Below are 270169 nucleotides of genomic sequence, written 5' to 3' on the forward strand. Positions count from 1 at the left end.
GAGACTCAGGGACTCTTATTTCCTCCCCTTCTTGTGGCCCTGACACCTTAGGTGTCTGCTTCCATCCAGCAGATGAGGGAAAGAGACTGTAAAGACCCCACAGAATTACTTCAGCTGCTCCCTCAAAGTTACATGTGGAATTTCTACTCATACTCACTCACCACATAAACACCTGGAAAGGGAGCTAGAAATATAGTCCCTTGTAGGAGAGCCAGTGATAACTCCACACTGCGGAATGTGGCATACATTTTGGTGGTGAGCTGGGTGTCCGCTCTGGTGGGGGTGGGGGGTGGGGGCACTCACTGTTGGGTGACAAACCAACAGTATCTACCATGGAAATGTTATTTATGCTTTCTCAGTTATGCCCCAAACAATATTATTTTTGTCCCCACCTTACCGATGTGGAAAAAGACCCAGAGAGGTTAAACAATTTGTGCCAGGTCAGAGAGCTCTTATAAGTGGCAGAGGGTGAATGTTCATCTATGTTGTGTGACTCCAATGTGGTCCCTACATCACCTGAAAAAACCCACCACCACTTCTTTCTTTCTTCTGTGACTTCCAGTGCTTCTGGCTCAGATGAATGTCAGAAGAAAACTTTTAAGAATGGACCACACAGATGAGGGGCAGGGATCTGCCGTACACCCATCAAGTTCTTTTTTTGTCACTGTAATTTAGACCATGTAAATGCTACACCAGCCCTTCTTTTCTAGAGTAATGTTGACCCATGTCTGGGCAAATAAGAAAAGTGTAGTACAAGCAGGGCTGTTCAAATAAACCCTAACTCTCTCATTTGTCAGGAATAAGTAGTTCTCATGACAACCCCTATTCTTTCCCCACAAAATATAAAGTTTCACTCTTTTCTCTTTCTTATACTAGCATGCAGTGCCTGAGTTTCTGTGCTCAGTCCTGTCGGATTCTTTGCGATCCCACAGCGTGTAGCCCTTGAGGCTCCTCTGTCCATGGGATTTTCCTGGCAAGAATACTGGAGTGGGTTACCATTCCCTTCTCCAGGAGATCTTCCCAACCCAGGGCTTGAACTCGAGTCTCCTGTGTCTCCTGTATCGCAGTCAGATTCTTCAGGGAAGCCCAGCCTGCAGTGAGAAGTGATAAAATCTTACTTTTCTTGGTTTTCATCATAATCTTGGACCACGCCTGGCATTCTGCATGTCACACACATACCCAAGATGGCAGCAAAGGTGTGGTCTTGAAGGAGAAAGGATGTTCAGGCAAAGGGGAGGGCTGACAGAAAGCTTTTCCAATTTATTCGAATGGTAGTACCGTCCACATCTCATTTTTTAAATTAAAAACAAACACAGCATTTTCCCTCTGCTGCCACTGTGAGATGAACAGGGTGGAGGAAGAAAATGCTAAATGAGTTCCTCCAGACTCAAAGTCTTGGTACGTTACCTGAAAATGTGTTTATCGAGGATGAATTTCTTCTCCTCGAGGAGAGAGCCTCATTCCAGCCATTCACCTCTTTAATCAGAGCTCAAGAACTTTCCAAGTTAATTTATTTTAAACAATTTCCTCCTGGAAACCCAGCACAGAGGTGGTCATACCCTCCATTTGAAGTGCTAATAACTCACATTGTAACTCCAGTCGGTTCCCTTGTCTGCATCTGGCATATTTTGTGAAATCATTTTAATATTCCATAATCACTTTAATACATGGTGTAATCTTGAACAAGTTACTTAGGCTCTCTGGGCCTCAAATGCCTCGTCTGTAAAATGAGGGGGTTAGAGTAGATAGTGGTTTTGGATGATTTTTCCTTCAAATAAAATTTTTACGTGGCGTTCCAATACATAAGGGATAAAATTACACCAGCTCTAGCTGGAGCGGAAGCCTTTGCTAAACAGGCCTACCAAGTGTCAAATACCGGTGCTGGGTGAGTCGAGCATAGCTTCTTTTCTCATTCTGGTGAGGGAGACGGAGGAAAACACAGGACAGCTGTGCAACTGTAAGACACATTCAGATACAGAGATAGAGAGAGGCACAGGGCACGGGTGGGCGGGGGACAGCAACCTGGGGGGACAGGCACAGTGCTGGGCTCCCCGTGGTCTCCACACAGCCACGTGGGGCATTTCAGTGCATGCTGCCAGTGGCCCAGCCCAAGCACGCCTGCATCTGCCCACCTGCCTGCATCAGGACTTGGGCTCAGAAGCTGCAGAGGCATCTCAGCTGTGAAGACATGAGGATCAGAGGGTCAGTGCTTAAGCCTTCTGTCCCCCAGAGGATGGTTCTGAGGCACAAGAGACACAGAGGGCCCGCAGCAGGGCCTCCTCGAAGAACACACTTTCTTTCTCTCTCCTTCCCTGACTTACCCCCCTGCTCCCTCAGCACTACTTTCTGAGAGCACTTCCCAAATCAGCCACTCACACCCAAGTCAACATCTCCAGTTTTGCTTTCAAGGGAACCTAACCTAAAGGGGTGGCCATGTGCTGCAGTGTGAGAGTGCAGAGCTGGGACAGGGCGGCAACACTGAGAAATGAGACGCCGCGGAGTAGATCAGGGTCTGGCTGGCCCAGCACATCTGAGCTCGAGCTGTTGTCTGCACAGAACCTGGGGTCAACTACCATCCATCTGCCCAGGACGCTCTCAGACCACTCCAACCCTCCAACCCTTGTGTGCTTGGAGAGGGCAAGCTCATTCTAAGATTTGCTAATCAGGGCAGACAAGCAACAGTGCACTTTTCAAGGGTTAGCAGAGGAGAGGCCAACTGCCAGCTGCTCCTGAAAATGGTGTCCTTTCTCAGGAGCTCCCGAGACTCTGATGGGTTGCAGTGCCCTCCTCATCCCACCAGTCCTCAAGTTGAAGGGCGGCTGACACAGGCAAATCACTAGCCAGCCTTTCCCTGGAAGCAGAGTTCATTCCTTGTGATTATTACCTCATTGTATTTAATCTGCAAATGAGGAGTTAGAATGTGTCTTGAAGAGCAGGAGGTGTGGCATAGAATTTTACAGTAGGGAGACTAGAAAACCACTTCCTATGTTGTGCCCCTACCTGAACATAATAAGAGAAAGGAAAAAAGGTAAAATGAGGGAAAGGGAGTTCCTTTCCCTTGCCAATTACAGTGGCGTGATAAGGAGGAGCTGAAAGTGAGGCAATTCAAAATTCATGGGGGAGGTCCTATTCCTGTCTGCTAGAGGATTGGACCATAAGCTTTCTAACCACTGTTATGAAAAGGAAAACTGCCAGTTACAGCAGTTACAAACTCCATAAGGGAAAGATGGAGGGCAGGAGGAGAAAGGGAGGGCAGCAGGAGAAAGGGATGACAGAGGACGAGATGGCTGGATGGCATCACTGACTCAGTGGGCATGAGTTTGAGCAAGCTCTGGGAGGTGGTGAAGGACACAGAAGCCTGGGGTGCTACAGTCCATGGGGTTGCAAAGAGTCAGACATGACTGAGCAACTGAACAACAACAAGGTAGAAAAAGACCAGTTGCTGAGATACGGCACAAGTTTTTGTAGCACTGAGACCACGGTAAAATTTCTCCATGGGTCCTAAGTAGAGAGGCTGCTGCCGGAAGTGATGAAGTGCGTCTGTAAACCTGTCCTTAGGGCTGCTCCTTAGGACGTCCCTCAATACAGACTGATGGCATTGTGACGAAAGTGCAATTCAGTAAGAGCAACTCTATGGGGGTGATATTAAGATAGAGCTAGGTGTCACACTCGCTGATGGTCTACTTAATTCGTAATTCAGGGGTAGGTTCTCAGGGTACCTAAAGGAACATATAGACCATATTCACGTCAGGCAATCTTCCGGAAATATTGTTTCATGCAGCTGAGCTCTTAAAAGTATCGGGCAGAAGAAAGTCTGAAATCATCATCTGGATGGTGGCTGGTCCAGGTGGCTGGTTAAGCACAAAAGCACCTGCTCCAGCCATCCATCAGCCCACCTGGGGCGGGTCTGCCATCCTCTTGCGAAATGCTGGGGCCAGCCCCAGACGCCCACTGTGACGGGGATGCAGACTTCCACAGTTTCCGTGGGCAGGCGGCCAAGATTCTCCTCGGAAAGTAACTTTGTATTCTTTCTAACTCAGACGCAAATGGGTGAGCTAGGCCCCACAAGCTTTACATCATAAAGCATGGATGTACCAATTTTAGGCCACCAAAAAACATATTGAAGCAGGGACTCCGAAGGCTTCTGCCACAGGGAAAGAAAAGCGATTCAGTAAAGTGTCCCTGAAGTGGTTTGCTGTCAAAATGCCACTCCCTACACACCTTCCAGGAGAGACAAAGTTATCAAAAAAAGTACCTCTCTACTAAATGACTTGCAGAAGGTGATTATGAGCTACGAAGTGGATGAAAATGGGAAGATGTCTATCAAAACTGGTGGCTTGGTTTTAAAATCACTAATCAGAATCCCCACATAGAGTAGGTAGGTAGCAGGGGTCGTAATCCTCCTTGTTGTCTGAGTTGTTCAGTCGTGACCAACTCTTTGTGACCCCATGGATTATAGCCCCTCAGGCTCCTCTGTCCATGTGGTTTTCCAGGCAAGAATACTGGAGTGGGTTGCCATTTCCTTTTCCAGAAGCTCTTCCTGACCCAGGGATTGAACCCAGGTCTCCTGCATTGCAGGCAGAATGTTTACCGTCTGAGCTACCAGGACCTAGTTTTGTGCAAAGCTTCCACAGACTTTGCTCTATTCTCTAACTGCAAGGGCACACACCAGCCCAGCCCTAAGGGGTGGAAGCTCAAGAAAAGGAAACAGCAGGGACAAAGCCTTAACTTTGGAAGAGGAACTAGAAAAGACAGTTGGCTGGATTTAGATAAATCACACTCTTGAGGACTTCCTTCCAAGGCAGCTTGTCTGGGTCCCCACCCAGTACAGTAATCCCCTCACAGCCCCCCTTACAGGTAGGCATGTAACTTTCCACTGAACGGTTTTTAGAGAGAAGAGGATAACACCAAATAATAAAGCTCCCCTCATCACTGATGACTAACTGCTAATGACAAATGATGCCAGTTCAGTCTCTAAGCAATTTTTACCCAGTGACTCAACATAACATCCGAACCAAGTGTATTCCTCCTTTGAAAGGCCAAACTTCCACATAATCCAAAGATAACTACTCAGAGCTCCCTGTTGTCTTCTCCAAGTCTTCCATAAGAGCCTATTTCCATATAAGGTAACTCTTCTCTGGATGAGGGTTGCCAGACTTAGCAAATACAAATGTGGGATGTCCAGCTGAATTTGTGTTTCAGATAAATAAGGAATACTTTTCCAGTATAAGTATGCTTCATGTAATATTTGGGATGTATTTACACTGAAAAAGCATTCCTTATTTATCTGAAACTCAAATTCAACCGGGTATCTTGTATTTTAGGTAGCAGCTCTACTCTGGTTGCACTTTAGTTTGCAAATGTTTTTGAAACGTAGTGCCTAGAACTTAAAGCATTGTTCCATTTGAACCTTCAAGCAGAGCTCAAGGTGGGTGAGAAAGTCTGATGCAGGAACGGGGACCCCTTGCCCCTTGACCAACTCCCCATTACCCTCACTCATGCTTCTGTGTGAAGAACAGGGTAAAGTGCCTTCCAGGAAAGGCAGAAAGCCCCTTCCCTGGATACCATCTCGGGACCAGGGCACAAGGTCAGGCCAGGTGGGCATCATGCTTGGCAGCTTTAACTTGGTAAAGTATCTCCTCCAGCATCCCTAAGCCCCCTCTAGCTATTTCCAGCTTCTGTGATGTGGCCGCACTTCCTTCCCGTAATGGACTCTGCGGTCTCTATTCATTGTTGGAGGTATTTTCAGCCCAGATGATAGCATATTGGCACAAAACTACACACAATAACTGGTGCCTCTCTCTCTACTTACTCCCCTTCAATTTCCTTCGCTCTTTTGGCATCAATCTTCTCCCCCTTCCTTTATAGCATTTCAGGTCTTTTGATACACTAAACTAGATTATAAACTCCTCTAGGGCAAGGGCTATGCATACTCTTAATATAGTAATAATGCCTCACTTTTGTAGAAAGCTTTTATTGCAAAAGCCTTGTCTCATTCCATTTTCTTATTTTTCTCCTCACACTTTCACCCCAGCGTCGCTGAAGGAGTAAATGCTTGGAAGTCACTCCTGGTCTGGAATCAGGGCCAGTTCTAGACATCTAAGGACACTTTCTCTGTTATCTCCCATTTTGGTCTTTGAGGCCAGAGGTCACAGAGCACAGCCTTTGGCAGGATCATACTTAACCCATTCCAGGCACATAAGGCCCTTTTCTGTTTTTGAAACTTGTCAGATGGGCATTCCACAACTTCCCTCATGGCCTCCCTGAATGACTTTCACTCATCAGTAAATGAAGGCTTCCTCTCCCCAACCCCTACCTTTTTAACTCTTAATTCCATTCTCTAATTCTGTGATTAAATCTTAAAGTTCTTTTTGATTAGGAATCCCCGTGTTTAACTTCAATAGGAGAAATAGACACCTGGAACCAATACAAAGGAAACGTAGTGAAAATGATTAGTGGAAGGAAATGATGCTGTAGGGCATATTCTTTTGCTGGCCATTCTGCTAAAGTAGCATCAGGGTCATCTGTAGAGAAACAGAGGCAGAGAGAAAGCGAGGGAAGGAGAGAGAGAGAACGGGCTGACGGAAGCAGCACAGGTAACTCACAGGGTCTGGGTGACTCTTAGGATAATCTGGCAAATTCATTCATTGGGACCTTTTGACATTTGCATGTTCACCTTTAACCAGTAAGGTGATTTTACTGATCTCAGCAGGAACACCTGTTACAAGTGAGAATGTGGGACCCTCAGGGGTTTTCAGGGGCAACGCCTGCAGACAGATCCCAGTAATCAAAAGACTGTAAGGGTTGGCTGTTGTAACCTGAGCCTCTGAGGGTCTCCGTGATCTGGCAGGAAACCTACAGAGGCGGGACTCCCCTCCTTGGGGATGGGTGTGGATCAGTTACTGGAGAGTGAGCCTTCCTGCCCCAGGCAAGCCTACAGACTAAGCAAACTGGGAACAATTGTCTGGGGCAAAAGCCTTACCTATACATGGGGTTACTGACTCGGAAAATGTTAATAAAAGTCTTTTATAATGAAAGCATCATCACATTCCAGAGTTATGACTTAACACATTGTGTCGGTCGGTTTCAGGTGCTATGTTCCTTTAGCTGGAAACATATTCCATCCTCTGGTAGTCAGGGCTGTGCAAAGGGTGTGGTGCTATGTCCAAGCACCTGTAGTGATTAATTTAGCCTCATTTTCTGCTACTTAAACGGTTATCTAGGGCTGACTCTCATGACATGACACAGTTGACTACCCACTACCAAGAAACCATCCACTTTTGTCCTCATTGTTCTGGCCCTGCCTGGACAGTCTTATTTCTTCTTTCCATTTCAACCAACTACTGCTGTTTCAGTGACTGTAAGATGCACCATTAATTTAATAATATCTGGGTGTGGGGAAGGGAGGAGAGAAGAATACCTTCCACACAATGGCTATTGCTGGCTCATCCGTCCTCCTCACAGTTAGAGACCTGCTGGTCGTTCAAGACTCGGTTCACAGTCATCCCCACTGAGCTTTTTTGAACAAGCTTCCTCAGGACTGACAACTGCATCTGGCAGTGCTGTCACACGTACTGAGTCAGGATGCACAGACTGTACACACCTCAAGGGCAGGAACGGTTTTATTTACCTCTGTTTCCCCAGGCTCGAGCCCAGTAAGTGGCATTAGTTTACTCCACAAATATTTACTGAAGACCTACCATGTGACAGCACACTTCCTGACTTGCACTTTGTTAAACAAAAGTTTTTAGCAAACATCGACTCTACAGTGATGTGAGACATAAAACGAGCACATGACAGTCTCTTTCTCCCACTATTAGACAGAGATGGGAGCACCGTGTTTGCTGTCAGCTTGAGCTGATATAACAAATATCATGAACTGGGTGGCTTAAACAACAGACAGTTATGTCTCCCACTTCTGGAGGCTGTGAAGTCTAAGATCAAGATGCTGGCCCATTCAGTACCTGGTGAGGGCCCTCTCCTGGTTTGCAGACAAATGCCTCCTTGCCATACCCTCACACAGCATAGATGTAGGCATAATGCCTCTCACGTCTCTACTTATAAGGGCACTAATCCCATGCATGAGGGCTCCATCCTCTGGACTTAATTACGCCCTGAAGTCCCCACCTCCAAATACCTTTGGAGATTAGGGCTTCAATATGAGTTTGGTTGGGGGACACAGTACATTCAGTGCATAGCATGGGCTAAACTGAATGTGACCAAGTGCCAGAATGTGTGCTTCAGATGTTAAAGCACTGTGGGTAGTTAAGAAAGGGAAAGATTTGAGCTTCTGGAGGGGTCAGGTCTTACTCTTCTCTGTAGCTTCAGCATCTCTCAAGGCCTAACATGAGGCTTGCATTTAAGGCTGATTGAATTAAATTGAAAGACTTCCCAGAGAAATTCTAGAGGATTCCATGGGATGGGAAATGCAAAGGAACTGCTGGGTGGGTGAATAGCATGAAGAAAGGCTTGTGACAAAAATAAATTAAAAAAAAAATTTTTTAGCATGTTAAAATATATATAACCTTTTGTTGTTGTTTAGTTGCTAAGTATTATCTGACTCTTTGCGACCCTATGGACTGTAGCCTGCCAGGCTCCTCTGTCCATGGGATTCTCCAGGCAAGAATACTGGAGTGGATTGCCATTTCCTTTTTCAGGGGATTTCCCAACTTAGGGATTTAACTGGAATCTCCTACATTGGAAGGCAAATTCTTTACCACTGAGCAACTAGAAAGTCCCATATATAACACAGAATCTACCATTTTAACTGTTTTTAAAGTCTATAGTCCAATGGCATTAAGTACACTCACATTATTGGCCCATCAGGGACAAGTTTTTAAGTCTCTTGCAGATGGGTTCATACCTGGCTAAAGGCACTTTTGTTAGTGGAAATAAGAGACACTTGTTAGTGGAAATAATGATGTACTGAGGCAAAAGCAAAGTTCCTCTCCCTAGTTGGGGCAGTTCCCCACTAACATCTGTGCTTTGTTTTGCATTTATTAATGAGAGGCTGTGGCACTGGGGGGTTGGGGTGGGGGACACCAGTGCTGTGTTTGAATTATCCTTGAGAAGTTTTAAACAATGAACACTAAAAATTTCTCCCTAATACTGGGTCTTTTGTATTCAAATTAAAAGCACAAAGCCCCATTGTAGGGGAAGAAAAGAATCTTTATTGGCAACCAGTTCTGTCCACTTAAAGCAATAAATAAAAAGTTTAAAGAGTACATTCCATGTGAAGTACTGAAGCTATTAATACACTTGGGTTCTGAGCGTCCGCACCCCCCCACCATGGGTCTATTTGTGGTAAGTGTTAATCAGTGCCATAGGCACCCGGGAGAAGGAAGGAAGGAGGTGGGCGACGGGAGGCGAGGCCTACCCAACCACAGGGCAGTGAGCAGAGCCTGTGAGATCTGGGTTTTGGTCTTGACACTTCGCTGTGAATCTTCGGGCAAGGCACCCAAACACTTCACGCCTCTGCACCTTGGAGGCTGGCATCCCCGGCGTTTAAGTCCTTTCATCTCTTTCAGTCCTATCTGGATAATATTTAGCCAAGTCCTAGCGGCTGGTTGGTGGGTGCTTCGTTCGGGACGAGTCGGTGACCGTGCGGGGAGTTAGCAGAGGGACCCGGAGGCCCACGTGGGGACTCCAGAGTGGTGGGACGCGGGGTGGCTAGGAATGGCGCTCAAGCGATGGGATTTTCAAACGAGTCTTTCCAAGGCCAACTTTTAAAGGTCGGAGGAAAGTTTGTGGCGGGGCGGGGGCCCCGAGGGGGGAGAGCTGGGTGGGCTCCGACGCCTCCTCCCCTTTAAGCGGGTGGTCCCAGCGCTGCCTCCGTTACCTGGAGCGGGGAGGGGCTTGGGAAAGTTTGTGTTTGTTGCTGGCAAAGCGCCGGTTGGGAGGCGCGGGCGGGCGGGTGCTGCGGTTCTTCCCTCCTGCTTTCGGGAAGCGGTCGGGGCTGCAAGCTTGGCTCGGCGGGGCGGCCTTGGCGCCCGGCTCCCGGTGCCCGGCCGGCTGGAGGAGGCGGGCAGAGGCGGGCGTGAGCCGAGCGGAGCGAGGGGCGCACGTCGGCCCCAGCGCTGGGATTTCTCGGCTCGCGAGGAGAGCGGAGCAGGCGCGCGGCCCAGGCGGAGGAGCGCTGACTCTGGAGCAGCCGGAGCTGGAGGAGGAGGAGGAGGAGAGGCGGCGGGGAAGGAGGAGGAGGGGGAGAGTCGCTCCCGCCCGGCGAGCATGGGGCGCCTGGCGCCGAGGCCGCTGCTGCTGGCGCTCCTGTCGCTGGGTGAGTGCGCGCGGGGCCCGGTGAGGCGCAGGGGGCTCGGCCGGGCGCGGGGGGACTGGCGGGGCGCGGCTGCCGCGCGCGGCCTGGAGCGCCAACGGGGCCGGGGCCGCTCCCGGGAGACCTGGCCGGGGTCCGCGGGAGGCAGGGCCCGGCTGGGGAGAGGGCGCGGGGCCGCCCGGAGCCGGGCGCGGGGTGCGAGTCGCCGTCCTGTAGGCCGAGCCTCGCCCCCATGTGCAGGGGGGGAGTGGCCCGCGGCCGGCTTCCCCCGGCCCTCCCTACCTGTTAGTCGCCAGCTGCCGGCTCACCTTGAACTCCCGGCCCGGAAGGTGCCTGCGGTCCCGGCCCTAGTCCCGGGCTTGCGAGCGGAAATCTGCGGCTTTCATCTGCCCCGCCATGGCCGAGAGCGGCAGAACCGCGCTCCGCACACCCTACCCCGCGCCCAGCTGCCTTTCCAGGGAAGCGAGAGGATCCACCAACTTCCTTCTCCGAAGGTCACCGGGTGGCCCCGAGCGCTACAGTCAGAATGGGTGTGCGGGGCCCTCCGTGGTGTTAGCTGTAACTAGCTTTTCTGCCTCAGTCTTCTCCTTCAGCGGTTGTAGAAGCTGCCTCGCTGCATATTTGCACACAAAGACCTGGGTGCCTTGGCTTCTTCAACTTTTCCTACCTGTTACTTTTCTCCCTTGATGTCCCCTGTCTTGCACACTCTCTAAACCTCGGTGCCTCCTGATCATTTGACCCAGCTTCCTCCACCCAACCCAAGGAATCTTTGGTGTTTGCCCCCCACCCCGCCCCCATCTTCCATAGTCACAGACACCATCTTCACCTCGTATAATGTGGTTATATTAGTATAACCAAGTGGTTATCAGCCACAGAAATCATCTGCTTAATAAGTGCCCACCGTGGATCAGGGAGGCTGACTCTTAAAAGCTGTACTTGAAGCCTTTAGTCAGCGTCAACCAGAACAGAAGGAATCCTGTGACCTGCGCGGGGATTTTCTTCCTCACCCCTGGAGATGGCAGAACTGAATCTTTTATAAAGCCACACAGTGTGTGGTGTCTATCCTAGCCAGGCCCCAGCTGCACACAGGCTAAGTGACTACACTGCACTTACGGCCAGAGGGTCCCAGTGGAGGCCTTCCATTGCCACTCCCAGCCTGGCATCGGGTCTCTCACTGTCCCCACCCCTGTGACTCCTGCCGCTGGTGGGGGCCAGCCTTCCTAGCTGCTACTGTGTTTTCTTCCTTCCCCTCTGAGGGGTTTTCTGGAACTGCCTCCCTAAGAGAGCTCACCCAGCCACCACATTGCTTTAGATGCCACCAGGTGCAGAAAGCTTGCACGTCTTTCACTTGATTTTGTGGCATCTGTTCTGTGCTCTCAGATCTTAGTGCTTTTATTCTCTTCCTTTCACTCTGGGACCCTTGTAGGTTTTCCCTCTGGTGCACACTGCTGGTGATAGTCCACACCCTTTACGTAATTGGCTGATGTGTCTGGGTCAGGCAGGGCCGCGGCCCCTGGTTGCACTGATTGTACACTGCTCAACTCTAGGAACAACTCTAGGAGCTGCTGTCACGTTCTGCCTGTGTGAATGGCCCTCCCTAGAGTTGTGTGATTCACAACCCTTGCACTAGTTAAGTGGGTGCGGCCAGGTAGAAATTTGAAAAGAATGTCTTTGAGTAACTATGGTAAGAGGAAAAGAGAGAAAGGGCAAAGAGAGACTAACGAAAGCAAAAACAGAAGTGGGGAAAGCCCGGCTTGGGGTAGCTTTGAGGTATACCAGTGCACCCTGCCTGGCTGGACGTCTCATGTCACCTATGCATCGGGAATGTCTCTGGTGTCACCAGTGAATGCCTTGTCCCCTAACAGTTACTGAACTTCATGTTTATGTAATAACTCTGCCATACCGAATCTCACTTGGTGTGGCTTCAGTTTGACCTCCCAGATGCCCTCCCTGTGATACTCTACGCTGTACTGATTCCTGCCACCCAGTATGTTGATAAGCTAGATCATCTTTCCTCTTGTATTGCAACCTGGGCATAATCTTACTGTCCCTCTCTTTGACCTCCACATTCGCTCTGTCACTTTTCCCATGGTGCAGACTCCAGCATCTTCTGTTCATCCTTATCTAAAGCTACTGTCCTAGCCCCAGTTCTGACAGCTCCCTACACAGATCTGACATCTTCCTGTTTGACTTTTCCTACCAGCCTCCCTTCGGATTGTTTTTGGAGGTGCACCTTAATTCCATGATCCCTTATGATTTTCTTCTGAGGATGTTCTGCCCCTTGTATTCTCTTCCTTGCTACTTCTCTCTGAGTAGGGCCTTTCTCATTCTAAGGAACTTGTTTGCTACCCTTTACATTGAATGTATGTAGACCTTCTGGTCTTTCCATTTCTCATGACCTGGGAAAGTGTCTCCTTCTTCTTCCCTCTTACCTATTTCCTTTCCCCCTTAAAACTGCTTCCTCCGTAAAGCTTCTCTAAATGAGTCTACCTATCATGATCACAGCAGAACACACTCAGCTTCAGGTTTTCACTTCCATGGCCTATGTCTCATCCATCTGTATATACAGCATTTCTTGAATCCCCACTGTGGCAATAAGAGTGTCCCAGACAAATGACCAAGACATAGCGTCTCACTGAGTGGTCAGTTGGGGTGGGCAGACAGTCAATAATAAAAGCTAACTGCAAGCCAGAATGACATACCTGACATAGAAACCAGGTGCTGGTAGGAAGCAAGGAAGAGGATGATTAATTTTGACTTGGGATTGAGGTTGATTTTGCTGAAGAGGTGACATTTGAGCTGAGCCTTGAGGATAATTAGTATTTTGAGAGAAAAGATGGGAGAGGCTTCCAGGCTCCGGGGAAAGGCATCCAGCGTGGATAAGTGGAAGGACATGGTTCATTCAGAAAGGGCATGGAAGTACCATGAAACGAGGAGGGCAGAGGATACACTAGGAGGGCAAATTGGAAACGTGGGTCTGGGTTGGATTCTCAAAGCTGTTCCTGCAGTGCTGAGGTCCTTGCCATTTGGATGGGCTTGTTGGCCTTGTGGGTGCTGCTGCACAACTGTGCTTCTCCCATCAGAGTACTTATTTATCTCCCTGTGGATGATTTTTCCTGCTCTAAATCCCCACTCTGATTATATCCCATGAGGCAGGGACCAGGTTGGTATTGTTCACTGTAGTATTGCTCATACTGGGTGTCCAGCACAGAGCAGGTGTTTGGTAAATCCTGGCTGCCTGGATGAAGGCATGTATATATCATTTCATCTGTGGGTTATGGTCTGCCATTGCAGATTCGCAGTGTGAGATTGAGACAGCATAGTGATGTGTTTGAGGAGGTCAGTCCTAGTGTGCAGCGTGAATTAGAGAGTGGGAGGTATGAAGACTGTGGAGAGGGATTAAGATACTCTCTCTCTTCGTGTGCATCTTTTTTAAAAAAGTTGCAAACCCATCAAAATAGTTTCTAAACAACAAAAACATTGCATCTGTTTTAAAATCCAAATTTCATAGATGGGTACTGTATTATTCTATTGGGTAGGCTGAATTGTTCTCACAAAATAGACTGAAAGCGCAGCGGTTCGAACAACAGAAGTGTCTTTCCTAGCCATTCCTGGGGGGCCGGGGAGTGGGTTGGAGGTGTTTCCAGTGAAATGGTTGGGTGGGACTGCTGTTTCACATGGGCATTCTGAGCTCCCAGGCTGATGGTGGTTTTGCTGTCTTCAGCCTGTAGTTTCTAAGTTCACCTGGGTTGTCATCATCCCCTTTCCAGCCCCGTAAATAGGGGGCTTCCCAGGTGGCTCGGTGGTAAAGAATCCGCCTGCCAATGTGGGAGACACTGGAGATGCAGGTTTGATCCCTGGGTCAGGAAGATCCCCCGGAGTAGGAAATGGCAACCCACTCCAGTATTCTTGTCTGGAAAATCCCCTGGACAGAGGACCCTGTCAGGCTGCAGTCCATAGGGTTGCAGAGAGTCAGACACAATGAGTGACTGAGCGCGTAGCACAAAGGGAAAAGAGCATGGAGGGGGCTATCTAGAGGCTTCCTGGGCTAAGCTCAGAAGTGGCTCCTACCACTTCTGCATACACTTCATGGCAGAGGATTTGATCCAGGCCACACTAGCTGCCAGGGAGGCTGGGAAATGCAGAGGAAGCTGGTAGCAGTGTGCTGACCACCGTGGAAGACGAGAAGAACAGATCTGGGGGACAGCTGGCTGTCTCGGTGTCACTTATAAAGAATATGAGGTAAAAGGATGAACGTGCCCACCCTCCCGCTGCCCAGGCATAGCCACTCATATATAATGTACATGTATCCATATACTAAATATTGTGTTTGATTTATATATATATAATTTTATTTTTTATGGCTGTGCTGGCTCTTTGTTGCTGTAGGAGTGCTTTCTCTAGCTGTGGCGAGTGGGCAGGCTACTCCTGGTTGTGATGTACAGGCTGCTCAGTACGGTGGCTTCTCTTGTGGAGCCTGGGCTGTAGGGCACATGGGATCGGTAGTTAGGGCTATTGAGCACAGTCTCAATAGTAGTGGCGCACGAGCTTAGTTGCTCTGTGGCATGTGGGATCCTCCTAGGTCAAGGATCAAACGTGTGTCTCCTGCGTTGGTAGGTGGATTCTTTACCAGTGAGCCATCAGGGAAGCCCTGTTTGGGCTTTTTTCATAGCTTCTGCACAGAGTTCCACTCAGAACAGGCACAGAGTAATAATAGCTGCTACTTATAACATGCATACCAAGCATCAGACTATTGAATTCTCTTGACAACAGTTTGAGAAAGGTACTGCTATTTTCTCCATGTTTCAGATGAGGAAACTGCCAGCCAGAAAAGTTAAATAACTTGTCTGGATTCCTACAGCTGATCCATGGTTGAGCCAGGATTTGACTGCAGGACCCAAATTTGGTCTCTGCTGAGCTAGGATTGACTGAGGTACGCCATCATCTTAGGCTGTGTACCCTGCAAGATTAGTTTAAGTGAAAAAGGATGCAAGTGGTTTGAAAGCAAAAGTACAGTTACGAAGAGGAAGGTCTGGGGTGAGTGCAGCTCAGGCAGGATTCCTGAAGGGAGGGGCCGTGTCAGGATGCACCTGAGAGATGTGGCAGCTTTGTAATCCCTAAGGCATCGCCACCCTGCTCTGAGGACACGGACCAAACTACGGCTTCCTCCAGAAAGCCCTGGAGGAGGAAGGCTGGTGGGAGGAACCCGAGTCAATCAGTCCAGCTCCACGGTCTTTGAAGTGCTGTGGCCTTCAGAGAGTCCTCAGCTCTCATTTTAGCCTTGTTAACAGAATTCCTGTATCTGCCAAGCTGATGAATGCCTGCCCTGGCTATAATTATTCTTATTAGCCTGCCGAATAGGAATTCTAGTCATCGGCAATCATTCCTTACAAGGCAGTCTGGCTAGTCGGCATGTATAGGGCTACTTTGTTGCTGTGCCGAGCTGCCGAGTTGATTCCTACCCCATAGACTCAATGTACATTTCCACACTGGCGCTGTGTCTCACAGTTGAAGAAGGTGTGTGCTTATCTGTCAGTGCGCGTCTGTGTCTCACTTTATCACATGAAGTTGGGGAAAGCTGTCAGGGCAGTTCATAGCTGTTTGGTTTAATTGCCTTGGTTCCTTAAAGGCAGGGTAGCAAGGCCATTTGACGCTCTGCTTTGGGAAAATAACTTGAACTGGCAGAAAATTCGTCATAATTTATCTTCTGGAAAAGGCAAAGTGCTGTAGTTGGCACACCCAGTGCTTTTTAGATCTTGGAATATTTTCCTCCATACCAACTGTAGTCTTTGTGAAGCAACAGAATTAGACCCAGTAGCTAACACTCTCATGGACCAACAGTGTAATTTCCAGGATCTAGAGATACTGGCACTGTGGGCAGATTTGTGTTCTTCGAAGTGTTGATTTCCCCCCAACACTCACAGTGTGTTCATACTGGCTTATGCGGTCGCTAAGCAGCTGGATTCAAGTTTAAATATGATGTTCTGGGACCTCAACTGCATCCTGCTTTGCACTATTATAAGTGGCTGAATGTGAAGGCATTGACATCTCTCAGGATGTTGCAGGGCCTTGGAGAAACAGTGTTTGGCTTAGAGTTGCTCTTGTCTAGGATGAATTTGCCTTAGAACTGTGAAGAACAGCATTGTACATAAGGGTTCAGGAGACTTTTCAGAATGAGTGCTACCTTGGAATCCTAATGAAATAGAGGCAGCAATGCAGACAGATGGGTTACTTCTCAGACCTTAAAAGTGACAGCAGGACTTCCCTGGTGGTCCACTGGTTGAGAATCCGCCTGCCAATGCAGGAGAGATGAGTCCATCCCTGGTCCAGGAAGATTCTACATGCTGCGGAGCAACTGGGTCCGTGTGCCACCACTACTAAGACTGTCTTCTAGGGGCCACAATTGCTGAAGTCCGTGTTCCGCAACAAGAGAAGCCTACGTGATGAGAAGCAGAAGCATCACAACTAGAGAGTAGCTCACAAGCTGCAACGAAGATCCAGCACAGCCAGAAATAATAATTTTTAAAAAGTGATACTGAGCCAAGAACATCCTTATAATGGTTCTTCCTTGTTGTTACTTAGGGTTAGACTGGACCAAACTTCCCTGCTTGTGGGTCATGCTAAGGGACCCACATGGGAAGCTTCAAGTGGGTTGTAGGTGTATCATGATACTAACACCCTCAGCCCCTGGAGCTCACAGGTCAGAGCTGCCTCGAAACCAGAAGCCCTGTCTACCCTGACAGCCGTAGAGCCAGTACCGTTTCCTGTATGTGCTATGATCAGATGAGGTTGGCTGTTCTCCCTCTTACCTGGGGGAGAGCCTTGCAGCCCCTGAGCCCCAGCCTGGCCTTGGGATGAGTACTTTCAAGGTGGAAGATGAGAAGCTAAGTGACATGGCATGTCACTCATTGGTTTATTTAGCGAATATTGAGAGAGTACCTCCAGTTCCAGGCCAAGCATTGTTCTCAGCTCTGGGAATGCTGCATCGGACAGAGCCAGCTCAGCTCTGCCCTCCAAGGGTGGGACAGGATGGACTCAATGCGTGGCTGGTGGTGTCCCCAGAAAGTGCAGCACCACCTGCACTGGATAATAGAGGCAAGGGTCAAGGGCGAGTTCATGGGAATACCTGTAGCAAGGGGACAGGAAATGGGAGGGGGAGTTCTCGAAGGAGTAGTCCCAGGGAGGAGAACCAGGAGATCACTGTCAGAAGCCAAGCAGAGGTGGGTGCTGTAGATTTGTTAAAGGACAAATGGTCAGTGGGCTTCCCAGTGGCTCAGTGGTAAAGAATTGCCTGCCAGCGGGGGAGTCACGGGTTCATTCCCTGATCTGGGAAGATCCCACATGCCGTGGAGCAGCTAAGCCCACGTGCCACAACTGTGGAGCCTGTGCTCTAGAGTCCGGGAAGGAAAACTGCTGACGCCCACGTACCCCAGAACCCATGCTCTGTAACAAGAGAAGCCGCCACAATGAGAAGGCTGCGCTTTGCAACGAAGAGTAGCCCCCCACCCCCACACCCCCCGCTCACTGCAACTAGAGAAAGCCCATGCAGCAATGAAGACCCAGCACAGCCACAAGTAAATAAAATATATATATGTATATGGGCTTCCCTGGTAGCTCAGCTGGTAAAGAATCTGCCTGCAATGCGGGAGGGAGACCTGGGTTCAGTCACTGGATCAGGAGGATCCCCTGGAGGAGGGCATGGCAACCCACTCCAGTATTCTTGCCTGGAGAATCCCCATGGACAGAGGAGCCTGGAAGGCTACAGTCCATAGGGTCACAAAGAGTTGGACATGCGTAAGCGATTGAGCACTGCACAACATATACACGGACAGAGTGCTCAAGTGCTGCAGGAAACCAGAGAGATAGAGAAGCCTTAGCTTTGGAGTGTGTGGAGAGTCTGGAAATGAGGAGGTGGTGGGGACGGGGCGGGAGCCGCAAGGTGTGGGGCGCCTAGTTTCTGCAATGCTTTCAGCCTGCTTAGCCCTGAGAGCGGCCGCAGAGTCCCCAGACGTGTAAGCTAGAGGTCACTATATGTCCCCTTCCATTCTCTGTGTACATTTGTAAAAGTTTGTCTCGTGTCCCACTGGGTGTCCTCGTCCACGCTGACTGGTGGAATTAACCTCTCTGACAGCTGCTTTGAGGCCTTCAGCTTTTAGTTGGAATGTCCAGCATGGGGATTTGGGGTTAGTTTTACAATGCATCTTTCTCCCATCTTCATCAGCTAAGATTTCAATAATTTGTATTACAAATAAATGCATTACATGTGTGCTTCTAAGCTACTTCTGCTCTTCAAAGTCACTTAGGGAGAGGAAAAAAAAAAAACAGGACTCAGGCTTTGGAATCAGCCTTCCATTTGAATCCTGCCCTCCAGCAGTGGTTTCTGAACCTCATTTTCTACACGTGTAAAAAGGCACTAATACCTCTCTTGCAGGTTTGTCTTGAAGACAAAATAATATGTCTAGGAAAATATACATGTTAAACTTCATGTATGTAAATCCTTGGGCTTCCCTGGTGGCTCAGATGGTAAAGAATCTGCATGCCAACGCAGGAGATGTGGGTTCGATCCCTGGGTGGGAAAGATCCCCTGGAAAAGAAAATGGCAGCCCACTCCAGTATTCTTGCCTGGAGAATCCCATGGAGAGAGGAGCCTGGAGGGCTACAGTCCACTGCAAAAGAATCAGACACAACTTAGGGACCAAAACGACAACAAGAACATATTAATCCCTAGAACTTTACTACTCAAAGTGGGGTCTGGGGACCAAGAGTGTCAACAGCTCCTGAGAAAAATCTCAGGACCTGGTCCAGTCTGCTGAATTTGAGTCTGTGGTTTAACCATATCCCTAAGGGATTCAAATGAGGGATTTAGAGGGATTCAGATTCTCTAAATTTTGAGATAGCCTTATCTGGAAGATTGCTTGACACATGGGCTATTTGGTGGTCTGGACATCCCTGGTGAACTCTGGGGCAAAGGCCGTGGTCAGAGCATCAGACCACAAGGGGGAGTATGGGTGTATGGGAGTATGGGATGGGGTGGGCTCTGAGTATGGGAATGAAGGAGGTGGTCAGTTAGCCATGAAAGAAGGTCTGTAGTGGAGGCACTTAGCCTGGTCTCCTGACCTTCTCTACCAGGTTCAGCAGCTGAGGAGCAAGACAGGGACATGGTGTGATCTCTCCATGAGAGGAGGGTGCAGGAATTCATAAAAAGTCCTGATAGCATCACAGAGACAATTGGCCAAGGGGTCCAGGTGGGACTGGCAGCTGACAGGCTGGAAGGCCTGGTGAATCACAGAAGGTTTGAGGGCCTGGGGGACAAGATGGTAAAAAAAAGGAGATTCTGAGGTCCAAGGGCATGAGTGGGCCAGGAAGGTAGGAGGTGAGGGTTGGAAGAGGTAACTTCTGAGTTCAGGGTCTCAGAAATGCAAATCTGAGGGGCAGTAGGCCTCGTGGGTAGTAGCCAAAGTCTTCACTTCTCACATCATTTTGGCCAGTTTATCTCTAACATCTGATTGGGTTGGGCTGAATGGATTAAGAGACAAAGGTGTGAGGTTTTAGAAGCATTAGTCCCAAGTATTGTAGGGACAAAGGCTTAACCTATGAGGAAGATGAATGGGCGTTGGGAGCAGGTGTGCTGGGGAGGAACCAACATTAGGATGAGGGTTATTCCTCCTCAAGAAATTCCTTCCTTACATGTATATATATGGCTGAGTCCCTTTGCTGTCCACCTGAAACTATTACAACATTGGTAATCGGCTCTGTGCTGTGCTGTGCTTAGTTGCTTAGTCCTAACCTTTGTGACCCCATGGACTTAGCCCGCCAGGCTCCTCTGTCCATGGGGATTCTCCAGGCAAGAATCCTGGAGTGGGTTGCCATGCCCTCCTCCAGGGGATCTTCCCGACCCAGGGATTGAACCCAGGTCTCCCGCATTGCAGGTGGATTCTTTGCCACCTGAGCTACTAGGGAAGCCCATTAATCGGCTCTACTCCAATACAAAATTAAAAAAAAAAAAATTTCTTCCTGCCGTTTATATAGCCCTTATTTTGTGCCAGGCACTATATTTTCCATTCATTAACTTCTTCAGTAGGCCTCATAACCCATTATTGTTAAGTCGCTCAGCCATGTCTGACTCTTTTTGACCCCATGGAATGTAGCACGCCAGGCTTCCCTGTCCTCCACTGTCTCCTGTTGTTTGCTCAGGCTCATGTCCATTGAGTTGATAATGCCATCCAACCATCTTATCCTCTGTTGCCCCCCCTTCTCCTCCTGCTCTCAAATCTTTCCCAGTATCAGGGTCTTTTAACCCAACGGGGTGGGTATATAACCCGATGGGGTAGGAACTATGATGACCTCCATTTGATAGAAGAGAAAACTGAGTCACAGAGAGGTGAAGTAACTTACTCAGAGTCACACAGTAAGTGGGTGAGCTGCTGTGGTTCAAGCCCAGACAGCCTGGCTCCAGGGTCTGGGCTCATCATCGCGGCGCACTGTTCCCCCTCTCTGTCTTAGTCCAGATACTCAGTCAAACACATATTTGAAAACACAGAAAGGAATTGATGCAGTTAAGATGTGACAACATTTGTGTCCTCGTCTTTTAAAACAGGAGGCTGGGATTCTGGCCCTTGATCTTCTACTCACTGGTTTTGTGACCTTGAACAAGTTGATGAATAGCTCTCAGCTTCTGTAAAGTAAGAGGCTGGGCTAGGTGATTGCAAGGCCTCGGTTCATCTCCAGAATTCTTTGAGTTCACGCTGACCCTTGCTGTGGGCCAGATGGGCTGTTTGGTCCAGCCCTGGGTCCTCGCCTGTCTTTCCCACCGCTCCTGTCTGCAGCCTAGGCCTTTTATCTCTCACCTGCCTGGCACCTCTCCACAACGGGGCTGTGGTGCCTCGGAGGGCTTGGGAACTGTTTGCTGTTTGTCACTGCTGCAGCAGCTAGGTCCTCCTAGCCCTGAAACTGGGCTCTCTCCTCATAGTGCTCTGGGCTACTGAGATGTCCCTACCATGGACCATCTGTGGTTCCTAGTGGACCTCTGGGAAGAGCCACAGAAACAGTAAAACTGATCAAGGTTTCTAGATGGCAGTTTGCTGCTTAGTTGCTAAGTCGCCATGGACTGCAGCACACCAGGCTTCCCTGTCCTTCGTCATCTCCCAGAGTTTGCTCAAACTCATGTCTATTGAGTTGGTGATGCCATCCAACCACCTCATCCCCTGTTGCCCTCTTCTCCTTTTGCCTTCATTCATTCCCAGCAAACTGTTCCTTATTACTGATTTTATGTGTGTGTGTGTAAGTTTTGTTGAGGACCTCAGCCACAAGTAAGTTTCAGTTGAGGAATATGTGTTTTCTTCCCCATTTAGAACTGACCTTGAATCAGTAGATGGTTATGCACCACTGGTTTTCCTTTTCCTGACTCCCCCAAACCACAGCAAGAAGAGACACAGACACCTTTCGCTGGGTCCAAATGTTGACACTACTTTGGAGTTTTCCACACTCCTGTAGAGTATGAGAGTTGAAATTCCAACATCTCCAATCCATAGCCTTAGTTGGCTGAGCAATGTGTTCTAAAGTTTGTGGACTTTCTTCCTTTTCATCGTCTTAGTCTGATAGGGGGAAGATGCAAATGATGTTGGCTACAATAGCAATGAAAAGGATACATTATCACAAACTTCATATTGTTGGTAGGAGCTTGTGTTACGACCTCAGTCCTCACTGCATGCTGGCTGCTGCCCAGACCTCCTGGCTACTCTGAGGTGCACCTGTGGATGGTGGTGTTGACCCATGTCCTGGATGTGGGTCTTTCTGAGGCTCATCAAGGACCCTCATCAAGCTTCCCAGGTGGTGCTTGTGGTAAAGAACCTGCCTGCCAATGCAGGAGACATAAGAAATGTGAGTTCAATCCCTGAGTCGGGAAGATTCCCTGGAGAAGGGTATGGCAACCCATTCCAGCATTGTTGCCTGGAGAATCCCATGGACAAAGGAGCCTGGTGGGCTGCAGTCCATTGGGTTGCACAGAGTTGGACACGACTGAAGCAAGGACCCTCTGGGAGTGAATTCTCCACTGTGTTTGAAGTGGCTTGCTGTCATGAGCTATCCTGGAGGCAAAGCAGAGGATAGTGCTTTATAGATGCACTGTCCCTCTAGGATGTCCTCAGAACAGAATGTTAGCTGGTTTAATGTCTGTCCTGCATGCTGCTACTTGGCTTATGCTGTGGTGAGGAGTTAAAAAGAGCAAAACCAAACCACTTTTGGCACAGCTTTTCATCTTTCCATTTTCTGAAGGCTGGCACACCCAAATGTTTTCTTATTTATTAGAAGGCATTATAGTCCATCATCTTTGATTGGGAAATCCATGCAGGAAGTTCCAACTGAAGACCATAGAGCCCAGCCCAGAGCCTGGCACATGACAGGCGCTTGGTCACACTGGTCAAGTGAACACAGTTGTGAATAAATACATTGTGCCCAACTGTTAATATACAACACTCCTGCTTTTTCTTATGGCCTCATTTTTTTCCATACTTCAGCAGCATTTCAGGACTCTTTCCTATGTTTCTGGTCTTCCCTGGTGGCTCAGATGATAAAGAATCTGCCTGCAATGCAGGAGACCTGGGTTCAGTCCCTCGGTTGGGCAGATCCCCTGGAGAAGGCAATGGCTACCCATTTTAGTATTCTTGCCTGGGCAATTCCATGGACAGAAGAGCCTGGTGGGCATGGGGTTGCAAAGAACTGGACACAACTGAATGGCCAGCACTATCATGTTTCTGACACTGTGAAAATGACGCAGGAATTAGGAAGTGGAGTCCAAAGTGGAAACTGAACCAGGTACAGCTGAACAGCAGGAATGGATTATGGGTGCTTTTTAAAAATCTTGAGTGGATGGATTACTGGACAGCTGTGCATATGGGGCTGTCACAATTACAGGGATCAGACCAAGGCCGGGAGCTGCTTTATCATAAAGCTCCATGGAGCAGGTGGGTCTGGAAAGCTGTCTGAGCCAAGAGCAGGAAAAAGCATTCCAGGTGAGAAAATGACCGGCGCAGCATCTCAGATATGGGGAGCAAATCAGCATGTGCGCGTGGTGTTCTGTTTGGGGATTAGCTGACTTAAGGTGGAACAGGAAAACAGACCTCAGGGGTTGTGGGAATTAAACTCTGGGGCCAGGAGGTTGGTAGAGGGGAGGAACGGGAGCAGCATCACCCTGATAGGTGTCAGCAGCATTTTTGGTGCTCCCAGAGCAGCTAAGAACCCACATACATGAGGCTGGCAAGGTCCACTGGGGCCCACAGGAAGCTAGTCTGCTAAATTAAGGTGGTAAGTCAGGCCATAATCTTATTTTTGGTTGTTTCTTATGAGGAAAATTGCTCATAAAACAATTGCCGATGTTCCCCTTAGGTAGTGTATCAGAGCATTTCTTCAAAGGACTGTTGCCTGATAAGAGACACAGATAAGTTTCAGAGGAAGGATGGGAAGTTAGAGATGGCTCTCTCTGGGACCAAGGTTAATGCAATCATGTGGTCTCTTCATCAGAGTCCCACTTTAATAACAGTTTATCCCACAAACTAGTTCTTTCTGAACATCAATATGAGTCCCAGAAAGCTTAGTGTTGAACCTGGCTTCTAAGTACCTGGGGATGGTGCTTCTGTTGCTGGGTCTGTGGAGTGTCTCAGAGGCAGGAGGTGGTATACACTGCCCAACTGTACCTTCAGGATCCACAGACCTAATGGGAATTATCCCACAGCACTGTGGTCCTAAGAAAATGGCACTGGTAAGACAAGCTCTGTGTTCTCTCTGGTATGTTCACTGACAGTGTTTTAAGTCTCAGAACAAAGAAGCATATAATCAAATTTAGAAGAAATTTTATTTGGCTGTGCTGGGTTTTAGTTGCACCAGGCAGGATCTTTAGTTGTGGTATGTGGGATGTAGTTCCCTGACCAGGGATTGAACCTGGGCCCCCTGCATTGGGATGATGGAGTCTTAGCCACTGGACGACAAGGGAAGGCTTCCCAAACATCCCTCATTTCATGCCCTTAGAAACAGCTGTATAATCTGCGCACACATTGCCCCTGTTATGTTTATAAATTGTCTTGGAGTTACTGCTATTTGTTTGATTCTTTGGAGCCCGGTTCAAGCCTCATGCCCTGGGAGTGGTGAGCACGCATCCTGACCCGGGGAAGACTGCCTGTAACGTAGGCATGCAGCTGCGTCCTCTCCTGTGTCCTGGGCTCTCACTGGCCCCATTCCTTCAGAGCGCAGCCGGAGATTTATAATGATCTGCTTACTAGGTTGAGTGTCTGTCTCACCCCAGACTACAAGCACCATAAAAGCGGGGCCAGGTCTGTTTCTGTTTACTCCAGTGTCTTAGGACTTTGAGTCTTTGAATGATTAAATTATGTATTTAGAAAATGTGTATATATCTCATATACATATATATATATACTACATATGACATGTACAAAGAATATATGAGATACATGTATAAAATTTGTATTGTGGGCCTTAAGTCACTAAGGGGATGGAGCTTATCTATGTGTCCTCAGTATCTTTATCTTCCGTTTATGTATTTTACTGGGTTTTTTTTTTTTTGTTGTTACTACCATAGCATTTTTAAAGTAATTGCCAGTAACAGAGGTTTATAGGGTTGGGTCAGTTCAGTTCAGTTCAGTCGCTCAGTCGTGTCCAGCTCTTTGCGACTCCATGAATCTTTTGAACTGTGGTGTTGGAGAAGACTCTTGAGAGTCCCTTGGACTGCAAGGAGATCCAACCAGTCCATTCTGAAGGAGATCAGCCGTGGGATTTCTTTGGAAGGAATGATGCTAAAGCTGAAGCTCCAGTACCTTGGCCACCTCATGCAAAGAGTTGACTCATTGGAAAAGACTCTGATGCTGGGAGGGATTGGGGGCAGGAGGAGAAAGGGACGACCGAGGATGAGATGGCTGGATGGCATCACCAACTCGATGGACATGAGTCTAAGTGAACTCCGGGAGATGGTGATGGACAGGGAGGCCTGGCGTGCTGCGATTCATGGGGTCACAAAGAGTCGGACACGACTGAGCGGGGTTGGGTAGGGGAGGAAAAAAATGGAGTCCACCCACGAAGAGGAAGAGGTGAGGAGGAAGTCCTCTTTCTTCCTCATCTTTCTCAGTTTTTCCCCTTGCAGCTCCTGTAGAAGACAAATGATTCATGTGTTCTCACTATCATCTCTCCACCTACTCTGGCCTTTGTGGGACTGACACAGCCTCTCCCATCCCTGACTGGCATCTGCTTCTTCCTAGGCTTCATCTTAGTTGCTCACAGAGTGGGGAAGCACTTTTGTTCAGTTCCAGTACAGGTTTCAAGGGCCTGGTGGCTGGGTTAGTCCAAACCACATACTGCCTCCTTGCCACCACTGTTCTCATAGATGGCAAGCTCTGGGCACGTCTGCAGGAAGGGGCAGTGGGGCTGCTGCCTGTAGCATGTGTTGACCTGGCTTGTGATGACTTATTATCTACTCTGTGCCAGGCATTAGACCTGAGCTCCGGGGGTATATAAGGACGTAGTCACAGACCCTCAACTGCTGTAGCTGCCGGTCTCATGTGGAGGCCTGGAAGAAGTGTCCAAGGGGATTTCCCTGGCGGGTCCTGCAGTTAAGCCTCTGTGCTTCTACTGCAGGGGGCACGGGTTTGACCCCTGGTTGGGGAACTAAGATCCTGCAAGCAGTGTTGTGCAGCCAAAATAAAGAGTGTCTAAGGAGTGTTAGGGAAAAAATGCTTCAACTTCAAAAAAAAGGGAGAGTGTTCTGGGCTAATTTAGACAGAGGTGCTCTTGCAGAAAAGGTGGGACAGCGGACATAATCCTTTACACCTGTTTGTATCACTACCTGTATCCTCTCTACCTGTACAGAATATGCATTTTTTTTAGGTTTTAGTGCCATGCCTGGATTGGGAATATTTTGTAAGGATCCGGAGCATCCAGGTCATTGGCTTCTCTGGCCCCAAAGAAGAGTGAAAATAAAACTGATGTGGCAGATTTGGGGGTTTAGATTATTGAGATGATACCACTTCCTGAGTGATCACTTCCTGGGTGCTGAGAACTGGCTTCTTTTTTTGAAATGTATTTATTTTAATTAGAGGATAATTACTTTGAAAGGAAACTGGTCTTACCTAAAGAAAACCTTTCGGTGGCTTGAGTTGGGGGTAAGTTGTAGGGGCTTCAGAAGGAAAGGGTTGAGACAGGAGAGAAAGTCGTAAGATTGGAAAGAGCCTGGAATGTCACCTGAAGGAGTTTAAGCCTGAGCTCATGCACAAACATGCGTGCACACATATATATGTGTAACTGAATCACTCTGCTGTGCACCAGCGCACGTTCACTGTGAGTGAACGTCTATTTTTTTACTAGTTCTGCCTGTCCTGAGTCCCTTGTGTCCTTTATTTACTTGATACTTTAAAAGGCTCTCCTTGTTGGAGGACTCATCTCCTTTTCTCTTTCTCTTTTTATTGGGGTAGAGTTAATTTATACCGTGTTGGTTTCTGTGTTGTGCTGGTCTGTGCTTGGCCGCTCAGTTGTGTCTGACTCTTTGTGACCCTATGGACTATAGCCCACTGGGCTCCTCTGTCCAGGGGGTTTCTCCAGGCAGAATACTGGAGTGGGTTGCCATGCCCTCCTCCAGTGGATCTTCCCAACCCGGGGATCAACCCAGGTCTCCTGTATTGCAGATGGACTCTTTCCCGTCTAAGCCACCAGGGAAGCCCGTGTTAGTTTCTGGTGCACAGCAGAGTGATTCAGTTATACATATATATGTGTGTACACATATGTGTGCGTGAGCTCAGTCACTTCAGTCCCGTCCGACTCTTTGCAACCCTATGGACTGTAGCCCACAAGGCTCTTTTGTCCCTGGGATTCTCCAGGCAGAAACACTGGATGGGTTGCCATGCCCTCCTCCAGCGGATCTTCCTGACCCAGGGATCAAACCTGAGTCTCCTGTGTTTCCTGCACTGCGGGCAGATTCTTTACCCCTGAGCCACCAGGGAAGCCCATGTACACATATATGTACACATGTATGTGTGTGTGTACATATATATATATTCTTTTTCATTATAGATTCTTACAGGATATTGAACATAGTTCCCGGTGCTATACAATGGGACCTTGTTGTTTAACTATTTTATATATAGTAGTTTGTATCCACTAATCCCAGACTCCTAATTTATCCCTCCCCACCCCTGCCCTGAGATTTTCTATCAGTCTGCCACATTGTTCCAACACCCTTGACGCTGACACTTGGCCGAGTGTTGACTCACCTGATGATGTGGTTCTGCACCCAGCAGGTGTGCAATAAAGAACTGCTGAATGAAGGAATGAGATATCAGCTCGATAGAGTCCGCCTTTTCCTTAAAGGGCATGTGAACTCAGAGTCATTTTCAAGTCAGTCTACCACACTGCACCCCTCTCTGGGCCTCTCCACCACCCATGGCATCTGGTGGTGTGTCTGTAAATATCAAGGATAGGCTTAAGCCTTGCTGGGGGAGAGGGATGGACGAGACAAAGGAAGAGCAGAAAATGGGAAACGGTAAAATCAGGAAGGAGAGGACACAGCTGCCCAAGGAAAGGAGCAAGGGAGAATTTTACCAACAGTTGTCCCAGGTGCATTTGCGCCCAGATGCATGTTCAAACTCACGTGACTCTCCCATTCGCTATAAACTTGAGACTGCAAGGAGGACCAGGTGTTCACACACAACTTGGCAGGCTCTGTTGGCCTGTTTGAACACAGGGAGGATTGAAAATGGCTGAGTAGTAAGGGGTGCAGGGCAGTGCTGAGGCCTCTAGCAGCTGTTAATTTTACAGAATGTTCTAAAATAATCCTTTTGGGTAGATCTTGCCTCAGCTCTTTCTGTCTCTGGTCCTTGGACAGAGAACTGTTTCAATCACATCATGTTGTGTTATTTTGGTTACCCACCAGTAAGGATTGTCTCAAAGTGCTTTCTGTGTCTTTGTGTCCTTCTTTGGTCACCTAACTTCTCCGGACCTCAGTTTCCTGATTTAATCCTCTCAAGGTTGGGTATTAAATCATGTGGACAGGATTTACTAACTGTAAAGCCATGCTATAAATGTAAGGTGGTTTCTGTCAATTACTGAGTTCTTGAGGGCAAAGCTTTCTGCTCGATACTTGGCTTATGTATCAGGGCTCCATCAGAGGAGCAGAGCCGCTGTGAATATTATGGAATAAGACATCTAGTAGAGGAATTAGACTGTATAGGTTTGGGAGGAGCTGGGTAAATGAAGGTCTGAAAAGGGGTCAGGGAAAAGCCAGCTCTCCTGAAGCACTGGTAGCAGTGGACATGTTGAAGCTGGCCGAGGAATGGAGAAGCCAGGCAGAGTAGGACCATGAAGAGGGGGAATGGTCTGACATAAGAGTTTATGCAAAGACAATTGCTTCTTCATAGCTTCTAGCTGGTGGTCCTGGAGCCACTTTGGTCAGTAAAGATAACATTCGGGAAGAAAATCAAAGCAGAAAGAAGAGCAAGAACAAACTAGAGCCCACTGACACCTGCGCATCTGTCTCTAGCTTCCTTGAACCTTGATGACCCCCGGAGCATTATGGCTCCTGCTTCCTTTCTGCTCCCAAATCTTGCATGTACTCACCTCCCTTTTGTCCAGCTCTAACCTGGAACTAAAATGGGCTGGAATGGGTGAATTCAACTCAGATGATCATTATATCTACTACTGTGGGCAGGAATCCCTCAGAAGAAATGGAGTAGCCATCATGGTCAACAAAAGAGTCCGAAATGCAGTACTGGGATGCAATCTCAAAAACGACAGAATGATCTCTGTTCATCTCCAAGGCAAACCATTCAATATCACTGTAATCCAAGTCTATGCCCCAACCAGTAATGCTGAGGAAGCTGAAGTTGAACGGTTCTGTGAAGACCTACAAGACCTTTTAGAACTAACACCCAAAAAAGATGTCCTTTTCATTATAGGGGACTGGAATGCAAAAGTAGGAAGTCAGGAAACACCTGGAGTAACAGGTAAATTTGGCCTTGGAATGCAGAATGAAGCAGGGCAAAGACTAATAGAGTTTTGCCAGGAAAATGCACTGGTCATAGCAAACACACTCTTCCAACAACACAAGAGAAGACTCTACACATGGACATCATCAGATGGTCAACACCGAAATCAGATTGATTATATTCTTTGCAGCCAAAGATGGAGAAGCTCTATATAGTCAACAAAAACAAGACCAGGAACTGACTGTGGCTCAGATCATGAACTCCTTATACCAAATTCAGACTTAAACTGAAGAAAGTAGGGAAAACCGCTAGACCATTCAGGTATGACCTAAATCAAATCCCTTATGATTATACAGTGGAAGTGAGAAATAGATTTAAGGGTCTAGATCTGATAGATAGAGTGCCTGATGAACTATGGACTGAGGTTCATGACATTGTACAGGAGACAGGGATCCAGACCATCCCCATGGAAAAGAAATGCAACAAAGCAAAATGGCTGTCTGGGGAGGCCTTACAAATACCTGTGAAAAGAAGAGAAGCAAAAAGCAAAGGAGAAAAGGAAAGATATAAGCATCTGAATGCAGAGTTCCAAAGAATAGCAAGAAAAGATAAGAAAGCCTTCTTCAGCGATCAATGCAAAGAAATAGAGGAAAAGAAGAGAATGGGAAAGACTAGAGATCTCTTCAAGAAAATTAGAGATACCAAGGGAAGATTTCATGCAAAGATGGGTTTGATAAAGGACAGAAATGGTATGGACCTAACAGAAGCAGAAGGTATTAAGAAGAGGTGGCAAGAATACACAAGAACTCTACAAAAAAGATCTTCATGACCCAGATAATCACGATGGTGTGATCACTCATTTAGAGCCAGACGTCCTGAAATGTGAAGTCAAGTGGGTCTTAGAAAGCATCACTACGAACAAAGCTAGTGGAGGTGATGGCATTCCAGTTGAGCTATTTCAAATCCTGAAAGATGATGCTGTGAAAATGCTGCACTCAATATGCCAGCAAATTTGGAAAACTCAGCAGTGGCCACAGGACTGGAAAAGGTCAGTTTTCATTCCAATGCCAAAGAAAGGCAATGCCAAAGAATATTCAAATCACCATACAATTGCACTCATCTCACATGCTAGTCAGGTAATGTTCAAAATTCTCCAAGCCAGGCTTCAGCAATACATGAACTGTGAGCTTCCTGATGTTCAAGCTGGTTTTAGAAAAGCCAGAGGAACCAGAGATCAAATTGCCAACATCTGCTGGATCGTGGAAAAAGCAAGAGAGTTCCAGAAAAACATCAATTTCTGCTTTATTGACTATGCCAAAGCCTTTGACTATGTGGAACACAATAAACTGTAGAAAATTCTTCAAGAGATGGGAATACCAGACCACCTGACCTGCCTCCTGAGAAATCTGTATGCAGGTCAGGAAGCAACAGTTAGAACTGGACATGGAACAACAGACTGATTCCAAATAGGAAAAGGAGTATGTCAAGACTGTATTGTCACCCTGCTTATTTAACTTCTGTGCAGAGTACATCATGAGAAATGCTGGACTGGAAGAAGCACAAGCTGAAATCAAGATTGCTGGGAGAAATATCAATAACCTCAGATATGCAGATGACACCACCCTTATGGCAGAAAGTGAAGAGGAGCTAAAAAGCCTCTTGATGAAAGTGAAAGAGGAGAGTGAATAAGTTGTCTTAAAGCTCAACATTCAGAAAACGAAGATCATGGCATCCGGTCCCATCACTTCATGGGAAAGAGATGGGGAAACAGTGGAAACAGTGTCAGACTTTGTTTTTTGGGGCTCCAAAATCACTGCAGATGGTGACTGCAGCCATGAAATTAAAAGACGCTTATTCCTTGGAAGAAAAGTTATGACCAACCTAGATAGCATATTGAAAAGCAGAGACATGACTTTGCCGACTAAGGTCCGTCTAGTGAAGGCTATGGTTTCTCCAGTAGTCAGGTATGGATGTGAGAGTTGGACTGTGAAGAAAGCTGAGCACCGAAGAATTGATGCTTTTGAGCTGTGGTGTTGGAGAAGACTCTTGAGAGTCCCTTGGACTGCAAGGAGATCCAACCAGTCCATTCTGAAGGAGATCAGCCGTGGGATTTCTTTGGAAGGAATGATGCTAAAGCTGAAACTTCAGTACTTTGGCCACCTCATGCAAAGAGTTGACTCATTGGAAAAGACTCTGATGCTGGGAGGGGTTGGGGGCAGGAGGAGAAGGGGATGACAGAGGATGAGATGGCTGGATGGCAGCACTGACTCGATGGACGTGAATCTGAGTGAACTCCGGGAGTTGGTGATGGACAGGGAGGCCTGGCGTGCTGCGATTCTTGGGTCGCAAAGAGTCGGACACGACTGAGCGACTGAACTGAACTGAACCTGGAACTGCACAGGAAGGAGGACTCTTGGAGGTGTAGTTCCATGTAACCATATTGACTCAGGACAAACCTGTACCGTGTCCTAATGCACAATTAAGGATTTGGGGTGACTCTGGCCTTTCAGGATCTCTCAAAGGCCACATTGCTGGAGTGATGTCATGATTACATGGTCTGGGGTTTCCCTGGTAAGAAGTTCACTTAGTTAATGATCCAGTCTTTAAGAAGTGACTTGCAGCTGTGTTCCTCATTTGCATCTCCTGTCTTCCTTGCCTTTCCTACTTGTAGTGCTGGAGGGAATGGTTATCTCAGCAGCAAAAGCTGTGGAAAGTTGCACTGACTGAAGAGCCTGTCAATTCCCAGGGAGCGTGAAGTCTGTTTTAAAGTTTTATTTATTCATTTGTGGCTGCTCTGGGTCTTTGTTGCTGCCCATGGGCTTCCTCTAGTTGCAGAGAGCACTCTACTCGCAGTGCCAAGGCTTCTCATGTGGTGCCTTCTCTTGCTGTGGAGCACAGCTTCTAGGGCATGTATAGTTGTGGCTCAGAGGCTTTGTTGCCTCTTAGCACGTGAGATCTTCCAAGATCAGGGATTGAATCCATGTTCCTGCATTGGCAGGCAGATTCTTAACCACTGAACCATCAGGGAAGTCCCAAGCACAAAATCTTTCTACCGTCTAGTTCCTGTTTGACCTGGAGAAACACATACTTACTCTTTCTCCTCTTCCATTACGAAGACTAAAAGAAAATTTGCAGATGCGAATGATTGCAGACTAGAGCCAGAAACTGTCGTGTAAACGCTAAGTGAGAACACAGTTTAGATCCCTGTACCACCCTTCTTCGAGGTTTCCTGGATGGCTCAGTGGTAAAGAATCTGCCTGCCACACAGGAGACACTGGAGGTTTGGGTTTGATCCCTGGATCAGGAAGATCTCCTGGAGAAGGAAATGGCAACCCACTCCAGTATTCTTGCCTGGGAAATTCCATGGACAGAGGAGCCTGGTGGGCTAGAGTCCTTGGGGTCACAAAGAGTCAGAATGATAACTCCGCCCTTCTTCACGCCTGTGGTCTATTGGTCATATGGCCCCTTCCTCGTGTTTCTGCAGCCATCTTAGGTCAGTGAGGGCTAAGGAAATGCCTTCTATGGTCACCTGAGCCCCTAAGAAAATAACACATTTTATGAGATTTAATGGCCACACCTGGACCTTGTCATCATTCAGAATTCTCTCACCTTTTTGATTGTCCATGCTGATATTTCCCTCTGTGACCACAATTGCTTCTCTTTACTCCTCACAAGTTTCCTCATATGTGTTGAACCTACTCTTCATCCTCACTGTGATTCCCTGATCTTGAAAATTCCTTTTTCTCCAATCCACTTTGAGCTCATAGCTCTTATCCTGGTGGTCAGCATGTCAGCAGTGAGCTTGTTAACATCCTAAGGACCCTCTGCCTCATTTCTTTGCCAGTTCTCATATCGTGGTTGAGTAACCCACATCAACCGTAGTCTCTAAGTCTATGCTTTCAGTTCAGTTCAGTTCAGTTGCTCAGTCGTGTCTGACTCTCTGTGACCCCATGAACTGCAGCACGCCAGGCCTCCCTGTCCATCACCAACTCCCGGAGTTCACCCAGACTCATGTCCATCAAGTCAGTGATGCCATCCAGCTGTCTAAGCTTTATCATCTTGCAAAATCTTAAATCCTGCCCACCTCATTTTCTTACCAACTAGGGCGTCTTTAATGCATCTCAGTGAACCTTGTAATAATTTTGTGATGGTTTGCCATTATATTCCTTCTAATTCTTATTCTAAACCTGTCCACAGTCTCCAGGATCTAATCCCTTTTCTACTACTTCTCTGTGACACTGGAGACTAGCCTAAGGCTCCTCAAGCTTTTTTTTTTGCCTCAAAACCTTGCTGTATTTTTACCCATCCTTTTCTCCTAAATTCTGAAAAAAGTAAGGACCCTGTCTTTGGCTCTTTTCTCCTCTGTGTGTATGCAGTGTATCTGTATGTGACTCCCATGTCACTTGTGGCTTTGAATACCATCTATGTGCTGAAGACTCTGATTGTCTCTGGTTGGACCTTCCCTGTGAGCTTCAGACATATGTACCCATTGCCTACTCCACTGCAGTCCTCAGTTCAGTTCAGTTCAGTTGCTCAGTCATGTCCGACTCTTTGTGACCCCATGAATCACAGCACCCCAGGCCTCCCTGTCCATCACCAACTCCCGGAGTTCACCCAGACTCACGTCCATCGATTCAGTGATGCCATCCAGCCATCTCATCCTCGGTCGTCCCCTTCTCCTTCTGCCCCCAATCCCTCCCAGCATCAGAGTCTTTTCCAATGAGTCAACTCTTCGCATGAGTGGCCAAAGTACTGGAGTTTCAGCTTCAGCATCATTCCCTCCAAAGAAATCCCAGGGCTGATCTCCTTCAGAATGGACTGGTTGGATCTCCCTACTCATGTCCAATAAGCATCTCAAGCTTAAAAGGGCTGGAAAAGAGCTCTAGTCTCGTCTGATAAGAATTCCTTCCTGCCAGTTACTTTCCGGTATCAGTGAATGGCTTCACCATGAACGCATATGCCCCAGCCAGAGCCTGTACCACCCCTATTCCTGTCTTCCTCATTCTCCACACTCAAAATAGCAGTGCATCTTTTTCTTTTGTTTATAAAACATGTTTTGGATCTGACTACTCCTGAGAGTCACCAGTACTACAAGCTGAGGCCCAGCATCCACCATCTTTTGCTTGATTTATCATAACTTCTTCCATTCCAGCGTCCTTACATCCAAGTTAGCCGCACTGTTGTCCATCTTTCACAGAGCAGCCAGGGTGGACTTTCTATGATAAAGTAATCTTTATCATTCCCTAGTTTATGTGCTTCCTGTTTCAGCCAGAGTCCAAGGCCTCTGCCCCCTTGTTCATTATAATCCAACCACGCTGGTCTGTTTTTCTACCCCTCAAATACCCCAGGCTTGCTCCAGTCTTGGTGTTTTTGTATTCGCTGGTCTCTGCCTGGAGCAGTCTTACCCCGGAGTTCGGGCCCTGCCTCCTCCTTATTCAGGTCTGCAATCACTGGTGACCACAGAGGAGACTTTCCTGACCACACTGGCTAAAATCAGCCCTTCCCCGTCCCCATCCCCATCCCCAGTCACCAGCACATCAGCCTGTTTTATCTTGATAGCATTTGTCAGCCCTCCTGACTTGTTTCCCCACTCTCTCCTTAACTGGAGCTCAAGCTTCTTGCGAGCAGGGACCCTTGGCTGAATGTCCGCAGTGCCTAGAAGGTGCTTAGAGGACCAGCTGGCTGACTTTCCAGGATATACTGCCACTTGTGCCCTTCATTGCCACTTGCCTACTTTGCGGTCTCTTTCGTGGCTGTACCCTCTCTTCTTTGCATCTGGATTGTTCCCTTCTCCTGGCTGTTACTCGCCAAGTCCCACACCACATTATTGTAAATGCATTTCTGTGGAGGTTACCAGTGGTTACTTGATCATCAGTTCAGAAGTCTTTTCTCAGCACCCATCTTCCTTGACTTTTCTGCAGGTTTGATCGACACTTTGCTCAGGTTTGGTTGACACTGTTGCTCGTCTTTTTCCCAAACCGAAACATAATAGGACTCTGCTCTAGGTGCTGTGCGAGATGCACGTAGTATAGGAGCCGGGTCCTGCCATAGGAGCGTGCAGCCTCCCAGGAGCAAGTATTGGGTTGGCCATAAAGTTTGTTCCAGGTTTTCTATAACGTCTTATGGCAAAATGCAGACATTTTGGACAACCCATAGATGGGTATGTCTGTAAGGAAAACAGTAGATGTCACTCCCAACCTTTGCTTCTTGGAATTCTTGCATCCCTTGGTGGCTGCTAGAACATAAGCCTTTTCTGGTTTTCTTCCTCACTGGCTGCTGTTCCTTTTTCCTTTTTTTTTTTTTGGTCCCTTTTCAGTCCTTTTCTTCTGTTTGTGTTTAAATAATAGAAATTTGCAGTGATTCTGTGGTTTTCTTCCTTTCCTCTTGTTTGTACCCTGGCCCCTGGTGACTCCATGGACTTCCATATCTCTGAGATCTTCACCCAGTCCCCTCTCCAAGCACGTGATTCTACATTCTTATGGGGCTCACATATCGCGGGTTTCCATTCCTGGTGGACCTTTCAACTCGTCTGAGTCTCACTGGTTGCTTTTCTCCCCAGGATTCCCTCCGCAGCTCTCAGCTCCCCTGGGACATCGCCCTCATGTCAGGACTGTCAGTGAATTCTTCTTGCAGCCTGGCTCTCAGAGCTGCTGCCTTTCCACTCCCGCCCTTGTTCTTCTTTTGATTCTTACACCAACCTCCCCACCCCCATCTCGTTGAGGATTTCTGATTGGCCTCCCCTGTGTGTGTCCATTCCAGCCTGCTCACACTGCACTCTCCACTCGCCCTGCTCTTCACCACAACCTGCATGTTCCCTCTAGGCCTTTGCTTATGCTCCTGCTTTTAACACTGGTCACCTTTCTCCTCAGTGTCCCCTGCCCAACCCCTAGCCATTTTTCAGAGGCCCGATACAAATGTTGACACTGCACGAAGCTTTTCCCTAATCTCTTTAGGGACGCACCCTCAGTTTCTGTGGATCCCCTGGCACTTGCTAGTACCTTTCTTTGGTTACAAATATCCTTCCTCCTGTTAGTTTTTCTCGTGCCCCTAAAACTCAATATGCCTCTAAAACTCAATATACCGTAAGTCTCTTAAAAGAAGGTCCAAGGCTGATTTACCTTCCTCTCTCACATATCATCTAGCTAGTGGGCTTCTTGCTCAATAGTTGTTTGTTTAAAAAGTCATATTGTATTTGTCTAGTTTATCTCTGTAAGGTCTTAACTAAATCTTTTTTTTTTTTTTTTTTAATGATTATGAGGCCTACTCTAGTAGAACCTTATTTGCGTTTGGATGGGGTTTTGAAGTAGTGCCATATGTGACTTCATCACACATTCTCTGCTGGCTGTAACTTGTCTAATGTGTACATTGCTGCATTTTCATCACATAGGGACTGTCTAAATGGAAGCTGGTGTGTTCCCTTCTTGCCAGACCTCTCAGTGGCAGTCATGCAGAGACAAAGGTTTTGCATTTGTGAAGTCAGATGCTGCAGTGAAGGCCCTATGAGGGTTTATAGGTTTGACCTTGTATATCCATTTCTAAATCATGTGTGGACTGGAAACTTCATGTAGAAATCCACAGGCCCCTAGTCTTTCTTAAAGGGCTTCTAAGCACTGGGAAAGGGGGATTTCAGTGTCATTTTGACAAGGCAAAGTGAAAATACCACAAGCTCTTCAGTTTCGGTATTGCTGTTCTACCTGTACTATTGGATTCAGTAACTTTCAATACTTTTCTTAGAGCTTACTCTGATTGGAAAGTCAGATTGTTTGCTTCTAGACTGCTCAGTGAGGTGATAACATTTCAGCAATAACAGAAACAATTGCAAATATCCTTGGCAGATCTTCTGTATCTTCAGGTCTTGATTTAGAATAATGTTGATGGTAACCCAGGAAATAAACTCTATTTCCCATGGCTATCATGAGGGGGTGAAAGAGCCTGGATAAATACAGTTCGTCTTCATTAGCTGGTCTCTCTTAATGATTCCTCATGGTTGCCAATAACACTTATTGAAATGAACATTGCAGGAATGGTTGCACTGAAAAAGTTGCCTGATTTTTCTTGCCTCAGTTCAGTTCAGTCACTCAATTGTGTCCAACTCTTGGTGACCTCATGGACTGCAGCATACCAGGCTTTCCTGTCCATCACCAATCCCTGAAACTCGCTCAAACTCATGTCCATCAAGTCGGTGATGCCACTCAACTATCTCATCTTCTGTTGTCCCCTTCTCCTGCCTTCAGTCTTTCCCAGCATCAGGGTCTTTTCGAATGAGTCAGCCCTTCACATCACGTGGCCAAAGTATTGGAGCTTCAGCTTCAGCATCAATCCTTCCAGTGAATATTCAGGATTGATTTCCTTTAGGATTGACTGGTTTGATTTCCTTGCAGTCCAAGGGACTCTCAAGAGTCTTCTCCAGCGCCATAGTTCAAGAGCATCAGTTCTTCGGCACTCATCTTTCTTTATGGTCGTACTCTCACATCCATACATCACTGCTGGAAAAACCATAGCTTTGACAATGCAGACCTTTGTTGGTAAAGTAATGTCTCTGCTTTTGAATATGCTGTCTAGGTTGGTCATAGCTTTTCTTCCAAGGAGCAAGCCTATCCCCATCTATTCTATGTGATGGAAGAAAGTTGAAGGCATTTAATTATTTTCTTGAGTACTTCAGAGGTAGGCAAATAGAAATCTGGAAACAGTTACCACTTGCATATTAATTGTCTGTACTGCAAGGAAGAGCAGTAGGCTTCCAAAAGTCCTTCCTATATGTTTTTAGAATAAAGTTCTCTTCACCTTATTTGAATATGAAAGTGTAAGACATAGAGTTAGTATCACTTAAAATAATGAAGATAGTCTGTCAGAAAAAATTTTTTTAAGAAACTGGATGTTATTTTTAATAATCTTGTTTTTCTGTTTTTCTCCTCTGTCTACTTTATATCAAGAATATGTATTTCTCCTCTTTAGTAACTCATTTTGGTTACTTTGCTGCCTATCTGATTCACATTGTCCTTGGAGAATTTGAAATATTTTATAGAGAATGTCAAGCTGTTCCTTCTTCCCACTCAGCACAAAGACAAAATCAACAGAAGGTGGTAATATCAACAATGCAGTTGAAGACAAAACCAACCCGGCCAGTCTTTGTCCTGACAGGGCAGTGCATGAACCAGATAAACCTAGAGTCCCTCACTTCATACTTTCATGCAAGCTATTAACTTGCTAAGTCTCAGGTTCCTTGGTTCAGTGATAGGGATGTTCTGGCATGTAAGAGGACATAGGGTGTTATTATTCCTCCTCTTACTCTATCTCAGCCTTGTGAAGAGAAATTTGGTGATGAATCAAAGTGAACAGATTACAAAGTAAATACTTGAAAAATGCTTATGTTGTTTTAGCTGAAATTATGGATTCTTTGATTAATCAAGTTTTTTTTAAATATATGTTTTAAATTTATTTAAGAATGGACTAGAACAGTGATTCTTTTAAAAAAATTATTTTAGTATTTATTTATTTTTGGCTGTGTTGGGTTTTCGTTGCTGTGCACGGGCTTTCTCGAGTTGCAGTATGTGGAATTCTCAGTTGTGGTTTCTTTTCTGGCAGAGCACGGGCTCCAGAGCACGCAGGCTCAGTAGTTGTTAGGCAGGGGCTTAGTTGCCCCGAGGCGTGTGGGATCTGAGTTCCTGGAACTGTGTCCCTTGCATTGGCAGCTGGATTCTTCTTGATTTATTTATTTTTGGCGGTGCTGGGTCTTTGCTGCTGTGTGCTTTTCTCCAGTTGCTGCAAGCAGGGGCTGCTCTTTATTGTGGTGCATGGGCTTCTCGATGTGGTGGCTTCTCCTGTTGTGGCTGGCAGGCTCTAGATGTGTGCACGCATGAGTGGTAAGTCGCTTCGGTCATATCTGGTTCTGACCCTCTAGACTGTTTGGAGCCTGCCAGGCTCCTCTGTTCATGGGGTTCTCCAGGTAAGAATACTGGAGGGGGTGCCTGGGCTTCAGTAATTGCAGCGCATGGGCTCAGTAGCTGTGCCTGGAGGGCTCTGGAGCACCGGCTCAATAGTCACGATGCAGGTCTTTAGTTGCTCTGCAGCATGTGAGATCTTCCTGGATCAGGGATCAAACCCATGTCCTGGGCGTTGACAGGTGGATTCTTAACCACTGGACCACCAAAGAAGTCCCTAATCAAGTAATTTTTATTATCCCTCTCTCTTTAGTTTGTTATCTGTTCTTTTATTTTTATGATTATTCTAGAGATTAGAACATATGTTGTTGATTTATTAGTGTCTACCGATGATCCTTTTACCATATGCAAGACCTTAGAAAACATTGAGGCTCCATTTATTTCATTCTTGCCCTCATTTTTGTGCTGCTGTTGTCATATATTTTAATTACGCATATATTTTAAATTCCTGAAGACATGATTAATATTGTATCATATAGTCCCCACACGTAACCTTTCTATTGCCCTTTGTGTCTTCGTACATCTCCATGATTCCATCTGGGATCATTCTTCTCTTATTTGAAGAATGCCCTTTTGTGTATCTTTTGGGTATTTCATTACTATTTCTTTTTATTAATTCTCTTTCCCTTGTTGAGAGTTAGTTGAAAGCATATTTATTTTGCCTGCCTTTTAAAATGTATTTTGGCGTTTCTGTGTAGAATTCTCAGTTGGGGGTTACATTCTTTCATCACTTTAAAGATGTCATTACATTGTTTTAAGAGCATCATTTCTACTGAAAGTCAGCATCGTTGCATTGTTGCTCCCTTCTCTACCTTTCAGCAGTTTTACTACTGTGCACCTACGTGTGGTTTTCTTCGTATTTGCCCCGCCTCTAAGACATAGTACTTCCTGAATCTGTGGCATGCTGTATTTCTCGGTTTGAGAAACATCTTAGCCATTATCTTTTCAGAAATTAATCCCACCCAATTCTATCGCATTCTTTCTCTCTCATCCTGGGTCTCTGTTACATGTTTGGCCTTTTTGCTATCTCTCATGTGTCTCTTAGACTGTTTTCTATATTTTTAACCTTTTTTACACCCTGGGCTTCAGTTTGGATATCTTATGAGTGACTGATAGGTGCTCAGTCATGTCCTACTGTTGCGACCCCATGGACTGTAGCCCACCAGTCTGTCTGTCCATGGAATTCTCCAGGCAGGAATGCTCGCCATGGCAGAGTAGCTTGCCATTTCCTTCTCCAGGATTGGATATCTTATACTGACTTCTTTTCTCTGCATCTAATCTGATATCAAACCCATTTATTGAGCTCTTAATTCTAGATTTTTTTTTTTAGTTCTAAATTTTAATCTGATTGTTTTAATAGATTAAGTTAAATGAAACCTGTGGTCTATTTCTTTGGTAAATTAATTGTAGTTATTTTAAAGCCCGTGTCTAATAACACCAATGTCTGGATCCCTGTGCATCTGTTTCTATTGTCTGTTTTGTTGCCTTTTGTTTTCAGTCATTTGGTGCTGTCATATGGGGTGCCTGGTAGGTTTTAATTAAATATTGAAAAGTGGTAGAGGCTCTGCATGATGCCATCTTCTTCACAAGATGTACTTTCCTTTTTTCCTAGCAGGCTAAAGAGTAAGAGAAACTCACTGTCATCCAATGAGGAATTGAGATGTTTTGAGATGAGATTTCAGTATTAACAGAGCAGGTTTTTTTCTTCAGCTTTGCTCTTACTCCAAAGGCATAGCCGTCTCCAGGGCTGTAATCCATTCTGGGGTGTTTACTACAGTCTGCCTTCCTTTGTGAACTCAGAACTTCAAGTTTTGTTTCCCCAGCTTCCCAGGTGGTGCAGTGGTAAAGAATCTGCCTGCTAGTGCAGGAGACGCAAAAGATGGCAAAAGCAGTTATAGAGATAGAGGAAAGAGATAATTATTAGAAAGTTAAGTTGTGATGGTTTCCATATTTCACTATCTTATTTAGTACTAGATTTCCTTGAAGCTAAGGTACAAAAGTGAAAGTGTTAGTCACTCATTCGTGTCTGACTCTTTGGGATTCCATGGACTATATAGCTCGCCCGGCTCCTCTGTCCAGGGAATTCTCCAAGCAAGAATACTGGAGTGGGTTGCCATTTCCTCCTCCAGGGGATCTTCCAGACCCAGGGATTAAACCCAGGTCTCCACCATTGTAGACAGATTCTTCACCCTCTGAGCCACCAGGGAAGCCCAAATTACAAAAGGACACACGAATTTTATATATGATGGGGAAAACAAGACTTGGAAGTTGAAACAGAGAAAAGAGAGATGATGAATTTAGTAGTCACAGTTGTATTCAGGGGTGTGTGTGTGTGTGTGTGTGTGTGTGTGTGTGTGTGTGTTTGCTGGGAGGTTTAGGCAGAAATTTTAGAAACAGGAATTAGGAAGCAGTGCAGGGTTCTGAGACCTATGTAAGAAGGTCTCGTCTAGTCAGGGCATGGTGATGTGGTACTGGTCCACTTAGTAATTGGGTTATGAGGAAGAGCCTTAGCATCAGAGCCTTAATATACCGCACAAAATGTGCTATTAAGGTGCCCTAATTTTGTGTTGAGTTTCAAAGGTACTTGGGCTTTGGTTTCTGGCCTGAGTGGTGAGAGATGCCTATGTAGTTCTTATTTTCTGGGGAAAGAACACACAGTGGGCCATTAGCAGGAGTTCAGGTCCTAAATTTTAAGAGGCTTATCATGTTTTCTTGTGTCACTGAACACAGTAGTGCCCTCAATAGTCCGTTTAAGACTAATAAAGAAATGTATTTCCTGTGAAGGTTTCTTATATTGACCTCTGAAAACAAATGAAACTACAATTTTAAGTTATTTCTTAATAAAGATATTTTTATAGAACGTGAAACTAATCCAGTTCAGGTGCCAAAGTGTTTGGGACTCTTCATGTGAAATTTGGTGGAATTTGAAAAACCAGAGGAGAATTTTGTTCTTTTTCCCTTTAGTTATCAGCTGTTACAAGAGGTTTCAACTAAATAAAGTTGGCAATGTGTGACTTTACAGATATTCTTTTTGATTCTGAAAGAGCCATATGCTCTATGTTTCACAAGTTGTATTTCTTTTTAAATATTATTAACTGTTATCTAACAGTATTAAAGGAAATATGTGCTAAATACCAGCTTGCTATTGGCAAGTTGAAATTCTGTTCTCTCAACTTCAAAATCTTGCTTTGCACAGATGAGAGGACAGCCCAGATCTTCATGTATGCCACTACTCAGGTTTCTATCTTTTTTAGATTAGAATTTGGTCTTTCAAGCATCTGTTCATATCTGCTTGGCTTTTCCCAGTGGCACTGTAAAATAGCCAGCATGGAAGGCACTTCTGCAGGTTGAGCTGGAATGTGGAGGCAGGCGTGCCTGAGTGACCCCTGGGGAGGTGAGGCAGACTTCACAAGGGAGATGGGGCTGGAGCTGCTTCTTGCAAGAGGCTGAGAGGTTGTTGAAATGGCAATTCCAGATGAATGAGGCCTAGAAGCAGAGTCTGTGGCACACAAGAGAAGCATGGCATTTCCAGAGAACGAACGGCCATTTGTTTTGTTGGCGTCTAAGCACTAAGGGCTGGGAGAGTGATAGCTGATGAAGCCATGGTCCAAATGCTGAAGGATCTTGTGTATTTTTATTTATCTACTCATTTAGCAAATGTTTACTGAACATCTGCTATCAGGTCCAGTTCTAGGCACTGGCATTCAGGAGCAAAGGAAACAGGTAAAAATCGCAGCTCATATAGTCCTTACATTCTAGTGGGAGGAGGTGGATAATAAATAATAGTAAAAATATATGGATACACGTAGAGTATTATTGATAAGTGACAAGAAAATACGACAAGAATAAGGATCAGTTCAGTTCAGTCGCTCAGTCGTGTCCGACTGTTTGCGACCCCATGAATTGCAGCACGCCAGGCCTCCCTGTCCATCATGAACTCCCAAAGTTCACTCAGACTCACGTCCATTGAGTCTCTGATGCCATCCAGCCATCTCATCCTCTGTTGTCCCCTTCTCCTCCTGCCCCCAATCCCTCCCAGCATCAGTCTTTTCCAATGAGTCAACTCTTCTCATGAGGTGGCCAAATGGGTATGTGCAATTTTAAGATGGTCAGGAAAGGGAAGGCGACATTGTAATGAAATGTGGAGCTGCTGATGGAGCATGGTGAGCATCTGAGAATGTTCTGGACTTAGCAATGCACAGAAACCGTGAGGTTGGAGTGGTTCTGTTCGCTCAAGAGTCTTAGGAGTTAAGGATGGCTAGAGTACAGTGGAAGGAGGAGCAGGAGGGTGGAGAAGCAAAAGGTCCTGTGAGGCCTTGCCTTTTATCTGAAGCTTTGAACAGAGTAAAGGTGTCAGACAACTTGAGTTGTTAAAAGATGGCTTGGCCGTGTTGAGAGTGGAGGGCAGGTGGGCAGCCAGTTGGGAGACTGTTGCAATAATTCAGGTGAGAGGGAAGGTAGCTTGAAGCAGGGGGATCACAGGAGGGGACCTGGAAGATAGAGTGAATCCTGCAGGTGATGAGGAGCCGTGAAGGACTTCTGACCAGTGAAGTGACATGATTTATGCCTTAAAAGATGACTTGGGCAGCTGTGTGTGGAAGCAAGACTGGAGAGCTGAGATGAACCGGCTGTCCCCCAAGCTCTGCTCACTAAGAATAAAGACAGAGACTTTACAAGGACTATAGCCTCATGCCGAAGGGCCCTGTTGAGCTGGTTATTAACCTGGTCAGCCTCTTGACAAGGGCTAGGAATTGCAAAGATTGACACGTCAGGAAATTCCTTTGTAAACCTGCTGGGGAAGCAGAGTGAATGAATGTGATCAAGTTTATTATAGATGCCGCCTGCAAAGCAGAGCCTTACCGAATTTCATGCCCTGTCATGGGGGCTCTGTGGCTCATTTAAGCCTTACAAAGCCCTAAGGGGTCATGTGTCCACTTCACAGAAGAGGACACTGGGCACGAGGAAAAAAGCATTAGGCTGTGACCCCTCTTACAGGTCTCCACTGTGACCTTCCTTCTGAAGGGTCTCTGTGAGATTTAGGATTATCCGGTCATCTCTGAAATTAAATGTAAAAAAGATCGCCTATTTCTTTTGTGAACTGTGGTGATGATGACCTCACTGTTGGGTAGGTATGTTTTATTTCAATGCCCTGAGTTGCCAGTGACAGATATTAGCTTAAGGACCATAAATGTGAGTGGAATTGTAAGGAATTGAAATGTCTGGAGAAGACGTGCCCATGTGTGTGCATGGGCAAGTGTGGAATGACGTAGAGGGTGTGGCCAAATCTAGTGGCTCAGATGAGGCTATCTGTCAGGAGGACACATTCCTTGTGCCTCTCCTGGTGTTGGCCTGAGTCTCTTCTGCCATAGACCGCTTTCTCGTCTAGTCAAGAGGGCTGCCCATGTGCTGTTTCAGAGCAAAGCATCCCTTTAAGACCCTGATCCCAAAGGAGGTGAAAATGTCTTTCTGAGAAGTTTCAGCAGAAATGAGCCAGGAGGACTCGGACCTGGTTTCAGCCTGGGGTGCAGGGCATTCCTTGGATCGTAGACAAATCTCTTCCTTGAGCCTCACCTAGCACTCTCCCCCCCTTTTAAGGATGCTGGTCATTGGATCAGGGGCACACTCTTCTCTGCGTGACCTCGTCACAGTTAAGCTAATCACAACTGCAACAACCTATTCCCAAATAAGGTCATATTCTGAGGTGCTGAGGGCCTGGGCTTCAGCATATGAATGGGGAGGTGGTGGTAGGGAGACACAACTCCACCCAGAACAAGTGACAGAAACACAAAATTGAAAATAAATAATAGAAGATCCCTTATGGTTGAGCTCTTCTTACATGATGGAGTCTCAGCTAGCCGTTTTATTTCATCAGCTCAATGACTCCTCCTTGCCTCATTTTATTGTTGAGGAAGCCAAAGCTAAAAGAAGTCTCTCAAATTTCGACTTAGGTCCCCTTGATTTCAGGGCTTCCCTGGTGGCTCAGACGGTAAAGATCTGCTCGTAACGCAGGAGACCTGGGCTCGATCCCTGGGTTGGGAAGGTCCCCTGGAGGAGGAAATGGCCATCCATTCCATATTCTTGCCTGGAGAATTCCATGGACAGAAGAACCTGGTGGTCTACAGTCCATGGGGTCACAAAGAGTCGGACACAGCTGAGAGACTAACACACACACACACCCCTTGATTTCAGAGCCCACCCTTCCTCCTGTATGTCTTGATGCTGGGCATATTCATAGAACCTCAGGAAAGAACCATGCACGTTCTTTCGGTCCAAATTGAAATGCTTACACAGGTAGTAAACTCACTACAGAGAATGTGCCAAAGTTCATCACAAAGAAGCTATCTTAAAGGACACCCATGACAGGCCCCAAGGGCCCGCCCAGAGGCCCGAGAGGTCTGTGCTCTTGGGGCGGGAGATGCCAGTGAACTCTTGGTGTTGTCCACCCGGCCTATCCCCAGTAAGCTGCTGCATTCCTCCCAATGCCCAGCAACAGGCCAGAGCACGCACTCTCTCTCTTTGTGCTTCCCTAGCCTCATTCTGCATCTGGATCAGGGTGAAGAGTAGAGAGAAGGAAATGAGCCAGAAAATAGAAAATTAATACTTGGTAGAGTCGTCACATTTTAAAATTAATTTATAGGCAATGTCAGATAACCAGAGTTAAATCATTTTATCAGCAGGCTGCTTCAGGATTTAAAAAATTGGCATCCATCATTGTAAATCAGGTCTCAGGAGCCCTGGGGAATGGTCTCTAGGGAAGAGGGTTGATATAGGGTGGGCAGAAATGTAAATACTTGATTAGCTGTGTCCTTTTCTTTCACACAAAACCTAAAATATTTCCACATCACGTTGAGTGATCACAGTAGGTTAAATAGTAACGGGAGGGAGAAAGCTCTTCAAATTTATAGTTAGCCTACTTTTAGTACCTGTCTTCCTCCCTGTTGATCCTAGGAGACTGGTGCATGAGAGATGCTCACTGCAGGGGGCTATTCCTGGCTCAGGGTCCTTGGGGTGGGCTGAACCTTCTGCACAGACTCTGGCAGCACGCTGGTCAGTGTTACGTTTTCCATTATGTGCCTGGGAGCTGAAGTGCCCACAGGCTTGCCACATTTATTTCGGGAAGAGCTTATTGGATTCAAGCCTCCCTCTTTTCACTTCTTGTCGTTGCAGCTCTTTGCCGAGGGCGCGTGGTGAGGGTCCCTGCGGGCAGCCTGGTGCGGGTAGTGGGCACCGAGCTGGTCATCCCCTGCAATGTCAGTGACTACGATGGCCCCAGCGAGCAGAACTTTGACTGGAGCTTCTCGGCCTCGGGTAGCAGCTTCGTGGAGCTTGCCAGCACCTGGGAAGCGGGCTTCCCAGCCCAACAGTACCGCGAGCGCCTGCAGAGGGGCGACATCCTGCTGCGGCGGACGGCCAACGACGCGGTGGAGCTGCACATAAAGAATGTCCAGCACCCCGACCAGGGCCACTACAAGTGCTCTACCCCCAGCACGGACGCCACCATGCAGGGCAACTATGAGGATACAGTGCAGGTTAAAGGTACATCCTCGGGGGAGGAGGGGGATTGCTGTGCCAGGGGACCGTACTTCCCTCTGCCACCCCACCGTGAGTGACTGTGCCTGGGGCTCTACTCCCTCCTCTGTCCAAGGGAGTAATAGTATCTTACCTGATGAAAGGCAGAGGATGGGCCAGAGGGCCTCTGAGGTCCCCCTCTTCATTCCATGGTGAATAGAACTGTCTCGTGGCTGGTGAGTTGGAGGCAGCATGGTGTGTGGTGGAGAGTCCAGCTCTGAGCCAGGTTGCCTGTGCTTAGTTCCATGGCTGGCTCTCTCGTTTGTCACCTCTCTGGCCATTTGTATGTCCCATGCCTCAGCTTCCTCCTCTGGAAAACAGTGCCTCCCATACAGGTCAAAGTGAACTGCTCTTATTTAGTCGCTAAGTCTTGTCCAACTCTTGCAACCCCATGGACTGTAACCCGCCAGGCTCCTCTGTCCCTGGGATTTCCCAGGCAAGAATACTAGAGTGGGTTACCATTTCCTTTTTCAGGGGATCTTCCTGACCCAGGGGTCAAACCCACGTCTCCTGCATTGGCAGGCAGAGCCTTTACTACTGAGCCACCAGGGAAACCCCCAAGGTGAATTAGCACGTGTAAAGCCTCAGCAGTGCCATAGTAAGCACTCAGTCAAGTTAGGGATGCGAGGATGACGGTCATGTGGACACTGTTCATGTTTATGGGAATAAGAGATACTTCGAAGCTCATGTCTTTCTTTCTCTGTGCCCTTCATGATTTAAGTACCTGTGTTTTCTAGAAGTCATATGGGTCATGTAGAGAAGGCATGATGTGGTCACTGCAAGCTGGTGGGCCTAACTGTGCAAGTAATCACACCTAACATAGCTGGAATATTTGAGTTTGTTTGTTTTTTCATTTTTTAAGTTCTGTTTGATTTACTCACCCATTCAGTTCTCAACCCAATAAAGAAGAGAGGGCAGGGTATTTCCCTAATTTACACACAAGGAGATGGAAAAGCATGGGTTAATTACTTGCCTAAAATCACACAGCTAATTGGTAAATGAGCAAGAACAAATAATTTTAATTTGAGGCTAGCAAAATAGAAACATTAATGTTGTTATTACTACTACTTAATTATGCTTTTAGTTGCCTTGTTCCAAAAAGAATTATGTCAGGGTAGTAGTGTATTAAATGATCAAGAAAGCAGAAAATCTACATGATATGATATTAAAAAAGAAGGGGTTGATTCAGGCATTCATTCCTTCTGTAATGATTTCTTGACTCCTACCATATTCCAGATTCTGTTCCCCAGCTAGACTCATGAGGAGATAAAAACAGCCACTTCCATTATGCAAGCATTAAAATGTCAAATCTACCTCTTCCATTACCTCTTCTCATTCCTATACAAAAATCAAATATGTTTTTTTTGGAACAAAGTCTCATAAGGCATTCTTGCATTGGAGTTGAGTGATCCATTGATTCCGTAGTCCTCACACACATGACATGCTACACCTCCATTAGATCAGATACACACTTGTCTCCATGTGCGAGGCCCATCTTCAGGAGCTGGAGGCTGTGGGAGGAACTTCCTGCCCTCTGCCCCAGTATCTTTCTGTTTCTTCTCCAGTCTTTGGAAGGAGAAGCAAGGAGAGGCTTTCCTCAGGGTCAGGAAAGCAGATGGATGGCCATGAAAGAGACTGGCTGGCTGCCCAGATAGAGCCTCTGGTGGCTGCCAGGCATGATCTAGGGTCTCTCTGGCCTTCAGCCTCACAGGTCTTAAAACTATATGTATCCATGGCCTCAGAGATAACTGGTCTTGGGAACTGAGTCGTGTTAGCTGGACTCACAGACTGATGTATATACTAGAAAGTCATTATGTTCATTTGCAGTAGAGATAAGACTTTGGGATATGTCCTAAAAATGTAGCAATTTTTTCTGTTATTTAAAGTAGTCCCTTTTCAAGGACATTGAATTCATTTCCCAGTGTAGGATGGCAGGAAAACCCAAGGAGATGGTGAACAGTGGTGTTTGGGGATTCTCTCAGCCAGCCTTAGGCAAACCTGAGAAGTGGTGGTTCCTGCAGTCTCTTTGGTAGGGGCCTCCTCCCTGCTGTATCAAGTGTGGCTTCCCTTCCTCAGTAGCTCTCACCAGCACTTGCCTGATCTAAACCTGGCCTTTTCCCAATGGGTCCTAATAATTAAATAACTGAGGCTTCGGTTTTCCTTGATGGGTTAAGGAGATCTTAACCCAGGGTATCTCTCTGCAGATACCCTCTTCTCAACCTAGTTATTCTTAGGCATTGCCTAGACCTGGGGGCGCAGGAAGTTCTCCCACACTTTAGTGCTCTGCAAATTACACTGCTTTACACTTCTAGAAGATCCCCCAGGCTCCCTACTCCAGCCTGTGTCCCAGCAAAGATATGTTGGACAGTCATGGCTGGTTATCACTGAGTACCAGGCGTGGTCCTGGGAACCTTCCCTTATTCTAGTTGAATTCTCAGTCAGCTTCCTGAGTTGGGTCTAGTTGTCATCCCATAAAAATGAGGAAACCGAGGCACAGAGGGGTTTAAGTGACTTGCCTAAGGGTGACAGAAGTATAGCCTAAGACACAGCTTCCCAAAGGGAGTTTGCACCACCCAGTTCTAGCAGGGGGGTCTTGTTAGTGCTACGTCTTCTGTCAAGTCAGAATGTCAGCTGAGATGAGAGATGTAGTGAAATGGGCAGATGGGCCCATCCGGGCATTAGAGCAGGGGAGGGGAGGAAGAAGTTGTCCCTCAAGACCTGGAGGCTGGCGGGCACTTGCCCAGTGCTTGGGGCAGCAGTGTTCTGACCGCTCTGCTTTCTCCCCGCAGTGCTACCTGACGCCCTGCGTGTGGCCGCCAGCCCTCAGCCCTCCCCGGGCCCCAGCCTGCGCGAGGGCGAGCCCTTCGAGCTGCGGTGCTCAGCCTCCACCACGTCGCCGCTGCACACGCACCTGGCGCTGCAGTGGGAGGTGCGGCGCGGCCCCGCCCGGCGGAGCATCCTCTCCCTGACCCACGAAGGCAGGTTCCGACCCGGCCCTGGCTATGAGCAGCGCTACCGCAGCGGGGACGTACGCCTGGACACCGTGGGGAGCGACGGGTACCGCCTCTCCGTGTCCCGGGCCCTGTCCTCCGACCAGGGCTCCTACAGGTGCATCGTCAGCGAGTGGATCGGGGAGCAGGGAAGCTGGCAAGAAATTCAAGAAAAAGCCGTGGATGTGGCCACCGTGGTGATCCAGCCAACAGGTGAGCTTCTGAAAATTGCATGTTTTAGGCTGTTTGTTGTTGTTGAATCACTCAGTCATGTCTGACTCTTTGCAACCCCATGGACGGTAGCCCACCAGGCTCCTCTGTCCGTGGAATTTTCCAGGCAGGAATACTGGAGTGAGTTGCCATTTCCTTCTCCAGGGGATCTTTCCCACCCAGGATCTAACCTGGGTCTCCTGCGTTGCAGGCTGATTCTTTTCCACTGAGCCATCAGGGAAGCCAGGTAAAGAACTAGGCCAGAGCCTTACTCCTCTCTGACAAGATTTCTCCTCCTCCTGGAAGACCTCCTGTTGATGGGTGAGGGTATAGAGTGGTGTTGATGGGTTGGAAAGGATGCATTTGTTTTGTGCCAAATGCTGAGCTCTGCTCTGCAGCTGCTTTTTCTCTGGATTCATACCCACGGGAAGCTGCAGGTTACATAAGACACTAAGAGAATCTTGTGACTGAAAGATTAAGTCCCTTTAAGTGCCAGGACAAGGTCCAGCCTGGTGTTCAGAGGGGCTTTGAGGTGGGGCTGCCCCCACCTTGCTCCCATGGCTTCATCTTGTTTGGTGTTTCCCAATCTCTGGATCTGCCCTTCCCCACAGCTGTTGGGGGTGTGTTTGGCTCATCCCCAAACCTCTGTCTGACTTGGGTCCTCTAGGCCTGCCTTTCAGGTCCCCTCTGATGTGACATCCCCTTGTAGGTGAGGGATTCCCTAGGGCTGGGCCTCTTCTTATCTCCTTGAGGACACAAACCTCAGAAGCATCCAACTCTGGGGTCTATATGCAAGGAGTTGTTTTCATCTGTGAACCATCTTTTTAAAAAACAATAACCAAAAACCTTACTCTTACTAGAGAAGTAATTAAAGAAATGCAAAAATATATTTCCAAAAATCCATAAAAATAAATGAAAAATATGCCATTTTTGCCTCCAGTGTCCAGCAAGCATGAGTAGAGAACCTACTGTGTGCTGAGTTCTGTCCTGGGCTCTGGGGTCAGAGATGCTTGAGGATCGTGCCCAAGCCTCACAGAGCTTCTGGCTCGGCAGAGGGAAGGTGTAAAGAGACCTTCTCAGGGGGATGTCCCTGCTGCGGGTGGTCGGATGATGGTTTGCTGGGAGTCTGACATTGCCAGATCACAGAGTACTTTGCGCTGTTGCTGCTGTCTCCTGTTTTGGAAACTGGGGAGACCTTGGCTGGACTTGTTTCCTGACTATAAACAAGGGAGCATGGCTGCTATGTTGCTAAGCTGGGAAGGAAAGCAGACAACGATACACATGGGAAGTGTTTTTCCTCTGCAAGCCGTGTTGTCCTGAGCACTTGCCCCTGAATTTACACCACAGCATGAGAGCTGAATTTGGTAAAAGCAGGACTAATGTTCTTGACTGTGGCAGTCAGGCAGGTCGGAGGTGTTCTCGCCGACAAGAGGGGCCACAGGTTGCACTCAATCATGATTCTCCTGGCTGCCGAAATCACTTTCCAGATGGATTCAGGTCACCTGCCTTTTCGGAAATGACCTGTCAGGAATCTGACATAAGAAACCTTGGATGTTCATCTTGCATCAAACAACTATTTTAACAGAAAGGGTTAAGAGTTTCAGATTTAGCAAATGCAAAAATTTCAGTTGTAAAGGTTTGTTTGTTTAAAAATTTCCAACAAGCCACAAAACCCAGAATGTAGTTATAAGACTTGAACATTCTGAGCCTGTTAGACAGGCAGTAGCATCTGGCTCTTACTCAAGCCTGAGGGTGCATAGCCTTTTGTGCATAGGTATCTTTGACAGTCCTTTGAAGCTCACAAGCCCTTTTCAGAGTTAATATATTTTAATTAATAAAATACATAAAGAGGATGACATAGGAAAACAATAACATTAAAATAGTTATCAAAAATATTTAAGATAAATTTGTTATATAATAATATAGTGTTTTATTGAGTGTGTGTGTATGCAGTCTCTCAGTTGTGTCCGACTTTTTGCGGCCCCATGGACGATAGCCCTCCTCTGTCCACAGAATTTTCCAGGCAGGAATACTGGCATGGGTTGCCATTTCCTACTCCTGGGGATTTTCCTGACCCAGAGATCAAACCTGCATCTCCTGCATTGGATTCTTTTACCGCTGAGCCACCTGGGAAGCCCAGTGTTTTATTAATGCATTAAATAATAAGATAGAGTGGCAGACCTAACAACTACTGTAATTTCTGGTAAGTGAGGGATATAAATAATATTTTAAGATATCTGCAACAATTGAACTGTAATGTGAAAATGTCTGTGATTTCTATTGGGAGCAAGATCCCAGGGACAGATAGTACTACACTGGTTTGTTGCTTAGTTTCATAATGAGAGGAGATGCTGTCTTTCAGGTAGAGGTTAGTAAAAGAAAGGCAATTTATTTTCACATCCATGTCACAGACTCCTTAGATTTTTTGTGGATCCTGGATTAAGAATCACCACACTAGAGTGATGGTCTTTCTCTCATTTTAAACACTTGCATTCTCCCGAGCTAGCTTTTCTTTTTTAAAATTGGAGTTTATTTGATTTATGATATCATATTAGTGGTGTTGGAGAAGACTCTTGAGAGTCCCTTGGACTGCAAGGAGATCCAACCAGTCCATCCTAAAGGAAACCAGCCCTGAATATTGTTTGGGAAGACTGATGCTGAAGCTCCAATACTTTAGCCATCTGATGTGAAGAACTGACTCATTGGAAAAGACCCTGGTGCTGGGAAAGATTGAAGGCGGGAGGAGAAGAGGATGACAGAGAATGAGATGGTTGGATGGCATCACTGACTTGATGGACATGAGTTTGAGCAAGCTCTGGGAGTTGGTGATGGACAGGGAAGCCTGGCGTGCTGCAGTCCATGGAGTTGCAAGACTTGGACATGACTGAGCAACTGAACTGAACTGATTAGTTTCACAACATTGTGATTCAATAGTTTTATAGATTTTACTCCATTAAAAGTGAAAGTGTTAGTCACTAAGTTGTGTCCAACCCCATGGACTGTAGCCCATCAGCTTCTCTGTCCATGAAATAATCCAGGCAAGAATACTGGAGTGGGTTGCCATGCCCTTCTCCAAAGGATCTTCCTGACCTAGGGACTGAGCCCAGGTCTCCTGCACTGCAGGCAGATTCTTTACCATCTGAGCCACCAGGGAAGCCCCATTTACTCCATTAAAGTTATTTTAAAATATTGGCTCCATTTTCTGTGCTGTGCATTACATCCTTGAATCTTACTTACTTTCTACTTAGTAGTTAGTACTTCTTGTCTCTTGACTCCCTGCCTCTATCTTTTTTTTTTTTTAAGAGTATTTACTAATTTGTATTATTTATTTGGCTGTGTTGGGTCATAGTTGCAACATGCAGGATCTTCAATATGTCACGTAGGATCTTTCCTTGTGATGTGCAGGCTCAGTAGTTGCAGCATGCAGGCTTAGTTGCTCTGTATCTTAGTTGTAGGGCTTAGTTCCTCGACCAGGGATTGAACCCAAGTCCTAATTGCTAGGCAGATTCTTAATCTGTGGACCACCAGGGAAGTCCCCCCTTCCTCTATCTTGCTCCCCCACCTCCTCCTCTCCCCATTGGTAACCACTAGTTTGCTCTCTGCATCTGTGAGCCTTTTTGTTTGTTTGTTTTTGTTATATTGTTTATTTCTTAGATTCCATCTATAAGGAGAAACATAATATTTGTCTTTCTCTGTCTGACTTACTTCACTAAGTGTAATCCCCTACAGGTCCATCCATGCTGTTGCACATGGCCAACTTTCATTCTTTTTTATGGCTGAGTAATAATCCATTGTCTATATACACCACATCTTCTTGAACCATTCATCTGTTGATGGACACAGGTTGCTTCCATGTCTTGCCTATAGTAAATAGTGCTGTTATGACGTTGTCCATAGCTAACTTCTTAACTATTCTTATTGCATTCTTGTGATAAATGGCACAAAGTGACTTACATGGTGGGGCTGTACCATGTAGGTGGCAGTAAACCCCCCTATAATGCTGAGCCTGGTGTCTTAATTTATAGGGTCAGTTATATCCAGTAGGAGAAAGCTTACACCATCACAGACTTTGTCTGAAGTCCCCTCTATGAGTCCTTAGAACTGATTCCTTTTTCCCTTCACCACACTTCATCTTGTCCCAGTAGTGAACCCTCCAATCCCATAGAACATGTGAAAACTGTGCTGAGTGATGTGATATTTAGCTACTTGCAGAGAAAAAAATTAGAAAGCAAACTATATTGTTACAGAGATGCTGATGTTTCTAAATGCAAGGATCCGTTTTCTCCATGCATACTGTCCGCAGTTGCTGTCTGCTTCTTTTCTCGGCTGGCTCCCTCCTGGGCCTTCTTGTACAGCTGCTGTGGTGGTGGCTGGCAGAGAGCGACTCTGGTAGTATTCCAGGATCTCTAGCCATGGTTGCACACAGAGCGGTTCAGACGGCAGCATGGGCTCCGAGCAGCAGTTTCCTGACTCCTCCCAAATGATAGCTCATATTGCTTTTGGCTCCTTTAAAGGGGTGAAGGAGGAGGAAGAATTTGGAAGAAGGCGGGTGGTGGTGAGAAATTAGACTTTAAATTCCTTTTTCTGATACTATGCCTACCTCATTTTCTGTCTTCATCAAAGTGAAGCTTGAACTTGACCTGAAACTCTAGTTTGAAATATCATCAGTCTTTGGAAAAATCTATAATGAAAGTCATTTACTTCAAAGCACATGGGTTCGGGAGGTTGGGTCTTTTCTGAACCAAGTGCCAGCATTTGTCGCCGAGCTGACCCAGGTCTGTAGCTGATGCTGAGCGACCCTGGCTGGAAGATCAGGCCTGTTCTGTGCTTCCACTTGAATCCCCTGGGAGGTGTTGGCTCCTCATCATCTAAGCAGTTGTTCCCAGAGCATTACCACGTGTGGAATATTTTCTACTCTGATTACAGATGTTCAACTTCTTTGCAAAAAAAAATCCCTTGAATAAAATAAAATGTTTCCATATAAAAAGCTTTGACAGGGGAATGCTGAAACCAGATCTGCCTGGGGACTGTCACACCAAATCCTTCAGTGCTTCATCTAAATATTGTTTGCTTTAATTATCCACACTAATGAGAGAGGGCAGCGGCATTGTCCAGAAATCACTGTGTTTTGGTTTTAGAATATCCTTTATCCTTGACTTTAGGGTGGGGGTGTAGAACAGCGTGAATGATGCTCTAGGTACATTGCATTTGGGAGACTTGACCTGCTAGGCATGTGGTCTGGTTTTCCTTTCCCAGTCCTTCTGTTTACATCCCCAACCCTGTTTCACCCAGCAGATGGTTTTACCCTCACTTCCACCCTCCGTCTCCTAGCCCCCGAATGACAGTATGTACCAGCCAGAGCTGACTTATCCTTTCTCTGAAAGTCACCCAAGTCTATCATGCATGTGGAGAAAATATAAATTTAGTTTTGTGATGTTCAACAGAGTTGTTTTCAAATGATAATGTACGTAATGATGGTATAACACTGAAGAGCAGAGTCCCTAGAGGCAGGCAGCCTGAATTTGAATCCTAACCCTGCCACATAGTAGTAGCTGTGTGACATTGGACGAGCTACTTAACTTCTCTGTGGTTCAGTTGCCTTATTGGTAAAATGGAGATGATAATAGAACCACCTCGTAGGGTTGTTTTGAAGATGATATTTATAAAACACTCAGAAGAGTACCTGGCATATAGAAGCATCTATACAAGTGTTTGCTGCTGTTATTGTTTTAATGCAATAAAAAGAAATATGTCGTTCATTTACTCAGTACATTTCTCAAGCACATAAAACTGCACAAAGTCTCCTAACTTGAATGTCTGTACATAAGAAGGTAAAAGGAGGTGATCTAAGGGGATGGGGTGGAAGCAGCAGATGTAACTGAGATTATCTCAATGTCCTTGTTTTTGGTTTTCCAGTTCTCCGAGCGGCTGTGGCTAGGAATGTGTCTGTAGCTGAAGGCAAGGACCTGGGCCTGGCTTGCAACATCACGACGGACCGAGCGGACGATGTCAGACCTGAGGTGACGTGGTCCTTCAGCCGGACGCCCGACAGCATGTTGCCTGGCTCCCGTGTGCTGGCTCGGCTGGACCGTGACTCCCTGGTGCACAGCTCTCCTCGTGTGGCCCTGAGTCACATGGATGCACGCTCCTACCATCTACTGGTTCGAGATGTCAGCAAAGAAAATGCTGGCTACTATTTCTGCCATGTGGCACTCTGGACCCCCGGACACAACAGGACCTGGCACAAGGTGGCGGAGGCCGTGTCGGCTCCGGCTGCCGTGACTGTGACGTGGCTAGGTAAGTGGTTTTGGAGGGTGGCTCTTCACCTCTCTGGCTTAATCCTTCCCCTGGGATCTGGAGAGGAGTCAAGGAGCTGTGTGTTTTGCATTGTGGCATTCTTGATATCGACAAGCATACTTTCTCCTGGATAGATCCCAAGCTGGGGAGGAAAGAAAGCAAAACTGGCTGAAACAGAATCTGGCAGTCAAGGGGGATGTTTAGATGATGTGGCCTCAGTTGTCTCAATACCCTCATTTGAGAGGATACAGTTTCCTTTTGTGGTCAGAGATTTGCAAGGTCGGGAGTCCTGCTGATTGGCTCCTTGAAATGGATCTTTGTTGGAGGGAGCGCATTGCCATTCTCCCTCTCTTTTCCCTAGACGCCTAGGTATTCTCTGGTAGGAGGAGCTGCTGCTTTTCTAAAGCCTGGGGAAGAAAAAGAATTCCTTCAGCTAACGGAACACAGTTTTTTCACTGAATGCCCTGGCATCCCAGAATGATTTTTCTTTTTGCAGATAGCAATTAAATGTAAGGGCCTTCCTGTTTCCCCACCTTTTCTGGAGGGTCCTCTCCCCAAGTCTGAGTCCCTGGGGAGAAGCAGAGCGGCCCTCAACTGTTGCCCACCTTGCCACTCATGCAGTTGCTACTTGTCATAAATATGAAGGTCATTGTCATATCCTTTTTTTCTTCTTCTTTTTTTTTTTACCACTGTCATCCTCCCCATCTCTTATTTTTCTGAGTGCTTTTCCTAATTTTGTTACCATCTTGTAATTAATTGCAAGTGAACTTAGGCAGGATGGGACCAAGTGGAGTGTGGAGGGCCTTGCTTCCCACATCCATTGCTGCAAAGATGGACATAGGCCTGCTGGTCAGCCTCTTGCCTGTTTTGAACTTGATCTCTCTGCTGTCCCCTGACCATTCTAAGCCCACACGAAGGCATTTGGCATTGCTCTACTAGGAGATAAAACAGATCTTTAAAGGCTAGGAAACCATTTCCTCCTTTGTTTAATGCCATGCATCCTCACTCCATGAGCCCCAGCTCATTCCTCAGCCCTTTCTTGTCTCTGCATTGAAATCTTCTCCCAGGCTAGTGGCACATTCACTGTCTTGTTTCCTCCTAATAAGCCATTATTTGGCAGAGATGGGGAGTTGGCAAGTGGGGACAGAAGGGGGGCAGGGAGAGGAAGAGCAATAGGAGAGTAAGCAGAGGGTCCGTCCAATTCAGAACGAGACGAGGCAGGGTGTTAGTCATCCCTGGTAGGAAAGTGATTCTTTGATATCTGCAGAGTGAAAGGAGCAGGGTTTATCTGGCGAGCTTTTATTCCTGCCGCCTGAACCCTGCGCAAAGAGACTCACTATGAAGTACTGAACTGGAACAATGTTAGCCCAGCTAGAACTCTCCTTAGCAACCTTCAAAATAAAACAGATGTTGTCAGCACTGAAAGAAGAGTTTTCATCTCTGGAGCTGAATATGTCTCACAGCCCTAATCCTCGTTGTGCCCTGCTGTCAGACCCCACCCCTGCCTCCTGCACCCCTCCCCCACTGACTTAGGATCACAGCTCCAGCGGGGTTTTTTTTCTCTCTCTTTTTTTTAAAGAAAGTGCTGCCTGCACTCCAATTTGAGGGCCTCTTTGAAGTCCTCCTGCATTGATCCCAGCCTACCCTGGGGGGAGATGGCGGGACTGGCAGGAAGAGGATGGGAGCTCTGGGAGGGAATGGGCTCTTTTAGCTGGGAGGGATTTGTTGGTGGCTGTGTTCTCCGGAAAGCGGGAAGAAATAAGGAGACTAAATTGCCGGGAAAGGTTCAGTTATTCTTCTAAGGGTTCAGTACTGCTGTTGTGAAAGCTGTCAGTGCGCTTTTCCCTGACTGACCTACCCTCCCACCTCCATCCTGAACCTTTGCAAGTAATGGACACTTGGTAAACACTGGGCAGATGGGGAGATAAGGCAGCACCTACACATGGATATGTTAAAATATGTGCATCGGAAAAGAAGAATTGCAAAGGAAGCAGTAATGTTCAGCTCAGAATATTCAGAGGCACATGGGTAAACCTGCCAGGAGTGTAAGTGGTATTCTTGTCTTCCTTAAATCCCTCCTTCCGTGTGCCTGCAACTCATACCGCGAAGCTCCCTGGACATTTGTCAGAAGGCAAGCTGGGCATGAGTGCAGCAGTAGACCTTCCCCCAGGACCTCCCGAAAGGATTCTCTGCCCGGCAGAGATCATGCATGGCTTGACACTGTGTGCCATTCTCTAGGTTTACAGCGTGTATGCATACTCGTGTCGATCCCATGCCACACGCGACCTGTTGGAGGTAGCCGAGGTGGCGATAAGACAGGAAGTGTTCTGTTTATATAGGTCATCTTATGTTGTGTGACTGTGGAGTGTTGTCACAAAAGAGCTCTGGAGAAAGCCGGCTCCCTATGCAGGTATGACTCAAAATGCTCAGTTTTGTTACTTAGACCAATTAACAATGATCACTACCATGTGTTGAACACTTACTGCATGCCAGAGACTGGGCCAGAGGCTTTTCATGCATTAAATATTTGATCCTCACAATAGTGTGAGTTAAGACACTGTCCCAGTCCCCATTTGAAAACCACCGATTTTCGTTTTGCTTACAGTTTTGAGGGTCAGGAATTCGGGAACGAGTCCAGGTTCATCTCTGATGCCCATGGTGACAGCTAGGACAGTTCGGGCTGGGGATGCCCTTCCGGATGGCTTTCTCATGCATGTGTCACCATATTCTGGGGCATCTCTCTCTGTCCCCACGTGGTATCTCATCCAGACCCTTTCCATGTGGTGCTTTTTATAGCACTGTCTTCTCGGGACAGTCATGCTCCTTTTATGGCAGCTGACTGCCAAGACACAGGAAGTGGAAGTGCCAGGCTGGTTAAAAGCTATCCCTGGGACTGGCACAACACACTTCCACTGTTTCCTATTGGCCAGGGCCACTACAGAGTTTGTCCAAGTTCAAAGGAGTAGAGAAAGAGACCCCATCTCTTAATGGGAGACTAGCAAGGTCACTTTGCAAAAAGGATGTGTGAAATGGGAAACGTTACTGCAGCTGTCTTTGGAAAATAGAATCTACGTAGTGGTTAATGCTTGTTTCATTTCAAAAAAAATTGTTTAGAATGGCTTGGACAGAATTATGGCTGTGGGTCAAGTCTGTACTAAGTGTTTTTATCTTGAGGGGGGTGTCTGTCCCAAGTATTGTCATCCTGCGTGGAAACATTTTGACTTTGGGAATCAGCTTGACTCCTGAAGCTCAAGAGCATAAAATCCTAAAAGCTGGGTGGTCCTTGTTCTCATTTGCTTGGGGTTGGTGCACTAAGTAGGTGAGGGGTTGAAGCTGATTGGGGTCTTCTCACCGTATTAACCAGACAGATTAGGGCAAAGACATGAATGGGTCTGTGAAGTCCAAGAGCACTTGTAGCATCTGGGAGGACTATGATTTTTCTTAGAGGGTAAGAAAAGCCTCTTTACTTAAGATGGATGTCCTAGTTTTGAAGGGAAAAAGATATAAGTTGGCTTGCAAAACAAAGTCCAATTTAAAGCAGGAGGCACAAAAATAAAATCAAGATCAAAAGGGGTAAAAAAAAATCAAAGAATAGATATGGCAAGATGGTTGGGATGAATTAGTTATTGCATTTGAGCACTGAATTTGCCTCTGAAGTTTTGGAGAGTTGAGGCAAAAAGAGATGTGATTATGCAGTCCTATTCTGATGAGGGAAAACAAACAAAAGAGAAACAAACTTTTTCTTGGCACTGAATATATCACGTGCTTTTTCTTTAAGGGGCATCGGATAACATAACGGACAGTGCTTTCTATTGTTCTTTTACAAAAACTCTAGGTGATTGTTTAAATGGATGTTTCTTATATCCATTCCCTATAAAAGCCAAGGGCATAAACCTTAAGTGTGTGAAGGAGTTTTTGTAAGAAGCTGAGTTACTACAGAGGACAAATGTTGCCTTGTGTCTATCCCATTTAGTATATGGCTAAAACTATAGAGAATCTGGAGGAATGACTGGTTATTCTGCATATTAAGCCATCTCTCTCTGCTATCAGATGTCTTAAATGAGCCCTTGGCAAGAGTTGGATACTAATCAGTTCATGGTTGAGCTGTCTGCCCGAAGTCCCAGACTTCCGTGGTGTTAATTGGAGAGGGTTCTACCGGCTTCAGATAGGAGAGCGGGAGGAGGCAGAGCCGAGTTCTGCTATTCCAGCTTAAGCGCTTAATTTGCATTCTTCTCCACTCGAGGACTGTCCCCTCTTCCAGCCGAGAGCCAGTGAGGAAGGTAATTATTTTTCTTTAAAAGGAGCTGTTAATCTGCTAAGTACTTGGGAGAGATTTGAAAGTTCTTTGCCGTCTATAGAAGATAAGGTTTAGATCTGCAGAATTTTACAGGCAACTACAGTCTGCTGTCTGTCCAAGACTATCTCTGAAGGCCAAAGAGAGATGGAGTCCTGGTCCACCACCTTCTAGGCCTGCTGCCTCGGGCTTGATGCCTGTGGTTTCTAAGCTTTGGTTTTCTTGGCTTTGTGGGATATTGCATATGAAGTGCCTTAGGGCAGTGCCTGGCACTTACACGTGCTCCTTACATTTTCCTGGTGGCAGTGGCAGTTACTGATTGGTGTTTTGGAGGAAGAGTCGATATAGAACATGCTCTTCTCCATCACGCTCTTAACTAAATAAGTCGTGGGAAAAAAATAAGCCGTTGGAGGTGTCTTAGGACATGGAGAGCGAGGAATGTGTGGATCCAAAGAGGAGCCGAGTTGAGCACACCTAGCCCTTATCCCCCCCCGCCAAATCTGATAACTTTTTCTTCTTTTTCTGGGAGGGGTGAGTGAGGGTGAAGAAAGAAAAAACAAAGGCACAAGTGTGACTTTGGGTGTGGGGCATTGGTATCCCATTCAAATAATGTTATCTCTGTTGCCCTGAAATCCATAATGCTGAATGCAACCTCATAATAACCGCTTTCCTAAGTGGGATAAAGCGCCCCCCACCCCCAATAACAGCTGCTTATTTATAGTCTTCTCTGTTTAAATGTTAGAGAATATTTAAATGTATGGTAAAGAATCCACCTGCCATTGCAGGAGATATAAGAGATGTGAGTTCGATCCCTGAGTTGGGAAGATCCCCTGGAAGAGGACATGGCAATCCACTCCAGTTTTCTTGCCTGGGAAATCCCATGCACAGAGGAGCCTGGCGGGCTACAGTCCATGGGGCTGCAGAGAGTCAGAGACGACTTAGCAACCGAGCATGCATGCACATACCAATGATGATGGTGGCAGCTCTTTGACAGTCAGCTCATTCAGCTGCCTCTAAAGTACCCGCCCAGCAGGATGGTAAAATCGGCATTGGCAGAAGCCAAGGCCCGGTTCCTGCTGTTTCTTCTGACATGTGCGTGCAGCCTGTTCATCTAATTAGCTCTCCCAAGTTAACTAAGCTTCAAAGTGGGTATTAGAACATGGCACTGTACACAGTTCGGGATTAGTGCCTCAGCTGTTATCATCACTCTTGTCTTCTGGGATGGAGCCGACCTTGAGAAGCATTAATCTTTGGGTGTGTAATGATGTTGTGCAGTTTGGCGCTAGTGGAAGCCAGGCCATGGAGCAGGAGCCTCTCCTATGATTCTGCTCCCCTACACCATGCAAGACCTTTGTCTTTGAACTTAACCTTTGAGCTCTGGTTTTAGCTTTGTTTTCGTTTAGGAAATGTACATAAATAAGTAGTACCTATTACATAAGGATATTCTGAAGATTAAATGAGATTGTAAGGAAAGTACATGGCGTGGTCCCTGGCTTACAGGAGGCCCTGCACACATTCCAATTCTTAGTGTTCTTGTACTTTCCGCACAGGATTGTGAGAGTAAAAGGAGGAGGTAATCCATGGAAACCCCCAGTTCAGGGTCCTGCATGCAGTAGGCACAAAATGCCTGCTTTTACACACTAGCCAATAATCCTGAATATTTTCATTGTCTTGAAAGTAGTAACAAAGGAGTTTAATAGTCCATAATCAAAAAATAAAGTCTTTCTTGGAGGTGATAGGGTTTGCACTATGGGAGGCAAAAGCTTTGGGAGGTGATGTGTAAGTGAGCAGGTTGATCTGGGAGACAGGATAGGGGGAGATCTTTGTTTCTGGAAGGTTAGTGATGTTGTGCCTTAGAGTGGCCTCAGTATTCTGTGAAAGGGTTGACTATGTGGGTGGGCTCTTTGTTTTAAGCTTTTGAAACAGAAGTTTACACAGTAGTAGAACAAACCACCAGCTTCAACAATTACTGGTATTTTGCTAATCTTACTTATCTGTCTTCCCTCCCCTGGATGTACACACACACATGCACACACCCTGGATACACACACACCCACATGCACACACCCACACCCTGGATACACACACGTGCACACACACGTGCACACACACGTGCACACACACACACCCTGGATACACACACACGCATGCACACACACACGCATGCACACGCACACACACACATACCCCACACACACCCTGGATACACACACACACACACACACCCTGTTCCTCTCTCTCTCTTTTTTTTCCCCTGCTGCCCTCTTTTTTTTCCTTCTGAACGAATTTAAAACACATCCCAGACATCATGTCATTTTGCCATTAAATACTTTAGTATGCATCTTTCACTGATAAGCATTTTTTAAACATAAGCACCATTACGTTCTTACATGATTTCTTGATGAGATCAAGCAGAATATAGCAGTAATCAGTAGTGGAATGCTTATGCTGAAAATGAGCATTTTTATGCAAAGTATTAAATTTAGTCCAATTCAGCAAGTGTGTTACTGTCTTTTATGTACAAGGCACTGTATGCACAGCACACACAGATGAATCAAGTAGGGGGTCCCAGACCCAGTGAAGGGCCCTAATGAAGGTCCATGAGGCAAACAGACATGTAACTGAAATTCAAGGCAATGTTCAAGGAGAGTCCTTAGAGAGCAGGGAGCCTGGCAGGTGGTAGGGTCTCTGTGAACGTTTGCTGAATAAGAAGTAGAGGTGGGATGGGCTGGTGAGTTCAAAGGAGGCCTTCCTGTCCAGTAGGAGAGGCTGTCTCTGTCTGTTCAGAGTGAGGTCTGTGTACCTTGGACCATGAGGAACAGGCCCAGTCTCTGCCAACTTGTGAAACAGCAATAAAGGAAGGTTTCCACACATGCACCAAAACAAAAAGGAAATAAGAACCCACGCACACCCCTACCAGTCTGATGCAGTGAAGTCCTATCTTCTCTAGGAGTCTAAGTCTGAAAGACGATCTCCAAAGCTAGGGGATAGTTCAGATGACCTTTGTGCGTCCTTTAAACCAGGGGGTCCCCAACTTCCAGGTCTCAGACCGGTATCCTGTTAGATAGCCAGTGGCATTGGGTTAGAAATAAAGTGCCTAATAAGTGTAATATACTTGAGTCATTCTAAAACCACCTCCCCCCTTTCACAGTCCATGGAAAAATTGTCTTCCCCGAAATTGATCCCTGGTGCCAAAAAAGATTAGGGGCCACTGCTTTAAACCACTGTAACTTGTAAGTTCACAAAAATCCACGTGTCTGTTTTTTAATTAGGTTCCTCCTCTGGGGACCTAAGATTTAGTTTTAACAGAGAACAAGGAGACGAGCCTGTCAACGAAAAGACTTTGCTCTCCTGCCAAGCTGGGATCCCTGCGGCCAGATGCACACGTGCTGCAACCCCTGTGCTGTCCTCGCTCCGCTCCGCATCTGAATACACAGACTTAGACGCTCTGTGGGGAGCGGAGGAGAGGAGTCTGGTCAGCCATTTACTCAGCGCCTGACTCAGCAGGTGTCCCATGCGATCAGGCAGAGGCGAGAGCAGGAAGAAGGCGGAGGAGGCAATGAGGGAGTGGAGTCCAGAGTGGATACTGAGGGAAGTGGGCAGTGGGGCTGGACAGAGCGGCTAGACTCGCGTGCTGTGGGGCCTTGAATAGCAGGCTGGGGAGTGTGTTCTTAACTCGGTGCGTGTGTGCGTGCTCAGTTGCTTCACTTGTGTCTGACTCTGTGTGACCCCATGGACTAGAGCCCTCCAGGCTCCTCTGTCCATGGGATTCTCCAGGCAAGAATACTGGAGTGGATTGCCATGCCCTTCTCCAGGGGATCTTCCCGACCCAGGGATCAAACCCGTCTTCTGCATTGGCAGAATTCTTTACTGCTAAGCCAGCCGGGAAGCCCTAACTCAGTAGATGAGAGGAAAAGCCGTGGCAGCCTTCTTGAACAGATGCCCTGGTGCTGGTGTGAACTGGGAGGCACGTTGGAAGGTTATCATGATAGTCTTGGATGGAGGCAGAGAGCCAGGATGGGAGTGGCGGTTGTGAGGTTTTCACTTCTATGCACAAATATCTATCAAGCACCTACTCTGTGTGAGCCCTGGACGTCGAGGAGTGGCAGAGACGCTGAGGAGGTAGAATTGAGAGACTTAGGGACCATCTGCATGGAGAGTGGGAATGGGCACAGGGGAGTGAAGAATGGGGTGTGGTTCCAGGAGCAGTGGTTGGAAAGGTAAGGGGAGGAGCTGGCTGTCTTTGTTTGGGGAGGGGAGTGTGTGTGATCGTTCCCCTGCTTTGGCCTCAGCTCTTTCTTAGTCTCCAGGTTCAAACGATGGCATCAAGCTTTGTCCTCGGCATCTTGACTTGGTGTCTCCAGTGGATCTCAGCAATAACATGTTTGCAACCCAATTCATCTCGCTCCCCACCTGCCTCTGCCAGTATACCCTCCCTCCGCCCACCCCCAGGACTAAGCAACCAGTCTAAGCACTTTCACCTGTATGTTAACTGTTAATCCTCATGATAACATCATGAGATGTTACTGTTATTCTCCCCAGTTTTGCAGATGAGCCACCAGAGAGGTTGAGTAATCTGCCCAGTGTCACACAGCCAGTCATGGCAGTCAGGTTCAGACCCAGTCTGTCTTCCAGACCCCTGGCTCCTCACCACTGCTCTTTACAGCTTCATGGTTTGTTGTTCAGGTTAGTGTGGTGACCCATGGGAAGGCTCAGAGCGCAGCAGGTTGCTCCTGCTTCGAGAGGACTCTTAGTAATACGGTGTTTGCGGTTGGTCCTGCCAGGACTGAGGAGGGCAGTCTTGCTGCATGCACGACCTGTTCAAGTCTGTCCTTTCCGCATTAAGTAAACTTGGTTGACCTTGTCCTCACCCCTGCTGCCGTGCCAAACTCTGACATGAGGGAAGGATCTGAAACCCTGGATGTGGGGTCATTTGGGAAAGCCTTGCCTTATGCATGTGACATTTTAGTGTCAGCTCCAGAGTCAGCAGTTGCTGGAGAGGCAATGTGTGTGTTAGCACTCGGCCCAGGGCCAGGAAACCCCCCAGCGATGCATCTTCAACACATTCACCTCTGAGACAAGGTGGCAGATGACATTCTAGCGTGTTTCTCTGTAACATCCATGTCACTGAGGACATTCTCTCATCGGCAGGCAGAGCAGCAGTGATTGAACTTTTTGTGGCACAGGGTCCAGCCTCACTTGCAACTAAATGCTTGTGAATATGACATTTGAGGGAATTAGGATTTTGAGTTCTTTCCATTTCCTGGCCACTGAATCACTCTTGGGGAAGTCATGATGTTATACATTTCGTTAGAAGTATAAATCACAAAAGAACAGTTCCTTGACCTCAGCAGTTTATAATTTGTATGAGTCATAAATAAAAGCAACATTAAATAAAACTAAACTGTCTGATGGAGGTGATGTGAATATCGTATTGGCAAATGGAAAATTCTGTGTAGGTAGAATTATTTGTCCCGTAACTGGCAAAGTGCTACAGGAGAAAAATGTAGCCTTTTTAAAAGGCTTCACACCAAGTGACTACTGCATAGAAGGCTGTGTATTTGGAGCTTGGAGACAAGACCTTCAAGCAGGGAGTAAGTTGCTGCTTATGGGAGCACAGAGAAAGGATGTCACACTCTGGGGACCCAGGAAGGGGGCACAGAGGAGATGAAAGAATGAGAGCGCATTTGTAGGAAGTCAAGAGGAGAGGCCTTGGCAGACAGGTCACCAGAGGTGTGAGACTGTGGTGAACAGAGGACTTCAGATGACTAGGTGTGACACCCAGAGAGGGTGGTGGTGGAGGGAAGGAAGTGTGAAGGCTCCCCGGTAGGAGTTTCTGGGAGGCTGTGAAATGTTGAGTTGCAAAAATGGATTAGATGCCTACATGACCCTCGTAGCAGCAGGGCTTTTTATACAAGTGAAAAATAACCGGACTGTAACAGTGGCGGTGGGGACATGAGGAGAACGCTGACTTCCCTCCCTCCCTCATCAGAACCTGCCTGGCGAGAAGCAGAGTGGTCATCATGAGCAGGCTGTACTAGAGCCAGGATCACAGTGAGCTAGCTTCACGGTTGGCAGAATTGAATGGGAGAGTCACATGTGTCAGTGGGAAAAAAAATGCTATTTGGGGAGTTTAAGTATGACTATACATGGGGACTTCCTTGGTGGCTTAGAGAGTAAAGAATCTGCCTGCAATGCAGGAGACCTGGGTTCGATCTCTTGGGTCCGGACGATCCCCTGCAGAAGTGAATGGCAACCCACTCCAGTATTCTTGCCTAGAGAATCCCATGAACAGAGGAGCCTGGCCAGCTACGGTCCATGGGGTCGCAAAGAGGTGGACATGACTGAGCAACCAACACTCATGGGGAAATGAGGACCTTACCTTTAGGCCAAAGCCAAGGATGGCAGGAACCGGAGCCAAGGGGGGTTGACTGGCCTCAAGAACAAAATGTATACTGAGATTCTGAGATTTTCCAGTGGGGGCTTTGGAGGTCTCTGGGCACTGCCTGGCATGCTAGAGGACATGTTGGTCGAGCATGGATACCAGTTAAGAGATTTTCAAAAGACTAACCTCCAGGGGAAACTGACAGCTGACCCCAACCCTCTGGGAAGATAAAGACTCTGATTGGAGATATTTAGTTTCTGGCCTTGGGAGGGTCATAGTGGGGCCAGTGCTTGTCAAGTTTTGCGATAACAAAACTTGTGATATCAAGTTTTGTGACGACCTCAGAGGATCCTTCCTGTGCATTGTAAAGACTTCTATTTCTTTCACTGTAGTTGGTAGGATGGGCATTTAATCATCAGGACAAGAATAGTGCTTGTCTTGTTCCTTTTGTTAATTCTTGGGAAATTGCTGTGTCTGATTTGATTGATTGATTTTTTTTTTTTTTATCCTGGCCCCCTCTTGTTCAGAACCAGACTATCAGGTGTACCTGAATGCTTCTAAGGCCCCTGAGTTCTCAGACGACCTCACCGAGCTGGAATGCCGGATAGTGGATGTGAAGAACCCAGAGGCGAGCGTCCGTTTCACAGTGTCCTGGTACTACAGAGCGAACCGGCGCAGTGACGACGTGGTCACCAGCGAGCTCCTGGCCGTCATGAATGGGGACTGGACACTCAAGTACGGAGAGCGGAGCAAGCAGCGGGCCCGGGAGGGAGACTTCATTTTTTCTAAGGAGCACCCAAACACGTTCAATTTCCGGATCCAAAGGACTACAGAGGAAGACAGGGGCAATTATTACTGTGTTGTGTCTGCCTGGACCAAACAGCATAACAATAGCTGGGTGAAGAGCAAGGACGTCTTCTCCAAGCCCATCAACATATTTTGGGCATTGGAAGGTAGGCGCTTTCGTCTCGTGCATGAACATTTTTGGTTTGCTTTGGCTTCGGTCATCCTGCTCTGCATTTCAGATTCACAGTCACCCTGCAGGTCTCCCTCTACACGAGGAATCTAAGAAATGCAGTCGAGAGACAGTTCCTTTTGTCCTCAGCGTGAATCCCCTTGCAGGGCTGACGCTGAGAGGGATAAGTCCTAATGAGAGGGCTGGGGCTTGGTTGGAGATAGAATATCATCTCGTGGGAGCTCACAGGTGCCCAGAGAAGCCATCCACACTCTTGCCCCATTGGCTGGTCTCAAGCCAAACTTCACACAGTCCTTTGGGGGTGTTTCAGTGTCCATGAGTTCCCGCTGGACGCAGGCACATTCGAGATAATCCCAGAGTGAGTGGGCAGCCCCAGGCCATGGCACCTGCCCCTGAGCGGCCAGTCACCCATTCAGAGAGACCGTTCCTGGGGAGAGCTGACAAGAACTTCAGGGAACCAGTTTCTTTGATGCAGCCTCCTCCTGAATGCTCAGAGCCCGGTGTGTCTTGGAACATCAGACTGGTCAAGGCTTTTATCCTCGGTCTAGTCCGTCATTGCAGGAAGGCCAGGCCTCCTGGGTCCTCCTTCACAGCCCTCCACATGCTTTTGTGGCCTCATTGCCATGCCTCTGAAATCCCCAAACCCCACACTGGGCCCTCTAGTACTTGGCAAAATCTCTTGCTTCCTGACCTCATCTCTGAATATTCCTTTCTCTTCCTCCTAGTAAGCACGCCCCACCTAGCTCTCCCCAAGGACACCATTTTCCCTGGAGTCTTCCTGGGTGGTGCTGTTTTCTTCTCTCTGTGTAGCCCAGTCTAGATAGGGCAGGCCCCTCGTCCCTCACTGCAGCCTCCAGGCCCTTTTCCCTCCTCCCTGAAAACATCCAGCTTCAGGTCTCCAGTTGTCAGATGGTTCCACCTCTTCTCGTTGCCATCACTCCTGGGTCCTCCCCAGGCAGTGAGTGGAGATGCTCACTCTTGTTTCACAGCCCCTCTGTCCTGCTGTCTTCATGATCCTTATAGGCACTGGGTCATATTTGGCTACACGTTGCAGTCACCCGAGGAGCTTTGAAAAAGTACTGAAGCTGAAGTCGCACAAGAAGTTCTGTCTTAACTGGTCTGAGGTTACTTGCAACCTGGGCCTTGAAGTTTTCAGATGCAGCCAGGATGGTTCTCAGGTGCATCTGAGGTTGAGAAGCCTTTCATTCTCCGTCTTGTGTCCCCTTCTCTAGTCATCGTGACCTTTGTCCTGTTTGGGTTATTCACTCCCAAGCTTACACCCTACGCTAGAAATCTCACTTCTGATAGCTGAGAGCCCGCCATACTCTCAATTCCACGCAGCCTATCCTCTCAACACACCTATCTTTCTAGATCACTCCCATTGTTTCCCGTTGGCCTATTAACATGCTGTTAGATCTCTTGTTGTTGTCTCTCTTTATTTATTTATTTATTTTTGTCTTTTTAAATTAAAGCTAAGCTAATCTTGATCAAAAAAAGATCTTCACGACCCAAATAATCACAATGGTGTGATCACTCACCTAGAGTCAGACATCCTGGAATTTGAGGTCAAGTGGGCCTTAGGAAGCATCACACAAACAAAGCTAGTGGAGGTGATGGAATTCCAGTTGAGCTATTTCAAATCTTGAAAGATGATGCTGTGAAAGTGCTACACTCTATATGTCAGCAAATTTGGAAAACTCAGCAGTGGCCACAGGACTGGAAAAGGTCAGGTTTCATTCCAATTCCAAAGAAAGGCAATGCAAAAGAATGTTCAAACTACCATACAGTTGCACTCATCTCAAACATGCTGGTAAAGTAATGCTCAAAATTCTCCAAGCCAGGCTTCAACAGTACTTGAACCGTGAACTTCCAGATGTTCAAGCTGGATTTAGAAAAGGCAGAGGAGCCAGAAATCAAATTGCCAGCATCCACTGGATCATCGAAAAAGCAAGAGAGTTCCAGAAAAACATCTATCTTTGCTTTATTGACTATGCCAAAGCCTTTGACTGTGTGGATCACAACAAACTGTAGAAAATTCTTAAAGAGATGGGAATACCAGACCACCTGACCTGCCTCCTGAGAAATCTGTATGCAGGTCAGGAAGCAAGTTAGAACTGGACATGGAACAACAGACTGCTTCCAAATTGGGAAAGGAAAGGCTGTATATTGTCACCCTGCTTATTTAACTTATATGCAGAGTACGTCATGAGAAATGCTGGGCTGAATGAAGCACAGGCTGGAATCAAGATTGCCGGCAGAAATATCAATAAACACAGATATGCAGATGACACTGCCCTTATGCCAGAAAGCGGAGAAGAACTAAAGAGCCTTTTGATGAAAGTGAAAGAGGAGAGTGAAAAGCTTGGCTTAAAGCTCCACATTCAGAAAACTAAGATCATGGCATCTTGTCCCATCACTTCATGGCAAATAGATGGGGAAACAGTGACAGACTTTATTTTGGGGGGCTCCAAAATCACTGCAAATGGTGACTGCAGCCGTGAAATTAAAAGACTCTTGCTCCTTGGAAGAAAAGTTATGACCAACCTAGACAGCATATTAAAAAGCAGAGACATTACTTTGCCAACAAAGGTCCATCTAGTCAAAGCTATGGTTTTTCCAGTAGTCATATGTGGATGTGAGAGTTAGACTATAAAGAAAGCTGAACACCAAAGAATTGATGTTTTTGATCTGTGGTGTTGGAGAAGACTCTTGAGAGTCCCTTAGATTGCAAGGAGATCCAACCAGTCTATCCTAAAGGAAATCAGTCTGGGTATTCATTGGAAGGATTGATGCTGAAGCTGAAACTCCAATACTTTGTCCACCTGATGCAAAGAACTGACTCATTTGAAAAGACTCTAATGCTGGGAAAGATTGACGGCAGGAGGAGAAGACGACGACAGAGGATGGGATGGTTGGATGGCATCACCCACTCAATGGACATGAGTTTGAGTAAACTCTGGGAGTTGGTGATGGACAGGGAGGCCTGGTGTGCTGTAGTCCATGGGGTCGCAAAGAGTCAGCCATGACTGAGCGACTGGACTGAGCTGAGCTGAATCTTGATCTTGCTTCCCCGACCTCCGTCTTTCTATTCTCCACACCCCTTGCCTACCCCTTTCTGTCTCTTTCCTTTGATTTGTCTGTCCTCAGTGTCTCCACTTTCCCTCCTCCTGTTCTCTAATCTCCTCTCATCTAGCTTTTGATCCAGATGACTAGTGAGTGACATATTGCAAAATCTAATGGTTAGTCATCTTACTTGACTTAGTAGGATTTACCACGATGATCATTCCCTCTTCTTGGAAATACTTTGGTTTCTCCTTGGTTTGTGGGACACCATCCTCTCTGGGCTTTTCTCCAACCTTGACCTCTTCTCAGCTTCCTTTGCTGATTTCTGTTTACTTTTCTGACCCTCAAACATTAGATGCCTGAGGACACAGTCCTTGAACTCTTTTCCTGTTTAACCTCTAGTTATCTCTTCTAATCTCACAAATTGAAGCTTCAAGAAAGAATGTAAATGGCTCAGTGGAACCTCAGGAATCAGTAATTCTGGAGAGACCCTTGTAACATACATGTTGTCCTAATAGTTTGGTGGAACAACTATTCCTCAAAAAACCCCAACATAAAAATTTTGTTTTGTAACTGGGTGGGTTACAGAATTATATCATTAAAGGGTAAAAGGGTTGTATTTAACTCATTTATCCATCCACTCAGCAAACATTTAGGTATCTTCCAAGTGCCTGGCATTGAGCTATTAATATTATAATATAGATTAATTCTAATGTGTATATGCTTAGAGATTAATTTTTTTTTTTTGACAGAGAGACAGGAAGTAACACACTTAAATCTTTAAGATAGTAGCTTTGGATGCTGGTTCAGAATTAAAATTAATTAAATTTTAATTGCATCTCTAGAAATGACTATGCATCTTTGCAGTCATATCTTCATACACAGATCCACGCATGTATGTTGCAGTCACATTAGTAATGACGTGTTCTATAATGTCACCATCATATGGTGAAACAGCGGTAGAACCCGTTTCTCGCTTGCTCTGCTACTGTCTTTGCAGCCAGGGCAGCCCCAGTGGGGAGAGGCAGGTGGAACTGCCTCGAGCTGCATCTTCCCCACTTTACTAGAAGCAAGCTCTCGCTCACATCCGTGGTGGCACCAGTAGCTTCCCAAATTCTCACTCTGGGGGAGACTTCTCAAGGACTTGAAAATCCTTAAGAGCAAATTCTCACCCATCGATCCTCTGTTCCCTCACACCTGTTAAATTGAAGCAGGCTGCTCTGCCTCCTGCAGCGTGGTGCTGTTCAGTCTGCTTCCTGACACAGGCTAGTTTCTTTCTGAGTTTCCAGATTTTCCTAAATGCTATTGTGCGGCCATTTGCAAATAAATTTCTATTTCCTTGACATTGTGCTTTCAGATGCATATCCATTTAGCTAATCCTGTTAGAAATCACATCTTTCTGGTACTTCATTGCAGATTCCGTGCTTGTGGTGAAGGCAAGGCAACCCAAGCCTTTCTTCGCTGCTGGAAATACATTCGAGATGACTTGCAAAGTGTCTTCCAAAAATATTAAGTCGCCACGCTACTCTGTTCTCATCACGGCTGAGAAACCTGTTGGGGACCTCTCCAGTCCCAACGAAACCAAGTACATCATCTCCCTGGACCAGGATTCCGTGGTGAAGCTGGAGAACTGGACAGATGCATCGCGGGTGGATGGTGTTGTATTAGAGAAAGTGCAGGAAGATGAATTTCGCTATCGAATGTACCAGACTCAGGTCTCAGATGCAGGCCTGTACCGCTGTGTGGTGACAGCCTGGTCTCCTGTCAGGGGCAGCCTGTGGCGAGAAGCAGCAACCAGTCTCTCCAATCCTATTGAGATAGACTTCCAAACCTCAGGTGAGCAGGGAAACTTGGTAAGTCATAGACTGACTGGAAGAGACCCGAGGGTTTTGATCCGTCTTCATTTTTTTTAAACCGCTTAATTGAGAAGTAATTCACATGTCATGCAGTTTACCCATCTAAATATATAGTATGTATTTAAATATACTATGTGTGTGCTCAGTTGTGTCTGACTCTTGGTGACCCCATGGACTATAGCCCACCTGGCTCCTCTGTGCATGGGATTTCCCTGGCAAGAATGCTAGAGTAGGTTGCCATTTCCTTCCCCAAGTCATCCTCCCAACCCAGGGATTGACCCCGAGTCTCCTACATGTGCTGGAGGATTCTTTACCACTGAGCCAACAGCGAATATACTATACCATAGTATATTTAGTATTTACATACTATACTAGAGTATTGGGTTGGCCAAAAAGTCCATTCAAGTTTTTCCATAAGATGTTACAGAAAAAACCCAATCAAGCTTTTTTGGTCAACCCAATATTTATACTACACTATAAATATAAATGTATAGTATATTCACAGAGTTGTATAACCATCACCACTATCAATTATAGAACATTTTCATTACAATCAATAGAAACCTGTACCCTTAGCTAACACCCTTCAGTCCTCCCCCTCAACACCCCCCACTCTGCTCCCCAACCTCCTGTCCCCTGGCAACCACGTACTTCCTTTCTGTCTCTATGAACTTGCCTATTCTGGACATTTCACATAAATGGAATGTAGTATATAGTCTTGTGTCTGGCTTTTTTCATGTAGCATGTTTTCAAGAGTCATCCACATTGTAATAATATATATCAGTACTTCGTTCTGGGTTTTTTTTTTAAATTACTCTTTTTGTTGTTGTTGTTCTATGTCTATATTTTTTTGGTTGTGCCTTGCAGCTTGTTGGATCTTAGCTCCCTAACCAGGAATTGAACCTGTGCCCTCAGCAGTGAAAGCAAGAATCCTAACCATTGGACCGCTAGGGAATGTTGTATATATATATATTAATGTTAGAGAGTTGCAGCCTTTTATTTAGTACCTAGAGAATGCCAGTAATTTAACATGCTACCTTGGTAAATGTTGCTCACAGAGTTTTAACAAGAACAAAAATAAATGTAATAATTTCTGTGTCATCTTTGGCGTGTTGTAAATTCAAAATGTTAGCTGCTTTTTCTTTTTAGCAGCACTGAGAGGAAAAAAGCACTGTAAAAATGCAGTTCTGGATTTGGTCTTACATGAAAGATGTAGTACAATGAAAACTTGAATGTCAAAAGGAACAGTGCCTTAAAGAAGAAAAGGAGAGTTAGTTGCTCAGTCGTGTCCAACTCTTTGCGACCCCATGGACAGTAGTGGACCAGGCTCCTCTGTCCAGTGGATTCTCCAGGCAATAATACTGGAGTGGGTTGCCATTCCCTTCTTCAGGGGATCTTCCCAACTCAGGGATTGAACCCAGGTCTCCTGCACTGCTGGCAGATTCTTTACCATCTGAGCCACCATTGAAGCCTGCTTTAACTAAACCATTTATAAAATAAATGAGATATAAACTCATAGTCAGAAAAAGAAAATATCATTGTCTGAATATTGGGGACCTTTTGTTTCATTTGCAGGTTTAAATTTTTAAGTACCTGTGTATCAAATTTACACACAGCTTTTACTTAATGTCATTTTTGTCTTGAGAAATGCAAAATAATGCCAGTAAATACCACATTTTGTATATCAGAAAATAAGTTTAGGAATCTCAAAGTGCTTGGAAAGTGTTAGCAAGGCTTTTTTTTTTTTTTGGTGGCTATAGCAAACTGTGCTCTCTTCACATAAACCTGTATAACTCACAACTACAAATACTACTGATTGTTTTTTAAAGAATCAAACACAGGAAAATCACATATTCCCTCCTTTTGGTACTTGAGCATTTCATGCAAAATAAATCATTAGCACTTCATTTTTATGACTGAATAATATTCTGTTAGGTGAGTACACCGCATTTTGTTTATCTGTTCATCAGCTAACGGACATTTGAGAGTTTCCAGTCCTTGATTATTCTGAGTGATGCTGCTGTGAGCATCTGGGTGCAGGTTTTTGTGTGAACATACTACCTTTACTTTGACCCTCATTTACTCCCCCAGTATTTGTGTATTTATTTTTGGTTGTGCTGTGCCTTTGTTGCCGTACACAGGCTTTGTTTAGTTGTGGAGAGTGGGGGCTGTTCTCTAGCTGTTCTCTAGCTAGTTGCCCTGCGTGACCTTCTCCCTGTGGCGGCTTCTCTTGTTGCAGAGCACAGGGTGTAGGCGTGCAGGCTGCAGTAATTGCGGTTCCCCAGCTCTAGAGCACAGGTTCTGTAGTTGTGGAGCACAGGCTTAGTTGCCCTGCGGCATGTGCAATCTTCCCAGGCCAGGGACTGAACTCATATCCCCTGCGTTGCAAGGCAGATTCTTAACCACTGGCGTCTCAGGGAAACCCAACCCCCTCATTTTTAAAACAGATCAGTTGACACACGGCTATGTCAAATCCTTCAGGGAACATGGCAGAGTATAAAGATAAGAGGGAACTGGGCCTCTAGAGGGATTAAATGACTTGCCAAGAGTGAAAGATTCAAAGCTAAGACCCAAGTTTTATCCAGCCCATAGCTTTCACTCTTTGAGGTCCCTAGGACTGAAGGTGGTAGGTGCTATTCTTGGTCTGATTTATCACAGCAATATTTCCATACACGAGTGAGTATCCCAACCTTGGGCCTCACCTTTGCTTTTGGATTAGGAAAGGATTTCCAATTAGTCGAGTCTCCAGAGCTCTGGTGGTATATGTGACTGTGTCTGTCAATCTGCTTTGTTAAGAGTAATTATTAGCAGTGTTATGAAAGGGTTAATTAAAACAGGAGCATTTTGGTGTCTGTTCTGAATAATTTATCTTTTGGTAAGTCAAATGTTTTTATGCCTTAAGTTGGGAAGATCTACTCTTTTTTATTAATAGCATGCATACATATTCTCAAATGGAAATGTTTCTTATTCATCTGTATAATTCATTAAGCTCCTCTGACAAATCTGTGTGTGTTTCAGCAGGTAAATGATTTAAAATTTTTAAATTCCCAATCTTATTTAGAATATCAAAGTGAAGGATCATCACTTTTGAGTTTAACACTGAATGTTTTCACTAAATCTGCCCTGGATTCCAGTTAGAAATTTCTAGATGTGTAAAATCATACTCACCTATAAAGATTCAAGTGTTAATTGAATCAGTACAATGAATGCAAGATATTTGTTGAATTGCATTTATATTAAAGATAAACTAAACCTTAGGTTTGTTTTATTTTAGTAGTATTTTGTATTATTATAACTTTTTATAGTGTATAATGAAGTAATCTTCTGGCATCTAATAGTCTTTTTTTGTTTTTTTCAATTTTTTAACTGGAGGATAATTGCTTTACAGTGTTGTGTTAGTTTCTGTTCTGGCATCTAATCATCTCTCAACCTTTAGATTAATAAAGAGTGAATATTGATTTTAAACCCTTGGAATTGGAAAGAACAGAGAAAATACAAGTGTCTCTTATTTATTTTCTGATAATAGCTTTATTGAAATAAGGTTAATATACCATAAAATTCACCCATTCAAAATATCAATTCAATGGTTTTTAGTATATTCACAGATATATATTGTACAACCATTGCTAGTATCTAATTCTAGAACTTTTTAACCATTCCAAAAAAGCACACTCTGTGCCTGTTAATAATCACTCCCACCTCTACCTCTAGCAACCGCTGTTCTGCTGTTTGTCTCTATAGATTTGCCTTTTTAAACATTTCATATGATTTGAAACGTGCATGTGGGCTTTTGTATTGTCTTCTTCTGCTGAAGCATTTTTTCAGGGTCTATCATATTATATCATGTGTCAATAACTCATTCCTTTTGTTGCTGAATAATATTCCAGTGTGAGAATATGCCGCATTTTGTTTAGCTGTTGATCAGTCCATGTACCTTTAGATTGTTTCCGTCCTTTGGCCATTATAATAATAATATGCTGAATAAACGTTAGTGTACAAGTTTTTGTGTAGACATTAAATTTTCATTTCTCCCCTAGGAGTGATGCTGGGTCATAAGGTAACTCTTTAATTCTTTGAGGAATTGCCAAATATTTTTCCAAAGCAGCTGCACCATTTTGCATTCCCACCAGCAATGTGTAAGGGTTCCAATTTGTCCTCATTCTCACGGGTTAGTTATTGCTATTCTCCATCTTTTTTTAAACTTAATTATAGCCAACCTAGTATATGTGAGGGCTTCCCTCGTGGCTCAGTGGTAAAGAACCTGCCTGCCAATGCAGGAGACATAAGAGATGAGGATTGGATCCCTGGATTGGGGAAGATCCCCTGGAGAAGAAATGGCAACCCACCCCAGTATACTTGCCTGGGATATCCCATGGACAGAGGCCCCTGGCAGGCTACCGTCCACGGGGTCATAAAAAGAGTCAGACACGACTTAGTGACTAAACAGCAACAAGTGTATATGAAGTAGTATTTCTTTGTGGTTTTAATTTGCATTTCCTTAATGACTGTTGATGTTGAGCATCTTTTCAGATATTAACAGTTCTTGGTCATATGTGTATCTTCTCTGTAGAGATTTCTATTCACACCATTTACCCCTTTTTTAATTGACTTTTTTTTTATTGTTGGCTAGTGGAGCTTTTCATAGTTTGAATACAAAAGTCCTTTAACAAAATATGTGATTTGAAAATACCTATTCTGTGTGTAGTCTTTTCACTTTCTTAATTGTGTCCTTTGAAGCACCCAAGTTTTTAATTTTGATGAAGTCCAATTTATCTCTAGTTTATTTTTGTTGCTTGTGGGTTTGGTGTCATATCTAAGAAACCATTGCCTAATCCATGGCTGTGAGGATTTACACCTCTGGTTTCCTCTAAGAGTTTTACAGTTTTAGCTCAAACATTCAAGGCTCTGATCCATTTTGAGTTAATTTTTGTCTGTGGTATGAATACTTAGTTGTCCTGGCACCATTTGTTAAAAAGTCTATATTCTTTCCCCCACTGACTTTGGTACACTTGTCAAAAATAATTTAACCATAAATAAAAGGATTTATTTCTGAACTTTCAGTTCTATTCTGTTGATCCTTGTATCTTTTCCTGTACCAGAATCACAGTGTTTCATTACTATAGCTTTCTAGTAAGTTTTGAAATAAGTGTGACTCTTCTGCTTTTGTTGTTTTTCAAAGTTGTTTTGGCTTTATGGGCCGCTTGCATTTCCAAATGAATTTTAAGATCGGCTCATTAATATCTGCAAAAAAGATAACTAGGACTTTGATAGGGATTGTGCCAAATTTGTAAATCAGTTTGGAGAGTATTACCATTTGACACTATGGTTTTCTAATCCATAAACATGAGATGTCTTCCCATTTATTCGGGTCTTTTAAAATTTTTCAATGGTGTTTGTAGTTTCCAGCATACAAATGTTGAACTTCTTTCATTAAATTTGTCCTAGGTATTTTATTGTTGATGCAACTGTAAATTAATTGCTTTCCTAATTTCCTTTTCAGCTTATTTATTGTGAGTGTATAGAAACTGAACTGACTTCTATAAATTGGCCTTATATCCTGCAACCTTGCTGTAATTGTTTATTAGTCCTAATAGTTTGTTGTTGTTGTTTTTGTCGGTGGCTTAGGCTTTTTAAATGCAGGACCATGTCATCTGCGCATAGAGGTAGTTTTACTTCTTATATTCAGTTTCCCTTAGTGCCTTCTAATTACTTGTCTTGCTTAATTGTCCTGGCTGGAATCTCTAGTCAAGTGTTGAACAGTAGTGGCGCAAGTGGAATCCTTGTCTATTTCCTGATCTTGAGGGAATTTTTCCTGTTAAGTGTCTTTTAAGTATCTTGCTAGCTATGGGTATTTCATAGACAGCAAATATTGAGTTGAGGAAGTTTTCTTTCATCCCTAATCTGTTGAATGTTTTATTACGAATTAGTGTTGGGTGTTATCAAATGCTTTCTCTCTGACTATTGAGATTCAGATGAATATGTGGGTATTTGTTCTTTGGGTTATCTGTTTTTATTGTCTATAGGATTTTATTCCATTTTGTTTTATATTTGTTATTTGATGTTTCTTTAAAACTATTACGAGAAAGAAGGGAGACATAAAATCTTTTATATGTATTTCTAGGTGAGGAATAGGTATTGAATCTACTTACCCAGTTCTTTAAATCTCATCATAACAGATAAAATCACTGTAGCTTACAGGTTGAATAGACTGCTTAAGGTTTTTGCTTTATTAAATCCATGGAGTTGTCATGGGTTCACAGTTTAATTAAGAGGAGCTGCATCAAATCCAACACCTAGCACATTGCAATAGCCCTGAATAGCTCCATGAGAATATTGACTTGATACTGAAGAGCTTTCACTTCCTAAAAATCATTGGCACACAGTAAAATACATGTAACAGAGAGGTCTTTCCTGCCCACCTTTTTGTCCTCTGTTTTCAGCACACTTACCTCTTGGTATAAGGACCGTGTTTCCCCAAGGGGCCTTACTGAGTTGTAACATCTTCTGACTCAGAGTATCAGGGGTTTAAATGTGGTTATATGGTTTAAATATGATGATGTTAAATATTTAATATTTGATGTTAAAAGAATAATAATAACATTTTTCTTCTTAATAGAGAAGTTTGGAAATAAAATACAAGGAAGAATCACCCAATCACCCTTCATTTTACCAAAGACTGCTAATTAGTGTATTTGTTATCTTAGAATTTTTCCCTTACGTGTTTTCTTCATGACTTTGAAATCAGGCTGTATATGCAATTTTATGACCTGCTTTCCCCCACTTTAACATTATAAGATAAGCATTTTCCATGTTATAAAAAATTATAGGTCAATACCAGCTTTAATGACTACACCTGCTAGAATTTGGCTAACTACTTCCCTGCTGATGACATGCAGATGGTCTGCAGTTTGGGCTTTCACAGAAATACTGTCCTTTACAGTCTTTTCTTAGGGGCTAGAGTTGGAGCATGGTTTGTGTCCATGTTTGTGTTTAAAAGTTAAGTGGTCCGTGTACTCTACAGATAGGAATCTGGGGACATGTAGTGGCCCTAGTTGTTCACTTAGATTATCTGTGCCATAATCTGTCATCTGTGAAGTTAGCCAGACACATTCCCTCACAAAAGCAGCATTACCCAGAAATTGACCATAATAAAAACATTTCTAAGCCTGGGATAATGACCCGTATTAACAGTGAGTTGCTGATTTCGTCCGAAGGAAATCCACCGCTGTGAACAGTCCACAATGCAGGCCTCTTCTTGGTCCTCGTCTGTGTGGTGAGAATGGTGCAGATCCTCTGTTGTTCCCACGGCCACGAGGAGAAATGAGAGCTGTGACTTGTGAGCCAGAAGGCATTTTGGGTTTCTTTGGAAATGTAAAGGAAAGAGAGTGAAATCTGTCCAAATTAGGTAGGGAAATTTGTCCAAATAAGGTAAAGAAAATATGTCCAAATTTCTTTGCTGTTTCTAATTAAGTAAAGAGGAACCGGAATCCACTATGAGGCTCTCCTTGTGTTTTATTATCTTGTGTTCTCTGAGAAGGCGCCTGGAACACTTTAAGAAAGCCCCATAGTATAGTTCTATTTTTAACCATGAAATTTCTAGTCGGAGAAAAAAAATTTAGTCCCCATTGCTCACCATGGTTGCTACTAACCTGTCCTCATAGATGACCATAAATGGCATGAAGTCCCCCCAGTCATCACCACTGAGCCAGCTCAGAGCAACGGGCGTAATCCTTTCCCACCTCACTGCTATAAACAGAGCAAATCCAGGGTGGTAAGGACCTGAGCAAACCATGGCCGAGAGCCGAGTTAATTGAGGGACGTGATGCCCAGAAGGGGGTGAAGTTTCCTTGTCCTTTTCGCTTTCATCCCATTCCCTGTGTCCTGGAACTGCCATTCTGTTGTGTCCTCCATCCTCTAGGCCCAATCTGAGTGCTCAGCAGAACCCACCAGAGCCGTCTGACGCCTCAAGGTTTCCATGCTCTCCGACCATCCTTCGCCTTTCTCCCAGCAAAACACAGATTACTCGTGACCTCGGTGTTAGAAAAGCCCTCTGTTGAATTCATCTTACTACTCATGTTGAAATAAAAGTATAGCCTTTTCAATTCTTTGCCTCATTGGTTCACATGACCTTTTACTCTCTTTCTCACAGTCATTTCTTTTGGATGTTAAAAAGTACCTTTTCCTTCCTGATAATCTGATTTTCAAGGTAGTTACATGTACATTCTTAGCTTCGAATGAGTTTCAGAATCAGTGTCCAGGGCCATCTATCTTAGTTTTCAAGAAAACGCAAGGGAAATCCTATAGCATTGGTATTCTGGAATCATCTTCAGGCTTGCCTATTCCTAGATGTTAGAATTGGGATATGGTAACTGTTGAGCTCTTAGGATCAGATTAGCTTAAAGCTGCTAAATCTCACCTAAGAAGTAAGCTGTCAAAGGGTTAAAACCAAAGAATGCAGTACCTAGCCCCTCTCTCTGCCTCAGGAGGGGATTGGAGCCACAGATTTCTTCCATACAAGACATACCTTTTTTTAATATAATAAGTCATTTATTTGTGCCTAGTAATGAAACAACACAATGATAATTATCCCTACAGCCAAATGCATCCAACTGACTCTATGGTAAATATTATTAACTTCTAGCCCTAAATTATTTTTACTTTACCCTTCATATTTTCTTGCCCACACATACGCTCATTACCTTACAACTTACAAACTTGAAACAGCCCTGCCTTGCAGTGAATCAGTGATACTACGAGGAGTCAGCATGGTTTGTGTAGAACCATCTTCTGGCCTTTGGGAGAAGTAAAGGGGTCGTTTATAAAAGTGAACTGGGTGTTGAGGGAGGATTCCAGTGAAGCAGGCAGGACAGGTCCTGTCTGAGTGGTATTTAAAAGGAATTTCCAAGCTGCCTCCGTTTCCCCCAGCAGATTGGAATTGCCTTCAGCTGAACCTTGTAGCAACATCATCATTGTTGGCCTGCCCATCTCCCTACTGGATGTCAGCCTCGTAACAACAGGGCCCATTGCCAGTACCCGGCACAATGAAGCTACTCAGTCTGTTGAGACCAAAAGCGTCCCTGACTTAGTCCCAAGCCCTCTGATCTCTGAGCCGTTCTGGCCTGGAAGTGAACTGTGTGGAGCCAGAAACATCCCCGACTGTACCAGGATGGGAGGTGGGGTGGTCTCGAAATGAGACTATGGTTGGAATCTTAAGGTAAAGCTCAGCTGGAAGTAGCTTAATTCATGTCTCTCTGAAGAGAAGAAAAACATCCTTAAAAATCTATTTTGTGGACTTAAAAACCTGTTTTGTGGATTTCTAGCCCAGTTCCAAGGAAAGGGAGCCCACATTTGGATGCACATTTGTGCACCAAGAATGAGATTTAAACAAAAGTGAGAAAGAGGATCATGAAGTGATGTTACTTTCTTCCAGGTCCTATATTCAATGCCTCTGTGCATTCGGACACACCGTCGGTCATCCGGGGAGATCTCATTAAATTGTTCTGTATCATCACTGTCGAAGGAGCAGCCTTGGATCCAGGTACCTCTCTCCATCCTTTCCCCTTCCTCATATGGCTTTTCTAAGTGTTACTCATATCATCCCCACTGTGTTACAGATGTGAAGGTCAGGGATTGGATTGGCTATTTATTTCCAAAGTGCCTAGCTCGGTCCTTTGTATTCAGTAAATATTTACTGAGGACTTGTTAAAATGGATGCCACTATCTGTTAGATGGTTTGGAAACACAGCTAGACATTTGAATGTAAGTTCTCATGGTGATCCAGTGGCCACTTCAGGGGCTAATTCAGGCTGATTTGCAACCCACTGGAAGAGTCCAGCTCCCTTCCATTTTGTCTTTCGATTATTCTTTCAAATAGTTGTTGAACTCCTATAAACAGATGCTGTTCTAGATACTGGGATTAGAGAGGCATGATCAAAATATTCTACATCTACTTTCATGGAGCTTGCAGCCTAGTTTATTAAACAGATAAGAAAGAAATCACCATATGTGTAATATCAGATAGTGATTAACACTGGAGAAATACAAAGCAGAGTAAATGAGTGGCAAGTAACCAGGGTATGCTATTGCAGTTTAAACTTTTAGGAAATCTTTGTAAATCTTTCCTTTGCAGAAGATATTAGCAGGGCCAACAGGATGCTCAAGAGTTGTGGGCCAGCAGCCTTACACCTTTTCTGCTTGGCGCCCTTAGTATGAGGTGCTGTGCTTCTCACTTAGATCCTCGGGGTTTGAAAGAATATTAAATGTCTGCAGGTGTGTCTCTGCCTTCTGCAGAGCCTGTGGAGACCCTGACTCCCTGCCTAGGGGCTGCCCATGCTCTTACCTCCAGTGTCTTGAACTGCCTTCTCCATCATAGGCAGATTGATGACCTCACACAGATTTGCACCTTGAAAAGGCCAAATTGTGCAGAGCTCGCTGAGTTCTTTGCGGAGACCACTGGACATGTGGCCCTGGGGTAGAAATGGAGCAGGTCTTCGTTCTGTGTTAACGGCAAGCCGTCCATAAACTGAGAGCGGGCTGTAGTTGATCTTGAGGGACCAACAGGAGCAGAGGCCCAGGCCTCCACCCACTGAGGTCTGACTCCCGCATGGCCCCCAGCTGGAGGTCCAGGTGCGTCTAGCTCAGGGTCAGCAAACCTCTTCTGAAGGGACCCAGGTAGGGAGTATTTTCAGTTTTTTTGACTCTGTGGGCCATATGATCTCTGAGGCAGTTACTCTACTCTGCTGTTGTAGAGGGAAAGCAGCCAAAGAGAATAAACAAATGGGCCTGGCTGTGTTCCAGTGAAACTTTTATTTACAGAAACAGGTGGTGGGCTGGCTTGACCTGCAGGCTACAGTTTACTGAACCCTGCACAAGTTGATTGATACCAAGATTGACTCTTGTCAGGAACTTAAATATGATTGAGCTTTACAGGTTAAAAAAAAAAAAAGGAGAAGCGTTTATGGAAAACGTAAGAAAAGGAAAAGAAAAAAAAAAAAACCATCCAAAACAAAGATCGGTCAGCTCTGTCCTCTGGTCAGGAAGGAGCCACCACTCCTGTGGGAGGCTGCCAGGAAAGGGGGAGCAGGGAGGTCCTTTGCAAAAGTTAAAATAATTTAATACTATTTTTGCCTCTAAACTTTATTTATAAAAAATGTTTTTTAAACTTTTTATTTTGTTTTGGTTTATAGCCAATTAACAAGCAATGTTGTGATAGTGTCAAGTGAGCAGTGAAGGGACTCAGCCATACGTATACATGTATCCATTCTCTCCCAAACTCCTCTTCTATCCAAGTTGCCACGTAACATTGAACAGAGTTGCATATACTCTATAGTAGGTCCACTGCAATATTCTTGCCTAGAGAATCCCATGAACAAAGGAGGCTAGTGGGCTACAGTCCTTGGGGTTGCAGAGAGTTGGACACAATTGAGCACCAGCCACCTAGATTCTTGTTGGTTATCCATTTAAAATATAACAGAGTGTATATGTCCTCCCTAACTATCCCTCCCCAACAATCCTTCTGTTTATAAAAAATTAAAAAAATTAAGCTCATTTATAAATATATAAAAATGTAACATTTCAATGTCTTTCTTATAAATTAATGGGTCACCAGTTGTGCCCTTAACGTAAGTCTTTCCCTCCAATGTAATTGTAAAAGCTATTGGAGAAGGAAACGGCAACCCACTCCAGTACTCTTGCCTGGAGAATCCCATGGGTGGAGGAGCCTGGTAGGCTACAGTCCATGGGGTCACAAAGAGTCGGACACGACTGAGCGACTTCACTTTCACTTTCATAGGTAATTGCAATGTAATTACAAAAGCTATAGGTAGCTGTTATCTTACACATCACAATTTTCTAGAACTTTGCACTCTTGGACTACATGGGTACAAGATTCTGAATAATTAAACACAAGTTGTGGTTTCATTTTTCCTCACGTTTCCTATGGGCTATGAAGGAATTGTCTTCTGGAAAGGACTTGTGGCCCAAGTGGGCCAAGTGCCAGCGCAGGGGGAGGGGTGGGGAGGATCACAGCTCTTTAGAGGCGGGGTCTTAAGTCGGATTCCCTAGAAGCAAAGCCTGAGACAAGCGTGCGAGTGATTAATTGAAGATGTGCCCTCAGGAGGAAACTACGAGGGACTGAGGGAATCAAGGGAGAGCTAGGAAAGAAGCCAGGCCAAGATCGGAATTCAGAACAAGTGTGACCCCCTATGGTGCGCCCCAGAGCATGGGCTATACCACAGAATGTGACCTTGTTGAGCTAAGGCTCTTATACCTGCCCTCCCCAGTTGTTGGACGTTGCCCACAATGAATGGCTGGGGAGGGGTGGCGTTTCCTCACCTCCAGGGGGGCTCTCCTGGAGGTGGCTTCTGACAGCTAAGGACAGCCCACTGGAGAAGGGTTCAGGTGTGAGAGCTTAGCAGCCGACACCTAGAGCAGTTGGGAGCCCAGCGCTCCAGCTGGTCAGGGCCGAGTGCCAGGAACACCTGCTGCAGGCGGCAGTGCCCTTCCCGTCAGAGCATCTCCTAGTACAGAGTGTGTATGCTGAACTGCAGAGATAAGGATGTTCATGGCGGCCACCTTTTACTGTGCACTTACTACCTTCCGGGTGTTATTTTAAGCATTTTATACAGGTGACTAACCGTGGGTGCTCTTGTAATTTCCTTTTAGAGAGGAGGAAACTGACTCACTGTGAACTTAAGTGACTCAACCAGGTCACACGGCTGAGAGCTAGGATTCTAGCCTGAGTAGCCTGACTCTACAGCCTGGCCACCATACTGTAAGGCATGGTGGGACAGGGGTTAGAGTCCGGGCACAAGTAATACGAACACAGCTGTGACTCTCTGCCTTCAGTAACACCCCGTGTCTGCAGGTGACAGCAGCGCTGAGCTGGTTTTCATTGAGGACCTGGGAGTGATCTACTCTGCCCAGGCACTGGCCAGGATGTGAGGACATTGACCGCACGCCCTCTGCCCTCAGGGAGTTGGTCATTTGGCAAGAGATGGCCTGCACGCTGGGAACAATCAAATGTTTTGCTTAAGTGCCTCGGGTTGATGGGAAGGAAAAAAATGACATTTTGGTGCCTCAGAGTAGAGAGCTGACATCACTTGTAGAGTTGAGATTTGCCTGCAGCCATTAACATGTTAGGCTATCCACTCCAATATTCTTGCCTGGAGAATCCCATGGACAGAGGAGCCTGGCAGGCTACAATCCACGGGATCGCCGAGTCGGACATGACTAAAGCAACTGGGCACTTAACGTTTTTATTGTGAGTTGAAAAGGAATTATCATTTGAACAATTTTGTAGAAATTCTCACTTTGGGGGAATTCCTTGGTGGTCCGGTGGTGAGGACTCCGTGCTTAACCACTGCAGGGTTCTATCCCTGGTCAGGGAACTAATACCCCACAAGCTGAGAGACGTGGTGCCCCGCCCTGAAAAAAAGAAAAAAAATTCTTGCTTTTAATTTTGCTTACATTCTTTTTCTCTGTGTAAGCATCTGAATATGATTTATTTGCCTTATAATGTGCTTTTTGAGGTTATTAGTGTATTTTTACTAAATGGATATTACTTTTTGTTTAATAAAAATTGTGTCATTTAACATTTGTATAGAAAGTCTTGTCAAGTGAATTTAAGATAAAGCAGTGTTTGTGGCCTGCTTTCTTGCCTGCTGGGTGACTCTCAGACCCGACACAGCTGGTATCACTTGGTAACTGTCAGAAGAAGAGGTCAGAGGCTTAGGATGTGCACTCTTATTTCCACGTTCGATGAGAATTACCACTTGTGCCAAAGTCATCTTACTCTTGTGCCCACATTAATTTATTTGAGGCTGTTAGAACCTTAATTTTGCAGAGTACTTTACGATTCCACAGCATTACTCACTGGGACTGTTAAACCGTGTTCAATTTTCTCAGCTTGACATTTTTTTCCTCTTGTTTTGAACTTAAGCACTTCAGGGGGGAAAAAAAAATCACAGTGAATGATACAATCTAAACTGTTTACAACTCTCCATTTTGTACGATTCACTTTATTATTTTTTTTCCGTTTTTCCTTCCAGTTTTATTAAGATAAAATTGACATACATCCCTGTACACGTTTAAGGTACCCAGCATAATGATTTCACTTAAATACATCATGAAATGATTATCACAATAAGTTTAGTGGACATCCAGCATCTCACATAGATACGAAAAAGTGTTTTTTTCCCTGTAATGAAAACTCTTAGAATTTATTCTCTTAATGTTCATATACATCACGGAGCAGTGTTAGCTATCGTCATCATGTGTATACCACATCAGTACTGTTTATTTATCTTATAACTGAAAGCTTGTATCTTTTTTTTTTTTTGAGCCAATTCAACATAAATAAGATTTATACAATTTTCATGCAATACTAGAATACAGATTCTACTCAAGTTCCCATGGACTATAAACTAGGAGACACTGGAACATATCCAGGGACATAAAACAAGTTGCAAAAATTTCATGATCTAACGATATTGAAATCATACAGAGTCTCTGAACGATTCACTTTATGTCTGTATTGTTGCTTACAACTAGTGTCCTTCCAGTCTTGGGTTCTTCTGCCTGAAATGCTGAAGGGCCCTGCTTTCTTTTGGGGGAGAGAGCATTCTATGTCACCACACACCAGCTTTCCATCCCAAGTTCTGTAGAGGAGACATGTGGGGGCTGTGCTCCTTCAGCTGGGTGGTGGCAGTGGCCTGGTTAAAAGGCTGGATTCTGCAGTTGAACTCCTGGGTTAAGCCACATGCTCTGCAAACTCCTGGCTGTGTGATCTCAAACAAGGTTAATGGGTCCCTCCAGAGATTAGAAAATGTGACCGTACCTTCATGTACGGTTGTTGAGAGGATTCGGGGACACCTAAGGTCCCCAGAGCCGTGCTGGCCCCCAGTCAGGCTTCAGTTGTGTCTGACTCTTTGCAACACTGTGGAGTGTAGCCTGCCAGGCTCTTCTGTCCATGGGATTGTCCAGGCAAGAATACTGGAGTGGGTTGCCGTGCCCTTCTCCAAGGGATCTTCCCAACCCAGGGATTAAACCCAGGTCTCTTATGTCTCCTGCATTAGGCAGGCCGGTTCTTCACCACTAACCCCACCTGAGGTGTGTTATCCATACTTGGAACTTCTGCCTGTGCCACTGATCCCAGGGTTTTGGCTTGGTCATCCGTAGACGATATGGCCTTTGACGTGTCCTGGTTTGCGGTGCACTCTTTTGGCCTGGACAAGGCTCCTGTCCTCCTATCGTCACTGGATCGGAAGGGGATTGTGAACACGGCCCAGAGGGACTGGAAGAGCAGCCTCAGCCTGGAGCGCATGAGCATGCTGGAATTCCTGCTGCAAGTGCACGGCTCCGAGGACCAGGACTTTGGCAACTACTACTGCTCCGTGACTCCGTGGGTGAAGGCACCCACAGGCTCCTGGCAGAAGGAGGCAGAGATCCAGTCCAAGCCCATCTTTATAACTGTGAAGATGGATGGTAAGAATGACACACAAATAACCTTCTCAGTGTTTGGGGAATGTCTTCTCCGCACGCTTTGCCACCGCTGATGGGATCCAGGTTCTCACCCTTTGAGGAATGTGCCTGCTTTCTCTCTGGCCTGGCTCAGGCGTGCACACTCAGCCCTTGCTGTTTTCCCAGCTTAGGTACCAGGTGTGCTGGAGGCACCACTGGGAAATGATTTTTCAAACTTACTGGACAGATTTTCAATGCATTCTATAAATTCTAGACATAGTCACTTTGTTGTATCCTAGGGTTGGCATGGATTCTGCCAGGCAGGGGCAGAGAACAACATCCAGAGAGCGGGTCAAGGTCTCTTGGAGGGGCTGTGAGTGAGTTCCTGCCCCTTTCACCCTTCTACTGGTCCTGTGCTGTGCTAGTCACTCAGTCGTGTCTGACTCTTTGAGAACCCATGTATTGCAGCGCACCAGGCTTCTCTGTCCATGGGCTTTTTCAGGCAAGAATACTGGAGTGAGTTGCCATTTCCTCCTTTGGGGGATCTTCCTGACCCAGGGATCGAACCCCGAGTCTCCTTGTCTCCTGCATTGCAAGTGGATTCTTTGCCCACTGAGCCATCTGGGAAAGCTCCTTACTGGTCCTACTTTTGGTGAAAGGGGGCTCCTCCCATTCACTTGCACAGGGAGAGTTCTTCACAGAACCCTGAGATGGGAGGGGGAGCTCCCCGCCTTGTTGGCTCACACTGACCACCAGTCAGCCTAAGTGGTCAGGGGGCCCTCTCCCCACCCTTCTGCTCTCTGAGCCTCCTGGAGTGGGGGCACATTTTCCTTGGTTAACGGAAAACTTGTCTTCTCTGCAGAAAGTGTCAGAGTATAAATTGAAAAAAGTCATGGACAGAATCCAAGTCCAGGTGCCTGGAAGGATTAAGTAGGAGCCGTCAAGTGCGTTTCGCTGACGATGTGTCAGTTTGGTGGGGACTGGAATTGGAGCCCCAGCTCTTCCACAGTCGACTTAGTCTTTCTAATCCTTTGTGTCCTCTCTTGTTAAATGGGATAATAATCTCTCATGGGGCTGTTGTGCTAAATGGCAGGCAGACAACCATGGTGCCAGCTTCCATCCAAGGTTTGCTGGTTATTTGGGGGACAGGGACTTTGTAGGTGCAGGATCTGAACTGTATGTGTTCCTGCAACTTAGTCAGTGATACCATATTTGCCTCTTAGAAATGTCTTGCTTGAAGTCATTCCATATGAAAATCCAGATTTACTGAACAAGCAGGGAGTGATTATTCACTTTGCTAGATAATTTACTATAGTGTTACTTAAAATAGCTCCCCTAGTACACTTCAGTTATCTGATGCATAGAATTGATTTATGTAGTTTTTTTTTAAGGATGCATCTGCTGCTGAATGTGTGGTGCCCTTATACTGACTTTTAAAAATCAATCTCCTGCCAAAACCCTAAAAAGCAAGTTGACATTCAGAGATATGGAAGGAAATTTTTTTTCTGGGTTCCCTCCACCCCCCCCACCCCACCCCCACCGCCCCCACCCCCCGCCCCGCCTGCTATGGAATTGGGTGGGGATATATTTGCTTATTTTTGAACACCTATGGCTGAGCTGCTCTTGTCTCAAGCCCTGTGCTAGGTGCAAGACCCCTGAGGTCAGACTCCTAGGGGAGACCCCGGGCAGTGGAAGGGGGGAGGCAGTGGTCTTCCCTGAGGTCTCCCCACCACCCCCCAGCACCCGGCGATTTGCATCACTAATTCTGTCCCTCTGGTCTCTCCCTCCCAGTGCTGAACGCCTTCAAGTACCCGCTGCTGATTGGCATCGGCCTGTCCGCGGCCATCGGGCTCCTGTCCTGCCTCATTGGGTACTGCAGCTCCCACTGGTGCTGCAAGAAGGAAGTCCAGGAGACCCGGCGAGAGCGCCGCCGGCTCATGTCCATGGAGATGGACTAGTTGGTGCCAGAAAGGCCGAGACCGAGGGACGGTCGAGGAGCGGTTCGGGCGAGATGAGGACAGCAATCTTTTAGCGCGAAGTGTGTTACACTAAAAACCAGTCCTCTCTAATCTCAGGTGGGACTCGGCGCTCTCTCTTTTCTGCATGTCAAGTCCTGAGCGCAGACATGTTTACCAGCACACGGCTCTTCTTCCCACGGCACTTTCTGATGGAACAATCGAGTGTGTGTTTTCCCGACGGCGGCTTTTTAATGGTTAACCTCTAGTTTTTTTCTCCTACTGGCTTATAGATCTCTGACTTGTGTGTGTTTCTACCTTTTGTTTTGAGGGGTTGCAGTGAGAAAGGGGTGAAGGCGTTCAGAGTTCTTTGTCTCGGGTGAGATCCGTACGCCTTCCGAGTCGGAGGCACGTGCTAAGAGAGCTGCGGAAGGCGACCCTCTGCCCCGGCCGAGGACAACACAGACCAGTGCTGAAGGCTAATGTGTGGCTTTTACTGCCCTCCCCACCCCCTATTTTCCAGGGGGTTTAGGCGACATTTAAAATCTAAACCTGCAGTCCGTAACTTCCTATCAAGCCCAAATGCATTTTGTTTTTTGGTTTTCTGCTTCTCTGCCCCTTTCCACTTCTTTCGTATTTGCTTTATGTGCGAGTGCTGAAATGGCCCTGGAATTGAGAATTTGGCTCTCCACCAAGCACCTTATCTTGCCACCTTAGCCTTAAGAATGAGTATGAAGAAAAATGCACAGCCCCCTCTGTCCAGGGCAGTGAGAAGGCCTGCAAAGAAGACGTCAGAGACAAGGAAAGGAACAGACAGTCACTCCCATAGTTCGAGGGTACCATGCCTCAGGGGGCCCCAGAGATTGCAGAAGGGGGATATCCTGGAAGTTCAATTTCTGCAGTTTGTGCCAGAGGGTCAGTGGTGCAGGGGTGTGTCAGGTGGACAGAGCCACCTCTCTTCCCTGTCCCGCCTTTTGTGAGAGGCTAAAGCCTTGTAGGTCTTCAGGGGGAACCACTGACACCCCATGTCCTTCACGAACCACTTGGGCTCTTTAATGGGAAGTCAAATTGCTGCTTGCAAGACTGACTTCACAGAATCAGAAATTACCCAGAAGAACCATGCATTTTCTGTGACCTTGTCAGTCCTTCAAGTCTTTTAAAAAATCCCCTGCAGGGGGTTAGTGAGAAAGGGTATACTTTGTGGTGTGTTTGGTTTCCTATTAGGAACACAAAGGAAACCCAGCAATTTATTGCTGTGTGAACAGCCTACAAAGTAGATCTGAGAGTGGTCCGCTTTGCCCGATCACTCGCACCAGGAGTAGGACAGTGGTCCCAGAAAGATCTGTGTCTTGCCCCTACGCAGCAGCGCTGGCCTTTCAGAAGCATCCCAGTGGCGTTTCCTGAGGCTCACTGGTTACTCAGTCCCCACATTGCATTCTGCGTGCTTTTACCCTGGCTCTGAAGGACCTAATACCACTTTGTCTTCCAAAAGGGAAAAAAAGATTCGTTTGTTTTGAGCAATAAAGTAATACAAAATGATGGCCGTTCACGTGCGGCTCTCTGTCACAATGGGCCAGACAAGCTGGACTGCTCCCAACCATGTTCCCTTCTACTTCCCTCCTTTGTTGCCCAGGATTCGTTCTGTGCATATCACCAAGTCACCCCGCAGACGGCAGATTGCCACCAAATTTTTCCTTTTGGTTTTGCCCACCGAGGGGACCCCTCATTTAATTGAAACTAGATTCTGTACTAATGGTAACAGAACAGAGGAATTCCGGGCCTAGCATCTGTGGTGGGAAGACGTACCACAGGTCCGCTCTACCAGAGCACGAAAGACCAGGGGGAGGGGAAGAGGCTGTGATAGCTCTAGATTTGGGTATTTCCTACATGCCGTTTCCTAACTGTGCCGTCTCAGAGGAGGTGAGTCACAGGTGATTGTGCAAACAGGAAATAGACACAGATGCTGCATTCAGAACAGCCAGTGCCCTCTGAGCCCTCACAGTGATCAGCCTCCTCAAAGAAGGTTCAGGATTGTTCTAGTGCAGGCCCTCGGAAGGAGGAAAGGATACTTGGCTTTGGATGTGACCCGGCGGCCCCAGGTGTATGTAAAAGCGTGGACGGGTCGCAGCAGACAACCAGAGGCAGTAAAGGAAACACGTGCTCACACACTGTACCTTTTCCTTTCAAACTGCTGTTGCAGTTCGAGGCTGGGGCTTTTAGGGCATCTACTGAGCCCCTAGCCCTGCCCTGCATCCACTGGGCTGGCACAAAGTAGGAAGTCACAGGGCGTTGTACCAAGGACCTCCTTCCTTCCAGGGACGTGAACGTGGCTGGAACATGTGCCCTGGTCAGAGTGAGAGATGTACTCTTGTTATACCAAATAGGGCCCCCTGCTGAGTGCTCTTCTGGAAAAGGTTACCGCAGAAGCACTGGCCTGAAGGCAAGGACCCAGCCACGACTGCCACGGATGAAAGTGCACTGCGTAACACAAAGAAACTTGATAGAGAGTTTGACTTTTTTTTTTCCTCTTCTGATCATAAAAATACCCCCAGAAAGAGCCTAAGCTATATTCAGATAAACCTGCAAAGTCCTTTCTGTTGTTTACTTTATAATGTTTACATATACTTTTCACTTTTCTAAAAAAAAGAAAATGCCAGCTCTGACTTTTTAACAACTTTTCAGATTTTTCATGGGACAGTGGAACTCTGACTCACCAACTGGATTTAAAATCTTAATTTAGAAACGTATTTATTTGTGTGTTTTCTCCCCTCCTATCTATGTGGCTTTCCCTAAGATCCTGGTCAAAGTGGCTTCTCCTGCCCAGACCCTTGTCTGTTTTCCCTGGTGGCTCTTGCTTCTTGCTTTGCAGACTGCCTGCAGCCATGATTTTGTCACTGACATCTGTGCGCCAAAGACTGAGCCTCTTTAGCAGGAATAATAAGCAATACTACACAACTTGCTACTTTCAGAAAACCCTTTTTTTTTTTTTAACCTTCACCGATGACAACAGAGGAAGAAGGGAACTGGGATTTGGGTAAGTTCTCCTCCGCTGTTTGACCAAATTCTCAGTGATAAATATTATGTGCAGATCACTAGGAGAAAAAAAGTTGATTTTCTTTCTTTTTTAGCGTGGCACATACAGATCTGCCGAATTTTACATAGACAAAAGAAAGGGTCTTGTGTATTTTTGTCCATATCCAATGTTATATGAACTAATTGTATTGTTTTATACTGTGACCACAAAATATTATGCAATGCACCGTTTGTTTTTTATTTCATTAAAGGAAGTTTAATTTAAACTGAAGTTGTGTGAGGAACTTGATCTCGGCCTCTGTTAACCTTTCATCTCCTCCGCCTAAGGGACTGTGGCTGAATTCCCTTGCCACTTGAGCACCTCCTCATCTCTTGGAGTCCCGTGAAAGTGTTGTAGATGTTCACCAAAGATAAAAGAAGAAATGGATTTAACAGGACCAGTAGTGAGATTTCCACCAAGTGGAAAGGTGAGGGCTGGGCCCCCCTGCTGAGGATGGTCTCTAGGTCTCTCCCTGCATTCTCACGACCTTATAGGACCCTTGCCAGGAAAGAGAGAAGTTAGAGGCTGTTCCTCTCTGCGGATGAGGAAACACACCCAAGTTCTGTGACCATGTCGTGCCTGGAACGGAACAGCTTTTCTGACTCATGACCCAGTCTGGAGCCAAACAGGTCCATACAGGTCCATACAGGCCCCTGTATTATGTAAAAACAATCCTTTCCCCAGGCTGCTGGCTTCTGAGTCCAGGATAGGAGAGAGTGCTGGGGCTCCCACCTCCCTGTTGGCCCCAGGAGCAGCCGCTCAGCCTCGGCCAGCCTTCCCTATTTGTGTCTTGGGCAGGGACCGACCACCTCACTTGTGAGGTGTTCAGAGGCTGGGTCTGTGTCCTCGTTAACCAACTTCGCCTGGGGCTTGGCCCCAGTCCAGGCATATGGAAGGGACTTGTTTTTAGTTGCCAAGTTGTGTCCAGCTTTTTTTTGACTCCATGGACTGTAGCCCGCTAGGCTTCTCTGTCCATGGGATTTCCCAGGCAAGAATACTAGAGTGGGTTGCCATTTCCCTCTCCAGGAGATCTTCTCAGACCAGGGATCGAACCCACATCTCCTGCATTGGCAGGCAAATTCTTTACCACTGAGCCACCAGGGAAACCCCATAGTAGGGACTAGAGGTTTATGAATGCACAATGAACGCTGTCCCGTGGGAAATGACCCAACACTGCATGCTTCTCCACGAAGAGGGAAGATTCTGCTCACATCAAAACACTGACACAGTCAGAGCTTGTCGGCAGCAGTCCCACACCTCTTGCTGAGCCTGTACCTGCCTCAGTTTATATTAAAAGAAAAATAAAAACTTGCTCACACAACTCCTGTGGCCAAGGCATTGTGTTCAGCACAGAAAACCTCCCACTTATGCCCTTTCCTAGAGGGCTTGGCAGCTGCTGTTGGCTCATCCAGAAACCTCTTTCCACCTGTTCCAACTCCTGCTTCTGTGTCTAGTCTCACAGGGAGCCTTTATCTGCCCCTCTAGGCTAGAAGAGAGACCCCTGACAGATGCTCTGGTCATCTGAAAGTGGCCCGAGGGCAGGGACCTCTTCCCACTGTGACAGTAGCTAACACTGGGATGCTTTGATGTGCTGTGCACCTGGGCGAGGGCACAAGGGCTTCCCAGGTGGTTCAAGCAGTCAAGAATCTGCCTGCCAGTGCAGGAGATGCAGGAGACACGGGTTCAGTCCCTGGGCTGGGAAGATCCCCTGGAAGAGGGAATGGCGCCCCACTCTAGTACTCTTGCCGCAAGGTGCCAGACCTGACTGAGCATGCGTATGCATGCACTCTCACCCGGGCAAGAGCCTCAGGTCACCCGAGGTGACCACTGCAGATTTCTTACGTGCTCTTCATGTAACTGGATCTTCCAGCTAACAGCCACCCCATGTCCTCTTACCCACAGACCAGTGTGCATAGCACACCGCTTCAAAATACAGGTTTTATTATTTCGGTGAAGCAGGGCCACCCATTGAGAAGATAGCTTTTTTCACTCACAGATCCCAGGAAGAGGAGTCACACCACACCCCAGGGACCACACGGGGAAGCGCCAGCGTCCCTCAGGCAGCAGAGGGAGCAAGAGAAAAGCATGGACTGCAGCCCTTGTTTTGGTTTTCACAGGAAGGAACAGGCAAGTCAGGGTAAGCTGGCTTCGGATTGATTAGTTTGGAGAATTTCAGCAGATTCTGGGGCATAGCAAGTGTCCCTAGTTATCACGTGTGTTGAGAAAACAGCTATTTTGTGTTGCTGCCTAGGATTTTACAGGATAAAAGTGCTGCTCACAGCCAAAGCCTGAACGTTTAGATAAGGACCTGAGCTTACGGTTCCTGCCCCACGTCCCCACTTTGCTTTTCCCCAGGCTTCTTTTAAAATCCTTTTGAGTTGAGCCTGCAGCCTCCACCGCAGCCACCTGACAAGTAATAGGTGCTTTTTAGCCTGCTATCTCCTGCTCACTGGACACCTGGGATGTCGCAGGACTGCCTTTCCCCTGGCTTGCTGGTCCCCCAGCCCTGGTTTCTGGGGTCTGTAAGTAATAAATCTTATGACTTAACTTTCTTTGTGTGAGTCTATTGAAACTGCGCCTTCAATCAAAATGACCCTGGGTTTCACTTCCTCAGGGTGGGGGTTCAGATGCTGAGGGAGCAACTTGCTGACCCGATGTGGGTGGTTTGTGCCTCCTTGTTCAATAGGTCATGGTCTGCGTATGCCTAATTTAATACTCCAGCTATTCCCCTTCTCCCCTCAACACATCTGGTTCCTGGCCTTGGGGTGATCTGAGCAGGGAACAGTGGTCCTGAGTGTAAGAGCTCAGTGGAGGAGGGGTTTGCACACGGAAGGCGTGAAAGTGAAAAAATGAAAGTTGATCAGTCCTGTCTGACTCTTTGCAACCCCATGGACTATACAGTCCATGGAATTCTCCAGGCCAGTATACTGGAGTGAGTAGCTGTTTACTTCTCCAGGGGATCTTCCCAACCCAGGAATCGAACCGGGGTCTCCTGCATTGCAGGCAGATTCTTTACCAGCTGATGGAAGGCATGCTCACAGGCAAATCGCAATGACTTCCTTTTTCTAGGAACTGGTCAGTCCTGAGAGGAGCAGTGTCTCCAGGCTCTGGATGTCAAAGCATCAAAAACCAGAAATAAAATGACATGATTAATACACTCACTGCTTGGGGCTTGTACACCTGGTTGGCTCGGCTCCACTAGGGGTGGGGAGTAATGCTCACCTGAGTCCTTTCTGTTCTGTTTGCCAGTGTATTTGTGCCACCAGTACTGGTTACTTTGATTATATAATTTCGTTGAATAATATGTAAATCAATGAAATATGAGTGCCAGAGAAAGGTGTGTTGATGAAAAGGAGATGAATTCCCTGAAAAGACTAGATAGAGGCAAATTGCTTTTTTTTTTCAGTGCTGTCAATTTAAGTCCAGGCAAAACAACTATAAACAATTTACGTTTTTATAAATCACAAAAGCATAGGAAGATCTGTACTCCATTGACTTTACAAACGTTGGTTTTTTTGTTGTTGTTAATTCCTACTCCGTTTTAAAGAAATCAAACCTGAAAGTTGTAGAAGAGGAGATAGGTTTAGTTTATGCAAAAAAAAGAGAGGAGACTCCAGATAATAGACCTGGGCCTGTATCAAGAGATTGTTGAGCAAATACATACTATATGATTGAAGTGAAAATAAAATTTTTAAAATACATGAATGTCTTGATAATTCTCATCTTTACCTGACATTTCTGTTAATTGATCAACTGATAGCTCTAATTGTGTCAGATAGTGGAGTTTCTCCTATTATTGTCCCCATTCTTAGAGATGAGGAAATCGAGGCTTAAGGAAACTAATTTGCTCAAGATTTGAACCTAGGTCTTTCTGGCTCCAAAGTGTGTACATGTTCTAAATCACTGCACCGGCTACAGTGTCTGACTGTTTTAGCCATTCAATATTTTTTGAAGAGATAGAAAGATGAGTAAGAACTGATTCCTGCCCTTAGGAAATTCATGGACTTATAGGAGAGGGCATGGGCATGTAAATCATTCATTTTATTATGTGTAATAAGTTAAATTATAGCAGTTCATGGCAGAGATAGAGGAAGGAGCGGTGCACTTTCTAAGGTGTCAAGAAAGGTTTTGCATAGGAGACGCAAACCCAAATTTTAAATTTTTTAAATAAGTAGGCATATATCAGGTAGGGAGGGTTCTTAGCAGAGGGGATAGTATATGCAAAATTAGAGAGGATGTTAAGACCCATTCAAGCAGAGGGGACAGTATGAGAGGATATTAAGACCCATTCAAAGAAACACAGTGGTTCTGTGTCTGAAAGGTGAGGTGATGGGAGAGTTCTCAAGCACCAGCTCATGAAGATCCAGTCCAGGAGATGGGACTTGGTCATCTAGAAGTTTGGGGGGGCGGGGGCAAGGCATAAGATTTATTTTATTTTTTGGCTGTGGTGGATCTCCATTGCTGCACGCAGGCTTTCTCTAGTTGTGGTGAACAGGGTCTCACTCTTTGTTCCTGTGTCTGGGCTTCTCATTGCCGTGGCTTCTCTTCTTGTGGAGCACAGGCTCTGGGATGCTCGGGCTTCAGTAACTGTGGCCTACGTTAGCTGCTCCGCGGCATGCAGGATCTTCCCAGACCAGAGATCGAACCTGTGTCCCATGCACTGCAAGGCGGACTCTTAGCCACTGGACCACAGGGAAACCCCTGAAAGTCTTTATTCAGGAGAGTGTGTGGCTATGTTTGCATTTTAGATTAGCAGAGTGGGGGCTGGGTGCAGGCAAGGCTGGAAGATGAACTGAACTACATTAATCCAGGTGAAAAATCACAGCTCTCAGTTGTGACAGCAGCAGCTACAGTGAATTCATTAAAGGTTTTAGGAAGAACTGGCAGGACTGTATAAGTAGATGTGGAATGTGGAGGCCAGCCACGGGTCTGGGTGGATGTTGGTGTGCTCAACCACTATGAACAACAGTACCAGTGAAGGAGGAAACAATGATTTTAGCTTTGGACGCAAGTTTGAGTTTTCTGCAGGACCTATAGGTGGAAATGTTCAGCACAGTTAGATAATCGGCCTGGAGCTTACGGGAGAAGTTGGGGGTGGAGACAGATTAGTGATTGTCAGTATACAGACAGGGCATTAGATGGGAAGCAGCGTGAGGAGAAAGGGCTTCACTGGGAAGGAACTTCCGAAGCGGGGAGGGAAAATCCCGGCAGGACCGCGGTATCCGAGAAGGACAGAATTCCGAGCAGGTATGCCAATGGTCGGTCATACCTCATGCCACAGGACCAAGTCAAGGGAGAGCTGAACACTGCCCATGGCTGTGATCTTGGCTGTTTGGGTGAAGTCAAGCCCAGATCACGGTGGGCTCAAGTGCTGGCTAGTTAGGAAATCAAGCAGAATACAGAATATGGGGAAACTCACAGATTTGAAGAGGGGAGGGAAGAGGAGGCAGTTTGAAACTATGGTGAAAAGGTGACTAGTAAGGGAGTAGGCACCTGGGCTGCTTTATGGGCCAAGGAGACCCTGAAGGGGCATCTGTGTCAGGGGCACACCTGTACCTAAAGCCCAGATAAAGCAGACTTCCTGTCCCTTCTCCCCCTTTCTTCTTCCTTTGGGGCCTATTTTGAGCACTCCTCCATACCCGCTTCTTGTTTTAAAATCAGAACTCATTGTCAGTTACTCCCTGATACGGGCTTGAAGAAGTAGCTCTTCCCAAGGGTATATCTGAACCCAGAGGATGGCCTGGGAGTCCCACCTGTTGCTCTTTCTCTGCTGCCACCAGCTCCTAGTCCCCATCTCCTCCTTCACCCCCCTTTCCTTTCACATTTACAGTATTATAGAATAACTCACGTTCACTATGTGATCAGTTCAGTCACCCAGTCGTGTCCGACTCCTTGTGACCCCATGAATCGCAGCACACCAGGTCTCGCTGTCAATCACCAACTCCCGGAGTTCACTCAGACTCACTCACATCCATCGAGTCAGTGATTCCATCCAGCCATCTCATCCTCTGTCGTCCCCCTTCTCCTCCTGCCCCCAATCCCTCCCAGCATCACAGTCTTTTCCAATGAGTCAGCTCTTCGCATCAGATGGCCAAAGTACTGGAGTTTCAGCTTCAGCACCATTCCTTCCAAAGAACACCCAGGACTGATCTCCTTTAGAATGGACTGGTTGGATCTCCTTGCAGTCCAAGGAACTCCCAAGAGTCTTCTCCAACACCACGTGATAGGTATTAGCTAATCCCGTTTTACAGATGAGAAAACTGAGGCTCAGAGGAATCAACTAACCTGCCTAGATTGTGTGGCTAGGAAATGCCCTTCTTGTGCCCTGGTCTTTGCCTCTGCCCACAGGAATCTACTTAAGGTTTCCCCCACAGATAGGAGTTGCCACCCACCTTGAAAAACTCAGCCTCAGTTAGCTAATTGTCAGCTCCTGGTGAAGTCAGGCTGGTGAGAAGTAAAGGACGTGAGAGTTGTTCTCCATCATAGGACCCAAGTTGTACCCAGTCCGCTCTAAGCCTCAGTTTCCCTGTATGAGGGACTGATTGATTGAGTTCACAGTGCCGTTCCATGCATGGAGGAACAAGGCTCAGAACCCGGGGCTTCCCTGTACCTTGGTAAGACTTACACCCATGTGGGTAGCAATCACTGACCTAAATTGCAGGAGCTCAAGTAGGGAAAGGGCCAGCTTTCTGCTCACCCCTTCAGGATCTTCTTTTCTGTCCTCCTGTCATTCACTGTCCCACATACTCTGCCTTCTGAAAATCGTGAATGGCAAGCTAGAAAGTATAACAGAAAGGGCACTGAGCCAAAAGTGAGAAGGCAGCCGCAGAATGCACCCATTCCTAGCTGTACAATCTTAGCCAAGTTAATGGATTCCTCCGAGCCTCGGTTTTCTCATCTATAAAATGGGATTAATGACGTAAGCTATTCTGTAACACTTCATATGTGAAAATGCCTCACACAGAACTTGACATGTAAAAGGTCTTCATTTAAATATTTCTTAGGCCTGAATGCTTAGGCTAGGAATCCGTGATACTTGCAATTTTTGTCATTTTGTGGAATTAATATTTGAACATGTCAAACCTGAAAAAAAAATATCACTTTTAATTAATCTTCTAGGAACTTAAGAAAAGACTTTTTTCTTTAGTACATCATTATGTTGCTTTGACTATCACTGGCCCTGTCCCTCCATCTGAATTAGGAATTCCATTTTTACATTCCTTTCAACTGATACAGTTGCCATGCACTACAGTGATTCCCAAGGTAATAGAATAACTGTCTCTCTCGCTGGCTCTATTTTTTCTTTCTTCTCATTTTTTCCTTTCCCCTTAATAACATGAAGCTTCTTTTTTCCTTCCAGAAAAGAAGCAGCATCACCCTGTCAATGTTAAATTCTGGCAGAAACCAGAGCCGCTAACATGGAAAGAAAAAAAATTGGCAAAAGCCAGGAGTGAAAAATTGCTATAGCGTTACTTAGTTGGGCTTCCCTGGTAGCTCAGTTGGTAAATAATCTGCCTGCAATGTGGGAGACCCCAGTTCGATTCCTGAGTCGGAAAGATCCACTGGAGAAGGGATAGGCTACCCACTCCAGTATTCTTGGGCTTCCCTTGTGGCTCAGCTGGTAAAGAATCTGCCTGCAATGTGGGAGACCTGGGTTCAGTCCCTGGGTTGGGAAGATCCCCTGGGGAAGGGAAAGGCTACCCACGTCAGTATTCTAGCCTGGAGAATTCCATGGACTGTATAGTCCACGGGATCTCAAAGAATCAGACACGACTGAGTAACTTTCACTTCGCTACTTAGTTGTGTGTATTTCAGGAATACAGGGTCCTCTGCATTATTGGCAATGACTGTCTCTGTGGTCAGCGCTGATTTCTAACATAATTCTCTGTTCAGTGCGTGTAGCAGATTGATTGCATTGATGGCCCCAGTTCCCTTCTGCTTCTTTTGCTCTGCCACTTTGCTGCTTCCTTCACTCAAGAGATGGAGTCTGTTAACCCATCTCTTGCTTTTGAACTTGGCCATGTGACTTGCTTTGATCTGAGGATGTTAGTGGTCATGATGCAAGCAGAATCTTTTAAAAGTACTGATGTATTTCTGCTAGTCCTTTTGGACCCCTGACATTACTGCGAAAATGTGCCCAGGCTAGCCTATCCGAGGACTGTGAGAGGGATCCAAGGTAAGGCCATCCTAGACCATCCAGCTCCCATCAGCTGATCCTTAGGCTTGTGAACAAAAATCTGTACTATTACTGTATGCCACCAAAGCTTGCTATTTGTTATGCAGCAATAGCTAACTGATACAGTTAACTTTGGAGCCTAGGGCATAACCCATGACTTCTACAACTTAAATGGTGAAAAAAAAATTCTTGTAGTTCAAGCCCTACTGATACTATAGTTAACCACCTGGAGAAGTATTTTGAAATCACCTTTCCAGGTAAGCTGCCCTTTAATTGTTCCCTGAATGCAACCTGTATATCCCTGCCTCAGTATCTTTGTACATTTCATTTCTCCCTAGGGAATGTCCTTTCTTCTCTCTTCCCTATTTGAATCATTCCAGATCTCCAAAGACCTAACATAAACCACATAAATCAGCCTTTTCTGAATGACCTCTGGCTGCCCCCTGCCTGCAGTAGTCCTGCCTGAGTCATAAAATGGATACCCAACACAGGCTGCCTTCCATGACTACAGTTTCTTTCTTCCGTTCTTTCTTTCTTTTTTTTAATTTTTATTTTGCTTTACAATACTGTATTGGTTTTGCCATACATTGACATGAATCAGCCATGGGTGTACATGAGTTCCCAATCCTGAACCCCCCTCCCTACCGTTTCTTATCTACAGTTCCTTATCAAACTAGATTCCAATTTCCTGGAGGGCAGGGCCCATTTTTTTTTTTACCTCTTTTATCCCCCAAGCACTGCATAGTACCTTAAAAAGGAAAGCACAGGGCCTTTTAACTGAAGATGTTAGTATTTGCATGTTGTCATGGAGAAGGGTGGTTGTTGTTCGGTGTCCTTGCTTATGAATAAAACCAAAGGGCGGTCAGTGTGTTGTACACCTAAAACTGGAACGGTGGTGGTGGTGGCGGCTGGTGGTTTAGTTGCCAAGTTGTGTCCAGCTCTTGCGATCCCATGGCCCCTCTGTCCACGGGATTTTCCAGGCAAGAATACTTGAGTGAGCTGCCATTTTTTTCTTCAGGGGATCTTCCTGACCCAGGGACTGAACCTAGGTCTTCTGCACTGTAGGCAGATTCTTTACTGACTGATCCACCAGGGAAGCTCAACTAATACAGTGTAATGTGTCAGTTCTATCTCAATTTTTTAAAACTTGGAAAGAAAATATTAAAATTAAAAAAGAAGTTAGTTAGAGGCTTCGAGGACTTCCGCAGTGGCCCAGTAGTTAAGAGTCCATGCTTCCACTACAAGGGGCAGGGGTTCGATCCCTGTTCAGGAAACTAGGATCCCACGTGCTGTGTGGCATGGCCAATAAATAATTTTTTTTTAAGTTATAGGCTTCCAGATGAAAGCTTGTAGAATCTTACCCTACCCTACTCTAATTCCCCCTGGGAAAATAAATCATAAAATGCCACCTTTTCCCTGAAGATTCCTGACTTCCCTTTCTACTCAAATTAGATACATTCTTTCTCTTCTTCAGTTCTCCATGTCTCTTTGCCACCTGTATTTCTCCTAGTGGGCCTCCCTGAATTTACCTTATGTGATAGCCAGTCATGTTCTTCTTTCTTTCCTGTTTACCTGCACCAGGCTCCACCATCAAAATTTCCTAAGATCAGAGGCTGCACTTTTCCATGTGTGTCTCTGGCACTTGGTAAGGTGCTTATCCTAAAGCAGGTGCTCCGTGAAGTATTTCATGACCTCATCATCTCTTCCAGCTCTGTCTTTATGTTAAATGCCCTAATTCAGGCCCTTACCATTGCTCCTACAGAAAATTGCGAAAGGCTGTATCTGGCCTTCCTCCTTCTACCCTTGCCTCCCTTCCTCATCTTGGTCCTCAGCTTAAAAGAAAAACATGACCAGGCCATTTTCCTACTTAAAAAACAAACCAACAAGCAACCTCTTAATAGCTTCCCTTTTCTATAAGGTTAAGACCAATTTCTTAGGCCTGGCGTGCATGGCCAACTCAGGTCTGTCCCAGCCCACCTCCATAGAACCTTCTCCCTTCACACCAGCCTTTAACTTTACTCCAAGAGGGCACAGCTGATGCATCACAATCCATGCTGGATTGTCTCTTCAATCACACCTCACCGGCCACTCCCCCAACCTTCCTCCCTGGTTGCCTCAGGTGACCCAACCAATCCTGACCCTCCCTCTCACCCACTCACTTCCCAGACTCCCTTGAGGTACCCCATTGATTGTTGTGCTTGCAAAATTACCTTGTGGTTATCTGAGTAAGTGGAAGCTTCCTGAGAACAAAGACTTTGTATTGAGTTGGTCAAAAAGAAACATTTTGTCCAACCCAGTATGTGCAGCACCTACCACAGCACCCAGAAGATTAAAAAAAGAAATCGTTGGATGGATCGGTGGATGGATGGAGCAGGGATCTGCTGTAACTGTGGCCTGAAGCATACCAGACCATTCCTGACATATCTAAATAGAAGCTTGGTCTGGAGAACTAACGTCCTTAGTAAGCTTGTCCCTTGTACAGTCTTGTTTTCGGTACTAGGATTAATTTGGCCTGGATTCAGGGCCATCCTTAGTGGCCAGGTCCACACTGAGCAGCTGAAGATTCCCGTAAATGTTCCTTGATATCCACTGGGCACTTCCTATGTACTAGATGTTTTTCTGATGTTTCACTTTCAGTGAATTAGTTCATTCAATTCTCACAGCAATCTTATGGGATGTACACAGTATCTCTATTGTGTAGATGAGAGTTAGGAAATGTTAACTAACTTTTCTAAGATCAACTACTAAAAACATAGTCTGTGTGCACACCCAGGCAGCCTGATTCTAGAGCATGCCGGCATCACCGCCACCTCATGTTTCCCCGGGTCCCTGTCTTCCAGCTGTGTTTCTCTCTTTTCTCAACCCTTTCCTCCCAAGATGGGAGGCAAGATAAGGGCTAAGAAGAGAACATTTCTTCTTGATTGTTTTATTTATTCTGTCTACTTTAATTCCCTCATTATTACCTAATTATATATATTTAGCCAGGAGGAGGCCATCTTTTCTTATTTGTATCTATATATGGTTACCTGCCCATGAAGATAACTTTTCACACCGAATTGGAATGATTATCAAAGAGCCATATAAAGCAAACTGTATTGCCCTTTGCAGGCCATCTCTGCTTCTCAGTGGGCTGGAAACCGCACCATTGCTTCCTCTTTATCTTTGTAGTGAGAGCACAGCATTTGTCACTCAGCGTCTGAGCAACTTCAGTGACACCACCAGGAAAGGTCTACATCGGTCCAAATGGCACGCTTCCCACATGTGGCATCATTTTTTCTTTTTCTGAGTAAGTGTCATAATTCTGTATGTTGCTGTTGTCACAGGAACTAGTCAAACAGAGACTGTAAGGTGATAAAATGGGACAGTTTGGTCTCTATAGGGACAACAATGGCACACATCTCTGGTGCTGGCAATCATTTTGACTTTTGATGATGTTCTTGGCTACCTAGATGACCTTGAGCTCCAGGTGGTGCAATGCTTGGTTGAGTCCCGTGAACCTGATCCCATTGGTTTTTATATTTGTGTGTGTTGCTAGATCTGCCAGTTTTGCTGGCCCTGCCTTCACCTTATTTTCTTGCGCTAACTGATTCCTGGAGATAGGATGAGGCTTAACCCTTCAGACTGACCGGGGATGCCTGATAAGAGCTTGTCTAGATTAATACACCTTGGGGATGTGGCTAGATGAAAGGCTTATGAGAGCACGTAATAGTTTTAGGTTAACTTGAAAGAAGGTTCTGACTTCACCTGTGAGCTGAAGTGGGCGTTGACTACTGTAAAACTGAGAAGGGGGCAGGAAGAGTCACATGGCTCTGCTGAGGGGCATGTGGAAGGGCCTCAATGAGCATAGGGGCATTTGTATATGGTTGAACAGGGTGGAGGAAGTAGAAATTTGGGGGTGATGGAGAACAGATGAACCGGGAAGGGCATGAAATAGTTTCAGAGCAGACAGAGCAGGGAGCAGGTACTTTTTAGTGCTATGGGTTCATTGAGCATCTGCTGAAGCTCATCTTCACCCCCATCTTAGAACAGTTTTTAAATACATAAATTAAAACATATAAGATTATAGGGAAAAAATCAGATTGAAATGCAGTTATCAAAATATTTTAAAGTAAATCATGATGTAGTCATTTATTTTCTTTTATTCATTATATGATAAGATCTAGAGGTAGTCTATTAACCACCAAATTTCAATTTAGTAATGAGTGTGAATAATATTTCAAGACTCCGCAATAGATGTGATGTGAAAATATCTTGGTTTGTTGTCTACCTTCATAGCTGAAGAAAATACTGAATTTCCATTAAGGTTAGTGAAAATAAAGATGTAGGGTGTTTTTCCACCCAAGTTTACAAACCCTTTAATCCCCCATGTGGACTCAGGTTTAAAACTTCTGCTTTAGAGTGACTAGATGGAATTAGTGAAGGGATTTGGACAATAGGGGAACTAAAAGAGCTTAGAGTAACCAAGGCTGTGGCTAATAGACAAAAAGGGTGCTGCATTCAGCTCAAAGGGACGCTTAAGAAATCCTTGGCTTGAATTGAACTGGGCTCATGTCTCAAATGGAGAAGGCAATGGCACCCCACTCCAGTACTCTTGCCTGGAAAATCCCATGGACGGAGGAACCTGATGGGCTGCAGTCCATGGGGTTGCAAAGAGTTGGACAGGACTGAGTGACGTCACTTTCCCTTTTCACTTTCATGCATTGGAGAGGGAAATGGCAACCCACTCCAGTGTCCTTGCCTGGAGAATCCCAGGGACGGGGGAACCTGGTGGGCTGCCATCTATGGGGTCGCACAGAGTTGGACACGACTGAAGTGACTTAGTAGCAGCAGCAGCAGCAGCATGTCTCAAAGGACATTGGGTAGTGAGAGGGGAAAGTCAGATATGGGGCCTGATGGAGGTGATAGACAGCCTGCAGGGGAAGTTATTGGGACCAGATGCTCGTTAATTGCTGCCCGCCAGACTGGCTTCGCAGGCACTGATGACTAGGAGGACTGGGGGGTCCTTTGGGGACTTGCCTGGCATGTTCCTACTTGTCCTATTCAGGTATCTGAGTGTGATTCTCAAGTGTCTGTGCCTTGTGTCTCTGAACTGTGTGTTTGGCTTGCATATGGGGAAACTGGGCTTACATTGTGCAACAAGTCAAATGGTTGCAAATTCTGTGTCTTTTTTTTTTTTTGGTGGGGTGGGTGGATGGGGGCCTGGGAAAAGGAAAGTAACCAAGGTTCAAAAAGGGGAAGCTGCCAGGCTTTTCCTAGATCATTTGAACCATTACCTAAACTGGGTTATATATTTATTTTTCTAAATTTAGATTCCATAAATACTAATTTTGTGTAGAGCCACAGTTTTTATGTGAAAACACATTAATCAGAAAGTAACTTGAAAAAGATGTTGCAAGCCTGATATTTGCCATTACAAATACAGAGGGGAGAAATTAAGGCAATAAACTAAATGATGGATGATCCATTGAGCACTTGTATTGTTTAGCAAATGTTTACCTAGTCCTAATTAATTTTAAAAAATAAATATGTAAATGTATATGTATGGCTGAGTCCCTTCACTAGTCACCTGAAACTATCACAACATTGTTTAACTGGCTATAACCCAATATAAAATTAAAAGTTCAAAAAAATATGTAAAGACTGATGAATCCTGTTAGAATATGGGGCCAGATGAGGTTAAAGTCATGGATAAATGAGTCCTTGGACTTAACTTTGTCCTCTTGGTCTGTCACCCCTCACCCTAACTAGCTGCCCTACAAATAAAAGTCATTAACTTGGGAGGGTCCTGGGGAGGGCATACTGTTTGTCCTACTAAGACTGTATTCATGAAAAAAAAATCCACTAAATTATGGATGAAAATGCTTTCAGCCTCCAAGCATGCAGAGATTTTTGTATGGGTAAAGAAAAAGAAGTTGTTTGCTGTGTTTGATGTTCTCCAACTAGGTTTTGTATAAGGTGGAAGTATTTGAAGTTGCTGTTTTTTGTATATCAAAAATGGTCAGGTGTTGACCATTTTATATAGTTCAATCAAATAACTTCAATTCAAATAACGCTGAAATAGAAAATTTGGCAAAGCCAGTGATGTTTTTGAAAAAAGCCAATACCATCAGGAAATTCCTCATGTATCAAAAGTGTGACTCTGATGCAGTATGTCATTGTTAAGCTGTGTGTGCATCAGTCAGCAAGAATCTGCTGTCCAGAGGTACCTAACCCTCTGTCCATTAAAAGAGAAAGCAGCAGGCCAGTCCTCTAAGGTGTTTTCCTCTTTTGGAGGAGAGATATGTGCAACATCCCACGGAAAATTGATTTATAATAAGATGCTTCAAGTGTACGATTCCCCATGCATGACCGTTTGAACTGGCCTCTGTCCATCATTCCTTTGTACCCCCATAATACCTGTGAATCCTTCACATTGTCTCCTTCACTTTCCTGAGAAAGTGGTACCCTCCCAATCAAGTTCTTGACCTCATGCTTCCACTAAGACCTTACTGCATTCATCGTCATCTCTCTGGCTTCATCCATCTCTCCCCTCTGCATCTCCTCTGCCCATGAACATGCAGAGGCACCCGTGTCCATCTGCCCTCACTGCTCTGCCCCATTGAGCTGCTCTTTCTAACTATCACCCTATTCTTCTCTTCTACATGAAACTTCTTGAAGTAGTTTAGTTTAAGCTTCTTGCAGTTGCTTCTTACCCTTGAAATGTTCTGCTTCTGCTCTCTTGAAATCTCTTTTACAAAGATCACCACCGACATCCTCATCATCAAATTAAAAGGACACTTCTCTGCCTTTTGAATCCTGACCCTCTCAGCATCATTCAGCAGTGCTGACAAGCTCTTTCTTCTTGGAACATTTTGCTCCTTTGGTTTTCAAGCTGCAGTGCCCTGGCTACCCTCCCACCTCCCTGATTCTTCTTTCTGTAGCATGCATTTCTCATCTTATTTCCTACATAGAGAGATCCCCTAATGATCTCTCTTTAGCTCTCTTCTTATATCCCCTAACATTTTCCACTACTTAACGTGTAAATGACTTAATCAGCATCTACAGCCCAGAACTCTCCTTAGTTACAAACAGGCATTTACAGGAAGCAGTGAAGAAGCAATGGAGACAGTCAGGAATTTGACATTTGTAAATCCAAGTTCAAGTCTGGCTCCAACATTTATAACTTTGCAATTGCTAAATATGGGAATATCACAGAGTTCTTAAGATAACTAGATGACAAATATTTTCAAAGAGTAGATTTTAAAGTAAAGAAAGAGACACAGATATTGACATTTATTTCAATAATATTTCTAAATATTTGCTGGATTTCCTTCTTGTTTATTCCATAGTACTCTAATTTAATGTTTCCAAGATTAAATTCTTTATCTTCTCCTTCACCCCTGAACACATAATAGTACCTCTTCCTGATAGCCTTATTCCTGTTAATAGTACTGTTACTCCCAGTCACCCTTACAAAACCTGGTATCATCTTTGATTTCCTCTTGTCTTCCATCCACCCCTTTGACCTCCAAGCATCTAAGATGCTGAAAAACTCTATAGATTTATCTCCACAGTGGCTCTCAAATTATAGACCCTTTCTTTCCATTTCTACTGCCTTCATCGCTTATCTCCTGAGCTTCTGTAATTATCTGATATCTATTTCTAACTCCATCTTCCTACACACCATCAGGTTAATTTTACTAAGAATTTCAAAACACTTTCAGTGGGTTCCCCATTGTCTATCAATCAAGCCCAACCTTTTAAACATGCCAGTTAAGCCCTTCATGCTTTGGACTCAAAATTCCTGCCCAATCTTACCTCTTTCTATTAATCTTTTTGTAACCCACCCCCGAATCCAACTAATTACTCCCTATTTCCTGAACAATTCTTTTGATTACTACTTATACAGTCTTTTCATGAAGTCTCCTTCACTGAAAAATACTCTTTCTCTCCACTTAAATTGTCATAACCTTCTTCAAGGTCCATTTTTAATACTCTCTCTTCCATACACCTTACTTATTTTCCTCCCCTAAGATGTAATCTCTCCTTCCTTCAAATTCCTCAAAGAACATTTATCATATATCTTTCCAGGAGAGATGACAACCACCCTACTTGACTAAACTGTAAAGTCGAGAAGTCAGAGACTATCCTAAACTCATCTTCATATCTTAGTTCTTGAAGCATCAGAAATACTATAAGTGGTTGAGTGAGTGAGTGAAGTCACTCAGTCGTGTCTGACTCTTTGTGGCCCCATGGACTGTAGCCTACCAGGCTCCTCAGTCCATGGAGTTTTCCAGGCAAGAGTGCTGGAGTGGGTTGCCATTTCCTTCTCCAGGGGATCTTCCCAACCCAGGGATTGAACCCAGGTCTCCCGCATTGCAGGCAGATGCTTTGGGTAAATATTAATTGAATTAGCAACTGAAACAGAAGAAAATAAAGTACTACTTTTCACAATAAAATGTTTTGAATGTACCCATCTCTCTGAAAAGTCATAAAAATGTGGAGTAAATGCTGCCTAGGCATAAAAAATAACATTGTGGAAACATCCCCTGACATAAACATATTGGTGGTACCTCAGAAATCATATTTTTAAAAACATTTTTACTGTGCAAATATAACACACAAGAAAAGGGACTTCCCTGGTAGTCCAGTGGTTAAGAATCCACCTGCCAAGGCAGGGGACATGGGTTCGATCTCTTGTTGGGGAAGATTCCACGTGCTGTAAGGGCAACTAAGCCCACGTGCCACAACGAGTGAACCCATGCTCTAGAGCTCCTGCTTGGCAACAAGAGGAACCACTGCAATGAGAAGCTCAGACACCGCAGTTAAAGATTAGCCCCCTCTCACCACATGTGGAGAAAGCCTGCTTGTAGCAACGAGACCCAACACAGCCCAAACTTAATTAATTACAAAGGAAAGTTAATAAAACACAGCTATGAAATTTAATAAATAAGGAAAAAGTAAGACCCATGTAATCACTATGCAGGGGAAGAAATAGAACATTGCTAGGACCCTAGAATCACCCATCTACCTTGCTGTGTGCCCCACCAGATACACACACAATCATTTTACTGGCTTCCATGATAACTACTTCTTAGCTTTATTTAAAAAAAATAAATGTTTAACTTCTTACGTTTGCATCACTAAACAATACAGTGTGGGGTTTTTTTGCCTTTCTTTAAATTTTATATTCATTTTGTATATAGTCAAAAAGGTTCTGAGTGTTCAGTATCCTTCCTTAAACACAGTGATCCATGTTTCTGCAACCAGCTGCAATTCACTCACTTTCGTTTCTGTATAAGATTCCGTTTTATGACTGTACCACAGCCTGTCTGTTCTACTGCTGATGGACATATAGGTAGTCTCCAGTTTGGGGTTGCAATGAACAGTGCTGCTGTGGATGCTTTTCCATGTGTAGGCTGGAGCAGTGCTCACATTTCTTTATGATGTATGTCTAAGAATGGCTAGCATTGCTGACAATGTTTTAAATTGCCTCTGTAGAATAATTTTTTGGTAAATAATATTAAAAATTTTTTCTACTGTATGGCATAGGGAACTATACTCAATATCCCATAATAACCTACAATGGAAAAGAATTTGAAAAAGAATAGATATATGAGTATGTTAACTGAATCACTTTGCTGTACACTTAAAACTACCACAACATTGTAAATCAACTATACTTCAGTAAAAAGTCCTGTTTTGAAAAAAATTAACGTAACAAAATTTTTTCTCATATTTTCTAACTTCTATTCCTAAGTGCTTATTACAAAAAAAAGCCTAATGTATATGTCTCACATTTAACTGGGATTTATGAATAAATTAGTATATTTTAAATGATTACCGGAAATGTATACAGTTGGTTGATTGATTGGATGTTTGTTTCCCAGTTTTGCATTGATTGTATCCATATGCAATTTTTAGTTGACTACATCGTGACCAATTACGCTTTCTCCCTGTTTTTGTGGGTCCCCTCCTACCAGAATTGTTTTCATTCTAAAATTTCTAAATTTAGCCTTACCATGGTCTCTGTAATGTCATTTTTCCTTTCTCTCACTTTTTTCTCCAATCTGGTCTCCCTTACTCTTTGTCCTTGTGGATTCACAAAATTCAGCAGATGCTCTTGCTTCTTCCATTCCTGCTTATGAACTCCACTCTGTGATTCCGTAATACCAGTAACCACCCCCGTTGGACTCTTCTGATGTCTTTCCCCTGGGCCCTAGGCCCTGAGTGAAAGACCTAGCTCACCTTTGTGGTCTCTCTATCACTTGTTCATTGTTCTTCCTGTAACACAAAATAAACGTTTAATGTTAACGTAAGAAATAAACACTTTAACATAAGAAATAATACACTTTAATTTCTTAAAAAGTCTTGATTTTGAAAATGTGTATGTCAAAGGAAATATTTATTTCCTAAATAATATTTTCTCCTTTAAACCTAATACTTGAGATTTGTCCTAACGTGAAGCATTCCACTATGATCCCAACTGAAAGCTTTAAATAAGAGAGCAACTAAACTAAGTCTGATCCCGGATCCTGTTGGACTTGACAGTCATCTTTTATGAAGCTTTTCAATAAAGCTGTAGTGGCTCTTTAAAAAATTACAAAATGAAAAACCCTCTATGGTATAGAAAGGAGTTACTGCTGCTTCTTCAGATGCTAAGTTTAGCTAATCTTGCACCAGACCCGGCCGGGAGCTACAAACAGTTCCAACCAACCAGTGGGAAAAGTCATAGCACCAGGGCCAGCGCCGTGGAGTGGTCTCCCAAGTAGCTTGGTCACCTATACAGTAGCAATCATTTCTGTTAGGACAGCTCAATGGCAGGTCCCTAAGAACTGGAGGCTCGAGGAAGTATACTGAGAATTTTTACATAAAATAACATAAAAGGTGAATTATCGTGCATCATATTTACTTCAGGTGCACTTAGGTAAGTAGGTGCATTTTATAGAAGTGGTCATGCTACACTGATGAAGCTATTCTTTTTTAAGAGACTAGAGATTACTCTAGAAATCAGAATTATAAAAGAACAATTAACTCATCAAGCCATTCCACTGCTCCTCAGCCTGAAGAAGGTATTGAACATTTGAGTTGATTACAGCTAATAACCTGTGATCTCATTTTCTAGAATTGTAATACAGGGAGCTACATATTGTGGCACATTGGGAACTGGAGCACTAATCTATTTTTATTCCCTTTTCTTTCTCCTACTTGCAAGCTAAGCTCAGCATTGGCCAGCGAGAAGTAACAGTTCAGAAAGGACCGCTATTCAGAGCTGAAGGTTACCCCATCAGCATCGGCTGCAATGTAACTGGCCACCAAGGACCTTCTGAGCAGAATTTCCAGTGGTCTGTTTACCTGCCGACAGCCCCGACACAAGAAATCCAGATCATTAGCACCATGGATGACACCTTCTCTTATGTAGTGTATGCAAAGCGGGTAAAAAGTAGGGACATCTATGTGGAGAGGGTCCAGGGTAACTCAGTCTTTTTGCACATTTCCAAGCTCCAGATGAAGGATACTGGCGAGTATGAGTGTTTCACACCCAACACTGATGAAAAATACTACGGGACCTACAGTGCGAAGACTACTCTTACTGGTAAGCTGTGTGCCCTTCTTTGCTAGCCAGCCCCTGACAAACCAGAGTCTCCATCATCACAATGCCTTGCACTGTGACATGGCTTTATATTGTTCTGCTTGTTTTAGCAAAAGAGCCCATGAACCCTTCTGGATATTTTGGAGTTTGTCACAGATAGATATCTCATCTTCTCTAAAATTCTCAATTCATTTTCCCAATCAAGTTTGTCATGAAGAGTTAGATATCATGTGGTATTCCTAGGCCTTGCCCACAGCTATCCATAGTTGATAATATAACAAAGCATCAGACAAAGTTTTGAGAGTTCTCGTGTCTCTTCTTGGAAGCAGAATATTAACTTGATAGAAGAGCTGGTATTGATATAATACATTTATATATAACACGACTGAGCGACTGAACCGAACTGAATATCATAGGAAGTAAGTCATTAGCGTGGAAATAGTTATTCTCAAACTACCATTCTCTAGTGTATTTTCCTATGTGGCAAGGATCATATTTGAAATTACTGTTTTGTCCCTTTGCCTAGAATATCTTATCACTTTCTTTTCAGCCTAGCAAACTCCTACATATACTTTCAAACCCAGTTTAAACATTTCCTCTGCTGTGAAACCTGTTCTGACTGTTGCAGGCAATATTCCCATCTTTGTTCCTTCTTGTGGTTCTATTCACACCACTGTTATTAGCACCCACTCAGTTTATGTGGTAATCGGCTTCTTATATGACTGTCTCTGATCTTACCCTGAGCAATGTAAGAGAACATTTACTTCACTCCCTAGCATAGTGGTTAGCACTGAGTAGAGGCTCAATAAACATTCATTGTTGAATCTAAATGTTGCTTTCACATAAACTTAGGCTGAGTGATCTCCTTTGAGGAGGAAGAGAATGTTAGGGTATAGGATGGTTATCAAAACTTTGGTAAGGGTTGAATTTTGGCCCTGAAAGAGAAACTATAACAGATTATTTCCAAACTTTATTTTATAAAGGAGCGGGTGAAGGCCCAAACAAGTGACTTGTTCCAAACTTTATTTTATAAAGGAGCGGGTGAAGGCCCAAACAAGTGACTTGTTCCAGTTCATGGAGTCAAATAGGGACAAATATAGGATCAGAATATAGGTCTTCTAGCTCCGGGTGCTTTTCCCATTTAAAACCTGTGTCTGAGTAGCTAAATGGGTTACAGACTATGCTAAAAACATAACAGCGAACCAAGAGCTTTGCCAGGTTCCGTAGACTGTATGTACATAGATGCCAGTGTTCCTGTTGGTAATAGGTAAAGCATATGGCTGATGGGAAGCCAACTCAAAGAATGTACTTTACAGATGGTGGGTCAGGCCACCACCTTCATCTAGAGAGGCTAGTCTAACTAAGCCTCTAATTGATACTAAGTCAATTACCGTCATTCCTCTCTGTCCAGTTATTCCAGATACCCTCTCGGTGGCCATGGCGCCCCAGACTCTAAACAAGGAGGAAGGTGAGCGGTTGGAACTTACCTGTGAGGTGTCCAAAGCCACAGCTCAACACACCCACCTCTCCATCACCTGGTACCTGATGAAGGATGGAGAAGGAAGCCAAGCCAGCAAGATTATTTCCCTCTCCAAAGATTTTACGTTGCTCCCTGGGCCCTTGTTTACAGAGAGGTTTGCAGCTGGTGATGTGCGCCTCGACAAGCTTGGGGTCACTACCTTCAGGCTGTCCATGGGGAGGCTCCAGCCCTCGGACCAAGGTCAGCTGTTCTGTGAGGCAACTGAATGGATTCAGGATCCTGATGAAACCTGGACTTCCATCACGAAAAAGCAGACAGATCAAACAACCCTCAGGGTCCAGCCGGCAGGTAATTATCTTCTCAGGAAATTCATTAGTATGCTAGTGGTGGGTATTTGGGGAATATCTTTCTGTTTCTTTGGGGTTTTTTTCCCCCTTTTTTTGGCTGTGCCACATGTCTTGCGGGATCTTAGCTTCCTAACAAGGAACTAAATCAATGCCCTCGGCAGTGAAAGCCTGGAGTCTTAACCACAGGGTCACCAGAAATGGAGTCTTAACCACAGAACCATTAGGGAACTCCCAATTTTTATTTTAAAATCTTTGGTTGAATATGAAACAAGATTGTTTAGAAAGTTTGGATAAATTTTGCTTTTGTCATTTTTGGAGCATAAATAAGAAAGATACTCATCTGGGGCTCTGTCCACAGGCTATGTCCACGGGAGGTTTTATATGGGACAACATCTGTTGACTGTTAGTTAGATTCCACAAACCATACAGGGAAATAGTTTTGTTGCCATTTTTGCCAGGCTCTGTGTAAGCACTTCAGCTGCATTGTCTAGCGTAGTCCTAACAACCAGCCTCAGAGCAAGTTGTCAAATTCCACTTTTCGAAACACGACCCAAAGCCCCAGCTAATGGTCCGCCTAAGCTTGCTCAGCTGGTGAGAAGTGGAGCTGGTGTTTGAAGACAGGTGTGTCTCTCCAAGGCCCTCTCACCACAGTCACTTGGGCCTCAGAATAGCCCCAGTTTCCAATGCGAAGCCTTGTCAGTGCTCCCTCTGCCTGACTCCTTTACCTTGCAACAATGTCACTCTTCGTGATCCATTGGCATTTTCACCAGAGCAAGCAGGAAGCCTCCATTGTAATTCCTGGTCTCTCCACATGAGCTTTGGTCCACTAGGAGGAGATCTAAAACCATAAACATTCATGCTAACAGCAATGATCCAGTGATGGTTGATTGAAGTTTTCTTTTTTTTATCTTAAAGAGGAGTATTATTTTGTTCCATTAAAAACTGTCCTGATGGCGTTATATGTCCAAATTATACACGGGGAGTCTTGTGGAGACACATATATGCTTTTTTCCCCCTTTCTTTGAAAAAGATTTTTTTTAATGTAAAAGTCTTTATTTTTAAAATTTATTTATTTAAATCAGTGAAAATTCGTATATGTTTAAGGTGTACAGTACTGTGTTTGGATATCTGTTTGCATTGTGAAGTGACTATGATCAAGTTCGTTAGCATATCCATCGCCTCACATGGTTGCGTCGTGTATGTGGCGACACTTAAGATCTACTTTCTTAGCAAATTTCAGGTAACACCGCACAGTATTACTAACTGTAAGCATTAGATCTCCAGAACTTATCCATCCTGCATAACTGAAACGGTGTACTCTTTGATCAACGTCTCCCCGTTTACCCCACTCCCACAAGCCCTGGCAACCAGGGGTCTACTCTCTGCTTCCACGTGTTCAACATCTTTAGTTTCCACAGTCTTTCTGTGTCTGGCTTATTTCACATAGCAAAATGTCCTCCAGGTTGATCCATGTTTTTGAAAAGAGTAAGATTTCCTTTTTTCTCATGGCTCAATGATAGCCCATTGTGGATGTATACATTTTCTTCGTCCGCTTACCCTTTGGTAGTCACTTGTGTTGCTTCCGTATCTTGGATATTATGAGTAATGAACATAGAGCAGGTATCTCTTTGAGACGCTGTGTGGTTTGCTTTGGATATATTCCCTGAAGTGGGGATTGCTGGGTTATGTGGAAGTTCTACGTTTAGTTTTTGAGGAACCTCCATACCGTTTTCAATAATGATCATACCAATTTACATTCCTACCAACAGTATACAAAGGTTCTTTTTTCTTCTCCTTCCTCACCAACCCTTGCTATCTTTGGCCTCTTGATGACAGCCATTCTAACATGTGACGTGATATCTTGTGGCTTCGATTTACATTTCCCTGGTGATTAGTGATAAGCATCTTCCTTTCCATATTTTTAGCCATTTGTATGTCTTCTTTTGAGAATACCTAGTCAGATCGTTTTTCATTTTTATGTCAACTTATTTGGAATTTTTTGCTATTAACTTATATGAGTTTCTTATACATTTTGAATAGGAACCTCTTTTGAATACATGGTTTGCAAATATTTTCTCCCATTTTATAGATTGTCTCCTCACTCTGCTGATTGTTTCTTTTGTGTATAGAATCTTTTTGGTTTGATGCAATTCTACTTGTCTATTTTTGCTTTTGTTGCCTGTGCTTGTGGGGTCATATCCAGAAAACCATGGCCCAAACTAATGTCAGGAAGGTTTTCCTTTTCTTTTCTTTTCTTTTTTTCTTTGGCCATGCTGCATGACATGTGGGATCTTAGTTCCCTGACCAGGGGTCAAACCCATGCCCCCTGCCGTAGAAGCATAGAGCCTTAATCCCTGGACCACCAAGGAAGTCCCCCTTTCATTTTCTTCTAGTAGTTTCTCAATTTCAGGTCTTGGGTTTAAATCTTCAATTCATTTTGAGTTTGTTTTTGTTTTTTTTTAATATGCTGTGAGATAGGGATCCAACTTTATTCTTCTGCATATGGATATCCAGTTGGTTCAACACCATTTATTGAAGAGACTATGTTTTCCCTGTTGTGTGTTCTTGGAACCCTTATTGAAGATTAATTGACAAAGATTCATGAATTTATTTCTGGGTTCTCTATCCTGTTTCATTGGTTTATATGTCTTAATGCCAGTATCATAGTTTTGATTACTGTGGCTTTGTAATGCCTTTTGAAAACAGCTAATGTGAAACCTACCACTCTTGCTCAAAATTCTTTGGCCAGTCAGGGTCTTTTGTGGTTCCATATGAATTTCAGAATTGTTTTTATCTATTTCAAAATGCTATTAGAATTTTGATAGGGATTGCAATGAATCTGTAGATTGCTTTGGGTGATATGAGCATTTTAATAATATTAATTTTTCTGACCCATGAACATGGGATATCTTTTCATTTGTTTGTTTCATCTTCAGTTTCTTTCATCAGTATTCTACAGTTTTCATTGTACATCTCTTTACCTCCTTGGTTAAATTTATCCTTAAGTATGTTCTTCTCTTTGATAGGATTGTTTTAGGATTGTTTTCTGATTTTTTTTTGATAGTTTACTGTTAATATATAGAGATTTAACTGATTTTTTCAAGTGTTGATTTTGTATGCTGCAGCTTTACTGAAATTCTTTATTAGTTTTAACAGCTTCTTGGTGGAGTTTGGTGGGTTTTTTTTTTCCTTTTTTCTTTTGATTCCTATATGTAAGAACATGTCATCTGCCAGCAGTGAGTCTTTCTTCTTTTTTTCCAATGTAGATGCTTTTAATTTCTTTTTCTGTCTAATTGCTCTGGCTAGGACTTCCAATACCACGTTGAATAGAAGTGGTGAGGATAATCATCCTTGTCTTATTCTTGATATTAGATGAAAAGCTTTCAGTTTTCCCTGTTAAGTGTGCTGTTAGCTGTGAATTTGCCATATATCACATATGCTTTTAACTTAGGAAAATTCCACTGGACATTCTCACCCAAAAATGAGAGCAAGAAATCACAATTTATGTCAGTTCAACATAGTATAAAATATTTTATTTTAAAATATACATTACTATGTACTTTACACATCCATGCATTCATCTTGCTTAATAGTATTGCATTCAGAAAATCACATATGTTGTTCTTTCCAGATGATTTAAAAAATAGTCAAGGGCATTTTTGATTCTAGGCATTTCTTTGGCCTATCTCTGATCTCCCACATTAAATTCAATCCCTGTACTACCCTGATAGGAGATCGCATCTCTCTCTGGTATTAAAGGAATAGGTGCAATGGCCTCTCTAAATATCTGCCTTGCTTTTGTTTCCTAGTGAGAGATTTTCAAGTCAACATTAGAGCTGAGAGCACGGTACGTGAAGGAAAATCCTTAGAACTGGTCTGCCTGGTCATGGGTGGTGGCCAGGACCCACACCTTCAGGCCACTTGGTTCTTCAATGATGTTGAAACGGCCCACATTGATGCTGGCGGAGTTCTGGATCTGAAGAAAGATTACCAAGAAAGAGCAAGTCAAGGACAGCTCCAGGTTTCAAAGTTAAGCCCCAAGTCTTTCTCTCTCAAGATCTTCTCTGTGGGCCCAGAGGATGAAGGTGCATACAGATGTGCAGTGGCAGAGGTAACAAGAGCCCAGATGGGCTCCTGGCAGGTGCTGCAGAACAAACAGTCGCCAGACAGCTTTGTGCACCTTTGGAAGCAAGCAGGTATGTGAAGCTGGGGCCAGACATGGGTGGGCTGCATTTCAACGTCCTCCTTTGTGAGTACTGGATACTTTCATGGACACAGGGGAGGTCTCCTGAAGTCAGGTATCAACCAGGTCACTTTGAGGTGGAGTGGAGTAAAGGGAAGCACCCAAACTAGCTGAAAACCTGGGGGCTTCCCAGATGGTTTAGTGGGTAAAGAATCCGTCTGCAGTGCAGGAAACCAGGAGACTCAGGTTTGATCCCTGGGTTGGGAAGATCCCCTATAGGAGGAAATGGAAAGCCACTCTAGTATTCTTCTCTGAAAATCCCATGGACAGAGGAGCCTGGTGGGCTACAGTCCATGGGGTCACAAAGAGCTGGACACAAATAAATTGATTGAGCACGCACCCATATAGCTGAAGACCTGAGTCCTACTCCTAAGCCGATAAATGGTCTGTGACCATGAATACTCCATGTACTTCGCCTTACTAATTCTCAGCTTCCTCAGCTATAAAATAATCTAATTTCACTGTCGTTAAGTCCCTTCTTGCCATCTTAGATTCTTGATTCTATTTGCTATTATTTCTGATTGGTGTGTTGGGTTTTCTTTCAGCCGAGAATACCTGCGTTCATGAAGCCCCCTGTCTCCTTGTGTGTGTGTCTATTTTGAGTAGATTAAGAGAAAAGAGCTTATACTTGCCTCTTTCCTGAGAAATAAACACCCACATTACCCCTCCCACTTTTTCAGCATCTTTCAGGTGTCTTTCGTCAGTTCTCTGTGTTCTTAACCTGATACAGGGAATGATACTTAGTCTTAATTCTGCATCAACCCATGACTCAGAGTAAGAAAAGAAGTGAGAGTGGGCAGACTCTATTGCCTGCATGTTGCTGTGATGTGGCGAGATGCCTATCTGGGTCAGATAGGCTGGGTGTGATTATCTGGAAGGCCATTCAGCTCCTGTTAAGTTTCTGAAGGCTGTGTGACCTTAAGCATGTTTGAATAATCAGTGCTTTTTGTGTGGAGAGAAAACTGATAAATCCACAAGCAATACTATGATTTTCTGGGCTGAGTATTAAATTCAAAGTCTAGAAAGATGAATTGCCCCAAAGCAAAAACCAAAAAATAAATAAATAACAAACCCAAAATGAAGATGTCCTTGTTGTACTCGCTTATTGGAGGCATCTCCATAGACACAAACACTTCCATGCTCTTCTCCATCACCCCATTTGCTTGGAGTGAAGATGCACAGCTTTGGCCTAGATTGGTGAGCCAGGAAGTGTGTTGGTGTTAGTTTTTACACTAAACATTTGGTCTTTCTTGCTAGGATTAAGAAAAAACTATGTAGGCGTGTTTACCTATTTACACAGAGCTAAATCTCAACCTTGTGTATCTATCTCCGCTGGAGCAGAACTATAAACCTTTCGTAAACTCAGGACATAGGAATCTGTGCCAAAGGGACCAAAATGTGTGCTTTGGGGCACATAGATCACAAGCTTATCAAGTAGGTGGTCTGCCCAAGCTAAAAATAATACTTTGTGCAGGCCGGAGTCCAACCTGTTTCTTTTTATGGAGAAACAGAAAAAGTTAGTAACAGATTTATTAAAGATCCTGTTGAACATTTGGTTTTGAAATGCAGACCGTTACTTCAAGTATGAGCAGTTTTATCATCCCCTGAATGTTTTAAACAGAAGAGGGTACTTCCCTACCACTGTGCATGCCCACCTTACACATGCCTGGTGAGTGTGTCACTTCTAACTCGGAGATAGCAATGACCACAATAAAGTAAGGAAACCACAGTTTTTTTTTCAAACTGAAACTGCTCGAAACCTATCATAATGGTTATACTTGAAGTGTAAGATTGTGACTAATAATTTCCCCTCTAATTTTGAGACTTTAGTTATGAGTCTATTTTTAACTTCAAAAAAATTAAGTGTAATAATAATGCCTCTAATACCCCAAATTTGGAAGCGAGGTTTATATATGTATATATATGTTATGTTATATACATATATATGTAATAGGTAGATATATATTAATTTGTGGACATTAGCCTTCTTTCTGTCTTGGTAACGTTGTGTTCATCCATAAAGCTGTTAAAGACAGAACTCTTCCTCAGCAGAGAAGATCAATCTGCAAATTCATTTAGATACTATTAAGATTTCAAAAGCCAGTTCTGTTTTGTTTTCCTGGAAATTCCCTGGTGGTTCAATGATTAGGATTTCGTGCTCTCACTGCTGAGGGCCCAGTTTCAATCCCTGGTCAGGGAACTAAGATCCCACGAGTCTAGAAAATATAAATTAAAAAAAATTCATTTTATTTTCCTTTTCTGACTTTGAACACCTCTGCTCTCATGAAGGGACTATCATTACACACTAATGCTAGTAGCTCACTTTTGCTGGGCACTTTTCCTTGCCAGCAGGGTAAGCCTTTTGCATGTGCTGTTCACTTAGTCTTCTCACAGTGCAAAAGTGAGGTGCTATTATTACCTTCTTTCCTTTACAGGAAAGAAAATTGAGGCTCAGGGAGGTTCACTTTGTTGTCCAGGGTAATTCTATAATAACTCCAGGGACCTTGGCCTTAAGCATGAGGCTGGGCTGCCTAGGATGCATGAGCTTGAGGGATCTTTGCATTGCCCACAAAGCACCCAGGACAAGGCCTCTCACAGGAAGTATCTGTTGAAAGGATGTCCACATTTCTGATCATCTTGAATTTTCCATCTGGGAGCCAGACTTAACACTTACTGTTTTACACTGTAGTTCAGGTATAGGAAGGCTCTCCCTTCAGCCAACAATATATATGAATGAATATATGATTTGAAAAAGAGAAATGTATATATATATGTGTGTGTGTGTATATGTGTATAGGTGTATATATATATATATTTTAAAAATACTTGAGGGGGAAGTATATCTGTATTTATAGTATATGTATATTTATATATATATACATTTTCCCCAAAATAATTTTTAAAAGAAGAAATTTTTAGTTAAAAAAAATTTTATTGGAGTTTAGTTGCTTTACAATTTTGTGCTAGTTTCTGCTATACAGAAAACCTAATCAGCTATACCTATACATATATCCCCTCTTTGTCACCACAGAGCATTGAGTAGAGTTCTCTGTGCCCCCACAGAGGTCCTTATACATAGTAGTATATATAAATCAATCCCAGTCTCCCAATTCATCCCACCCCTTGTTTCCCGTCTTGGTGTCCATATGCTTGTTCTCTACATCTATGTGTTTATTCTGCTTTGCAAATAGGTTCATCCGTACTATTTTTCTAGGTTCCACATATATGCATTAATACACAGTGTTTGTTCTTCAACTTCTGGCTTTCTTCATGCTGTGTGACAGCTCTCGGTCCGTCCCAGTCTCTGCAAGTGGCGCAGCTTCATCCCTGTTTATGGCCGAGTGATATTACATGTATTTGTGTGCCGCATGTCCTCACCCATTCCTCTGTTAATGGGCATTTAGGTTGCTTCCATGTCTCGCCTATTGTAAATGGTGCTGCAGTGAGCACTGGGGTACGTGTATCTGTTGTAATTATGGTTTTCTCTGGGTATGTGCCCAGGAGTGGGATTTTGGAGTCACACAATAGTTCTATTTTCCGTGTTTTAAGGAACCTCCGTAGTGTTCTCCATAGGGTCTGTATCAGTTTATATTCCTACCAACAGTGTAAGGGGATTCTCTTTTCTCCACGCCCTCTTCAAGTAATTGTTTTTTAATGGTAGTATTTTGAACAGAAATATAATTAACAGTACTTTTTCACTGTTCAGATACATACTAATTAGGGAAAGATAAGTAAGGAGGGGAAAGTCATTCTGAACTGTGAAAGTCTGAATTCCAGAAAACTAAACATTGAAATAAACACAGCTTCATTACTTTCACTCTCATACACCAACTCTAATTAATTTAACAAAATATTACCATGTGTTTTCCCAACTAGATGTTCCTAAGGAACAAATCACTAAAACTTAGGGCAAACTGTAAATTGTTTACATGTAAATTAGTTCTTCTGGTGTTCTTTCTGCCATTTCTACTATTTAAGTGTTGATTAAATCTTTTATTCTGGGGGATGATACAAGAGTGAACAATTTGATTGGATTTGTCTCAAAGTAGTCAAGTCTTAATTAATGAGAGTTCACTGTTTTATAGAAAACTTTTCATTTACTCAAAATACGTTTTTCTTCTAAAACCTGTAATCTACAGCAAGAAATGTGGTTGTGTCTACCAAGAACCAGCAGCAAGCAGTGTGGGAAGGAGAGGTGTTAACCCTTCTCTGCAAGGCAGATGGAGCTGAGAATCTCCTGACTGTGGCCTGGTGGCATGTCCCACAAAACCAAACACAGCCGGTGTTTGTGGCTGGCATGGAGCAGGATGGCACTGTGAAGCTCGGTGCTTCATATGGGGAACTCGATAACCTCAGAAATGCAAGGCTGGAGAAAACGGACTGGGCCACCTTCCGACTTGAGATCACCTCCACCACCATCACAGACAGTGGCATGTACGAGTGCAGAGTGTCTGAGAGGACCCGGAGCCAGGCCAGAGACCAGAGCTGGACTCAGATGGTGTCGATCACTGTAAAGCCCCTCGGTAAGTCAGGGAAAGCCTTTGCTGAACTTGCATATCATCAGTATCTTCCTTCTGTAGTGGGATGCCATGGAGTTTGATTGCATGTCATCCTGAATCCTCTAGTTACAGTACGTATACCCCAGAATACAGAGCAGGGTCTCTGGTTACCGAGTCTGCCAACTGGTCTCTGAAGTTTAGTCATCTTTATAAAGATGGTCTTTAGGGTGCAACTTATAAGTTGTTATTCAAGGCTAACAACGAAATCGAATCATTTGGAGTAGACTTAGAAAAGAGATATGCCAAGTGAAGCGGAGCCTCATACCTTCAGGCTTCTGACAGCTGCAGCCTGGGATTGCGGAATCTCCAGTAGCAAGTGTCAAACAGTGATAGTTCACCCAGCAGCGGGGTAAGGGAAGGAGGCCGGCCAGCAGGGCTGGGCGCCCCACCCCCTCAGTAGCAGCTGTCTAAGCAGTGGACTGGAGAAACACTGCCTGTTTGTTGTCTCTGCTGAGAACACTCTTACAGGAGGTTCAACTTTAGAAAACTGGGGTCAGAATTCAGGACAGCCTGTACTGTGAATCAATTTCTACCCCCAAATATTTGATACTCCCAGTGTGTGAACACATGGTTCAGTGTGAAGAGGTGATAACTAGGAAAACTTAGAAGCACTGTACCTCGATTTGATAAACATGTTAGAAATCATGTTTTGTGTTTCTGCCCACAGAGTCAAGTTTGCAAGTTAGTCTGATGAGCCGTCTACCACAAGTGAAATTAACCAACACCTTTGACCTGTCCTGCATAGTGAGGGTTGGCTACTCTGACCTCAGGGTTCCACTCACCGTGACATGGCTGTTCCAGCCAGCCAGATCTCGAGCCTTTGATCTGTTTCTTCAAATCACCCACAATGGCACTATTGAATGGGGGAGCTGCCTACCCCAGTTCCAAAGGAAGACGAAGATTTCACAGTCTCCATTTCATTCTCGGCTCCTAATCCATGATGCCACCGAGGAAGAAGCAGGAGTTTATCAGTGTAAAGTAGAAGTTTATGACAGAAATTCTCTGCACACAAATAGTCCTGTGAAGGCTTCTGCTACCTCTCACCCACTAAGGATCATTGTCACTTTACCAGGTTAACACTACTTGAAATTAATTCCGCTTTTTTGAAAAACATTCTTCCCGTTTGGGGAAAGTTATGGAATTAAAGCATAAAATAATTTCTCCCCATGTTTGTACTATAAGTAAGTACAATATATAAGTGATATCCAGGAAGCGGGGTAGGGATAAATTAGGAATTTGGTATTAACAGATTTAGTGGACATGAACTTGGACAAACTCTGGGAGATGGTAAGGGATAGGAAAGCGGTCGATGGGGTCACAAAGAGTCGGACACAACTTAGTGAATGAACAGCAACAACATTAACAGATGCTCACTAGTATATGTAAAGTGGATAAACAACAAGGACCTGCTGTATACCACAGGGAACTATATTCAACAGGTTAGAGTAACCTATAATGGAAAAGAATCTGAAAAAGAACATATAAATCACTTTTCTGTACTCCTGAAACATTGTAAATCAACTATGTTTCAATTTTTAAAAAATTAACCAGAATAAAAAACATACCCACCCCCACACACATATACACACACACACATGCAAAGTGATCTAGATTAACATAGAGCTAATATGCACGAAATGGCCACACTGGTTTTTGAAACATTGGAATAGTTCCACACTAATAATAACTGTGGCCCCTTCCTCATATCCTGTAAGTCTCCACCGCTCAGCAGCTGGACACCACACGGCACAGCAGGGGGCTTCCAGGATCAGCTCCAGTGCTGGGGCATTCCTTCAGATTGGTCCCTGCCTGTGCCTGGCCAGTCATTAAATGTTTAGAATGTCTCTCCTAGTGGTATGGATAATGCAAATTCCATTCAGTACACTTAGCCATTCATTTTGATGTGTTAATGTATAAGAATTAGAGAATTTATGATTATAGTCAACATACAATTGGTAATAGAGCATAGAGATGAAAAGTAAGACACAACTTCCCAAATTCTGCTGTGCCAGTATCTTCTTTCCTGATTTCCATCCTCTTAAGGTGGAGTGTTCAAGAGGCTTTGACATCACTTAGATCTTGGTCCCTGCCTGTGCAGCCGACCGACAGATCAAGAATCTGTCCAAGCCTATTGACTCCATGGGTAAATTGCTGATGTGCAATTTAAAGATGCTGACATGTTCCTAGTGCAGTGTCTGACAAACCAAGCAGATATTCAAACATGGTAACCATCATTCTCTCAGCTACTGAGCAATAGTTTTGGTTACAGTAGTCATCTCCTTGTTGGTTAACTCATGCCTTAATTTACTTGTCTTTTCTGATGTATTTCAAATTGTTGGTTCAGTCCTTTCTTCTTAAAACTTCTTTTTCCATGGCCTTGTGACACAAGATTTTCTTGGTTTCCTTCCTAGCCCTCTCATGACTGCTTCTCATTCTCTTTTGCAGAGTCCTCCTCTTGCACTGACTCAGCCCTTTGGGCTTCATTCTCAACTTTCTCTCTTCTCATTCTATACAGTCTCCCGAAGTAGGTTTATTCCTACCCAGGGATTTATGCTATATATTGACAACTCCCAAATTCACTATCTTGAATGACTTCTCTTCTGATCTCCAGACTCATGTAATTGCCTTCAAGACATGTCTACACTCAACATGTCAGAACATAAAACACCATTACCATCCTGCCAAAGCTACTCCTCTGATATCATTCTCTATGTCCCCACCACCCATCAGTGATCCAAGCAAGAAACCTGAGTCATCCACTACTCAACTACATCCAACTCCTGTTCAAACTTGCGTTACATAGCAGGCAAGGTCCTTTGTGATCTGGAATATTTATGTCTTCCCAGCACCATCTCTTTCCACTTTCCATCTTGAATTTGAGCTCCAGCCACACTGAATTACTTGCAGTTCCTCCAACACGCTACGCTCTCTCTCATGTTTAGTCTTTGTTCAAGTTGCTTCTTTTGCATGGAATTCCTTTACCTCTTCTCCATCAGCTTAATTCCTATTAACCCTTAAGACTTAGCTTAGAGATATCTCCTCCAGGAAGCCTCACTCCCATATTTGGGTTACACAGTCCTGCTATGTGCTCTGATAGTCACTTTTGCAGACTTCTGTCCTGCTTGGGTGACACAATCCTATAATCTCTCAGCCTCTGTCCCAGTATTAGTCTCTCCCTCTAGGCAGAAACTGAGGGGAGGGATCCACTGAGCCTGGAATAGTCTGGCACATAAAATAGTATGCATTAATAAATGTTTGTTGAAAGAGGAGTAAAGAGACCTACTGGCAGCATCAGTAAGCGGGCACAAAAGTATAATCTGTGATGTCAGCAAGAAGGTAAGAATAAGATTTAGAAGCCAGGTTTTGCCATTCATCTTCTGACAAAGCAGAAAAGCTCTGGGGTTAAAGGATAGTTGACTCCCTATCCATACAATGTTCCCAGAGTTGAGTGACTGCAAAGAGACATTCAGTTTTAATAGTGAACATACAGCTTCCTCTTGTTTACCCATATCTGCAGACAGGTACAACTAGACTTGGGCAAATTATGGGTCAAGGAGTATTCTGGATAGCAAACACCCAGACAAAGCATCCAAGGGCCACTTTCTCTCAATTTGATTTATGAGGTGCTCTAAAAGAGAAGATGTCTGTGCCTAAATATTGAAGAATTTCTTTTTTTAAGTTTTATTTTATACTGGAATATTGTTGATTAACAATGATGTGATAGTTTCTGGTATACAGCAAAGTGATTCAGTTTTATATGTATGTGTTCTTTTCCTGTATGATTTTTTATAGGATGTTGAATATAGTTCCTGGGGCTATACAGTAGGTCCTTTTTGGTTATCTAATATTGAAGCATTTTCATGTGGGAGAGATTGGCTTTCTGGCTTGATACTTCCTCCCTGCCCTACCCTCCCCATTCCACTCTTAGGGCAGGGTAGAACTAGGACCAGTGGGTGGAAATTATGAAAAAGTAAGATTCACCTTGATATTGGAAAGAATTCTCTAGTGGCAGCATGTCCAAAGATGGAATGGGTGCTTTGTTAGTGAGTTGTTCAGAGGCTGCATGAGCAGTTGGTGGGGCTACTAAAGAGAGAATTCACACATCCGGTAGATCTAGGAGCTATGGCCTTGTTTAGTTGCTAAGTCATGTCTGACTCTTTGCCACCCCATGGACTATAGCTCATCAGGCTCCTCTGTCCATGGGATTTTTCAGGCAAGAATACTGGAGTGGGTTGCCATTTCCTTCTCCAAGGAGCTATGGCCTTAGTTGACCTCTAATGTCCCTTCTACTTTCAAGTTCTATTTTCTAGCAAAGTAACAAAAGTAATTGTACTGTTCTTCTCATTTAGAGAGCAAACTGAAGGTGAATTCAAGCAGTCAAGTCCAAGAGATCTCCATCAACTCCAACACTGACATAGAGTGTAGCATCCTGTCCCAATCCCCTGGAAACCTCCAGTTGGTCGTGACTTGGTACTTCTCTCCCATTTCCACTGATGCACTCTGGCTGAGGATCCTGGAAGTGGACCACAACCACGTAGTAAAATATGGGGATGAATTTCAGACCACACAGAGAAAACAGAAATTCCACGCTGAGAAAGTTTCCCAAGACTTGTTTCAGCTACACATTCTGAATGTGGAAGACAGCGATCAGGGCAAATATCGCTGTGCTGTGGAGGAATGGCTCTGGTCTACAAATAGCACGTGGCGCAAGCTTGGAGAACAGACATCAGGTCTCACAGAATTGAAACTCAGGCCCACAGGTAAACCTTGCAAGTATATTCTCTAGCATCTTTCTGTAGAATGACCCCCTTCTCTTGGGCAACACTTCTATGGGATGATAATATGCGGGTGAAAATATGACCGAGAGTCATAGGGACAGTGGCCACCAGCACAGTGACTGCAGGACGGAATAGCCCACCAGAGGAGTAGGAGTCATTTCCGGTGAGTCAGTCTCAGATTTGGAGAAGTTTAAATGGGAACAAGATCCCTTTGAATGGTTGGCTTCTCAGCCTGGCAGCCTGGTCTATGCAGCTACCCAGGGTATCGTATCTCCAGCTCTCTATAATAACAAGCTGTGTCATTCCAGTGGGGCTCTACTATAATTTGGCAGAGAAAGAGTAATACAAAGCATATTTCTCCCACTGTGAACAGAAACTGTACAACTCTATAGGGATGTGTGGAGAGATTGCTTTTCAACATACGGCTGCCTCAACATAAGGCAAATAAGAGTAGTTAACTGTTGGAATGGCTTACTGAGGGCATCTCCTCCCCTCAGGAGATCTTTAAAAATGAAATAGAAGTTCCATTCATTTGCATTGGTCCAAGAGTGCCGTGGTCTAAACGTGGGCAGGGTTGATTAGATCTGTCAGCATTAGTTAGGTCACCTCCAATGTTGATTAAAATTAAATGAATGTCACATCTAAGGTTCGGGAACTGGCCGAGATCCAAAAGCACAATGCAAATAAGTTAATCTAGTTTGGCACTTAAAATTCTATTTTCAACGTAACATCAAAAAGTAAGATTATAATGAACATTGCTTTGTGTTAGGCAATTAGGGCTCCACAGATAAATAAGGCAGAGTCTCGAGGAGCTCACAGTCAGTTGGGAGCAGTAGGGGCAAAACAGTAGCTGAGTGCGAGGGTCTCTTCCTTCTGCTCTGGCTCCCCTTCTCCATGCCCTGCAGGCCCTTCTTCCTCTCCCTGCTCAATGTGCGTGTTCCTCAGGGACACATGAACCCATTTTTATTCTTACTCTCTGCTCCCTTCAGAACCTCCTAAACACTGCCTGGATTCCGACTACCACCTTCAGTGAAACAAGCGCTAAGTGTTTTACGCTTAGCCCCCATCTCCTGAACTCCAGGCCTTTCCACTCAACTGCCTGTTGCACATTTCTGCTTGGCTGCCCCGGAGACCCTCACACTCCACTTGTTCCTAATCATCCTCATGTCCCGTACCATCATGATACTGTCTATCATCTGGGCCATCCCACAGGCTTTCTGTTGTTGCTGCTCAGTCCCACAAGGCTTAGGCCCACTCAATGCTCCATCTATGTGGCTGGCATCCCTTTCTTCCAATTGTCCAGGCTGAATCTTGATAATGTGTGCCCACCCCTTTAAAAAGTGCACACCAAGGGACCTGCCTGGTGGTTCAGTGAATAAAACTTTGCCTTCCAATGCAGGGGGTGTGGGTTCCACCCCTGGTCAGGTAACTAAGATCCCATATGCCTCCTGGCCAAAAAACCAAAACATAAAACAGAAGCAATATCATAAAAAATTCAATAAAGACTTTAAGAGTGGCCCACATCAAAAAAATCATGAAAAAAAAAATGAATTGCACACCATTTCTTAGCTCAAGTCAGTGCTTCCTATTCAGAAATGAGGGACCAGTGCTGTCCAATCTTTTAGTCTATCAAGAAATGCCTGAGCTCTTTTTTCGGCAGCGTCACCCATTTTGAGACTGTCCATAATGAATTCAAATTCTTTTTAAAATACTGAAGATGTCAAATAAAACATAATTGTGGGCTGGGTGTGGCTGGCTGGGGTTAGCTAGCTGGTTACCCTGGTGTAGGAAGTAAGGTAAGGAGGAGGCCCCAGGGAAAGACACTGAGAAGGACTGGTCAGAGCTGTAGGAGGGGGCGGGGATGTTTTCTCTGAAATCAAAGGAGGAGAGGATTTCAGAAGAAAATTGGTTTGGTGACAAAAACTGCAGAGAGAACAGAAAATCCTGGAAGGTCTCGAGTTGGGAAATTGCGCCTTTACTGGGAGGGAACCTTGGCCAGAACATAGTGATTGGATTGGAAAGCTGATGGCAATAAGGTAGAGAGTAATTTGAGGTGAGAAAGCAGAGACAGTACCATGTCAACTAATATTTCACACACTTCTCTACAAAGAGGAGAGAGTAAAGATGTAACTATAAAAGAATCTAGGAGCAGACACAGTTAATCTTTTAAAGATAGACCAATAAATATGTTTATAGTAGAGATGAAAATTTAGCACATACTCGTTGGAAAAGGGGGCTTCCTAGGTGGTGCTAGTGGTAAAGAACTCACCTGCCAATGCAGGAGACATATGAGATGCAGGTTTGATCCCTGGGTCAGGAAAATCCTCTGGAGAAGGAAATGGCAACCCACTCTAGTATTCTTGCCTGGAGAATTCATGGACAGAGAAGCCTGATGGGTTACAGTCCATGGGGTCGCAAAAGAATCAGACATGACTGAAGTGACTTAGCAAGCATGTTGGAAAAGACTCTGATGCTGGGAGAGATTGAAGGCAAAAAGAGAAGGGTGCAGCAGAGGATGATATGGTTAGATAGTATCACAGACTAAGTGGACATGAATTTGAGCAAACTCCAAGAGATAGTGGGGGACGGAGGAGATGGACATGATATAGTCTGCTGCTGCTGCTAAGTCACTTCAGTCGTGTCCGACTCTGTGCGACCCCATAGACAGCAGCCCACCAGGCTCCCCCGCCCCTGGGATTCTCCAGGCAAGCACACTGGAGTGGGTTGCCGTTTCCTTCTCCAATGCATGAAAGTGAAAAGTGAAAGTGAAGTCGCTCAGTCGTGTCCGACCCTCAGCGACCCCATGGACTGCAGCCTTCCAGGCTCCTCCGTCCATGGGATTTTCCAGGCAAGAGTACTGGAGTGGGGTGCCATTGCCTTCTCCGGCTATAGTCTATGGGGTCACAAAGAGTTGGATAAGACTTAGTGACTGAACAACAACAACGTAATTTCTTTATTTTGTTTGTGACTCCTCTAGCCTCAGGTCCTCACCTGCTGCTTAACAGGGGAACATTTAAAAAAAGCAAATGTCAAAATCTGTTAAAAACATAATCTAATCTAGTCATGTAAATAGTCTCCTTGAATGGTATTCTTTTAAAAAAAAATTTTATTTGGCTGTGGTATCTTAGTTGCTGCACACAAGATCTTTTGGTGTGGCCTCAGTAGTTAGAGCTCCTGGGCTTGGCTGCCCTGTGGTATGTGCGATATTTGTCTTCCCACCAGAGATTGAACCTGTGTCCCCTGCATTGCAGGATGAATTCTCAACCACTGGACCACCAAGGAAGTCCCTTGAGTGATGTTCTAACACATGTATGAAAATGTTCGGTCTCTCACCTAACCTCCTCTCTTCCTGTGTCCATACCAGAGGTTAATATCTAGGTATATGGGAAGAGGGTAATTTGCTAAAAAAAAAAAGGGGGGGGTAGTGGTGGAATACAGGACTTGAGGAGAGGACTGGAAGTTTCAGATGACCTTTCTAAGTAGCCGAAGGGAGAGTTGACCTGGGAGAAGTATTGATAAAAGCAGCAGGGCAGAGCTTTCCGCAAACCTGGGTGGTTTTCAGTGACAGGGCCAGTGGACAAGAGGTGGGCTGAAGAATGAAAGTGGCTGGTTTGATTCACAGCAGAGGATGTTCTGGCAGATATGGAAGAAGGACAGGGGTCAAGGCAAAGTGTTAAAGATGAAGGACCTGATATCTAAAGGTTATCAGACAGCATCACTTCAACGAAAAGTAGTTTTTTCAGAGGAGGTGTCCAATCTGGAGTCTGGCTTCCTCTCAAATTCACTGCTGTTTTGTTTCCTAGAAAGTAAGGTGCGCATCTCCAAAGTGTCCCGGACAGAAAATGCCTCCGAGCACAGTGAGGCGACCATCTGCTGCAGCCTGGAGGGTGCCATCAACCCTGCCTCCCTGTTCTCTGTGATGTGGTACCGGCAGAGAGAAGATTCTGGAAGCAGGATGTTGGTGCACCTGCAGCGTGATGGCTTGCTAGAATATGGTGAAGAGGGGCTCAGGCGGCGCCTGCACTCTTACCGCTCATCCACTGCCGACTTTGTCCTGGCGCTACAGCGGGTGGAGATGAAGGATGCTGGAAAATACTGGTGCAAGGTGGCGGAGTGGCGGCTCCACAGCAACCCAAGCAAGTGGGTCAGCCAAGCATCAGATGAGTCACAGCCTGTGGTGCTCAGGGTGCTGCGGCCAGGTAACCAGAGGTTCATCTGCCACGGCTCGCAGTCAGGAGAATCTCTGTCTCCGCTCCTATGCCTTCCTGCCCTGCTATGTTTTGCTTCCTCTCAGGCTGAACACAATTTACAGAAAGAAAATGACTTCTCCATTTCTCTCAATAGTAACTCATTCAGACAGACAAGGTTACATGAGGTTTTGGCATGGATGTTTAAATGTCAAGGGCATCTGACCTCCTCCCCCACTTCCCCTCATAAACAAAAAAGCCATCAATATTGTATCCCTTTAAGTAACCAAATAATGTTTGAAGCAGACAGCTTTGTCTCTTAGCTGACACTCTGATCTCAGAATACTGACCGGTGGTGAGAGTGGGGTGAGGAATAGAGACATGCTGACTTTGTCTGTAACCTTGTTCAACCAAAATCAGCTACATCTAAACGCTCCCTGATGCTCCCTGAGGCAAAAACCAACCACACAAACAAAAAGTCTTTCTCAATAAATAAGTGCCAAGCTTCTTACTGATGTGCGCAACAAACTACCAGATCTTTGATCATGATAGTCAGTGGGTGTGTCTCTCCTAATTGCGCCTTGAAAGGCATCACAGGAGGAAGTGTGCCCCATAGAACTTGTTTACAGGCTCTAGCAAAAATGCAGGTACTTGAGACCATTGGCCACAATGATCATCTCTGTGTGGATGGTCAGTCTCTTCTGCTGAGCACTCAGCTTCAGGAGGCATGCAGAATAAGAGGTTGTGAAGGAGAAGAAGAGGGGTTCCTTCCAGCCAGTGCAGTGCCAAGCATATAACAGGCATTCATTAAGCAAAAAATTCCTCCAGCCAGACCACTGAATCTTCCCAGGTGATCAATGAGGGGGTAGATGTCATAGCCTGCTCATCCTTCGAGCAACTTCTTTCTGGTGGGGTTTAAGAAGAAGGCGAGAGCTGAGCTATAGGTTGCGCTTGCAGTAAGAGAGGATCACTGGAGAGGCAGGGGTGTGGTCTTGGTGCCCCACGCCAGGAAGAGTAAAAAGCATCAATAAAGATGACCTCCTTACAGTGTCAGCTAGCTTTGGAGACAGTCCATAGGTGGGAACAAGGGCTATTGAGAATGAATGGCATTGTCTCAGAGTAGTAATAGTTGCATCCCAGCCCCAGCAAGGCTTCTGGAGTGGAAATCAGAGTTATCTAACCTGTTCCCCGGAGTCCATTACTCTCTCTCCCTGACTGTTCTTCAGCAGGATCTTCTCCCAAGTTTCCAAGCAGAGCTGATTTTCCTATCAGCTTTTCTTTCATTCCAACAATTGTAGGAAGTCCCCACCCTGAGCATATTCTGTGCATGTTTTCCCACTGGAATTCCTGGGCTCTGTAGATTCAGCAGTTTCTGTAGTAGAATAAATAGATAATAACTATAAAAAGCATATATTCTATGACTAAAAAGCACATCCCTCCTGAGACAGATGGGATTGTTCACAGCAAGTGTGTGTGTGTGTTTGTGTGTGTATGTGTGTATACTGCTCATCTTTGTGGAATTCTTAGAAAGCAGGTGTAAGGTTTTAAAAAAAAATGAACTCTGAAAAAAAAAAGCATTACAAACCAAATGGTCTTTGTATTCTTCACAAGTGAAGGCGCTTAGAAGCCTGTGCTATAAGAACCTGAGGGTTTTCATTGTAAGTATAGTTCCGTGTTCCCAAGTCAATCTTTATAATACAGCATCTCACTTCCTCTACCTGACTGTTCCTTTCTGGTATTTGGGGAGACAGTGTGGGATAATAGAAATTCCAGCATTTGGAATCAGAGAAGCCTAGGCTCAAATTGTTGCTCTGTCACCTCCCTACTAGCTGTGAAGCCGTCCCCTGGTTACTCAGCTTTCTCATAAAATGAGGGTCGTAACACAAATGCATATGAAGCATCTAGCACAGTCCCTGGCACGTTGTAAATGCTTAACAAATGTTACCTCAGTTTCCCCTTATGCCTCCAGACATGCTAACACACACACACACATCTACATTTGTATATATCCATTTATGTGGCAAGATATTTTAATTTGTTCAATAAATAACCGTATGAGATTCTGCTGCTGCTGCTAAGTCGCTTCAGTCATGTCCGACTCTGTGCGACCCCATAGACGGCAGCCCACCAGGCTCCCCCATCCTTGGGATCCTCCAGGCAAGAACACTGGAGTGAGTTGCCATTTCCTTCTCCAATGCATGCAAGTGAAAAGTGAAAGAGAAGTCGCTCAGTCGTGTCCGACTCTTAGCGACCCCATGGACTGAGATTCTAAGGGCACATAAAACAATGTATTATGGAGTCTGTTCCCACAGAGCTGAGGCTGGTAGGGGAAGGAGAGTCCAACGTGATAGGAGTCATGACTGAAGTAGTCTCAGGATACTAAGGAGGGAGCAGCGGCAGGGCTAGGTGGGGAGGAGATCTGGGAATGTTCCCAGAGCATGGGGCCTGTACAAAGGAAAGCACATGTTTTGGGAAAAGGAAAGGATATGCAAGATGATCAGAGAAATTGTGGTAGGATGGCAAGAGAGGAGACTCAGGAAATGGAAAGGGTACTGTTGTTAAATGGGTTCTCTGTACAGAGCCAGGAGAGGTGAGCTTTATCATGGAAGTTACAGAGTGTCACTGAACAAATTCAAGCAGGGTAGTGACATGTCAGATTTGCATTTTAGAAAGCTCCCCCTGGGAGCAATGTTAAAAGTGAATTGGAAGGGAGGCAGGCACAGAGCCGGGAGAAATATTTGAAATTGACTGTAGGGGCCCAGGAGAGACAAAATGAAGGCCCAAATGAAGTCAGTGCCCATGAGGGCTGAGAGGACAGCACTCTGCATTCCATATTAGGAGATGGCGTCTTCAGGATTTAGAGACTGATTATCTGTATGTGGCTTCCCCAGTGGCTCAGCAGTAAAGAACCCGCCTGCAAAGCAGGAGATGCAGGAGACACGGGTTCAATCCTGGGTTGGGAAGATCCCCTAGAGGAGGGCACAGCAACCCTCTCCAGTATTCTTACCTGGAGAATCCTGCAGGCAGAGGAGCCTGACAGGCTATAGTGCGTGGGGTCATGAAGAGTTGGACATGACTAAAGTGACTGAGATCACATGCCTATGTATGTATGTGGAGGGTTGAATGAGCAGAAGAAGAGAATCAAGAATAAATACCAGGTTTCTGGTATAGTGGGGACAGTCACTAGATGAGGTAATGTAAGAAAAGGATCTAAAGAAGATTAGTTCAATTTTGAGTAAGTTGGGCTGGAATTGAGTTTGGAGTACCAGTGAGTTATCTAGGGAGATCTATCCAATAAACTATGGAATTTCCAAGTGAGATCTCTGCCAGAGTTATAGATTAGAAATCATCAACTTACAGCCTATAATGATGCCCAAGGATGGACCCCTGAGATGCCACTATTTCTCAGAGGATTGCAGAAGAGAAGCCTGTGAAGAATGGAAGGAGTAGCCAGAGATAGGAGAACTGGGGTTTGGTGGTATCACAGACACCAAAAGCGGCAAGGGTATCAAGAAGAAAGGGAGAGCCAACAGATTCAGCTAGTGCAAAGAGATCAATTAAGAGAAAAATAGGAAAATATCCTTTGGGTTTGACAACATAGGACAATCACAGAAAAGTAGTAAAATGAGACTGCAGGGAAAAAGTGGACACATCAAATCCAGCTCATGCTTTTAAGAGCTTGCATGTGTGTGTGTGTGTGTGTGTGTGTGTGTGGCTGCACTGGGCCTTCGCTGAGGTTTGTGGGCTTTCTCCAGTTGAGGTGCAAGGACTTCTTGTTGCAGTGTGTGGACTTAGTTGCGCTACAGCATATGGGATCTTAGTTCCCCAACCAGGGATCAAACTCATGTCCCCTGCATTGAAAGGTGGGTTCTTAACCATGAGACCGCCAAGAAAGTCCTTCAAGAGCTCTGATGTAAAGGGAGAGAAGACAAGAACAAAAGGCAAGAGGTTCACTGAAGCTTTGCTTTGTTCTGTTTTGGTTTGAAGTTAGTAGGGACTTGAGCATGTTTATATTCTAGAGAGAACAGAGCCATTGGAGAATCAGAAGAGGAAGCTTAGAAGAGAGTGGATATGATTGACAGTCCAACATCTTGAGTGAATTTATACCACCTCCTGATTGGAATTCTCCTTCATGTTATCTGTCCCTGGTCAACACTTCCTAATCCTTCACCAACCAGCTTAACTGCTACATTCTCAGTGACTTACTTTTGTCTCTTAGTCATCACGCTTGTTTAACATCCATCATCAGGGCCAGACAATACCTTCTGGGAAGGCAAAGACTGAGTGTCTTGTTCTCAGCCCTAGCACAGTGCCTGGCACACAGAAGATGCTCAAATACACTTACTGAATCAGTATAGCTGCCCTCCTGGTCAGGACCAGCTCTGTATATTAATAAAGTTCAGGTCAAATACAATAGGCTACCGGTTCTCACTTCTCAAATGGTTTTCTTTTTTTTTTTTTGATTTAATAAAGTTTTATTTTTCAAAATGTACAGCTGGTGGGACCTGTTCATGCATCTTCACCAGCAGCTGGGGCATCTCCACCCTTGGTGTTTCTGGTGTAAATCACTTGAGCTCTGTGCTTTGAAACCAGTTTAATAAGTCCTTTACTAAGGAGTTCCTGAAGGGCTGCTCTGGCCAGGGAACCACGAATCTTCAGTCTCTCAGAGACCACAGCTGGAGTTATAAGCTTATAGTTGGGAACTTCTTTACAGAGTTTGTCATATGTTGCTTTGTCAAACAAGACTAGGTTATTGAGCTTGTCCCGAACTTTGCCTTTGGACCACTTCTTCTTTTTGGCCTTGCCCCCAGGTTTGTTCACTGGATCTTTGTCTTTCTTGGCCGACTTTCCGGCATCTTTCTTCTTCTTGTCGTCCTTGGGCGGCATAGCGAAGCCCGGAGAGCAGCTGCAACCACTGCCGCCTCGCTAAGATGTCGGACAAAAAAAGTTCAAATGGTTTTCTACCATCTCTGTCATTACTGGGTTGGGTTAGTTTGGGGCTACTTAATAAAACTATGAAGCATGTGACTCCTGTGAAGGCAGGAAATGGAGAAGTGTTTCCCTGGTGGATCTCACCTTGCATTTTCCTCTCCATCTTACTTTCTTAGCTATGACTAAGGCAACGCAGGGGCTAACAACTACCTGAGTCATTTTGTATCTCCTTCTAGAGAATTCTCTGCTTAATTAATAGGCAAGGTTATAAGGCTTTCTGGGTGCTGGATTATTTGTGGTAGTATGGTGTTTGTTACTATTTCCCAGCTTTTGGGTGGTAAGGATATGTTTAGAAAGCAAGTCCTCATAGGAGTCTTGAGCCCCTATCACACTGATGTTTCTGGAGAGGACATGTCATTTATCAATGCTACCCCGGTGCTTTCAACAAGGACTGGCACATAGCTCTCAGTTCAACAAATGCCTGATGAAAGAATGGGCAAGCGAGTCTTAATGGAGTTAAAACCAATGCTGTCAGGGGCTCATTTATTCTGGGATGTGCTTGTATCACATTACCTAACCTTGCCTTCAGTTCTTGGCAGGAGCCACCTCTCCCGCGTGGCCACACCTGGCATGTCAGTTGCCCAAGCGTGGGCTGGGGTTGCGGGGGAGTTGATAGTCCCCTCATTATCCTCAACCTTTCTTCTCCAAAGTCTGTATGCATGTGTGCATGCTAAGTTGCTTCAGTTGTATCCGACTCTTTGCGATGCTATGGACTGTAGCCTGCCAGGCTCCTCTGTCCTTGGGATTCTCCAAACAATAATACTAGAATGGGTTGTTTTACCCTCCTCCAGAGGATCTTCCCAACCTAGGGACAGAACCTGCATCTCGTATATCTCCTGCATTGGCTGGCTAGTTCTTTACCACTAGCCCACCGGGGAAGCCCAAAGTCAGTCTATCTGGGGTAGTATCAGACAAGAATACTCCTCATGATATGCTTGGCTGCAAGGTAGAAACAAGTTACAAACTAAACCTTGTGATAAAGCATTCTCATTACACTTTTGGCTCTGCCTTACAGGCCTTGTGCTTGGAGCACAGGGCATTTACTCGGATTGCTTCAAAATGCCAAGACCTAATGGTTTTGAATGTCACTAATGCTCATCCAGATATGGGTGAGAGGCAGATGGTGGGAACAGTGACTGTGGGACCCAGAGCAAGTGCTGCCCTCCCAGGAGAGGTCATTTAGAAGCACTGGAGCTGACAGCTTCTAGCTGTGGGCCAATTCAGCACTGTGAGGGGTCAGTTTTGTTGTCCTTGGATGACAGGTTGCTCGAAGTCAAGCAGCCTCCTCCCCATTTATATAGTCAGGCCCTCTGGCAGTCCCTTCATGCTGAAGGTTAGAGTCTCAGTGGCAGAAAAATCCAAGAGCCAAGTTTCTTTCCACCTTCTCTGTGCCGGCCCTGTTTCCCATCAGCATGTCTCCATCCTAGCAACAGCGACACATGGGTGCCGTGGGACTCTTACCTCCCAATTCTCTGCTTCCCATGGTTGGAAAAGGAAGCCAGAGTCTCACAAGTAATCATTTGACTCTCAACTGAATGTCTCCCTGCCCTGGGGACAGAGAGATCAGAGATTTAAGGGAGAGGCTTGGGCTGTGGAAGGACAGAGCCAGGCCTGCAGCCTTCTTTTCTGCCTAGTCTCCTGGGGAAAACTTGCTTGTGATTTTCCTAACTTTGTTCGTAGCTTTCTAGCTGATATTTATTCTTTGTTGATTCAACAAATGTGCCAAGCACTGTTTAATGCTTTACTAAGCATTATCTCATTATAACTCTGGAAATTATTATCCTCATTTGATTGACAAGGAAACTAATGATTAGAAAGAGAGGACAAGTAACGTGTCCAAAGTCAATAATGGTAAGTTGTAGAGCCATGATTTGAACCCAGCTATCTTTGAGACAAAGTTGAAACTGTGAAGTAGCAAGGCCAGAACTCGTGCTTGTTGGTCTCTATAGCACCATTCTTTTTTAACATTGCATTCTGTACCTTTTTCTTAACTATATGCTTTCAAATGTACTCAGATAAGACCTAGAAGAATTATTATAGGAGGGCCTTGGAGAGAAGAGTCAGGAAGGATGTGAAAAGGAGTGAGAAAGAATTCAAAATCTAGCTTTATCATTGCCCACCCTTTTAAAACCAAAAATTAGATTTAGGGTGGAGAATATAAATGAGTCCAGAGAAAAGCCAGGGAGTAAACCCTTGTAGCTGCTTGCCAGCCCTGTTTAAAGCTGCCAGCCTTATGTTCAGAGATGATCTGTACTCTGGGGAACATCATGGCAGTGACCCCTGAGTTCCTGTGTGTGCAGATCACTCATGCAATTGTCTCATTCTTTAATCTCCACTGATGACCTGTGAACAAAGTGCTACATGGGAGGAAAAGATGCGTAAGACATGGGGCTTCTCCTCCGGAAGTTTACAAATACAGGAGCTGTACCCACGTTTAGATTCTTTCTTGACTTCCCACAAAGAGACATTTTTCAAGGTACAAAATGTATTAGCAATGCCAAAAATGGAATTCTTGCAGCATGAGGTTGGTCACAAGGACATCTCAACCTGTTGTCTTCATCTCTAAGCATCTGTCATCCCATGAATCCTATAGTTTTACCTCTGAAGAAGAAAGTGCTTAGGTCATTGCAATTTTCCAATAAAAGCACAGCTACCATTAATATCAGATTTTTCAGAACAGCCCTGATTTTGAATATCCTGTTGTAAATAAACGTAGTTGGAAAACTGCATTTAATAGTTGGTGTCTCTTTAAGCATGTGTCTTTCTGCACTGAGAGACTAAATCCCTGTCCGCTCGCCTTTACTTTCCTGGTAGCTGGGCCAGGAACCCCTCGGGGCTGCTGGTGTGTGCTCTGCGAGTCTATGTGCTGATAGCACTTCCCCGCGGGCTGCAGCTGCCAGATGCTTCAGCATGCCTTTGTATAGTAGCCTTTGCCCATGAGGTTGCAGGCCAGCCAGTTTAATTCGGATCAGTAAGCATTATCAAGGCACCTGTGCTAGGCACTGTAGGGGCTATAGAAACAAAGGACACTGTGAGACCTACTGGAGTAACTGTGATGACAAAGATGGTTAAAAGGGAATGAAAGAAGTCTAAACAAAGGTATGTGTGGGCAGAGGATAGAAAGAAGAGGAAAACTGTGCCTGAGGCAAGGTAGGAAGGCCAACGTGATGGAGAGTGAGGCCGGCAGGACCCAGAGGCTATAGGATGTGACAGATGAGGATATGATAGGGGATCAGAGAGCTCACCAGGTAGAGGCAGCAGTAAGAGGAAGAGGTGAAGGGCTGAATGGGGTTGAGGCAGGGCTGCCAGGGGATGAGAGGGCAATTTGGAGATTTAGGAAGTGATGGTGTTTCTTGTTTGTGGGTACTCTTGTTATATAAGGACAGTGCAGAATGTGTGTCTGTGAGTCTGTGTGTGTGTGCACACGTGCTTGTGTGTGTGTTTCAGAAGCAGCAGTGGGAATAACTCAGTTAAAAATTCAGGATCGGCAACAGAGTTGGGAACGAGGGTTGAATTATAGATATCTTTTCTGAGGAAAGAAGATTAAAGGAGAGGTTTTCTTTTTTGTTTTGTTTTCATTTCTGGCTGTTAGTTTTAAGTAGGTCACCAGAACCTCTGGTGGTTGGAAATTGCTGGGTGAGGGGGAGTTGGGCTGGAAGAAGCCGCCCTAGAGCCTTCTTCTCCCAACTCCCTTTCCTTGGCTCCTCGAGTGTGATTTAAGGGGCCCCCTGCTATCTGGCCCTGTTATTTGTACATATAGTTTCCTGTAACAATAAATCCCAGAAGTGTTTATAATTGATGAGTACAAATAAGCTGGAGACTAATGATTCTCTTTATTTTCTTCCTTTTTGGTACAGAGTCCACGTTTCCTTCCAGGATCTGTTCGTCAGCACCTTTAGTCTATTTCCTATTCATCTGCCCCTTCGTCATACTCCTCTTTCTGCTCATATCCCTCCTTTGCCTGTACTGCAAGGCCAAGAAGTTGTCAGCTCTGAGTCTAAGCGTGCAGAAAGAACAGAGCCTCTGGGTGAACTTGAAAGGGGCTGGAGGCTGGACCACAAACAGGATGGGAGACAACCATGATGAAGACAGTTGAATCCTGAGAGGTGCCCACAAAGAGGAAAGACTTTGGAACTGGACTGCCCAAGATAGGCGTGCCCCCTGGTTCTGTCCTTCTCTGAGTCTGTGGCCTGGGGTAAACTACCCAGGACTCAGAGGAAACATGTATTGAGCTTGTTTGTGGTTCCAGAAACAGTTAAGAGTTTCTTTGTATTTCATCTAATCACCCCCTTGCATTTTCCCAGGAGCTGCTGCTGCTGCTGCTAAGTCGCTTCAGTCGTGTCCAACTCTGTGCGACCCCATAGATGATAGCCTACCAGGCTCCCCTGTTCCTGGGATTCTCCAGGCAAGAACACTGGAGTGGGTTGCCATTTCCTTCTCCAATGCATGAAAGTGAAAATTCAAAATGAAGTCGCTCAGTCGTGTCCGACTCTTCGCGACCTCATGGACTGCAGCCTACCAGGCTCCTCCGTCCATGGGATTTTTCAGGCAAGAGTACTGGAGTGGGATGCCATTGCCTTCTCCGCCCCCAGGAGCTAGGTCTTACATTTGCCACACCTCCCAAGGCTTGGGCTCCTCATCCAGAAGACCTGTAAGGAGAAGAGTACCTCCCTCACTCAGCTGCTGGGGATGAAGTGAGATCCTATGGCAGATTCCAGGACCATGCTTCTTCCACCTTGCTCTCTTAGGTCACGGATTCTCTGGAGAATACTCAGCGGTCCAGCCACCCTGGCTTTAGGTGATCTTTGCCTCCAAATCAGAGGCATAGGAGAGGACCTGAAGCCAGCAAGGCAAGAGAAGTTGGGAATGTGCCCTTCATTCGCATCAAATGTGCCTCCCAACCAGACTGTGACAACCCTGAAGACAGAAATCCCATCTTCTCCTCCACCCCATCGCCATCCCTACTCTGAAAGCTAGCTACTCACAAGCAAGCTCGGCATAGTAGGTGCTTAATCAATATGGGTTCCTTAATGGAATGATAAAGTATTTTGTAGCCTTTCTTTCTTCTTTTTTCTCCATAAGACTTAGTAAGTCATTGGTAAAAAAAAAATTTTTTTTAATTTTTGCAACAGTGCTTCAGTCAGCTCCCCAAGGCCTCAAATCTCCCTTTCCTCCCATACCCAAAGGTCCATCTGGCTCCTGGCTCTTCTTAGCCAAAGGCCTTGTTTTCCTTGACCTGACAGCACTGAGTGGCAGGAAAAGGGGCTGTGGTAGGTTTGTGAGGGCAGAGGATTAGCAGTGCTTCTCTCCTGCCCTGCTCTGGCAGTGACTAGGAGCTCTGGGGAAGTAGTGGGTCAAACTGGCTCCTCTGCGTCCACTATTCTCAGCCAGGAAAAATCAGGGGCTGGGGGATGGGGAGTATCATGGCTGATGACTTTCAGCCACCATCCCCTAAGAGATATCAACTGTCCCCACTGAGCCTGAGGTCCCCTCACCTTTGTTTCAAAAGCTGCTCAGGCCCTGTTGTAGCCAGAATTGGAAATCAATCAGGGCCACCTAACAGACTTGAGAAAACATGTCTATTTATTATCTATGTGACCAACAGGGTTGCTCTAACACTCGTTAATTTGGATTTCCAAGGAGAGCAATTTATTTTTAATTATTTTATCAGGCACACACGTCTTCTCCAAACGTAATTAGTTCCTTTGCAAGGGGATTATGGGTGACTATGAGAACTCCCACTGCAGACCTATGGGTTTTTTGAATTCATCTTCCTTTGTAGCCCTATTTGAAGTATTCCAAATGTTTTCTTAAACAGGTCAGTGCATTTATTTCTTCTCTCTCAGGTGAAGGGAACAATATTTTCCAAAAACAAAGCTAATGTTAAGATATCTTAGAAAGTGTGATGCCTTCCATACCCCCACCATTTTTTTCCAGAAACTTTTATTTTAATTGGATATTGAAGGGAAAGAGTGGAATGGAGCTCCATCAGAGAATCAGAGTAGATTCTAGTGCTGCCCCTGCCCAGGTACCCTTTCCCCCAAACACTGTTCTCCCACATTACCTGGATACTGCCTTTCAGCTCTCAGCTCAAACAGCAGTTCTTCACATTTGAATTCAGCACGGAGATTGCACACAACAGACACTCAGATATCTAACTGCTCCACCTGGAACAGATTTATTGTCCAGTGAGCGCTTCCTGGGTGTGAAGGTTGCTATTGTGAGTTGGGCAGACATAGCCCCACCCCCCTGGGATGATCACCTTGTTTTGTTCTGGATGCTCTGCTTTCCTTAATGGAGGCTGGAGCGCATTAGATTTTCTAAGAAGTCACATCATGCTGTTTGGCCCACAGTAGTTTCCCGGCAGCTAAAACCTGTGTGTCTTCTTTTTACCTCTCCGAAATTTTTTAGAATAAAATTTGTTTTTATCCAATTCAGTAGGCATTTTATATGGACTCTCTCTGATTATGGGCTTGTTCTTTTTAGTTTTTTAAACTTCACAGAGATCTTTACTTTCACTCAGTGACTTCAACTTTTTTATGTCACCGCTTTGGCTTCTTGTGTCAGTAAATCCTCCTGGGCAACGGGACAAACCTCTGCCTCAGGAGTTGGCTACCTGTAGCCTGCAGGCCAAAAGCGGATCCACCACCTGTTTTTCAAAATGCAGTTTGTTGGAATATGGACACTCTCATTTGCCTACATATTATCTATGGCTGCTGATATGATATAATGGCTGAATAAAGTGGTTGCCACAGTAACCTAAAATGTTTACTATCTGACCCTTCATGGAAAAAACCGGCCACTCCCTGCTCTCTTTCAGTAGCTTATGTTCTATCTTAGCCATGTATTATGTTCCTAGGAAGCTTGATTTGAGCAGTTATATCTGTCTCTGTTATATAGCTGATGACTTTAATAAATAATTTTAGGCTCTCCGGATTGGTGTCTAGTCCAAGTAGTTCTGAATGAGTGAAGCATGAATCCTTTCCTGCACATTCCCACTGAGGATGAGAAACACATCACCCTGAGGTATTCCACACCATCCTAAGTTGCAGGATGAGATGACACAGAGGAATAAGGCCTGAATACATTCCTTTTGGTATTTTCAGTCTCTTGAGACATGTATGGAAATGTCGTCACAACAAAGATTTGGAGTGACGGAAACAACTGATTCATGGCAGAAGGGGAACGCCATTGGTAGAAAGTCATGTGCCATGACAATTTCTCACAACTGCGAAGGAGTTATTCATCATCTCAGAGGTCCACAGCATCCCCATGCGAAATGAACTGTTATTCTTCTCCTGCCGGTAAGAAATTAAAGCTCAGAGAGGTTGGGTTTATCCAGGATCACCCAGTCATATGTAGAAGAGAAAGGGCTCAATATTAGGCCTGCTGACAGTAAGTCTAGACTCTTTCCACAACCAATACTGTGCGCAAATCCACTAATATCAGAAAAATCTAGTGATAATTAATTCCGCCTCATATGGTTGTTATGAGGTGATCAAATCAGATACTTACATGAAGATAAGTTTTAAACCATTTCAAGTCATAAATGAACATCTGCATAACCCAAGTTTTTTCAGGCCTTCCTTGTCTGTGCACATAAATGAAATTGAATCAACACTAATAATCCAAACTCTACAGGCTTTTGCCCCAGGTTTACACGGAGTCTTCTGTGTGTGTGTGTGTGTGTGTGTGTGTGTGTTAGTCACTCAGTTGTGTCTGACTCTTTGTGACCCCATGAACTGCAGCCGGCCAGGCTTCTCTGTCCATGGAATTGTCCAGGCACGAATACTGGAGTGGATTGCCATTTCCTTCTCCAGAGGATCTTCCTGACCCAGGGATTGAACTCTGGTCTCCTGCATCGCAGGCAGATTCTTTACCATTTGAGCTACAGGGAAGTCCTTACACAGAGTCTTGGCCATCTATTAAGCATTCTTAAAGCACTTGTGAGGCTTCCATCAGATTCTGGGAATTCAGATGAACTCACAGACAAGTCCCTTCCCACAGGACTTCCCACTGCTCTGATCAGATCTATGGGCTCCCCCTGCAATGCTGGAGCCCACGAGATGCCAAAGTTGGACTCTAAGATTGGGAGAGTGCCCAACCTCATTCTGTCTTTGCATGACACTCTGTTTGGATTGCAGACAGATCCAAGGTTGCTTCTGCCCCCATATCTCTAAAGATTCTCCTGTGAACACTGCTCCCTTAGCATTCACTCATCGTCTCCTTTTTCTCTATAGGGCCTAAACGCTGGCCAATCTGGAACCAATATGGGAAACAAACCTCGCACTGTGCTCTTCACTCCCCATTCTCAGCTCCCAGGAAGCCCTGAAACGTCTTCATCACAGGCCCCCTTTCTCCTGCAGGTGCGTCATGCAGATTGCGCTCGTGGGAGGCTCCCCACTCATCAGACAGGTCTGGAGAAATTGGCATTCCTGGTAGGCTCAGTTCAGACTTCTATCATGCTAGCTTTCAATTTTTACCTCCCCCTCAGTGCAGTGAAGTGCTGTGGGCAATGAGAAATCAGAGACAATTTCACAAAAGAGGTGTCATTTAAACTTTCAAAATGTCAGGAAATATTTTGATAGGAGTTGGAGTAAACAGTAGTCTGAGGGCAGAGATAGTTCCATGTAGAGCACAGCGTGTAGAGTATCTTTGGTTTGATTTTAAGGGTCAGATTTATGAAGGGGAGAAATGAGAGACAAACATGGAAATGTAACAAACTCTAACTAAGGGTGGGAAGGGGCAGGAAAAGAGATTGTGTACATGGGTAAGAACTTGGACCTTAAACTGGAAGTTTGGGATTGACACACACACACTCTACTATATATAAAATAGGTAACTAATAAGAAGTACTTCTGTGGTGGCTCAGTGGTACAGAATCCGCCTGACAATGCAGGAGACTTTGGTTTGATCCCTGGATGGGGGAAGATCCCCTGGAGAAGGAAATGGCAACTCACTTCAGTATTCTTGCCTGGGAAATCCCATGGACAGAGGAGGTTGGTGGGCTACACAGTCTATGGGATTGCAGAAAAGTGAGACACAATTTAGCAACTAAATAACAACAACAACTAATCAGGACCTTCTAAAAGTTATGACCAACCTAAATAGCATATTGAAGAGCAGAGACATTACTTTGCCGACTAAGGTCCATCTAGTCAAGGCTATGGTTTTTCCAGTGGTCATGTATGGATGTGAGAGTTGGACTGTGAAGAAGGCTGAGCACCGAAGAATGGATGCTTTTGAACTGTGGTGTTGGAGAAGACTCTTGAGAGTCCCTTGGACTGCAAGGAGATCCAACCAGTCCATTCTGAAGGAGATCAGCCCTGGGATTTCTTTGGAAGGAATGATGCTAAAGCTGAAACTCCAGTACTTTGGCCACCTCATGCAAAGAGTTGACTCATTGGAAAAGATTCTGATGCTGGGAGGGAATTGGAGGCAGGAGGAGAAGGGGACGACAGAGGATGAGATGGTCGGATGGCATCACTGACTTGATGGACGTGAGTCTGAGTGAACTCTGGGAGTTGGTGATGGACAGGGAGGCCTGGCATGCTGCGATTCATGGGGTCGCAAAGAGTCGGACACGACTGAGCGACTGAACTGAACTGAACTGAACTGATATGGCACAAGGGGCTTCCCAGGTGGCGCTAGCAGTAAAGAACCTGCCTGTCAATGCAGGAGACATAGGGCATGAGGGTTCAATCCCTGGGTTAGGAAGATCCCCTGGAGGAGGGCATGGCAACCCACTCTAGTATTCTTCCCTGGAGAATCCCATGGACAGAGGAGCCTGGTGGGCTACAGTTCATAGGGTCACAAAGGAGTCAGACAGAACTGAAGTGACTTAGCACACTCACATATGTAGGACAAGAAACTCTACTCAGTACTCTGTAATGGCTTATATGGGATTACTTTGTAATGGCTTATTTCAGATTATTTAATCTTAAAAAGAGTGGATATATGTATATGTATAACTGATTCATTTTGCTGTACACCTGAAATTAACACAAATTGTAAACCAACTATACTCCAATAACCTTTCTTTAAAAAGAACTTGGACCTTATTTGGTGGACAAGGTGGGTCATTTGAGTGTTATTTAGTAGGGAAAGAACAGTGGTCCTTTAGGAGGATTGACAAAGCAACAGCTTAATGGAGACGCAGACATAGAGAACAGATTTGTGGACCAGGAGGCGGCAGGAGGGTGGGAGAAGGAGAGGATAGGATGAACGGAGAGAGTGGCATGGAGACATATACACTACCATATGTAAAAGAGATAGCCAGTATGGATGACTGGCTGTATGACTCAGGGAACTCAAACTGGTACTCTGTGACTACCTAAAGGGTGAGATGGGCTGAGAGGTGGGAGGGAGGTTCAAGAGGGAGGGGACGTATGTATACCTATGGCTGATTCATGCTGATGTATGGCAGAAACCAACACAATATTGTAAGCAATTATCCTTCAATTAAAAATAAATAAACTTAAAAAAAAGCAGCAGCTTGGGTGATGGAGAGGGTTTGGGGTGAGTGCTGTGGTTGCACCATGGTAAAGCAAGGTAGTCATCCTCAGCAAACGATCTCTGCTTTCCCAAGTTATATAATGAAGATAATACCAATTTTGTGAAGGCTTTGAGCACTGAACAAAATTATCAGAAACTTTCAAGTATTCTATCAAGCTCACAGAGGTAGCTAATATGTGTGCTTAGTCACTCAGTCTTGTCCAGCTCTTTGCAACTTCATGGTCTTTAGCCCAGCAGGCTCCTCTGTCCATGGGATTTCTCTAGGCAAGAATACTGGAGTGGGTTGCCACTTCCTCCTCCAGGGGATCTTCCTGACCCAGGGATTGAACACATGGCTCCAATATTGGCAAGCAGATTTTCTTTTTCTTACCACTGAGCCACCTGGGAAGCGTTTAGTAAATATTTGTTAACCAAACTTCCTACTGATAAGTGTAGGGACAAGAGAGAGTTACATTGTTCATTATCTTAACTGGTGTTCTATTTACTTTATCTTTCGATACTCGATTTTACATTTAATTTACTTGTTAGAAATTTGGAGTTCCTACCATGTCACGTTTGAATCCAAGTCTCCTTCTGCACCTCATTCTGCAGCTCTGACTGCCAGATAGAGATGTTTTGACTAGAAGCATATTTATCACATTAAACCACTTACTAAGATGGAGGACCACATTGGAAAAGGAATTATTAATAAGTTCATAAGTTATAAGTAACCCTCAAATGAAAACCCAAATTCATTACATCAAGATGGCTAACGGTAAAGACTGACAATATCAAATGCTCGTAAGACAGGGGCTTCCCTGCTGGCCCAGTGCTTGACTCCATGCTTCCAATGCAGGGGGTAAAGGTTCTATCCCTGGTCGGGGAACGAGGGATCCCACATGCCACACAGTGTGGTCAAAAAATAAAATTGGAAAAAAGGAAATGCTTATGTAAGAATTTGGAGGAATTGGAATTCAATACATTGCTGAGGAGAGTATAAGTCTGTACAACTAGTTTGTAAAATTATTTGGTAGTTTCTAATAAAAGTAAACATACAATGACCCTGCTGCTGCTGCTAAGTCGCTTCAGTCGTGTCCAGCTCTGTGCGACCCCATAGACAGCAGCCCACCAGGCTACCCCGACCCTGGGATTCTCCAGGCAAGAACACTGGAGTGGGTTGCCATTGCCTTCTCCCTATGACCTAGTAATTCCATTCCTTGCATTTACCCAAGAGAAATGAATGCCTACATGCACCAAAAGATGTACACAAGTATACTTATAGCTTTATTCGCCATTGCTAAAAACTGGAAACAAACTCATTGTCCATCATTAGGTGAGTGGATTAATTACAGTTTATATAAACCACAGAATACTGCACAGTGGAAAAATGAACAAACTACTGAGGTACATGACAATATGGATGAATCTCACAGCACTGTTGAATGAAGGAATCCAGACCCAGCAAGGTACATAGTCTAAGAATGAGCAAAATGAATCTACGGTGACAGAAGTCAGAATAATGATTTTCCCTGGCAAGGGGAGCCTTGACTACAAATAGCATGAAGGAAACTTCTGAAGCAGCTGAATTGCTTTTTATTATCTTTATCTGAGTAGTGGTTCCATGATTGCATGGAGATGTAAAAATTTACTTAAGAATGAGTCCTCTTAAGACTGAGTACTTTATTGTATGTAAATAACTGAATTTAATACTAATAATACTAATACATAACTTAACAGATAGCTTATATGTAAATAACCTAGACCTGAGTTAAAAAAAACTTTCTCTTTAAAAGAACATTTAAGAATCAACTAGATGACCAACATATAGAGAGGTATTTAAAATATGAGAGAAACGAGACACGCATTTTACAAGCACTTTTTGGTGTCTAACATAAGCCAAGACATATACTAGGAGCTGCTGCTGCTGCTGCTAAGTTGCTTCAGTCATGTCCAACTCTGTGCGACCCCGTAGACGGCAGCCCACCAGGCTCCCATGCAGAAATAACTGACATCATCCATTTCCTCAAGGAGGAAAGAAGAAAGGGGTTCATGAGTGATGATGACTGGATCTTTATGACCAACCTGCAAAAAATGGAGATTAAACCACAAACCAGGAAAAAGAAGTTAAACATTATGCTTAAGGTCACCAGGCATTCAGGGGCAGAGCACAAGCTTGGCCTCCAAAAATGATGCTCCGGCACAGCATGCCTGCTCTAGCTGTAGAGATTCCACTGATCACCAGCGAAGATCTATATTTACAAGGTAGTAAGAGGATGGTTGGGACAGAAAACAATGCCATGTGCTTTTTTGCCACTTGCTCTCTGAGGCCAGTTAGCTCTACAAAGGGGAGATCACTTTGGCCTGGAGGAGCAGAGGATCCCATTGCCCTCTTTGCCCTGGTTCCCACAGATCTCCATTCAGCTCAGTGCATGCTGATTAAATGGCTACTCTGCGCCGCCTGATGATGCTGTTCAAATAGACACACGAGAGCATGTTTTGTTACAGTCTCCCATGACTAAAGGCAGATGTTATGAGTTCTTAAGTCTGTCTTAAGGGAATCTTTGTATTGTTTAATGGTCTGTCCAACAACAGCTATTTGTACCACACTGCTAGCAGTAGGAAATTGTTTGAAGATTCTTCTGTTCTCAATATCCAAGATAGAGTCAGCCCAATAAAAGGATCCAAGTGTTAGGGTGCCCTTTGTTTCCCATGTGTGGGCCAAATATCTTCTAGCCTTAAAATTGGCAAATGAGGATGCTTGTGTAAAAAGCATCACTATGGAAGCAAAAAATTGAGTAGTGTTACAGAAGTCTGAAGTGCCTGTGGATTGGCCTTTAGCATCCATACTGAATGAGGGTTACTGGCTCTGTCTAATGTCAGCTCCTAACACACACATCTAAACTCTTCATTTGAAACAAGTGAATTTTTAAAATTTTTATTTTTATTTTAAAATTTATATTGAAGTATAATTGATTTACAATGTTGTATTAATTTCTGCTATACAGGAAATTGATTCTGTTAAACATATATTTTTTTTTTCATTTTCTTTTCCATTATGGTTTATCACAGGATAGTGAATATAGTTTCTTGTGCTATACAGTAGGACCTTGTGTTTATTTATTCTCTATATAGTAGTTTAATCCCAAACTCCCAATCCATTCCTCTTCTACTCGACCTGCCCTCGACAACCTCAAGTGTGTTCTCTATGTCTGTGAGTTTGTTAAACCTTTTTCTTGATTGATGGAGAGTATTCAGTATGGTATGAAGCATGAATCTTTCAAATGAAGTAAACCAGGAGACTTCCTATCTGGCAACAGAAGGCTAAATGGCAAGGTGATATTTAGTAACCCTTCTATACAAAAGAAATAGATAAATCCTCCTGAGAAGTAAACTGCAGTGAAACAAAATCCAGGCTGCTAACAACTCCCTCTTAGGGTCTTCTACTTTGACTTTTGGGTCTTTTTAGATGGTATGCCCAATGAATACATCTGGTAGCTTAGTAGTCAGGAATGTGAGATCTGGATTTAGATGTCTAAATTCAAATCCTGATGACATCACTCACTAGATGTGTAATTTTTGGTGGTTAATCTCTTTCCCTCACTTCCTCATCCATAAACATGGACAGAATATCCCTTACTTCATAGCATTTGTCATAAGGATTAAATGAATACTCGTAAATATTAGATATCATCCTTATCATCATCGAGAAATTGGCCATTTTAATCCTTTTCCTGAAAGGAAACCAGTTACTTACATTTTAAGTCCTAAGTTTTTAACATAACAGCAGAGAGACAGGGTATGGAAATGAAATGAAATCATGGGCTTTGCTACAAAATGGGATCATTTTTTTGGGCCTACAGTCCAAGAGGCTAATTTAGGGATAGATAGGTGTAAAGTTTCAGGAAACAGTCAGGATATCAAGGTAACAGGGACAGGAGAACATTTAGATAAAATTGTCTGAGTGCTTTACAGTTAAATAAGAAGCCGATATAGTTTAATCCAGGAGTTCCAAGGGAAGACATATAAATATACAGGAATTAATGGGAAATGAAGTCACCAGGGACTCCTATCCTGAGGTATTTTATACCTGTATTAATTAGCTAATTCAATCTACATGTAGATTTCAGTGCAAATGGCACATTTGGAAAACAAATGTTATGGCAGGAAGCAAATAATTAGCTTGGGAATTTGTATTAGTCTGCTCTGGCTGACGTAACAAATACCATAAACTGGGTGGCTTAAACAATGGAAATTTATTCCCTCACAGTTCTGGAGGCTGGAAGTCCCAGATCAAGGTGCCAGGTCGCTAGCAAGGGTCCTTTTCCTGCCAACTTATCACTGTGTCCTCACAGGACTAAGAGAAAGAGATGGACAGACAGAGGCTCTCTGGTATCTCTTCTTATAAGGACACTAATGTGATCACGAGGGCTCCATCCTCATGATCTCATTTAAACCTAATTATCTCCCAGTGGCCCCACTTCCAAATACCCTCACACTGAGATGCAGAGCTTCATCATAAGAATTCGAGGGAACACAGTTAAGCCCACAGCAGATCTGACAGTGCAACGTGATGACCTGAACTGCGGTTTGCCCTGTACCTGAGCTCTTCATGCCTGTTTACATGTGTCAGATGGAGAAAGTTATTTGAGTGCTACATGTTTGGTATTTTCTACTGCACATGCACACACATGGGTAGGGTGTACAACTTAGAAGCAAAGCCATTCAAACCTGCAGCATTTTCCCACTTTCCACTTAGCCATGCTTCAGCTCTTCCATCACAAATAGGTGATGATTGAAGTGGCAGGTATGATGTCATCATGAAAAAAGTTGCAGGCTGAAAATTGACTGCTTATTGCAGAGCTCTGGGTGAGAATACACAGAACCTGGAAGATCATCCTCCACAGCCAATCATTAATGTCGGGTTTGTCTCTTCTGGACCAAGGGGTTGGAGGAGGTGCAGTGGGGGGAAAATGAGGAAAAAAGAGGAATGGGAGAGAAGAAATGGGCAATTAGCACATAGAGCAAGAAGGCAGAAATTAAAGCCACAAAGTACAGAAAGAAGACCCTCACAGCCCCGGCCCCATCCAAGCTCTTCTCTTGATGCCCTGCACCAAGTGCTGGTGGCTTCTGAAGGAAAAAGGTTTCAGGAAGAAACCCTTCAGGTGCCAAGAGAGGCAGCAGCCCCATGGCCCTGAGGCAAGGCTCACTGTGTCTCCAGAATAGTAGAGAAAGCTCCGTCTACTGTGTGTGGAAACAGACCCGTCAACTTCTGCTTAGAGTAAGGTGGGAGTCAGTCCAGGAAAGGGAAGGTGAGAAAGTATAAAGAAGAACTGAAGAGCTAAGAAGAGCTACATCTTTTGAAGGGGATATCCTGGGCTACCCAGGAAGGCTGTCTCAGATCTTCATCAAAAGGATTACTAGCTCTTCTTCTTCTCATCTTTGGACTGTAGCAAATCACTCCCTTAGAACTTCCTAGCCTTCATCCAAATGCATGTAAATCTTGAGAGAGGACCAAGAGAGAGAAGTAGCAGGTGGCAGATTATATGAGAAGTGAGAGGTGCTGTGAGGCAAATCAATGAGACAGGAGATGGTGTGACTGAATGAATCACTAGGTCAGTGCAAAGCACAAGCCTTCATCCTGAAGAACCACATCCCCCTGCGGCTTCTAGGCTGCTTCCTGTGCTGCTCACCAAGAAAAAAAAAGTCACCCAGATTTGCCTCACTTCCTTTTCTCCTATGCTTTGCAGGCTGGGGCATCAAGGGATAGCTATACAGATAGAACGTGAATGGCCTGCAGTGAGGCATTTGAACAAAAAGGAGCAATATGCACTAATGAGACTCATGCCTGACTGACCAAACCCAAAGTGTGATGTCAAAGGCGCCATGTTTACCTGGAAGAGATCTGTCCAGGTTGTGCTAATGTGTCTGCGTTGTTCAGCACTTTTACTGGCAACTTGGATAAAGTCAAAACGAGCAAGCCTGTCAAGGGTTCAGTTGACAAAGAGCCATGAGATAGCACTAATAAGTCAGCTGACAGGAACAAGATTCAGAGAGATCTAGACAGGTTAGAATGATGGATCAGAACTAACAAGATGAAAGATGGAAGCCATAGTTAAGTTCAAGCAATTAGATGCACCAGGTAGGGAGACTTGAGTACATGCATGAGAAATGAAACCAGTGGTTTTGGCTGATTGCACTCTTGATATAAATTACTAGCATGACATTTGTTGGAAAAGGGAGAAAACAATTTTTGCAGCTTTTATTACATACATAAAGTGGCCGTATTAAAAAAAAAGGGGGGAGATAATTACCCCACAGTATTCTTCATACTGAATTCTATTTGAGATGCCTCAAATGAAGCAAAGATTCATTGAAAAATGCTGGTGGGGGGGGGGGGTCTGCTTGGGGGGAGAAGTAATTGAAGCAGTTGGAGCAGTTTCTCTGAGGAATGAGAATATGTGCGGAGTGTGGGGAGGAAGAGAGAGTCATATTCAAATATTTGAAAGTGACATTGAAAAGAATTAAGTCTATTACGTGTACCTCCAGATGACAAGTAAAGGGAAGTTTCAGACAGAAAGACAGATTTCTACTCAATATACTTTAGAATTAATTGACATTTTGAGATATCCAAATACAGCATTTACTGTGACTCGAAGTTTCTATCTTGAACTCATGTGAAAGGAAAGATGTGGAGGGAATTGGGAGGACACACTAGGTGACTTCGGGGTCTCTTCCACTCTATGGTTTAATTTATTTCACTTAAAAGGTATATACTGAAATTCTATGTCCTGTGTATATAGGGAGTGGTGAGCAGAACAGAAGCTGCTCTCTCGGCACCTACCTATGTAACTGATGGCGGAGACAGACAACCGACAGGTAAGCAGACAAATGACTACAAACAGGGTGCTGAGATAGAGATCAATTAGGAAGGACCTCCATAGCCTTCCAGGCGGCACTGGTGGTGAAGAACCTGCCTGCCAATGCAGGAGACATAAGAGATGTGGGTTCGATCCTTGGGTTAGGAAGAGCCCCTGGGGGAGGGCATGGCAACCACTCCAGTACTTTTGCCACTAGTGAGGCTCAAAACATCCTGGCGGAAGCCTTTGGAGCACTGGGCAGTGTATTCATTCTCAACTTGAGAACATGGAATCTACCCTAGTGTCATTTGTTGCCTTCCAGAGGAAGTGCAACTCAGGGTGAACTCCAGCAAACAAGTTCAGAGCCTCAGATACCTTGAGACTCTGCTGCTGCCACTAAGTCGCTTCAGTCGTGTCCGACTCTGTGCGGCCCCATAGATGGCAGCCCACCAGGCTCCCCCATCCCTGGGATTCTCCAGGCAAGAACACTGGAGTGGGTTGCCATTTCCTTCTCCAATGCATGAAAGTGAAAAGTGAAAGTGAGTCACTCAGTCGTGTCCGACTCTTTGAGACCCCCTGGACTGCAGCCTACCAGGCTCCTCCATCCATGGGATTTTCCAGGCAAGAGTACTGGAGTGGGGTGCCATCCTTGAGACTCTAGGACCTTTTGCCTCTTTAGAAATTATAGATAACCTTGAGACTCTAGGTTATCTATAATTTCTAAAGAGGTAAAGTTCTTAGAAAACAAGTGAGAAATGTCCTTGCTCTCCAGTAGTATTTACAGTTGGAACTGAGGATATGGTTAGAATTAAGCAAAATAATAACTAGAATAGAGTTAAGGGAAGTGGGATTTTGCTATAAAATTGAAATTAGATACCAAGAAGGAAATGGGATGAATTTTAAAAGATAAAATAAAGGATCAATTATTGGAAGGTCAGGATTGAATAGCTAGATTAAGAACTAAGCCAAAAAAAAAAAAAAAGAACTAAGCAGATTTAAGAGGGGCTGTGGTGAGGCGTGGAGATGTGGTTCCCACAGTCACTTTACCCAACAGTATCATAATACTGCAGGCTGTATAGTAAAAGGGGGAGAAAGAGAAAAAACTACCAATAATCCTTCCACTTTCAATTGGCATCATTATTAATTTTGTGTATTTCTTTGTTATTTTTCCTTTGTGTCTGCTTTTAAGATCTTTATTGGATTTTTTCTAAGTCATAAGAGCAATACATGTGAGCAGTAGAAAATGAAAACTGCACCCAATCCAATCTCTCAGAGGTATATAAATGGAATATAGTCCTGGAAGTTAATAGTTTGTTAAAAGAAGTTAAAAGAAGATATGATACACACACACACACACACACACAATGGAATACTGCTGCTGCTGCTGCTAAGTCACTTCAGTCATGTCCGACTCCGTGCGACCCCATAGACGGCAGCCCACGAGGCTCCTCGTCCCTGGGAGTCTCCAGGCAAGAACACTGGAGTGGGTTGCCATTTCCTTCTCCAATGCATGAAAGTGAAAAGGGAAAGTGAAGTCACTCAGTCGTGTTCAACTCCTAGCGACCCCATGGACTGCAGCCGACCAGGCTCCCCCGTCCATGGGATTCTCCAGGCAAGAGTACTGGAGTGGGGTGCCATTGCCTTCTCCAATGCATGAAAGTGAAAAGTGAAACTGAAGTCGCTCAGTTGTGTCTGGCTCTTAGCGACCCCATGGACTGCAGCCTAAGAGGCTCCTCTCCCCATGGGATTTTCCAGGCAAGAGTACTGGAGTGGAGTGCCACTGCCATTTCCGCAATGGAATACTACTCAACCATAAAAAAGAATGAAAATTTTGCCATTTGCAGCAACCTGGATGCACTTGGATGGCATCACGGTAAGCAAAGTAAGTCAGAGAAAAACATTGTAGGGCATCACTTGTATGTGGAATCTAAAAAATACAACAAATTAGTGAACATAACAAAAAAGAAGCAGACTCACAGATATAGAGGATGAACTAGTGGTTACCAGTGAAAAAAATGGAAGAAGTAAGGGGCAACACAGGGGTAGGAGAGTAGGAGGTACAAACTATTAGGTATAAAATAAGCTACAAGGCAGACTTCCCTGGTGGTTCAGTGGCCAAGACTCTGAGCTCCCAGTACAGGGAGCCTGAGTTTGAACCCTGGTCCAGGAACTAGATCCCACATGCCACAACCAAGTGTTTGCATGCTGCAAATAAGACCCAACCTGGCACAGGCAAATAAACTAATTATACAAATATTAAAAAAAATAAGCTGCAAGGATATATTGTATAACACAGGGAATATGGCCAACATTTTATAATTACTATAGAATATAACCTTTTAAAATTGTTAATAATTATATTGTACACCTGCGATTTATATAACATTATACATCAACTATACTTCAATTATAAAAAGTTAATAGCTTGTTAAAATATTTCTCACAGGGGACTTCCTTGGTGGTCCAGTGATTACGACTCTGCACTTCCATCGCAGGGGGCATGCGTTCCATTACTAGTCAGGGAACTAAGATCTCAAATGTCATGTGGTGGCACAGCCAAAATATATATACATACATATATATATATATATATATTTCCCACAGAACTACATTATAGTATATATTCAATTTTCTTAACATACAAACATTAACATTATGCATTAATATTTCTTTGGTCTCCTTGAGTTAATAAAAATTAATGCCAGCAAATTTGGAAAATGGCCACAGGATGGAATTCAGCAATGGCCACAGGACTGGAAAAGGTCAGTTTTCATTCCAATCCCAAAGAAGGACAATGCAAAGAATGTTCTGACTACTGTATAATTGCACTCATTTCACATGCTAGCAAAGTCATGCTCAAAATCCTTCAAGCTAGGCTTCAACAGGACATGAAGCAAGAACTTCCAGATGTACACGCTGGATTTAGAAAATGCTGAGGAGCCAGAGATCAAATTGCCAATATCTGTTGGATCACAGAAAAAGCAAGGAGATTCCAGAAAAACATCTATTTCTGCTTCACTGACTATACTAAAGCCTTTCACTGTGTGGATCCAAACAAACTGTGGAAAATTCTTCAAGAGATGGAAATACCAGACCACATTACCTGCCTCCTGAGAAACCTGTATGCAGGTCAAGAAGCAACACTTAGAACCAGACACAGAAAAATTGACTGGTTCCAAATTGGGAAAGGAGTACGTCAAGGCTGTATGTTGTCACTCTGCTTATTTAACTTATGTGCAGGGTATAACATGTAAAATGCCAGGCTAGATGAAGCTCAAGCTGGATTCAAGATTGCCAGGAGAAATATCAATAACCTCACATATGCAGATGACACCACTCTAATGGCAGAAAGTGAAGAGGAACTAAAGAGCCTCCTGATGAAGGTGAAAGAAGAGAGTGAAAAAAGTTGGCTTAAAACTCAACACTCAAAAAGCTAAGATCATGGCATCTGGTCCCATCACTTTGTGGCAATAGATGGGGAAAAATGGAAACAATGACAGACTTCATTTTCTTCGGCTCCAAAATCACTGCAGATGGTGACTGCAGCCATGAAATTAGAGGACGTTTGTCCCTTGGAAGAAAAGCTATGACAAACCTAGACAGCATATTAAAAAGCAGAGATATCACTTTGCCAACAAAGGTCCGTATAGTCAAAGCCATGGTTTTTCCAGTAGTCATGTATGCATGTGAGAGTTGGACCATAAAGAAGGCTGAGTACTGAAGAATTGATGCTTTTGAACTGTGGTGTTGGAGAAGACTCTTGAGAGTTCCTTGGACTGCAAGGAGATCACACCAGTTAATCTTAAAGGAAATCAGTCTTGAATATTCGTTGGAAGGACTGATGCTGGTGCTGAAGCTCCAATACTTTGGCCACCTGATGTGAAGAGCCAGCTCACTGGAAAAGACACTGATGCTGGAAAAGATTGAAGGCAGGAGGAGAAGGGAACAACAGAGGATGAGATGGTTGGATGGCATCATGGACTCAATGGACAGGAGTTTGAGCAAACTCGAGGAGATGGTGAAGGACAGGAAAGCCTGGCGTGCTGTATGCAGTCCATGGGGTTGCAGAGAGTCAGACATGACTGAGCGACTGATCAACAACAACAGCAATTGTCATTTTTGCTTTTTGGCTTGTTTCATACAAACCTTTAAAGGAAAAAGCCTTTCAAGACCAACATAAAAGAGGAAGATGATGGCTAATAAGCATGTGAAAAGGAGCTCAACCTCAGTAGTCATTAGGAAATATACAATAAGGCTGACATAAGATACCCCTTCACAGCTCTAGAATGACTATAATAAAAAAGAAAGACAATAACAAGTGTTGGTAAGGATGTGGAGAACTTGAACCTTTATACGTTGCTCCTGGGATTGTAAAATGGTACCACCACTTGGAAAACAGCTTGGTAATTTCTTAAAAAGTTACACATAAACTTACCACCTGACCAGCAACTCCTCTCATAGGTATCTACGGAAGAGGAATGAAAACAAATGCCCACATAAAGACTTGTTAGTGTTCATAACATTATTCCTAATAAATCCAAAGGGAAAACAATCCAAAGATCTGTCAACTGGTGATGAATATAATGGAATACTATTCAGCCATAAAAAGAGTGAAACACTGATGTCCATTACAACATGGATGAACTTCCAAAACATTGTGCTAAATGAAAGAAAACAGAGGCAACAGACTGCATACTGTAAACTCTGCTTATAAGAGATGTTCCCCAAAGGCGTATTTATAAACACAGAAAACAGATCAGTGGCGGCCTTGGTGTTGGGCTTCTTACAGCAGGCAGGTAACTAGGTATGAGCAGAAAAATGGGGGAAGGGGCCGGGTGGCAGGAAATCACAGCTCGTAAACAGCAGGGGTCCAGGGGCAGACAAAGAAAAGCAGAAACCTCCAGACTGACAGGAAAACACACCGGATGTTGGATGATAAGTGCCATGGAAGCATACAAAGAAAGGTGAGGGAAGGTGGCAATCTCCTGCATAGGAATGTAACCTGTTGCTCATTATGATCTCATTACAGTAAAATTAGGCTTACAGATAAGAAGCACCCATCACGCACTGACACTGCGGTGCTTCTTCTTCTTCTTTTTTTTTTTAAATTTTAGGTATTTATGTATTTTGGCTGTGCCGGGTCTTTGCTGCCGTGCAGGCTTTTCTCTAGCTGCAGCAAGCAGGGGCTCCCCTCTAGTTGTGGTAGGCTTCTCACTGTGGCGCCTCCTCTTTTCATGCTCTAGGGTACGCAGGCTTCAGTAATTGTGGTGCACGGCTTGTGGCTTGCGCAGTCTTCCCAGACTAGAGATCTAACCCGTGTCTCCTGCACTGCCAGGAGGATTCTTCACCACTGAGCCACCAGGGAAGCCCAAAGCTTCTATAAAGACAAAAATCCCTCCTCCCTTTGGGAAGATGGAGCTGGGATGAAAATCAGGGAATATGACAGTGTGATCCCCAAACTCCTCCTTCTCCAGTGAAATATCCCGTCCCTTCATTTGTACGCCCCTCAAAACTGGCTTGCCACAGAAACCCAGGACAGCAACTCCTCACCCGTCTGCCTCCTTTCCATCTGAGAGCATCAGTTCAGTTCAGTTCAGTCGCTCAGTCGTGTCCAACTCTTTGCAACCCCATGAATCGCAGCACGCCAGGCCTCCCTGTCCATCACCAACTCCTGGAGTTTATCCAAACTCATGTCCATTGAGTCGGTGATGCATCCAACCATTTCATTCTCTGTCGTCCCCTTCTCCTCCTGCTCTCAACCTCTCCCAGCATCAGGGTCTTTTCCAATGAGTCAGCTCTTCGCATGAGGTGGCCAAGTATTGGAGTTTCAGCTTCAACATCAGTCCTTCCAATGAACACCCAGGACTGATCTCCTTTAGGACAGACAGGTTGGATCTCCTTGCAGTCCAAGGGACTCTCAAGAGTCTTCTCCAACACCACAGTTCAAAAGCATCCATTCTTTGGCGCTCAGCCTTCTTCACAGTCCAACTCTCACATCCACACATGACCACTGGAAAAACCATAGCCTTGACTAGACCGACCTTTGTTGACAAGGTAATATCTCTGCTTTTCAATATGCTGTCTAGGTTGGTCATAACTTTCCTTCCAAGGAGTAAGCATCTTTAATTTCATGGCTGCAGTCACCATCTGCAATGATTTTGGAGCCCAGAAAAATAGTCAGCCACTGTTTCCCCATCTATTTGCCATGAAATGTCTGAGAGCATATTCCAGTTTAAATAAATTCTCACTTTACATTCTTAATCTCCCTGCTACCACTCTGAATTCTTTCTCAAGATGAAGCAAAAACCTTCAATTCATTGAGAACAAGGGTGTTGTGTCAGTTGAGTATACACAGGTTTGAGGGAAGTTTTGGGGATGATGGACATGGGCTAAAACTAGATTGTGATGATTGTTGCACAACTTTATAAATTTACTAAAAAAAGTACTGACTAGTATACTTAATGAAAAACACAAATAGAGAAGGGGTGCCAGGTTTGAGCCATTTTGGGGATAATAATTTAACACCAGTGACATTTGGAACCTAATAGAAAATATTGGCACAACAAAAGAATTTGTAAAATCTCTTCCCTTTTCCAAATAACCAAATTTGTCCTTACTATATTCTCATCTTGACTATGCTTCTATCAATGGTAAAGTTTAAAATGGTCATATATTTGAAAGGCACAAAATAAAATGAAACTGAATCACCATTGCTTATCACTAAAGAGGGTGAACACAGAAGTGGACCTTGTGTTCGGTTTTTATGTTAATATGCTGCTACCTAGTGATCATTTATAAAACAGCAGGACTTGGTTTGTTTAGTTTCCTTGGGTTTGTTGAGCTGCATCTGTATAACACAATATCTGAATGCTCGGCTATGTATAGGTTAAATGTCTGAAAGCATCACTGAACAATTTATGCTTCCTAAAAATACTGTGGTGGCAAGAACTGGGATAGGAGTCCCTCCAAAGTCACTTCCAGTTCCTGGTCTGTCTGATGTCAGCTTTGTGATTTTGAGCCAGGAAAAGATTAATCTTTTGGTTCCAAAGTTCAAGTGGGGCTCTGTAAGAAAGTGGCTAATAGCTCTCTAAACTTTGGTGTTCCATTCTTTAAAATGGGGATAAAGGAATACCTGCTCCCAGGGTAGCTGTGTGAATTAAAATCACTTATAAGTGCTGTCTGTAAAAGCACTTATCTCAAGGCTTTCCTGGTGGTTCAATGTTTAAGAATTCATCTTGTAATGCAGGGGACACAGGTTCTACGCTTGCTCTCAGAAGATGCCTCATACACGGAGCAACTAAACCCATGTGTCACAGCTACTGACCCTATCTATGCCTTAGAGCTCAGGAACCACAGCTACTGAGCCTGTGCTCCATAACATGAGAAGCCACTGCAATGGGGAGCCTGCGCACTGCAACTAGAGAGTAACCCCTGCTTGCTGCAGCTAGAGAAAGCCCACATGAAGCAACAAAGACCTAGCACAGCCAAAAATAAATAAATAAATTTTTTTTTTAAAAAAAGCACATACCTCAAAATATACTGCCGAAGTAGGCTACATAGGGACAAAAAATCCTTTACCTACTCTTTAAAATTAGTTACCCCTCCCACCCCACCCCAAAGCAATGAGCAAAAACCCAGAGGGATATAAAATCACAATAAACTTAGATTATCAGCTAATTGGAGAGGCATATTTGGACAACTTAATGTTTAAAACAGTGAAAAGGTGAAAAAGAGTAATGAGTTTTTCTATTCTTTCCTGAGAACAAAGAAGACAGAACAGTGAGCAGGCTTGATCATTCCTAGTTTTCACTGTAACCATTCCTAATTATTGTCTATAACTTGTTTGCTTTTCTGCCCTCTAGCGCTGCATGAGCTACATTCTGCACCTACTTCTTTTAACTCTATGCTAATTACGTCCTATATCTGGTGCTCACCTTTACAGCACTCTCTTGGAGATCATCCCTTGTAGTTTTTCTCTTTTTGCATTACATTAATAGAAAGAAGGCCACAGTACAATACACAGAAGACGATGGACCAGGCTACCTGACGCCAGCCTGTGACCATTTTTTTGAAACAATGCAAGAGGAAGAATGAGAGATTCTTACACCTTTGGTCATCACCAACCTCTGATTGCGAGCCTTCATCCATATAATCCCTCAGATTTCTCATGGAGTGGGGGCTTGAGTCTGCTTTGTCTCCCCTCCACATGCTGAGGATTAAAGCCACCTTTCTATTTCCTCCAAAGTCTCTCTCCATACTTTTTATTTGGCTTCGGTGGGCAGAGAAAGCCAAGATTTTGGGAGGCATCAGTTGCATAGAACGTGAATTTTACAAATAACTTAAAACAGAATTGCTGATTATTTCCATCACTCACTCAATGGACAGGAGTTAGAGCAAACTCCAGGAGATAGTGAAGGACAGGGGAGTCTGGTGTGCTGCAGTTCACGGGGTCACAAAGAGTCATATATGACTTAGTGACTGAAAAACCAGACAGTGACAAGAAAGTCAAGGGGTGACTTCCAGCTGATACCCTCACCACCAGTATCTTATAGATGCCTTTCATGTTTAATATATGCCACCCAGCACAATGCTGACTAGATAATATCCAACTGCTTTATTTCCCAGGAATTAAAATGTGTGTTTGTACCACTCTGGATTTTATTCCACAGGTCAGAGAACCAGTCTGCTTAAGGATTAATACTATCTAAAACTAAAGAGCCTTTAGGATGCTGAAACATTTAGGTGATTGAGCCGAGATTTTCTTTTCCTTGCAGATGTTTTGGTATTGCCTATACACTGTTTTTAACAGCTTTACTGAAGAACAGACACCATAGAATTCACCTATTTACAATGCATAGTTAGTTCCCCGAGTCTTAGGAAATGTATACAGTTGTGCAGCCATTACCACAACCGAGTTTTAGAACAATTCCGTCACATACTTTATGTCTGACCACCTCCATGCACAAATAATTTATTGGCTCATTAACCTGTGGATTTAAACCACTGAGCTTTAGGACCTAGCCTACACATTCAGTTTTGAATACATCAAGTTTAAAAGCAAAACAAACTCAAAGTCTCAACTTTACTCAAAATAAGGGTCCATAAAGCACATTGTGTCCAAAGGGCTCTCCAAGAGTCTATAGGCTAATTAAGGATATAAACAATATACACATACTAATGTATATATTTTGAAAAGTGTTTATTGTATAATTCTCTATGTGTGTTAGTCAGTGGTGTCCGACTCTTTGCACCCCCATGGACTATGACCAAATTTATGGGAGAAATAATCCCCCATTCTGTGATTTGGCTGTGCACCCTTTCATGGGGTTTGACCTGAGACACTAGCTTGAATACTTGAAAAAGGAAGAGGTCCCTCCTTAACGGGACATTTAAGATGCCCTGATTTTGTCTTGTTTCAAAAAGGCATTTTTAAAGAAATAATTAGATTATCATGCCCCTTGTCCTGCAAATCCAATGTTCATGGTCTACTTTTCCTAATATAGCATTTATTTTATTTTATTTTTATTTTATTTTATTTTTTTAGTTTTTTATTTTTTAAATTTTAAAATCTTTAATTCTTACATGCGTTCCCAAACATGAACCCCCCTCAAAGTGTAGCATTTATTAAATATATGAATAGAAGTCTCTCAATGCAAGAATTACAATCTGGGTATAATGAAACTGTCTCTCTTTGTTTTTTTACTCCTTTCCTATTTCTACATTTATGTATAGGTGTTTCAGAAGGGATAATTATGTATAAACTTACTCTACTTTGCTTTGACACATCTTTAATCCTAAGAGTTTACTGGGATGTCCACTCATCATGCCATTCAAATGCTATTACCTTGTTATTTAAGTGTTCAGTATGTGCTAGATCAGTCTCCTCCAAATACTGAACAAGTTCTTTGTGGTTAGAACAGCCGTTTTAAACTTTATATGTGAATAAATGGATTGTATATTTCCTAAGCACCTAGTCCACATTGGGTATACAAAAAGCTATTTATTAAGAACTTGTTTAATTCTTAATAAACAAGAAGAACTGTTTGCTCTCAGGTTTGTCTCCCGTCCTCTGGCTCCCTACGACATTTACATTCACCATATAGCTCAGATTTCCCAGAACTTGCAGATTCTCCTGTCCTACCGTCTCTGTAAATACAGTTACACACGCCACACCATATGTCTGTACATATGGTCCTCAATAGTTGTACGATTAAGCCGTCTCTCTTGCCATGTCTGATTCCTATTCCTCCTCCCTTTTTGTTGACTAAGAGATCCGATTACGATTTCAAATAGTCCCCTTTCTTTTAATTACACCCTCGATTTTTAATATTACAAACGCATACTAATAGAAAAAGTCTGACAATACAAAATGTACAGTATAAAACTCCCTTTCACCAAAGGCGGTCTATTCCTCCTGTTGTTTCCACTCTGACGTTTCTAACTCAGGTCTCCTACACTGAGTGCCTGGAGAACACACAGTAGACACAGGAGGCAGTTTTCTGAGCACCGTCGGCCAACTGCCCACTCACTAATTCTCTAACCTGGGGGGACTCAATCAAACTTTTGAATCTCGGGGTCTTTAAAATGCTGCGCCATCCCACCAGGTTGTCAAGACAGACGTGTAGGGGTAAGGACTGTGTCGTGGGTTCTAGAGAAGTCTTTAGGCCCGCTCTACAACAGACATGTCAGTTCACCGCTTAGCTCTAAACGACGCCCCAACGGCCCTCACTCGCACCCCGCCTCGCCTCCACATGCAAATCCAGTGCCTCTTCCCGAGGCGGCGGCTTCTCTGGGACTCCCCTCCCTAGCGTTCGAGCGCGGAGGCGGAGCGCCCACCAGCGCTAGGACCCGGCTGGCATCCCTAAGACCGCGAAGCTCTAGGAGCTCTCGGCCTCGGGAAGAAGAGAGTCTTTGTAGAGCTCCTCTCTGCAGTCTCTAATGCCTGCTTCCTCTAGGGATGCCTCGAGGTCTTAAATGCGTGCAAGGTAGAGTCGACCAGTTCCTTCCTCGCAAAGCTTCCCTCCTCCGGAAAGCCCCTGCTGCTACTGCTGCTGCTGAGTCGCTTCAGTCATATCCGAATCTGTGCGACCCCATAGATGGCAGCCCACCAGGCTCCCCCGTCCCTGGAATTCTCCAGGCAAGAACGCTGGAGTGGGTTGCCGTTTCCTTCTCCAATGTATGAAAGTGAAAAGTGAAAGTGAAGTCGCTCAGTCGTGTCCAACTCGTAGCGACCCCTTGGACTGCAGCCTACCAGGCTCCTCCGCCCATGGGATTTTCCAGGCAAGAGTACTGGAGTGGGTTGCCATTGCCTTCCCCGCCGGAAAGCCCCGCCAGCCTCCAAAACTCACTCCAGCTTCAGCCACGCCCCACCGACCGGCCAAAGACCAGGTTTCCCCCGCCCCATTTTTGATTTCGGCGCGCGGCGAATCTCAGGGCGGCAGTGTTTGGTTGGAGGTGAGCACATTTCCCGTTTGATTGGCTGATAGTAGTTAGGGTGGGTGTGGCTAAAGCCGCGGCGGTGAATTATGGGGAATTAAGAGTGGAGGAGGCTGGTGACGATTGGTTTCCGAATGAGGAGGGCGGAGAAAAAGGCGGAAGCAGGCGTTGGGAGAGGCGGTGCCTTCGGAGAAGAGGAAAGCTGGAGCGAGATGGAAGTAGTTAGGTGTCCTGAGCATGGTAGGTCAGGGTCCGAGGGTCCAAGGGGTCTGCCAGCCTAGCGTGGTGTAATCGTTGTCGACCTTCTCTCCTTAGGGACTTTATGTCTTCTGAAGACCGGCGTCCGAGAAGGCCCGAATAAAGGAAAGAGCTTCTACGTGTGCCGGGCGGACACATGCAACTTTGTGCGGCCCACCGAGTAGGTCTCCGAGCTAGGCACAATTCCCTGGGTCTGCGCGTGGCCACTCAGGAGGAGTCGCCGGCTCCCCGCTGCCCAAAAGGACTAGGAGAGATGGGACTCCTGGTCTGCAGAGCCAGGGCCCTTGAAGTAGTTGGTAATCCCCGGCAGGTTAGGGACATGCTCCGCTACTGCTTGCTGTGTGACCCATGGCTGTTTTCTCTCCGTCTCTGGGCCGCCAGGGCTCTCATTTATAATCTGGAGGATTGGCTTCATCTGGATCCTTCTGGGCCTTTTCAGTTCTGGGTTCACTGGCCTGGCCTTGACAGTCCCTTTTCCTGTTGGGACGTTACTCCCATCCCGTTTATAATTGAGAACGTGCAGACATAGCAGAAAATAATTGGCTCCAGCTTTACACTAGTCTTAGGCCGAATTGGTTTCCAAATGTTTAAAACACCCTGGTAGTCAGATTAACGGGACCCTTTAAAAACAGGATTCTCTGCATTTAAGTGGTGAGTTTGATACTCAAAAAAAACAAATTAGGGATTAAAGCTGAAAAGACATAAGTAATCTGATTCAGCAGTCTCGTTTTTACAAAATTAAAAGCTGAGACCGAGAAATAAGGATCGTCTTTGAAGTGAGAAAATACTGTTCTCATAAGTGTTGTTAGTATTTCATAGTACCTGGTGTCCACAGTTTCTATGTGAAATTTTAAACTATCACAGTTATGCATTTTTTCCTGCTTTCTGCTGAACTTGGTTTTAGAAAAGGCATTTTCTACATGTGTAAGACACTATGGATATCAATAGAAAAAAATTTTTTTCAACACATATATTAGCTTCTCATGTTTTCCCGGAATGAAATAGATGGCTTGTGTTTTTGTTACACTTTGAGACTTAAGTGGAAGATTTTTATCTTTTTTCAAATTTAGAAAATAAATTTTTTAGAGGAAGTATTTTCTTAGCCTTCTTATGAGTTGTTTTTTCATTTGAAAGAAATTACTGGGATCCATTTAAATTAAATACAAAATGACTTTATTTAAATTAGTGTTAAATCTTAAGATAGAAGGAACCAAACAAATTACTCAAGCTATAAACATCATTATGTCAGGGTTTACTGTTTCATTTCTAATATGTATATGGAGCTTCTTAGGTTCAATACCTAGCTCAAGTTGCATGAGACACGAAAGCACATTCAGATTTGTAGAAATTAAATATTAATGGAAGCATGAGATTTGGTTTTAAATAAAAAGGAAAATGCCCTTATGTAAAGTATCATTTATAAGAACATATTGCTATACAAACTAGTATAATAATATTTGACTCAAAGGTGGTTATTTGACAATTTGACCCATTTGGGATATGTCTGGAAACCAGATTATAAGCAAAAAGAAGGGAAATGCCACAGGTCATATGACAGTACTTTAGATTTTTGCTCTCAAATATTATATTCTTTCCTACTAAGAAGTTGGAAGGCAGGAGTTAAACCTAGGCCAATCAAGCATGAAGTGTAATTAGCAGAATGTGTTGCCAGAGTTCTCTTGTTGATAGTGACAGCTATCAGGTTATTAGAGGGAAAAGGATGATAGGAGAACCTGGGAAAAATTCACAGCTTGGAGGAATCACAGTATAGTGGTACGTAGCACAATATCATTTTAAACTTGAGTCCTCAGGAAAAAGATAAGTATGTTTATTGTCATACTTTATTTGGGGGCATGAGAAAAGAAGAAAAGATGGGCCCTTTCCCCAGAGGAATGCACATGGACAAGAAAGTGTGTGGGATTTACAAACCCAGTAGAGATTATACATGGGCCCTTATATTTAAAACACATATTTTAGATTTCATTTTAGGATATTGACCTCTATGCCTCCTAAAACACAAATTTCCTTTTTTTTTTTTTCCCCTTCTAGCATTCCTGTTTCTCACTGTTTATTGCATGAGGACTTTGTGGTAGAGCTTCAGGGTCTGTCTCTATCACAGGGCAAGAGAGAATACAGGTAAGTGTCCAAAAGGCAGCTAAGTGTATTTGTTTTTGTTTTCCTTTGCCTGAAAGGGTCATGGTCAGGTGTTTTCCTAGGATTGACTAGTCTCTAAAAGTCAGTAAAAAACAAATGGTGTTTCTGTATGTACAGAATAGATTGTCACTTCCTAACTTCTGAGCTACTTGTTGATGTGAGAAGCCTGACCTCTATTCTGGATAAACTGCTTCACCTCCCTCCCTCTCCAGCTTTCAAGTAGCCAATAACATCAGCTCACCAACAGTCATTAATTTGCACTTGCTTGTCAACTTTCTCATTCTGGTAGTAGAACGAAAGTGAAAGTTAGTTGCTCAGTCGTGTCCGACTCTGCGACCCCTTGGACTGTAGCCCACCAGGCTCCTCTGTCCATGGGATTCTCCAGGCAAGAATACTGGAGTGGGTTTCCATTCACTTCTCCTGATCTCTAGCTCTCCAGGGGATCTTCCCCACCCAGGGATTGAGCCCAGGTCTCTCGCATTCCAGGCAGAATCTTTACCATATGAGCCACGAGGTAATGTATAAAAATGTCTGATGTATGTTAAGCACTCAATAAATGCTAGTTTCCTTTTCTATGGGAACTCAGAAGAAGGGCAGGGAAGTCTACATAGGTGGCAGATGATATTTGTCATGAGTATTGAAAAGTAAGTAGGAATTCCCTAGGGGCAAAAAAGAGGTCATATAAACAGACCAGTCAGTATCCTGCATTAGTATATAGAGCGTGAAGTAATTGCAAACATTTGGTTCAATGGTTTTTTGTTTGTTGTTCAGTCATTAAGTCATGTCCAACTCTTTTTCGACCCCATGGACTGTTGGCCGCCAGGCTCCTCTGTCCATGGGATTTCCCAGGCAAGAATACTGGAGTGGATCTTCTTGACCCAGGGATCAAACCCATGTCCCTGGCATTGGCAGGCAGATTCTTTACCACTGAGCCATCAGGGAAACTCTGTTCAGTGGTTGTTTAGCATATATTTAAGTGGAGAATTCAGAAGATAAGACTGGCCAGAAAGGCAGAGGCCATATGTAGTGGTCTTTATATGACATTTGTATGTAATGGTCTTTATATGACAGTTTGAAATTTATATATTCTAGATTGATCCCTCCCCCCCACCAAATATAGGCACTCAAGTACCATCTTCACAATTTTATATAACTGAAAACTGCCTGTACTACTATATTTCTTTACTGAGTTATGCATGCAATAAGATGCACGGTTCTTAAGTGTTCAACCAGTTTTGTTTATTTTCTGATTGAGTTTTAAGAAAGGTATATACCCATCCTTAAAATCAAGATCCCAGTCAAAATATAGACTATTTATTTCCATTACCCCATTAAGTTCCATTGGATCCCATCTAGATAATACCCCCACCTATCATAGCTGATCACTGTTTTGATTCATACTGCATGTATTCTTGGAATCTGGCTTCTTTTATGTAACAGTGTCTATAGAGATTTGTCCATGTAGTTGTATCTGTCAGTAATTCATTCTTTATTATTGTCCAGAATACCATTTTGAATACCATTTATGAAAGCCATTTTGTTTCATGTAGTTTTTTGCTATTTCTGTATATCTTCTTTGATGAAGTATCTGTTTAAAATTTTGCCCATTTTTTTTAATGGAAATTTTTGTTGAGATAATTATAGATTCATAGGCAGCTTAAGAAATAGTACAAGGAGATCATCTGCAGACTTTACCTAATGGTAGGTATACATTTCAGTTCAGTTCAGTTCAGTTCAGTTCAGTCGCTCAGTCGAGTCTGACTCTTTGCGACCCCATGAATTGCAGCACGCCAGGCCTCCCTGTCCATCACCAACTCCCAGAGTTCACTCAGACTCATCCATTGAGTCAGTGATGCCATCCAGCCATCTCATCCTCTGTCGTCCCCTTCTCCTCCTGCCCCCAATCCCTCCCAGCATCAGGGTCTTTTCCAGTGAGTCAACTCTTCGCATGAGGTGGCCAAAGTACTGGAGTTTGAGCTTCAGCATCATCCTTCCAAAGAAATCCCAGGGCTGATCTCCTTCAGAATGGACTGGTTGTATCTCCTTGCAGTCCAAGGGACTCTCAAAAGTTTTCTCCAACACCGCAGTTCAAAAGCATCAGTTGTTCGGCGCTCATTCAGTTCTGTGCAAGTTTATCATGTGCGCGTGCATGCGTGCTTAGTTGCTCCGTCATCTCTGACACTTTGTGACCTCATGGACCGTAACCTGCCAAGTTCCTCTGTCTGTGGGAGTCTCCAGGCAAGAATACTTGAGTGGGTTGCCATTCCCTTCTCTAGGGATCTTCCCACCCCAGGGACTGAACCTAGATCTGCATTGCAGGCAGATTCTTTACCAACTGAGCCACCTTTTGTGTATTTACCACAACAGTCAAGATATTGGGCAGTTCCTTTACCAGAGGATCCTTCTTGTTGCCCTTTTGTAACTATCCCCACCTTCCTCTTATTTCCCTCTGTACACTCCTGGCAACCATGAACCTGATCTCTAGCTCTAAAATGTTGTCATTTCAAAGTGTTACATATGTGGAATCATACAGTGTAACTTTGGGGGATTTTTTTCTATCTTTAAAATTGTATTATCTATTGTTATTGAGTTGGAAGGGTTCCTATGTATTCTCTGCACAGGTCCTTTGGCAGATATATATATATATATATAGTGTATATATATATATAGTGTATATATATATAGTGTATATTTCCTCCCAGTCTGTGGCTTTGGTTTTCTTGACTGTCTTTTGAAGAGTAGAAACTTTTCATTTTATGAAATCCAATCTATCATTTTTTTATGATTTGTGCTGTTTGTCTTCTGTGGGAAATCTTTGCCTAACTCAAGATCATAAAGTTCTTCAGTGGTTTCTTTCAGAAGTTTTATAGTTGTTTTCTTTATTTTTTTATGACTTTTTGGTTTAGTCTACGCCTTTTGTTGTTGTTCAGTTGCTCAGTCTTGTCCAGCTCTGCAAGCCCATGGACTGCTGCACGCCAGGCTTTTCTCTCTTTCACTATCTCTCTGTACCCTACCTCAGATTAATTTGGCATACCTTATGAAACAGAAGGTCAGTTATTTTTTCATGTAGTATCAAATGAGTGCCGTCCAATTGTTTCAGCAGCAGTTTTTGAATGTTTCCCATGGAAACATTTGGCACCTTTGTGAAAAATTGGTTGACCACCATGTGTGGATCTATTTCTGGACTCGCTAATTTCTTCCATTGATCTTTTCGCCTATCCTGACATGATCAGATAAGATCCTGTGAGTCTTCCAACTTTCCTCTTCAAGATTTGCTATTCTGGGTCCTTTGCATTTCCATATAAAATGTAGAATCACCATTTACAGTTTCCTCAGAAAGCTCAGTTGGGATTCTATTGAATCTGTATAGATCAGTGTAGGGAGAACTGATATTAATCTTGATCTTCCAGTCCATGAGCATGGTATATTTACTTATGACGTTTAAAATTTCTTTTAGCATTGTGGAATAGTTCTGATTATAGAGTGCTATATACCCTTTTGGTTGATTTAGTCCTCAGTGTTTATGTTTCTTGACAATCTTATTATCAATGGAATTAAAAAAAAATCATTTATGTACTAATTTTTCGCTGTGCTGGGTCTTTGTTGCTTTGCACAGGCTTTCTCTAGTGTGGTGAGTGAGGGCCACTCTTGGTTGCAGTGCCAAGCTTCTCATTGCTGCAGCTTCACTTGTTGCGGAGCACAGGCTCTAGGCTCTCAGGCTTTAGTAGTTGTAGCATGTGGGCTAAGTAGTTGCAGCCTGCGGGCTCTAGAGCACCAGCCCAGTAGTTGGGGCTCACCAGCTTAGTTGCTCTGCACATGTGCGATCTTCCTGGACCAGGGATCCAAGCTGTGTCCCCTGCATTGGCAGGCGGATTCTTATCCACTGCACCACCAGAGAAGTCTTTATAAGTGGAATTTTTAAAAATTTCACTTTTCTATTGTTTCCTGCTAGTACAGTGGGGCCAGGAAGCCTTTAGTGCCTGAATTTAAAGCAATCTCCTTTACATACTACTGGGGGCCTTGGATCATACAGAAATACTGTTCTATGTGGTAGGAAGATGCTGAGGAATTTTTTATTCAATTTGCATCAAAAAAAGAACTATGGAAGTTAGATTAGGAAGTGATGGCAGTGGAGGCAAGGAACCCACTGAACTATTTGGGGCTATAGAGTGCCTACTACATGGCATGTTCATGACCTCTTCATAGAATCTACTGTGATAGGTTTCAGTATCCCTGTGTTACAGACAGATGAGAAAACATTTAGAGAGGTTAGAAAAGGAATTTGAGGTCCCAGCATTATAATGTGGCATGGCTTTTATTTGAGCCTTGTTGTTGTTGTTATTTAGGCACTAAGTTGTGTCTGATTGTTTTGTGACCCCATGGAATGTAGCCCACCAGGCTTCCCTGTCTATGGGAATTCCCAGGCAAGAACACTGGAGTGGGTTTCTAGTTCCTTCTCCAGGGGACCTTCCCAACCCAGGGATTGAACCTGTGTCTCCTGCATTGGCAGGCAGATTCTGTGCCACTGAGCCACCAGGGAAGCCCCTGGGATTTGAGCCTAGATCTAACCAACTTCAGGCACACCCACTTTCTCTAAGTGAAAGATGAATTTGGACTGAAGCCCTGGCATTAGAGTTGGGTTTGCTTAGACCAGTGGATCAGACAGTAAAGAATCTGCCTGCAGTGCAGGAGACCTGGGTTTGATCCCTGGATTAGGAAGATCTCCTAGAGAAGAGAATGGCTACCCACTCAAGTATTCTTGCCTAGAGAATTCCATGAACAGAGGAGTCTGGCAGGCTACAGTCCATGGGGTGGAGAAGACTCAGACATGACTCAGGGACTAACACACACACACACACACACACACACACACACACACACACTGGAGGACACTTGCTGAAAGAGAATTGATACAACATGTTTCCTGGTGGTTAAGCATGTTCTTTCCTCCATTTAATCAGCTGGGATAGTGGTCATGGTAGCACTGGATTCCCTGGGCTGTGAGGGTCAGTGCAGTCATGCCTGTGATCACTTCCTTTGGTGTTTAGCACATGGTCAGCGCTCAGGAAATGGTTTCCTGGTTGGGTGAGTTTACCATTAAGCAAAATAAGGAAGGAAAGTTAACATCAGTAAAGGATGGCTAACACATACAGCTTTGGACTCAATGTGTCTTGTACACGTGAAGCAGGCTGGAAAAGTGAGTGGGCACCTCCAAAGAGAGGGCTAGGCTGAGGATAGAATCTTGAAACCTTGTCTCTATTACCCTTTACACAAGGTAGACGAGGCTGAGGTGCTCATTATTTTAAAAATAGAAAAAGAATTCTTGAGTGCATTTCTTTTAGCTCAAGTCTAGAACACTTATTAAGAGGAACTTAGTAAAGCTTTGAAAAGATTGTTTTAGCACAAATAAAATACAGTTCTACAGCACACAACAAATTAACAACAAAGCAAAAAAACAAAAAACAAACAGCAAAAAATCCAACAGGTATACCCTGATAAGTGGTATAGGCTGAAAACGTAAAAAAGAAATAGCTAATGTATCTATGGATGATGACTTCCTTAGTAGACAGTAAAGCATTTAGCCAGAATCCCTGCACTCTGGAGAAAGACATCAGGTAGCACAAGCTTTTCTGCCCCAGATTTGGGTTTTCTTTTCAAGAACTTAAAGGGCTTTATATCCTTGAATTAGTACTGTTATGTTTAATGCTTAACCTAGCTAGGAGACAGTTGTAGCAGATTAGTGGAGGGGAGGTGTGAACCAAAGTGACACTAAGGTGCCCATTTTTCTTATGTTGGCATGAAGGTACTTTTTTGTGTAGTTCTGTTACTAAACACCAGATGGTACCACTCACCAGCATTTGACTGGCCCTTCAGCCATGACCCTGTTGTTGGGCATTAAAGAAAACTGTGATTGTTGCTCAGTAAAACCAGAGAGAAGAGCTCCTGCCTTGACAGGAACAGTGTGGCACATGTTGATATAGATGTTGGACATAGTCATCAAGCTCCTGAGTTCTGTTCTCTCCTCTCTTCCCTCTCTCTCTCTGTCTTTTAGCTTTTATTCTCAAGGATCAAAATAGATGGTTATATTCATCATCTATAGATTGGTAAAACAGGTTTTAGTTCTTTAAATAACTGGTGGTACTGGGATGTTTAAAATACTTTTATGTTTTTACTTTTTTTTTAAAGAGGTTTTTTTTTTTTTTTTTTTTTTTGCGTCACTGGGTCTTCATTGCTGTGCGCAGGCTTTCTCCAGTGTGGAGAGCAGGGCCTATTCTTCGTTGCAGTATTCAGGCTTCTCACTGCAGTGACTTCTCATGTTGTCGAGCAAAGGCTCTAGGCATGCGGGCTTCAGTAGTTGTAGCAAATAGGCTCAGGAGTTGTGGCTCACCTACTTGGTTGCTCCAAGGCATGTGGAATTTTCCCAGACCAGGGATCGAACCCGTGACCCCTGCATTGGTAGGCAGATTCCTATCCACTGTACCACCAGAGAGGTCCCCCAAATGCTTCATTTTTAATAGCATATGAATCTGTGCACATCTAGGACACCCCTTTTGTGGTCGGTTGATTACTGGGTAAAATTGGCGTGCAGATTACCTAACCCAATGATGATGAGCTAGGCTGATGACAGAGAGGCACTGACATGAGCCAGACCCATGCAGAAGGACCTCGGGCTCCAGCAGCCCATAAAGAAGCCCACTCAGCAAAGCCAGTGCTAGGTGTGTGGAGTATCATGCGCTGTGCTGTACCACAGGAGTAATCCTTGTATGGGAACATTATTATGTGTGTGTGCTCTCTCACTCAGTTGTGTCTGACTGTTTGCAGCCCCAGGGACTGTAGCCGCCCCCCCACTCTTCTGTCCGTGGGATTTTCCAGGCAAGAATACTGGAGTGGGTTGCTCTTTCCTTCTCCGGGGGATTTTCCTGACCCAGGGACTGAATCAGCATCTCCTGCATCTCCTGCCTTGGCAGGCCCACTGGGACACCTGGGAAGCCCATGGAGAGGATATTAGCCTTTTATAATGTGTATAGTAATTCCTTTCCCCAGGTTCTCCTTTGTCTTGTAATTTTGCCTATGGTATTTTTACTATATGGACATTTAATACCTCTATGTAGTCAAATTACTAAATCCTTTATCTCTCAGCTGCAGGATTTTGTCATTCCCTTTTTACGTTAGGATTGCCAAAATATTCATCTCCGTTTTTTTGTTCCTAGAACATTTACATTTTTATTCTATTCATTTGTGTTCCATCTTGAATTTTTGTGTAAAAGGTGAGGTAGAAGTCCAGCTTTATGTTTTTCCATTGCTGCATGTGGAAGAGAACCCGTATTTCTAAGGGCCCTAAGACACGATTGGGCTAAGAGTTAGACACAGGAAGGTTGGTGAGCAGTCTGATCTGCATGCTCTGCTCTGCTAAGTCACTTCAGTCGTGTCCAACTCTGTGCAACCCCACAGACGGCAGCCCACCAGGCTGCCCTGTCCCTGGGATTCTTCAGGCAAGAACACTGGAGTGGGTTGCCATTTCCTTCTCCAATGCATGAAGGTGAAAAGTGAAAGTGAAGTCGCTCAGTCGTGTCCAACTCTTCGCGACCCCATGGACCACAGCCTACCAGGCTCCTCTGTCCATGGGATTTTCCAGGCAAGAGTACTGGAGTGAGGTGCCATTGCCTTCTCCGCTGATCTGCATGTTAGAGTGCTAAATTGTATGTGTTTGAGTGCCAGATGTTTCTCTGACTGTAAAACCAATGGTAAGAGATTAAGGCTGATGAAGGTTACTGAGAAAGTGGAGGAATTGAGACTTGAACTTGGTCTTGAATGACCCCTAGCTGGTTTCTTCATTTTTCTTGTTCATAACCTATGCCTTGGAAAATAATTAACGAATATACTGTAGAAATTACACTCTTTTTCATAGTGGACTCAGTGTTTGCTTTCTCTATGTTAATATATTTCCACCGCTTTCTCTATTGATTTATAATTTAATAAACATGACAAACTTTTATCCTAAAAACAGAGAAGCTCTTCTAGATTGTTTTTAATAAAAATGTAAGCAGAAACATTTTTTGCAGTGTGCCTAGCACATAGCTGATGCTTATTGTGTGTTGTTTACTTCCCTCTTTCTCCAAATCTTGCCCTTCTCCTGAAAGTCTATGAAGTTTGGGCTTTAAAATACATGCTGTTTATAAAATATTCTTTCAGTTAAGGTTTCAAGTACTTGATACATTTTCAGCAGCAAGAATTTGTTCTTGACCTGTTTTTATAAGTCGTAGTACTCCCTAATAGTAGCCTTTGAGTTTTTTGCAATCAAGGCATTTCAGAAATTTTCAGAACTATATGCTCAGAACTAAATTTTCTTATTGCAGTAAGAAAAAATTAAAGAGACCAACACAGGTTTTTTTTTTATTGTGAACTTGAATGAGAAAATTATGAGTTTGTATGATAGGAGCTGGTCCTTTCTTATTTTTTATTTTTTAAAAATAATTTTATTTATTTTTTGGGGTTGCATTGGACCCTTTGTTGTCTGCGTGGGCTTTCTCTAGTTGTGGAGAGTGGGGGCTACTCTCTCGAGGCTGTGTGTGGGCTGCTTTTGTTGTGGAGCACAGAATCTAGGTGCGCAGATGGCAGTGGTTGCAGGATGCAGGCTCAGTAGTTGTGGCTTGTGGGCCCTAGAGCATGCAGGCTCAGTGGTTGTGGTGCACGGGCCTAATTGCTCTGTGCCATGTGGAACCTTCCCAGACCAGGGATCAAACCCACGTCCCAGCATTGGCAGGTGGATTCTTATCATCTGTGCCACTAGGAAAGTCCGTGTCTTCTTTTTCACTCTTATGGAACACTTGTCCATTTGGAGCTTGTTATCTTTGCTTTTATACCCAAGTGAAGTAATGGCATCGAGGGGTTGTGATCTGCTCAGGATTCATTTTGAGTTAGGACTCAGACTTGTTGTGATTTGTGTTGTATTTGTTATTTCGTTGCTAAGTTGTATTTGACTCTGCGACCATGGATTGTAGCCCCCCAGGCTCCTCTGTCCCTGGGATTTCTCAGGCAAGAATATACTGAGATGCCATTTCCTTCTCCAGGGAATCTTCCCAACACAGGGATCGAACCCACGTCTCCTGCATTGGCAGTCGGATTCTTTGCCGCTGAGCCAACAATGAAGCCCTTGTGTTGTATATCACAGTACTAATTTAAGAAGCTAGAAAAAGGACAAGAAATTAAACAGAAAGAAAACGAAAGCAGGAGTTAATGCAGATAAAATTGAACTTAATGAGGTAGAAAGGAAAAAAAAAGTGAGCTAATAAATAAAATCTAGAAGCTAACTGATGAAGAAAAACAGTGAAGGCTCTAATATACAGTGTGAAATATAGAGAGTTGCCCAATGGATATATTAAAACACATGTTAAATGACATATGCAAAAGGTTATTCATTGTGATATTGCTATTAATAGTAAAGGATTGGAAATAACCAGAGGGGTCTGGTTAAATAAATAATGGAACATCCTTATAGTGGAAAACTGCTGCTGTGTAAAAAACTGCAGTTGTAGAAAATATGTACATATAAGGAAGTCCTTTATGTATATGTTTTTCTCCAAGACATGTTGTTAAGTTTTTTTAAAAAAGGCAAGCACGATATTTAGTAGTATGTATACTATGTTCCCTGGGCTTCCCTGGTAGCTCAACTGGTAAAGAATCCGCCTGCAATGCAGGAGACTCTGGTTTGATTCCTGGGTCTGGAAGAGCCCCTGGAGAAGGGATAGGCTACCCACTCAAGTATTCTTGGGCTTCCCTGGTGGCTCAAACAGTTAAGAATCCACCTCAATGAGGGAGACCTGGGTTTGATCCCTGGGTTGGGAAGATCCTCTGGAGGAGGGCATGGCAACCCACTCCAATATTCTTGCCTGGAGAATCCCCATGGACAGAGGAGCCTGGCAGGCTATAGCCCATGGGGTCGCAAAGAGTCGGACACAACTGGGCGACTAAGCACAGCACAGCATACTATGCTACCCACTTGAGTAAATAAGGAAGAAATAAATAAAATACATTGACCTAAATATTCATTAAAGCTATCTCTGGAAAGGCAAACCAAAAACTAAGAGAAATGGTTACGTGGGAGGGATGTGAACTGAACAGATGGAGCAGAGGTGCTTTTCACTGTCGTTTTATACTTTTTGATTGAGCATTTTACCTATTTAAACAATTAAATGGAATACATATGTCAAAGGCTCTTATTTAACTGATTAAATGTTTTTGAGGAGTTATTTGGGGTAAGGAAGAATTCAGTTGGTTCTGTTAATTTCAACAATACTTAACTATTATGTACAAACAGCGAGGCTTAAGAATAAAGAGAGAGTTATCGCCTTCTAGTTGCTGACAGGCAGATATAAGCATAATATAACCATATACAACAAAAATACAGAAGCAGTACAGTGCATGAACAGGGCAGAGAGCATGCAAAGGCGGTATGTCTTGAACTGGGTGTGGCAGGACCTGTAGGATTGACAGCTGGTGATGGGGTAATGGTGGGCAAATAGGGGTAAGGAGGATATTCTTTGGATGGAGAGTGGTACACGTGCAAAGTCCAGTGGGATGGAGAGGGTGTGGCTTAGTTTGAGCTCGGGACAGCACAGCCATTTTTGCATAGCTGGAATATAGGTAGTGTTTGTGTGAGCAGCGATTGCCTTGCCCTGGGATGTAGGCCTGTAGTCAGTCTTTTTTTTTCTTAATGAAAGATTGGAAACATATACAAAAGTAGGCAGGATAGAATTACTGCATGTGAGTTTCAACAGTCACACTCATGGCGAATCTTGTTGCATCTATATCCTTGCACCCTACCTACCAGCTCCTCCATGTTTGGATACAAATCCCACATAATGTCATTTCTTCTGTAAATATTTCAGTGCATAGCTGTAAAAAAATATGGACTGTTTTTTTTTAACCAATTGGAGTACAGATTTCCAGAAGATTCATAAATACTATAAATAGTTTATTTTTGGTAGTTTTTGCTCGTTTGCTTAAGTCAGGATTTGAATAAGGTCTACAGGTTGTAGGTAATTGATTTTCTCTTTACGTCTCTTAAATAGGTCCCCCCAGTCTTTTTCTTCTCCCTTGTGATTTACTTATTGAAGGAATCAGGTTGTTTGTTCTATAGCACTTCCCACTGTGAAGAGTTTGCAGATTGCATCCCCTGGTCTAGTTTTACGTGTTCATCTGTTTGCATTTCCTGTAAACTGTTAATTGGACCCAGGGGTTTGACCAGATTCAGGTTCGTTTTTGTCTTAGTTTTCTTTTCTTGGCCACGCCACTATAAGTTTTGTGGGGTCTTAGTTCCCAGACCAGGGATGGAGCCCAGGCCCCCTGCAGAGGAGGTGCAGTCGTAGCCATTGGATAACTGGGGAAATCTTTGATTGGCTTATTTTTTTGGTTTTACTTTATAGGAAGTATTGTGGCTTCTCATTAGGGACACATAATGTCTGGTTATCTCCTTTTTTCTGATTTTAGCAGCCCTTGTGGATCAGTGTTCCCATGTCAGTCATTCTGTAGAGTTAAAAGAATTAATCTATGACTACTCTCTGGTTACTATGACATCTGTACTCTTTCGCTTCTCAGGTCTTGTAAATATCCTATGAGGTAAAGAATTTTTATTTTTTTTATTTTTTTATTTTTATTTTTTTAAAATTTATTTATTTTTTTTTTAGTTTTTTATTTTTTAAATTTTAATATCTTTAATTCTTACATGCGTTCCCAAACATGAACCCCCCTCCCACCTCCCTCCCCATAACATCTCTCTGGGTCATCCCCATGCACCAGCCCCAAGCATGCTGCATCCTGCGTCAGACATAGACTGGCGATTCATTTCTTACATGATAGTATACATGTTAGAATGTCATTCTCCCAAATCATCCCACCCTCTCCCTCTCCCTCTGAGTCCAAATTTTTAAATTAAAATTTTTAAATGGAGTACATGTTAAGAGTAATTGGTTTCAAGTGACCTTTCAAAGCTGTTATCAAATAAAAGGGTTTCTTGAATTAAAAACAAGTTCATCTTTTATTTTAATGGATTTTCACAAACTCAGTTATTTGTGTTTTATACTTTATCAGGTTGCTCTTCCGATGTGTTAAAAGTAAAGCAGAGGGGAAACAGTGGTGTGGAAATATCCCATGGCAGGTAGGAATTATTCGTCTGTTTTCAGATCTGACTGTGTAAAGATGTTTAACCTGTGGGATCATCTGAAAAGACCCTAAAGTCCATTATAAACTGATTGGTCTTCATCGAACTTTCTCCGAAAGAGTTCTTTTCTTTCAGCAAGGTAGACCCTGTTGGGACTCTTAATTCAAAGGACTATTTGGATCTTTTTTTTTTTTTTTTAATTTTTAATATTATATTGGAGTATGGCCAGTTAACAAACAATGTTGTGATAGTTTCAGGTGAACAGTGAAGGAACTCAGTCATACATAAATATCTATCCATTCTATAGTTAGTAATAGTAGTGTTAGTCACTCGGTTTTGTCCGATTCTTTTTGACCCCATGAACTATATATAGCCTGCCAGGCTCCTCTGTCCACGGAATTTTCCAGGCAAAAATACTGGAGTGGATAGTCATTCCCTTCTCCAGGGAATCTTCCCCACCCAGGAATCGAACCCAGGTCTCCTGCCTTACAGGCAGATTCTTTACCATCTGAACCACCAGGGAAGCCCATTCTATAGTTAGCATTCGCCTATTTAGGGAAAAAATTTAAATTTACTTGACTAACCTCAGGAATTTTTTTTTTAATATTTATTTATTTGGCTACTCTTATTTTATCTGTAGCATGCAGGATCTTTAGTTGTGACATGTGGATCTAGTTCGCTGACCAGAGATCAAACCCAGACCCCCTGCATTGGGAGCATGAAGTCTTAGCCACCAGACCGCCAGGGAAGTCCCAGCATGTTTTTATAGACTGTTATCTACTTGATGTTTGTATAAACTGGGTGTAATTCATAAGCTTCTGGAATGTGAGAACTAGGAGAGACCCTGCAGATGTCTACTACATGAGGAACTAGACTGAGGGAGGTCTTGAGACTTGTAGAGGGATAGCTTGGGCTTAAGGTTCTAGATTTGAAACCATCCTAAAGCCAAAATCAGAGCTGTTTAGGTTTGGGGAAAAGTTCATCTTGAGAGAGTCATTTTCATGAAAAATACACATTGTGGCTATTGCTATTATTAAAACAGTTTGACCTGCACACTGCTTTTCCTTGGGACCTGTAAAAGCAGTGATCATGGACAGAGAAAGAACCAAGCATTGAAAGTACTGTTAGGAAATGAATACTGTGTGAGTTTGGCAGTCCTTTCTAGAGCAGGAAATGATCCCAGGAACGTTTAGAAAAACTGGACTGCTTTTACTTTTCCCATTTCCTTGGAAGAAAGGCCTTCTAGGTGTGAAGGTTGCATTCATATTTTATATTAAGATTAGATTATTTCCTTTGTCTTTTAGGATCCTAATTCTAAAGAACATTCTGGAACCAGTAAGTCTCAGCTTGCCTCTGAGCCATCTCATTATCCTTCCAGCCAGCTGAGAAATCCGTTCAAGGTACTTGATAAGAATCAAGAACCATCCGTCTGGAAACAGTTCATCAAAGGTGAAGATGAGGAATACACAGCTGATAAGAAGCAAAGAGAAAAGGGAGATCCATGCCTGGATCAAAAGAAGGAACAGAAGCCGGAATCTAAGTGCTGGGCGGAGAAAGAGCTCTCATCTGGCCTGGGAGCAAAGAAAAAACAATCTGCAGTTCAAGATAGACAGCAAAGAGAGAAGACAGCGTTTCAGTGCGAAGCAAAGGAGATAGAAGGGATGCACAAAAGAAACCTTTTAGAGATGAAAGCCAAACAGGTCTGTGGAAATGGGCTCAGAGAACCATCTGCATTTCAGGTGAAGTCAGATAGTGAGAGTCATTCTGTCCAAAAAGAATCAGAACCTCCGACAGTAAAGGAAACTAAGCCTTTGCCTCGAATTGTTCACAGTCAGCACTCAATAAGCCAGCCCCTGAAAGGGGAGCACCTCACCAAGGAGCACCCTAAGAGCTGGGAGGCTAGAGAAACAAAGACAGGGAATGACCCAAGCACACAGACCCTCCAAAAGAGTCTGCTCCAGGGCCATTTTCAGGCTCAGTCGGGGACCCGGGACACGCCTGCTCCAGAGGAACCAGCTGCTCAGCCTGCGCCACTGGCCACAGGGCGCCCGGCAGGAGAGAGGCGAGAGGCTGACACAGGCAGTGGTGGCAGTGAGGACGATGACGTTGTTTTTGTTTCGTTTAAGCCGGGGAGCCCCTTACTCTTTGACTTGCCTCCAGACACACAGGAGAAGAAGGACCTTAAGCTCCCTGGTCAGAGCGTGCAAAGAAAAGTTTCTTCTGCCTCGAGTGTTTCCAAGAAGGGAGAACCTTCAGACCTGACAGCCCAACGTGTGTTCCTTACAACACAACTGAGACACAAGAAGGTAACTGCCACCTGTGTTTGTTTATGAGGTCGGAGCATTGCCTGCTGTGGGCAGGTCAGGTGCGCCACGACCGCATATTAATGTGTGAAATATATTAATGTAAGGAAGGTCTCACAGGTGGATGTTTAGTTTCTGCCTTTTGCTATGGTTGTATGTTCAGGATTGGTAAATCAGCTGGGTTTAGAAAGAAGAAAGGTTCTGGTTTTCACACACATAGCTAAAAGACTAGTGCTACAGTTTTAGCTTTCTAGGCTGTTTTAATCTGAAAGTATCTCTGACCTCTCGAGAGGAGCGAGTGACCCATTTTATAGGATCTGTTTTACAGAACACACTGGCATCGGTGAACATCCAGGCTCTTCCAGACAAGGGTCAGAAGTTGTTCAAGCAAATTCAGGAGCTGGAGGAAGCGCTCAGTGCCCTGGCCCTCTCCCCAGAGCAAGGTAAAAGGGGTTCTGCCCCTGAACCCGGGATTTGTGTGAACTTCACGAGACATTCGAGAGCCATTTCGATAAAGAAGAGGTTGGGGGACTTCCTTGGCTGTCCAGTGGTTAGGACTTCACCTTCCAATGCAGGGGGTGCAGGTTCTGTCCCTGACTGGGGAGCTGAGATCCCAGATGCCATGTGGCCCCACACCCCCCAAAAAACCCAAAACATGAAAAGAGCAATGTAACAAATTCAATAAATACTTAAATTTTTTTTTTAATCTGAGGAACAGTTCCTGACATTAAAAGAATAGGTTGATGCATTGACCTGCCCATCTTGTTGTCTGTTTCAGAGCTTCCTTTTAAGTTGGGTCTGTGATTGATAAAAATTTCCTCCTATTTCCTGTGGACTCAAGTCTTTTCCCATTGTTTAAGAAGCGGTTTAAATTCTTCACTCTCTAGGAAGCCTTCCCCTGCTCATGGTGATCCCACCCTCTTGGCCTCACCTCGCTCATAGAATTCCTTCACTTTTCTGAAGTGTAATCTGTTCTTCCCTGTGTTTTGAGCAGACACTAAGGAGAAGCTTAACACTCAAGAACCTCAGCAGAGTAACTTCACCAAAGAGACCACTGACCCTCCCCGCTGGGTGCCTCCCAAACCCCTGCAGGGTCAGGATCTCTGGCCTCTGGGTTCTCAAGGACTGAAGGCTGCCCACCAGGAAGCTGCTGGAGGGTCTGGTCAGTGCTGTGGAGGTGAGATCCGAGGGCCTGGCCCTGGGGGAATAGCTACACCTACAAGTTCAGTGCTGCCTCATAGGTGCCTTTGTGTCCATGAGAAGGGAGAAGCCATTCTGTCTTGTGTAATAAAGCTGGGGGTGCTCAGCTGAGTTTTTACAGTGTAATTTAGACCTTCTTGAGAGCAGAGACTGTGTCTGCCCTGTTCATTGACCTTGTTCATGGCCCTTAATCAACCAGCTTAGTGGCCAGCATGTGGGAGTCATCTACTAAATGTTTGTGAGTGAAAACTCAAACTCACATCATGAGGAGGAAGGCAAACCAGTGGATATGTCTGTAGTCCTGTGTGTGCGTGTGCTGAGGCAGGGCAGGGGAGTAAGCGACTGTGACCAATAGACCCACAGAGAGCAGCACCACCCTATTTAAATGAGCGTTTCCATCCTGAACTCTACAGACAGCAATGAATTCTGAAGTAGCTGCAGGAGAAGGATCCCCAGAACAGCCTCAACTGTGTAATATGATCATATGGTTTACTGACCAGGACACAGGAACTCGGCTGGGCTGACAGCGATGAGAAAAGCAAAAGCCGGTTGTCTCCGGAGAACTGCTCAGGTTGTGGAAAGGAAAAGGAGAGAAAAGAGAAAACTGGAGGGAGGGGAGAAAAGTTGGAAAGCAGTGGCCAGAAGAGGGTAAGGGATAGACAGGGTGCCATGTGACCCAAGGATCCCTCTAAAAGGGCGCAGAGAAAATGTGCTTATATAGGGAAAATAGATAAGCAGCAAGAATCTACTGTATAGCACCGGGATGTCTTATAACCACCTATCATGGAAAAGAACATAGATAAAAAAATACATATGACTCAGTCACTCTGCTGTACACTCAAAACTAACACAGTGTTGTGAATTAACTACTTCCTCTGAAACAAAACAGAAAATGTATTTAGTCCAGTGGCACAGCCTAGTTAGGCTCCAGACGGAGGAACACTGCTGCATGACAGCATCGTGCAGTCATCACCATGGTGATGGAGTTGCCTAGAGAAATTAAGGTGGATTATTAAGGTAAGAAGTTATGTAGTATGTTTAGGAAAGAATCCCATTAAAATAGATTTTCATTTAAAAACATTTTAACGTTTAAGTGGATAATTAATTTTTATTCGTTTAGAAATCTCTTATTTGGGTACTTCATCCCTAAATTTGCAACCAGCTAAGGTGCTTGTATTTATTACCTAACCTGAGTAGAAGTTTTCTGTGTATCAATAGAACGAGTGGTCTCCAACACTGAAGTATTCCCGGTGTAGTGCAGGCATCTTGGGATGTGCATATTTGGGGCTCTCTCTGTGCCTGAAGTTTGACAGCTTCCTGTAGCTCGGTCTCTTCTATTGCTGGCTTTTCTTCTTGGAATCCAGCCCCAGGGGTCCTTTTTTCCAAAAATTTTGATGGTATTGTTTTCTCTGCCACCTCTTCAAAGCTGAAAAAAAATTAAAAATATTATAGATTATCTTATATTTTAGTTATACTTTCTATTACTTTGTCCTTTATTAGAGCACTTATTAATGGGAACTTTAAAAGACGGACATACAGAGAATGAGGCTAAAGGAGCCAGAGCGGCTAGGAGAATCTGGAGGCAAGAATTTTTAGCCCATACAGATCCATCATCTGGCAAATAATGAATTGCCTTTTTTCAGCTCTTGTCAGGACATACTCACAATCTCGATTTGTCTGCAGGCACTGTGAGCCAGAATGGCCTTCATGCAGTGTGGAAGATCACAAGTGAAGCCATTGATGAGCTGCATCGCTCTCTTGAGTCTTGTCCTGAGGAGACCGCCATGGCAGAGGATCCAGCTGGGCTGAAGGTGAGCTGGGAAGGCCCGCAGGGCAGAGTATCCTGGATAATGCCCTAGTGCCCACGAGGAGGGGGCCCAACCATTGGGAAAGTGCCTAGCAGGGTGCCATTCTTCATTGTTTTTCTTTAAATAGTCCTTTTTGGTTTGTTTTTCAATTTACTATTTTAAAATTTTATTATGTGCTTTTAGTTTTGGTTGCTCTGGGTCTCTGTTGCTGCACATGAGCTTTCTCTGGTTGCATGAGGCAAGGGTGTTCTACTCTTCCTTGAGGTGCACAGGCTTCGCATTGAGGTGGCTTCTTTCGTTGTGGAGCATGGGCTCCAGGATGTGGGCTTCAGTAGTTGTGGTGCTGGGCTTAGTTGCTGTAGGACCTGTGGAATCTTCCCGGACCAGGGATTGAAACTGTCCCCTGCACTGTTGAGTGAGTTCTTGTCCACTCTGTCACCAGGGAAGTCCTAGAGAGCCGTTCTGACATATCTTTTCTACAAATCACACTCAAGTGGTTTCCCTTACGGTGTTTGCTTTTTTTCTGTTTAGCAGTGAAAATAAAAAACACTTTTTTTTCCTTAACATCATTAAGTTATATGTCTGTAGCAGTAACAGATGCATTTATCATTTATTGAGCTTCAATAGGCACCACAGGGATGCAGACGAATTGCTGCGTTTAATGAACTAGTTGGAGTAAAAATGCGTGTACAGTCAATGTGAGATGATCAGACAATCATTGTAAGACAGAAAATGTGCATTGTCACACACTGTGAAGTGTATGCAAAGTACAAAGGCATTTGAAATAAAGGAAAAGTTTTTCTCGGTCAGGAGTATTATTTGTGCCTTAAAGAAACTGCAAGCCTTTAAATAGGGTAGAAACCAAACACCAGTGAGAGGGAGTGGTGGTCGGAGGGAAGATCAGATATTGATATTATTAAGTGATGATCAGGTAACAGCAGCACCTGAGCTGGGGGCAGCAGGTGGTGCAACTTAGCACAAAGAGTCTCTTTCTATGGAGCCTAGCATTGGTGGAGGAATTTAGACTAGGATAGCATAAGAGAGTGGAGAAGGCGATGGCACCCCACTCCAGTACTCTTGCCTGGAAAATCCCATGGACAGAGGAGCCTGGTGGGCTGCAGTCCATGGGGTTGCGAAGAGTCGGACATGACTGAGCGACTTCACTTTCATGCATTGGAGAAGGAAATGGCAACCCGCTCCATTGTTCTTGCCTGGAGAATCCCAGGGACAGGGGAGCCTCTTGGGCTGCCACCTATGGGGTCGCACAGAATCGGACACGACTGAAGTGACGCAGCAGCAGCAGCAGCAGCATAAGAGAGGGCTTCCCTAGTAGCTCAGCTGGTAAAGAATCCACCTGCAATGCTGGAGACCTCGGTTTGATTCCTGGGTCAGAAAATTCCCCTGGAGAAGGGATAGGCTAACCACTCCAGTATTCTTGGGCTTCCCTGGTGGCTCAGATGGTAAAGAATCTGCCTGCAATGTGGGAGACCTGGGTTTGATCCCTGGATTGGGAAGATCGCCCGGAGGAGGGCATAGCAACCCATTCCAGTATTCTTGCCTGGAGAATCCCCATGGACAGAGGAGCCTGGCGGGCTACAGTCCATGGAGTCGCAAAGAGTTGGACATGACTAAGCATAGCGCAGCTTAAGAGATATTGTGGAATCACTGTAGAAATTTGAGCAGGGATATTTTAAGAAAGTTATTTAAGTCACCGAATTCCAGATAAACTGGGTGAAGGGAAGACTAGCAGGGAGGCCCCCAGTTAAAGGGCCGTCATTTATGACTAGCACTGCGGACTGAGACAGTGCCCACAGAAAGGAGAGTCATGCTAAAGAGAGAACGAGGAAGAGCCTGCAGAGCGGCTGATGGGAGTAGGGTGGTCACTCAGAGCTCTTGACTTGGGCTGATTAAGCAGACGAAGCAGCTGTCACTTGAGAGTGACAGAGGCAGCCGCTGATAGGCAGCCTGGGCCGTCGGCATGAACGGTAACTGTGGGCAGGCCAGGACACGTGGTGACCCCCAGGGAGAGAGTGGAGTCCAGGACTTCACGGGGAAGTGAGCGGCTTATCTGACAGCTAGAATGTTGAGAGGGTCACTTACAGGAGGTAAACGAGTGGAGGAGGGAGTCCATGTGGCCAGGCTGCAGCACGGCCTCTCTTCAGAAATCGGCGCCTAACTTCCGGTCACTGCCTTTGTCAGATCTCTTTGCTGCCGCACCAGAAGCAGGCATTAGCCTGGCTGCTATGGCGGGAAAGCCAGAAGCCACAAGGAGGAATTTTGGGTGAGTCTCGCCTTGGGATAAGAGCCCACAAATACATTGCTTTGTTCAGTCCTCTCAACAACTGTTGTGGGTAGCTAACACCTTGTTTGACAGATGAGGAAACTGTAGTATGGGAAGGTTAAGCCACGTGCTCTGGAGTACACAGCCATAGGATCAGCCAGGAAGCTTAAGCTGTGGACTCCAGAGTGCACAGCCATAGCATCAGTCAGGAAGTTTAAGTTATGTGCTCCAGAGTACACGGCCATAGGATCAGTCAGGTCTTGGCTGCAGGCAGTAGGGACTGACTCTGGCTGATGAAGCAGAGGGAGGGTTTATTCTCTGGTGGCCCACAGAATCTTTGGAAGATGTGGAGGGCCAAGCTGGAGGGCAGACTTCTAGGAGCAATGGCCAGAGTCAACTTACCAATGGAATGTCCTGTGAGAACGGTATGGCTGCTCTGTGCCTTGCAGCACTAGAGGAAAGTACCGCTCCCCAGAGCCACACACTGCTGTCTCCACCCCTTCCTGTTGAGAGGGCTTCATGGGGAGCCTCATCTTCTGAAGGTGCTCACATCTGAAACAAAGTCTGCTGTGAGTGTAAGTCTCTGTAGAGCCTGGTCTTGCTCCTGGTGCCTTAGCTACAGAGGAGGCAGGAAGCAAGTTTTCCAGGCTCTGCTTTGGAGCCTCATCACACTAAAAATTTCCAAGGTGTTCAACTTCCAGAAAATGTGACAGAGGTCCACTACGGCTAGTAAGTGGCTGTGTCTTGGTCCCCAAGCTCACCTCCTGGTTGGATGATTTGCTAGAATGCACAGCATATAGTTATATGTTGCTCTTCAGTCGCTAAGTCATGTCTGACTCTCTGTGACCCCATGGACTGCAGCTCTCCAGGCTTCCCTGTTCCTCGCCATCTCCCAGAGTTTGCCCAGACTCATGTCCATTGAGTTAATAGTGCCATCCAACCATCTCATCCTCTGTCTCCCCCCACCGTCAATCTTTCCCAGCATCATATTCTTGGGTGTAACTTATTGCAGTCAAATAAACTGAATAATAATTTAGTTATTTTGATTTGATATAAATCAAGATCAGCTAGGGAAAAAGGCACATGGGGCACAGTCTAGGGGAAACTGGGTGCAAGTCCTGTCCCAGTGGAGTCACTCTGTGTACTTAATCTCCCAGCAGCAACGTATGAAAACATAGGTCAGCCACGGAAGCTTGTTAGAGACTTGACACCCAGGATTTTTACTGAGGGATAAAAACCCACATAGGCAGCTTCGGGCTGGCAGGTACTGAAATTCTAGATTCCCAGAGGGAAAGAAGGCATTCAGTGTCAACTGTACTGTGGGAGTTAAGGTATAGTGAGCCACTCCTCCCAGTCTGGGAAGGGGGGGACCCCTCCTGAAATGAGTTTCCGCATGCTAGCCGAGAGCCAGCCTTGTAAGCTGGCCTTTCAAAGGAGAGTAGTCAGCTGCTGTGGTAACTCTTCTGCACAGTGGCAGAGCCAGAACTTGAACCAGAGCCCATGTGACATTTTACCTCTGCTTATGTCAGAATGCACATTTAAACCATTGAAAAAAAGATAATACCACTTTATAGGGTGTAAATAGTAAATTGGATAAGCTTAGTAACTAGCATGATGATGGTACCTAAGAAATGCTAATTTATGACCTTCACTGATGATAAGTTAAGGCGATGGTGAGGACTGTCTTGAGTTAACTCTAACTCCAGAATTGCAGTAAAGTGGGTAGCAGGATATATCTACTGGGACCTTTTTGCTTTTGCAGGGTAATAAATAAGACTACTAGGCAACATCTGGAACTTCCCTGGTGGCTCAGATGGTAAAGAGTCTGCCTGCAATGTAGGAGACCTGAGTTTGATCCCTGGGTCAGGAAGATCCCCTGGAGAAGGGAATGACAACCCATTCCAGTATTCTTGCCTGGAGAGTCCTATGGACATCAGAACCTGGTGGGCTACAGTCAGTGGGGTCGCAAAGAGTTGGACATGACTGAGAGACTAACATACACATAGGCAACATCATCAAACTGAGAGAGATACCAATGAATGTATTGGATAAGTAACAATAAAACACAGAGACCCAAATAAGATCTAAATAATAAGTTTTAAATTTCACAGAGGTCATAATAAATGTCTGTGACTTAGATTGCAAAATAAATGGCAAGAGGGAATAGGCTAATATCTACCCTGACTGCATCTCTTGAAGCTGAACTGATTCCTTGCCCAAAGTAATTACCTCTCCTATTTTTGTTTTCATTTTCCAGCGGATGATATGGGGTTAGGAAAAACCCTGACAATGATTGCACTCATCCTGACCCAAAAGAAAAGCAAAGAAAAGGACAAAACCACGGCTTTGACTTGGCTTTCCAAAAATGGTATTCCAAAGTGTCTTGCTAGCCTGCTACTTCCTAAATCACATGAGGTAGTGGGGAGTGGAAGTTTTTCAGCCATGAAAGGATGCCTTTGGTCATATTTAAATTTTTGGAAAACTGTTACTTTCCTACAATGTCATTTCTGACACTGAATATGCTAACTAGAAGTGATCTTTTTTTTTCCTTTAAATATAAGGTTAGCTTGACCTGTGATTAGAAACAGTTTTATGGTGGGGGCTAAAAGTCTAAAAATGTTAGTTTAAACCTATGATTGTTTTTGTTAATGTTGAGAACATAACTACAGGGTAGACCCAAATAATTAAAATACTGTTTTCTGAAGGAAGATCTGTAACAAATTCAGACTTCAGCCACCATAGTGGACAGTTTTCCATGTTTCTGAAATTCCAGAAATTTCCAGATTCTAGGGAGTTTCTCTTATTTCTATCTCTGCTTTTAAAATGTAATAACTGTATAAGTACTTTAAAGGTCCTGTATATTATATATAGATGACACCACATGTAAACTGGATGTACACAAATACATCTCTCAGTTGGTTAGACAGTCAAAGAATCTGGCCGTCTGCTCTCCGGGCCTCCATCGGCCACTGTGGCAGCTGGGTCCTCTGTCCCTGTGTGGAGCAGCAGCCTGTGTGCATGTGCAGATGTGCACGTCTTTGCACAGGTACAAACACGCCATCACCATCTGGTTCTGAAGTAATGTTTGCTTATCCTAGAGGATTTGGTACTTATTCTTCAGTATGAATGTAATTAAGGTATGCTTTTCAAAGAAAAGTAATAATACTGCCCTCTAAGGAGTCAACGAAGAGTTAGGAAATGACCCAGCTTCTATCTTCTCACCACTGGGAAAGTGCATTGAGGTTTTTTGGTTTTTTAAACTGAAGTAATGTACTAGCCACTCTCCTCTCCCTTTTTAGCCTCTCTTTCTTCCGCTTTTATAGGGGAAAAGAAACAAATAATTGTTTTGAGTTAAAAGATTATTTTTTTCCAGTTTCTATTCTACTTCATGCATGCCTCATCTTATTGCACTTCACAAATAGTGTTTTGTTTTTACATGTTGAGGGTCTGTGTCAACCCTGTGGTTTTGGCACCATTGTTGCACCAGCATTTCCTCACTTCATGTCTCCATGTCACATTTTGGTAATTGTTGGAATACTTCAAACCCTCCATCAGTAAAAAGATTACAAATGATGTTAGCACTGTCTAGCAATAAATATGTATTTTTAAATTAAACTATGCAACTTTTTAAAAAGTATTATACTATTGAACACTTAATAGACTATAATGTAGTGCAAACATAAATTTTCATATGCACTGGGAAACCACAAGGTTTTGTGTGACTCTCTTTATTGTGATATTCACTTTATTGCTGTGGTCTGGATCCCAGCCTGCAGTATCTCCAAGGTATAAGCTATATGTAGAAATAAGAGCAACAGTTGTTAAAAATATTGATTAAATGAATAGACATCAGTCAAGGAAAAGAGGTAATGCCTTGAAGAAGTTAAAGCTATTTAATGAGTGTAACTAGGTGTTGATTTTTTTCCCCCCTCTCAAGACTCCTCTGAGTCCACTTCTCATGGAACACTAATCATCTGTCCTGCTTCTCTGATCCATCATTGGAAAAATGAGGTGGAGAAACATGTGAGCCGCAACAGATTACGAGTCTGTGTCTATCACGGGCCAAACCGGAATCAACATGCAAAAGTGTAAGTGCAGAAATGTTGCCATCAGTATGAGGTATCGGCGTCTCGGCTGAAGGGTCATGTTGACCTTTGTGTGCTCTCTGGTATTTCATTTAATCAAGGCTCATGGTATTTGTGAAGACCACGGGCACTGTCATCACCAAACAGCCTTCGCCTGTGCTGAGGGATGCATCTTGAGAGGGATTGGTGTTCTGAGCTATATCCCATTGCCAAGCTGCCGTGCAAGTTAGCCTGAGGTGCCTGAATCGTCAGCTAGGCAGTAGCGGAGTTCCCCTGGTAAAAGGAATATGTCACAATTATTTCATGATTGAATATCTGATTCCAAATTCACATTCTTTTTCTGTTAGTGTAAATGGAACCAACTCAGTCTTAACAGAGCATCTTGATGTAATATTAATGATTAGTTGATATATGCTAGTTAAATGTTTATGGCTGTATTTTTCATATGTGAACCATCTAAGAAGTTTAGATTCAAAAGTTTAGGATTAAACCTAACTGAATTCCTAAAGTGGGATGACCAGGAAGGAGGAAAGAAAATGTTTCCCGAGATGGTGATTGTAGTCCTGTTCTTTGTCTTTTGGTTTTAAAGGACCTGTTTTTTGTTCTTAATTATGATATGATGGTCTGGATTGAATACTTGCTGATCTAGTCAAGAACTGAGTTGTTTTTCCATCTGAGTAATCTCTCTCCCCAACCTCTGATACTGGATATTTTATCTCTTAAAGAACAACACAGTAGTCTCTCGGGGGTGAGTTGCCAGAATGGTGATCCTAAGTCCTAAGGCACACCAGCTCTCATGACTGGTAGTCATTTCAGCAGACGAAAGGAATCAGGGCAGTAGTGGCCATCCTGCACGCCTTCTGTAGCATGGAGTACTGTAGATTTTTGTTTAGAAGTCAGTTCCATCTTATATGATTTGTATTTGATTGTACTGGGTTTGGTGTCCTGAGTACACTAGCTGGCTGATGGGAATCATTCTCAATCATACACCTTTATATGATGCTAAGGCAACAAGTAGGCATCACTGCCTGTCCAAATTCACGTGTCATCTTTATCGAAAGTGTTACTGAAGTTCTCTCAGGTACACAATATTAAGCTTCCTTGGAGAAAGATTTGTGCTTTTCATTAAGAATCTTTACATATAAAGAGTATAGGCGAGGTGAGCTGAAAGTGTACAGCATGTATTTTTGTGCCTGAATGTCAAAGCTAGATGAATGGGTTTTCATGAATCCATTACAGAACAATGAGGAGGAAGCACCATTGATATAAGATGAACAGTACTTCGGAGTTTTCTTACTTCCTTGGGACTTTAGAATCATCTGTGTCAAATTAACTAAATATTCAATTCCAATCCTGCCCAGCTTTCTGTTCTTGTCAGATCTCATCAAGCTTAATTTGACCTCAGCCAGAGATGATCCTCTGTGACTTGGCTGGGAAGAGGGGGGCTCTTCTAGTTACAGTGAGTAGTCTGTAAAAATGACCAGTGGTAAGCGATAAGTCAAGTGTGTGAAATTTACCTCTTCAGGGTGTGTGTGTGTGTGAATTGACACAAATTAATGAGTTCTGCTGGAGGGATTTTTGTGAAGGAAATCAACTCTGTCTCACTTTGTCAGAATCATGCTGGATGGTTTACCATTTGCTTTGTTTTATATCTGCAGCCTCTCCACATATGACATCGTGATCACCACCTACAGCCTCCTGGCCAAGGAGATTCCCACAGCAAAACAAGACGAAAAAATCCCGGGTGCAAACCCCAGTGTGGAGGTGAGGCGTGGACCCTGCTGGGGAAGTAGGGTCAGGACTGCAGATTGTTTAACAGGAGTCTTTTCACAGCATCAGAGATGGAAAGGTCCCCTCTACTGGGGTCGTGAGCATTCGTACTGCTTCTTCTGTGGAAACAGAGTTCTTTCCTCTGTCCCTTCACTTTTACTGTAGGCATCCTCCTCAGTGCTGAAGGTGGAGATGCAATTTGCTGTGTTTTAGAAATAATGACTATATTGCAGTTGTGCTGATCATGGTGTAAATATAGGGAAGCTTCACTTGTTGCAGTGTTTGTTTGAGAGTCTGGGGTGTACTCTCAGGATGTGTTTTGTATTCAGTGTCAGGACTAGTATTTTGATATTAAGGCATTATTCCCTGCCTTTACTCCACCTCCCAGAAAAAGGGGTTGCAAAGAAAAAGGCTACAATGGGCCAGAGGCTAAACAATAACCAGGGGAAAAAAACCTGAATGTTGCTGTGTCCAGCCTAGTCTCAGCTGTGTAGGGGCTTTATTGCATAACTCTTAAGGCCTTTTCCCCCCTGCAAATGCAGTGTGCAAAACCTACTGTTTTGCACACACTTTTATTCTTAGTGCAATAGAATAGTCACAGCTGCTTGTATTTCAGGTGATCTCTAGAGTGCTTGATTCATGGACCTAACATTCCAGGTTCCTATGCAATATTGCTCTTTGCAGCATGGGACTTTACTTCCATAACCAGTCACATCCACAACTGGGTGTTGTTTTTGCTTTGGCTCCATCCCTTCATTCTTTCTGGAGTTATTTCTCCACTGATCTCTAGTAGCATATTGGGCACCTACCAACCTGGGGAGTTCATCTTTCAGTGTCCTATCTTTTTGCCTTTTCATGCTGTTTGTGGGGTTCTCAAGGCAAGAATACTGAAGTGGTTTGCCATTCCCTTCTCCAGTGGACCACATTGTGTCAGACCTCTCCACCATGACCCTCCCATCTTGGGTGGCCCCACAGGGCATGGCCCTACACGGTATAGCACTGCATGGCATGGCTCATGGCCACACGGCAGGGCTCGTCTCAAACAGGAGATGGCAGATGGGAACGTCAACATTCTAGGAATCAGTGCACCAAAATGCACTGGAATGGGTGAATTTAACTCAGGTGACCATTATATCTACTGCTATGGGCAAGAATCCCTTAGAAGAAATGGAGTAGCCCTCATAGTCAACAGAGGAGTCTGAAATGCAGTACTTGGGTGCAGTCTCAAAAATGACAGAATGATCTCTGTTTCCAAGGCAAACCATTCAATATCACATAATTGAAGTCTATGCCCCAACTGGTAATGCTGAATAAGTTGAAGTTGAACGGTTCTCTGAAGACCTACAAGACCTTCTAGAACTGACACCCAAAAAAGATGCCCTTTCCATTATAGGGGACTGGAATGCAAATCTAGGAAGTCAAGAGACACCTGGAGTAACAGGCAAATTTGGCCATGGAATGCGGAATGAAGCAAGGCAAAGACTAACGGAGTTTTGTTAAGAGAACGCACTGGTCATAGCAAACACCCTCTTCCAACAACACAAGAGACGACTCTACATATGGACATCACCAGATGGTCAATACCGAAATCAGATTGATTATAGTTTTTGCAGCCAAAGATACAGAAGCTCTCTACAGTCAGCAAAAACAAGACTCCTTATTGCCAAATTCAGACTTAAATTGAAGAAAGTAGGGAAAACCACTAGACCATTCAAGTATGACCTAAATCAAATCCCTTACGATTATACAGTGCAAGTGAGAAATAGATTCAAGGGATTAGATCTGATAGAGTGCCTGAAGATCTATGGATGGAGGTCCGAGACACTGTACAGGAGGCAGTGATCAAGACCATCCTCAAGAAAAAGAAACGCAAAAAGGCAAAAATGGTTGTCTGAGGAGTCCTTACAAATAGCTGAGAAAAGAAGAGAAGCAAAAGGCAAAGGAGAAAAGGAAAGATATACCCATTTGAATGCAGAGTTCCAAAGAACAGCAAGGAGAGATAAGAAAGCCTTCCTCAGTGATCAAGGCAAAGAAATAGAGAAAAACAATAGAATGGGAAAGACTAAAGATCTCTTCAAGAAAATTAGCGATACCAAGGGAATATTTCATGCAAGGATGGGTACAATAAAGGACAGAAATAGTATGGACCTAACAGAAGCAGAAGATATTGAGAAGAGGTGGCAAGAATACACAGAAGAACTATGCAAAAAAGATCTTCATGACTTCAAGATCTTCATGGTTATCTGAATAACCATGATGGTGTGATCACTCATCTAGAGCCAGACATCCTGGAATGCAAAGTTAAGTGGGCCTTAGGAAACATCACTACGAACAAAGCTAGTGGAGGTGATGGAATTCCGGTTGAGCTATTTCAAATCCTAAAAGATGATGCTGTGAAAGTGCTGCATTCAATATGCCAGCAGATTTGGAAAACACAGGAGTGGCCGCAGGACTGGAAAAGGTCAGTTTTCATTCCAATCCCTAAGAAAGGTAATGCCAAAGAATGTTCAGACTACCACACAATTGCACTCATCTCACACGCTAGCAAAAGTAATGCTCAAAATCCTCCAAGCCAGGCTTTAACACTACGTGAACCATAAACTTCCAGACATTCAAGCTGTATTTAGAAAAGGCAGAGGAAGCAGAGATCAAATTGCCAACACCCGTTGGATCATCGAAAAAGCAAGAGAGTTCCAGAAAAACATCTCTTCTGCTAAATTGACTACACCAAAGCCTTTGACTGTGTGGATCACAACTAACTGTAAAATTCTTCAAGAGATGGGAATACCAGACCACCTGACCTGCCTCCTGAGAAATCTGTATGCCTGTCAAGAAGCAACAGTTAGAACCAGACATGGAACAACAGATTGGTTCCAAATCGGGAAAGGAGTATGTCAAGGCTGTATATTGTCACCCTGCTTATTTAACATATATGTAGAGTACATCATGTGAAATGCTGAGCTGGATGAAGCACAAGCTGGAATCAAGATTGCCGGGAGAAATACCAGTAACCTCAGGTATGCAGATGACACTACCCTTATGGCAGAAAGCGAAGAAGAACTAAAGAATCTCTTGATGAAAGTGAAAGAGGAGAGTGAAAATGTTGGCTTAAAACTCAACATTTAGAAAACTAAGATCATGGCATCTGGTCCCATCACTTCATGGCAAATAGATGGGGAAACAGTGAGAGACTTTCTTTTGGGGGCTCCAAAATCACTGCAGATGGTGACTGCAGCCATGAATTAAAAGATGCTTACTCCTTGGAAGAAAAGCTGTGACCAACCTAGACAGCATATTAAAAAGCAGAGACATTACTTTGCCAACAAAGGTCTGTCTAGTCAAAGCTGTGGTTTTTCCACTAATCACGTATGGATGTGAGAGTTGGACTATAAAGAAAGTTGAGCGGCAAAGAACTGATGCTTTTGAACTGTGGTGTTGGAGAAGACTTTTAAGAGTCCCTTGGACTGCAAGGAGATCCAACTAGTCCATCCTAAAGGAGATCAGTCCTGAATATTCATTGGAAGGACTAATGCTGAAGCTGAAACTCCAATCGTTTGGCCACCTGATGTGAAGAACTGCCTCATTTGAAAGGACCCTGATCCTGGGAAGGATTGAAGGCAGGAGGAGAAGGGGATGACAGAGGATGAGATGGTTGGATGGCATCACCGACTCGATGGACATGAATGAGTAAACTCTGGGAGTTGGTGATGGACAGGGAACTGGTGTGCTGCAGTCCATGGGGTCACAAAGAGTCGGACAGGACTGAGTGACTGAACTGACTAGAGTGCTTACCCATCTCATGACCAGCTCTGCCTTCTTGCAGATTAACTTTTCAGATTCCTCAATGGTTTCTCTTAGCTTTCAGGTTAAAACCTTCATTCCTTTAAATGATTTTTTACGCCTTGTACAGTCTTGCCCTTCCTGAGTGTCCCTTGTCTAATACCTGCCCGCCTCCCTGAGCAGGGGCACCCCATGCTCAGCTGTACCAAGGGCTGTACTTCCCTCCATACTCTGTTGTGCTGTTGAGCCGTTCTCCCTCTGAATGGAGTGCTTTGCTGTCCTCTGTGCTCAAATGCATCTCCTGGCACCTACTGCTGGCTTATACCTTGACACTCCATTCATTCTGCAAATACTGAGTATCTACCATGTGCCAGATGCTATTTTCAGGTAAACAGCAGTGAGCAAGACCCTACTAGATTCCTGCTGTTCTATATTAAATCATCTATAGGACTTGCTGTATATACATTGTATATAATGATCTTTATGCTTGTTTTATTTCTTCTGCCCCGCTAGATTGTGAGCTCCTTGAAGAGAGGAAATGATCTTTGTGTCTGGCTTAGTATCTTACATGTAAAAGGAGACTTTTTAGGGAGTTTTCCTGGTGACCCAGGGGTTAAGACTCCACGCTTCCACTGCAGGGGGTATGGGTTTGATCTCTGATTGGGGAACTGAGACCACGCATGCTGTGTGGTATGGCCAGAAAAGAAAACAAGTAGACTTTCAGTAAACTTGTAGTGAACTATTGTAAATTTAGGGAAAGTGAGTAAATATTTTATTGATTGAATGACTTTGCAGCCTTGACAGCTAGTGTATCCCTTACCTGTGGCCATTGCTCGAAAGTGGGTTGAAAGAATACAGAAAACTAAAATTAGGAAACATTTTACCCTTAAACATCTTATGCTCAACAATGGGGAAGTCAAGTGACTTGTTTATTTGTACTCATTGAATTTCTGCTCTTGGTTTCTTAAGCTTAATCCTTATTTCAGTGTGTACCTGGAGCTTGAAGATAAGAGTGAGTCTTTAAAGTTTGCTTATTTCCCCTTATTCCTGGAAGACACACACGTTTTCCTGTATTTTTGCTAGATTTCACTTGTGTTTCTTCCAGAGTACGTCATCACCTTTGCTTCGAGTAGTGTGGGCTCGAATCATATTGGATGAAGCTCACAATGTTAAGAATCCCCGGGTACAGACTTCCATGGCCGTGTGTAAGCTCCAGGCCCAAGCCCGTTGGGCTGTCACAGGAACCCCCATTCAGAACAACTTGTTGGACATGTATTCACTGCTGAAGTGAGTAGACTCTTTGAGATGAGGTAGATGTGAGCCCTGTCAGTAGCCCTTCCTGGTTATTTCATGTCTCGTCTCAGCCGTGTGCACACCAGGTTAGCGTGTGTAGCAGGTGAGAAATCTGTCACCATGTAAAGGACAGGGGAATTAATATCTATGAGAATATAACCTGTTGATTGACTGGCTGATACAGGACTTTCACGACACGCAGTCCTCTATGTGGAAGAATACAGGACCAGTTAAATTAAAGGAAACAGAAGTCACTTTCTTCAGTCCTAGTAGTGTTCTGAGCTACTTTTGCTTGAAAACATGTGGCCTGAGGTCAGGGCTACAATTTATTTCAAGCAAACAGAAAAGAATGCTGATTTTTAAATATTTGCTTTTATTTAAGTCAGCTCATGAGAGGATATAGAATTTCTGTATTAGCCTTTGAACCTTTAGGAATGAATTCTAGCTATTGGTTATATGTCCTATTGTGATGATATAGACAAATTTATTGGGAAAGGGCACATTTTTATAATGTGGTTTTATGATGTGGTTATTGACTTGGATCGTTTTGCTCTGTCTAGCAGAGCTTTGCTATGAAATTGACTTTTAACATTGATTGGGATGACATGTAAAACCTAATTTGCTTTTCATCTTATGTCTGTCTTTGACTCTCTCCTCCATCCTCCCATGCTTCTTCCCTGTTCTCTAATGAAAAAGATTTCTCCGTTGTTCTCCATTTGATGAGTTTAATCTGTGGAAGAGTCAAGTAGACAATGGCTCAAAGAAAGGAGGAGAACGGTTAAACATCTTAACCAGGAGCCTTTTGCTGAGGAGAACAAAGGACCAGCTGGACTCCACCGGCAAGCCCTTGGTAATCCCACTGACGCTTGTCCCTGGGTGGATGTGGGGGTGGCCAGGAAGGAGGGGACCACGGCCTGACTCTGCTTGCAGTGCCATGGCCTTTGCTTCAGGAGCCTCTGAGTCTCCCATGTTCCTACACAGAGGCCCCTGCGTTGCTGTCCTGCCCCCGGGGTCATAGCTGGCCTGTTTTGTGGTGTGTTAGTACTCTTGCCTGGAAAATCCCGTGGATGGAGGAGCCTGGTGGGCTGCAGTCCATGGGGTCGCAACTGAGAGACTTCACTTTCACTTTTCACTTTCATGCATTGGAGAAGGAAATGGCAACCCACTCCAGTGTTCTTGCCTGGAGAATCCCAGGGATGGCGGAGCCTGGTGGGCTGCCATCTGTGGGGTCGCGTAGAGTCGGACACGACTGAAGTGACTTAGCAGCAGCAGCAGCAGTGGAGCCATTCTGCTTTCAGGGGAGGGCGGGAGCTGCCGTCCAAGGGTTGATTAGATTTCCAGTGTGAGCTCTGGGGGACGTGCTCTGTAATATTCAGTTAATTTGTAGAACTTCATTGCAGCTACTTTTGTCTTTTACTCTTCCAGGTGGTGCTGCCCCAGCGTAAATTTCAGTTGCACCATTTAAAACTCTCTGAAGATGAAGAGACTGTTTATAGTGTCCTTTTTGCAAGATCAAGGTATGTGCTGTGATGAAGCACCTTCTCACAGCTGTAGTTTTATTCTTGTTCTTGCTTGGGATTGAATCAAGGTTCTTCTAACTGCAATTATGGTATTGTTGACAAGCTGAATATCTGTGTTCCTTTTTAAAAAAGCTCCCTTGTTCTCTCACCTCGGCCACAGCTCACCTTTGTCTCCTATACACTGTGAACCTGTTCACTGGCTGTCTTGCATGGAAGGTCTAGGGTGTGCACACTGTCACCAGGTCTTTCTGGTCGTTGTGGGGCTGTATTAGGAAAGTATTGGCCAACCTAGTACATCTCTTTGACTTTTGACCTGTTATCCAGCCTCCCACCAGAGCTTTTAAGAAGCTGTTCATCAAACCTTCCAAAGTGATTTTTTTCTCTTTGTAGATCTTATATTTATTAATAAACATTTTAATATTAATCTTAACTAATTAATAATGTATTACTGTTACATATTATTAAATTGATATAGAATATAATACTAATATTTTATAGTATCAATAAGCTTATTAATATTTATTACTCATTTTAAAATGGCTTAGTTTTTAAAGTAATTATTGTTATTACCTTTGGCCAGTGCTTGCTGTGAGCCTGCCTTCATTTAACAAGTCCGCTTTTCCACTGCTTTTTAAGTTAACTTATTTTCGGCTGTGGTGGGTCTTCGTTGTTGAACGTAGGCTTTCTCTAATTGGAGCAGTCAGGAGCTGCTCTTCCTTGTGGTGCACTGGCTTCTCATTTCGGTGGCGTCTCTGTTGCAGAGCACGGGCTCACGGGCTAAAGCGTGCCGGCCCAGTAGTTGGGGCACACAGGCTTGGTTGCCCCACTGCATGTGGGATCTTCCCAGAGCAGGGACTGAACCCGTGTTCCCTGCATTGGCAGGTGGGTCCTTAACCACTGGACCACCAGGGAGATCCAGCAAGTCCACTTTAACAATTTTTCAAGGTCCTACCACTATCGCAGTTCAGCAGTGACCATGGTAAACCTGTTTGGTCTTAGTGACCGTTCTATGTGCATTTTGTTTCTTGATGAGGCAGGTTGGCTCTGCAGTACTATCTAAAAAGACATGAAAGTGGGAGCAACCAGTCTGGAAGAAGCCCTGGCAACCCATTCGATAGAGGTGAGCAGTGGGACACTTCTACACAGAGACTCATGAAAGTGTGGGTACAGATTTGGTAAACTTACAGAAATGGGCGAGGTGGGGGGGTGGTCATGAATTCTTGATAGCAGAGACTTGACCTTAGATTGGAACCTCAAACTAAAGTAAAAAATAATCTGCAAGCACCAGACCTGGTGATGTAAGCTTGTTTTTAGTTATTTCCAAAATCTGTTTTATTAAAATGCAGATACAATAGGTCTGTAGAGAAAATGAGTATTTCGTTTTTCTTCATTAGTAGAGAAGTGAGTTACAACTGTGTTATTGAACCTCAGATCAAAGAAGGTTTCAAATCTCATTTAGTTCAGGGTTCTTCCCCATGTTTCTGTTTTAAACATTGTACTATTTGCTGTGTCTGTTTTCCTTCTCGGAAGTGGCCCAGGAGTTTGGGTCCAGCGGGCCTGGGCCCTCCATGGCAGCCACCTGGGCGACCTCCAGCACCGTCCACATACTGTCACAGCTGCTGAGGCTCCGCCAGTGCTGCTGCCACCTGTCTCTGCTGAAGTCGGTAAGCAGAGGGCCTGTGTGGGGCCCTGAGGGGCTGCGGAGAGGGCCGCCTCAGTGTCCTGTAGCTGGGCTCAAGCAAGATGGGATTTGAGGGTATTTTGTATGTTGGTGGGGCAGCAAAGAGGAGACTGCTTATTTTACTGTATTTTAATCGTTAGTGATCTTGAGATAATTCCCATGATGTTGAGAACAGTTTTTATTATTTATTTTATTTTTTAAGATAGCTTTATTTTAGAATAGAAAATAGTACCTCATTAAAAAGGAAACCATGTATACTATCATGTGAATTGAATCGCCAGTCTATGTCTGACGCAGGATGCAGCATGCTTGGGGCTGGTGCATGGGGATGACCCAGAGAGATGTTATGGGGAGGGAGGTGGGAGGGGGGTTCATGTTTGGGAACGCATGTAAGAATTAAAGATTTTAAAATTTAAAAAATAAAAAACTAAAAAAAAACAAACAAACCAAAAAAAAAAAAACCCTCAAAAAAATAAATAAACCAAAAAATAAAAAAATAAAAAGAAGGGAAAAAAAAAATACATAGAAAAGTGCCAAATTCATTAACTTGAGATATCTGGTTTTCCTCTAGTTGGCAGATATCTTTTGATGTTAACTACATGGGCTCTTTTTGTTTGTTTGCCTTTTCTGCAAAAATTCCTATGTATCCTGGTTCCTCCCTTGCCCCTGAGGACAGTCTTCAGACCTGTCTGAGACTGTATCCAGGCTGAAGTCCTCAGTAAAGCCCCAAATAAAGCATAATTCTGAAAAAAAAAAAATAAATAAATAAATAAAAAGGAAACCATTTGTGAATACTTTGGAATTTTAGGGTGTCATAAAGCTAATAAGTCTAGTTATGAAAACTCAAGTATTTATACAATTGGAAAAGTCTGTACAATGGATAGAGACACATTCATAATTAAGAATATGTTACAGGCAGAACACTCTGACATAAATTGGAATGTTTTTGAATTTGTTCTCTAGAGTAATGGAAATAAGAGCAAAAGTAAACAAATGGGACCTAATTAAACTTAAAAGGTTTTGCAAAGCAAAAGAAACCGTAAACAAAATGAAAAGACAACCTATGGACTGGGAGAAAATATTTGCAAACAATGCCACTGACTAGGGATTAATTTCCAAAACACACAAATAACTCATAAGGTAATATCAAAAAGCCAAACAATCCAGTCAAAAAATGGGCAGAAGATCCACATAGACATTTCTCCAAAGAAGACATACAGATGACCAACAGATGCATTGAAAGATGCTCAATATTTCTAATTATTAGAGAAATGCAAATCAAAACCACAATGAGGTACCGCCTTATACTGCTCAGAATGGCTGTCATTAAAAAGTCTACAAATAATGCTGGAGATGGTGTGGAGAGAAAGGAGCCATTCTACCCTGTTGGTGAGAATGTAAATCGGTGCAGCCACTATGGAACATAGCATGGAGGTTCCTTCAGTTCAGTTCAGTTCCCACACCATCCAGCAATTGCACTGCCGGGCACATGCCAGAGAAAACTACTTCAAAGACGTACATGCACCCCAGTGTCCATAGCAACACTGTTTACAGTAGCCAAGGTGTAGAGGCAACCTAAATGTCCATCAACAGAATAATGGAGAAAAAAGATGTGGTGTGTATACATATTTATGTACAAATATGCATACGTACGTACATACATACATACATACATACATACATACAATGAAATGTTAGTAAAAAAAGAATGAAATAATGCCATTTGCAGCAACATGGATGGACCTAGAGAGTTCATATTAAGTAAGAGAAAGACAACTGCAATCCAAAAAGATGATATGGATGAACTTATTTACAAAACAGAAATAGTCTCACAGACATAGAAAACAAAGGTACAGTTACCAAAGGGGATAGCAGAGGGCGAGGAGGGAGAATAAATTAGGAGTCTGAGGTTAACATATTCATACTGCTATACATTGAATAGGTAACAACAAGGACCTACTCTATAGCACAGGGAACTAAACCCAGTATCTTATAATATCCTATGATGGAAAAGAACCTGAAAAAGAATATATGTGTATATAAAACTGAATCACTTTGCCGTATGCTCAAAACTTTGTAAATAACAGAACTTTGTAAATTAACTACAGGCGGCCAGGAAGCGGTCAGGGTTGCTCCCCAGGGCTGTGGGGTTCAGACCCGAAGGTATCGCTGTCCAGTTCTCGCGCCGGGGCTCCACGGAGGAGGCCCGCCGGGAGGCCCTGCGGAAGCTCGGCCTCCTGAAGGAGAACTTATGATGGAGCGCGAGCGGGCGCCGGGGAAGGCAGGGTGGCCTGGTGCGCAGAGCCAAAGAGGGATGCGCACATGCGCACAGCGCAGTTGCAAAGCCCCAACTGGGTACCCGATTGACGACTAGAGATGAGGGCCTGGGAGTCAGTAGACGAGCTGACGTCCTCCATTCTGCATCCGAGCTGGGACATCCTTCCATGTGAGAGGGTCCGCACCACATCTTGTCTTCCCTTTTCCAAGAGCTCGGAGAATAACCTTGAAAACCTACAGGTTTCTATGATTTGTAAATGCCATATGTTTTTTGGATCTAGGAGGAAGGGGATTTAGGTCTGATTTTTTTTTTTTGCTGTTATTGAGTCTCTGATCTAACCTTTAATCCTTGAATGCATGAGAGGAAAGCCAGTGTAGATTTTATACTCGTTTCCCTAAGAAAGGGAACTTCCCTTCTTTTCAAGAAAATAAAGAAGTGCTTCTTAAATTTTCATAGTGTCTTAAAGTACTGTTTTGGTCTTTTGTTAGTTTTTTTAAAGGTGAAAGTATGTTAGCCTGAGATATGCCTTTGTTTCTTGATAAAATTTGGTTTGCCCAGGTTTTTTTTTTTTTAATTGAAAATTAAAGCCTTTAGAGTATGATTTGCTGTAATGTTGAATTGTGAGAATGGACTGTAAGGGTTCAGTTTGGAAAAGGGGGTAATTTTAAGAAAGTCATATCAAAGTACAGAGTCTTTGTTACTGGGAGATATGTGTATGGTCATGTATTGTGTATATACGTGTACATAATGTATGTTTATAGGGACATATATACAGATATCGGAGAAGGTACCCCACTCCAGTACTCTTGCCTGGAAAATCCCATGGACAGAGGAGCCTGGTAGGCTGCGGTCCATGGGGTTGTGAAGAGTCGGACACCACTGAGTGGCTTCCCTTTCCCTTTCCCTTTCAATGAAAAAAAGAGAAATGTGTTACTTTTTTTCTTCCTTGGCAGTTAAAATTTATATTATTTTCTCCTTGGTTATCAATGATTCTTTTCTTTATACTCTTTTGAACTTTTCCAGATTTTTTATAATATGCATATATCATTTTTACAAACAGAAAAAAAAAAACTACTTAGTACTTGAAAATTTTTTTTATTTAAAAAGTTTTTATTGAAATATTTATTTGAGGCATTGAAGTAATGTGTCTCTTTTTTTTTTGGTAGTACTGTAAATTATGTCTTGATTATCAATAGCTTAATTTACTATTTTTCTAGCCGGGGCAAATAGCATAATCTTGTAGTCTATCTGGCAATTTTCTAAAAAGTTCCACTTTGGTTTAGTTTTGATCTAGTGAGAAACCTTGTAAGACCCCATTTTAATCTGGGTTCACTCACGGGGGCACTGATGGTGAATCACAAAACATTTTGCCACGTGCAGTGTTGAACAGTCAGCCCTTTGCAAGTCCCAAGGCTTGCTGCCTCAGTCGCCCATTTGCTGTGTCCCCTGTCTGATTCTGCTCAGGCCCTAGATCCGACGGAGCTGAAGAGTGAAGGTCTGGCCCTCTCCCTGGAGGAGCAGCTCAGTGCTTTGACCTTGTCCGAATTCCACGACTCAGAACCGTCTGCCTCCGTTTCCCTTAATGGCAAATGCTTCAAGACGGAGCTTTTTGATGACAAGAGAGAGAGCACCAAGGTAGTATGATTACCTCTATTCTAGTAGAAAGACTTCAACTCCTCACATATTTCCCTGAGAGCGCTGTATTTGTCCAAGTGGGTCTAGCCATTTGATGGCAGAGCTGGAGCTACCAGATGTTAGCTGGTCAAATTCTCCCCCTAGTCCTGAATTCTGGTTTCATTTCATGAATAGAACTGAAGTGGGCTTTCAGAGAGTGGCTTGGGCCCACGTCTCACATCAAGGCAGATTTCTGGCATGGATTCCTGGGGAAAGAGTCTGTCAGGTTTACACTGGCGATGGGGCCTGGGCAAGTGAGCAGTTTGTTTTGGGAAAACCGCAAAGACCTGAGCCTTGAGACAAGACCTGAGCCTTGAGACAATGTCTTATGTCTGAGCGCCAATTGCTTTCCTTTGTTGAGAGGCTTCAATCTGCCAGGTTTGATTGTTACCAGCCTTCTGTCCTCATTAGTCACTCTATTCCCACGGGAGCTGGAGAAGGGAATGGCAAACCACTTCAGTATTCTTGCCTTGAGAATCCCATGAACAGTATGAAAAGGCAAAAAGATAAGACACTGAGATGCTTTTGAACTGCGGTGTTGGAGAAGACTCTTGAGAGTCCCTTGGACTGCAAGGAGATCCAACCAGTCCATTCTGAAGGAGATCAGTCCTGGGTATTCATTGGAAGGACTGATGCTAAAGCTGAAACTCCGATACTTTGGCCACCTCATGTGAAGAGTTGACTCATTGGAAAAGACGCTGATGCTGGGAGGGACTAGGGGCAGGAGGAGAAGGGGACGACAGAGGATGAGATGGCTGGATGGCATCACTGACTCGATGGATATGAGTTTGAGTGAACTCTGGGAGTGGGTGATGGGCAGGGAGTCCTTGTGTGCTGCGATTCATGGGGTCCCAAAGAGTTGGACACGACTGAGTAGCTGAACTGAACTTAGGAAGGAGGTCACTGCCGAGGGAATGGTGTTACTAAGAGTTACTTTTAATTAGAGTTTTAAAAATATTTACGTAGGTCTTCACCATCAGTAACTGATGGGAATGTGAAAAGGGCACCCTATGTTGCCAGATTTCAGGCCCTGGCACCCTCATTTAGCAGATGGGTTGAAACCTCACATTTTTAATAATCTGTGTTCTTCACAACTTGTCTGATACTCGGTTAATGATTCACAAGCCTTCTTAATGTGAGCCCATTAATCATAGTTCAAACCTCTTAAGGTGGCTTCACATAAGGAAGGGAGTTTGTTTGATAACACAAACCAAAACTCATACAGAATGTTATTAGAATTAGTCTACAGCTCACAGACCATAAATCCTGCTCTCCCACTGCGTTTTTTTTTTCTTCAAAATACCTATGGCTAGGTTTTTTATGGCAATTCAAGAACTTTCTATAAGTTGTCAACTTTCTGATTTCTGATAACTTTCTCAAGTTGTCAGAACACCAGGCACTTCATGTACGTGCTTTTTAAATTCCTACTGATTCAAAATGGTACAGTCCTGTGACTGTCTTCCTGCCCAGTCATGTTCAGATTGGAACGCAGCCTCACGTGGGGGCCTCTACAGGTTACCACTAACGTCACGACAGCATTAGAGGGGAAGAGCTAAGCGCATCTCTGTTGTTCTGGCTCAGCTCCTTTTACCCGTGAGGAAGCTGAACTCTTCCCTAGGAGTTTCAGGGTGATCTAGCCCTGTGATGGCAAAGTAGGAACGCTGTTCACCTCCTGGTTACTAGTCTAATGCTCTTCCTCCTCTACCACTCTGGAGAGGAACTCTAGGCCTCTTAGAAACTTTAGAAAGGTCATTCACCTTAGCAGTCAGGAAGAATGAACTCAGTCGCTCTTTGAAGTCCTGCCCATGTGTTCTTACTGTCTGATCCTTCATTGACTTGAATGTGCCCTGAGCAGTTGTGGATAAATTGGATTTTCCAGGCAAAAGTACTGGAGTGGGATGCCATTGCCTTCTCCGAAATAGCCAGGGAGCTTGTTGCAAAGCTTGAGCAAGTGTTCCTCAATCTGAAAGGGTTTTCTTCAACACCATCTTCAGCAGGCCTCAGACTGGGTCAGGTTCTTTTACTTTCTCCTTCTGCAAATATCAGGATAGTATGTTCTGTGGTCCCGCAGTGTGCTGGGTGCTAAGGGTACAGATGAACCAGACACATGCCAGCTCTGCCTCTTTGGAGCATCTCTGGCCTTGAAAGCAAGAGATAACTAATAAGCAATTAGTATATAATTTTTTAAAAAGACCATGATAATAGAAAGAAAAGGTGTATAGTTAGTGGGCACCTTGGATTGGGGAGGACCTCCAAGAAATGACATTAAGCTGGCACCTAAGGCTGTTCTGAGCAGAGGGAATGGACAAAGATGAGACAAAGCACAGCTCAGTGGAGGGAGAATGTTGGTATCACCCAAGCATCATTTGGATGTAGTGAGGGATAAGGCTGGAGATGTGAGACGAAGTGGGAATCTGGGAGGTCATTGTAAGGAGCTTGGGCTTTATTCTCTGTGGGAGGCTACTGGAGGGTCTTCAGTCAGCGAAAGAAAATAAGAAACTGGCATTCTGGAAATAGTCCTCTGGCTGCAAAGAGGAGAGGGAACCAGAGAGGAGTAATACTTAAAGCTGAGAGGCCCTAGGGGAGACTGATTCTTTCATTCAGGGGAGAGAAAATGGAGAAAAGCAAATTTGCTTAAACCTACTTATGTTAATTCAACCTTTTTCCAGATTTCATCTCTATTGGCAGAATTGGAGGCAGTCCGAAGAAATTCAGGGTCCCAAAAGAGGTAAGTGTGTTATTTCATTATCCAAATGTTGCTTGTAATTATGCAAGAAAGTTGGATATTGTGGATGGTTATAAGTCTTAGCTTTTTATATCAAGGACCTTGAGTCACACTCAGCAGAAAGTACTGAGGTTACAGCACAAATTCCCTATGATTTCTAATTAAAATATTTCTGACAGTGGTTGCAAAGGCAATCCTTGGAGGATCTAAGTAAACTGAGGATCTGAAAAGGTGTTTAAGAGCAGAGAAGAAGCATCTTAAACAAAGCAAGACAGTAACAGAGGGAGATGGAGGGAGAGGGGTGTGGTCAGACCGGGAGCCCCCACAGTGCTGGGCGTGTTCCTGAGCTAGGGGCGGGGGGTGCAGGAGGGTCAGTCATTGTTTGTTTTACTTTACTCTGTGTTACTCACTGCATTTGTAGATCAGAAAGATTTTGATCTAAACACGTAAAATTCTAATTAAAGCACAGCATGGGGGGAACAGAGAAACCCTAGAGGCTTATGGTTCTGACTGGCAAGGGGAGAGGCCTGTCCTCTTTTTCTGCAGGAGGACAGACCTCCTCTAGATGAGAACTAGGCCCCCAGATAATCGGAGGCTGCAGCCGTCACTTTAGTTTCACCACCACTTTGTTCTGACTTGTAAGTTGCAGACTGGATATAGAAATAACTGGGAGCGTTATAATCTTATGTCACCTAAGTGTGTACCCTTAGGTATCAGAAGGCTTTCCTTCTTCCACATTTGATAACTGAATCGTATGGAAGCCCTGCAGATGAGTTTATTTCATCTGCATCGGTTTTCCGTTTTCTCCTCTCTTCCAGTGTCATTGTCTCGCAGTGGACCAGCATGCTGAAGGTTGCAGCCTTGCATCTTAAAAGATGTGGATTTACTTATGCCACCATCGATGGCTCTGTCAACCCTAAACAGAGAATGGACTTGGTAGAGGCATTTAACAGCCCCAGGGGCCCTCAGGTACGAGCTGATCACAACTGAGTTCTGTAATTAAGAGCAGACTGTTCCCGATTACACAGAAAATTTTAACATAGCTCATTTGAAAAGTATTCATAGCTTTGGTCCCTCCAGGTATTTTTGATTCTTTTGACATTTATCAGGGGTACGTATCAAAGTGTGAAAATACTCTAAGAGAATAAAATACGAAGGTTAAAAAGACTAAGGACAGAACTGGTTAGGATCAAGAAACTTTGTGGAAAAGGCAAGCCTGGAAGGATGTGTGGGATCTTGATATGAGGAAAGATGCAGGGAAATGGGAGAACAGTCAGTTCAGTTCAGTTGCTCAGTCATGACTGACTCTTTGCGACCCAATGGACTGCAGCATGTCAGTCTTCCCTGTCCCTCACCAGCTCCTGGAACTTACTCAAACTCATGTCCGTTGAGTCATTGATGCCATCCAACCATCTCATCCTCTGTCGTCCCCTTCTCCTCCCACCTTCAATCATTCTCAGCATCGGGGTCTTTTCCAATGAGTCAGCTCTTTGCATCAGGTGGCCAAAGTATTGGAGTTTCAGCTTCAACATCAGTCCTTCCAGTGAATATTCAGGACTGGTTTCCTTTAGGATGGACTGGTTGGATCTTCTTGCAGCCCAAGGAACTCTCAAGAGTCTTCTCCAACACCACAGTTCAAAAGCATCAATTCTTCGGTGGTCAGTTTTCTTTATAGTCCAACTCTCATATCTATAAATGACTACTGGAAAAACCATAGCTTTGAGTAGATGGACCTGTGTTGGCAAAGTAATGTCTGCTTTTTGATATGCTGTCTAGGTTGGTCATAGCTTTTCTTCCAAGGAGCTAGCGTCTTTTAATTTCATGGCTGCAGTCACCATCAGCAGTGATTTTGGAGCCCCCCAAAATAAAGTCTCTCACTGTTTCCATCTATTTACCATGAAGTGATGGGAGACGATGCCATGATCTTAGTTTTCTGAATGTTGAGTTTTAAGTCAGTTTTTTCACTCTCCTCTCAAAGACATCTAGTTATGGATGATGGGAATTTAGGGCTTCCCTCATGGCTCAGTGGTAAAGAATCTCCTGCCAAGGGGGAGACTTGGGGTTGATCCCTGGGTGGGGAAGATCTTTTGGAGAAGGGAATGGCTACCCACTCCAGTATTCTTGCCTGGGAAATCCCATGGACAGAGGAGCCTGGTGGTCTACAGTCCATGGGGGTCACAAAGAGTCAGACATGACTGAGCGACCAAACCACAGCTGAGTGATCGGCAGGAGAGTCACGGCAGTGGTGGGGGACTGGCGGATTAGACAGTATCCGGTTGATGGAAAGTGTACTGCACTGACCAGCCCCAGCACTCTAAATGGCAGTATTCATATATTTGGCAGGCACGCAATTAATGTCTTGTGATTGACTCACCAAAACAAGGTTAAATGAGAATCTTCTCAAAGGTGAGGCAAGGAAAATAGCATCTCAAAGTTTCGAAACAGTGCCATTATGACTGCAGAAGGAAATTTGATAAGAACATGTTGCTTATTTGTATTGATCTTGGTATTGAACCTGTGACAGGAGGAGAGATGGCTTTATGAGACCGAATCTGTGTAAAGTGAATGGTGTGCTTCCTTTTGAAGGTTATGCTAATTTCTCTCTTGGCTGGAGGTGTCGGTCTAAACCTGACTGGAGGAAACCATCTTTTTCTTCTGGACATGCACTGGTAACAATTATGGGTTTTTCTTGAGTTGTCCCTGCATCGCAGGGAGACCAGAGGGGCAATAAAACCTGACCTCATATGAGTGTGTTCCTTTCGTATTGTGGAGGTGCCTCTGTGCATACGTGTGTACAGATACAGATCAAAATGGTGTAGGCTGAGTTGATGGCCCTGTATTCCTGACCAAGGAAGGATTCAAATGACTATTTAAAATAGTTTGTTCACTTTATTGTTAACCTGATGTCTGTTTCCATGGAAACTGGGAGTAGGGCTTTTTCTCATGGCTAAGAGCTACTTCACTCAACGAAGAGTTTTCTCTCTTCAAAACACCGTATCTCAGACATACTTGTTGAAGTCCAAGGAAATCTCAGCATTGGCAAAGAATGAGAACCATTACTCCTAAAGGAAAAGGCAAAGAAATTTTCTAATTATGTTAGATACATGCTTAACACGTAGCCTTGGACTCACCGCTCATAGTGTCAACACCAGGAGCATAGCAGCGTCCTTCTTAGGTACAAAGCAAATGATTCGTGTGTTGCTAGGAGAAAGTATCATAATCTGTCCCAGTTTTGCTTTTTCAATGATGCCAGTTAGGGATTGCTGCTCCAGGCACCGTTGCCAGGGATTGTCATTTGTTCTCCAGGCAGCCAGATGGGCACAGACAGGCCCACCTGTTGGTATCTTCCTGGAGAATGTGTTTAGGTCTTACTTGGGACCCCTCCCACCCCCATACATGAGGAAATCAGAATTGGAATCATGCTGGCTTCTGAATTGGAGAAATGTTATTCAAGTTTTTAAAGAGGTGAGATGAGAAACTAGTTTGGAATTGAAAAGGAGAATCTAGAAAGAAGGAAACAAATTAAGTCTCCTTATTTGAATCATAGAAAGTTAAAAGTTGAAGAAGGCGTTAGAGGGGACTTTCCTGATGGTCCAGTAGTTAAAAGATTTTGTCTTCCATCGCAGGGGGTGTGGGTTCAATCCCTGTTTGGGGAGCTAAGATCCCATAAGCCTTGCAGCTAAAAAACCAAAACATAAAGCAAACGGTATTGTAGTAAGTTCAATATAGACTTTAAAAGTGGTCCACAGTTAAAAAAAATCTTAAAAAAGATAAAGGCATTAATGATCATTTGCCAGCCCTCTGATTCCCAAGCCTTTTAGGTTATGGTTAGATGACTTGCCCAGAGTCATCCAGCTAGTTAATGATTGGATTTGAGCATCACTTTAGCCTCTGTTACCTATAGTTTTCAGCTGATGGTGGTGCTAAGAGTTCCTGCTGGAGGCAAATCTGAGCCCAGTTTCTCATGAGAGGGGAAGAAGACATCTGGGAGTCTCCAAGCCCCGCATACGCTAGAACAGAGATCTACCAACTTTTTCTATAAATATTTTAGGCTTTGCAGATACATAGGTCTCTGTCACATATTCTTTTTTGTGGATTTTGGTTTTACTTTTTTTTTTTTTTTTTACAAACCTTTAAAAATGTAACAACTATTTCAAACTCAAGAGCCATACAGAGACAGATTGCAGGCTGGATTTGGCCTGTGGGATTTGCCTGCCCCTTGTTGAGGATATCAGTTCCTCTGAGTTCAAAACCTGTCTTCTCACAGGAATCCATCACTTGAAGATCAAGCTTGTGACCGAATCTACCGAGTAGGGCAGCAAAAAGATGTCGTCATACATAAGTAAGTATGTAAAGGTTTCCTGGGGCCAGGATCTGCTCCTGTGAAAATCTTTCTTAGTAGTGTTTTAACAGAATGTAAAGTATTTGGTGGTCACTGTACTGATGGTTTTTGTGGGGCTCATCCTCCTTGGCACTCATGGTCAGGAAGGGAACACTAGCAATTTGAGGGTAACCTTGGAGCTGGTCCCTGCAGAAGAAAACTTAAGTACAATGATGAGCCTTATCTCAGTCAAGGCTGCCCATGAAAGGACCCTCCTCTCTCTCTTTCTCTCTCTTTCTTTCGCTTTTATTTTGACATAACTTCAGACATAGAAAAGAATGTAGGAATTCTTACAAAAATATCCCAGAGTTCTCGATTGTAAGAATAATACCAAAAGATTCCTGACTGCTGTGACATCTGTGTGTGTGTGTGTAAGCTTTTTTCTGGACCATTTGACAGTAAGTTGCAGACATGATGTTCCTTTACCTCTAAATACTAAAATAGGCACTTTCTAAAAATGACATCTCTTACATAATCACAATAAAGTTATCAAAACCAGGATGTTAACAATGATACAATACTATCCTCTGATCTATGGACCTTATTCAATTTTGCCACTTGTTCCAGTGATGTCCTTCCCACAAAAGGTCCTGCATAGCATTCAGTTCTTCTCACTCTCTCGTCCCCTTTAATCTGGAACAACACTTGGTCTTTCTTTGTGTTTTATGACCGTGACATTTTTAAAGTGCACAGGACAGTTATTTTGAATGTCCCTCTACGTGAGACCCTCCTCTTTTTAAAAACAATGATAGAACCTGCCTTAACAGTGCAATCCAGCCCAGTTATGGACTGCTTTCCTTCATCTTCATGGCCAAGTTTCTTGAAGAATTAGAAATCATTGTCTCTCTTTACTTATTTCCCATTCATTCCTCAGCCTGTATGAATTGGCTTTCACCCCTGTCATGTCACTGAAGCCGCTCTTGCTAATGGGACCAATGAATTCCAAAATGTGCCAAGTACAGCAATTGTGTCCGTTGTTCGGTCTTTAGCTCTCTTCTCAGCTTGCTTTGTATGCACCTCTCTCAATAATCCTATCTACTCCAGCAAGTCCAAAATCTATACCATCAGTTCCAAGGTCTCCTCACCTTCAGGCCCAGATATCCAAATCCCCACAAAATGTATGAATCCAAGTGTCCACATCCGCACCCATTATTCATCTACTCATGGATTTATCTCATTCATCTCAAAAAAATGAATACCTATTAGGCTTCCCAGGTGGCTTAGTGGTAAAGAACTCTCCTGCAATGCAGGAGACCTGGGTTTGATTCCTGGGTTGGGAAGATTCCCTGAAGAAGGTAATGGCAACCCACTCCAGTATTCTTGCCTGGGAAATACCATGGACAGAGGAGCCTGGCAGAATGTAGTCCGTGAGGTTGCAAAGAGTCAGATACGACTTCACAACTAAACAGACAACAAAAGTGGGGAGTCCCCATGTAGCAAGTACTGTTACCTGCTCCAGGGACTCACAGTACCACATGCTGAGATTGTTTCTCCCTGCTTCCCCGTATCTGTTGATTCTTCTGAATTCCTTATCTTTGTGAATAGTGCCAGTATTTTTATCTAATCATGGAGCCAAAACCAGACTCCAGCTTCTTACTTTTCACAAACCATGTCCATTCATTTTATTTCCTAGATGTTTCTTATAACCATCCCTTTCTTCCCATCCACTGCCATTTCCTCCTTTCAACTCTTAAGCTTCTTGGCGTCACAGGAATGGTCATTCCTGATCCAGCCCCCACCAGTCTCCTGAACTTCTGTCGTTGTGGTACAACGTAGTGTTGGACTTTTGCCCTGGCCAGATTGGATGACCTCCCCAAGCATACCATGTTCCAAAACTCAGCAAAGGTTTTGTTTCTTTTTTCTAAATATAAGTGGTTACTTTATAGCTTAAACATGTAACCATACTCCTGCTTCCTTTGAGGCTCAGATGGTAAAGAACCTGCTTATGAGGCAGGAGACCTGAGTTAGGTCCTTGGGTCAGGAAGGTCTCCTGGAGAAGGGAATGGCAACCCACTCCAGTATTCTTGCCTGGAGGATTCCATGGACAGGGAAGCCTGGCAGGCTATAGTCCATGGCATCGCAAAGAGTTGGACAATTTCTCTATTCCATTCATTCTGTTTTTTCTTTGTTGTTATTTTTAATTTTACTGATGTACTGTTGATTTACAGTGTTTGGTAATTTCTGCTGTATAGCAAAAGTGGCAGTTATATATATTCTTTTTTGTATTTTCCCTTATGGTTTATCACAGGACATTGAATATAATTCCCTGTGCTATACTGCAGGACTTTGCTGTTTATCCATCATATAATAGTTTGCCTCTGTTAACCCCAAACTCCCACGCCATCCCTCCTCCACCCCCACCCTCCTTGGCAACCACAAGCCTGTTCTCTATACCTGTGAGTCTACTTCTGTTTCACAGATATGTTCATTCCTGTTGTATTCTAGGCTCCTCATATAAGTGATATCATGTGGTATATTTGTCTCTTTCCGGTTTAGTACGATAATCTCTAGATCCATCCATGTTGCTGCACATGTTAGCCATGGTTTTATACATGTTCCCATTCCCTGGGATGCCCTCCCCACTGTTCCATCTGGCAAACCCTTGCTCATCCTACAAGTCGCATGAAGAATTAACCCGTCAATGGGGTCGTCCCTGAATAGCCCAGACAGATTTCCTTGCACTCGTCCTGTACAGTGGACACATCGCCATTCGAGCGGTTCCCAGGGCATATCACCATTCTTGCTGTTTATTTTCACGTCTCTGTCTTGGGTTCTCTGACTGCACGAGCATGTTCGTCTCTGTGTTCTCTGGCATGGTGCGTGGCATATAGTGAATCTCCATCGGTACTTGTTGACTGAGTGAAGAAAGGACAGCAGTGGCATTTCCTCAACTGGTCAAACCTGTCTTCAGTGTGAATCAGCCATGAAATAAGACACTCTGTACTTTAACCAGTACGCATTCCTAGCAGAAGCCTGATAGCTTTAGACCTTCTGACCTTCCCAAGGTGGAGCTTTCTGTGTGAAAGCTGGATCTCTACAATTTTTATTTTTGGGGGTTGGCATATTCCCTGGTGGCTCAGTTGGTAGAGAATCCGCCTGCAATGCAAGAGACCTGGGTTCGATCCCTGGGTTGGCAAGATCCCCTTGAGGAGGGCATGGCAACCCGCTTCAGTATTCTTGCCTGGAGAATCCTCAAGGACAGAGGAGCCTGTCAGGCTGCAGTTCATGGGGTCGGAAAATCGGACATGACTGAGTGACTAGGCACATATCTCTTGTGATTCTGGCATTTCTCAATTATTTCAGCTTAAGAAATGAAAAGTCAGTCTGAGTTCAGATCACTTTAAACGGATGTATATATTTAGTCTAAGTTGTTTAGGTTTAGTTATTAATCAAACCTAAGGAAAAATAGAGGAGGAAATCTTTAAAAACTAAGCATGCATAGAAGGTTGAATATTTCTTTAGATATGCTGCTTTGGGGTTCTGATTATTTGCTTGTCTGTTTCTCAGATTTGTCTGCGAGGGAACAGTGGAAGAGAAGATCTTGCAACTCCAAGAAAAAAAGAAAGATTTGGCCAAACAGATTCTATCAGGATCTGGAGAATTTGTCACCAAGCTCTCCTTGGCTGACCTCAAAGTCCTTTTTGGGATCTAACTTCCTGTTTTTCAAGCTTAGAATAGTACCACTGCTGGTTTGTGCTAGGATCTGGGGGGAACGACTTAACCCTGGTCCTTTGAGCTCTCCTTGGCTTTCAGTTTCACCTTCAAGCCTGATGCCATGCCCTTCTCCAAGCGAGGATGAATTATCATGTTAACCAGCTAGTTAACCAGTCATGTTACCCAATCAGCGTATTAAATAAAATCAATAAAGTACTTTGGATAAACAGCCCTGGGAGACTTGTACCTAAGCTTCAGTAAAAACTTAAAAAGCCCTCTGTGCCTTTTTCTTCTCAGCTAATGGGGACCCCGTGTTACTGCCTTTTCTAACACAGACTCCCTCCCATCTCTTCAATTCCTACCAATAAGGCTACTCCTATAACCATCTCTTCTAGACCATTTTTCTAGATTTCACATATACGCATTAATATACTATATTTGTTTTTCTCTTTTTGACCTACTTGACTTTGTTTGACAGCCTCTAGGTCCATCCACATCTCTACGAATGACTCCGTTTTGTTCCTTTTTGCGGCTAACATCCCGTTGTATACACGCACCACATCTTTATCCATTCCTCTGTTGACGGACGTTTAGGTTGCTTCCGTGTCTTGGCTGTGCTATTGTAAATTGCCAGGACATGGAAGCAGTGAACACTGGTGTGCATGTATCTTTTTGAATTATGGCTTTCTCTGGGTGTATGGAAAATGGGAGTGCTGGGTCGTACAGTAGTTCTACTTGTAGTTTTTTAAGGTACCCCCATACTGTTCTCCATAGTGACTGTCTCGATTTACATTCCCACCAACAGTGCAAGAGGGTCCCCTTTTCTCCACACCCTCTCCAGCATTTATTGTTTGTAGATTTTTCAGTGATGGCCATTCTGACAGGTATGAGGTGATACCTCCTTGTAGTTTCGATTTGCATTTCTCTTATATTGAGCGATGTTGAGCATCTTTTCTTGTGTTGTTGGCCATCTCTATATCTTCTTTGGAGAAATATCTATTTAGGTCTTCCACCCATTTTTTGATTGGGTTGTTTGTCTTTTTTTTTTTTTTTGATGTTGAGCTGCATGAGCAGTTTGTGTGTATTGGAGATTAATCCTTGATCCACTGCTTTGTTTGCAAACATTTTTCTCCCATTCTGGGGGTTGTCTTTTCATCTTGTTTATGGTTTCCTTTGCTGTGCAAAAGCTTTTAAGTTTAATTAGATCCCAATTTGTTGATTTTTGTTTTTGTTTTCATTACTCTGGCAGGTGGGTCAAAAAAGATCCTGGTGCTTATGTCAAAAGAGTGTTCTGCCTGTGTTTCCCTCTAAGAGTTTCATAGTAACCATCTCTGTGTAGGCTGAGCAGAAGTGGGTTCCTACCTAATATGTGGTTGGGTAGTATTTGTATTATTGTATCATTTAGAATTTGATATCATTTATGTTATTATATCATTTTGTGTTGTTATATAGTATTTTGTCATATAGTTTAACATTTGTATTTTTATAGTATTTGTAGTTTTACACATTTGCGGTATAGAAGCACTTAGTCTCATTGTTATATTCAGTATTACTGAATCATATAGTATTTGTATTATCATTGGCATAATCCACTAAATATGTTTGACGTATAGCAGAGATAATGCTTTGTGTCCACTAACCCCCACGTCCCTTTTCCTCCTGACTACCAGAGACTACATTTCCTATTCTTCACTGCGGTTACGTGGGTCGTATTTCGCAGTTCTAAGTCAGTGGAATGTGGAGAGAAGCGATGTGTAAGTCATTTCTTATCTGCCCTTCTAAAACTTTGCATATGATTCTTTGTGCTGTTTCTTTTCTTGTTGGCCCACTGAATACAAAGGAGCTGATGGACAACTGCAGGGCCCTACAGAACTGTGGAGCCACTAGATCAGAGGTGTTTAATCTGCTCTTGGCCATGGGCCCTTTGGTAGACTGGTAAGCCTCAGTTCCTGAATGACAGCAGAACAAAGCCTTCCAGTGCCTCCCTTCCCATCCCAGCTCACCCACGTTGGACTATGACATAATCAAGAAATAATTTTTTTTTTAACTATGAGATTTGGGGATTGTTTATATAGCAGTTCATATCTTAACTAATACAAACTCTTTGAGAATTTCCCTTTGGGGAACTATTCAGATTCCCTTTCTGTTGGCAGTCATTTTCAAAGCACTTACTCTGCACATTTCTGCTGAAAAGAGTTGTATTTCTTCTTCGCTAGAATTGTCGCCCTCTTTTGAGTTAGGATTACATGACAAAGCCCTGTGTTAGGCCAGTCACAGTGTGGACTGAGGCCCTGGGGCCTTTTTAAGCAAAGGTGCCCCCTAAGGACATGACTGTGCTGGGCATTGTTTTTAGAACTTCAGCAGCTGTAGTGAGGTCCCTGATAAAATCGGGAAATAGAAGATGTAAGATTACCCTCCGAGAGTTTGGTTGTGTGCTCCACACACCAGGTTAAAGGGAATGTCATCTGAGAAGCCCTGCCTCCCACGCTGGTAGGAACATTTGCTGACTGTCTGGTGTTTAGCTAGTTGCAGATTCCCCAGGCACCTCAGTTCTTTCCATCTGTGAGGTGTGAGGATTGGCATACAGTCACTGTGCTCCACGGGGATATTAACAACATAAACACACCACGCCCATTTGACACGACAGGTGGGTCATGTCAGTCGAAAGCACATTAAGTCAACACTATCAGTGTCCTTTCCAGGCTGTTGAGGAGAGTGTGTGTGTGTGTGTGTGTGTTTTCAGTCATGTCCGACTCTGACCCCGTGGACTGTAGCCCACCAGGCTCCTGTGTCCATGGGATTCTCCAGGCAAGAATCCTGGAATGGGTTGCCATTTCCTCCTCCGGGGGATCTTCTCAGTCCAGGGATAGAACTCACACTTCTGCATTGGTAGGCAGATTCTTTGCCACTGAGCCACCTGTGAAGCCCTGTTTAGGAGAGAGGCAGTGTTAACTTTGAGGTTCAAATATGCTTCCTTTTAGTCTGAAGATGGATGCAGGGATTATTATGTACAGTCTTCAGATATCCAGAGCCCATTGACTGATGGGGTCTACTCAAGATTCCTTCTGGTATCTCAGACAGTTTCTCTAGCTTTCATCATTCAAATTGTAAACTGGCAAAGCTTCCCAGCTTTGTCTTGGTATAACAGGGAGAAGCTATGGATGTGAGGTGTATACAGCAAAAATGGGAGCCACTGTTGGTTACCAGATGTGCGTCCTGAAATCTTAACCCTGGGCTGCCAGTGTCCCTGCCAGTGAATTATGAGTAGCATTCTGGTGTCCATCTCAGGCTCACACTCATTTTAGTTACTGTGAGTCAGTTTCTTAAGGTCAGCGTGTGACAAGGTGGGTCTGCACCCACTGGCAGTGGGCAGTATCTCACAATGTGACAGTTGAAGTGCTGCCCTGAGTTCTGCCAGTCTCAACCAACCCTCGTTCATGTGACACCATAACTGTTGGATTTTCTTTTTACATCTCCCTGCCTACCTCACCAGACTTAGGCAAGGACAAAATGGGGTAATAAATACTTTATTAAGCATGACGTGCTATCCAAATGCTGGTGTTATTGCTGTGGGACGAGGTATTGGAATATGAGAATAAAATAGAAGCATGGGTGCAGCTGAAAGAGCCAGATGGTGAACATCTGTTTCCAAAGCGCAATGCTGTTGAGCACCCAGCTTACAAGGTATTTTTGTATGACAGAGTTGCCCTCAAAGTTTATAGTTTGACTTCTCTTTGGCAGTGTCAATCAAGAAAAGGGCATTGTGCATGCCATGGCTGGATGGAATCTGGGCCCTTGAAAACCTTCCCTAGGAGTCGCCATGCAACTACTGTGAACGCAGTACGTAGAACGATGTCTTTGTGGGGCACGACCCCCTCCTCTAGCAATCATGGATGTGGTTTGGAATGGCTGCATGTGATTACTGGGTTCTCTCTTCTCTCCGATTGTCTTGCCTGCTGCTAAGTCACTTCAGTCGTGTCCGACTATGTGTGAACCCATAGACGGCCTGGTGAGGTATTAATAGCTTTCAGCAGGGCTCAGGGGTGAAGCCAGATTCTCCTTCACTAACAGGATGGTCATGGAAATGCCACTGTGCAGTGTGACCCCTGTTTGTCTGTGAGCTTGGTATCTACCATAATGCCTTTAGAGAATCTGGGTTTACAGAGTGGGATGTTGTGCTGCTATTTGCTATGCACCATCTAGCTTTAGAAGAAGCCAGAAAGAATTAAAAGGCATACCTTCAAGCACAGAGAGAATAACAATAGGAATTTAGAAATTGTAGACATATAACCTGGAGAAGGCAATGGCACCCCACTCCAGTGCTCTTGCCTGGAAAATCCCATGGATGGAGGAGGCTTGTAGGCTGCAGTTCATGGAGTCGTGAAGATTCGGACATGACTGAGCAACTTCACTTTCACTTTTCACTTTCATGCATTGGAGAAGGCAATGGCAACCCACTCCAGTGTTCTTGCCTGGAGAATCCCAGGGATGGGGGAGCCTGGTGGGCTGCTGTCTATGGGGTCGCACAGAGTCGGACACGACTAAAGCAACTTAGCAGCAGCAGCAGGCATATAACCTAGAATAAAATGTTCTCATAGCGATGCAATTAGCGTCGGTTACATACAAAGAACCACTCAAATCAGTAGCCAGGGGACAGGAATGGAAATGAAAGAATCCAGGGATTCCCAGCCTCTGCGATCTAATGCCTGATGATCTGAAATGGAGTTAATGTAATAATAAAGTGCACGATAAATGTAATGCACTTGTATCCCCTATCCCTCGTCCATGGAAAAATTGTCTTCTATGAAACTGGTCCCTGGTGCCAAAAAGGTTGGAGGCTCCTGCTGTAACCCCTAGGGGGAAACGAGAGACCATGTCTTCACTAGCTTACGTCCTTTGTACCTAGAATCCTTGGCTAGTTCTGCATGTAGCAGAGATTACATATGAAAGGAAGGATGGGAAAATACTTTCTTCTTGTTGAGTCACTCAGTGTCCTACACCATTTCCTGGAGCTTGCTCACACTCAAGTCCATTGAGTCGGTGATGCCATCCAAACATCTCGTCCTCCTGCCTTCAGTGTTTCCCAGCATCAAGATCTTTTCTAATGAGTCGGCTCTTTGAATCAGGTGGCCAAAGTACTGGAGCTTCAGCTTCAGCATCAGTCCTTCCAATGAATATTCAGAATCAGGGTTGATTCTGTAGGATTGGCTGGTTGGATCTCCTTGCAGTCCAAGGGACTCTCAAGAGTCTTCTCCAACACCACAGTTCAAAAGCATCGATTCTTCAGTACTCAGCCTTCTTTATGGTCCAACTCTCACATCCACACACGACCACTGGAAAAACCATAGCTTTGACTTTACGGACCTTTGTCAGCAAAGTAACGTCTCTACTTTTTAATACACCATCTAGGTTTAATGTGCTGTCTGGTCATAGCTTTTCTTCCAAGGACTGAGCATCTTAATTTCATGTCTGCATTCATCATCTGCAGTGATTTTGGAGCCCAAGTTAATAAAGTCTGTCACTGTTTCCATTGTTTCCCCATCTATTTGCCATGAAGTGATGGGACTGGATGCCATGGTCTTCATTTTTTGAATGTTGAGTTTTAAGCCAACTTTTTCACTCTCTTGTTTCACCTTCATCAAGAGGCTTTTTAGTTCCCTCTTCGCTTTCTGCCATAAGCATGGTGTCATCTGCATGTTTGAGATTATTGATATTTCTCCCGGCAGTCTTGATTCCAGCTTGTGCTTCATCCAGCCCAGCATTTTCGCATGATATACTTTGCATATAAGTTAAATAAGCAGGGTGACAATATATAGCTTTGACATACTCCTTTCCCAATTTGGGATCAGTCCATTGTTCCATGTCCAGTTCAAACTGTTGCTTCTTCAGCTGCATACAGGCTTCTCAAGGTGCAGGTAAGGTGGTCTGGTATTCCCATCTCTTGAAGAATTTTCCACAGTTTGTTGTGATCCATAGAGTCAAAGGCTTTAGGCACTTCAATGTCCAAGAAGCAGAAGCAGAAGTAGAAGTAAAACCTTTTACAATTTGATTATTCATGTGCATCCATGCTCAGTCTCTTTGATTGTGTCCTATTCTTTGAGACGCTATGGACTGTAGCCTACCAGTCCCCTCTGTCCATGGGATTCTCCAGGCAAGAATACTAGAGTGGGTTGCCATGCCCTCCTCTAGGAAATCTTCCTGACCCAGGGATCAAACCCACATTTCCTGTGCCTCCTGCATTGCAGGTGGATTCTTTACCACTGAACCACTGGAGAAGCACTTGATTATTCATACATTAATTTAAAAACATATTAAATGTGCCAGGCACTTCTGAGCACTAAGTGTAAGTTGGTCAGTCGTGTCCAATTCTTTGCTACCCTATGGACTATACCGTCCATGGAATTCTCCAGGCCAGAATACTGGAGAGGGTAGCTGTTCTTCTCGAGGGGATCTTCCCAACCCAGGGATTGAACCCAGATCTCCCGCATTGCAGGCGGATTCTTTACCAGCTGAGCCACAAGGGAAGCCCAAGAATACTGGAGTGGGTAGCCCATCCCTTCTCCAGGGGATCTTCCTGAATCAAGAATCTAACTGGGGTCTCCTGCATTGCAGGCAGGTTCTTTACCAGCTGAGCTACCAGGGAAGCCCTTATAAGGGTGAGCAAAACTGAAAAACAATCTGTCCTCCTGAAGCTTCCAGCCTTATTAAGGGAGAGGGGCATTAGTCAGATCATGGATTACTGTGAAGTGACTATGGCAATGAGTGCTACAGTCTGGAGGTCCACATAGCTGGGAGGACTTAGAGCAGGATTGAAGCTAGTTAAGGAGGACTTGAGGAAGTGGTGAAGGAATTGAAATCATATAGGAGTTAATAAGGGGGTTCTCAGGTGGTACTAGTGGTAAAGAATCTGGCTGCCAGTATAGGAGATGCAAGAGATGTGGGTTTGATCCCTGAGTCGAGAAGACCCCCTGGAGGAGGGCATGGCAACCCTTTCCAGTATTCTTGCCTGGAGAATCCCATGGACTGAGGAGCCTGCCAGGCTACAGTACACAGGGTCACAAAGAGTCGGACACAACTGAAGTGACTCAGCACACACAGAAGCTAATAAAGCAAAAAGAGTGAAACGCCTCTTCTATATTACACTTTTAATTAGCATTTGCTTCACCCAGCCACCTTTTAATGGAAACAAACCTAACTCACAGGTATACGTCCTCTGGAGTAAAGCTGAGTGACCACTACATTTTAGAGAGTAGAGAATGGGTAGACTGGCAGGTTTGTGTGTATGTATGTTATCCACAACAACCCAGATGTTTATCCTGTTACATCATCCCAGGGGACAGAGGCTGTAATTTGTGGCTCTCTTTTTCCTACCTGTAACACCAGAGATACAGCTTACATCATAATGCTGTACCTTGATGCTTCCGTGCTCTCAACTCAGAGGTGATTTCTGGGGACAGTTCTTAAATCCGGAAACTTCTTTTTGTCCTCACCTTGGAATCTTGGACTCTGCTGACCAGTCTTACTTTGCCAAGTCTTTCAGCTGGATTTAGATCCAGACTAAAAATAGCCTCTCCCTCCCCTCCAACACCTGCACAGATTTTGTAAATATTTGTAATGGAACTGTTACCATTCAGTTCAATTCAGTTTAGTCGCTCAGTCCTGTCTGACTCTTTGCGACCCCATGGACTGCAGCACACCAGGCCTCCCTGTCCATTACCAACTCCTGGAGTTTATTCAAACTCATGCCTGTTGAGTCGGTGATGCCATCCAACCATCTCATCCTCTGTCATTCCCTTCTCCTGCCTTCAATCTTTCCCTGATGCTGGGAAAGCTCTTCGCATCAGGTGGCCAAAGTACTGGAGTTTCAGCTTCAGTATCAGTCCTTCCAATGAATATTCAGGACTGATTTCCTTTAGGATGGACTGGTTGGATCTCCTTGCAGTCCAAGGGACTCTCAAGAGTCTTCTCCAACACCACAGTTCAAAAGCATCAATTCTTTGGTGCTCAGCTTTCTTTGTAGTCCAACTCTCATATCCATACATGACCACAGGAAAAACCATAGCCTTGACTAGATGGACCTTTGGTGGCAAAGTAATGTCTCTGCTTTTTAATATGCTATCTAGGTTGGTCATAACTTTTCTTCCAAGGAGTAAGCATCTTCTAATTTCATGGCTGCAGTCACCATCTGCAGTGATTTTGGAGCCCCCCAAAATAGTCTGCTACCATTGATACTGCTTAAAAGCTAGGTAGGGCATTTGCCAGACCTAGATGCCTTAATTTTCTCTCATAACAGTATCTTTTCCCAACTGAAATAAATGATAAACTTTTTCATTCTTAGTTCTGAAATCTGATTCATTAAAAGACATATAGTGGGGACTTCCCTGGCAGTCCCATGGTTAAGAATCAGCCTTCTAATGCAGGGGATGTGGGTTTGATCCCTGGTCAGGGAACTGAGATCCCTCATGTGATGGGGCAACTAAGCCTGTGCGCTGCACTACTGAGCCCCCACAATCTAGAGCCCATGCTCCACAAGTAGAGAAGTCCCCACATGGGAACAAGAAGCCCACACCCCACATCTAGAGAAAAGCCTCCATGTACCGCAAAGGACCTAGTGCAGCAAAAGGAAAAAAAAGACACATGGGGAAAAATGATGTAATACAATGAGCTTCTTCATGGCAAGTAATTCCCTAGATGTCCAAGGTAATTGGAAAATTCAAGGCTGGTCCCTAAGGTGCATAGAATTTATCCAACAGGTTTGAGACAAGGCTGAGATTTTTTTCCAAGTGGTATCTAGTTAAAGGAAAAAAAATATCAGTTTGGGGGAAGAGTAGTCTGGCTTGTAGAAACAAATACCAAGGAGATCCAAACTAAAAATTCTACCAGTTAGATCTTTACTCATTCAACAAAATGTTGATTAAGCCTCTACTATTAATATGTGCCAGAAACTGTCTTACACAGGAATAGTATAATGGTTTTGTGTGCCCGCTAAGTTGCTTCAGTCATGTCCAACTCTTTGCAACCCCATGGACTATAGCCCGCCAGGCTCCTCTGTCCATACGATTCTCCAGGCAAGAATACTGGAGTGGGTTGCCATGCCCTTTTCCAGAGGATCATCCCAAACTCAGGATTGAACACACGTCTCTTATGTCTCCTGCACTGGCAAAAGTTATTTACCACTAATGCTACCTGGGAAGCCCAGTATCAGTTCAGTTCGGTCACTCAGTCATGTCCGACTCTTTGCGACCCCATGAATCGCAGCATGTCAGGCCTCCCTGTCCATCACCAACTCCCGGAGTTCACTCAGACTCACGTCCATCGAGTCAGTGATGCCATCCAGCCATCTCATCCTCTGTCATCCCCTTCTCCTCCTGCCCCCAATCCCTCCCAGCATCACAGTCTTTTCCAATGAGTCAACTCTTTGCATGAGGTGGCCAAAGTACTGGAGTTTCAGCTTTAGCATCATTCCTTCCAAAGAAATCCCAGGGCTGATCTCCTTCAGAATGGACTGGTTGGATCTCCTTGCAGTCCAAGGGACTCTCAAGAGTCTTCTCCAACACCACAGCTCAAAAGCATCAATTCTTCGGCACTCAGCTTTCTTCACAGTCCAATTCTCACATCCATACATGACCACAGGAAAAACCATAGCCTTGACTAGACAGACCTTTGTTGGCAAAGTAATGTCTCTGCTCTTGAATATGCTATCTAGGTTGGTCATAATTTTTCTTCCAAGGAGTAAACGTCTTTTAATTTCATGGCTGCAGTCACCATCTGCAGTGATTTTGGAGCCCAAGAAAATAAAGTCTGACACTGTTTCCACTGTTTCCCCATCTATTTCCCATGAAGTGATGGGACCAGACGCCATGATCTTCGTTTTCTGAATGTTGAGCTTTAAGCCAACTTTTTCACTCTCCACTTTCGAAGCCCAGTATAGTGATTAATAAATGTCAAATCCCTGCCTTCACAGACCTTACAGTCTAGGATAAAAGGACAGATAAGAAATAGAATATATATGTTAGATGGTGATGAAGCTGAGTAAGGATGATACAGAGTGTTGGAGTGGGAGTTGCTATTTTATACAGGGTAGTGAAGGACCTCTCCAATCAGATGATATTTAACACAGGAGCAAAAACCTTAGCAAAATGAGGGAGTGAATCATGTAGGTATCTGTGAGAGGAGCATGCTAGAGGGAGGGACAGTGATTGTAAAGGCTGTAAGACAGATTTTGAGGGCCCCAGACAGGCCAGTTTTGCTGGAATAGAGTGATGGAAACTGCTCTAAGATGGGATGCCTTTGGAGGGCTTTCCAGGTAGTGCTAGTGGTAGAGAACTCACCTGCCAATGCAGGAGACGTAAGTAATGCAGGTTTGATCCCTGAGTCAGGAAGATCCCCTGGAGGAGGACATGGCAATCCACTCCAGTATTCTTGCCTTGGAGAATCCCATGGACAGAGGAGCCTGGTAAGCTAGTCTGTGCATGCATGCATGCTAAGTTGCTTCAGTCATGTCTGACTCTTTGCGACCCCATGAACTGTAACTCATCAGGCTTCTCTGTCCATGGGATTTTCCAGGCAAGCATACTGGAGTTAGTCATCATGCCCTCCTTCAGGAGATCTTCCTGACCCAGGGATCAAACCCACATCTCTTGTGTATCCTACACTGGCAGGCGCTTTCTTTTTCATTTTATTTTATTTTTTATTAGTTTTTTTATTTTTTAAATTTTAAAATCTTTAATTCTTACATGCGTTCCCAAACATGAACCCCCCTCCCACCTCCTTCCCCACAACATCTCTCTGGGTCCCAAGCATGCTGCACCCTGCGTCAGACATAGACTGGCGATTCAATTCTTACATGATAGTATACATGTTAGAATTCCCATTCTCCCAAATCATCCCACCCTCTCCCTCTCCCTCTGAGTCCAAAAGTCCGTTATACACATCTGCGTCTTTTTTCCTGTCTTGCATACAGGGTCGTCATTGCCATCTTCCTAAATTCCATATATATGTGTTAGTATACTGTATTGGTGTTTTTCTTTCTGGCTTACTTCACTCTGTATAATCGGCTCCAGTTTCATCCATCTCATCAGAACTGATTCAAATGAATTCTTTTTAACGGCTGAGTAATACTCCATTGTGTATATGTACCACAGCTTTCTTATCCATTCATCTGCTGATGGACATCTAGGTTGTTTCCATGTCCTGGCTATTATAAACAGTGCTGCGATGAACATTGGGGTACATGTGTCTCTTTCAATTCTGGTTTCCTCGGTGTGTATGCCCAGCAGTGGGATTGCTGGGTCATAAGGTAGTTCTATTTGCAATTTTTTAAGGAATCTCCACACTGTTCTCCATAGTGGCTGTACTAGTTTGCATTCCCACCAACAGTGTAGGAGGGTTCCCTTTTCTCCACACCCTCTCCAGCATTTATTGCTTGCAGATTTTTGGATCGCAGTGGCAGGCGCTTTCTTTACCACTTGAGCCCCCTGGGAAGCCCCAAGCTACAGTCCATAGCGTCACAGAGTCAGACACAGCTGAAGTGACTAAGCACACGCACACAGGAGGTCTTTGGAGGGTGTTTAGCAGAAGAACGACAGGATGTGATGTATTTTAAAGGACCTCTCTGACTGTGGGGTGGAGAATAGAGTGTAGAGGATTAAGGGCGAAAGCAGAGAGATTAGTCAGAAGGCTGTTCCAAAACTCCAGATGAGAAATTGTGGTATCTTAGATCAGGATGGTTAGCCGTGCATGGAGGCAGATAGCAGTGCTCTACTGATGTATTTTGAAGGGACAGCCAGCAGAATTTGCCAGGGGTTTGGATGTAGTGCATGAGAGGGGAGTCAAGGATGTTTCCAAGGTGACTGGCTCCACCATCTGTAAGAACAGACATGGACTTTCCTTTTAAAGAGATGGAAAAGACTGCAGGAGAAACACTTTGGCGCTGGTGGGCAGGCAGACAGTGAGAATTAGGTATTGAGAGTTCTGTTTTGGACATCTTAAAGATAAGGTGCCTATGATACATCCAAGTGGAGGTGTTAGGTAGGCTCTTGGATATACAGTAATCATAATGGAATTTAGAGCTAGAGATAAATTCAGGAGTCATCAGTATATAAAAGGTACTTAAACTCATGAGAGGATGACATCACCTAGGATGTAGAGGGGAGATGAAAATGCAAGGACTGATTCTTGGAGCTCTTAAAGGTGTAGCGAATGGAGAGAGGAGGAGGAGCTAGCAAAGGAGACTCTCAATGAGATAGGTGATTAAGAAGAGCTATATGCATAAGCCATTTGAGAAAATCTTTCTTGGAGGAATAAGTGATCAGCTTTGTCCGATGCTATGGATAGGTCAGAAGGATAAAGATCAAGAACTGACCCCTGGATTGCATAGCACGGCTATTACCGGTGAGCATGACAGGAGCTGTGGTGTGGCGAGCATGAAAGACTGCATTAGATCTAACAGAGGGAACACAAGGAGGGGAAGCAGGGGTAACAAACAACACACTTTTTTAAGGTCTTTTTAAAGGGAAGCGGAACAATGGCGTGGCTCTCAGAGAGTGATGAAGAAAACCATTATGGACTGAATGAATTATGTTCTTCCCAAATTCATGGATTGAAGCCCTAACCCGCAGTGTGATGATATTTGAAGACAGGGCCTTTAAGGAGATAATTGAGGTTAAATGAGATCATGTGGCTAAGCCATAAACTAGTAGGACTGACATCTTGATAAGAAGAGGGAGAGACACCAGGGATACGTGTGCAAAGAAAAGGCCACGTGATGATACAGGAGAAGGTGCCACCTGCAAGCCAAGGAGAGGCCTCAGGAGAAACCAACCCCGCTGGCACCTTGATCTCGGACTTCCAGTGTCCAGAACTGTGAGAACGTAATTTATGTTGTTTATGCTCCCCAGTCTGTGGTATTCTAGCAGACTAATACAAAAATCAACAGCAACTTGTTTTTTAAGATGGGGGAGGAATTCCCTGGCATTCCAGTGCTTAGGACTTGGCACTCTTACTGTTGAAGGCCTGGATTCAATCCCTGGTTGGGGAACTAAGATCCCACAAACCCAGTGGTTCGACCAAAAAAAAGAAGATGGGGAATATTGTAGCATGTTTATTTTCTGAAATGAGCAATCCAATAGAGGGAGAAATTACTGGAGCAACGTTCTTGGGTTGTTGAGATGGAATGAGAACTCATATAAACGTTTACTTTTTGTAGGAATATGGGTAGATTTGTTGATACGGTGGAAAGGTTGGGAAATTCTCTTCTGAATTATTTTGTTTTCTTGGTGAAGTAATAAGCAGGTCAATACATAGAGAAGGGAAGGGGGTACAAATTGCAGTTTGAGGAGGGGTATGAAATAAGTTTCTAGGAGAGTGGAAGAGTAAACGGACTAGAGGGATGTTGTCAAACTACTGGGCAATGCTAAGTCCATTGAAATCAGTGGTCTCAGATTTAAAGTGAGACTAGCCATCATAACATTTTTGTTTTTTCTCCAGGATCATTCAGTTGGGTTAGATGGAGATCTAAATCTAATCTGGAGTTTTTCCAGGGAAAAAGAACAGAGGGATACTACATGCAAGAATACAATGATGTTCTGTAGAGTTTAAGCTGAGCAAGGCTGAAGGAAAGGACATGAGGCAGGAAGGGAGTAGTGGGAAGGTGGTCACTATCCTGGGGACTCTAGGAAGGTAGAAGAATTAGAGTCAGGTGGGTGAGCTGGAAAGATGGGAGGTTATGGTCACAGGATGCTTGAAGTTGAGATTATGCAGGGGGAGCAGGTGGACTCAAGGTCTAGGGTATGACTGATTGTCTGCTGAGTTAGGGAATAAAGAACATTAGAGAATTGGTCATAGAATTACAACCATTATGTCTACATAGACATTGAATTATTCTAAGACTGATGAGGGGTAGTACTGGAGTAGCACCAAGTTTGATGTTAAAATCTTCAAGGAATAAGGGAGAAATGACTCAGGGCTCTGTTGATGGCTGAACCACGTACAGGTCACAGGTTGTATAAAGACATGAGTTTCAAGGCTGGCCATTTTTAAAGGGGGAATAATGGTCTAGAACAAGATTTCTCAACAGCAGCATTATTAATACTTTGACCTGTATAATTCTTCGTTGTGGGAAGCTGTTCCAAATTGATCATAAGCAACATTCCTGACTTCTCCCCAAAAGATGCTAGTGGCACCCTGCTCCCAGCTGTGGCAAGGAAAAATGTCTGAGACTTTACTAAATATCCTTGAGGGACAAATTCACTCTTGGTTGAAAACCACTGATTTTAAAGCACCAGTGCTCAGCTAAAGAACTGTTACCTGACCTCTGGGCCCAGTGATTGATTATAAGGAGTGAGGAAGAGCAAGTAATAAAAAAAAAAAGGGCTTCTGGGAAGATCAGATTTTGGTCAGAGATAGGGCTGAAGGGAATCTTTCCAGAAAAGGGTTTAGCATTTGGTATCTTCAAATTTACAGCTACAATGTAGCTACCTCCTTAAGGAGGAAACATATTCCATGATGTCATAACACATGACAGTCAATGTGTTTTGTCTAATTATTTCACTTCCTTTGCCTGAGCCAACTCATCACTCTAATGAGTCACTTCTTAATGAATCTTACAATGCAGACTTCAATAATTATATTTAATACATGCTGTGTTTTTGCTATATAAGAAATCAAATATCCTAGAAGAACACATTGAATTGAATGTGAACACACTGAATATATACAGTGAAGACCTTGGCAGAGCTGGGGCACCAGTCCTTCGTCTCCCAAGAATTCTCTTCTGTTAAGCTGGCATGCTCTGGGAGCCAAAGCTTCTAGGTAAATTCCTAGATATGCAGACAAAGATGAAGATGACTCTCTAGAAGACAAGGCTGTGAGATGTGAGGACGATGAAGGTATGTGGATTGCCTGGCATGAGTACATCTGTAAGGAATTTGTAAGGTCCTGTTTCAACAGCATTCCCCTTTATTTGCTGGCTACATGTCTGCTGCTGCTGCTACTGCTGCTAAGTCACTTCAGAGTCGTGTCCGACTCTGTGCGACCCCATAGACGGCAGCCCACCAGGCTCCCCCATCTCTGGGATTCTCCAGGCAAGAACACTGGAGTGGGTTGCCATTTCCTTCTCCAATGCATAAAAGTGAAAAGTGAAAGTGAAGTCGTTCAGTCGTGTCCGACTCTTAGTGACCCCGTGGACTGCAGCCTACCAGACTCCTCTGTCCATGGGATTTTCCAGGCAAGAGTACTGGAATGGGGTGCCATTGTCTTCTCCTACCCTTGACCAAATAGTAACCTTCTAGGCTCTGGGGGCTATGAGATGAACATGGTGTAGAGGGCAAGTGGGGGACACTCCCACCTAAACAGCAGTATCATATTATAATCCATTTAAGGTGTTCTAGCAACTGACTGAGCAACTTCACTTTGACTTTTCACTTTCATGCATTGGAGAAGGAAATGGCAACCCACTCCAGTGTTCTTGCCTGGAGAATCCCAGGGACGGGGGAGCCTGATGGGCTGCCGTCTATGGGGTCGCATAGAGTTGGACACGACTGAAGCGACTTAGCAGCAGCAGCAACAAGTGGACACGAGGAAAGGTTTTTATTCTTTGAGGGAAACAAATATCTAATGTGTAGCTCAGGGAAATTTTTTTTTAAGTTATGTATCAAAAAGTTAAGGAACTAAATTACTCCCATGAGCTCTAAATTCCAATGGCATAGGTACTTCCATGCCTATACAAAATAGAAGGTAGCCTTCTTGGTATAGAAATAACACTTTTTTTTTTGAGGGGGTAGCCTACAGTTTATTGGATTAGATTTTGCTATTTACAACTGAGACCACATCTACATAGTATTTTGTTAGTCTACATGGATACATTATTTCTAACAAGTTTAGATTTATGATGAATGGGCTCAGTCATACAAAAACACGTGCACACACTCATACTAATTGTCTTAACAACAGTAGTGCATACGTTATACACCTCCTATAAAGCCAGCTTTGATTAAAAACTGCAAGTTTCAAAGATCGATCTGATTTTGAAGATGATCTAAGATACACACTGCGTGATTCTAAAATCTATTTTAGTCATTTTGTACAGCAGCTATCTTACTGGACTACAGTACATATTTTTTAAAAGGACACTGATGAGGGGCACCATCTGGCATTTAACTTAAACCAGATAGCCAATCACCTCCCCCTCCCTGCAAGACCTCTGGCCAAGAAGACAAATGTAATGTGGTCTCTGGTTGGTACCCGATTGCCCACACGTGCCATCAGTGAATAACTCACAAAGAGGTCCTCGGATTTGAGGGTATAACATAAGGCACTTTGTTTTTAATTCTATCAGTTTCTTCAGAATTAAGGTCTGTGGTCCTCTGGTGATCTGAAGCCATGCTGGCCACAGCTGTGACCAAGGACATGGGAAGCCATCAGAGGGCCACCGTCCTCAGTAGACTCCTTGGTGCGCTCTGCCCACCTGCCCACGTGCATTCCGACTTCTCCATAAACTTCCCACAGCACGACCAGTGGGGACGTCCTGGGTGGCCTTTGTGTCCGTGGCCACAGCCTAGGTACCCACCTGCATGGTCCAAAGAGAAGAGGGAAAAACCATTAGAAGGAAGTCCAGCAGTTACCATGGAAATTAACACTCCTGGCTATATTCAGACTCATGGATATTTTTACATCTAAAAACAACCCAGCGAGAGGAACAAGCTCTCGGATGCCTCTGTAGCTGGGAAGACTCTCAAGACAGATGACAGCAAATCAATTAAGGTTAGCTGGAATTGTAAGAACAGTGTTATTTTAACACTCTAAAGGAGAAGAATTGGTTTGGATTTTAACGTAACAAAATCTAAATAAAAGAGAAGGGCAGAATGCTAGAAATAAACAGAATAGATCCTGAAGTGTTTCTATGCAGGTTTACAAGAGCCTATGTTAAGGCTCACCGTAAGAGTTAGGACAGGACAGAACACCGAAAATAATTAGATTTCTTGCCTGGATGCTGACCTTTCTGCCCACGTTTCCTTCCCCCAAGAAAAGAGCCAGACTTGGTTCAGCTGATTTATTCATCTGTTCTCCCATCCCTGGAATTTCTTTAAGGTTTCAAAAGGAATAGGATGGGTTTATGTTTTTGACAGCGCTCGGGCTGTTGGAAAGGGTACAGGCTAAAACTGACCATCCCAGGGGAAGCACAGGGCTTCTAGAATCAGTGAACTGTATCAAAACTAGAAGCACTCAGAACTTTTCATCTTGCTGTTTCCATTTCCATAACCAAGAGGCTTTACATGAAACTTTTAGAACTGTGATACATTTAACATGCACAGACTACATTCCTAGGAACAAAGCCTGAGTCTGAATATCCTGACCCTGGTCATGGTGGTGGCTGATCCCACTGCTGGGAGACAGACACAGAGGGAGAGTGAGGGCTTTCCGGAGAGACTGGTTCCCCTTACCTGGCATGGTGCCTCCACACGCGCAGCGAGCAGTTTTCTGGCCTCCACTGGAGCAGAATGTGCAACAGTGAAACACGCCTGGGTGTGAGCGGTGCCTTTTCCTCACGGTCACAGTGAACGGCGAGCCCTTCAGTGTTCAGACCAAGAGCAAAGAACAGCGCCTCATGAGTCAACAGGCGTGTGTTGAGCATCACACAGACTAAACAGAGCATAAGTCACAGGCCCTGCCCCTGGAGGGATGAGGACAGTAGAGGCAAACAGTGACTGGGGGTCAGCTGGGTGCTCAGCTGGACAGGGCCAGATACAAATGCAGTGAGGGGCATCAGGGAGTCTGTGCTGCTGCCCCGGCACGCAGACCGCCTGACACACTGAAACTGTTAGTTGCTCAGTCATGTCCGACTGTTTGCAACCCTATGGACTGCAGCCTGCAAAGCTGCTCTGTCCGTGGAATTCTCTAGGCAAGAATACTGGAGTGGATTGCTGTGCCCTCCTCCGGAGACCTTCCCAACCAGGGATCGAACCTGGATCTCCTGCATCACCAGCAGATTCTTTACCATCCGAGCCACCAGGCAAGCCCTAGTAAACTCAACTGTGCTTTCAAGTCACTGACTTCAGTCTCCATCTCCTCCACTCCTGAGCAGTCTAAGAACATCTGTGGTCCCTTCTCCAATTTCTCAGGCACACACTCCCATCCCTCACATCCTAAGCCAATTCCTTTCATCCCGCCATCCTGGACACAACTGTTTACCCATCCACTCATTCTAGGTTGGTGAAATTAGATGAAATGGAGGAAGATTAGGCATGTGGTTAATAATTCTCGGCTTAGAAATTCTCCACCTGCCTTCTTTCCTTTAAGGATAATTTTCCTTCTTGAATTTCTACCCTATGCTAAACAATAAATATTCAATGAGTGTTGCTATCTGCCTCTTCCTATATGAGAATCCCATACCATGCAAAAGCACAAAGCAGAGAGGCTGGCACCTTAGAAGCCTTTCAGATGTTAAATCTCTCTTCCTTTAAAGAGTTTAGTCTTTTTTTTTTTTTTGGCGACATGGTATGTGGGATTTTAGTTCCCTGACCAGGGATCAAACCCATATTCCCTGCATTGGGAGTGCAGAGTCTTAACCATGGGATGGCCAGGGAAGTCCCTACAATCTGTTTTAAAAACAACTTGGGAGTTCAAACATGTGCTTTCAAATTCTGATTTTTCTACCCAGGTACTCTGTATTGCAGCAAGTTTGTTTTCTTGGTCTAACTGGATGATCCTTATGTTTGAGTGGTTTGTTAGAAAAGTGGAACAATGTCTGAAAAAATATCTAACCTATCTGGCATCCTGTAAGTAGGCAAGCAGCAAGTGGCTACTAGGAGTCTTCCTAGGGCACAGGCCACAAGCCTAACACATCCTGATGCTCTACGGTGTTTTCTTGTCCCTGTCAGTGTTAATTTCCGGTTGGGGGAAACCCTCTGGCAGCTTGTATGTCAGCGGAGAGATTCTGCTGGACATTGAGTATTGACTATTACTCAATTTTTAAAAATTCATAATCTCTAAACCAGAAAAGTGTTGCATATGTCTGTGGAGGTGATGTAACCATGGTAACAGAGAAGCATATATATATATGTATACATATATACACACACGTATACATCTAAACAGAGTAGAGAATTATCTGGGCAAATGGTTAGGCAGATAGTTGACTGATAAGTTACAGGAGAGGGCATAACTCTCCCAGTGGTTGGTATGCCAGTAAGTCCATGTCTGGTCATAGTCTGAACAAAGCTGGAAAATCCTGAGTGAGGTTATATTTCTTGTATGTGTACACACTCATCTGCTGGTAGATTGCCCACTGTGATCAAGGCATCTTTCCCAAATTAACTCCAATAAACTAACTGGGAGAATGATAAAATACAGGCATAACTGCTAAGAGGTGAAGTTGGGATAAAGAGGTTTTAGGGTCACCAGTATCCTCTAGTAAGAATAAGAGCTGCAAAATTTGGGCCCTTTCTCAAGTGAGGTGAAGTAAGAAAGAAGAGAATCCTGGTCAATCCCTCTACACAGCTGGTCCTGTGTGAAATGTCTCCACATTCTAAGATGACAAAACCGGGGTGGGGGCGGGGTGAAAGGTCAGGGAAGTGTAGGCAAGACCTCACTCACCTGCACGTGCTGCTCCTTGACACAGACCAACACAGTATAGGTGCCAGGTTCCTTGGGCGTATAGGAAACATAGTATGTCCCATCCTTGTTATCATGGACCATCGTTTTCACGGGACTGTATAGAAATGGGAGTTCAAAAATACCACTTATTCTCACAAAGCCTGCTTCAGCTGCCTGCTGATTTAGGATGTAAACTCTACCATACAGCCAATATTAATTTTAAGTGTCCCCCAAGCAGGATGTGTCTTCTCTGTGTCTCAGAAAGTAACTTTACAATAGAAGGTAACATCAATCCTCATTTAATCTGACATTCAGAAGAATTCCTGAAAACATCAGTGTTCTCTCTAATCAGCTCCTGTTGTACCTCCTGCTCTTCTTCCTCCCTCCTCCATCCTCCAATCCTGAAGACTTTGCTTATAACTTCGCTCCCAGCACAAACAGTAAACATGGGGCTGAACTTTGAGAAGGGCACCATTCAGTCTAACACAGAATATTCTGCAGTCTATTCAAAGCTTGGAATAAAGACAGTCTGCGGGGGCAGATGAGACCTTTGGGAGAGAATCAAATACGAGTCTAAAACCCACACAAGGAATTGCATCTGGTTCACATGGTCCTATGGCACTTTTCAATGCCATCATGGAGAGGTAGGCTGGAACTACTGCAGTTACAGCCCCATGACTGCAAAGAACCTTGGATTTCCAGGTCCATGATGCCTGCGTGCATGATACAAACCTGTCTTTCTTATCTTTAGGGATTACTGTGACTTGAACGTTGTCTCCTCCCCTGCCCATGCTCTCTCCTGTTGCATCCTTACAAAGCACGATGAAAGAGGCTGGCTGTTTCTCACGGGCTCTGTGAAGATCTGTGGAAGATAAACACTCAGTCCTCAGTCTCAAAGGCCAACTGTAGTGACCGCATCCCCAGATCAGACACCATCTCGCTTTTTCCATTTAGTACAAAAGGTCGTGTTTCCGGTTTCCTCCCTTTCTTTTCTCTTCCTGTCTGTTTCCTGGAGCATACTTCTTGGGAGTCACTTCTGGTGAGCCTGGTTCTCTCTCAGCCAGCAGCAGCTCTTGGATTGTAAAGGATCCTGGATCTTAATTTCAGCCTTAAGAAAGCTTTGAAAAAACTCAGGCTTGACGTATGTATTCAGAGAATAAAAGAGAGGCTGTGCTGTGTTGTGCTTAGTTGCTTAGTCGTGTCCAACTCTTTGCAACCCCATGGACTGTAGCCTACCAGGCTCCTCTGTCCATGGGGATTCTCCAGGCAAGAATACTGGAGCGGGTTGCCATGCCCTCCTCCAGGGGATCTTCCCAACCCAGGAATCAAATCCAGGTCTTCCACATTGCAGGTGGACCCTTTACAGTCTGAGCCACCAGGGAAGCCCCCAAAGAGAGGCTGGTAACCCCAAACTACCCTCTCCAAGCGACAGATCCTGCTAGAAGAGGCAGGAGGCACAGGTAACCAGTTCAGACTCTTCATGCCTGAAGTCCTCTATAGCATGGTAGCTGTGCCTAGGCACTGGGGGGCATATTCAACAGCTACAGCCTCTGGTCCAGGGTTTCTCTGATAGCTCAGATGGTAAAGAATCTGCCTGCAATGCAAGAGACCCGGGTTTAATCCCTGGATTGGGAAGACCCTCTGGAGAAGGGAATGGCTACCCATTCCAGTATTTTGCCTGGACAATTCCATGGACAGAGGAGCCTGGTGGGCTACAGTCCATGAGGTCGTAAAGAATCGGACATGACTGAGCAACTAACACTTTCACTCCATTTCTGGTTCAGAAGACAGATGAAATAGACTTTTTTACCTGGGGTCTGTGAACTGTTATGAGGCCTTCTGAGGGGCAAAGAATCTCCTGAAATCTTATGCTCAAATGAGTGGGCATTTTCTGGTGGAAAGATCATTCTCAAAGGGATCTGTGACTGCCAAGCAGGTAAGAATTCCTGGCCTGGGTCAGGATGGCTCTAGAATACAATCTTCCTGTGAGAACTGATCTGTGAAATAGGTTTGAATAAGGTGCTTCCTTTAGGAAGAGAACACCGTGGTCAAAAGAAATTGTTTCTCCCCCTCCTGACAGAAATGCCTACCATATTCTTTTCAATGCCAGTATCTGGCTTCCATGAACCAGAAAGGGCATCAAAGAAAGCAAACCATCATCGCTTCTTCCTCACTCCTCAGAAATTCTCTTCAGAACCATCCTCTCTGAACAGGCAGGATTTCACACACTCGGAGGTATATGCTGATGTGTCTTACGGTACTGCCTCGGTTCTGTCACCTGAGAGAAGTGGTCTGATCCTGGAGTTCCTTGGTTGTTACTACTTTTCTCAACTGGAAAAGGGTCAAGCTCACCCCTGTCTGGGATCTTAGGTGCAACCTGACCAGAACAAACCAGAAAGAAAAGGACAAGGGAGGGATCACCATCTGTTGGATGGGTATGACTCTCTCTAGCTGAATGAAGGCTGTAGCTGAAAATGCCACACGTCTTTGACACCATGTCCTGCCGCTGCCCTTTCCATGCCAATGGGAGATGTCGCCCTACCTTCCCCTTGGAGGACACATTTGGCTGGATCGACCTCTTTGGTGTTGATGGCCCCGTAAACTTCATAGCCACGGCACAGGCCTGCTTTCTCCTTGGGAGAGAAGGTTATCTTCTCGCTGACTCCGGGATGGGCACTGTATTCCACTTTGTTCAGCTTGGTGAGCCGTTCCACCACCACCCCCTTGGTGATGAGGATCTCCAGGTCGGAGCCGCTGGTCAGCAGGTGCTCGGTGAACTCCACTCCCGTCCGCATGTCTGCCAGCAGCTGCTCCAGCTGTGCCTTTTGCAGCTGCAGAGAGTTTTCCTTCTGGACTCGGATGTCTTCCAGCTGCTTCAGCAGCTTGTCCCGATGCTCCTCGATGGCCTTGATATAGCCCTCAGAGAAGGTGCGGATGTCGGCGGCTACGGCCTTCACCCGCTCCTGTAGGGCGCTGTTGGTCCCTTTGATCTGTGCCAGGGCCTCCTCCAGGGCCTCCACGTGGGGCTGGGTACCCCTGAGCAGCTCCCGCACGGAGTCTCCATGCTTGTGAATAACGTTGCTAGTGAAGTCACAGGGGTGCTCCCGGTGCTCCCCCACCACGCAGTCCCGGCACACAGGCTGGTCGCAGAGCTCGCAGAACAGCCTCAGCTCCTCTGCAGGGTGAGCAGGACACAGAATGGGCTTCCCAATCTGGCTGTAGCCTTTTATGTCTTTCAGGTCCACCATGGTATGGTAGGTCGTCTTCTTCTGCCGCCTAGAGGCAAACAGAGGCAGGAACAGAAAATGAGGGGACGAGTCTAGCAGGGAAACAGTCCGGCAATTTTAAGGGCATGGGTTCTGAAGTCCAACACATCTGGGTTCAGTTCCTCGTTCTAACCTCTTACTAATCACATGAGTCTCTAGGATTCCAGTTCCTCCTCTGTACACTGGGCTAATACCTATGTGAAAAGGCTGCTCCATGGGACAAAATGATGGTAGGCTAGGGCTCTCTGGCTTGGTGCATGACTTTTGCAACACTAAAGCTACCTCCTGGAGCTTTCCCCAAAGAGTTCATTTGTCAAGTTTAGGCGAGAGCCACAGCCTAGTGCTACAGCAAGCTAGAGGGGAGAGTTTGGTGGAGACCCAGCAGCGAGATGAGACCTGTGCCAGATGGCTTGGCAATAAACTTCAGGCAGTTAAAAAGCAGCTAGCTGGGCACAACAGAGTCTCCCTCAGCTTTCATCAAACTCTCTGGGAAAGCATTTCCTTTGACCAGTGCCTCCACCACCCAAAGCAGCAGGCTAGAATTTTCTAGAGGAAAGTCATCAACATTATTAGAAAGAGTAAAATCAGTGGTCAGTAGAATCAAAGCTCTCTTTTAATTCCCTGTTTTTACAGCCCTCTAGAGATTCAGGGAAATCCCCAGAAACCTTGGTGACTGTTCAGAGTTACACCATGTGTTTAGTGTTTTAGCAATGTCAAGCTTACACGCCTGTTCTGGCACCAGCAGAGTGGCTGTGGACAAAACAGGGTCAGCTGTTTAGCTGGCAGCAAAGTAGTCATCATTACATGGTAAAAATAGAAGGACTGAAGACTGCTAACTTGTTCTGTTGGTGAGGCCAGAAAACACCCGGAAGGCAGAACTTAAAAACCACTATAGCTAATCCTGAAACATTCACCATTTCATATTGTGATGTTCTGGAATGGGGGGAGGTGGTCTGAAGGCACAAAGTGATTTCCTGTGACAAACTGTTCACCAAACACCATAAAAGACATAATCCCCACCCCAAGTCCATCTCACCAAGTTCCAGAGTACCTCTAGGGTACAGGGCAAAGGTTGAGGTGGTATCCCACCAATCAGCACCTTATACTGGGAAGGCAACAGAGATGAGTAGAGAAAACACAGCAGGCAGGTAGAAGATTGGGATTTTAAATTCAATTGTTATATATCACTTACCAGTTATGGGACCTTGGCATACCACATACTGCTGAGCTTCAGTTTCCTCCAATAATAAATAGGGGTGAAAACAGTGCCTGCTTTTCTGAGTTCCAAGGATCAAATGAGATTGAGGGCAGGGGATCTGCTATCATACTCTTTCTCTAGCACCCCATACACATGATTGATGAGCCAAGGAAACTGGGTAAGAGCTTTGAAAAGTGAAATGGACCCTGCAAACCTGTGATGCTATTATTACCATGGGTATTATGTAAAGGCTGCAAAATTTAACTATTGTTCTGGAACATCTGTAATCACACTGTATACTGTTCTCTGACCTTCCATGGCATTTGAGCTTTCCTTTCCATCTGCTCACCAAGGGATTTCTCTGCCTTGACACCTCTTTATACTCTGCTCTTAAGCCTCACCAGGTGGGTTTCCCATCTTTACCTATGAGCCTGGCAGCAAAAGTGGCAGAGATTGGCTTTGCAGGTCTGACACCTCTTCTCCACTTCCCTGTCGCTGCACAGGTCACACACCAGGCCCTGGCCTTCCCCACGCAGACTCTCCAGCATCACGTCATTCATGGCCAGGTGGTCTATGGTTAAAGCCTTCACTCCACCCATGGGCAGGTCCACCTGAGCATCACATACCGGACAGAGGATGCCAATCGGCGGCTGCAGAGCGCGCGACTTGAGTTTCTGGAATATGGACCCCTCAGAGCTTGTGTCAGATTCTCCCCCTCCGATGTCCACTACTGAGAAGGGTTCCAGCTGCTCCAGACAGGTGGTGCAAACTGTGTGCAAACAAGGCAAGAGCCTAGGGGCTTTGAAAAGCCCCATGCACAAAGGGCAGTGAGTTTTGCCTGAGTTTCCAGCTGTGGTTCCACTGGGGAGTTTGCCCACGAAGCCCAGCAGCGGCCTCTTCTTTTCTGCCATATTCCCCACGTTTGTGCTCAGTATCAGAAAAGGCCCTGGGCAGTTCTATAATGAAGTAGCAGGTGATTAGGCCCACCCAAAGAGACAGTTTCCAAAACTTGTACAGAGACCATGGGAACTCTCTCTTCGGCAAATCAAAGGGCAGAAAGGAAAAAGAGTATTCCTCAAAGGAGCCACCCACAGATCTACTCAGCAAGGCCCCCTCCTTTGCAAGGCATCCCATACCAGACACGCCCAAGCCCTCCTCTGCCCCCCAAGTCCTCCCCGGAAGCGCTTCCAGGTCTAGGTCTCCAGCTAATCCTGCTGTCGACTCCTGGATCCCTGCACCTCTATCACCCTCTACTACCACCCACCCCACCGCTGGCCCCACTGGTCCCACGCCCGACACGCGACAACTGCCACTCCCGCCCCCGCGTGATGCACTTGGGGGTCCTCCGCTCCTTCTTTCCACCCGGTCCTCCGCGGGAGGCACGCGGCGGACAAGGGAGTTGAGAGCCCCCGCCGGCTTCTCGGTTGCCACCACCTCCCCACCCTTCGGTCCAAGGTGCCCGACGGCTCTGGCCCCGCCTCGCACCAATCCCGGGGGCTACTCAGACGACTCCAATCACCGTCAGAGAGGGGCGGCCGTCGCCGCTGCGAGCCCCGCCGCCCTCCAGAGTGACACCACCAGCATCCAATAAGCTTTGGAAATTCCACATCTTCGCTGGTCCTCTCCAGGGAGAGGCGGTATCAAGCAAAGGGCCGGGGGCGGGGCGGCCTCAGGGCTTGGGCCTCGGAAGAGAAAAAGGGTAAGGCTGTGAGTGAGCGGCATAGTATAGCCAGCGTCACCACTTTACGGCGACTGTCTCCCTCTCTATGGCTCTGGCGACCAGAGAGGTCAGAGGACAACTTAGGAAGCTGCGCTGATGTGCCACGGGGAAGGCTTCCTTTGCCCCCTCGGATTGGTCCCACGAATCCACCATGGGGCCTCCCATTGGTGGCTGGCGCTGTCAGTTGCCCCAAGCTCCGCCCAGGGTTTGTCGAAGGGGAGTTGAAGGGGGAGGGGTTTTCTTGGTTCCCGAGCCCTCAGAAGCGGCGAATGGCGTATTATCCTTGGCTGTACTGTGAACCTGCGCTTTTCCCTCTGGGCCTCCCAGTTTATTTTAATTCAGGAGTCCTTGAAGCCATGCGTGCGGGTCACCAGAGCTTCTGGAAGCGGCTCGCTGGGTCCTGGCATTTTCTGGGCACCCATCAGGGAGCTGTTGGACCAAGGTCTAGCTTTGCCTTCGTGTGGCGCTCGCCGGGAAGCTCGAATCCCGGTTCCCTGGGGCTTGAGAAGCTGTTGTTTCGTCCGTCGGGGCTAGAGGTGCCGATGACTAAGGAGTTATTTGTCAACCAGAGTTCTGTAGTTTTGTGTAAGAGAAAGAGGGCAAGTTTGTCTCGCTGTGGGTTTTTTTTAATCAGAGAGGGCCCATGACTGGTCCCAATGGTATAGTGACTGGTCACAATGGTATAGTGGAAGATGTCAGAGAAGGATAAGTCCTCTGTGGGCTCACAGAGTAGTGGTAAGATGAACAAGTCGGACATCCTTTACTTCACAATTTCTCTGTCTTCTTTAAGTGATCTTAGAAGGAGTCTCCTGATTTGGTTGTATGGGGAATTCGGCATCTAGGACCTGTACCTCCACAATTCCAGAAATAATAACACTCTGGCTCTTTATGCACCATTTGTTCCTGTTATCTTAAGACCGACTAGGATGCCTGATTATCTCACTGCTTGCTTTGTTCATGACTTTCCCTGCTTGATTTGGACCCAATGGACAACTGTCTCAGTGATGTCTTCATTATCCATTTAATGCTATAGGCACAGTGCCTGGAGCCTAAGCTTTAAAAAATATGGAATCTGAAACAAACGAACAGAAATTTGACTTTGAAATATGAAAAGAAAACTATAAAATGAAAGTCGAAATGTTCAGCCATTTCCAAAATATGTCAGTGAGTCATATGCTACATTTATATGTGAATTAATTTCCAAAAGTAAGCACATCTAGGAAGGTCTTAAAATAGTCCTTACCTGGTTTTCTTCAGCTTCTTGTCCTTCTCCATACCTAGAGATTCAGATTCTGCTTTCTTCACTCCAGTATGCTGGAGGAAGTCACAGAAACTGTGCAGACTTGGGTTTGCCATTTATTCTTACTCTGAACTTCACCTCAACTCTCGCTGATGTCTGGAGATGCTTTACTTCATCTCTTATTCATGCTCTATCATGTTTCCCATGGTAGGTGTTCCAAGCTTCTCTTGTTTAAGAAGTGCTTTTGAATTTACCTGTATATTATCTCCTTTAACCTCAACTATATGAGGAAAGTCTCAAATTGGTGGCAAGCCCAAGGTAGGTAGAACAAATGAGACTTGAACTCTTATCTTATAATGCCATGTTTAATAAGAGTCTAGCCCAATCACCTGTAGCCTTTTCTTCCCCAGCTTCTTAAGCACTGAATCCCTTATAAACTCAGCAGGTATCTGCCTTTAATTGAGTAAGGAAAGCAAGTCACTCACTTTTTGCTAAAAAAAAACAAACTATGATTCGTCACAACTCCTCTCAGACTTCTGACTTCTCTTTTTCTATTCCAAGGTTAACCCCATAAGACTTTTGCTCTTTATCCCAACCTTTCCTGCCTTCTCAAAACATTGTGTCCCTACATTTTCAGTCAGTCCTTAACTAACACATTCTTCTACCACATTCTCCCTTGACTAGGCTGCCTTTCAACTTACCTTTGTGACCCTCACCATCACATTTCTCAAAAGACTAGTCCCGCTTTATGCTTTCACCCATTTTTTCCCCTCTCCCTATTGAGACTTTGCTCTTGTGGATCACAAATGACCAGTCACTGCCTTTTTCTCACTCAAGTCTCTTTAGTATTCACCATTGTTATGTACTTTTTTATCCTTAAAACTTGCTTCCCTTTTACCTTTTGAAATATTCTACTCTCCTGATTTCTTAGACAGCTTCTCACATTCTCTTTTGTCACTGCTTCGGCTTGCTCCACTTTATCCCTTACCTTTGCTTCTTATGCAGATGATCCTCAGATTCACACTTCCAGTACTGACCTCTCTCTTGTGCTTTGGTCATAGCCATTTATTATAAACCTGTGCCCAAATGTGGCCCCATCACCTTAGGCCCCACATATCTTAAACTTCAGTGAACTTCTTTGTTCACTGAACTGTGTTCTCTGAATTTTTCTGTTTTATTCTCTCAAGGATATCATTCTCTTGCCTCCAGAATGAAACTTTATAGTGCTCTTGGCTTCCTTTTTCTTTTTCCGTATCCAAGCAGGTACCAATTTCTTTCCATCCCTACAGTCAACACCTTACTGTGGAGAACTTTCAGATGATAAGGACTTACTTCAAGGATTAGAATAGTTTCTGAATGATTCCTGTCTTCTGTTTTTTTTTTCTCTACACAGTTTTTCCAAATTGTAAAAATATGGCTCAAATCAGCATTTCTAAAAGCTTCAGTAGCTCCCAGGCTCCCTTTATAGGATGAAATCTGGATTCCTGAATAGATTCATGAAACTGGCTTTTTAGTTGGACTTAAATATTGCCAAGCACATTTCTTAGTCTTATCCAATTTTCTCTTCAGAATTCTTCCACCTTTATTATTTAAACATACTCTTCACACTACTTTCTTGAAACTTTCCCTGTTGTTTGAGCACTCCAGATTTGAGCTCCAATGGCTATTTTAATGGAGAAGGAAATGGCAACCCACTCCAGTATTCTTGCCTGGAGAATCCCATGGACAGAGGAGCCTGTGGGCTGTAGCCCATGGGGTCGCAAAGAGTCAGACACGACTGAGTGACTAAAGAGAGAGAGTGAGAGAGAGATTTTTAAACAAATTTATTAAAGTATAGTTGATTTACAGTATTGCATGCAACATAGTGATTCAGTTATATAGACATTGTTTTTCATGTTCTTTTTTCATTCTGACTTATCACAGGATATTGAATATAGTTCCCTGTGCTATACAGTAGGACCTTGTGGTTTGTCCATTCTATATAATAGCTTGTGTCTGCTAATGCTAAACTTCCAAGCCATCTCTTCCTTCGCTCAGCCTCCTCCTTGGTAACCACAAATCTATTCTCCATTTCTGTGAGCCTGTTTCTATCTCACAGGTAAATTCATTTGTGTCATGTTTTAGGTTCCATATATAAGTGATATCACATAGTATTTGCATTTCTGATTTACTTCACTTAGTATGCTAACCTCTAGTTCTATCTATGTTGCCGGAAATGGCATCATTTCATTCTTTTTTTATGGCCGAGTAGTATTCCATCGTATCTACCAGATCCTTTTCATTGTTCATCTGTCGGTGGACATTTAGGTTGTTTCCATGTCTTGGCTGTTGTGAATAGTGCTGCTACAAATATAAAGGTGCATTTATCTTTTTGAATTACAGTGTTGTCTGGATATATACCCAGAGGTGGGATTACTGGGTCAGATGGCAACTTGCCTATACTTTTAATTTTTCAGTTGTGCTACATTCTGGTATTAAGTGTTTTTAATTTATTATGTATATATATGTGTATATGTGTGCATACACACATGCACACACGTATTTTTTGTCTCTGTTAAGATGAAAAACCTTTGGCAACCAAGTCTGTGTCTACATAGTAGACGTCTAATAAAGACTTGTTATTGATGAGGCAAGTGAATGATCCCAAAGTAGAATGGGGATACTTGCAACCAAGAGTTTTATGGATCATACAGACCACAAGTGATATGGGATAAGATTATGGGAGAGAATTATTTAAGGAGTCTCCTTTCTTAGGATTAGTTAGTGTTTTAGTTCATGTTCACATACTACTTCATCTTTTTGGGGACCCCGGGAAGCAAATAGTTACAGGGAAGTGCAAAAGTCTTGGGATCAGAGGAATAGGACTGAGGAAAGGGCTCGGTCTGTCAAAGTGGCTAAGGAGTTTCACTGCACTCCTGTGGCTTAGTGGGTAAAGAATATGCCTGCAATGCAGGAGACACAGGGGGCAAGGATTCAGTCCCTGAGTCAGGAAGATCCCCTGGAGGAGGAAATGGCAACTCAGTCCAGTATCCTTGCCTGGAAAATCCCATGGACAGAGGAGCCTGGTGGGCTACAGTCCACAGGGGCACAAGAGGCAGACACGACTGAGCGATTAAGCAACTAAACATGTAGCCCAAGATAGGGAAAGTACCAAAAGCAAGAAGGCCAGGAACAGAGGATGACCCATCAGGAAATCAGGCATATCTGGATTGGACAGTTTGGCTTATTAGCACCACCAGACATGGGGTGGATGTACAGAAGTGAACTAGAGAGCTATGGCAGGCTTCCCTTTCACCATTATCCCTGTTTCTGTCATTCATCATCCCTCCTTTGAAAAGCAAGGAGAATCCTTTCTTCTAAAATCTGTGCTTTAAAGCCCAGTCTCATCTACTTCGTCCTCTGTTTTCATCCTTTCTTTTCTGATGGATTTTTCTTTCAACTCATACCCATGTTTAAGTCTCTTCTACCTTACAACCCATCTTTAGCTCTTGATTTCACTTTCCCTCTTAAAAACAGTAGTCTACGTTTGCTTCTGTAATCCTCCTCGCATTTTACTCCTAAACATAGTATAATCTGGCTTATGTTCTCACCATCCCCTGAAATTGCTTTTGCCACAGTCCCTGATAACTTCCCCCTTGCTCTGTCCAGTGGATACGTTTCAGTTGTTATCTAACAATTTGTTATAGCTTTTGACATTGACAGTTTCTTCCTGAAACTTTCTCCTCCTTGGTTTCTCTGACACTGTGTTTGATTTTTTTTCCTCTTTCAGCCCTTCTAACCACTACTTTTCTTCTTGCAGTGCACTATTTTTTGCACCTGGCTCTTAAACACTGCTATTTCCTAGGGTCTTTCAGCAAAACTTTTTTTTTTTTTAAAGAGAGCTCTCCTGGTTGTTGTGGGGCTTGGAGGTGATATAGATAAAGCACCAGCCCACTTTATATAGGGGCTCTTTCGGCCGATACCATTCTTGTTTGTATCATAGCTCTGAATCTACTCCCTCCCTGCTTTTCCTGCTTTAGTTCAAATTCCTATCATATTTTGTTTTGGATCACTGAGTAGTGTCTCTATTTCCAGTTCATTCACCATAATCCTGTTAGAGATCTTTTTTTTTCCCCCTGCAGTTTGATCACAATCTTCAGTGGCTAGTGAATACCTTCATTTATTCATCAAATATCGCTTAAGCACCTGGAATATGTTTTCCCCAAATATCTTCATGGCTTGTTCCCCACTAGAATAATAATTTCCATGAAGAGAGGGACTCCTGACTGTGTCGGGATATAGCTTATTGTGTGGAACAAGCTTAAATTCTGTTCTCATGCAAATTATCTTCTAATAGGAAAAGGAGTACATCAAGGCTGTATATTGTCACCCTGCTTATTTAACTTATATGCAGAGTACGTCATGAGAAATGCTGGGCTGGAAGAAGCACAAGCTGGAATCAAGATTGCCGGGAGAAATATCAATAACCTCAGATATGCAGATGGCACCACACTTATGGCAGAAAGTGAAGAAGAACTAAAAAGCCTCTTGATGAGAGTGAAAGAGGAGAGTGAAAAAGTTGGCTTAAAGCTCAACATTCGGAAAACTGAGATCATGGCATCTGGTCCCATCACTTCATGGGAAATAGATGGGGAAACAGTGGAAACAGTGTCAGACTTTATTTTGGGGGGCTCAACATCACTGCAGATGGTGATTGCAGCCATGACATTAAAAGACGCTTACTCCTTTGAAGGAAAGTTGTGACCAACCTAGATAGGTCCATCTAGTCAAGGTTATGGTTTTTCCAGTGGTCATGTCTGGATGTGAGAGTTGGACTGTGAAGAAAGCTGAGTGCCAAAGAATTGATGCTTTTGAACTGTGGTGTTGGACAAGACTCTTGAGAGTCCCTTGGACTGCAAGGAGATCCAACCAGTCCATCCTAAAGGAGATCAGTCCTGGATGTTCTTTGGAAGGAATGATGCTAAAGCTGAAACTCCACTACTTTGGCCACCTCATGCGAAGAGTTGACTTATTGGAAAAGACCCTGATGCTGGGAGGGATTGGGGGCAGGAGGAGAAGGGGATGAGAGAAGATGAGATGGCTGGATGGCATCACTGACTCGATGGACATGAGTTAGGGTAAACTCTGGGAGTTGGTGTTGGACAGGGAGTCCTTGTGTGCTGCGATTCATGGGGTCGCAGAGTCGGACACGACTGAGCGACTGAACTGAACTGAACTGAAGGCTTGACTTCTGCCATTCTAGCTAACCTCATTTCTTGCACTGTTTCACCCACATCCTAGCATGCACCCTGAGCTTCAGCTTCTTGTATAGTTGTACAAACTTCTTGCTTTGCCTAGGATACCCTGCCCATTCTCTTGTCTAGTTAACTCCTATCCATTCTTCAAAGCTCAGTTTTCAGATATCAGCTTCTCTAGAAATCCTTTCAACAAGCCTTTTATTAGGTGTTCCTCTTTGTGCTACCCATGGTACTCTGTGATGATGTTTTTAACATTCTTATTTCAATTTTATACTTACTTCTTTCTCACTACGCCCAACTCCTCCCACACTAAGAACAAGATACAATGTTTTATTTATGCATTCCTAACATGGGGCAAGTCTCAAACATAGTATGCTTTAATAAATGTACTATGCGTGAATTTAATAGCCAAGATTCATGTTCAATTTCTAAGGAACTGATCATAATGGAAGGACAGATGACTGGAGAAATTTCTTGTTTATTGTAGATCACTTTTGCTGTTCAGATTTATTTTCCCCCCAGAGTCTGAGTCTTTAGTGCCATCTAGTGGAATTAGCTGCAATAAAAAGCTATCACTTCATTTCAGTCTCTCAGTCGTGTCCCACTCTTTGCGACCCCACGGACTGCAACCCGCCAGGCTCCCCTGTCCATCACCAACGCCTGGAGCTTGCTCAAACTCATGTCCATCGACTCAATGATGCCATCCAACCGTCTCATCCTCTGTTGTCCCCTTCTCCTCCCACCTTCAATCATTCCCAGCATCAGGGTCTTTTCTAATGAGTTAGTTCTTTGCATCAGATGGCCAGAGTATTGGAGTTTCAGCATCAGCATCAACCCTTCTAAAGAATATTCAGGTTTGATTTCCTTTAGGATGGACTGGTTGGATCTCCTTGCAGTCCAAGGGACTCTCAAGCATCTTCTCAAGCATCTTCTCCAACACCACAGTTCAAAAGTATCAGTTCTTTGGCACTCAGCTTTCTTTATAGTCCAACTCTCACACCCATACATGACTACTGGAAAAACCATAGCTTTGAGTAGATGGACCTTTGTTGGCAAAGTAATGTCTCTGCTTTTTAATATGCTGTCTAGGTTGGTCATAACTGTTCTTCCAAGGAGTGAGCGTCTTTTAATTTCATGGCTGCAGTCAACATCTGCAGTGATTTTGGAGCCCCCGCAAAATAAAGTATTTCACTGTTTCTATTGTTTCCCAATCTATTTGCCATGAATTGATGGGACCGGCGGAGAAGGCAATGGCACCCCACTCCAGTACTCTTGCCTGGAAAATCCCATGGATGGAGGAGCCTGATAGGCTGCAGTCCATGGAGTTGCTAAGAGTTGGACACGACTGAACGACTTCACTTTCACTTTTCACTTTCATGCATTGGAGAAGGAAATGGCAACCTACTCCAGTGTTCTTGCCTGGAGAATCCCAGGGACGGGGGTGCCTGGTGGGCTGCCATTTGTGGGGTCGCACAGAGTCGGACACTACTGGAGTGACAACAGTAGATGGGACCGGATGCCATGATCTTAGTTTTCTGAATGATGAGTTTTATACCAACTTTTTCACTCTCCTCTTTCATCAAGAGACTCTAGTTCTTCTTTGCTTTCTGCCATAAAGGTGGCATATCTGCATATCTGAGGCTGTTGATATTTCTGCTGGCAATCTTGATTCCAGCTTGTGCTTCATCCAGCCCAGCGTTTCGCATGATGTACTGTGCATATAAGTTAAATAAGCAGGGTGACAATATACAGCCTTGACATACTCCTTTCCCAATTTGGAACCATCTGTTGTTCCATGTCCGGTTCTAACTGTTGCTTCTTGACCTGCATACAGATTTCTTGGGAGGCAAGTCAGGTGGTCTGGTATTCCCATCTCTTAAAGAATTTTACAGTTTGTTGTGATCCACACAGTCAAAGGCTTTGGTGTAGTCAATAAAGCAGAAGTAGATGTTTTTCTGCTGAAACTGTCATACTTTTTTTTTTTTTCTGAAACTGTCTTGCTTTTTTGATAATCCAACAGGTGTTGGCAATTTGATCTCTGGTTCCTCTGTCTTTTCTAAATCCAGCTTGAACATCTGGAAGTTCATGTTTCACATACTGTTGAAGTTTGGCTTGGAGAATTTTGAACATTATTTGGCTAGCATGTGAGATGAGTGCAATTGTGCGGTAGTTTGAGCATTCTTTGTCATTGCCTTTCTTAGGGATTGGAATGAAAACTGACATTTTCCAGTCCTGTGGCCACGGCTGAGTTTTCCAAATTTGCTGACATATTGAGTGCAGCACTTTCACAGCATCATCTTTTGGGATTTGAAATAGCTCATCTGGAATTCCATCACCTCCACTAGCTTTGTTCATAGTGATGTTTCCTAAGGCCCACTTTACTTCACATTCCAGGATGTCTGATTCTGTGTGAGTGATCCATCGTGGTTATCTGGGTCATGAAGATCTTTTTCATACAGTTCTGTGTATTCTTGCCACTTCTTCTTAGTATCTTCTGCTTTTGTTAGGTCTATACCATTTCTGTCCTTTATTGTGCTCATCCGTACATGAAATATTCCCTTGGTATCTCTTAATTTTCTTGAAGAGATCTCTAGTCTTTCCCATTCTCTAGTTTTCCTCTATTTCTTTGCCTTGATCATTGAGGAAGGCTTTCTTATCTCTCCTTGTTATTCTTTGGAACTCTGCATTCAAATAGGTATATCTTTCCTTTTCTTCTTTGCCTTTCACTTCTCTTCTTTTCTCAGCTATTTGTAATGCCTCTTCAGACAACCATTTTGCCTTTTTGCATTTCTTTTTCTTAGAGATGGTCTTGATCCCTGCCTCCATACAATGTCATGAACTTCCATCCATAGATCTTCAGGCACTCTGTCTATCAGATCTAATCCCTTGAATCTATTTCTCACTTGCACTGTATAATTGTAAGGGATTTGATTTAGGTCATACCTGAATGGTCTGGTGGTTTTCCCTACTTTCTTCAATTTAAGTGAATTTGGCAATAAGGAGTTGATAATCTGAGCCACAGTCAGCTCCCAGTCTTGTTTTTGCTGACTGTATAGAGCTTCTTCATCTTTGGCTACAAAGAATATAATCAGTCTGATTTCGGTGTTGACCATCTGGTGATGTCCATTTGTAGAGTCTTCTTTTGTGTTGTTGAAAGAGGGTATTTGCTATGACCAGTGCATTCTCTTGGCAAAACTCTGTTAGCCTTTGCCTTGCTTCATTTTGTACTCCAATGCCAAATTTGCCTATTATTCAAGGTATCTCTTGACGTCCTAGTTTTGCATTCCAGTCCCCTATAATGAAAAGGACATCTTTTTGGGGTGTTAGTTCTAGAAGGTCTTGTAGGTCTTCATAGAACCGTTCACCTTCAGCTTCTTCAGCATTACTCATCGGGGCATAGACTTGGATTACTGTGATGTTGAATGGTTTGCCTTGGAAACAACAGAGATCATTCTGTCATTTTTGAGATTGCACCCAGGTACTGCATTTTGGACTCTTCTGTTGACTATGAGGGCAGCTCCATTTCTTCTAAGGGATTCCTGCCCACAGTAGTAGATATAATGGTCATCTGAGTTAAATTCACCCTTTCCAGTTCATTTTAGTTCACTGATTCCTAGAATGTTGACCTTCACTCTTGCCATCTCCTGTTTGACCACTTCCAATTTGCCTTGATTCATGGATCTAACATTCCAGATTCCTATGCAATATTGCTCTTTGCAGCATTGGATTTTACTTCCATCACCAGTCACATCCGCAGCTGGGTATTCTTTTTGCTTTGGCTCCATCTCTTCATTCTTTCTGGAGTTATTTCTCCACTGATCTCCAGTAGTGTATTGGGCACCTACCCACCTGGGGAGTTCATGTTTCAGTGTCCTTTTTGCCTTTTCATGTTGTTCATGGGGTTCTCAAGGCAAGAATACTGAAGTGGTTTGCCATTCCCTTCTCCAATGGACCACATTTTGTCAGAACTCTCCGCTATGACCCATCCATCTTGGTGGCCCTACCTGGCATGCTCATAGTTTCACTGAGTTAGATAAGGCTGTGGTCCATGTGATGAGTTTGGTTAGTTTTCTGTGATTGTGGTTTTCAGTCTGTCTGCCCTGTGATGGAAAAGGATAAGAGGCCTCTGGAATCTTCCTGATGGGAGAGACTGACTGAGAGGGAAACTGGGTCTTGTTCTGATGGGCGGGGCCACGCTCAGTAACTCTCTAGTCCAAGTTTCTGTCTATGGTTGGGGCATGTGCCCTCCCTGTTGTTCCACCTGAGACCAAACTATGGTGGAGGTAATGAGGATAATGGTGGCTTCCTTCCGAAGGGCCGCAGCGCAGTGCATGCACGGCTGCACTCAGTGCCCCCGACCCTGCAGCTGGCCCCCACCAGCCCACGCCTCCGCCGGAGACTCCTGAACACTCACAGGCAAGTCCGGGTCACTTGTGGGGTCATCGCTCCGTTCTCCTGGCTTGTGGTGCACACAAGGTTTTGTTTGTGCCCTCCAAGAGCACAAAAAGCTATACTATGTAAAACTTGGACAGTGCACGCTGTTCTGTTTATTTTGAACAGAGGCATAGAAGGGAGAACTTGGTTGGTTGCATTATTGGTGCTTTTATTTCTGTCTATAAATTCACTATGCCCTCAGGTGATTCTAATTGTGAGATGTAACAAGAATAAATATTCCTTTATAAGGGATATTTTGTGATAAATGGGAAACTCTTCAACTTTGAGGTGTATGATGCAATGGCTAGAATGATCTGAGCTTTGACGCTCTGCTTGTGTAACTGCTTTTAGGTCAGAGTGGAACTAAATAAGACTTAAGTTCCATTATTATTAATATTTAACTGCCTACCTTTGCAGAAAAAAAATTTTTCCATCGTGTAATTCAAGATCTTCTAGTTCTCACCTGACTCCTAATTGTCTGATCAAATTATTTGCTATGACCCCAAACATTATGTAGTTGTTGTATCAGGAAGCTGCACCTAATTGTTATTGGTTTGGTATAAATATAAGCTATTCTTAGACTGTTTGTAGATTCAGGCACACACTATTCATCTCTCTGTGTGAATTCCTTTGCTATACTTTAAAGCTCATTAACCTTTTAAAAAGCATCTGATACATTATATTAAACAAGTTAATGTGGATAAATGCTTTGTGATCATGTCTTTCACATAGATTTATCTTCTATCTAAATATATATACAGTTAAATTAGTAATAATATAAAGAAAACGGCACATTTAGAGATTGGGTGCTGTGCTGCATATGGTGATGATTCTTGTGATTCAGATTAGAGCAGCAGTTGTGGAATGCTCATTCTGTTATTTTAGAAAATGGATCATGAAAGTCTTGCTTTGCACTCTTTATCATGTTGCTTTATGATTTAAAATATGCTATTTTTTCCTCTTAGGATTCTTTTGTGGTTTATATTTAATGAACATGCTAACTTCCAAGATTAACATGAAAATTTTTATTTAGAGGAAAGGAAATTTTTATTTAGAGGAAAGGAAATTTTTATTTCCTTTGTTTGGAATATGTTTGCCCTCGATATCTTCATAGTTTATGGCTTATTCCCTATCAAAATGGTAAGTCTTTGATGGCAAGGACTATTGTCTGTTAAATTCTATGTCTATCCATAGTGTCTAGATGCATGCCTAGTCCATATTTGGAGCCCAATAATTATTTATTGAATGGATGTATGAGAAAATTGAGGCATGGCTAGGTAAAGACAGTGGTCTAAGGTCACACAAGAAGTTACAGGCAGAACTGGGTAGGAATTCATGTTTTCTGACTCCTACTCTATTGAGTGATTCAGTACAACACCTTGTCTCTAATCAGTACTGGGTCCCCTGCCCTGTGCCCTTTGCTTTGAAAGAACCGACTATGGTGGCCCTTCTCCAGTCACATCCTGTCCCAGGGGCCAAGAAATTCTAAGAGTACATCTCCCTACTACTCTGCCCACTCTGCCTCCCCAGACGCCCCATGACACACACACATTCCAGCGAAATTCTTACTACCAGGGACCCTTAAAATTCCCTGACAAATAACTGGAAGCCTACTTTCAGGGCCCCTGCTAGCTCTTCTTTGATTGTAGACAGGATTAGTGTGCCCACACCTAAACCTTCCGAGTTGTCAAAGGACAGCTATTATAGGTAATGGAGCTTGATCGAGTTTGTTGAGATATCCATACACGTGTGTGCTGCTGCTGCTGCTGCTGCTAAGTCACTTCAGTCGTGTCCGACTCTGTGCGACCTCATAGATGGCGGCCCACCAGGCTCCCCCGTCCCTGGGATTCTCCAGGCAAGAACACTGGAGTGGGTTGCCATTTCCTTCTCCAATGCAGGAAAGTGAAAAGTGAAAGTGAAATCCTCAGTTGTGTCTGACTCCTAGGGACCCCATGGACTGCAGCCCACCAGGCTCCTCCATCCATGGGATTTTCCAGGCAAGAGTACTGGAGTGGGGTGCCATCTCCTTCTCCATATACTTGTGTGACTCCCCTCTATAGGGTGGAAGGAGAAAAACAGATCTTGGACTGGATGCCTCTGTTTCTCCTCTTGCTATGGTCCCTCAATGTTAGCGACAGTCCTACTTACATAATAAATCTGGTTCTCCTCACATATTAAATGTCATTTAAAGGAACACTTAGTGAATATCTGTATTAGACCAGACCTTGTGGTTGGCATTTTCAAATGTGTTTTCTCATTTATGTGTTAACCTAAGAAGACTCAGAAGTGACTTGCTTAAGGACCCACAGCTGATAAGGTGCCAAGCTAAATGCGTTCTCAGGAGGTGCATCCTCAGGAAGTGTTAAGTATTCTACACTTGCCAAAATATACACACATATAAAACTATATATATATATAATGCAATTGTATATATAGCTATATGTGTCATTTATATATTATATATGTTATATAAAAATGTATAATTAATATATATATCCATGTGTATGTATATATCTGTGGGGTAGATGTTTGTGTGACATATGTACATGTGTATATAGATCTTTGTACTGATAAAATAATGTTTTATTAAAAACACATGAACAATTTAAAAGAGTGTGAATAAATAGTAAATCTCAAATGCCAGGCCTTGAGTCAGAGACAGCCAAACATTCTGTAGTTGTTGTAGTCATTTTTGGTTGTTGTTAAAGATACTCATATATTTTAAACTTTCCACCAGTGATTTTGAACTTTTTTTAATCTGGATGATTTTAAATATAAGTTGTGTACAAGTGGAGAGAAAAGTATAGAGAGTTCCAGAAAAAAATCTATTTCTGCTTTATTGACTATGCCAAAGCCTTTGACTATGTGGATCACAATAAACTGTGGAAAATTCTGAAAGAGATGGGAATATCAGACCACCTGACCTGCCTCTTGAGAAATCTGTATACAGGTCAGGAAGCAACAGTTAGAACAACCTCAGATATGCAGATGATACCACTCTAATGGCAGAAAGTGAAGAAGAATTAAAGAGCCTCTTGATGAGGTTGAGAAGAGGAGAGTGAAAAAACTGACTTAGAACTCAACATTCAAAAAACTAACACCATGGCACCTGGTTCCATCACTGTGACAGATCTATTTTTATTTTCAGGGCTCCAAAATCACTGCAGACAGTGACAGCAGCCATGAAATAAAAAACACTTGCTCCTTGTAAGAAAAGGTATGACAAACCTAGACAGCATATTAAAAAGCAGAGATATTACTTTGTCAACAAAGGTTCATATAGTCAAAAGTATGATTTTTCCAGTAGTCATGTACGCATGTCCGAGTTGGACCGTAAAGAAAGCTGAATGCTGAAGGACTGATGTTTTTGAACTGTGGTGTTGGAGAAGACTCTTGAGAGTAAGGAGATCAAACCAATTGATCCTAAAGGAAATCAACCCTGAATATTCATTGAAAGGACTGATGCTAGAGCTGAAGCTCCAGTACTTTGGCCACCCGATGCGAAGAGCCAGCTCATTGGAAAAGACTCTGATGCTGAATGAGGTGGTTGGATGTCATCACTGACTCAATGGACACGAGTTTGAGCAAGCTCTGAGAGAGAGTGAAGAACGGGAAAGCCTGGCATATTGCATTTCATGGGACACGATTTAGTGAGTGAACAACAACAACTTATTTGAAAAAGTTTAGATCTAAAGGTGGAAAATTTTAACTTTTATGTAAATTTTTTATTTTTAAAAATGCCGTACATAAATACCAATTTTATATATTTATTTTTACATTTCTTCTTTTATTTCAAAGAGGACTCAGATGAGAGTTAGATATTTAATGTTTTTATAACAATAAATACAACTTACTTGATATGTATGCATTCTGCTTCATCTTTGCTGGATTCTGTGAGACTGCAATTTTACTTTGTTATAATTGGTCTACTTTCTGCTTTTTTTTTATCTCCCTTCATTTTGAAGAGCTGTTGAAAATGATAAGCAAATAAATGCCTTTTTTTTTAAAATCATTTCTGTGAGTGATAGAACTTGAAAGTGATGAATATGTAAAGGCAGACTCTGATTTAACACAGCGGCTTTTCTAGTTCAAATGACAGCTAACTTTTCTGAGCTAAAGTGCACCCACATCTTGGTAACAGCATTTAGAGCATAAGTAGATTATAACATTTCATGGCATGCAGAGACGTCTATACATTATTTCCAGGAATGTTGCTAGGAAATATAAATAAATAATGTTTCTAGTTGCAAGGAAATATAAATAATCCCCACCGACTGAGGCAAAGCCTAGTTATTTATTTCTATAATGACAGCAAACTATTTTTTTCTTAAGTACTTGTTTTCTAGGTGGCATTTAAATCTGCTCTGCATTTTAATTCATTCTTCATTTTTTTGTACAGTGTACAGGACCTGAAAGCTTTTTCTCCTGTTATTAATGAGGAATACACCTAATATTAATGAGGTGTTTTCAGGAACCTCTGGTGTGATAAATACCTTCTGTCTTCAGTGTTCCATGCCTCTCTTTTAGACAGAATTCCATCAAGAAAAAATCTTCAGAGTGATACCATCTGGAGGGCTGGACTGGGGAGGGGCCTTGCAGGGAAGATCCTCCTGAATATCTGTGTGAGAGGAGCTGAGAGCCAGCAGGCTGGGTAGAAAGAAGATTCAAAGGCTTTTTTGGAAGCTGCATTTGCAGAGCAGAACACTTTTTCCTCATTTAGGTATCCAGTGTGGCTTCGTGCTGCTGCTATTCCAGACTTACACTGTCCAGTGTGGGAACCACTAGCTGTTCAGTGGCCTTTGAGCGCTTGAAATGTGGTTAATACAAATTGGAAATGGTGTAAATGTAACATGCATGCAGGTTTTCAAAATATTTATTATGGAAAAATGCAAACTATCTCAGTTTATCTTGATTGCATGTTAAAATGATACACATTTTACATATAGACTTTTTAGAGTAATTTTAGATTTACAGCAACATTGAGCAAAAAATACAAAGTTTTTATATATGCATTTCCTGCCCCCGCCCCAGCCAAGTACACACAGCCTCCCTCACCATCAATATCCTGCACTAGGGAATTACCTTTGTTATAACTTGTAAACCATCACTGATACAAATTATCATTCAAAGTCCATATTTTACATTAGGATTCACTCTTGGTTTTGTACATTCTATAGATTTTGACAAATTTATAATGACATATGTCCACCATTATGTATCATACAGGATAGTTTCACCATGCTGCATTTATTTGTCTCTTCTCCCCAAACCCTTGGCAGCCTCTGATCTTTTTACTGTTTACAGTACTTGCCCTTTTCCGTACAGTATGTAGTCTTTTCAGATTTTGTCCTTTCACTTAATAATATGCATTTAAGAATTTTCCATGTCTTCATGGCTTGATAGTTCATTTCTTTTTAGCACTGAATAGCATTCCAATGTATGAATATACTGCAGTTTGCTTGTCTAAAAGTGACAACATTTTAATTAAAGTCTATTAAATAAAACCCTTTGTTAAAATTATTTTCAGTTGTTTCTTTTTTACTTTTTAAATGTGGCTTCTAAAAAAATTACACCAACTGTTTAATTAAATTTCTGCTGGATAGAACTACTTTATATCTTGGTAAAACAGTGTTACTGGTAGAGTTAATCTTTAATACAACCTTCTTATTCAAACACCTGTGAAAGTTTTGCTGCCTCTGACAAAGAAGATTCTTCTCTAGTACTTGCCTGGGTTCTTGCCCTCAAACTACTTGGGATTGCCGTGCTCCTCCCCCAGCCCCTTCCAACAGAGACTTATGTTATTGAATTAACTTCGTCAAAGATCAGATGATAAATGACTAGGTCTTTTACCACCATACTAGGTTCTCTGGGGCATATGAGTATGGGGTCTGTGGTCAAGTGGCTTAAAATAAAAAGCATTTTCTTAGAAGAACCGAAATAAAACATTAAGAGTTGGTCAGTACCATCTTTCTAGACTCCACATATATTCGCAGGGCAGCAGTGGTGACGCGGACATGAACAGACTTGTGGGCGCGGTGGGAGGGGAGAGGAGAAGGTGGGGTGACGAGCAGCACGGAAGCGCACACACTGCCTTATGCAAAATATCAGGATTTGCTGTCTGACGCAGCAAGTTCAAACCTGGTCTGTGACTGCCTAGAGTGGTGAGAGGGTGGGGGCGGGGAGGGGACATGTATACCTGTGGCTGATTCATGTTGATGTATGGCAGAGATCAACACAATGTTGTAAATGAAAAAGAAAGAAATTTAAAACAGTAAGAGTCTTTATCTTTATATGTGATTCATACAATATTTCTAAAAACTAATTGAAATAGGAGTTCACAATCTAATTCATTTCTCTTTTGTGTTCTCAGTGATAGTGAGATTGCCTGTAAGTGGGCCAAAATTGGTTCTTGGAGTATGACAAAAATCTTACTCTTTAGTGTATAATGCATATGCTGAGTTGTTTCAGTTGTATCTGACTCTGCAACCCAGTGGACTGTAGTCCGCCAGGCTCCTCTGTCCATGGGATTCTCCAGGCAAGAATACTGGAGTGGGTTGCCATGCCCTCCTGCAGGGGATCTTCCCAACTCAGGGATCTAATCCAGGTCTCCCACATTGCAGGTGTATTCTTTACTGCTGAGCCACCAGGGAAGCCGCACATGGGGCCCCTGCTGAACCAGTTTCTTGTAACATTTTTCTCTTCGGTCTTTTTCATATGTTGCTCCTTCTGCCTGGACATACCATCTGCAGCCCCTCCCCTTCCTTCATACACAGCTTTTCCCTGGATAACTCCCAGAAGCCTTTTAAGGTTTAACTTCCTCCCTGACCACCCAGTCCCATTCAAGCTTAGATTGTGATCATAATCCTTTATTGTGATTGTCCTTACTATTGCTCTTGCCATATAATATTATACCTGTACATTAAACTTACCTGTCTTCATTGCACTGGGAGTTCTTTAAGGGCAAGAATTAGGACATTTTATTCATCTTTTTGTCCTCTTTGGTTATTATGGGCCTCATACAGTATTTATTAAATAAAGCAACAATTTTTCTATGAGATATTTGTTTTATATAATTCCATTTAAAAGGAAAAAGAAACAAACAAAAAATAAAGCCTTGATGTTTTATTTAGCTTGTAAAGCTTTATTGCTGATAACAGTATAATTTCAGATTGGCATTTATAAATATTAAGTACAGCTCCTGGGTACCTGTTATTACCCCTGTAAAACTTGGTGAAATGTACCTGACAATCCCAGGAGAAACAGATTGGCTATTCCTCTCAGCTGGCGGTGGAGGGGTGGATTGGGGAGATACCAAGATAGGAAGCAAGGGTGGTGTTTTTCAGAAGTTTGGAGGTTGGTGAGAGGTACAGATTCATGAATGATAATAATCATTTTTCCTTACATTTGTATCATTTTTTATAGTTTACAGTACACTTATTCTTCACCAAAGTCCTAGGAAGTAGATATTATCAACTCCATTTTAAGGATGCTGCTAATAAAAGCCAGAATATGTTATGAAGGTAAGGGAGTCTTTTTTTATTATTATTTTCTAGACTTTAGGTATTTCCCCAAATCTGAGGTCCACCAGTTTTAAATCTGTAGCGCATCACCAAATTCTGCACTTTCCTTTTGTGTAATATTGTGTAGGTACAACTCAGGCTGCAGCTTCACTCTTCAGCAGCAGGAACTACTCTCTAATGAATGATGTACTCCACACTGACAATTTCTCAAGTGAAGTGCATGAGATTAAGTTAGGTCAGTTGCTTTTCTAAGTTATCAAATCTTTTATATGTAATCCTGTATATTTACCCAAGACAAAGGCTGTGATTGCAGCTGTATGTACAGTGGACAAAGACTGGAAGGGCATGCACAGACATGGTAATCATTAGGGTGGTGGATTCAGAAGTAATTTTTTCTCTATATATGTTAAAAATTGTATATAATTTTTAGAGTAAGTACATACCCAAGTTTTTTGCACATTAATTAAGGAAAGCTAATCATCATCCACTTTGAATCTTATTAGATACTTAGCTAATTTAACTCAGTTGTTGAACAGCCATTTTCTTTCTGTCTTTCCACCTCCCATCAAGAAATCTCCCACCCTCTCCTCTCAGTAGCATGATAGTACTCTGTTAGAGTCATTGGCTCAAACCACAGCATCATACCACATTGATCTGGAAAGATTTGTTTCTCTATTTCATGACCTTGTCATTCCTCTTGAGAATCAGGCCTAATGAATTCTTGCTTTTCCCCTCCTAAAGCAAATTACTTTGTTCCAAAGAGGTCAATCTTGAATTTCTACTATGCCTCAAAGGGGCATGGATCAAAAATTAAAATGAAACTGGGAGCAGGAAAATTAGTTTAGAGGCTGGGCAATTGTTCACGTGAGAGAAGATGCTGAATTAGGAACCATAAGGATGAAGAGGAAGTAGATGGATTATAGAGGCATTTTAACAGACCAATTAATTAGGATGTGTTAGGGATCAAAGAAGACTCTCAGACCTCTAGCTTGGATGACTTATATAGATACTACAACTCACAAAAATGAGTTTGTTTTGGATATGTTTAAAGTGAGATGACTTTGGATGGAGGTGGAGCCTGGTGTGCTGCCGTCTATGGGGTCACATAGAGTCGGACATGACTGAAATGACTTAGCAGCAGCAGCTCAGTCAGTAGCTGGAAACATGTCTGTATCAGGAGAAGGGGATGAAGACTGGAGATAAAAATTTGAGAATTATTAGATTTCTTTTTTTTGTAACTACCAAAAATACATGTGATCTTTCAGTTAAAGTGACCCTCTTCCTTTGGTTCAAATTACCATCTGCTCCATAATATATATTTGAGACATTTTTACTATTTTCACACTGTTAATGAAAGGATTCTGGACCACCATTTGCCCAGGGAGCAGCTGAGTACCTGAAACAAAGAGGAAGGTCAAAGGGAAAGAATTGATCATTTAGTGAACTCAGAAACTGTCTGTGCTCTGCATATAACAGACTGTGGGTGGTCTTCAAATGACAAAAGAGAATTTTCATGGCACTTTCTGGCAGTGTAACTCCAGAGGATTATTTTGTTTTTGTTTTGAATCACAACTTGGGTCCTAATGTGAATCTGAGCCAGAGACCTATAGGCCTCTTCTTTCCACCTGGTAGAGAGCTGGCTCAGAGTTGGCACAATCATGTAAAAGCTATTAAACAAAACTGGGCGCCCTTTGGGCCGCCATTTCAACTGACCAGTGGTTCAATGACATGTGTGTGTACTGTGTATGTGTATGTATATGTATATGTATATGTATATGTATAAATAAGGCTGAGTGTCAAAGAATTGATGCTTTTGCAGTGGAGAAGACTCTTGAGAGTCCCTCAGATAGCATGGAGATCCAACCAGTCAATCTTAAAGGAAATCAATCAACCCTGAATATTCATTGGAAGGACTGATGCTGAAGCTGAAGCTCCAATACCTTGGCCACCTGATGTGAAGAGACAGCTCGCTGGAAAAGACCCTGGTGCTGGGAAAGATTGACGGCAAGAGGAGAAGGGGATGACAGAGGATGAGATGGTTGGATGGCATCACCAACGCAATGGACACGAGTTTGAGCAAACTCCAGGAGATAGTGAAGGATGGGGAAGCCTGGTGTGCCACAGTCCATTGGGTCACAAAGAGTTTGGCACGACTTAGTGACTGGATAGCAACAGCATACGTACTGGAGGGTTGCCTGACCTCCTTTACAATAGCTGGTAGATAGGTTTCCTTAACTGAGCAGGATACATCTCTGGAAGGCCCTGGAAGGCCCTGGAAGCCCTTGACAGGAGAATAACCTAGTACAAGCTCCTGAGCTTTGGGGGGCACCCTTTCTAACAAGGCCATTTCCTCAGTTGGGATCTTCCGTAGCATCATAGTTCCCTGCTCTTTCTTTTCCTGCAAATACGTAGAGCATTAATGTATAGAAGGGTCAGTCTCTACTGTAATGAGAATGGGTGACTACTCTCTACTTGAACGCTTGGCCTGATGAGTCCGGTGCAACTATACCCAGCCTAAGCATTCCATCCTAATGAGCTCTGAGGATTGCTCTGCTCTTTCATATTTGCTTGGAAGTTTTTTCCCCAAATAAGCCTTCTTTTTTTAATTTGAAAATTAAAACACATTTTTAAAGGTTACTTTCCATTTACAGTTATTACAAAATACTGGCTCTATTCCTCATGTTGCACAATATATCCTTGAGCCTATCTTACACCCAGTTGTTTGTGCCTCCCACTTCCCCACACCTATATTGCCCCTCCCCACCTCCCCTCTGGTACCCACTGGTTTCTTCTCTGTGTCTGTATGTCTACTGCTTTTTTGTTATATCCACTATTTTGTTACTTTTTTAGATTCTGTATATAAGTGATATATAATTATACAGTCTTTCTGTCTTTAAGTTGTCTCTCTCCAGCTTATTTCTCAGAGCATAATGTACTCTAAGCCCATCCATGTTGCTACAAATGGCAAACTTTCATTCTTTTTTATGACTGAACACTATTCTGTTGTGTATATACTATATACATATACACACATACCACATCCTCTTTATCCATTCATCTGTTGATGAACACTTAGATTGCATCTATATCTTAGTTATTATAAATAACGCTGCTATGAACGTTGTGGTGCGTGTGTCTTTTCAAATTAGTGTTTTTTTGTTTTTTTTGGGTACATGCCCAAGAGTGGAATTGCTAGATCATATGGTATTTCTGTTCGTCATTTTTTTGGTGAAACTTCTTGCCGTTTTCCACAGCGGCCACACCAATTTGCATTCCCACCAACAGTGTACCAAGGGTTTCCTTTTCTCCACATCCTCATCACCATTTGTTATTTGTGTTCTTTTTGATGATAGCCATTCTGCCAGGTGTGAGGTAATATCTCACTGTAGTTTTAACTTACATTTCCCTCATGATTAGTGATGTTGAGCATCTTCTCATGTGCTGTTGGGTCATCTGCATTTCCTCTTTAGAAAAATATCTATTTAGTTCTTCTGACCATTTTAAAAAATTGAAATGTAGTTGATTTACAATGTTGTGTTGGTTTTTGCTATACAGAAAAGTGATTCAGTTATACATGTATACACATTGTTTTTCATATTTTCCGTCATGATTTATTGCCGGATATTGAGTGTAGTACCTTGTGCTATACAGCAGGACTGGCCCTGTTGTTTATTCTGTATAGAGTAGTCTGTGTCTGCTAATCCCAAGCTCCTGTTTGCCCCTCTCCCTTCTCTCCCTTCCCCCTTTGGGCGCCTTCACTTTGCTCGCTCTGCCTGCGCGTCTGTTTCCGTTTCGGTAAGTACGTCCACTGGCGTCACATTTTAGATTCCAGGTGTGAGTGATTTTGTATGCTGTTCGTCTTTCCCTTTCTGATTTCCCTTAGTGTGATAGTCCCTAGGTCTGCCCACCTTGCTGCCAATTCTTCTGCCCGTTTTTTAGTTGGGTTGTTTGTTTTTCTTGATGCTGAGTTGTTGGATATCCACCCCATGTGGGTCATATCACTTGTAAATATTTTCTCCCATTCAGTGGGTTGTCTGCATTTTTGTCAATGGTTTCCTTTGATGTGCAAAAATGGTTTCGTTTAATTACGTACCATTTATTTATTTTTGCTTTTGTTTCCTTTACATTAGCAAAGTGAAAAGTGAAGTTGCTCAGTCCTGTCAGACTCTTTGTGACCCCATGAACCGTAGCCTATCAGGCTCCTCTGTTCATGGGATTTTCCAGGCAAGAGTACTGGAGTGGGTTGCCATTTCCTTCTCCAGGGGATCTTCCGGACCCAGAGAGCTTCCCAACCCAAAAAGATCTTGCTGTGATTTATGTCAAAAAGTGTCTGCCTCTGTTTTCCTCTAGGAATTTTATAACATCTGGTCTTACACTTGGGTCTTTAATTTGAGTTTATTTTTGTATATGGTGTCAGATACATCCTCTTTTATATTTACATTATGTAGCACTAGGGTTACTGTCCCTTTTGCATGATTTTGACCAACACAGATGTTTTACTCTACAAGGACTGCAAAAAGGATTTTAGTGAGAAGGACAGAAAGAAGAAAAAAAAGCTGTTTTCTATTTTGAGAGCCCCAGGACAAAAAAGATTGTAATCTACCTCTAGCCCAAAGACAGCCTTAGTACTTGGCAATTTAGTTGAGTCACATGGAGCCAAAACTGCCCCTATCACTCAGTTCTGCTTGTTTGAAGATTGGATCCACACTGGTTTTATTTTTCATCTTTTCATGCTCTCTGGTCTTTTGTGACATTTAAAATAGTAACCTGTGGTTTGAGAAGGCCATTAGTCAATTCAGTTCCTTTAACAGCATCCACCTGCTGAGCCATTGTGCTCTAGTCTTCAAGTGTCCTCTGACCTGGTTTGAAGCAGTAGCTATTTGGACAAGGCTTTCTCTTGTGTCCCAACTGTTCAAATATTAAATACCTATTCTTGGTCAAATAAGAGGAAGAAAGCTAAGTTTGTCATATCTTTTCCTGTTATGGTTGCTTTGATATTCATTTGCCCTTTCCAACACATATTGAATACTTAATAGTAACTAATTTTATTAATTATTCCTTATATGTTAGTGTTATGAACTATGTTCTCCTGAATTCCTGTGTTGAAGTCCTACCCCCCAGTACCTCAGAATGTGACTGTATTTGGAGATAGGGCCTTTAAAGACGTGATTAAGGTTAAGTGGGATAGTATGGGTGGACCCTAATCCAATACTGCAGGTGTCCTTATAAGAAGAGGAGCAGGCATCAGAGATGTGTGTCCACAGACAAGATGCCATGTAAGGACTCACTGAAAAGGTGACCATCTGCAAGCCAAGGAGAGGGGCCTTAAGATGAACCAAACCCACTGACTCTTGGATCTTGGATTTCTAGCAACCACAGCTAAAAGAAAGTGAGTTTACTTTCTTGAACCACTCACAGCCATCTCCAGGGAATAGCTGGGTAAATGTATTTGCAAATAACTATTCTTTTCCCTTTCCTTTATATACTGGTTAACATTGTGGGTCTCAAAGGTCATCAAAAGTTCAGAAACAGGTATAAATATACATATAAGAACATGCAATAGAGTAAAATATTATAAAAATTCAGTGGGAGTAAGGATGAATTAATGAGTAGTTTTGGAGAATCACTTAAAAACACAATAGTTAACTCCCTTACCACACAGATTATACTAAAAATTAGCTTCAGATGAAATAAAGATTTAAATGTTAAACATGGAATATTAAAATATAAAGATGATCATTTTTATATCATCTAGGGGTACTGAAGGCATGTAAGCATAAGTGCTAAAAGAAGAAACAAAACTGGAAAAGCTAATAGATTTGATTATATATAAGCAGTATGTTTGGTCCTGGCAGAGTGGACAGGACCATCTGTGTTTCTGTGCTCAATGTTTGTGAACTCAAGGAAATGTTTATAACAATTAAACCTATCCTTCAGGTATTTTGAGGCCCAACAACACAGAACACATAAACCGGCCTCAAGAGACATTTTGGATCATCTGGTAAAGACTGTACCTCGGCAGGTTACAGCCATCTTCTGAAGCCTTAGAGATCGTCCCCAAGGGACTTTTGGGAGCACATCAAGGTGAAGTTAGAGTGAGTTCGGAGGAGGCTTGAAATTTCACTGCCAGCCGCTTAGTGAATTAGGGAAGGGCTGTGGTGGAAAATGCCCAAGTGTAATTGAGGAAGCACTGAATCTCTTCCAGGGAGAGGGTCCATCTTCCTTACAGATGGCTGCAGACCATCCTGAGCGGTGAAGCTGAAAGCTCCAATGAGTCCTCATAGTTTAATACATATAATAACATGATAGCTAATATTTATATAACATATACAGGCAGATTCTTTACCAGCTGAGCCACAAGGGAAGCCCAAGAATACTGGAGTGGGTAGCCTATCCCTTCTCCAGCAGGTCTTCCTGACCCAGGAATCGAACTGGGGTCTCCTGCATTGCAGGCAGATTCTTTACCAACTGAGCTATCAGGGAAGCCCCTCACACACACAGTATTACACTTTTTATAGCACTTTTACAAATGCCCATGCTTTTTCAGAAATGGTATGGTTGGAATGAGAGATTTGAGTTTGAATGCTTTCTCAAACTCTTGTCTGTATAGTCTTTGGTAAGTTACTTAACCTCTTAGAACCTGTTTTCTCCTCTGAAAAATGGTGATGGTGCTTGGGTCAAGGTGATACCCATCTTATAAGGACTGAAGAGACAAATACCTAGTATGATGTTTGAGACATAAGCAGCATTTCCATTTCTTTCCTTCTCTAAAGATTGTAATTTGTGTCAGGGGATCTCATATTTCTACTATAGTAATGATTATAAAGGTAACATTCTCTTCATATATCTCATGTTACACAGTGATTCTTAATTCTAACAATGAGGGTGGAAGTGGTGATTTATGTATGAGGTGGTGATTTATGTATTATTAAAAAGCACCCCCACAACCTCAGTGAGAATCTTTGGTCTACTTTGATATACCCCAAGGATCTCTTACTACTTTGATATTTTTTGTTTGGTATTTTTACTCATAGCATTATTTCAATAAAGTGAGGATTTGCCTTCATGGGACGATAATACCTTAAGCAAATGAAAGTGGTGGTTGAGAAATTACCTTCTCATGTGTAGCTAGATGCCAGGGAGCATTTTTTCCTTGGCGTAGGGGTGCATGGGGGTTTTGATGAAAAGAGTGGTGAAAAGACAGAGTCCTCAGAGCCTAGAGGAGAGGGGATTGGGCTGTATGGGAGAAAATGGATTAAAGGGACGATGAGTGGAACTGAAGACAATCACTATTTTTCTCATGGATCCACATTTAGCAGGCTGTGACTTGGCTTCTTCTGGGGCCACCTGCTGGCTGTTAATAGAAACTGCTGTGTTTATGCTGTAAACTTGTCACGTTTCCAGTCTCATCTACCCTTGTTACGAGACCTGGCCCCACCACTTGAGTCATATAGGGCTATCTGAGCCAACTCATCAAAGTCATATTAAGTACCATAAGGTCCTGGAATTTTGTCTGTGAAAACCTAGTAGTTCTTCTTATGATACATAAATAGTAACAAATTTTGGCAGCTGCAAATATGGAAGGCAAAGAGACGGGAAATGGTTACAGTATGCTGTGACTCACTCACAGGATAGATGAACTGAGTGTTACTTTTGTTTAAAGAGTGTGATACAGGACCAAGATATCCATAAAGTTCTTATTTGAAGTATTTTTTAGAGTTTTGGGTTCAGTTCAGTTCAGTCGCTCAGTCATGTTCAACTCTTTACAGCCCCTGGACTGCAGCACCCTGTCCCTGTCCATCACCAGCTCCCGGAGCTTACTCAAACTCATGTCCATTGAGTTGGTGGTGCCATCCACCCATCTCATCCTCTCTAGTTCCCTTCTCCTCCTACCTGCAATCTTTCCTGTCATTGGGGTCTTTTCAAATGAGGCAGTTCTTCACATCAGGTGGCCAAAGTATTGGAGTTTCAGCTTCAGCATCAGTCCTTCCAATGAATATTCAGGACTGATTTCCTTTAGGCTGGACTGGTTGGGTCTCCTTGCAGCCCAAGGGATTCTCAAGCGTCTTCTCCAACACCACAGTTCAAAAGCATCAGTTCTTCGGCGTTCAGCTTTCTTTATAGTCCAACTCTCACATCCATAAATGACTATTGGAAAAACCAAAGCTTTGACTAGATGGACCTTTGTTGGCAAAGTAATGTCTCTGCTTTTTAATATGCTGCCTAGGTTGGTCATAGTTTTTCTTCCAAGGAGCAAGTGTCTTTTAATTTCACGATTGCAGTCACCATCTGCAGTGATTTTGGAGCCCCCCAAAATAAAGTCTGACACTGTTTCCATTGTTTCCCCATCTACTTGCCATGAAGTGATGGGACCAGATGCCATGATCTTAGTTTTTTTTCACTCTCCTCTTTTACTTTCATCAGGAGGCTCTTTAGTTCCTCTTCACTTTCTGCCATAAGGGTGGTGTCATCTGCATACCGAGGTTATTGATATTTTTCCCGGCAATCTCAATTCCA

General features: G+C 44.0%; 4 protein-coding genes, 1 long non-coding RNA gene and 1 pseudogene across 23 annotated transcripts; 4 read left to right on the forward strand and 2 right to left on the reverse strand.

The window, feature by feature from the left end:
* The first annotated feature begins 9153 nt into the window (after window positions 1-9153).
* On the forward strand, window positions 9154-93544 carry PTGFRN (prostaglandin F2 receptor inhibitor). The gene is made up of 9 exons (XM_069602026.1): window positions 9154-10276; window positions 46359-46727; window positions 49550-49963; window positions 55877-56257; window positions 67464-67889; window positions 72392-72811; window positions 82262-82369; window positions 88009-88314; window positions 90082-93544. Exons 1-9 carry the CDS (start codon window positions 10228-10230, stop codon window positions 90246-90248), a joined length of 2640 nt encoding a protein of 879 aa, XP_069458127.1. The 5' UTR covers window positions 9154-10227; the 3' UTR covers window positions 90249-93544.
* A 115-nt stretch (window positions 93545-93659) lies between these two features.
* Window positions 93660-163247, forward strand: CD101 (CD101 molecule). Of its 16 annotated transcripts, none has more exons than XR_011259520.1 (15): window positions 104668-104780; window positions 112689-113069; window positions 114478-114894; window positions 118703-119089; window positions 123276-123659; window positions 124363-124767; window positions 128045-128455; window positions 132277-132672; window positions 141510-142200; window positions 142401-142653; window positions 144579-144678; window positions 144759-144956; window positions 145893-146018; window positions 154947-155022; window positions 162866-163247. XR_011259520.1 is itself a non-coding variant. In XM_069601929.1 (10 exons), the coding sequence occupies exons 1-10, from the start codon at window positions 93676-93678 to the stop codon at window positions 141746-141748; spliced, it is 3231 nt and encodes a 1076-aa protein (XP_069458030.1). In that variant the 5' UTR covers window positions 93660-93675; the 3' UTR covers window positions 141749-144588. The 16 variants fall into 16 exon arrangements, 8 of the variants coding, with proteins under 8 accessions (XP_069458030.1, XP_069458022.1, XP_069458111.1 ...); XR_011259526.1 differs by lacking the exon at window positions 154947-155022 and having other exon boundaries at window positions 112689-112891; window positions 112976-113069; window positions 163001-163247; XR_011259522.1 differs by lacking the exon at window positions 144579-144678 and having other exon boundaries at window positions 142401-142657; window positions 163001-163247.
* Window positions 137104-137601, reverse strand: LOC138446721 (small ribosomal subunit protein eS25 pseudogene; annotated as a pseudogene).
* Window positions 163248-166570: 3323 nt separating the features above from the next.
* TTF2 (transcription termination factor 2) lies at window positions 166571-217673 on the forward strand. Of its 2 annotated transcripts, XM_069602051.1 has the most exons (23): window positions 166571-166679; window positions 166755-166857; window positions 168747-168833; window positions 180942-181008; window positions 182316-183317; window positions 183643-183757; window positions 184309-184491; window positions 186198-186325; window positions 188522-188603; window positions 190861-190971; window positions 192541-192691; window positions 194347-194452; window positions 199344-199525; window positions 200228-200381; window positions 200957-201048; window positions 202089-202171; window positions 202582-202715; window positions 206475-206645; window positions 209354-209412; window positions 210228-210378; window positions 211996-212078; window positions 213677-213751; window positions 217298-217673. In XM_069602051.1, the coding sequence occupies exons 1-23, from the start codon at window positions 166574-166576 to the stop codon at window positions 217440-217442; spliced, it is 3570 nt and encodes a 1189-aa protein (XP_069458152.1). In that variant the 5' UTR covers window positions 166571-166573; the 3' UTR covers window positions 217443-217673. The 2 variants fall into 2 exon arrangements, with proteins under 2 accessions (XP_069458152.1, XP_070145330.1); XM_070289229.1 differs by lacking the exon at window positions 206475-206645.
* Window positions 217674-219114: 1441 nt separating this feature from the next.
* Window positions 219115-222970, forward strand: LOC138446740 (uncharacterized). The gene is made up of 2 exons (XR_011259545.1): window positions 219115-219198; window positions 221186-222970. It is a non-coding gene; the product is annotated as an uncharacterized lncRNA (long non-coding RNA).
* A 10767-nt stretch (window positions 222971-233737) lies between these two features.
* TRIM45 (tripartite motif containing 45) lies at window positions 233738-243323 on the reverse strand. Of its 3 annotated transcripts, none has more exons than XM_069602083.1 (7): window positions 242987-243323; window positions 241925-242112; window positions 239580-240313; window positions 237770-237899; window positions 237038-237152; window positions 234886-235012; window positions 233738-234011 (listed from the first exon to the last, which is right to left on the reverse strand). In XM_069602083.1, the coding sequence occupies exons 2-7, from the start codon at window positions 242098-242100 to the stop codon at window positions 233863-233865; spliced, it is 1431 nt and encodes a 476-aa protein (XP_069458184.1). In that variant the 5' UTR covers window positions 242101-242112; window positions 242987-243323; the 3' UTR covers window positions 233738-233862. The 3 variants fall into 3 exon arrangements, with proteins under 3 accessions (XP_069458184.1, XP_069458177.1, XP_069458166.1); XM_069602076.1 differs by having other exon boundaries at window positions 243021-243275; XM_069602065.1 differs by lacking the exon at window positions 242987-243323 and having other exon boundaries at window positions 241925-242956.
* Window positions 243324-270169: the final 26846 nt, after the last annotated feature.

This window comes from Ovis canadensis, chromosome 1 (assembly GCF_042477335.2).
Source record: "Ovis canadensis isolate MfBH-ARS-UI-01 breed Bighorn chromosome 1, ARS-UI_OviCan_v2, whole genome shotgun sequence".
Taxonomy (NCBI): domain Eukaryota; kingdom Metazoa; phylum Chordata; class Mammalia; order Artiodactyla; family Bovidae; genus Ovis; species Ovis canadensis.

Excerpts from the sequence above, each read along its gene's own strand:
- CD101 (XM_069601921.1), top strand. The coding sequence starts at position 93,676 with ATGTTCACCAAAGATAAAAGAAGAAATGGATTTAACAGGACCAGTAGT. Across the intron at positions 113,070-114,477 it reads TGCGAAGACTACTCTTACTG|TTATTCCAGATACCCTCTCG; the intron begins GTAAGCTGTGTG and ends CTCTCTGTCCAG. Across the intron at positions 124,768-128,044 it reads GATCATTGTCACTTTACCAG|AGAGCAAACTGAAGGTGAAT; the intron begins GTTAACACTACT and ends CTTCTCATTTAG.
- TTF2 (XM_069602051.1), top strand. The coding sequence starts at position 166,574 with ATGAGGAGGGCGGAGAAAAAGGCGGAAGCAGGCGTTGGGAGAGGCGGT. Across the intron at positions 200,382-200,956 it reads ACTCCACCGGCAAGCCCTTG|GTGGTGCTGCCCCAGCGTAA; the intron begins GTAATCCCACTG and ends TTACTCTTCCAG. Across the intron at positions 202,716-206,474 it reads ACCTGTCTCTGCTGAAGTCG|GCCCTAGATCCGACGGAGCT; the intron begins GTAAGCAGAGGG and ends GATTCTGCTCAG.
- PTGFRN (XM_069602026.1), top strand. The coding sequence starts at position 10,228 with ATGGGGCGCCTGGCGCCGAGGCCGCTGCTGCTGGCGCTCCTGTCGCTG. Across the intron at positions 46,728-49,549 it reads GGATACAGTGCAGGTTAAAG|TGCTACCTGACGCCCTGCGT; the intron begins GTACATCCTCGG and ends TTCTCCCCGCAG. Across the intron at positions 67,890-72,391 it reads CATATTTTGGGCATTGGAAG|ATTCCGTGCTTGTGGTGAAG; the intron begins GTAGGCGCTTTC and ends ACTTCATTGCAG.
- TRIM45 (XM_069602065.1), bottom strand. The coding sequence starts at position 242,412 with ATGGCAGAAAAGAAGAGGCCGCTGCTGGGCTTCGTGGGCAAACTCCCC. Across the intron at positions 240,314-241,924 it reads TTTTGCTGCCAGGCTCATAG|GCGGCAGAAGAAGACGACCT; the intron begins GTAAAGATGGGA and ends GTTTGCCTCTAG. Across the intron at positions 234,012-234,885 it reads GTGTGGAGGCACCATGCCAG|GTGGGTACCTAGGCTGTGGC; the intron begins GTAAGGGGAACC and ends TGGACCATGCAG.